Genomic DNA, 288,358 nt, shown 5'->3' on the forward strand with positions numbered 1-288,358 from the left:
GCGTTCGGGATGCTGTTAATGAATACTCTATTTCTTAACAAGGTGGTGGTAATTGACTGTGTTCACTTTGTGGTAACTGTCACTTATTTGTGCACTTTTCTCTATGCATGTCATACTATGTGTGTTATAGAAAAAAAAGTCTCAGAAAAGATAAGTGACTAAACATTAAAACTGATAAGGTCAAAGCTGGAACATTAGCATCATTAAGGAAGGTTCCACTGAATTCTAGATAGTTAGACTGTCTAACATGCTTTAATATATCCTACTTAATAACAGGATTGGTCCTAAAGGTAGAGAGATGAACTCGTAAATACGGTTCAAACAGTCAATGGCTATGGCAAAATGAAGGTTATAGAGTCTAGGGTACTTGCACAGGATGACTTAACATAACACTACAACCTCCTGCCAGAGCAGCAACCTGATGTATAAATACAACTTTAAGAGCAATCTTTCACAAAAGGTTAAGCAAAGATATTCGTGAGGGTAGACCTACTGAAAATAATTTGAAGTGCTATAATTTAATGTTTTGCAGTAAAATGAGGCAGAAATCTATTTTATCCAATCCTTTTACAGAAGGATAATAAATTATTAAGAATTAATTTATATAATACTGAGCATAAGTTACACTTAATAAATCCAAGATTTATAGCAATCTATAAATTCCTAAGTGTCATCTGAAATACCTTCATTTTCTTCTCACAGAAGGAGCTAAAGTTTTGCTTACACAAACTCCAGCTTGTTCATGTGACCTTATTTTTCTTAACTAGATTTCGATCAAGAAATTCTTTTTAAACAATCACATTTTAATAGCCAAATAATACAATAACATTTTTGAATAACCAATTTATAAGCAATCATTATATTTCTGCCGCAGGTTATCAATGAGAGTGAAGTTGAAGATGCTGAAGGTTTCATAAAATCGCTACGATTTCTCAAGTTGGAAATCAAGAACTTTCCACTTCATATATGACTGCCCATTGGACTGGTTGTACACAGTCTCAGAAGCAGCTATGCTCAGAAAAAGAGAAGAAGATGCTGATATCAATTGAGTGATTGAAGGAAACAGAAGAGGTTAGGTGAGCAGCTGTATGTAGTTCACTCTGTCAAAAGTCCACTGGGGGCCCTGGCCGGTTGGCTCAGCAGTAGAGCGTCGGCCTAGCGTGCGGAGGACCCGGGTTCGATTCCCGGCCAGGGCACACAGGAGAAGCGCCCATTTGCTTCTCCACCCCTCCGCCGCGCCGGGTGCTGGGGATGGCTCTGTGGCCTCTGCCTCAGGCGCTAGAGTGGCTCTGGTCGCAACATGGCGACGCCCAGGATGGGCAGAGCATCGCCCCCTGGTGGGCAGAGCATCGCCCCATGGTGGGCGTGCCGGGTGGATCCCGGTCGGGCGCATGCGGGAGTCTGTCTGACTGTCTCTCCCTGTTTCCAGCTTCAGAAAAATGAAAAAGAAAAAAAAAAAAAAAAAAGTCCACTGGGGCCTGACCTGTGGTGGCACAGTGGATAAAGCATCGACCTGGAAATGCTGAGGTCGCCGGTTTGAAACCCTGGGCTTGCCTGGTCAAGGCACATATGGGAGTTGATGCTTCCAGCTCCTCCCACCCCCCTCTGTCTCTCTCTCCTCTCTCTCCCTCTCTGTGTCTCTCTCTCTCCTCTCTAAAAATGAATAAATAAAAATAAAAAGTCCACTGGGAAATGACAGAACACAGAGGGAAGAGCAGTGACCAGGCAGAGTCAGGGGACCTGTCTTCTAGATCAGATGTTCTTAGCAACTAGCTTTGGTGACCTTATCCAGACCAGCCCTCTCGGAGCCCCTCAATAAAATGGTGACCTTGTTCCTGATGGCCTTTGTGGAATTTAATTAACAGTGATGAAATGTTTACAAGAGATGTTAGGGAAGGTCCGGGCAAAGTCAGCGCCAAGATTACAAACTAGCCAAATTTCACCGGCAGAGATGTTTAGTTTGGCTCATGGGCCATTGGTTCCACAGCGTCTCAAATCTGACTTTGTTGATCACATTTAAAATTGGGAAAATACCACCTAAAAGTGCTAGATGTCCAGCTTCCGTTGGAAATGGACATAGCAACAACAGTGGGCCTGCACACCCACGTTGAGTCAGAGGTGGGAAGTGATCATTCCTCTAGAGACAGCACACACATATCCCATTCTACACGGAGTTTCTATTTCTTACTGTTTCCTCGATGCTGAAATTGACTGACTTAATCTCTCCCAATGGAGTGCCGCTGATGTGACTGGTATGTTATGGGGACTGGCCCCAGATGTGTAATGTGAACCGAAAGAGCTATACTCCCGGGAAGCTACAACACGGGAGCCCAAAGCTACTATTGTGAGGTGGAGTGCCTTTGGCTAAGAAACATGAGAGAGCTGTTTACTAGTTGCCCCTCCCCCCATACACACACAATATAAACAATCATTGCCATTCTTAGAAAAGGAGGGACATTTTTAACGTGTCTTGCAGTGACGAGAGACAGCTGAAAAATGAGACCACTGAATCAGTACTGCTTCCTTCAGTTTCACTCTGGGCTGAATTGTGTCCCCTCAAGCCCCACCCTAGAATTCATATGTTGAAATCTAACCCTGGGTATGTCAGAATGTGACTGTATGCGGGGACAGAGACTTTTTTTTTTTTTATGTATTCATTTTAGAGAGGAGAGAGAGAGACAGGGGGAGGAGCTGGAAGCATCAACTCCCATATGTGCCCTGACCAGGCAAGCCCAGGGTTTCGAACCGGGGACCTCAGCATTTCCAGGCCGACGCTTTATCCACTGCGCCACCACAGGTCAGGCTCGGGGACAGAGACTTTAAAGAGGTCACTAAGGTAAAATAAAGTCATAGGGGCGGGCTCTAATCCAACATGAATGGTGTTTTGTAACAGACAGGACCCAGACGCACACAGAAGACCAATCAGTACGCTGAGGAGGGGGGGCTCTCAAAAGAAACCCACTCTGCTGACACCTGGAGCTCCCGCCTCCAGAACTGGCAGCCTCCAGGACGGTGAGGAAACATATTTCTGTTACTTAAGCCACTCAGTCTGTGGCTCTATGTGATGACAGCCCTCGCAAACTAACCCCAGTTTGCTTTTTCCCTTCCATTTATATCCTAGAGCTACATTCTTCCAACAACAAAAGCGCAGATAAATCTATCAAATCCCTCCCGGGACTCCACGCGTCTGCTCCCATCCAGACGGATGGTTCTGCAAACCAGCCACGCAGCTGTCATCTGGGACTTATTTTTCTTCCTCTCCTAGCTTCACTTTTCCTAAACCACATTTCTTCTTCTTCTTCTTTCTTGTTTCCCCCTTCATTTCATTGTGATACATTTCCTAAGCAATGGTGTGCTGGAAGTCAATTTTCTGAATCCCTGCATGTCCGGGGAAAAGAAGCCTTCATTCAGCCCTTTCTCTTGATTATAGTTGGAGCTAAGATAAGATTTTAGGTTAAAAATCATATAGCCAGTCTGCATTTGTTTGCTAGAGCTGCAGGTAACAAAACATCATAAACGCAGGGGCTGAAACAGCAGGTAGCTGTTATCTCACAGTTCTGAAGACCAGAGTCTGAGGTCACAGTGTCGGCAGGTGGCGCGTTCTGAGGCTTGGCCGGGAGAATGTGGCCCACGCCTCTCGCCCAGCTCCTGGGGCTTTGCTGGTAGTCTCTGTGTTTCTTGGCGTGTGGAAACATCACCCCAATATCTCTGCCATCACCTTTGCATCCAGATTTCCTCTTTTTGTAAGGACAACAGTTGTATTAAAACCAAAGTTCACCCTACTTCAGTACGACCTCATCTTAATTAATTCCATCGGCAATAACCCCCTTTCAAATACAATCATATTTTGAGGTACTAGGCGCGAGGACTGTGACACATGAGTTGGGGTGGGGGGCACATTTAATCCATAACACACTCTTTTTAACAATTGATGCTGGAATAAAAGTCAGGTCCAAAAAATGTAGACCCTCGTAAGAATACACAGGAGAAAATCTTCATGACTTTAGGTTAGTCTAAGTATTTTTAAGTATAATAGCAAAAATATGACCCATAAAAAAAATCTAGCAAATTGAACTTCTTCAAAATGAAAATCTTTTGTGTTTCTAGAAATTCCCTTAAGGAAAAGGAAAAGACAGACCACATATGGGAAGAAAATGTTTCTAAATCACATATCTGCTAAATCACTAGTATCCATAATACATAACAGACACCACTAAATACTAAGAAGACCAAAAAAAAATTAAAAATGGACCAATTATTTTATTAGGTATCTTATCAAAGAAAATACAAGAATGACTAATAAACACACGAAAAGATACTCAACCTCACTAGTCATTAGGAAAATGCAGGTAAATCCACAATGAGATAACACGTCACATACCTATACTCAAAAAGATATGAGAGCCTGACCTGTGGTGGCGCAGTGGGATAAAGCATCGACCTGGAAATGCTGAGGTCGCCGGTTCGAAACCCTGGGCTTGCCTGGTCAAGGCACATATGGGAGTTGATGCTTCCAGCTCCTCCCCCCCTTCTCTCTCTCTGTCTCTCCTCTCTCTCTCTCCCTCTCCTCTCTAAAAAAAAAACAAAAAAAAAAACAAAAAAAAAAGTCATTAAAAAAAGATATGAGAGCAAGCTCTGGTGAAGGTGTGAAAAGACCAGAAGGAACGCTTGCACATTGCTAGTAAACGTGTTAAATGGTATAGCAACATTGGAAAACAGTTTGGAGGATGCTTAAAAAATTAAACACAGACATAAAAAGGAACTTGCTCCTGGTGTGTTACCATGTAGCTAAATCTCAAACAAATTAAGCTAGGTGAAAGGAGCCAGATGCAAAGACCACATATTGTATAACTCCATTTACATACAATGTATAAAAAAGTGTATCTATGGAGAGAGAAGCTGATGAGTGGTTGCCCGGAGCAGGGATGGGAGGGAATGAGAATTTACTACAAATAGTTATGAGGGATCTTTTTGGAGTGATGAAAATATTCTAAACCTGGACTGTGGTGACAGGTTTACAACTTTGTGAATTGACTAAAAATCATTGACATTTTCAGTTAAGGTGGGTGAGTTTTATGGCATGCAGATTATACCATAAAGCTGTTAAAAAATCATATAGCTTCCGATTTTTAATGTATCATCCCATATTTTCTAGCACATTCAATAGTGCTATGAGAAGCCTATGCCAGTCTGATTCACGTTCTTTCTGTGACCTGGCTTGTGTTTTTGTCTTTTTATTTTTTAATTTTAAAAAAATTATAAATTGATTTTAGGGAGAGAGGAAGGGAGAGAGAGAGAGACAGGAACATGGATCAGTTCATATATGTGCCCTGACCGGGGATCGAACTGGCAGTCTCTGTGCTTCAAGATAGTGCTTGGAGTCATCCAGCCAGGGCCCTTTGCTGTTTTTAACCTCTGGAAACTTGTTTTCTACATTCACTATTAAAAAATCTATAGGCTATTTTTTATTTTTAAATACACATACATTTTAAATACACATCTTAATGTGTATGTGTATTTAATCACTTTGCAGCCTGCTTTTTTCCCTCCTCAACATTGTTTTTGCGAATTATCCATGTTGATAGACAGTAATTTTAACTACTATACAACAATCTGTTTTTCTATTACAATGTAACAAAGAATAATCTTGTTTGTACAATAGTTCCTTAAGGAAGGTAGCAGTTTCTCTAAGGAGTGTATCTATAAGTGGACTGTGGAGTCACACTCTGTGAGCATCTTCAACTTCACCAGAAACTGACAAAATGCTCTTCAAAGTAATCCTTACAATTTACACCTCCACCAACAGTGTGTGACAGTTCTCATTTCCTCACATTCTCACTGTAGCTTTAGACTTTCACATTAGGAAAGAAAATACATGAGCTGAATGTGTAGAAATGAAAACAATCTCTTTAGCCTCGAGGTTCTGAAATGATGTGTTTAAGTGTTGGTTTTCGCATACAAGTTGTTGGGCCTCTAATGACCCCTTTAAATCTGAAGATGTGCATCTTCCAACTGTGGAATTTTTTCATTTCTTCCTCTCAGTTGTATTAAGCTCTCTCTTCAGGTCCATGCTGTGTGGCTGCCCAACTGTGACATGCGCAAGTTGCACAGTGATAAACACTGGTTGTTGGGCCCTCTGAAATGATGCTTACCTTATTGTTCTGTCTTTGTTCACTTCCTAAGCATTCTCTTCAACTTTTTCCTCCATAGCTTTTTTTTTTTTCTTTTTAGAAAAATCTCTTTCTTTTTATCTGAGTGCTGTTTGTTTGTTTTTTTCAGGGTATCCTCTTTGTTACAGACCCAGAATCTGAAAGAGGCTACTAAGCAGAGAACAACACAATTATCTTCTGTTTCTTGCGTCATCTGCTTCCCCTCAGATCATTTTTTTCTGCTATTTTGTATCTCCTGATTCATTTCTATTATCTTTGTTCAGCCTATTGAAGACTGGAGGTTTGGAATAGTAGATTGAAAAGTATGAGTCGGGTGAGCTTGTCATCTGGCTGCCCTGGCGTGTGCAGACAGGGACTGACCTGTCCCCTTATGCCAGATCACAAAGCTGCCCTGATTTTGCCCACTTCATCCTAACTCTCCAGGTATTGTCCTCTTTATTTAAGGTGTTTGGAAGAAGAACAAAAAAGCCCCCTGTTACACTTCCCATTGATTTCTCTGGATTTAGCATCATCCACTGTTCCTAGTCTGCACATTTTGAGTGTCTCGAAGACGGCGCATAGTCAGAGGCGGATTTAATGGCGGGCACACTGGGCACACGCCCTGGGCCCCGACTTCTGAAGGGCCCCGCAAAACCCCAACTTTACACTCTTTCCTAATGACACCAAGTTTGGCTTCATATGTGCAATTTTAACATTACTAGTACATAATATTTTTTATTTATTTAAAAATATGGTTAACGTGTCTTTTTATTTTCCTGTCTCTCTTTTTTTAAGGGGCCCAATATATTCTTCTAAACCCGGGACCTCAACCGACCTTAATCCGCCTCTGTGCATAGCAGATGGACTCTTTTTGAGCAGTATCCTCTACACCTTGTTTCTAGGTTATATGTCATCTACTCTGCTTTATTAGTTGTTATTGTTTCATCTATTCCCCACCTTCCCCAATGAAGTTAAAATCCTTGCCCATCCTTCCTTTCCTTTATTGTGATGATTATATACATTTTTTTCATTATTATAAATTTTCACAGAGATTCATGAGGGAAAAGTAAAAAATCATGAGTTCAGTTCACCAGTTGGAACCAGAAGTCTCAAAATTAATTGAATAGTAAAGGGAACTTTGTCACCCAAATTAATAAATTAGACTATGTTACTTATATAAAATTAAAGTTACATCGAAACTCACTAAATTATAATCCAGGGGTCAGGAACCTTTTTGGCTGAGAGAGCCATGAACACCACATGTTTTAAAATGTAATTCCGTGAGAGCCATACAACAACCCGTGTAGATTACGCATTATCCAATAAAAAATTGATGTTGTCCCGGAGGACAGCTGTGACTGGCTCCAGCCACCCGCAACCATGAACATGAGCGGTAGGAAATGAATGCATTGTAATACATGAGAATGTTTTATATTTTTAACATTATTATTTTTTTTATTGAAGATTTGTCTGTGAGCCAGATGCAGCCATCAAAAGAGCCACATCTGGCTCGCGAACCACAGGTTCCCTACCCCTGTTATAATCCGTCACGCAGCACGCAAAAATGAATAGAGTCTAAACTTTTTCCGATTTCTTTAGAAAATGAAAAGCGAGTGGTACATTCAGAAGGGAAAACCAGAAAGACGCCAGGAATTTCTCAGAAAATTAGGGCAGGAATGACACACAAACTTGTCCAATAACTTCCTTAGATTTGGTCTCATTGGTTTTCAATCTTATAATGAGGACACACCCAGGAAAAATTTAGTTTACATGATTTTGAAGTTACTTTTTTTATACGGAAAATATTATAGAGGCTCTCAGTTACTAGAGAATTTATTTATTGCTGTTGATTGTCTAATTTCCATTCATTCAGAATATATTTATTGATGGCTTTTTACTGTATGCCTTTACAACTGCTCTAGGCACTAAAAAGAGTAAAACAAACAAACAAAACCCGCTTACAATCTGACCTTGAATTTGTTTATAGTCTTGTGGTGAAATAGGGAGATAAATGGCCATTTGTAGCCCAGGAGGGTGGAGGGAGGGAGCTGTTCAGTTAACCTTGAGACGGGAAAGTAACTCTAGAAGTGATTATGTTTTAGCCTAGACTCAAAGGAGCAGAAGTGTGCGATGTGTGAGCTGGGAAGGGCATTCGTATCAGCATGTGAGAAACAGCAGGTGCTCAGAGAGCGTGGTTCACTTGGAAGACTTGGAAGTGGCTCGATATTTGTGGAGCATGAAGTGTAAAAAGAGAACTCTAAGTTGACGCCAAATAAAGCAAATGCAAAAGCCATGTGACCTGGACCATTATTACCATCACAAAAGTACTTATAAAGAAGGTTGTTATCAAATATGCAAAAGTAGTTTGAAAACAGTACAGAAACATTTATTTCTAAGCCAAACTTTCATATTTCAGCTTATTTAAAATCTCATTAGATTATCAAATGACTTTTAACAAATGACTTTGGGCAGGTTTTCTTCCTCTAGTCTAGAAGTTGACTTTTCTCCTTTCCTTGGGCAATCTGTTAAAACTAAAGCTAACCTTTTCTATACCTTGCAAATAGACATAGATATGTTCCTATAAAACTCTGAAGAGCCATTTATTTTATTATTTCACATCTGATCAATGAAATATAGAGTGTTTTGGGGGGGTTTTTTGTGTGTGTGAGTTTTTTTTGTATTTTTCCAAAGCCAGAAACGGGGATGCAGTCAGACAGACTCCCGCATGCGCCCGACCGGGATCCACCCGGCACACCCACTAGGGGGCGATGCTCTGCCCATCTTGGGACGTCGCTCTGCCGCAATCAGAGCCAGTCTAGTGCCTGAGGCAGAGGCCATGGAGCCATCCTCAGTGCCCGGGCCATCTTTGCTCCAATGGAGCCTTGGCTGCGGGAGGGGAAGAGAGAGACAGAGAGAAAGGAGAGGGGGAGGGGTGGAGAAGCAGATGGGCGCTTCTCCTGTGTGCCCTGGCCGGGAATCGAACCCAGGACTCCTGCATGGCAGGCCGATGCTCTATCACTGAGCCAACCGGCCAGGGCTGAAATATAGAGTGTTTAAACAAAAACTTTATTTATTGTATTTCAAGTTGGAAATTAGGAGTTATTTACTCTGTTCGTATTTTAAAAAACCGAAGTTAACTTCTGTTTTATCATTAACTTAGATAAGGGACATATAGACTCTGAAGAGTAACAAATTCACTAAGAGACACCCAAAAGAACAGAGTTCAAAATAAAATATATTACTGCAGAACTCAAATGGAAGAAGAAATATTAGTATTAAATCAATGTCCTATCCACCAAACTTAAAAAAAATAAAATTGATCATGAAGTTGAAGATGTTTGGCTCCAGTTTCATAGGCCTCACTTGTTCATTTCACATTTCTAGCTTACTTAAATATTCATGGAGAATTTTTTATTCTTGATTTTGTTCCAACATCCCTAAATATAGACTCTGCGATGAGTAAGCACTTAACCCAAGTTTACTCCTAAACAATCCCATGTTCCCTTCTTCACTCTCACATTGAAGTTTTAAAGTATATTTATTAAATTCCTTTCCTAAACAAACAGAAACATTTTAAAACTAGAAAGTGCTCATTCTTCATAAATACTTTTATTAGGGACCCATGTTGTAAATCATATTTAAAAAAATAACAGGTTTGCCTAAGCAAAATTTTTACCGGATCATCCATTTATGTAGCAGGAGTTTGTAAAGCACGTACTATCAGCATAACGCTAGTGGTGGCGCAGCAAACAGAGTAAGACTAGGGTCCCTATATGGCAGGAGCACCTCGATACAGAGTAGACAAACACGTAACAGAAAAAGGCTATCAACGATTATATAACCAAAGAGAGTGCAATATATCCGTTTCCTATATTTTCCTGGCAGAAGATCCCCTGGAGGAGTTTAGGTCTAGGGAGGAATCAAAGAATCTGACTTCACAAGAACCTGGTGTTGATTATTATTTGATAAGATAAGAGATAAGAGCAAAAGCAAAGGAGGCTGAAGATAAGAGATAAGAGCAAAAGCAAAGGAGGCTGGTGTGCCCTAGGACCACTGCATTAGGGAAGAGAGCAACCTGCCCAAGTAAAAGGATGAAGAGCATTTAATCTGATTTAGTGGAGGAAAAAGGTGTGTATGTGTGTGTGTGTGTGTGTGTGTGTCTAAAAGGGTGCTAGGCCCTGGCCAGTTGGCTCAGGGTAGAGCATCGGCCTGGCATGCGGGATTCCCTGGGTTCGATTCCAGCCAGGGCACACAGGAGAGGCGCCCATCTGCTTCTCTACCCCTCTCCCATTCCTTCCTCTCTGTCTCTCTCTTCCCCTCCTGCAGCCAGGGCTCCATTGGAGCGAAGTTTGCCCAGGCGCTGAGGATGGCTCTATGGCAGGGGTCCCCAAACTACGGCCCGCGGGCCGCATGCGGCCCCCTGAGGCCATTTATCCGGCCCCCACCACACTTCCAGAAGGGGCACCTCTTTCATTGGTGGTCAGTGAGAGGAGCATAGTTCCCATTGAAATACTGGTCAGTTTGTTGATTTAAATTTACTTGTTCTTTATTTAAAATATTGTATTTGTTCCCGTTCTGTTTTTGTTTTTTTTTACTTTAAAATAAGATATGTGCAGTGTGCATAAGGATTTGTTCATAGTTTTCTTTATAGTCTGGCCCGCCAATGGTCTGAAGGACAGTGAACTGGCCCCCTGTGTAAAAAGTTTAGGGACCCCTGCTCTATGGCCTCTGCCTCAGGCGCTAGAATGGCTCTGATTGCGGCAGAGCAATGCCCCAGATGGGCAGAGCATCGCCCCCTGGTGGGCGTGCCGGGTGGATCCCGGTCGGGCGCATGCGGGAGTCTGTCTGGCTGCATCTCCGTTTCCAACTTCGGAAAAATACAAAATAATAATAAATAAATAAATAAATAAATTAAAATAAAAGGGTGCTAAATGATGTGTTTGGCTAGGGCCAAAGAACTCATTTTAGAAGTAGCTAGAATTCACAACAATCAACCAAGAAGAAGAAATGAAAGGCATCCAAATTGGAAAGGAAGAAGTAAGATTGTCATTATTTGCAGATGACATGATACTATATAGAGAACCCTAAAGAGTTCACCAAAAAACTGCTAGAAATGAGAAATGATACATGAATTCAATAAAGTAGCAGGATACAAAATAAATATCCAGAAATCAGATGCATTTTTATGCACCAATAATGAACTATCAGAAGGGGAAATCATGAACACAATCCCATTCACAATTGCTTCAAAAATAAAATAAAATAATAAAATAAAAGACTTAGGAATAAATTTAACCAAAGATGTAAAAGACCTATACTCAGAAAATTATAGTGCACTGAAGAAAGAAATTAAAGAAGATATAAATAAGTGGAAGCATATACTGAGTTCATGGATAAGAAGAATTAACATCGTTAAAATGTACATATTACCCAAAGCAATCTATAAATTCAGTGTAATCCCTATCAAGACACCAATGACATAGTTTATAGAACTATATGAAATATTCCAAAAATTTATATGAAACCACAAAAGACCCCAAATAAGAACAGCAATCTTGAGAAAGAAGAACAAAGTTGGAGGAATCATGCTACCTAATACCAAACTATACTATAAGGCCATAGCAATCAAAAGAGCATATAGATCAATACCGGCATAAAAACAGACCTATAGATCAATGAAACAGAATAGAGAGCCTAGAAATAAATCCATGCCTTTACGGTCAATTAATATTTGACAAAGGAGGCAAAAACATACAATGAGGTAAAGATAGTCTATTCAATAAATGGTGTCGGTAAAATTGGACAGATACATGCAAAAAAATGGAACTAGACCAGCTTTTTACACTGTACACAAGAATAAACTCACCCGGCCAGGGCACACAGGAGAAGCGCCCATCTGCTTCTCCACCCCTCCCCCTCTCCTTCCTCTCTGTCTCTCTCTTCCCCTCCCACAGCCGAGGCTCCATTGGAGCAAGGATGGCCCCGGAGCTGGGGATGACTCCTTGGCCTCTGCCCCAGGCGCTAGAGTGGCTCTGGTCGCGACAGAGCGACGCCCCAGAGGGGCAGAGCATCGCCCCCTGGTGGGCATGCCGGGTGGCTCCCGGTCGGGCGCACGCGGGAGTCTGTCTGTCTCTCCCCGTTTCCAGCTTCAGAGAAATACAAAAAAAAAAAAGAAAAAAAAAAAGAATAAACTTAAAATGGATCAAAAACTTATATGTTAGACTCCAAACAATAAAAATCCTAGAAGAAAACATAGGCAGTAAAATTTTGGACATTTCTTATAGGAATATTTTTTCTGATATATCTCCTTGAGCAAGCAAAACAAAGGAAAAATAAACAAATGGACTACATCAAACTAAAAAGGTTTTGCACAGCAAAAGAAACCATCAACAAAATGAAAGACAACCACTGAATGGAAATACATATCCACCAATGATACATTTAATTAGGGGTTAATATCTAAAATTGATAAAGAACTTATAAAACACAACAACAAAAAAGAAATTCAAATAAAAAATGAGCAGAGGATCTAAATAGACACTTCTCCAAAGAGGACATACAGATGGCCAATGGACATATGAAAAAAGGCTCAACATCACTAATCATCAGAGAAATGCAAATTAAAACCACAATGAGATACCATCTCACACCTGTCAGAATGGCTGTCATCCATAAATAAACAATCAAGTGCTGGTGAGGATGTGGAGAAAAGGGAACCCTCTTGCACTGCTGGTGGGAATGCAGACTGGTGCAGCCACTGTGGAAAATAGTGTGGAGTTCCCTCAAAAAATTAAAAATGGAACTTCCTTATGACCCAGTGATTCCACTTCTGGAAATACATTCAAAGAAACTTGAAATGCTTATTTGAAAGAGTGTGTGCACCCCTAAATTCATTGCAGAAGTATTTACAATAGCCAAGAATTGGAAGCAGCCCAAGTGTCCGTCAGTAGAGGAGTGGATAAAAAAGCTGCAGTCCTTTTGCACAGTGGAATACTACTCTGCCATAAAAACGAGGAAATCATACTCTTTGTGACGGCATGGATGGACCTGGAGAGCGTTATGCTAAGTGAAATAAGCCCATCAGAGATAGATAAGTACCATGTGATTTCACTTATACTATGAACAAAATAAACTAACAAATAGAAACAGACTCATAGAGAACAGGCTGACACCTGGGGGGAGGGGCAGGGAGAGGAGAATGGAAAGATTGAGGGGGAAAAAAGAACCCTATGGACACAGACAACAATATGGAGACTACCAGAGGGAAGATGGGGAGGGGCAGTAGGAGGTGGTAGAGGGGGATAAATGGTGATGGAAGGAGACTTGACTTGGGTAGGTGAGCACACAATACAATAGACAGATGACGTATTATAGACTTGTACACCTGAAACCTATATGATTTTATTAAACAATGTTACCCCAATAAATTCTATAGAAAAGTAGCAAGAATGAACTGTAACACAGGTCTTTATTTAGGCCAAGAGAATTCTCACTTTGTAGATAATGCAGAGGTAACGGAGCTGAGGACTAACATGACAAAATAAACTTTTTAGCAATATTTATACAGCAGAGGCCTTTAGGAAAAATGCATGGTGAAAGGCAGAAGACCTAGCCAACTCTTTCTTCATTCACTTAGCAAGTATACCTTGAACACGCAAATTATGTGAAACGCCCTGTGCCAAGCAGAAGAATGTACCACTGTAAGCACCAACCGCCGGTGGGACCAGAACACTGATTCTGGGAGTTGCCCGTGTTTCACCCTCTTTGGTCACTTGAATTTCTTCTTGTAGCCTGCCTTAATTTAGGACCATCCCAACAGCTTTCACTTCTGTGTTTATGCTAATTTGCCTAGCTATTTGGAGTTACTGCATTTGCAATTAAGATGTTCCATGTAACTGTTAGAAAACTACTCTGTAACTGAAATGAAAAACAATTTTCTTCCATCCAAAATATACTTAAAAGACTCTGAGAGAGAGAAAAAAAGATTAAAGCCATATTGGTGGGTAAGCCAGGTCTTGAAATATAGAGAATAGTCAAGGAAACTAGTTTAATATTAATGTGTTTATCCGAACAGAGAGGACTCAATCTGAAAATAAATGAACAGAAGTATGGTCCTCATCTCCTGACTGACAGCGTGGTCTCTGCGGTGGTGCTTGCTACATCCATATATTTCACTGCAGAACTTTTAGTAAAAAGAAGCACAAGTTATCAAAAACTATTATTGTGTTATGGGTTATTGTTTCACACATTCCAACCTGAAGAACTAGCAAATTTTTCATTTTCTTTATTTTTTTTCCTTTTTATTGAATTTATTGGGGGTGATACTGGTTAACAAAATTATACAGGTTTCAGGTGCAAAATTCTACAACATATCATCTGCACACTGTCCTGTGTGTTCACTCCCCCCCACCAAGTCAAGTCTCCATCTATCACCCTTATCTCCTTGTGTCCTTCTCCACCTCCCCACACCCACCCCCCTGTTAGCCACTTCTATTAACTCAACTTAAATTGCTTTCTGAGAACCCCATGCCCGGAAATGATGAAAAAAATTACATCAAATTGTCATTTCTACCTAGTGTCAGAAGATATTAAAGTCATGTGTACAACAGAGGTTGTGAACTGGTACCTATTGGCCTAGATTTAGCTTGTTGATATATTTTATTGGCCCACAAAGTATGCATTATAAATAAATCCACTTTGTAATGACTAAAATGTTATTCCATATCCCTTTTTCTTAGTCCAGAGTCACCACCTTCCCTTACAGTTTAACAGGGGGTCTAGCGAAGGCAGTCAGTTCTTAAGGGCTCAAAAATGAGTGGTGAGAACTGAAACAAGTCAAATACCAAAAAAAAATACATATTTCAATTTTAATCAAAAACAAATTTTAAAAATTATTCTCAAAATGAGATTAGATTATGTTGAAAGTAATTCAAAATTTATCTGAATTAATTTATGATTATATTAAAATAAGAAAAAAAGGAGAAGGGAGGGAGGGGTGAGAAGATGGAACAATTTATATTAAAATTGTTTGCCAAAAATGAGAGGAATAATAAAGATTTTTGTCTCATTATTGATGCTGACCAGTATAGAAGTATGGATTAAACACTGCTTTTGAAAAAAAATGTCAACACTAACTAGAGTTCAAAACACAATAGAGTAGTATATTCCAATAATAAATGCTAAGAAAATTGGCCGTGAACTATTCACCAAACATTGTACAAAGTTCTCAACATGCATTATCTCTTTCTATTCTCCATCACCGCTTCATGAAGTAGGAACTATGACTGTTCCATTTTCACAGCTGAGGAAACTATAGCTTAAAGCAGGGGTCCCCAAACTTTTTACACAGGGGGCCAGTTCACTGTCCCTTAGACCATTGGAGGGCCGGACTATAAAAAAAACTATGAACAAATCCCTATGCACACTGCACATATCTTATTTTAAAGTAAAAAAACAAAACGGGAACAAATACAATATTTAAAATAAAAAAACAAGTAAATTTAAATCAACAAACTGACCAGTATTTCAATGGGAACTATGGGCCTGCTTTTGGCTAATGAGATGGCCAATGTGCTCCTCTCACTGACCACCAATGAAAGAGGTGCCCCTTCCGGAAGTGCGGCGGGGGCCGGATAAATGGCCTTGGGGGCCGCATGCGGCCCGACGGCCGTAGTTTGGGGACCCCTGGCTTAAAGAGTATAGATACGACATACACAAACTGATACAGCAAATCATCTCTAGGACAGGAATTTGAGGCCAGATCTGCTTGATTTCAGAGCATGAGCTCGTGATTTTTCAAATAATATATTATTTCCTTCCAGAACATTAGAGAACATACAGCAGAGACAATATAGTTCACATGCAAAATTACAGGAAACAGTTCAGAATAATAAAAGGAAGACATAGAAAATCATTTCTTTTAATAAGTTTATTTGGGTAAAATTCAATGTTAAAAAAGTCATAGTAGACCCAAAACAGATGCTAACTATATGTTATTTGTTGATAAACACACAAAATGAAATGATACAAAATGATTAAAAGGCAAAGGTTTGGCCCTGGCCGGTTGGCTCAGCGGTAGAGCGTTGGCCTGGCGTGCGGGGGACCCGGGTTTGATTCCCGGCCAGGGCACATAGGAGAAGCGCTCATTTGCTTCTCCACCCCCCCCCCCTTCCTCTCTGTCTCTCTCTTCCCCTCCCGCAGCCAAGGCTCCATTGGAGCAAAGATGGCCCGGGCGCTGGGGATGGCTCCTTGGCCTCTGCCCCAGGCGCTAGAGTGGCTCTGGTCTCGGCAGAGCAACGCCCCGGAGGGGCAGAGCATCGCCCCCTGGTGGGCAGGGCATCGCCCCTGGTGGGCGTGCCGGGTGGATCCCGGTCAGGCGCATGCGGGAGTCTGTCTGACTCTCTCTCCCCATTTCCAGCTTCAGAAAAATACAAAAAAAAAAAAAAAAAAAGGCAAAGGTTTCAGAAAAAAATATTAGTCAAGTGCAAACCAAAATTCCGTTAACCCTATGTTAATATAAAGTAAGGCACTCTTAAAATAGGAGCAACAAAAAGTGAGAACTGTTTTCTAAGTCGATATACTGGTATTATCAAATTATATTACTTATTTAATAAATCACATTATGAAATGTGGGCTCTTAAGAAATAAGGAATTTTCTACCAATGAAGGTAGATTTCATAATAAATCATAACTTCCATGAAGTTTTACTAAGTAACGTTGAACCAGAACGCATAACATCCATCTATCTGCGATCCGCATAGCATTCATCTATCTGCGATCCGCATAGCAAAGTGGCTACACACGCTGGAGAGGACTAGCACATGCAGCAGTGGTAGGAAAATTCAACAGCCCCTCCTCCCCAAAACGTGATGGGCAAAAAATAACAATGGGATAAAATTTTAAAAAGAGAGAGAGACCTAAAGAAAAGAGTATAGAAAAATTGAAAAGAACAAGTATCCTACAATAGCAAATACTATATACCTTTGGGATATTTATATATATATTAGGCCATAAAGATACTCTCACGGTGTAGACCAAGCTTCTAGTTCCAGAAAAGATGATAAAGTAGCTCAGGCTACTTGCTCAACTCTTAGAGATAATGGAACATTAAAACTAACAATATAACCAAGATACAATTTCTAATTCCTTAAGAAGTATAAGGGTGACCCTGGCTGGATAGCTGAGTTGGTTAGAGCATCGTCTAGAACTATAGAGGTTGCTGGTTCAATTCCCGATCAGGGCACATACAGGGACAGATAGATGTTCTTGTTTCTCTCTCTCTTTCTCTCTCCCTTCCTCTCTTGCTAAAACCAATAATAATAATTATAAAAAGTACAAGGGTGGGCAAAAGAAAGTTTACAGTTGTGTGTATGTAAAACAACTTATTCTTATATTATTATTTATTAATTATTGCATTATTTGTATTATGACTTTAAACTTGACTTTTGCCACCCTTGTATATATCATATATAACTAGCTGGTTGGTAGAATTACGAAGAAAGATCAGATAAATTGACAAATGTACTGGAGATTTTAACAGATCCTCTCAGAAACACATTGCTAAAGCATACCTGAAATAAGTGAAGATACAGATAGATGTCTTAAGTAACAGGATTAATAAACTCACATAAATTGCTACATAACCAACCAACCAACCAACCAAACCACAAGAATTCTTTTGCAGCATACATGAAATTTGGACAAAAATTCCACAGATATTCTCAGCAGACTTTTGTCTACATCCCACTGGCCAGACCTGTGGCTAACGGCCCCTCCGAGCTGTAGGAAGCTTATTAACAAGCACCTGGACTTACCAGCCTCTACTGGAGCAGCAGCGAGGGAGAAGGGTGGTGGGGACGAAATGGGGCAGCCAGTCTTCACTGTTAGCCACATCTCGGTTATGTCATTGTTCTACCCTAACCTGAATGAGCAAGAGTAACTGAAACTTCAAGTCCCAAGTATTGACATGGAAAGTGTTTTGTTTTTTTTTTGTTTTTTGTATTTTTCTGAAGCCAGAAACGGGGAAAGACAGTCAGACAGACTCCCGCATGCGCCCGACCGGGATCCACCCGGCACGCCCACCAGGGGGTGACGCTCTGCCCACCAGGGGGCGACGCTCTGCCCCTCTGGGGCGTCGCTCCGCTGCGACCAGAGCCACCCTAGGACACGCAAAGTTTTGAAGGCATTTCCACCATTCAATGCATCGAAGGGAAGTTTTTTATCTGTCCCATCCAAGTTCCTTTGCAGATGTCAGAATGTCTACTCTCTGAACATTTTTAGGACCTTTATATTATATTTATTTATATTCTTATGGCCCGAAATTGAGCGTCGGAGTGTGTCTAGGAGCGGTCTTTTTAAAATTCATTCTATTCAGCCTCAGCAAGCCCTTTTAATGTGAAGACCTGAATTTAATTCCAGAAGTTTTCCTCTATTGTTTCTTTGACAATATTTTGTTGAGACTTCAGTTAGTGGCCTATGTTGACTTTCCTGGGTAGTCTGTCTCTCCTATTTTCTGCTTTATTATTTTGGATTCTCTTTTTTCCCCTTCTATATCAATGGCCTTTCTGCTCACAGTTTGTTTGTGGCCCAGAAGCCCCGGTGTCACTTGGGACCTTGTTAGAAATGTAGAACTTCAGGCGTCAGCTCAAAACTACTGAGTTAGAATTTTTATTAATAAGATCCCCAGGTGATTCTTGTACACATTAAAGTTTGAAAGGTATTGTGGGATATTTTTCCAACTTTATTTCTTAGTTCTATTGAAATATTTTTGTTTTGGCATTTATATTACTAGTTTATAGTAGCCCTTTCTTGTACTGTTCCTTTCTTGAAGATATATATATATATATATATAATATATATATAAAGTTTTTTTTTCTTTTTTATTTTTTTGTATTTTTCTGAAGCTGGAAACTGGGAGAGACAGTCAGAAAGACTCCCGCATGCGCCCGACCGGGATCCACCCGGCACACCCACCAGGGGCGACACTCTGCCCACCAGGGGGCGATGCTCTGCCCCTCCAGGGCGTCGCTCTGCCGCGACCAGAGCCACTCTAGCGCCTGGGGCAGAGGCCAAGGAGCCATCCCCAGCGCCCGGGCCATCTTTGCTCCAATGGAGCCTTGGCTGCGGGAGGGGAAGAGAGAGACAGAGAGGAAGGGGGGGGGTGGAGGAGCAAATGGGCACTTCTCCTATGTGCCCTGGCCGGGAATCGAACCCGGGTCCCCCGCACGTCAGGCCGATGCTCTACCGCTGAGCCAACCGGCCAGGGCCTATATATAAAGTTTTATTTTAAACCCTCTTCCACTTCTTAAATTATCTGTTGACTCTGGGATTTTTTTTCTAGTGTATCTTATTCTAGCTCTTTCATGTTGCTTTATTCTCCTGCCCCAATACATCTGTTGATCCTTGATAGTTCCTTTCTGTTTAAGAAGAAAGAAGTCAAGAATTTGTTTTTCACGTAGTGGGAATGAATTTCTCCTACTCCCTCCTGATGTCCTCTTTTCCTAAACAGGGAGTTGTTAGATGGTACATGGACATGTCAATGGTGATGCTGCATTTCATCATTAGCAGCCAAAGAATCAAACCCAGTACTCGCCTGGGAAAGCTCAGACCTTCAAACTGTTAAATTTTCTTAGGAATCAGGCTTCCTTCCCTTTTGTGAGGCAGCCTCTGGTAAGATAAGAAATTTGGGTGTGAAGTAACATAGCTTTTTTATTTTTCTCAGCCCCACTTTGTACTCTCTACCAACTGAGCTACCCAGCCAGGGCTCCCACCCTCTTTGACTTGTTGATTCCAGCTGGTCTCCCAACTACACAGCCACCCTATTGAAATGTAGTTTGAATTCCATCTTCTCCATCAACATGCTTCTGTCCCACTTTGCCTCCAAGAATTTGTTTGAAATATCTGATGATAACCCCCTTGTCATTGTTGGGCAGATAAAATATATTATGCTCACTTTGTTAAAGATGGCGCTGCCCACGTGGAAGCCCATCGCCCAGGTGATATTAATGTGTGTTGGGGGCGGGCTGTGAGCAGGCAGGATCCTTGTAGCCTGGGACTTGGTTTTAGGACTAAGCCTTTCCCACCCTTTCTGATGTGGGGTGGGTGCACTCTCATGAGGAGTCCCATTATGCCTCAGATAAGTGACTTCTATCAGAGACTTCCTTTTTTGTATATTGGATTAAAGGTTTTGAATATACACTATAAAGTGGGGCAGACCGGGAGCTTGCTCTCTCTCAGTTCCGGAGATTAGCATTAGAGAGGCGAGCAGAGAGAGGCCACATGGAGGAGGCCAGGAGAGGCAGCCAAGATGGAGGAGTGCTGGAGGAGAAGCCAGTTTGTGCAGGGAGAAGGAGATGGGGAACAGAGGAGAATGAGGCTGGAGAACAAGCTAGTAACTTTGATTCTAGGAAACTCGGATAAGTCAGTAGCTTTGTAAGTGCTGAATGAGTGGATTTTGGAGCCCAGTGTGTCTGTTTACTTGCCTGCTGGGTGCAAGCTAGGATTAAAGCTAATGGCCTACCAGTTCTTGGCTCTGTTGTTTCTTTACCGACTGTCTGAATCCAATGCAAACCTGCATGGGCCAGGCAGCTCTGATGGTGGCCGTGGCTACTGGCTTTACAGTCATCTCCTTAATTGTAGTGTTTATGTTACTCTGTCTATTTTCCCAGAGTTATGTCAGTGGAATCACAGAAGGGACGTGAAGCAAATGCATGTTCTTGGTTTAGTTAATCTTTTTTGTGTGTGACAGAGACAGAGAGAGGGACAGATAGGGACAGACAGACAGGAAGGGAGAAGATAAGAAGCATCAATTCTTTGTTGTGGCTCCTTAATTGTTCATTGATTGCTTTCTCATATGTGCCTTGACCGGGGGGCTACAGCAGACCGAGTGACCCCTTGCTCCAGCCAACAACCTTGGGCTCAAGCTGGTGAGCCTTGCTCAAACCAGATGAGCCCGCGCTCAAGGTGGTGACCTCGGGGTCTTGAACCTGGGTCCTCCACATCCCAGTCTGATGCTCTATCCACTGTGCCACTGCCTGGTCAGGCGGTTTGGTTTATCTTGAGCCAGATGTGTCTAGAGCATTTTTGTGGTGAAATACTTAAATCATGAAAGTGTGGTTCTTAATTGTATTTGTACTCCATGTATAAAGAGGACTTATGAAAGGAATACTATAGCATTTATAAGAACTGTAACTGCATTGCAGGATGCTTCTGTAGATGAGATGATGTAAGGTGGGTGGATTTGTATTCAGTGGAGTAATCAGAAAAGACTGAAACTCCTCTTTGGTGTCAGCTTGAGAAAGGTCTTTAAAGCTGAAGAAGTAGACTCTTTAGTAATCAGATTTTTCTTTGATAGCTATTGATATCATGACATTGAGAGTGTGCTGATAAAATCCTCAGATGAGGTCAAGATAGAAAGCTAATAGATAGGATAGAATCAGGATCAAAAAATGGTAGTAGATTGGAATAATGGGCTTAATCTAAGAGAACAAAGTTTAATATAAATAAGTGTAATGTTTGGTCCAAGAAACCAATCACAAAGGAGTACAGTTTAAGAGCAACAAATGTGATGTGATATAGGAGCTAAAAATAGCAAGTGGAATTTTAAGTTATCCAGACAGAATCATAATAGAGGCCTTAATAGGTCTGGTCCTCTCTGAACTGGGCGGTTCTTATTTGTAGTATTGTGTGTGGTTTGGAGAGCCACTACTTAGGAAGAAAATTACACTCTGGCACAGATCAGAAGACAATGGTTTGGCTAGTGAGATGATCATATGATGGATGACTAAAAGAAATGGGAAAAAGTATAGTTGTTTATGTCAGTAGAAAATATAATAGCCTTTTTTTTTCTTTTAGGTGAGAGGAGAGGCTATAGTGAGGCAGACTCCTGCATGCGCCCCAACAGAGATCTACTCGGCAACTCCGTCTGGGGCTGATGCTAGAGTGGCAAGCTATTTTTAGCACCTGAGGCAGATGTGCTTGGACCAATTGAGCGGGGTCACACTTGGACCAATAGAAGCCACTGGCTGCGGGAGGGGAAGAGACAGAAAAGGGGGAGGGGAGAAGAAGCAGATGGTCACTTCTCCTGACCAGGAATTGAACCCAGGACATCCATATTCTGGGCTCACACTCTATCCACTGATCCACTGGCCAGGGCGTATAATAGCTTTTTTTTTTTTTTTTTTTTTTTTTTTTGTATTTTTCTGAAGCTGGAAACAGGGAGAGACAGTCAGACAGACTCCCGCATGCGCCCGACCGGGATCCACCCGGCACGCCCACCAGGGGCGACACTCTGCCCACCAGGGGGCAATGCTCTGCCCCTCCGGGGCGTTGCTCTGCCACGACCAGAGCCACTCTAGCACCTGGGGCAGAGGCCAAGGAGCCATCCCCAGCGCCCGGGCTATCTTTGCTCCAGTGGAGCCTTGGCTGCGGGAGGGGAAGAGAGAGACAGAGAGGAAGGAGGGGGTGGGGGTGGAGAAGCAAATGGGTGCTTCTCCTATGTGCCCTGGCCGGGAATCGAACCCAGGTCCCCCGCACGCCAGGCCAATGCTCTACCACTGAGCCAACCGGCCAGGGCCTATAATAGCTTTTAAAAATGTTTTTTTGAAAGATTATATTGTGGAGGATGAGTCAAACCTACGCAGTATGGCTCTGGGACACAGAGCCAGTGGATAAAAGTTCCACGGAAGCATATTTTGGCTCAGATAGAACATTTAATAACAAAAAGGGCTGAAATAAATTGAATAATAAATTGGACTTCCCCAGCATTGTGGTAGCACAAAAGCAGACACTGTATAACCACTTGCCGAAATAATTCCATAGGGGTACATGGGAGTTAAGCATTGGTGTATGCTTACATTCTTTTCAACTCTGAAATGTCATAAAACATGAGTGAGGAGGAAGGAAATACAGGTTTGATGCTTTATTAAGTTAGAAGTGAAAAAAAGTCAATTTAGCTATTTCTGGACAATTAATCAGTATTCCATAAATTATGGCCTTGTTTTCAGCATGGCCTGGATATGTCCTCCAGCCTTATAGTATATATTTATATCTATTATATGGCTATATATCAAATATACAGACATATATCTTTATAATGGATATACTTTATATCTTTAAATTACCTTCTTCCTTATAACTTAATTATTCATTACTGTATTGATAGAATTTGACTTGTTTCTGCTAATATAAATAATGCATCAGTGAACAAATTTAAAGATAACACTTTAAGCCTGACTTGTGGTGGCGCAGTAGATAAAACGTCAACCTGGAATGCTGAGGTCGCCAGTTCGAAGCCCTGGGCTTGCCTGGTCAAGGCACATATGGGAGTTGATGTTTCCTGCTCCTTCCCCCCTCTCTCTCTCTCTCTCTCTCTCTCTCTCTCTCTCCTCTCCCACACACACTCTAAAATGAATAAACAGCCCTGGCAGGTTGGCTCAGCGGTAGAGCGTCGGCCTAGCGTGCGGAGGACCCGGGTTCGATTCCTGGCCAGGGTACACAGGAGAAGCGCCCATTTGCTTCTCCACCCCTCCGCCGCGCTTTCCTCTCTGTCTCTCTCTTCCCCTCCCGCAGCCAAGGCTCCATTGGAGCAAAGATGGCCTGGGCGCTGGGCATGGCTCTGTGGCCTTTGCCTCAGGCGCTAGAGTGGCTCTGGTCGCAATATGGCGACGCCCAGGATGGGCAGAGCATCGCCCCCTGGTGGGCAGAGCATCGCCCCCTGGTGGGCGTGCCGGGTGGATCCCGGTCGGGCGCATGCGGGAGTCTGTCTGACTGTCTCTCCCTGTTTCCAGCTTCAGAAAAATGAAAAAAAAATAAAATAAATTAAAAAAAAATAAAATGAATAAACATAAAATACTAAAAAAAAAGATAATACTGTAAGTTGAAGATTACATTTTATCTTCCATAGATGTATTTGTATATATATAAAATATCATAGACATACATATATGTATATATACATACTAGAATACAGGTATCAACATGGGTGAATCTTATAAGCATTATATTAATAAAAAATTGAAAAACAAATTATTCTACTTACATAAAGTTCAAAACATAGCAAAACCAAAAATAAATTGTATAGGCATACACATACATATATAATAAATCTGTGGGGGAAAAAGCAAGAGAATAATAAACAGTCACTTAATATTGTGGCTATCTGGTGGACATAGGGCAAATGTCTGAAATGCAGAGGGCAGTATTTAGGAGGGGCTCAAACAGAAAGGGGGTGGCAGAAGAGATTAACAGCTGGCCTGGGACCGCTATCCTTAGAAAGACCTCCCAGTTTAGACCTTGGCTGGTGGCTGGGAGTTTGGATTTCATCTTGGGAGAGTTCCCACCATTACCTGATAAGAGTGGCTCACTGTGCCTAAACTGTTTGTACAAACAATGTAGTTTGTGCCAAACACCTGTTTTACTTCCGGTAGTCTTGACTTTTAGTAGGTGCCAGGCAGAGGGAGCCTATGTGTTCAGCACCAATAAAGACCCTGGGCACTGTGTTTCTAATGAGCTTCCCTGATAGGCAACACTTCATATGTGTTGTCACAACTCATTGCTTGGAGAATTAAACTCATCCTGTGTGAGTCCCAAGGCAGAGGACCCCTGGAAGCTTACACCAGGTTTTCTTGTGCCTTTTCTCTGTGCTGATTTTTAGTGGTGTAATTTCTCTGTAATAAATCATACTGTGAATAGGGCTATTTTCTGACTCTGTGAGTCCTCCTAGCTCATATCGAACCTGGAATTGTTCTCATGACTCCCTTTCAGAGTGGGTTACACAGGTATTTGTTTTTAAATGTTTATATAGTTCATACATTATAAATATTGCATATACTTATCAGTTAATCAAAAGGAAATCAAAAGAACAAATGAATATAGGTTACCCAAATGAAAATGAGATGCCACTGTATAGAAAGCATTTCAGTAAAATGAAGCAGCATGGCAATGCCCAGAGTCAAACCATAGAACACTGCATTTAAGGAACTCAAAGTACGGACGGGGGTTTGAGAGAGGGTGAAATGGAAGTAAACGGAAGAAACCACGGTTATGACCATCACGAGATGGTTTTGCCCATTATCTCCAATGCCATTGTCCCACCATATATGCTCCTAATTTTTGTCTTTGGTGTGCTGCAAGGGTTGGGGCACATTCCCCTCCCCCGACGTCCTCACCTCATATTGAATTTGCTTTTTTTCTATTACCATTATTGAGAAAACTGTAAGTTTCCCTTGGCATCTATCTATCCATCATCCCTCCCTCCATCCATCCATATTCCTGGTTTTTTAGTCTTCTCTGTTGACATATAGGTTTATTCACAGTCCAATACCTCATCGCCTTCAAGCTGTAACTTTACGATAATTTTGTTTTAGATAAGGTAGAATAAGTCCTCCCAATTTTGTTCAAACTTGTTTTAGGTATTATAAACCCTTTTCATCTACATATAAAATTTGGAATTGGCTTGCTGCTTTCTAGGGTGAAAGAAACCCTGTTTTAAAATAGTTTCACTGAAACTTCTGGTCATTTTGAGGTTGTCATCATAACGGTACTGTCCTCACTCCATCAATATGGTTATCATTCTTGTTTGGATTATAATTAAATACATAGAAAAACAAATATCATATAATCTCTCTTATATGTGGAATAAAGAACAAACAAAACACAAACAATAGATATAGAGAACAGGTTGCTGGTTGTTAGAGGTAAGTGATGTGAGTTGGGAGAAATGGGTGAAGGGAGTCAAAGGGTCAAAAGATAAAAAAAAACACACACAAATAAAACAGGGTTGTTTGAATCCAGAGGAAAAAAATTAACCATTAATATAGGCAATGGTGTTATAAATAGTAATACACACAAGGAGTAATTCATTTTAGTATCTTTGGTTCATTATTTAGGGTTCTTGCAAAAGTTGTTTCTTTGGGACTCATTTTCATCATCTGTAAAGGGATGGTATAATGAATTTAATTTTGTTAGAAGTTTGCTTTGTGTTAGAAACTCTGTCTTGAGAGAGAGAGAGGAAAAGAAAGAGGGAAGGAGAGAGAGTAAGAAGCATCCATTCATACTTACTTCACTTTAGTTGTGCACTGATTGCTTCTCATACATGTCTTGACTGGGATCAGAGCTATGGCTCAAGCCGAGGCAGTGACCCCTTGCTCAGGCCAGTGAGCTCTGGGCCCAAGCCAGTGATCTTTGGGATCATGTTGATGACCCTGTGCTCAAGTCAATGAGTTCACGCTCAAGCTAGCGACCTCAAGATTTCAAACCCATGACCTCAGCACTCTTGGTCCACACTCTATCCACTACACCACCAGTCAAGCTGTTATTATTGTTACTATAATTATTATTGTTATTATTATTTTTACAGAGACAGAGAGAGAGAGTCAGAAAGAGGGATAGATAGGGACAGACAGACAGGAACGGAGAGAGATGAGAAGCATCAATCATTAGTTTTTCGTTGCAACACCTTAGTTGTTCATTGATTGCTCTCTCATATATGCCTTGACCGTGGGGCTACAGCAGACCGAGTGACCCCTTGCTCGAGCCAGTGACCTTGGGTCCAAGCTGGTGAGCTCTTTTTTTTCTTTTGTATTTTTCCGAAGTTGGAAACGGGGAGGCAGTCAGACTCCCACATGAGCCCGATGGGGATTCACCTGGCACGCCCACCAGGGGGTGATGCTCTTCCCATCTGGGGCGTCACTCTGTTGCAACCAGAGCTATTCTAGCGCCTGAGGCAGACGCCATAGAGCCATCCTCAGCGCCCGGGCCAACTTTGCTCCAGTGGAGCCTTGGCTGCAGGAGGGGAAGAGAGAGACAGAGAGGAAGGAGAGGGGAAGGGGTGGAGAAGCAGATGGGTGCTTCTCCTGTGTGTCCTGGCTGGGAATTGAACCCGGAACTCCTGCATGCCAGGCCAACGCTCTACCACTGAGCCAACCGGCCAGGGCCAAGCTGGTGAGCTTTGCTCAAACCAGAAGAGCCTGTGCTCAAGCTGGCGACCTCAGGGTCTCGAACCTGGGTCCTCTGCATCCCAGTCTGACGTTCTATCCACTGCGCCACGGCCTGGTCAGGCTGTTATTATTATTTTTTAATACACATAACACGTGCAAATTATCACTATGCTTGCCCTTGCCAGATGGCTCAGTTGGTTAGAGCATCATCCTGAAGCTCAGAGGTTGTTGGTTCCATCCCTAGTCCGGGCACATGCAGGAACAGGTTGATGTTCCTGTCTTTCTCTTGCTCTCTCCCTTCCTCTCTAAAATCAATAAACATTGAAAAAATTGGCACCATACTTACACATAAAATAATTGCTACATTTCTTTTTTTGTTTTGTTTTGTTTTTGTTTGTTTGTATTTTTTCTGAAGTGAGAAGCGGGGATGCAGAGAGACAGACTCCCACATGTGCCCAACCGGGATCCACCCGGCATGCCCACTAGGGGGCAATGCTCTTCCAATCTGGGGTGTTGCTCTGTTGCAACTGGAGCCATTCTAGCACCTGAGGCAGAGGCCATGGAGCCGTCTTCAGTGCTCAGGCCAACTTTGCTCCAATGAGCCTTGGCTGCAGGAGGGGAAGAGAGAGGTAGAAAGGAGAGAGGGAAGGGTGGAGAAGCAGATGGGCTCTTCTCCTGTGTACCCTGGCTGGGAATTGAACCCAGGACTTCCACACACTGGGCTGACACTCTACCACTGAGCCAACTGGTCAGGGTCCTAATTGCTACAATTCTTTAGTTTTCTCTTTTTTTCTTTTGATGAAAGACTACATAATTCTTCAGGAATCTAAGAACAGACTAAATACTTTGTAGAGACAAAGTGAGGTGGGGATTTAGGGTTAAAGAAAAAAAAAGTATCAATACAGGGATGGCAGGGTAAAGAATGCCAGAATTTGGACATTCTGTGGAGGATTGCCTCCTCTCCATTAAGAGGTTCCTAAAAAGGGGAAACTGAGATTCATAGGGGAGTCACCAGGAGTTGTTTGGTTTTTCTCCCCTTGCCCGTGATAAGTTTTTGCTGAGGGGTCCCTGCTAGGTCCCACTTGCTCCCCTCTCTTTGGCCTGAGTTTACTTTTCTAAACCGAATAAAATCTAGCTTGCTTCCTGCCTGTCAGCATCTTGGTTTTTTTTTTCAAGTGCTCTTAGTATCTCAATATTTTTTCTCATGCTTGGTGCCCTAGGACAAAATAAATACCTAACAGTTCTATTATTATTTGATTTGGTCCAAACAACTAAACTAGTACTTATGTCCTAACAATTTAGTATCCATTTCAAAAAAATAATGCATAATAACTCGAAGGAAAATTTTTTTTTCACTTTTAAATGGCATAATTACGAACGAACTGGATGTGTGTGCCTTTGGGACAGCACATAAATCCTCAGTTCTTGAAATCAGATTGAACATACCCACCCTTATTTCCTGTTCCACACTGACTTTCACAACAATAGCACAAACCTAGCTTCACAAAGGCACACCTGACCTAAAGAATACAATACTATCAGTACATACTGCAGTTGTGAATTCGCTGGAGCTATAGATAGGTCCTCTGGCGGGCCAAGTATCCATGAGTTTCCCTGGGTGTTTCCTAGGTCCATCCTGTGACACCACTCTGAGCTTGCTGCTGTGCTCTAGGGCAGTGGTCCCCAACCTTTTTTGGGCCACCGACCGGTTTAATGTCAGAAAATATTTTCACAGACTGGCCTTTAAGGTGGGACAGATAAGTGTATCACGTGACCGAGACAAGCGTCAAGAGTGAGTCTTAGACGGATGTAACAGAGGGAATCTGGTCGTTTTTTTAAAATAAAACATCGTTCAGACTTAAATATAAATAAAACGGAAATAATGTAAGTTATTTATTCTTTCTCTGCGGACCGGTACCAAATGGCCCACGGACCGGTACCGGTCCGCGGCCCGGGGGGTTGGGGACTGCTCTAGGGCACCTTGGGGCATAGTCTAAATCTAATGGAAACACCCATATTCCACCAGCTTAATTTTAGGGCAACAGTTGATACTTTTAATTGCCATCTCCTTAACATGATTTCCTTGTAAAAGCTTCGCTGTTGGCCTTTCTCTCATTGTTGTTGCTCCTTTTCCTTTTAAACTGACTATTGTCATGTCTTATTCACCTCTGCATGGCTGTTAGAATAGTCAAAAGACAAAAGTAAGAAGGCAGGAAAAGTTGGGCATCTTGTAGGAGCCAAAGGAAAATTCTAGAAAAGCCATAGAAACATCACATGTATACCTAAGAAGAATGGATTGCATCACTGATGGACATACACAGTTAATTCAAAAACTGAGCAATGAGTAAGTGCCAATACAGTCAACATGGCCTAATCTTCAGTGAACACTATTTCTTTTAAGGCAGAAATAACATTATTCTTAGCCTCCACCTGCTTGCCTCTAAAACTGTCTTTCACGTTCCAAGCTATTTGAGTAGCAAGGAAAGGTTCCCCAGCTACTATAGAGGGTTCAGGTTACCACTGGAAACCAGAAGTGTCTTGGCAAATCTTCCCTATACCTGCAAGTCTTTCTGGCTCCAGGCAAGAGTAAAAACCAATATTCTCCTCATGCCAAAACTTGGTCTTAACTCCAAGTCAGTTTTAATCACTTTGTCAACAGTGAAGATATGTTTCATGTGATCATACTGAGCAGTGAAAGTGTTTCGTTTTCAGAATGAAATTCTGAATTTACTTTTGTAAAACAGTGAGCTGAGGTGGCTGGGCCATGGTAAGAGGTTATGATCATATCTGAAATGCATGGGAAAATTTTAAAGGGATTTAAGGAAGGGAGTAACTTGATCTGATTTGTATCTAACCCCCCACCCCAAAAGCCTCTGGCTACAGTCCAGAGAATTAGCTATTCACAAGCCACTTATTGGTGGATACATTCTGAGAAATGCGTTACTTTGCTGTGAGAACATCACAGAGGTACTCACACAAACCTGGGCAGTTTAGCTTACTTACTACATACATACCTATGCTCTGTGGGATAGCCTATTGTTACTAGGCTACACCTGTAGATCACGTGACAGCATTAAATAACACAGGACTAAATCAAGCACCAGAGAAATGACTCACTCAGGAGATCTGGTAAACACGAGATGTATGAGGCTGATGTTGGAAGAACACAGCACACTGTACTATAGCAATCTTTTTGTAAGTAGAAAGAATACACCAAAATGATAAAAAGTAAACACATAAGCCAGTAAGTAATTTATTATCGTGTTATGCACTGTACATAACTGTATGTGCCTATAGTTTTGCATGACTGGTAGGGTAGTAGGCTTACACCAGCATTACCACAAGCACGAACAATTTATTGTGCCATGATTTTATGTTGGGCTACGTCACTAGCTGATAGAAATTTTTCAGCTCCATTTCAGTCCTAAAGGACTACTATGTTACATGTGGTCTCTTGATGACCAAACCGTGGTTATGGGTCATGATTGTAAAGTCAAACAAGCAGGGTACCAGCTAGTTAGTAGGCTACTGCAATTCTTGCCAAAAGACCATAACAGCTTGGCCTATAAGGACTGGGGGCAAATGGAGACGGAGAATTTGTAATAGCCTTTAAGATTTGAAGGTACTGTATATAATTACTAACTCTTACTGAGGAAGTAGTTATCCCTTCTAAGTAGTCCCCTGAATAAAGCTGTCAAGGACATGGCCTTGAACCCTGAAAAGTAAAGGCCCGCCGTTCTTAGTGTCTGTCATAGGGCTCTGGGCTCCAGTTTTTATCGAGGCAACTTGATTCCAACCACTCTCCCCAAGAAACATTCGGCTCTCATATTCCTCCCTTTCCTTCGCATGAACTGGGGAGTGACTGCTGAAAAAAGGACAGCGGTGTTTGTCATTTGAATAGATGTTCACTTTCAATCTGGTATTGGTTATTTTACATTGTGCATAGTGAGTGAGAGAGGAGGCATTTTGCTAGCAGCACCTCCGGTTTCATCGAGAAATACTGTGTTCCCCTATGCAAATCCTGTGCGGCGGAGACCCCCCGTCCCCGCGCACAAACGCCCTCACTGTGCCACCCGTCCCCGGGACTTGACGAGCGAGCACTGCCTGCCCCGAGCGGCTCGCGGGTTGCAGGCGTGCTTCCCTGTCCCTGTGCCCCCACCCGGACCCGAAGCGTGTTTCTAACGTTTCCTCCTCACGCTATTAAAATGCTGGGGCACATCGTTCCCAAGTAAACGAATGACTAAAGAACTTGGCTTTCTTCTGCTAACCTTAAGGACACTGTCCGGGAAAGTGCTGAAGATCACTAACCCAGCCACTCGCATGGAAACAACAAAAACATGGACAATGTTATTTGCTAAACTTGCGGCTTTCAGGGGACTTTTGGTTTTCCCTTGAGTAACGCTTTGTAGTGTCCTCCAAGGGCCGGCCGAGGTGCTCCCGGGGCTGCAGCTCTCGTGCCCGCGTGGGCCGGGCGCACAGAGGGGGGCCGAGAGCTGGCCGCCCCAGGACCAGAGCAACCCGGCTCGGGGCGGCGACGCTCTGGCCTGCACTCCTCGATGGTTTCCGCGCAGCCGCCCGAGCCCCGCGGTCCAGTCGCTAGGGGGCGCGCTGGCTGGCGCCGCTGATCCCGGAGCTACGCGGCCGGACTTGTTTCCGCCATATTGGATGCCGCAGCCGCTGTTGCCAGCGCTTCCTCCTCCGTCTTCGCCGTGCGCTGCTGGTTCCTGCGGCCCGAGCGGCGGGGAGGTGAAACCGGAGCCCGTCGGAGGAAGAGGAGGAAGGGGGTGGAGAGTGTAGGGCCCGGGGCTCCAGGGGGGGCAAACCGAGACGGAGCGGGGCGGAGAAGAGCAGGCGCCGCGGCCCAGCCCCTCCCCCGCCCGCTGCGACCCGCCCAGGCAGCGCCTGTGTTCCCCGGCCCGGCGCTCCGCCCGCCCCGGCGGCCATGCCCGCGCCTCGCTGCCCCTGAGGGAGCCCGGCCCCGCCACTGCTTGTCCTTCCGCTCCGGCCTCGGGGTCGCCGCGGCCCGCTCTCCCGCCGGCGCCGCCGTTGCCGCCGCCGCCCCCGTCTCGCTCTCCCCACCCAGTGCAGTGGCCGCCGCCTCTTCCGCCGCCGGGCTCGGGGCCTCCGCACCGACAACATGGAGGCCGTGAAAACCTTCAATAGCGAGGTTGGTATTGCAGTGGAACCTCCGCCGGGCCCACCCGGGACGGGGCCAGCGGCGGGAGGGTGGGCACAGGCCCGCGGGACGTTCGGGATGGGGCGAGCGGCGGCCTAGTCCCCGTGGGGGGAGGGGTGCTTCTCCGCTCCGGCGCCCCTCCCCCGAGTCCGGGGGGGAGGGCAGGGGGAGGGCCGTCCCGGGGCGGAGGGCGGTTCCGGTGTTGCCAGCGCCCTATCGAGTGGCTGCGGGGTTGGAGGAGAGGCTCCCGGCAGGTCTCGGGGTCGATTGCACCTTTCTTGCTGGGACCCGGAGGTTTTGAACTGCACTCTGGACACCACTGGTCCCGGGGTTCTTAATGGGGCGGGCACTGAATGCGGGCGGTGCAGGAATGGCACTAAGAGGGGTGACGATCTCCGGTCACGGTGCACGTAGTGTGCATGATCGAGAGGCTGTTGGCTCGGTAGCCTGCGGAGTACGGGCTTAGGCTAATGGGGTGGTTGGTCCGGAGGCCAGGTATTTCTTTGATTTTTTTTTTTTTTCTATCGCCCCCTCCCCCCACATTTCAGCGTAAAACGAATGGGAAGAGATCTGTCCACGGAGAGAGGGAAGGTGCCCGGGAAGGAATTCCCATGGGCTCATTCACATGTCAGATGTAACACTAGGTTTTTAACAAGGAGTTGTCCAGTTTTTACTATGTAATTGAATTTGCTAGTTTGAAGGGACTCAGATTTTGATAAAGTAAGTGTATTTTAAAAACATTAAAACTCCGACTTAAATAGACCTTAATGCAAAAACATTAAACATTAAAAGTACACACCTACACAACCAGAATTACGCTTAACCTGTAAATATTTATTTCAATGTGATGTTAACTAAGTTCGCATAAATTTTATGAACTTTTGATATGAAAGTGCGCTTAGTGTATTCAATAGTGTAATTAACAAAACCTTACTCATCTTTTTAAGTATGAGATTTGCCGTGATAATTTGGAGAGGACAATATTGTTAAAACCTGCTTTACAGTTTTGTTTCATTTAGATTTCCCCCTTCTCCCCCTCCAAGAATTGGCATTTGGGAAGTTTAGAAGGAGGTTAAAAGTTATATAACATTCTTGTGAATTGGCCTCTCCATATTAGAGTACATAGCAGTGACACAGTTGTATGAAAACAAGCATTTTTTTTGGTAATTTTTTTAAGTCAATAGTTAGAGCAATAGACTTGATTACCTTTTTTATTTTGTTTATTAATTCATAGCTGATAATTTAGAGCAAATTATATTTCGTTCCACCCCTAAAGTACTCTGTAGTGCATAAAATCTGCAATACAAAGTATTTAGTAATGATACTATGTTTTAATTTGTTAACAGTTTCACATCTGTGCAGGAAACCTCCCCTCAACTTTATGTAGCCTTTTTTATTTGCTACATAGGTGTTAGAGCACTAACACAATGTAAAAGTTTTTTAAAATTTTTCTCCCACTTCAGTTATTTGATTTACCCACCCCACCCCTTTTTGATGGGTGTCTCTTGTTTGAAGTTCTTAATGTGTGTCCTCTGCAGAGTGTTAAGCAGGATCTAATGTGGTAGGTAGAAACAAGTGCCCTGGTTGCTCACAGTGGAGCACAGTGGACTAGAATGTTACAGTTGCTTTTTCATTTTGGTATTGATATTAAGTATCAGAGACCTAACATCTACTTGGCATTTCACCTCTCTTCTAACTTGATCTTTATAGAACAAGTAGTAGTAGTCCCATTTTGATGTTTGTAGTTTCACTCTCCATCTGTGGATTACAAATAACTTAAAATCTTTTAACTTCCTTAATTTCCTAATATACTCAAACTTTACCATGTTTGAAAAGTGGGGTTAGCTTAAAAATAGTAGCAGTACAGTTACCAATAAGTTGAGGAAGGGAAATACATTTGAAAAATATTCATAAGAAAATGCTTAAAATTTTTTTGGGGGGGATTAAACAAAATACATAATTTTGATAGTTTTTTTATTTTGAATATATTTCTGTGAATGTCTAATACTAGCTGTGAAAATTTTGTTGCAAGTAAGCATATAGCAGGAAATATTTCAGTAATAACTATTTTTTCTTAAATCATGTTGCAAAGTGCAAAAATAAAAAAGAAATCCAAGTTACAGGATTAGGGGAAAAGATATTTTAGAAGGGTTACTTGTAGTGAATTTGGTTTTTGAAGGCATTTATCCTTGGGCTGAGCCCTTCAGCACTTTCTCTGTTATATTTAAAGGTATCTTTGAAATATTCATTGAATTGTGAAGAAATTCCATTTAGTTTTATAAAGCACCAAAATTTAGCCTTAAGCATAATTATTGTTTGTCAATGAGATATTTTGATACTTAAAATGTGTAAAATATGAAGTGCTTAGCTTTTATGGCTTACTAATTAAATTCTCAGATTTTAAAGACTGCTCTTTCCTCTCTGGTTTGGAAATAAGATCATGTCACAAATTTTAGTTAAGAATATAGGGTTTGTTTTTTTTTTCATTTTTTCTGAAGCTGGAAACAAGGAGGCAGTCAGACAGACTCCCGCATGCGCCCGACTGGGATCCACGGGGCATGCCCACCAGGGGGCGATGTTCCGCCCCTTTGGGGAGTAGCTTTGTTGCATCCGGAGCCATTCTAGTGCCTGAGGCAGAGGCCACAGAGCCATCCCCAGCACCCAGGCCATCTTTGCTCCAATGGAGCCTCGGCTGCTGGAGGGGAAGAGAGAGAGAGAGAGAGAGGAAGGAGAGGGGGAAGGGTGGAGAAGCAAATGGGCGCCTCTCCTGTGTGCCCTGGCCGGGAATCGAACCCAGAACTCCTGCACGCCAGGCCGACACTCTACCGCTGAGCCAACCGGCCAGGGCCAAGAATATAGGTTTTTAATTTGCCAACAGTAGATGAGTTTCAGTCTGAAAATCCCTGATCTTATGCAGGGTATGTATGAGTCGTTATTGTTGTGCCCCTTCCCCCAGTAATTTCTCAAAGGATTTCTGTGGCCTCCCCACCCCTGTGTTCAAAATTACTGTTAGATGATCTTTCACATGGTAAATTCCTCTTAATTACCATGAGTTAAATGCGATTGAGGCTCAGAATTTGATATTTACGTGCTCACTGTGCTAGTTATGTAGGAAAACCTTACTTTCCACTTAGCATCTTTGTGATGAGTGTTTTTCCCATCACCACTAATGTCAGTTCTGAAATGAAAGAAAGTTTTTGTCCAGTTGGGAGTGTAAGACTTCCTAAAAGTCAAGACTTGACTGAGTAGGGAACTCGAGGAGAATTGTTGTCATTATACGATAGTGTAGGTTTTGCTGCTCTTAGGTGGTGGTGGCCTTTACTTATTCTGGGTTAGAGTTCTTACATTGGTGAAACGGGTCTCTTTAGTCTACCCAGACCTGCGGACTACTTTAGGACCACAGTTGATTACTAGATTGCAGCAGTTTCATGTGAGTTGTGTATCCATAACTCTGCCCTTAAGAATGCTGCTGTAGGGAGGTCATTATGTATGGTTTGCTTTTGAAAAGTAGGAAGGGAGAATAACAATGCTTGACCCTTTGTTTAGAAAATTATAACTTAATTGCAGGGGCACGTTTATAACATAGGAACTCCTATATAGAAAAGAGAAGAATCTGTTACTCATTGGTTATGCTCGGATAAGAAAATGAAGGATGGTATATTTTACTTATGTATTAGATATTTTTAATATTTAAGGAGTTTAAGAAACCAGCCCCAATACCATTCATTATTCTTAAAAAATTAATAACTATTCAACATAATCAAATACCAGTCAGTGTCAACAACTATGGTCATTTCCCACCATGATCATTTGTCTTGCTGCTCTGAATAGGCTGCGTGGGAAGATCTAGGACCAGATGTGTACATTTGAGATGTGTCAGGAAAATTAGTGCAATTTCATTTTTGGATATACTTTGGTTCATCAGTTCTGAGAGCCTTCTAGTACCTTTGACTATTTTTAGGGTACTTAAAATCTTAGTGTTTTTGTCCTTAGGATTCTTTGGCTAGTCAGATAACTTACTCTTTAAATTGTTCCAGGATAGACTTTCCAGTTATTATCATACTGTTCTATGCCTTTCACTTCAAAAGTGAAATTCTATCTCCGTTTTACTCCATTTCCAGTTTCCTATCAAGAATGTTCATTTGCTTAACTATAAGACTTTTAAAACTCTTTCCACCAATATCTGTCCATAGGCATGGGTTGGTAGAAAACTGGGCAATAAAAATGTGAATTAAAAAAAATTTTTGTAGATTTTTTCTGTGTTTATGGCTCAGGAAAGGGAATTTATGTGAAGCAGCTATAAAACTGCATTTTCTTTCATTTTCAACTACCAGGGAATCTTTCTTCTTTTCCTTTTCTAGTTTAACTTTCCACTGGGAATTTTGGTTAATTGTATCAATCAGGCCATCCTTTTTGTTTCTACCTTGTGAAAATGCCTTAAAGATGTAGCATACTAGATGTTATAAAGGAAGCCTTCACTGACCCCTCCCTGCCCCAATGGTGTAGGTCTCTACTTCAGCACTAATGGTATCTTGGACTGGATAATTCTTTGCTGTGAGGAGCTGTCCTGTGCATTGTCATGTCATAACTCTGTCTCTAGGCATTACCAAATGTCACTTGGAGGGCAATATTGATCCTGATTGAGAATCACTTAGTTCCTCTGTTAAACAGTCTTAAAGCACTCTATACATTGCCTCTAGCGATTACTACAGTTTTAAGTACTGTAATTAGTATTTGCATTTCCCACCAGACTGTGACTTCCATGGGGACAGTGACTATATACTGTCATTGCTTTATATCCTTGGCAGGTAGCACAGTGTCTTAATACATGGTGTACACTAAATACATATTTCTCGAATAAATGGATGGATGACATGCCAGGTAGATGAGTGGCCCTGCACCAAGGTAGTTAATACTTCTGGACATTTGCTTTTCTTCTCTGTAAAATAAATGACTGATTTGAGATTATGTTTAGAGTTCCTATTGGAAAATTCTTAGACTAAATATAAAATCAATTTTTTGAAGGACTTATGTGTAGGAACTATTTTGACAGTCATTTTATGGCACTTTAGAAATATAGGAGATTAGCTGAAAAATTTTTAATTAAAACTCTGATATGTTGATAATTTTCACTTCTTACTAAGGGAGGTGAGTCAGAAGGGGACTGCTTCATCAAAGGGTCCAGTTAGATTAAATCTATCCTAATTTTATGTTGTAATTACGCTGTTTTCAAACCCTTTTTTGCTTTATTTTTCACTTGAAAACAATATATGCTAAAAGTTGTGGGGTTTTTAAAATCAATATTTTAAAAACATAGTATAAAGATAATTGAAATTGGTAATAATTTTGAGACTATATGATTTGAGAGTGTTACAGTCTTAGGTTAATTCAAGATTAAGTATAAAATTTTTTTGGCAAGATTGAAATTCATGTGATATATGCAGCCTAACCATTTTGTTCTAGGCTCGCATTGAGTTTATTACAGTAGTTTTGATTTAATTTAGGGGATGTCATATTGCCTGGTATTGGGAATAGTCATATTTTATGATCGCTTAGTCCTTTTTTAGAAATATAGTTGACTTAGAAATGGTGATTATATTACTACTTGTACATGGAATTTCAGATCTCTCTTTCCAGCAAAACTGGTGTTGGATGCCTTCTAACTCATAATGGAATGAGAGAATGTAGTCACCCTTGACCTTGAACATTGGCTGAGCTCCTAAGCTCTTAAGTGAGCTCATTTATTCTGGTTTCGTGTTCTCAACATATTTCTCTACTCCTCTCTCTCAGGATTGTGCCTCTCCTCCTGCTTGTACAGACTGCTTTTCCAGCAGCATGGACACGAGAAGCATAGTAAGATGATTGTGACCCACGTAAGGCAGGCCCTTTGGAAAATACTAGGTTTAAATTGGTACTGAAATGATGTCTTTATTATATGGGCAGTACTTGGGAAGCAGAATGAAGCTTCTCCTTAGAGTTTATTAGTAATCTAAGGAGCATATGTAGGAAATAGGTTGAATTTCTTCACAAAAAATAGGTTAAGAAAAAAGTTATTTGCTTAATAGTAAGCATAAATCATATGTACTCTGGCTGTATTTATTTGCATTCTACTCTACATAATTTTACTGTATATTTTGTAAAAGAATATAATATTACCTATTTACTATGAGTAAATTGCAAACCTTAATTTGATGGTTGCAAATAAAATGTGTCTTATATTTTGAGGAAGTTTCAAATTATAAGATGACAAATCATTGACAGATAGGCTGTAGCAATGGAGAAACAAAAATGACTAGGTCAAGTTTTTTTATTTTTTTTAATTATAGAAGAGCAAATTTTGGTAGATGTAGTATTATGAGAAATAAATGCTGATGAGAAATGTTTGTATGGCCTGTGAGGTCTTACGTGAGTTAATGCTATCTTGTTTGATTGTAAACATGATACATTTGCTCTTTTGATTTTATGCATTGATTTTTGTCTTGATAATTCTGCTTTACAAGAGTTTCTGATAACAGTGTATTTAAACTCAGGGAAGGGTATGTAAACATGTTTCGGTATCTACTATAGGTCAAGAAATATATTACAAACTTTGTCATTGCTCTGTTAAGTCAGAGTAGGGAATATAGATAATTAGCCTGTATATTTTAAAGACAGTATGGTTATTAAGTTAATGTATGCCAAATTTGTTTTTTAAATAATTCTGCAACTTAATGTAATTTATAAAGATTGATTTGAAAGAACTGAGATTTTATTTTTCCATTTGTTTGTTCATTCATTTAACCAATACTTAATGAATACTTCCCATGTACCGGACATTGTTCTGTCTGCTGGGATGGTAACAAGACAAACAAAAGCTTACGCTCTTGGAGCTTATGTTCTTATAATGCTTTGCGTGGCATGGCCTTGCTGCAGAGCTATTGATGCTGGGCAGGTATTCTTTTCTTTTATTTTTTTTAAGATTTTATTTATTGACTTGAGAGAGAGAGAAAGGGGGGAAGAAGTGGGAAGCATCAACTGACAGTAGTTGCTTCTCATACATGCCTTGACCAGACAAGCCCGAGGTTTCGAACTGGTGACCTCAGCATTCCAGGTCAACGCTCTGTCTATCCATTGCACCACCACAGGTCCTGCCAGGGCAGGCATTCTGACTCAGGTGGATTCTTTGCTGGGGTTGCTTTGTCTGCAGCACCTCTGTCCAGGCTCGCATCTACCTGGTCTGTTCGCAGTATTTTGCCTTACACAGTCTGCATTGCTTATCATCTATTCCAAATAAAAATTGAGCAAGGAGATTTACTTAAACAAGAGTATGATATTGTGCCCTAGATAGATGGCTCAGTTGGTTAGGTCATCGTCCTGAAGTGCAAGCGTCGCCAGTTCGATCCCTGGTCAGGTAACATACAGGAACGGATCGATATTCCTGTCTGTCTCCCTTCCTCCCTCTGCCCCCATTCCCCTCTCTCTTCCCCCCTTCCTCTCTGGCTAAAATCAATAACTAAACATTAAAACAGAAAGAATACAATAGTGTGTTTTTAACAGTGGCCTAAGGTATTAAAAAATGCATTTGGTATTTTGGAAACGTAGCTCTTTTAAGGGTACTGTCTTTTGTCAGTGAGATATTAGTCTCCACATGCAAATGATTAAATTATATTTTCTTAAGTGGTCACCAAACCTTTATGAATTTAGAAGAATAAGTTAATATTTGTATTTTTAAAACAAACTTTTCCTTAATATAAGTTGAAACATTTGGTGTTTTCTCTCTCATAAATGTTTTTTTTTTCTGAATTCGGTTTGATTCCTCAGGGCTCATATCAGTAGCTTCTCAGGAAAGGATGAAACAGTTTGGATCATGTATTTTACTGTGTACAACTTGGGAAATGATATAAAGATCGTTTTGTATTGGGTCACAATCTAAAAGGTTACCAGTAAATCTGAAACTAATACAGTGTTATATGTCAATTATATCTTAATTTTAAAAAAAGGTTGACCAAGTTCCTAGTTAATGGCATTGATTTAGTGATGTTTTAATACGATAAGTCTTGTGGCAAAAAATAGACACAGGTATTTGAATTTATTGAAATATTTGAAGTTACATTGATAAAAAGGATGACTAAAATTTTTACAAATCAACACATACTGCAAATGTCTAGTTTCTCTAACAGCTGCTTGTTATATGAAAAGATACCTGGCATATATATGTGTATAAATATATTTTTTAATTTTTAAAATTTATTGATTGATTTAGTGAGAGAAAGGGAGAGAGAGTGGGTGAGATAGGAGCATTGATTTGTTCCTGTATGTCCCCTGACCGGGGATTGAACCTGCAACCTCTGCACTTCGAGCTGATGCTCCCACAAAACGAGCTGTCTGACCAGGGCCTGGCTTATGTACTTTTGAAGTACTTTTTATTTATCAAACGTTGTTAAGAGTGAGCAACTCGATTTTATAGAGCTTTATAATGTGCCCCTCTTTTCCCCAACCATCATTCTATTTCAGTGGGTTTTTAGGATAACCTTGTAAGAAAAGTAGGATAAGTGTGATCCCGTTTTACAAATGAGGAAACTGAGGCTTGCCATTGTGGTTTTACCCAGGAAATACAGCTCTGTAAATATTAAAGCTCAGATTAGAAGGACCTCAGTCTCAACCCCTGGTTGAGATGTTTTTCTTAGCCTTCTGTGTAAAGGAGAGCCATCACTTGATTTTTCACAATTTCTTTTTACTGGCATAAGGTCCAAATATAAGTTAACTTTATTTTTTCTCCCAGTTTTTAAACATTATTTGTACAACATTTTTACAGAAAAGTTCCATGAATGCAAATTTTTGTGTACACTTCATCCAGATTCCTTTACCTAATTATAACCGTATGCTCTTTCTTACATTCTTCCTCTCTGTACATAGCCATGCACATGCAAACTTTTGGGGGAACATTTTGAGAGTAAATTGCAATTCATGGTAACTTTTACCTCTAAATGACTATTTTCTAAAGAGATATACATTCACTTATGTAACAGTAGTGCAATTATCAAAATCAGAAATTAACATCGAGACATTACAGTATTTTCAGACCTTATTGGAATTTCACTAATTGCACCAGTAATGTTCTTAACTGAAGGAGTGAATCCTACCCTACCCCTTGGATTCACTGGTCTTGCTTCTTCAGTGTCCTTTCGTCTGGAGCAGTTGTCTTTTATGACCTTTGATAATATTTGGTGAGAGAGGGCCAGTTACATTTACAATTCCTTCAATATGGATGTTTCTGCTTGATACTTCATGATCAGGTTTATGTTATGCATTATTGGCAGTACTCCAGATGTGATTTTTGGCCTCTGGAAGCAGGTGATGTCCATTTATCACATTAATGGGGATGTTAACTTTTTTCTGCAAAGTTTCTCCACTGTAAAGTTCCTGTTTCCCCCTTGGTAATATCTTAAGGGGAGATTATTTTGAAAACAGTGCAGATACTTTGTTACTCATCAAACTTGGCGCCCATCTGTTTTAGCATCCATTTACTTTTTGCCTGAGTCTGTACTGAATCAGTTTCTACAGAAATAGGGCATGGCCCATATGTTTGCTGGACCTTGCTGCAAACTTTGAAATCTCAGAACTTGCTTTATAGCATGCTACTTATAAATAAAAAAGTTGAGCAGGAAGATATATTCCTTATAGGCCTTATAAGGCTTATTTTAACATTAAAAACAAAACAACTTAAACGGCTTCATTAGTGAAATTATTCATTCAGCAAATTTTTTTGAGAACTTAACTACCATGTGCAGACACTATTCTAGATTTTATAAACTTAACAGTATGCAAAACAGATAAAAGCCAGGCCAAAAAAAAATCTTGCCTTCGTGGAATATACATTCAGTTTTTTGTGTAGGTGTGTATTGGAAATGCATGTCTTCTTTTTTTGTTATTTAGTGACATTTTAATTTTTTTTTCTTTTCCACAGAGACAGAGAGTCAGAGAAAGGGATAGACAGGGACAGACAGACAGGAACCGAGAGAGATGAGAAGCATCAATCATCAGTTTTTTGTTGTCGTTGCAACACCTTAGTTGTTCATTGATTGCTTTCTCATATGTGCCTTGACCACGGGCCTTCAGTAGACTGAGTAACCCCTTGCTCAAGCCAGCGACCTTGGGTTCAAGCTGGTGAGCTTTTGCTCAAGCTGGCGACCTCGGGGTCTTGAACCTGGGTCTTCTGCATCCCAGTCCGACACTCTATCCACTGCGCCACCGCCCGGTCAGGCTATTTAGTGACATTTTACCTGCTAAAAGTTGTTTTCATGTTAATTGCAAAGTGAGCGTTCTCTTTTAAAACTCGATAAAAAGACAGCAAAGGGAGTGAACTTAAAAGCTTGGCTTGTTTCCCATCTCCTTTTTCTGAAACTATTTTTATTTGAAAATGATTCTTAGTCATGGAGTTTTCAGTGTGTAGTTATACTAACTCACTAAAGGAGAACAATTAAATTAAGTAAAACCTCATTAATTGGGACAAAGAACTCAGACTTAATTTAGTGATAAGTACATGTGATAAGTACTATAGGATCTTTAAAAATATTATTCAAATACATAACAGCAGTGCAATTAATCTTTAAGGCTTTAACAAATAAATGAAAATGATTCTTTTTTTTTTTTTTTGTATTTTTTTGAAGTTGGAAATGGGGAGGCAGTCAGACAGACTCCCGCATGCGCCCAACCAGGATCCACCTGGCATGCCCAACAGGGGGCGATGCTCTGCCCGTCTGGGGCGTCACTTGCAACCAGAGCCATTCTAGAGCCATTCTAGCGCCTGAGGCAGAGGCCAGGGAGCCATCCTCAGCGCCCAGGCCAACTTTGCTCCAATGGAGCCTTGGCTGCTGGAGGGGAAGAGAGGGACAGAGAGGAAGGAGAGGGGGAGGGGTGGAGAAGCAGATGGGCGCTTCTCCTGTGTGCCCTGGCCGGGAATCGAACCCAGGACTCCTGCACGCCAGGCCGACGCTCTACCACTGAGCCAACCAGCCAGGGCTAAGAATGATTCTTAAGATCCTATCCATTGTTAAGGACTGCTGTGAAAACAGTTGCTAATGTAATTTCTTGAAATAGGAAGAAAGTCTGATAATGTTTATTTATCTAATAAAAGCTCAAGAACTACGTATGTGTAGGTTATCTACTTTTTTTCCTGTCTAAATATTAATACTGCTGGAAAAAAATACCAAAATGAGTTTTACTACGTTACATGTTTGTTGCTGAAATGACTTCTATCTTGGAGTAGTTTTTCTGTGTTTAATAAACCAATAAACACCTTTTAATTTTTTTTGTAAGACTTTATTGAGATATGAGTAAATGCTTTTATAAGAGTTATTAACATCTCTGCTTTTTTTTTAAATTTTTTTTTTTTTAATTTTTTTACAGGGACAGAGAGTGAGTCAGAGAGAGGGATAGATAGGGACAGACAGACAGGAACGGAGAGAGATGAGAAGCATCAATCATCAATTTTTTCGTTGCGACACCTTAGTTGTTCATTGATTGCTTTCTCATATGTGCCATGACCGACGGCCTTCAGCAGACTGAGTAACCCCTCGCTCGAGCCAGTGACCTTGGGTCCATGCTAGTGAGCTTTTTGCTCAAACCAGATGAGCCCGCGCTCAAGCTGGCTATCTTGGGGTCTCGAACCTGGGTCCTTCCGCTTCCCAGTCTGACTCTCTATCCACTGCGCCACCGCCTGGTCAGGCAACATCTCTGCTTTTTATTTATAGCAAGGAAAGTAGTGTTTAAACCAGTAGCAACTAGTGATTGGAAAGAATCCTCGAAAGTATTTGCTGGTTATTTGAACTTTATTATTTATGCACATTTGCCATCTATAAGTCATTGTATTCTGCAGAGTGATTACCAGCATTATATTTTTATAACTTTTTATTATTAAGTGAGAGGCAGAGGGACAGATTCCTGCATTCACTCCGACTGGGATCTACCCGGCAAACCCTCTTTGGGGTGATGCTCTGCCCATCTGGGGCTATTTTAAATTTTAGCACCTGAGGTGAGGCCATGAGCCATCATTTGTGCCCAGGGCCAACCTACTGGAACCATTTGATTCATGGCTGTGGGAGAGGAAGACAGAGAAGGGGGATGGACTGAGAAGCAGATAGTCGCTTCTCCTATGTGCCCTGACTGGGAATGGGAATCAAGCCCAGGACTTCAACCAGCATTAATTAGATAGATACCTACTTCCTTTTCCTCAGGCAGCTCATATTCTAATAGAGGTGGGGATGACTGCATTAGCACAGAGTTCGAAGAAGGTAATGTGAATATTATGATACAAAGAGTAGTGATATCATTGTTGTGTACTGTGTGTATACTCTTCTGTGTATATCATGATGCAGTCTGAGAGGGAAGACATTATAGGTGGCAAATGATAAAGATCACTTAGAAGGGGGGAGGAGCAGGAAGCACCAACTCCCTTATGTATCTTGACCAGGCAAGCCCAGGGTTTTGAACTGGCGACCTCAGTGTTCCAGGTCGATGCTTTATCCAACTGCACCACCACAGGTCAGGCAGATGGATGGCCTTTGTATGCTATGCATAAGACCTCATTTTCAATCTGAAGAGAGTGGATATTCTGGGTGGTTTTAAATTTATGTGTTAGAATGGTGGTTAGTATCTTTGTAGAGTAGGGCAGGGCAATGGAGGGATGACATTGGAGGGAGAAGGAAGGTTAAATTAGTACAGAGGAGATGAGGGGCTCAGTGAGAATAATAGTGGGGAGAATAAGGAGGGATGAATGCAGAAGAATTCAGTGATGGTAGCGGGATAGAAGGGAAAAGAAGGTGGTGCCAGGCCTTTGGCTACATGGCCATGCAGATAAGACGGGCCAATCAGGAGGAGCAGAAGAAACTTGAGAAAGAATTTGGTGGGTTGGGTTGTATGGGAGACAAGTTTTTTCACCTAGAATAAAAGAAAGATCTTACATATGGAAGGAGGGTTGAACTCACTCATATCTCAGCCACCTAAAGACACTTCGGTATTTTGTTGAATACAGTACAGTACTTGACGATTTGCTATCTGTGGGACGTTAAGGGACAGACAGACACCTAGTAGGTAGGTCGGGCACATGACGAGAATAGGAGATTAAGGAGAAAGTACAGTTGTCTTGGGAGGTGATGTAGAGAAAGAAGAGAAGGAATCTGAGGGCAGAATCTTGTAGATACAGTACTCGTTTCTTTCTCGTTTTTTGTTTTTCCCCCAGAAGGCTTTGACCTCTTTTTCCCATCATTGTATTTGCAAATACAAGGACATTTAAAAGCAACTCCTTGGAGTATGCTTGACTTTAAATCCTGCTAATACAACCAGATGTTCTTGTGTACATTTAAAATTTATATAGTGAATTGATTCAAAGTCAATTTTTAGCTTTCGTTTTTTTGGGTTTTCTTTAGCTTTTGTTTAATAGGATTTAATAACATTATATCATTCAGTATTTTATTACTACTCATTCATTCAGTATTTTATTAGCCCCTCATGGTCACATAATGCTTTACCTTAAATCTGTCTATAGTAACCACTTTATTGTGAACATGGAATAGTGAATTTGAAGGCTATATCATTAGAAATAGAACCCATATTTATTTGAGAAGTTCCAGCTAATATGTTTGTGGAAATTTGCTTTGAAGAGTTATTTTTCCTCTTGTTATCATGTGGCCATTTCAGTTACTAGTATTTCTTTTTTTTTTTTTTTTCCTGAAGCTGGAAACAGGGAGAGACAGTCAGACAGACTCCCGCATGCGCCCAACCAGGATCCACCCGGCACGCCCACCAGGGGCGATGCTCTGCCCATCCTGGGCGTCGCCATGTTGCGACCAGAGCCACTCTAGCGCCTGAGGCAGAGGCCACAGAGCCATCCCCAGCGCCTGGGCCATCTTTGCTCCAATGGAGCCTTGGCTGCGGGAGGGGAAGAGAGAGACAGAGAGGAAGGTGCGGCGGAGGGGTGGAGAAGCAAATGGGCGCTTCTCCTGTGTGCCCTGGCTGGGAATCGAACCCGGGTCCTCCGCATGCTAGGCCTACGCTCTACCTCTGAGCCAACCGGCCAGGGCCAGTTACTAGTATTTCTAAAAGTAAGAGCAGGTGAACTTCACATCTTTTCATTTTAATGTTTACAGAAGACAGAGGAACTGAAATTAAATGATTTATTGTTTGGATTCCAGGGAAAAATTTTAAGCTTAAAAGTCATTTTTATATGAGTGTGTGTGCTTGTTTATATGTATGTATTTTGTTTTCTCATGAAGAATCTGTTTCCTTTGATTTTAGAGTAGGATAACTAAAGCCCGTTTCAGTTATGTTACGCAGTCAGTTATGGCTTCGGTTTGTGGCTCTGTGCTTGAGTTCCTTGTTTATTTCCATGCTTAGACTTGCTTTCCAGAAATGACAAATTTTAGACCTGGAAGACTTATGATAGTATATAATTTAACAGACTAATTTTAAGCATGAGGAATAATCGGGTGTTTGATAAAACTTGTTTGGAATCACAGCTTATCCCAGTTTAGTGGCCAAATTAGAAACTGTCTCAAGTCATTCTCGTTTTTATTTTTTCTGTATGGATTTTTAAAATGGGATTTTGGTAGTGTTTATGGGTGTTGGAGGTAGATGAGGAATGGGAATTGGTGATTTTTAGTAGATTATTATCATTTCATGCTAATGCTACGCCAGGATAAGGAAAAACTTACGTCACTGCCACTCCTGTTCATAAGGGAGATTGCCGTCGGACAGACAGCATGGCCTTCCTTGGCAGGGAGGTATTGGAACATCTACTTCACCAGCAGTTTTTTAGCAACTCAGTAAAAACACCCTTTGAGTACAAAGCTCACGTATCTTGATCTCCTTTTTAGGAGCACAGTCACTGCATAAGCCCATATCCTTAGCATGTTTCTAATAGTCACATTGTAATAATGGTGGCTACTTTGTAACTATGTTCTTTAGATATTTCAGTAGATTATTGTTTAGAAGGCTTTTGGTACAAGGATATATTGTAGGATGACAAGGCTGCAAAGTTAGAAAGTAAGATGTGATCGAGTCTAGTTGACAAGAAAGAAGATAGTTGTTTTATCATTTAAAAAATGGGGTTGACAAGGTAAGCTCTAGGATCTCTTAAATGTTAACCCTAATGAACAAGTATTCCAATTTTTCTTAGCTTTAGTATACGCATTTTAAAGATAGGGATGATGATGCCTTTCTGACTGCCTATGAGAATTGATTTTTTTTTAAGTGAGAGACAGGCAGGAAGGGAGAGAGATGAGACGCATCAGCTCCTAGTTGCATCACTTCGGTAGTTCGTTGACTGCTTCCTGTTCGTGCCTTGCTGGGGGTCAGGGCTCTCGTGAGCCATCGGCCCCTTGCTCAAGCCAGGGTTTCCCCACTACATGTGCACTCTACTTGTCTGAATACCTTCCTGGGGAGCATTGTTTATCTGGGCACTAAAATATGGCACATGTTCTTGTTTTCATAAAGCAAAGTCTTAAAGTCCTCATGGATTCCCCTGTATTTAATACCACTTTTATATTTTGTTCTGTTAAATGCCATATGGGAACGTGAGGGCAGAAAAACAAAGATGCTTGCTAATCCACAGATAGTTCAGTAAGTTGTTTTCTTGAATACCAACTTTTTAATGTATACACTTTAAATTTGCATCTCCATAAAATTGCCTGTGTTTACATTTTAGACACCTGGGGATCATTAGTACATTATCAAAGCTGAAATGGTAAATCACAGAATGCTAAAAATCTACCATCTTATAATAATGGTATGTGTATAGCCCACCTCTTCCATTTCAGGAGATTGTTAGGTATTTGAGGTGAAGGTCTTCGTGTTATTTTTGTTTTTGAGGGGCTTAATGTTGAGCATATGTACAATATAATTAGTCAAAGAATGCTAGTTTGATGTGTCACCACTTAACTCTGATCTATTAATCAGTTGAGTTTGACTTTGTATTTTCCAGTTCTTAATTTTTTAGTGAATTTTACCTTGATAATAAAACTATTGATCTGAGTAAGAATATTGTGAGTGCTTATAATTAATTGTCAAAGTAAATTAGAAAATAGTATGTAAGGGTAAGGATAATAATTATTATAAATGATATTGGGGCTTATTTCAGAGTGAGACATTCTGCTTTGATATAGTTTTTTATTTCTGTGAATGTTGGCATAAGATTATAGGTACGGAGTTGTAAAGTTTACTAAAAGTTGAGGGAAGTAAGAGAAATGTGTATCACTACCTGTGGCCTTTGGCATTCCACTTCTTTTTGTATTTTTCTGAAGCTGGAAACAGGGAGGCAGTCAGACAGACTCCCGCATGCGCCCGACCGGGATCCACCCGGCACGCCCACCAGGGGGCGATGCTCTGCCCATCCGGGGCGTCACTCTGTTGCGACCAGAGCCACTCTAGCTCCTGAGGCAGAGGCCATGGAGCCATCCCCAGAGCCTAGGCCATCTTTACTCCAATGGAGCCTTGGCTGTGGGAGGGGAAGAGAGAGACAGAGAGAAAGGAGAGGGGGAGGGGTGGAGAAGCAGATGGGCGCTTCTCCTGTGTGCCCTGGCCGAGAATCGAACCCAGGACTTCTGCACGCCAGGCTGACACTCTACCACTGAGCCAACCGGCCAGGGCTGACATTCTACTTCTTGGACAAAAATTTATTCTCCTGGCTTATATTTGGTTACCTGATTACTTTTTTTTTTTTTTTTTTTTTTTTTTTACAGGGACAGAGAGAGTCAGAGAGAGGGATAGATAGGGACAGACAGGAACGAAGAGAGATGAGAAGCATCAATCATCAGTTTTTCGTTGAGACACTTTAGGTGTTCATTGATTGCTTTCTCATATGTACCTTGACCGCGTGCCTTCAGCAGACTGAGTAATCGCTTGCTCGAGCCAGCAACCTTAGGTCCACGCTGGTGAGCTTTTTTTTGCTCAAGCCAGATGAGCCGGCGCTCAAACTGGAGACCTTGGGGTCTCGAACCTGGGTCCTCCACATCCCAGTCCGACACTCTATCCACTGTGCCACTGCCTGGTCAGGTCTGATTACCTTTTGGAACCCAGTAAACTACTTTATCCAAGTTAAATCAGCATATATTTGAATACATAATATGTGCAAGGAAATGTTTTAGTCATTGTGGGGGATATAAAAAAACAGATAATGATCCTGGGTAACTATTTACTGAGAGTTTACAACATGTAAATTCATCGTTTTTCAGAGCGGATGGATAGATGGGTAGAGAAAATAGACTAAGCAGAAAATAAATTATGAGCAAAATGATTTTACATTGTGACTAGATTGCTTATGAAGGTGGGAAGCAGGTTGTCTGAATTACAGGAGGAGGATGATCTGTATCTTAACTACGTACAAATGTATACATACATAATTATACACACATATATACCATTGGTGGCAGCATGTGATTTCAGGTGTAAACATTACATTTTTTTCCCCATTCTTCTGCCTACATGTAGGGAAAATAACCCTTGAGTTTTATACCACTGTGTCTTTTGCATCTCTAGGTATTTGCTAATCTTCTTAAAAAAACAAAAACAAAAAACACAGAGATTACACTTTTTGACTCAGCCTTTGGCAAGCAAAATTATCCAGAGAGATTTAATTATGTTTTCTCCTTGTAATTAATTTTAGTATTACTTTCTACTTATGAATTAGAGCAGAAACTCTCAAGATTTTTTTTTTAACCACAACCCACAATAAGAATAGTTTTTGTCATGAGCCGGTAGTCACATATGTAGAAATAGCAAAAAGAAAAGTTTCACCCAAGATTAGCGTACTTTATTATTTTCTATTTTGTTCTGTTTTATTTTAATTGGGTTACAATTACCTTGAGAAAATTTTTATCTAGTTGGTTAGTTAAATTATGGTTTGAAGAAAAGTAGAAGACCGTTCTAGGTGGAAAGAATAGCATGAAATAGAAAAAGAAATGGGTGGTAGACTTTTGTTCTTTTTAATTTTAAGGAAATTGTGTCTAATAAATTATTGCAGTTGTAACATTTTTCTGAACATTTTTCCTGGTATTTTTGCATTTAATTGTTACGTATATAAAGTTGTAATTATTGCAGATATTTTGTATTTGTCATATAACATGTTAGACATTTTCTTATTTGTACATTAATAATGTGTGTATCAGGATAACTTTTCTATCTCTTAGTATACATTAAAAAAATTTGTCTTCCTGGACTTTTCTTTTTTAAACTGTTATATGAAATGTTATATAAAATAACTGTGATTATGGCCAGTTACTTAAAATATGTAGTCATTAGTGAAAGTTTTATACTTCCTCTGTTTAGCAATATGCTATATTTTTCTTTCAGGTATTGTAATTTTTTTGTTCTAAAATTTTCTTTTTTTTCCTGTAGTTTCTCTTTCCCTGCTGAAAACTTCTTTGCATTTATTTCAAGAGTTTTTCTCCTTGACCTTACTGAGGTGATTGTAACTTGAACGTCTGACTGGTAATTCCAGCATCAGTGTCTTTCTTGGGTTGGTTTCTGTCGTCTTTTCCTTTGAGCAGTGGACTGTGTGTTGTGTGTCTGTGTTTGTGTGAAGTAAGTTTGGCTTGTATACCGAACATTTTTAGTATTGTAGGACTTCATTAAGTCCTCTGAAGAATGTTGATGTTTGTTTAGGAGGCATTCAACTTGGTAAGATTCAGGATGCAAGTTCTGTCTCACCTTTTTGTGGTGGGTCCAATGTCACTTCCATTTCAGAGCATTTATTGTGCTATTTAGGTGTGCCTGGCACGTGTGCCATGCAGGAATTAGTCTTCAGACACTGGGCTTCCCCAGGTTTTGGCTGTCAGAGCCTAGGCTGGGCTTCTTTATGTCTGTTTCGTGAAGGCAGTGGTCCCGAGCGGTGTCCAGGACTTCAGTTAGTTCGTACACAGAATTAGGTAATCATCTTCCTCAGCTCTATGGGTTTTCTCATACTGGGTCCAGGGCCCACGGCCTCCTTTTCCCTGTTCCTCTGGCCAACAAGTCTGGTTTCTTCCCAGGGCTAGCCTTCAGAGTGAAGTGGCAAGAGAGAAGAGAGAGAAAATGCAGACTCCTCACTGTATTTTTGGATAATAGGTGTGGCCACAGTGGCTCCCCCAATGCTTAGAAGAGCCAGAGGAGAGAAGGGAGAGTGGGGACTGAAGGAGAGTCCCCTCCCCCACAGCATGGAGGACTGCTTTTGGCTAGAGACAAAGCGGATTTCCCTTCGTGGTTTTGCGTCTAGTGTGGGCCAAACTGTTTGATTCTGCCAGCCCTGTGATCAAAGCTCAGAGAGAATAGAGGACCCCAAAAAGCTGTGAAGTTCACCTCTACCCACATACAGCGCCCTCCCCCGCTGTCACTGGTCATTATTCAAGCTTGACCGTAGTCTCCAGTAGGCTTGCTGTTTTTTAGACTCCTCAGGTAGTTGCTTTTTTGTGGACTGGCATTTGTAATCAGTGGGAGAGAGATGCTGTTAGTTGGCTGACTTCATCTTGGCTCACTGTAACTCCTATGTACTTGTTTTAGAGTATTTTTTAACCTTCTTTATTCCATGGGTTTAGAGAAGATGTAAATTGTGCATCGAATTAAATGACAATACAAATAAGTCTTTGTGGCCTAAATTTTAGGGTTTTTTAATGTTTATTTTTGGTGGGGATAGTTTATTTTGTTTGTTTTATTATTTAACATAGTTTTAAACTATTAGATTCTAAAATAAATAGCTTTTTAAAAATGGTATTAAAAACTGTGACATTAACTGTAGCCACCTGCCATGCTTGAGAAATAGGATATTCTGCTTAATAATAGAAACAGTTAAGTATGTGAAAATGCTTATAGCCCACAGGAAAGGATAATTGGTCATAAAGCACATAAACATATATATTTGTCATAATCTTGTTAGCACTTATATGTTTCAACTTCTGGCCTTATTTCCTTTTTTTTTTTTACTAGAGGATTTCTTTTTCCTCCCTCAGAGCTTGGTATATACATTTGAGCTTTGTAGACATATAGATGTTTTCTTACTTCAGCTTTCTAATTTTAAGAAAATAAACATCAATTCTGAGAAAGATTTACAATTTTGCATACTCATCACCACATAACATTGTTTATTATCTTCACTGTGTATTTAACTACACACTCTGCAAACTATTTGTTTATTAAAGTATCCTGTGTCTCCAGAAGCACCCATGCCACCCGTTCCATGAGGTCAGACCTTGGCTGCCTGTTTGGTTGGATCCGTGGAACCCAGCACTAATGAGTGTATTTGGGATGAGTGATGACATGTTAGATTACAGAGGATGGCATTTTCTGTTATTTGTGCTTTATTTTATTTTCCAAAATTTTTTTACTAAAATACTTTTATAATTAGGAAAAAAGTAATAAGGTTTTTTCAAGAAACAATTATTTTTATGTTCATTCACTGATTTTTAGGTATTATAAAGTTTCAGATTTTATGTGCTCTGGTGTTTGCAATTATTTATGGTCTGTTTTTTGTTTGTTTGATTTTGTTTTTCAAAGATGCATTTGGAACTTTGTTCGGAAGCTTTCATACTAACACAGTCCATTACTTAGTATAAATTGGGAGCTGTGCCTGTGTTAAAGCCTGATCGGGGCGGGGCTGGGGGTCCTTGCAGGGCATCTGTAACATAGCCTTTTGGCCATCGCTCTTTAAAAAATTCTGATTGCTGAAGAATACTGCTACTGCTACCTCAGTAGAAATTAACCCACACTTAATTTTTAGTTTTATTTCAGACATTTTTTTACAAAGGACTTTACTTTTAAAATCTTAGGGAAGAATCATTGTTGATCAGATTGTTTTAGAGTGTACTTTTCTAAACAGTTCATTCTAATGTTATTTTCTGATTACACATTATATCAAGGGCATCTCATTTTGTATGTTACTTTGTTACGTACAATGCTTATATTTTGTTACTTTGTTATATACATGCTTATATTGTCTAATATTTTTTATTGCATCTCATACCAAAAGTAATATGGAAAATGGTACTATGAGGGAAAGGAGAATTTAATTATTAAGGAACGAGAAATTTTGGATATAGAGAATACCTGGGTTTTGAATTGTTAAAGTAAAATTTGTAATAAGATGAATAGTTCTCAGGTATTATATTTGATGAACAATATGCCCTTTTCCAAAAGTTAAAATTACTTGCCTGACTGGTGATGACAAAGTGGATAGAGCATAGACCTGGGATGCTAAGGTTCCAGGTTCGAAACCCTGAGGTCGCCAGCTTGAGCTCGGGCTCATCTGGCTTAAGTGTGGGCTTACCAGCTTGGGATCATCAACATGATCCCAAGGTAGCTGTCTTGAGCCCAAAGTCACCGGCTTGAGCAAAGGGTTAACTGGCTTGGCTTAAGCCCCCCAGTTCAAGGCATGCATGAGAAACAGTCAGTAAACAACTAAAGTGACACAACTATGAGTTGATGCTTCTCATCTCTCTCCCTTCTTGTCTGTCTCTCAAAGAAAAATGAAAGTTAAATTTATTAGGGTAACACTGGTTAATAACATTACTTTTAGCACAGCATACTTTTATATTGCATACTGTGTTGTGTGTTCACCATCTATGTATTGCCATCTATTTAACCCCTTTTCCCTCCCCCCCTCACTCCCTTCATCTCTGGTAAGCACCATTGTTGTCTGAGTTTTTGTTTACTAGTCATTTGTTACTTTTTGTTTGATATTCCATATAAGAGTGAAATCATACAGTTTTTGTCCTTTTCTGTATGATTTATTTCACTTAGCATAGTACTCTCAAGATCAGTCTATTTTATTGCAAATGGCAGCATTTTTTCTTTTTTATGACCAAATAGTATTCCATTGAATAGATACACTATCCAACAGTCAGTGGATGGACATGTAGGTCATTTCCATGTTTTGGCTATTGTGACTAATGTAATGAACATAGGGCTGTCTGTATATATTTATGAATAAGTGTTTTTTATATATTTTCAGTTAAATATATGTTCTTTAAAATTACTCTATCTGTGAAACAAGTCTGATTTATTATTCCATTATGTAAAATACTGAATTTTTATTTTTTACTTATTTACAAAAAAGAGAAATGTTTTATTTAAAATTTAATTTCTACTTTGAATTATAAAAGTTTTCATTAAAAATACTTGTGATAGTTTAAAAATATATATAACCAGGTTAGAAAGTGAAAAATCAGTCGAGTCACAGCTCTGTTCTACCATGTTTTCTGTTGCTGTGTAATACATTGCCACAAGCTTAGCTTATGGCTTAAAATATCATGTACTGTATTTATTTCAGCATTTCTGTGGGTCCGGATCCAGGCACTGGTTAGCTGGTGGGTCAGGAACCAGGCACCGGTTAGAGCTGGTGGTCCTCTGCTTGTGGTTCACCAGGCAGCACGGTGTAACTTGGGTAGTACTCTCACTTGAAACCTGGGTTCCTCTTTCTACCTAACTCATTCAGGCTGTTTGCTGAATATAGTTCTTGCTGTTGCAGGTCTTTGTTTAGTTTGCTGGCTGTGGCTGGGGGTTGCTCTCAGTTCTTAGCCTCTCAGGTCATAGTAGCCATGTGCCCATCTGGAATGTGTCCACATGTCAGTGAGAGCGCTAGTTTTTTGGTGTCTCTTATAAAGGCATTCATTCTATGGGTTCAAGGCTCCAGCTCTCCTGACGTCATTTAACCTTAATTACCTCCATAAAGACCCTATTTCCAAATATAGCCACATTAGTGGTCAGAACTTCCAAACATAAGAATTTTGTGGGAGAGAGAGATACTGTGGAGGGCCCTGTTGGCAAGTGGAGTTAGAACAAAATTGTATTAAATATAATTATTATGCACAATGCATGAGGTAGAGGGTGTTATTTTGAGTGGGACTCCTAAAACCATGTCAACACAATAAATTAAAAATTAAAAATTTAAAAATATGTATCTTTCAAGGTAACATATGCATGTAAAAATTTTTTTAATACTTTATTGAGAAAGGTCTTCCTTCCCACCCTATGCTAGATCCCCTAAAGAAAACACTGTTTTAGTCCATAACAATAGTTCTTCTTATGATTATCTTGTTACTAAGCAGTATTTTTATACTATTATTTCTTGAATGGTCAATTTTAGACATTATTTATTAAATTGACTTTTTGTAATAAGATATAAAGCATTGGTTCACTTGTGCTGATCATGTCTTCTGTAATACTTTGATTTTGAGTGCTGGGCATCTGGAATTCTGCAGGACCAATTCTTTTCCTCTTTGGTTACGTCTTCTGTGTGTACTGTGGTTTGCGTATTCCTTGTTTCATCAGTTAGCAGTCCTTACCACATTTCCATTTCCGAGGAATTTGTGACATCTTGTCTTCTGATTCTACTCCCCTCCCCAGTCTGCTTTTTATTGTAAGTTATACCATGTGAAATGTTTATTTCTTTATTGTCCTCCTATTTAGGAAGAAGAAAAGACAATGTCTGTGGTCAGCATGCTCTCTTGAATTGAAAGTGTCAAGATTCTATTGGTTCCAGGAACTTTTGTGATTTCTAGTTTTCTGATTTCTTTGGAGACTTGAGGGATCCTACCTAGTATCTCAAGTCCCTAAAAGACCATTGTTGAAAAAAAATGGGTTGGCTTGATTACTGTTTTAATTATTTTAGATTCACATTTAAGGCTAATTCTATTGGTCATAGACTCAACAACTTTGAAGGCTAAGCTTAGTTTGTAAATGAGCAAGATTTTACTCAAATTTAATGGTTGTTTGGAGTATGTCAGATAGTAAGTTCTTTGTTGAGCTTTTCCGAGGTGATAATGTTATTTCTTTAATAGTGCTCAAGATGGGAAAGGCACTGATCTTTTAACTGAAGAGTTGGTTGCAGTAACAAGCAGTAGAGTACAACGTTTTGTTAAGCTTGAGGTAATGAGCCTCACTCAGTGTGTAAAGGAGGGAGGGCATGAACAAGCTTTCCAGGGAGGGATTGCACTGTTTATGCCCCCAAAATAGTGCACATTTGTAAAATTGAGAAGCACTGCCTAAATTCTTGGGTTGGCCTACTTTTCTAAAGTATTTTTGGAATATAGCCTGACCGTTTATATACAGATTGTCTGTGGCTGCTTTCTTGCTATGGTGGGAGAGCTGTAGTCTGACGAAGATCATGCGGCTTTCAAATCCTAAAATGTTCACTGCTGACCATGGCCTAGTCAGCAATTAGCAACTTTATAGATCTTTATTGGAAGTAAAAGTTTTTTTGGGCCCTGGCCATTTGGCTCACTGGTAGAGAGTTGGCCTGGTGTATGGGTGTCCTGGGTTTGATTTCCGATCAGGGCATGCAGAAGAAATGACCATCTGCCTCTCCACTCGTCCCCCTTCTGCCTCTCTGTCTCTCTCTCTTTCTCCCCACACACCCACAGCCATGGCTCAACTGGTTTGAGCATGCTGACCCCAAGCGCTGAGGATGGCTCCCTTGAGCCTCCACCTCAGGCACTAAGTATAGTTTGATTGGGAGAATGGCACCAGATGGCCAGACCATTGGACCCAGACGGGTGATACCGAGTGGATCTCGGTCAGGACGCATGTGGGAGTCTGTCTCGCCCTCTCCCCTCCTCTCTTGGAAAAAGAAGGGGAAACAAAGAAAGGTTTATGTCGTTGTTGGAGTAGCCACCAGCATCAGAGGTATCTCAGTTTAGGTAAAAGATTCCTGAAACCTTGATTTGATTTGAACAAGTTGTTTTCAGATCTAAAAATATGCATTTGATGTGGTACCTATAAGTGATACAGAAATTTTAAAGGTTATTAGTTCAAAGAACACTTTTCAATGTACCTGAGGGGAGTTGAAACAAAAAATGAATTAATTACATTGAAAACCCAAGCTATTGTTTACTATTTTTCCTTTAAGTTGGTAAGTCTTGAGTAGCCAAAGGAAGGGGCAGGTCGAGACTGGGACTTGATTTCAGTCACTGGAGTCAGGTGGATAGAGTTTGTCTAAGTAGAGTTCATACCATATTCGGTAGCTTTAGAGTATAGCACGTGAGGGGGGAAAGGTTGGATTTGGGAAGCAGATTTGGGAAGAGATAGACACAGCAGGCATCAGTGCCCTAGAGCAGTGGTCTCCAACCTTTTTTGGGCCACGGACTGGTTTAATGTCAGAAAATATTTTCACAGACCGGCCTTTAGGGTGGGACTGTAAATGCACAAAATAAAATTATGCAACCGGCGTAAAAACTGTGATATTTTTAAATATAATTATCGAACTTACAAGACAAGTGTCAAGAGTGAGTCTTAGATGGATGTAACAAAGGGAATCTGGTCATTTTTTAAAAATAAAACATCGTTCAGATTTAAATATAAATAAAACAGAAATAATGTAAGTTATTTATTCTTTCTCTGCGGACTGGTACCAAATGGCCCACGGACCGGTACCAGTCCGCGGCCCGGGGGTTGGGGACCACTGCCCTAGAGAGTTAAAAGTGATCTTAACTGAGGAAATAATTTGATGGAACAAACTAGCAGGATCAGCAGCCACTTTAAACTTTGGAAAAATGCAGCGGGGAGTTAGCCCAAGAAATAGATGTTGAGATTACAACCTTTATATGAGGAAACTGGGTATGCAGGGAGCCCAAGCCTCGAGAGCAAGCAGCCTTGGTCTTCTGACTCCAGCATAGAAAAGAGAAGCATCGGCCCTGGCCGGTTTGCTCAGCGGTAGAGCGTCGGCCTAGCGTGCGGAGGACCCGGGTTCGATTCCCGGCCAGGGCACATAGGAGAAGCACCCATTTGCTTCTCCACCCCTCCGCCGCGCCTTCCTCTCTGTCTCTCTCTTCCCCTCCCGCAGCCAAGGCTCCACTGGAGCAAAGATGGCCCGGGCGCTGGGGATGGCTCTGTGGCCTCTGCCCCAGGCACTAGAGTGGCTCTGGTCGCAACATGGCGACACCCAGGAGGGTCGCAACATGGCGACGCCCAGGATGGGCAGAGCATCGCCCCCTGGTGGGCAGAGCATCGCCCCTTGGTGGGCGTGCCGGGTGGATCCCGGTCGGGCGCATGCGGGAGTCTGTCTGACTGTCTCTCCCTGTTTCCAGCTTCAGAAAAATGCAAAAAAAACAAAAAAAAACAAAAACAAAAGAGAAGCATCAGGCAGAGAAAGGTCCCAGAATCGACTTGTATTCTTCAACATTTTTTAGTGTGAAACCCTGGTATGTTTTCCATCCCAGGTCTGATTTTTAGAATACAGAGAGAATTAACTTCCCAATTTTTGGTGGCAGGTTGATATATTTGATTAGAATGAGTTTTGGAATGAAGCGTGGCACTTGCTAATGGCCGTGTCACAGCAGTGTTAATAAGTTTTTAGTTGGACAGAAAACGTTTATTAATGAACACTGGCTGTCAGGCATTGTGTCATGTTCAGCAAATCTAAAGATTAAATATAGTGTCTTCATATACAGGGGGTCCTTGGGTTACCACACAGTTCCGTTCCTACGACGGTGATTTAACTCGAATTTTAGTATAAGTCAAAACACACCCTAGCCTAAGCCAATTACCTATTCTAACACATAATCTAGAATATAAAAACACAACTAAGCCACAGAAAAAAAGACCATAAATATACTGTACTGTACACTGAACTGTAGTAACAAAAAAATGACAAAAAATTGAGTGAAAAAAATTTCTTACCTTTATTCCTGTGGTTGGCTTGCACACTGGAAGGGCCATGCAAGATAGGGGTGAGTGACCTATCGGGAGGAGGAAGCTGCAGAGGCAGGAGAACCTGCAGAAGGTGCTGCAGATGTTGGGTCAGGTGCATCAGGGTTGCCTAAGGAACATGCAGGAGACGCTGGAGATGGTTCTACCTGTACTACAGGTGTTTCATCTTGAGAAGCAGCTGATGTGGAGGGTACAGGATCTGTTGTTGCAGGCCTCTGTACCTTCTTAAAGAATTCTTCTAGGCCCTGGCCGGTTGGATCAGCAGTAGAGCATCGGCCTGGCATGCGGGGGACCCGGGTTCGATTCCCGGCCAGGGCACATAGGAGAAGCGCCCATTTGCTTCTCCACCCCCCCCCCCCCCCCTTCCTCTCTGTCTCTCTCTTCCCCTCCTGCAGCTGAGGCTCCATTGGAGCAAAGATGGCCCGGGCGCTGGGGATGGCTCCTTGGCCTCTGCCCCAGGCGCTAGAGTGGCTCTGGTTGTGGCAGAGCGACGCCCCGGAGGGGCAGAACATCGCCCCCTGGTGGGCAGAGCGTTGCCCCTGGTGGGTGGTCCCGGGTGGATCCCAGTCGGGCGCATGCGGGAGTCTGTCTGACTGTCTCTCCCCGTTTCCAGCTTCAGAAAAATACAAAAAAAAGAAGAAGAAAGAATTCTTCTAGGCTAGTCTGGAAGGTTGATGACTTCCCTTTCAAAATCTGCCTATAGTATAGCAAGGCTCACATAGTCGCCCACGTAGTCCACTAGTATGACTTGAGTGGCATAAGCTGAAACCCTCATGTCTCAATTTTTTAAAGTTTTTATGGGAGTGACTGTTGTAAACTCAAAACGTATGTCGAGAGTGTCGTAACCCGAGGACCCTCTGTACACTGAATTATAGACACCTTTAAAATTATTCGAATGGTCTAGAAGCACTTTTTATTACTGTAGTCTTTTTCTAAAATAATGTTATAGTGACATAAAAATTCTCAACAAATAGCCTTTTTTCCCTTTTTATTAACTTTATTGGGGGAAATGTAGTTAACAGAATTATACAGGTTTTAGGTGCACAATTCTGTAACACATCATCTGTACATTGTATTGTGTGTTCACCACCCAGGGCTCCATCTGCCATCATTTATCTCTCTATCTCCTTCTCCCCCTCCCCCTCCCCCTCCCCCTCCCCCTTCCCCCTCCCCCCTCTGCAGATAGTCTCTGATAGAGGTCCCTGATGATTGAGTTTGATGCTGAGGGTTGAGCAGTGGTGGAATACATAAACATTTAAATTGGGGGATGGGAATATAGGAAAACGATGATGATAAGCTGTCTGATTTCATGTGCTGGGTTCACACTAGTTCATTAAATGTATAAATTTATACTCTACCTACTTCAAAAAGAACTTCGAAGCATCTTAGCCAACTGAATCACAGTTGAAAATAGATTTATTTTTGTATATAACAAAACTGGTTAACTGTAGCAGAGAAGCAGATGTTAATAGAGACTGGAGACCTATGTTCATACTAGTAACATCAGTTAGATCCCTAGAAGCCAGTGCCCGAGAAGGGGGAACATGTTAAATCACCCTTTTTAATAAAAAATAAGCACATGGAAATTAGCTGAGTTGTTCTGTTTTTGAATTCAAGCAAAATGTATTATATTTTGTCAATTCTTACATAAGAAACTTTTTCAGTAGAGATATTTATTTAAGAAGTTGGTAAAAGAAAATGTTCTAGAGGGGAAATTTTTATTAATCTTTATGTTAAGAACTTAATATTATATGTTAGTATAGGCATTTGGTGAGGAATTAGATGAAATGATGTATGCCTGTTTCCTGATGATTTGCTTTAATAAACAAATGAGATTTTAGAGACTCTAGAGAAATAGTTGGAAGGCATATGTATTAAGAGATCCTTTGAAAAGTACTAAATTACTCAGTATTTTTTTGAGGAGCACTTTGCGTTTCTGCAGTAAATGCATATTAGAAAGGTGTTCTCAGATGAGAGCTGACTTTTCTGACTGTTGAAAATGTTTGACAAGTTTAAATTACATTTCCCTTTACCTCATCTTCCCCCAGAACCCCCCATTTTTGCCCGTCCTTCTCCCCCTAAAACAAAAGCAAGCACAGCTTTGGTCTGCTAAAGTAGGTACTAATGCTTGATTGAAACTTCAGGGCTTACCACAGAAAATGAAAAATACTGTGTTGTCAACCATAGGGAGAACTTGATACATCTCCCCCCCCCCCCCCCCCGAGATAGAGAGAGTCAGAGAGAGGGATAGAAGGACAGACAGGAATGGAGAGATGAGAAGCATCAATCAATAGTTTTTCGTTGCGCATTGCGACACCTTAGTTGTTCATTGATTGCTTTCTCCTGTGCCTTGACCGTGGGGCTACAGCAGACCAAGTAAACTCCTTGCTTGAGCCAGCAACCTTGGGTCCAAGCTGGTGAGCTTTTGCTCAAACCAGATGAGCCCGCGCTCAAGCTGGCGACCTCGGGGTCTGGAATCTGGGTCCTCCGTATCCTAGTCCTTGCTCTATCCACTGCGCCACCGCCTGGTCAGGCTGATAATCTTCATTGCCCTAGTAATGTAAATTACTTACAGAAAGGACCATCAAGTAGCTGAGTGAAGAAATGTTTGATGGATCCTTTAATATTATTTATTTAAATGGAGGCTACCTACCAAGGAGAAGGATTTTAATTTTAATAATGGCTAACCCTGTTGAGCTACTTTATGTGCTCTAAATTGTTTATGTGCAATGGTTCTGTGAAATGAGTATTGTTTTTATTTTGTAAATGAGAAAACTAAGCTTCAGAGGTTGAACAACTTATAATAGGATGACTTAGTTGGAATTCAGATCCAGGTCTTCTTTAAAGCTTATGCAGTTCTGTGTCTTGTAAGTAGTTGTTCATTTTGATTTATTCTTTTTTTTTTTTTTTTTTGTATTTTTCTGAAGCTGGAAACGGAGTGAGACTGTCAGACAGACTCCCGCATGCGCCCGACCGGGATACACCCGGCACGCCCACCAGGGGCGATGCTCTGCCCACCAGGGGGCGATGCTCTGCCCCTCCGGGGCGTCGCTCTGCCGCGACCAGAGCCACTCTAGCGCTGGGGCAGAGGCCAAGGAGCCATCCCCAGCGCCCGGGCCATCCTGGCTCCAATGGAGCCTTGGCTGCGGGAGGGGAAGAGAGAGACAGAGAGGAAGGAGGGGGCGGGGGTGGAGAAGCAAATGGGCGCTTCTCCTATGTGCCCTGGCCAGGAATCGAACCCGGGTCCCCTGCACGCCAGGCCGACGCTCTACCGCTGAGCCAACCGGCCAGGGCCTGATTTATCCTTAATAAATATCTACTGCAGGAGACGTTAGATGTAGTAGATATCATTCTCTACTGTACACAGAGGACACAGTTGGGAGCAAAGGAAAGAATCTACAGAGTCAAGGTTTCATTGTTAGAGCTTATTCTCTAGTAGGAGAGGGCAGTAGTGGATCTTAGATGGGCTGGGGCCTGCTGAGAGATTCTTTGCTTTACATGACTTGTTATAAGCACTAGAGATTATGCTGATGTTATTTATTTTGCACTTGGTGAGTTGACTGGCATAGGGGTAGGAATTGAGGCTAAAATTATATTCAAGTTCCCTGTGAGTTTGACAAAGGTAGTTTCTTAAAGGATCTGAGATCCTAACCCTGGTTGGGCGTTATCATCAATGGGGGGAGGGGTCACCTTTATGGGAACTTAAAGGGAAGGATGTTTGTACTTCTGCCAGGATTGATTTCAGCTTAGACAGCTCTTGGTGTACAGTTAACCTCTTATTACCTAACGGCATTAAGGAACTTACATCCTTTGTCTTTTATTACATAATATCCAGGTATTAAAAGTCAAACAATTCAATGCCAACTTACTGCAGTGAATGCTTCGAAGGTGAATATAGTAGAGTGAGAGCATGAAAGGAGGTTTGATTTGGTTTTGGAGGGAAGGGAAGGCTTTCCTCACTGGGCAATGCTTTAGCTAAGGTGGATGAGGATGGGTTAGCTAGTGGGGAGCCCTGGTGGGAGTATTCTAAATAGAACAAACCCATTCTGAAGGCTCTGGTATAGGGAACTGGAAAAGATCCTTGTGTGTGGAGCAGAGGGCTGGGCTGAAGCGGGAACCATGGTGTGAGATGAAACTGGAAAGGTTGGCAGGAGTTAGGTCAGACAGGACCTTGTATATGTAGGTTTTTGTGTTTCTCCAAAGAAGGAAGTCATTGACCTTCTTAAGGTGTCGAGAGAGCGGTTGGTAAGTAGTACTCACCTAATCAGGTTAGTTTCTGTAGGCAGGCGTGTCACTTCCATTGAGGTGCTCTTTCTAGGAGAGAAGAAGGTAATCTGGACTGCAGTTGTCATGGGTGGAGGAGTAGAAGAGACAGATATGGGGAAAACTTGGTACAAATTAATAGAATTCGTGGATGGCTAGGTTATGAGGGGTGCTGGAGCAAAAGCTATCTAGAGAACCCCCAGATTTCTAGTTGATTAACCAACACACTCGTTTACATCGTTTAGCATCTGTATAAGGTGTTTGCAGTGCTGTCATGCCAAAGCTTAGTTTCCAGAGTTGTACATAGTACAAGCAGTGTAACATTTAAAATCTTAGCATCACTGAGTACAATGCAAATTTTAATCACTTTATTTAAGCTTAGTTGTCTTGTTTCCTGATTCTCTACTTTGTCTTTGTTTTTCCTTTAAACAATGAGAAATTTCAAAACAAAAATAAAATTTTTGGCCATGGGGAGATAATTGCTACACATTATTATCCCTTGATTTCTAAACAGCTTTATTGAGATATAATTCACATAATATATAATGAACCAATTTACAGTGTCTCCATCAGTGGTTTTTAGTTTGGTTGTACAACCATCATTGCATTCCATTTTAGAATATTTTCATTACCCCAGAAAGAAATGCAGTACTCATTAGTAGTAGTCCATTTTCTCCCCAACTCCCCCTTTGCATTGTAAGATATTCACCAATCCACTTTTTTCTTTTCTGGACATATTATATAAATAGAATTCTATAACATCTGGTTTAAAAAAAATTTTTAATGACATAGTCTTTTTAAGGGTTCTCTATTTTGTAGCATGTATCAGTATACTTCTATTTCATGCCTAGTATTTCATTGAATGGTTACAATGCATTTTTGTTCAGTTTTCATCAGTAGATGGGCATTGGGTGGTTTTCACTTCTTATATGAGTTTTTTATGACTAATGTTGCAGTTACTGTTTGTGTACGAGTTTTTATGTGAACATGTTTTCAACTCTCTTGGTTGTTATATATAATGGGGAATGGAATTGCTGGGCCCTATTATATATCACTATGTTTTATTCTTTTAAGAAATTGCCAAACTGTTTTTCAAAGCTGCTACCCCATTTTACATTCTGACTAACAGGGTTACAGCGGTTCTGTTTCTCCACATTCTTACAAACACTTATTTTCTTTCTTGTTGACTATAAGCGAGTGTGACATGATACCTCAGTGTGGTTTTAATTTGTATTTCCTTGATGGTTACTAATGTTGACCTTGAGTTTTAAAAGAAAGGCAGCACTTTGATTTCATTGACAATATAAAATTGGAAATGTTTGGTAATTTCATGCAATTGCATAGAGACAATTAGTTTTGCTGAATTTAAAATTTATTGGTTTTATTTTCATCAGTTGTATTCCCTGAATGACTACAAACCACCAATTTCTAAAGCGAAAATGACCCAAATTACTAAGGCAGCAATCAAAGCTATTAAGGTGAGTACTAAATTTTATTCTTGTTCTTGTTCTTAAAAAGAAAATACTACACTAATATTTTGTAGTTGGAATAGTTTTTATAGATTAGATATGTTTTTCCTCTTTATAGAGTTAATGCATATTCATGGAGAAAAAACACAAAAATGAAAATCGATCACTACAGACTCTCCCACCCAGTGATAAAAACTTAACATTGATACATATTTTTCCATAAACTTTAAAGCAATCATATTTTTTCCTTTTCTTAGGCAGGTAAGATTTTAGATACAGCCACATGTGGAGAATGTGTATAACGTTACTTAGCACACTGACTTTACAGAATCTTGAAATCTTGAATTTAGTAAAATGTTCTATTAGTAAGAGTTTTCTAAATAAAAAATTTGATTGATTTTTTAAGTGATTATATTATAGATTTGAAAGTGGGCCATTATGGAAAATAACTGTGCCTCATTGTACATGGGACATTTGAACTGTGGAAGAGACCATAGAATTTAGCCATCACTGTGATACCGTGGTTTTGAACCATTATTAACTATGGATACTTCTGAAAATCTCAGGAAAAGGTTGGACCAGCTCTAGAGAAGTTACATATGCACCAAATTTCTTGGCTTTAAGGATCTTTTAAAACTTAATGTAAGACAGCTGTCCAAGAGGTTCCTTCCTGTCCCCAAAGCTAAGACTTCCTGCTTCAGGAGGGCTGTTAAAACTGAGTACTTCCTTTTAATTACATAGGTAGAAACCGTGGATAGTTGGTGATGTTTTCCTACCCTGAATAAAAACATCAGCCATAACCCGAAGCACCAATTATTTTCATAAATTGTCTTTGAATACAGCTAGACGTTGAATAACTATTAGACTTAACAAATTCCTATTTCCAGAGAATTGCCAGTAGAGAAAATTTATATAATTGGGTGATTTTGCAACGTTCTAATAGCCATATCTTAGTTTTTAGACCAAGATCTGTAGTTAACTTCTTAAGGCACTAGATGTAGTTAATATCTTACAGCGTTACAGTAATTATCCCTGTATTTATATGCAGAAAATCAAAGAAGGGATAAAGACAGTCAAAAGTGAATACATTTAAGCCAGAGAATTTTTCAAAGAAGTGATCTTTCAGGGTATTAAATGGGCTTGATATAGAATGTTTACTCTTTTGTGCTTTCTTTATCTGTGATATTCTATCTACATTGCGATCTGATGTTATGATCATGATCCTGAGAGTGTGCAAGCATCTATTCATTTTTGTTCTGTGAAAATTAGTTATTGGTGATTTTATTTAATTTTTATTTAGCAGAATACTTTTTAATTAGAAGACTCTGTAAGGCATTTACATTATTTCCATTAACATTTTTTCCACTTTTTCAGATATTGGAAGGTCTAAGAGAAATCAAGTAATTTGCAATAGTTGGAATAAATACAGCTAGGTTTCTCTCAATCAAAAAATCTAAATAGTATGATGTACTGTACTATTTTGTTATATTGTTACCATTTAAAATTTTTTTAATTTTGAAAAAATTCAAAACAGATGTAAATATTATTTCTACACATGTACATTTTCTGGCTGAATCATTTGAGTTTCATATTTCATTTATAATAGTACTTAATCATTAAATACTTAAATTTGAATCTCCTCAGAACAAAGACATTTCCTAAGTAATTACAACACAAGAAATTTCACTTTGATATACTTTTCTGTAATACACAATCTACACTAGTTATTATCAATACTGACTTTAGTGGCCGACCCGTGCAGCTCTGCTTTTTCAGGGTTCATCCAACATCACATGTATTTGTCCTGTCAACATGGCCTTTTTGCCTTTTGTTTTATTTTTTGCTTTTCTTGTGAATGTTCTTGAAGAATTTAGACTTACTGTTTTTGCAGTACTGTATTTAGAACTGCATTTAGAATGTATGTACATTGAGATCTGAAGATTGGAACTGCTTTTAAATCAGATTTAAATAATACTGTGTTTCATATTGAGGTGTGGTGTTTTGTTTTTTTTATTTATTTTTTATTTTTTTTTATTTTTCTGAAACTGGAAACGGGGAGAGACAGTCAGACAGACTCCCGCATGTGCCCGACCGGGATCCACCCGGCACGCCCACCAGGGGGCGACGCTCTGCACACCAGGGGGCGATGCTCTGCCCCTCTGGGGCGTCGCTCTGTTGCGACCAGAGCCACTCTAGTGCCTGGGGCAGAGGCCAAGGAACCATCCCCAGTGCCCGGACCATCTTTGCTCCAATGGAGCCTCGGCTGCGGGAGGGGAAGAGAGACACAGAGAGGAAGGAGAGGGGGAGGGGTGGAGAAGCAGATGGGTGCCTCTCCTGTGTGCCCTGGCCGGGAATCGAACCCGGGACTTCTGCACGCCAGGCCAACGCTCTTAACACTGAGCCAACCGGCCAGGGCTGTTTTTTTTTAAATTAGCGTTAGAGGATGATTTTTTTCATGGGTCTCGTTAACATTGAACACTGTCAACCAAACCTCATGGATAAGTATTGCGAAAGAAGGCCTCTGTTAATAAACTTTGAGTTAAAGTTTAGTGTCAGCAGTTTTACTCTGAATTACATATAGTACATAAAGTACTTAGAGGTAAGAAACACTCACTGTTAAGATGTTTTCCAGAAGAATTGTTATTTAACAAATATTTCTTAGTGAGTAACTATTTAATATTTTGTATATTGATTTTAAATGTTTCATTATCTGTAAAGGGCCTAATAACTTCTCCAGGTTTATCCATAGTGTTGGTTATAAAACATAATTAGAAGTTTTCTGAGAATTGATAGTAATCCATTACTAATTTTTAATCTGTGCGCTCACTTCCCTTCTGTTGGTTCATTTTTGGTGATCCACGAGAACGTTACACATTACTGTATCTCATCATCTGTACTGGCATTTCCCTTTTCCAGAAGAGCAGAAGAGATAAGAATGTTGAAAACAGCTCCCTTGCATATATTTTGAAAAAAATTATTTGATTTCAGAGAGAGAGACAGAAACATTAACCTGTTTCTACATGTGCCCTGACCGGGGATCGAACCAGAACCTTTGTGTGTTAGGATGATGCTCTGACCAACTGAGCTATCCGATCAGGGCTCCCTTGCATTTTGTTGACAGTTATTTGATTTTTCTAGTGCTACCCTAATTTAATGATGCTATAGGAAATCTTTTCCTTCCATGAAAATAAGGATGTATATCTGCCAGTGTGCTTATCACAAATATTTTGCTGTCTTCAAAACTTTGTGAAGATATCCTTTCATAGAGACTGTGACAGTTCTTGTGTATCTGTGTTCATGTAACACACTTTGGACATACCATATACCTACTGCAAGAATCCCTTTACTAGTTAGATATTATAGCTAGTTGTGAAGGGTAAGAGACATGAATGGTTGTCTCAAAATTCATGATTAATATTCATTGTTTTGATACACCTTTGATACTATCTATATTAACTCTTATGTTAGCAGGAAAATCCTAATTTAAGCAAACATCTTTTAAAACTATGCTTTATTTTTTTCTTATAGTTCTATAAGCATGTGGTACAGAGTGTTGAGAAATTCATTCAGAAAGTAAGTACATACTTTTCCATATTTACTCTAAATGTATTATAACTATAGGTTAATGCGTCGTGTTCTTTTCTCTCTCTTTTTTTCTTCTTTTCCAAGTGAGAGGTGGGGAGGTAGACAGACTCCCACATGTCTTACTGTATTCACTAGGATTTCCAGCATGATGTTGAAGAGCACTTGTGAGAGGGGGCATTCATACCTTGTCATTCACACTTGATCTTAGTGAGTCGCGCATTCCTGCTTTATTGTGTAGTGGGAAAACTTGTAGTTTGTCACTGTTAGGTCTGGTGGTGTTGGGTGTTTTACAGAGCCTGTACCTTTGGACCGTGAACTTCACACGTGCTTTTCAGTTTCTGGTCCTTTTTAAATCCCTTCAGTGAAACAGGATGGCTGGGTGGGCTGGAGTTGAATATTTATTTTCCCCAGGTAAGTCCGGCTCTGGTTAAACACCTGCAGGTTCGTCTCTGGTATAGTTTGTCCAGAGAGCAAACCTTGCTAAGAACAGAGTGGGGTAGCTGGCTGTCTCAAAGTGATTCCCCTGCCAGAAGCGTGAGCACTCACTGTGAACTCCTGCGCTGTCTCAGCTGTGGTGGTCCCGTGACAGCATCTTTCCTCACATGCTACTGTCACAGTGTTTTCCAGTACAGTGACCTGTCCGTCTGTACCATTCTAGCTTTGTTTTCTTACATAGCAACTTTTAGTAGCTGAAATTGGCATCACCAATTCTATTTAGTAATGGAATCACTATAGAAAGTTTGCACATATATTTCAGAGTATGTGGTCCAGTTCACCTAGAGGGTCTTTTGTCAGGAAGACAGCTCATGATGGGCTCAGGAAACCTGCATAATATCAGAATGAAAAATCACACAAATAACGTTTAAAGGTGCATTCTCTCAGTCTCTTATTGCCTTCCTCCCCCCCAGAAGGGTTTTTTCTCTGTAAAACAAGAAATTAGAAATTCCTAATACGAAGTTTGAAGATTATGTAGCTGAAAATTTAATGTGATTTAGCTTTTAAAAAAACTATTCATAAGGTAAAAAATACTTCAAGACATTGGAAAGTCTTAAGAATTCTTGTGTTTTTTTTAGAACTGATAGATCTTGAAGAGGAAATTGAGAAAACTTTTCAGATTTTTCTTTACTGAGATGGATTTTTTTGTCTGTCTAGTTAGATATTTTGTTGAAAATATAGTAGTCAAAGGAAAATAGCCTTGACCAGATTTATGAACTGAAGGACAGATATGCTAAATTTTTTAAAAAACTTGAGGGAAAACTACTTGAAACTTTCAGAAATGATAACCTTTCAGCAGAGCAGGTACTTCTGAACCTTTACGTAGGTTGAACCTAAAACTTTAATATCACAACACCAGCATTGTTGCTCTTTTATAAAATACTTAACAGCCAGAATCTTGCAATAGATAGCTTGTGAATTGATGTCAAAAGTCTCGTTTTCTTGACTTTTCAATAAAGACCTTAAGGAGAAGGTTCTTAAAAAGGAATTGAAGCCTGACCAGGAGGTGGTGCAGTGGATAGAGCATCAGACTGGGATGCGAAAGGACCCAGGTTCGAGACCCTGAGGTCGCCAGCTTGAGTGTGGGCTCATCTGGTTTAAGCAAAAACTCACCAGCTTGGACCCAAGGTCGCTGGCTCCAGCAAGGGGTTACTCGGTCTGCTGAAGGCCCTCAGTCAAGGCACATATGAGAAAGCAATCAATGAACAACTAAGGTGTCACAATGAAAAACCGATGATTGATGCTTCTCATCTCTCTCCGTTCCTGTCTGTCTGTCCCTATCTATCCCTCTCTCTGACTTTCTGTTTCTGTAAAAAAAAAAAAAGATTTGAAGAAGCACACGAAATATTGTCACCTTGGTTTTTGTTTATTTGCATAGTGAAGTCACTTGTTTTACCAGTTAAAAATACAGTTGGAGCCCTGGCCGGTTGGCTCAGCGGTAGAGTGTCGGCCTAGCGTGCGGAGGACCCAGGTTCGATTCCCGGCCAGGGCACACAGGAGAAGCGCCCATTTGCTTCTCCACCCCTCCGCCGCGCTTTCCTCTCTGTCTCTCTCTTCCCCTCCCGCAGCCAAGGCTCCATTGGAGCAAAGATGGCCCGGGCGCTGGGGATGGCTCTGTGGCCTCTGCCCCAGGCGCTAGAGTGGCTCTGGTCGCAACATGGCGACGCCCAGGATGGGCAGAGCGTCGCCCCTGGTGGGCGTGCCGGGTGGATCCCGGTTGGGCGCATGCGGGAGTCTGTCTGACTGTCTCTCCCTGTTTCCAGCTTCAGAAAAATGAAAAAAAATAAAAAATAAAAAAAATAAAATAAAATAAAAATACAGTTGGAGCCTGACCAGGCAGTGGCACAGTGGATAGAGCGTCGGACTGGGATGCAGAGGACCCAGGTTCCAGACCCTGAGGTCGCCAGCTTGAGCGCAGGCTCATCTGGTTTGAGCAAAGCTCACCAGCTTGGACCCAAGGTCACTGGCTTGAGCGAGAGGTTACTCGGTCTGCTGAAGGCCCGCGGTCAAGGCACATATGAGAAAGCAATCAATGAACAACTAAGGTGTCGCAATGAAAAACTGATGATTGATGCTCCTCATCTCTCTGTCCCTGTCTGTCTCTCTCTGACTCTCTCTCTGTCTTTGTAAAAAAAAAAAAAAAAATCCAGTTAGAAATGTGTGTTTGTGTTTTGTAGGCGGATTAAACATCTTTTTTCTCACTGATGCTCAAGTTTCCTAGAAAAGTATTTTGAGAAGACAGTTTTGATGTCGTGCCCTACGTGTTTTCTAGGAAATTCCTTTGGGTGAAATACTTAACCCAATTAGACCCCAAAGTTGAACCTGCTTTTTCGCAGCCATAATTCCATTTTAACCAACGGTGTGTTGGTTAAGCAGGTTTTTATTATGCTCTGGTCATGAATCAGGGAACTTGTAACTGTGCTCACCTGGCTAGACAGGCTTGAAAAGCTTGGAGCAAGAAAGTAGAAGACTTTTATGTTCTTCAGTTTGGATAAGAAGGTTGAGAAACATTTTTTTAGTGGAATAGCTAAAAAAAATGTTTTTGTAGGATAGAGTCCTGGAATCATAATGGAGTGTTTTATCTTTCTAACAGGTGTGGTATTTGAGAAAAGTTTTGAAACTTTGGGCTTAGTGTCTTTAGAATGTTATACTTTGTCATTTGGTATTTGTCCCTACATTAGTGCAGAAAGCCTTTTGTTAAACGTTTCAAATAAAATATAATGCACCTTGACAATGCTTCTGGAGCTCTTTTTTCCTGGATTTGCTGCTTCCTTCTGTGTGGCTTTACAAAATTATTAAGCAGAATGTTAATTATAACCGTACTGTATCTGTCCTTTTGTTTTTGTTGTTCAAGACAGTTCTGCAGTCCTGTTTTGGAACTTATATGATTGGCAGTTGAACTGAGTATATAGAGTGGCCCAAGATTCTTTAAAATGCCATTCCAGAGAAAGATGGTGTGACTTTGTCAATGTATGAATATTCACTACCTCAACACGAAGAGTGTTTTAGTATTTGTATAGGATTTATAATGATTTCTGTCAGTAGTTTTACCTTCTTATTTCCTTCTCCTCCCACTCTTCTTTTTTTCATCAGTGTAAACCAGAATACAAGGTACCTGGACTTTATGTTATTGACTCCATTGTACGACAATCTCGACATCAGTTTGGTCAAGAAAAGGATGTGTTTGCACCCAGATTTAGTAATAACATCATTAGCACTTTCCAGAATTTATATCGTTGCCCTGGGGATGATAAGGTATGCTCTTTTTCTTTCTTTCTTTTTAAAAATATATAATATTATCCTTTTGGTCTCAGTGAGACTCTTTAAATTACCTTAATTTATGATTTGATATTATTTTTTACTCTATTTCAAATTTAAATATTTAGTTATTACACAATCCATTTCCTTTTTGTTCTTAGAATCTTAAATAGAGTGGGAAAATGTCAATTTTGCTCTTTTTTAATTTATTGAACCAATTGGTATTAAAGAAACTTGCTGTCATACTCTTTTGGAATTATACTAAAAGTTTATTTATTCAAACACACAACCAGTTCAGAATTTTGATTACTTGACCTCATTTACCTGGTTTGTGTCTAAAAAATAGACATGAGAAGTGATTACTGGAAAATAACTGTATATCAAGTTTCTTTTATAATGCAGAGTTTTATTCATGCTAGAAATCACACTGCTAGGTCTGCTAGATCTGAATGAATGCATATTTTTTACCACATAAAAAAAGACTGTAGACCCTAAGGAAGGATAGTGAGGGGTGGTTTATCTTCCTATGTACTCAAAAATATTACAAGTTATTATTTATTTTAGGTGTCGATTTGGAAATTTAGTGTACTCTTCTGACAGTTGATTACAATATTGCTTATGTAGGAAAAGATCAGAATAAATGGAGATTAGTGGTTGCTTTAAAGAAGAACCACAAAATTAAAAAACTCACCACAAATCTTTTAGTTCGTGTCAAGTCCAAGATTAGGTACTTTATATTTTTAATAATTACAGTCCTTAATCAGAAAAAAATCTTGTTGTAATGTATATACATGAGATATTACAGTATTTTTTGTAAACTATTCTTGGATATGGTTCTTGAGACCGATTTTTTTTAATGTATTTATTTTGGTACTTTGATAATCTTATGAAGGCAAAAAGAATGCTTCTAATTTTATGTGACTTCTCATAAGTGATTCTTAAAATAGATATTTTAGAGTCCCACCTTAACTCATTTAAAATTTTGTGTACTCATTTTCTGTGGTTAAACACTTTTAGAAATGTCATTAGTTTTGACTTGGATTTCCATCAGTTACTCTGAACAAATCAGTGTTGAATTTGTAGACTTCATAATAGTAGTGTTTCTCAGTTATAATAGAGTTTAAGAGAGTTTTTTTAACCATGACAAGAAAGATTACAGTGATACTGTAATCTCAGCCATGAACTTGAGGCATTATTGGTTTGCATGTATGTAGCTACATGAAATGACACTTGTCAGAGACAGGCTGCTTTTGAATTATAGTGAGTGTCTTGAGGCTGGAAGATTTTTTTCTATAAAGCAGAAAACTGTAAGGTACTTTTTAAAGTGCTCATGTCATAAAAAAGGAAAGTCTAATCAGAAGGTATGAGGCGTTCTTTGTGTAATTTTCTATGCTTCATTTGAAATACAGAAATTTGCATATTAATATAGTTTGGACATAGTTTGAAATTTATCAGTATTGTATCATAAGGGATTTAAAAATGAACCAGATCTTTATTCTTTTTTCTCTTTTTATTGTGTGAGAGAGAGAAGAAGGGGAGAGAGATGAGAAGCATCAACTTGTAGTTGTAGAATTTTAGTTCATTGGTTGCTTTCCAATGTGTGTCTTAACTCCGGGGCTCCATCTGAGCCAATGACCCCTTGCTCAAGCAAGCGACCCTGGGCTCAAGCCAGTGACCTTTGAGCTTAAGCCAGCGACCATGGTGTCATATATATGACCCCATGCTCATGCCAGTGACCCGCACTCAAGCTGGTGACCTTGGGGTTTTGAACCTGAGGCCTCGGCATCCCAGGTCAGCTCTTTATCCACCGCACCACCACCTGGTCAGGCCCATGTCTTTATTTTTAAAACTGCTTCTTTTAATAGTTATAAGGGCAGAAGGGAGGAGGGGTAAAGAGGCTAAGGGGGTCAAATATATGGTGACGGAAAATGATTTGACTTTGGGTGATGGGCACATCAACAGTTCAGATGTTATAGACATGTTCATCTGAAACCTATGTACTCTTATTGATCAATGTCACCCCGTTAAATTTAAGTTCTAAATTAAAAAATTCCTTTTTTTATTATCACAAAATATATACCTTTAACAGAAGTGTCTTTTTAATACTTAGTCTCAGTCTATCACTTAAATTATTATCCTAATGGAGTAACATTACAATAGTAACTAATACTTATTGCTATTTCCAGAAATTTTATATGCTGAACAGTTGTGAAAAATACGAATTTGGTTAAATTCTTATTGAGGAAAAAACCCTCTCCTGTCATTAGTTTTAAAATATATATATTTATTTAAATCAAAATAATCTATTGTCAGTTATTCTACACCCTGTTTTTCTCCTCACATTGTCTGGACCTATTTTTCAATAAAGACCTGTTAAAACCTCCCAAAAAATAAAATAAAAAAATTAAAAAGTCAAATATGATAAGGACTTGTCTTGATTTTACTTGTTTAAAAGATAAACTTAAAATCAACTGTAAATATAACTTGACTACTGAATTGAACCCTAACCTGCCTAAGGAGCTTAGCACAGTTGTCCAGCAGCCGACACCTGCCCTCATCGGACTTCACGTGGGAGCCGAAGCCCCTTCCCCACTCCTGCTTTCTGCCAAATGTAGCTTTCATTTCCTTTGTCTGTCTGTCAGCATGGACCTGTGTGTGAGTGAAAGGCCTGTAGGCATTATTTTAATTTATCCCTCCCACCCACTACCCAGATAGTCCAATAAATTGTGCTAAGGTTTGAAAGCAAAAAATGAAAGCGTTATTTTTCTTTTCCCCTCTAGAGTAAAATAGTGAGAGTGTTGAACTTATGGCAGAAGAACAACGTGTTTAAGAGTGAGATCATCCAGCCTCTTTTGGACATGGCAGCAGGGATCCCCCCTCCGGTGGCCACACCTGTTCTGGCCGGCACCACCGCCGCCATGAGCAACACCCCAGGTACGAGGGATGACAGGCTCGTTTCCTGAGTATTCTGCTCAGACTTTTCATTTGTGAAATAATAATTCAAAGTAACTTGAAGGAAAAATAAAATCAGAAATTATATTTGTGTGTAATTCATTACTAAAAATTAGGAAACTATATTTTTAGTCCCTAGAAACATAAATATAAAAAGTTTGGGAAATTGGTGTGTCAGGTCTTTCCTGATTGAACTGCCTGTAATCTTTTAAACTTACATGCATATCAGGTTGACTCATAGTGTACTAGAGAAATTTAATATTATAAGGAACCCTGAAAAATTACTTAATGGAGCTAAGAATGTTTTAGTAATAATCTCAAAATTATTCTTGAGTTATTTGACATTTTTAATTTTTTATTTTCATCCAGGAAATGACACTGTTAACATTTTGGTGTATGTTTAGTTTTGGAGGGGAGTGTCTGTGTAGTTTTACGTTACACATACTGTTTTATAATATTTCATTGATGATTGTATTTTGAATATTTCCTTATACAATTGAATTTTCTTCTGTAGTAAGATATTTAATGACTGCCAAGTATTGTAGGCTCCTTTAAAGTAGTTAATTGAAGACAAGTATGAACGATCCCCTTGGAACTTGAACATACCAAATTCTGTAATGGTTTTTCAAAATGGAGACAGTAAAGTATAAACATTATATATAAATTTGTATATATTTTATTAAAGTGGCAGAGCAAATTTCTCTAGCTTTTAAAGCCTTATTTATTTGCTTACATATTTATTGAGTTACATGTGATGTCTTTCTTTTTTTTTAAAGGAACTCCTGTGACACCTGTTACACCAGCCAATGTGGTCCAAGGTTTACCTGACCCATGGGTATCCCAGATAGCAAATACAGACACACTTACAGCTGTTGCTCAGATCTTACAGAGTCCTCAAGGCCAGCAGGTAAGCAGCTAGTCTGTGATATTGACAGCGATTTAGAGCTCATTATTTTACTAATGGATTTTTTCATAGTGTAACACCTCATTTAGAATATATGTTGTTTTGTTTTGTGAAAATAATATCCCACTATATATAGTACTGTGTAACTTGCTTTATTCATTCATTAATCCATCATACCTACTTTTATGTCATTAAAGATTGCTTTATTTAAAAATCAATGTGTCAAGCATTATTGGGAGCTGTTGTTAGTCCAGTAATGAGACAGGGAGGTCTTCTCTCTTGGAGAAGATGTCTTCCTCTCTTAGAGGATGAAGGGAGTGAGAGAGGGAGAAAGGGAGAAACATTTTATGTTTCCGCTAAGTTGTGTATTCACATGGTGCTTCCTGTATGTGCTCTGATGTGGATTGAAACTGCCACTGTGGCATCTCAGGACGCTCAACCACTGAGCAACTGGCCAGGGCCAAAGCGGCTAACTCGTTAGAGTGACTGGCTAGGTCTGGGGACAGGATCAGTCTTGAAGAGGGTAGCCAAGAGAAGGTGTTTTTTTTGATGAAGAGGCATTTGAATTGAGAGTTCTAATGGCTGGTTATGAGGATAAGCCCATGTTTAGCATCTGTTTTTTTTAACCTGTCGTTTAAAAAGCAAATTAATTGTGATTTTGTGATCCGTGTGATAAAACTTTCTGAATTTTCTTTCCCCACACACTCGTGTGGTGTGAGGTCTCGTTTAGCTGTCCCCTCAGTGAAGTCTTCGAACCGTGACTTGGAACCGCAGACCCTACCTTGTGTTCCCTCACGCTCCTTTTCTCTGTCACCTGGCTGAGTTTTTCCCTTAGCATTACTACCTTCTGTGAGCTTGCATAATTTACCTATTGTGCTTATTCTCTGTCTCTTTCCACTGGAATGTTTGGTACACAGGGCAAGGATTTTTGTCTGTTCTGTTCAGCCATGTGTCTCGGTTTCTAGGTTATAGCATGTGTTCAGTACTTGTTTGTCAAATGAATTAATAATGTATGTTGGGCATACAAAAGATATTTCAGAGTGGAGTTGTTGAGAAGATAAGATGGTCCATGAATGTCAGTTATTAGTGACAAAGTTGAAATGGTAGAGTTAAGAGCGGGGCCTGGGTTTCACTAGACATAAATGGTAGGTTGAGAAATAAAGGATTGAGATGCTAAGTAGCAGGGAATTGCCAGAGATGTTCACGTTGCAGTCACGTGATCTATGAGTGGGGGAGAGGAGCAGGTCTGGAGATAGGAGTGTCTTTGTTTTGGTAACGATGATGGAAGGAAAGTAAATAATGAATATGTGAAAAAATAGTAGGGTAAAATCAATTCAATTATAAGTCATAGATTTGACCCAGGTTTTTCCTTTTTTGGGTCAATTGGGAAACTGAATTGATAATATACAAAATTATTGAAATATTTGGTGATGCTGATATTTTGAAAATCATAAAGTGTTTTCATTTTTAAAAATATCTGGTGAAGTCTCTTAGTCACATTCCCTGGTGTGTGGGCAGGTCTAGAGGGTTCAGGGTGCCTTCACTTCCCTGTCTGGTGCCTGGTGGGTGTGGCTAGCATGCTCTGCTCAGTCTAGTGGCTGGAGCATGCTGACCTCTAGAACATGCTGAGCTTAGGGCAGCCTGACTTCCTATAGGGCAATCTGCCTCCATAGACTGAGTCTTGCAAGAAACCCAGGCACAGGTACAAGCCTGTTTTGATCTAGCTTTGGAAGTCCCAGAATATCACTCTGTCACATTTGGTTCATCAAACAAGTTGCTAAAGCCAGCCCCAATTCCGGGGGAGGGAAGGAACAGGCTCTGCCTATGGAATGCTTGCACGGAGGGAAGAAAGGGATAGTACACATCTACCATCATGATGGGACTGGAATCGAATGACCTAGACTGATGCCAAAGGATTACTTGTGAAAGGAAGTCTTTGAATAATATAATTTTTAGCAGCTGTGATCTTTAATTTTTTAATTCTAGGTCTAAATATCTCCAAATATTTTTGGTAGCTATACTAAATTGTTCCAGCCAAGGGTATCTAAGACCTGTGTGATGTGGATTATCCTGGGTGTTATATTTTATCCCAGTGATAGTTTTGAACATTTGTCAAATAAAATTTGTGAGGTATTTCAGGTAGACATACACAGTGCATTGCAAATCAAGAGTTTAAGAAAATCATGCTGTCTTGAGCCAGCAAGTTATATAAGTCACCATTGGGGCCTTAGTATCCAAAAAAAGAGGAGATAGATATCATTACAGATTCTCCAGACATCAAAAAGATAATAAGATTATGAACAATTGTATGCTAGTGAATTTGACAACTTAGATGAAACAAAGTCTTAAAAGCACAATTTACCAAAATTAACACAAGATCAAAAACAAAATCTGAATAGCCTTGTTTCTATTAAAAAGAAAAATACACACACACACACACACACACACACACACCCCAGCCTTGGCCGGTTAGCTCATTTGGTTAGAGCAAGGGTCCCGAAACTTTTTACACAGGGGTTCAGTTTACTATCCCTCAGACTGTTGGAGGGCCGGACTATAAAAAAAACTATGAACAAATCCCTATGCACACTGCACATATCTTATTTTAAAGTAAAAAAACAAAACGGGAACAAATACAATATTTAAAATAAAGAACAAGTAAATTTAAATCAACAAACTGACCAGTATTTCAATGGGAACTATGTTCCTCTCACTGACCACCAATGAAAGAGGTGCCCCTTCTGGGGTGGCGGGGGCCGGATAAATGGCCTCAGGGGGCCGCATAGGGTGGGCCGTAGTTTGGGGACCCCTGGTAGAGAGTTGCCTGGAAATGACAAGGTTGAGGGTTTGATCCCCAGTCAGGGCACACATGGGAAGCAACTAATGAATGCACAAGTGGAACAGCAAACGGATGCTTCCCTTCCCCTTCTCTCTCCCCTTTTCTCTGTCTCTCTAAAAAGAAAAAAAATTAACAACAACAAAAAAATGAAGCCTTGTCTAGATAGCTCGGTTGGTTGGAGTGTTGTCCAGAGGTGCCGAGGTTGCCAGTTCAATCCCGGGTCACGGCACATACAGGAACAGTTCAATGATCCTGTCTCCTCTCTCTCCCTTCTCTCTCTGAAAACAGACAGACAAACAAAAACTATGAAAATAAATACTTTGGGAAGGAGAAAGGATTTTTCAGAAGAAATAGCACTTAGAAAGTCAAGAAAACATAGTAATTGATAGAATATGAAGTCCAGATTAGAGGAAAACGTACGGTCTTGTAGTGGTCTGAACATGTGACTGAAAACTGCTCTTGGGGAAAATGGGGGTGTCAGAAGAGGCAGTTAAAATGTGTCAAGGGAACGTGGGGTCTCTCCTTCCCTCTTTCATCCTTCTCCTCCCCCTCCCTCCCTTCCTCTCTTCTCTCCCTTCTTTCCCATCCTTCATTCCCTTCCCTTCCTTTTCCTTCCTTCCTTCCATCTTGTCTATTCTGTAGCTTTCTCAGTTCAGTAACTCAAATATGTTTTTTATTCTTTGTTATTACATTAGTAATCTTCAGTAAAAGTTTATTTGATAGATAAGTGACTCCTTTGTTTCTTAATATTGCTATTTTATAGATGGGCATAAAATTTTACTTACAGTTATCTTGAGTGATGATTGTACTGTCTCCCACTATAAGCTGAACTTTATACTTCGAGTACAAATGTCTTGTTTAGCAGTAGCTTTTCTATTTTTATTTTATTCTAAACTGATAATTTGCAGGTTTAACTTGGGTTTACACCTCAATTAGAAAAATATTATTTACTTCTAGGATGTATGCAGGGTTTACATAATTATGACATTTTAAGATCTTTCTACTACTTCTGTATTTTAAGAGAGTGAGAGAATGGGCAGAATGGGTTACCTTCAACTCGCATTGCACTGTTCACCTTTAATTTCCTTAGTTTTGGACTCTGCTCTGAGGGATAGATTTCTTTATTTCTCTACTTTAAGGAAACGTTATCAGATGACAGACATGAAAGATAGCAAAAGCAGTTGTGATCAGTGCTTGTTCTTTTACAGAGATTAAGTAACAACTTGAAGAAGGGATGAAAAGCTTAGTGAAAAAATCAGTTTGCCTGTGATAAGTTCGTTATCTGGTCATCTGTAAAATTTTCTGACTTACCAGAAGGAAGACAGACTTATTAAGGAATATGCTATATATGGCACACGAAATTAATTTTTAGAAAAATTATTTTGAGTTTTTTTTCTTGATCTCCAAAGGAGATCAAATTTTATTAAGTTTAAGTTTTGTGTTTTTTTAGATGAGAGGAGAGGAGACAGTGAGACAGACTCCCACATATGCCCCAACCAGGATCTACCAGGCAACCCTATCTTGGGCAGATGCTCGAGTACGGAGCTATTTTTAGCACCTGAGGCTTATGTGCTCCAGTGAAGCTATCTTCAGCAACTGGGGCCATGCTCAAAGCAATGTAGCCAGTGGCTGCGGTAGGGGAGTAGGGAGAGAAGGGGAAGAAGGAGGGGTGGAGAAGCAGATGGTCACTTCTCCTTTTTGCCCTGACTACTCCGGGCTGATGCTTTATCCACTGAGCCACCAGCCAGGGCTGACCAAAAGTTTTAGATGGGCATTCTTGTAGATGAAACCCTGCACCTGTATGTATTAATTTCCCTTTTTTTCCCTTCCAGTTTCAGCAGTTAATACAGACTTTACAGATACAGCAGCAGAAGCCCCAGCCTTCCATTCTGCAGGCCCTGGATGCGGGGCTTGTTGTTCAGTTGCAGGCTCTGACCGCACAACTCACCGCTGCAGCCGCAGCAGCCAACACTCTCAACCCCTTAGAACAGGGGGTGTCTTTTAACAAGGTAGAAATGACCGTATTAAATGTTCTGTGTCAACTAAGGGATTGTATTTACTATCATGTGAGTTCGAATTGTGTTTCATTGTAGAACTATTTCAGTATTCACTATACTATGGAAGATATTACCAGTTTTACAAAAGGTTCAAACTGCTGAAATTAAGTAATTTCATAATTCTGCTTGAAATACTGAGAATATTTTTCTTTGCATAAAGTTAAAGATTTACAGGTTAAGAAAACTGAATTTTGAGGCAAATGATTATTTTCGGAATTTTTAAATTTATTTTTTGGGTGTTAAAAAATATACTAATTATTGTGTTCTGTAACTTGAACCTGTTAAAATTAAAACTATTCAGTGTGTAGGTTCAAAGAACAATTTTCCTTAGAAGTTGTCATTGTTCTAAAATATTTTGATAAATTGAGGCCTCACTACAGTGTTTTTAATGTTGAAATCCTTTCATGTGTACTTTGTGTGATATCCTCAATATTCTTGTTAATTATGGGAATATTAAAGTACTTTGGAAGTGTAACCCATATCGTTTTTATTTTTGCTACTATTATTTTCAGTAGAAAACACTGATCTATTGGGTTATTAGATTTTTTTAGCCAGCAGCTTCCAACTATAGTTTAGTCTGGCTCTAAATTGCTGGACCACGTAAAAATCATTTTAATTGATCATTGAGAAAACAGGGAGTATTTTAAGAAAAACTGTACTAGGAATAGACCACTGAATATAGTCCTAGATGTTTATTATCAAGTTTTATAACTGTTGGCAAGCCACTTTATTTTAATTCTGGTGTTCTCTGCTATAGAATGTTGGTATTTATCCTGTGTGTTATGATTTGTTCTGTTATATAAGGCATTGTATGTCAGAGTACCTTAAAAGTAAAGATCTTCTCAAACTGTTTGATTATAGTATAACAGCATGATATGAAACATTTTCATATTAAGTGATACAGATAAATTAGTGGGACATTATTGACCTTAAATAAAATAGGATTTGTAACCATTTTGTGATAAGCACTTTTTAATCTGTCTCTTCTTTCCCCCCTTTCTCTTCCTTCCCACCCCACCTCCTACTCTCCCCTAGAAGTTGATGGATAGGTTTGATTTTGGGGAAGATTCTGAGCATAGTGAAGAACCCAAAAAAGAAATTCCAACTTCTCAACTGTAAGAATCATGTTTTGCTTTATAACCATATTTTTTCCTGTCATTTTTATAAACATTAGATGGGATGTTGCATTCTTAACTACTAGGTATACTTTGAGTAAGTCAGGCTATTTTTTCAGGCTCTTTTGCTGTAACATTGCAGAACGATGTTACAGGCTTGCTGTCTAGTTGCCTCACTATGTTATTTTAACTCACATCTTTGCAGCTAGTTGGGCTATATCAGAAGTCTTCATAGAAACATTGATAAATGTTGATAAATTTAGTTATATTTTCCATATCTGTGTTAGGCTTTAAGTTATTTAACTCACTTGTAAGAGTATTTGAAGTAATCGGGAGAAGCTTGCTTCTAGTGCCAGTGGCCACTTCGGGGAAGTAGACCAGACTCTGCGAGTGTGGCAGACCAACTGGACGTAGAGATTAGGGTTGTAGAGATTTTGTTTTTTAAAGAAGTGGATTGTATGTTTTTATTTAGATCAGTTCACCCCGCCAGCAAGTCCGTAGATTCCTAGGTTCTGTGAGTGGTTGTGAAAGCCGCACTGGGGTAGCCAGTCTGAGCGGTAGTGTGGACGGTGGTGTAGACTGTGGGAGAATGGGGCTGGAAGGGGGGAGCCTCTGGGACTCGTTCTACAGCGGTCATTAGTTCTATATACATATAAGGGTAATGTGTGGAAAGACTTATTTATATAATATAAAATACAAATATATTCTGGTGATGAAGAAATTCTTGAAAAAAATTAAAAACATTTTAGATGATAAAGTTAGGAGAAGCATTTGTAATTATGTAGATCAGTTTTCTGAACAATAAAAGAATCATCTTTTAACAGTCTTGGCAGGAGGGTATTTATCCACTATGGTAATTTCTTCCATTATGAGAAGTTAATAATTGTCGTGATTTTATATTATTTTGTTACTGATTCCTGTTTTGATATGCCTTCTACACTCACTTGTTTTGCTTTCTGAAGCAAGGAAACATATTGCTCCATTATCTTTTGAGACATAGCGCTTCAGTTTTTGAAGATAGGTATCGTTCTTCCCTTAGGTGTATTTGCTCCAGTTGACATACTCTTTTTTCAGCTGTTTCAAGACTTCGCCCTCTTTTTTGTTCATTTTACCTGTGGCACCTAGAATTCCAGGTGTATTCCAGGTGTGAATTTCCCAGAATATAGTTAAATTATTTCCTCTTGTCTAAACATTATTTCTGTTAGCATACCTAATGTGAATGCTTTTCTAAAGAAAGCAGATTATGGTAGGTTACAATGGTAGATTTCATATGTACTAATAGAACATTTTCCCCACTATTTATTTCATGGTTAGAAAAGTTAATGTACTTTGTTCAAATCCTTTTAAACTGTTTTTAGAAGTATTTTATTGACTTTTCTTAAAATGTTCTATTGAAAGTAGTAATTTATATGTATTTAAGAGTATTACAAGATAATAATATCAGATCTTCATCAGAGTATCTCTAACATGCCATCTATTGAAATACTATTGAAGAGTTTATTTCTGTTTTAATGTATTAATGTTCTGAAGAATATCCATTTTCTTTCTTAATATTCCAAAAGTGAACATTGTAGTCAAGTATGTTTCATTTATTTGGCATCTGAAGGGTGCTGAATACTCAGTTATTTTTATATTGTCTTTACTGGGTTTTAACATGTATTTGCACTTGTCTTTCCTATTAGTTCTCATGTGTCGGAATCTGTGAACAACTCCATTTTTCATCAGATAGCAGAGCAACTACAGCAGCAGAACCTGGAACATCTCAGGCAGCAGCTTCTGGAACAGCAACAGCCTCAAAAGGTTCATAACTCCACCTTGTGGTCTCTAGAGTTATTGCTGTCTCTTCTATAATTGGTGTTAAGTGTGGTGGTTTTTCTTCAACTCTTACTAGGAAGATAAGTCTTTTTAGGATCTGGAGTTTGTCTGTAATCAAAATGTATTCAAGCAACTTATGAATTGATGGGAAACATTGTAGAAATTAATTTTAGCACACGGAGTGGAGAACGGGAGACAGGTGGTGTTTCAGTGCTGCAGCTTAGCTCCTCTCCACTCAGCTCCCTAGCATGAAGGGGAATGATGATTTTGCTACTGTTTTTTGGTGTTTTTTTTTTTAATTTTAAGTGAGAGGAGAGGAGGCAGAGACAGACTCTTGCATGTGCCCCGACCAGGATCCACCCAGCAAGCCCACTAGGAGGTGATGTTCTCCCCATCTGGGGCCCTAGCTCTGTTTGCAACCAGAGACATTTTTTTAGCGCCTGAGACAGAGGCCATAGAGCCATACTCGGCGCCCGGGGCCAACTCACTCTAACCGAACCATGGCTGCAGGAAGGGAGGGGAAGAGAGAGAAGGAGCGAGGGGAAGGCAAAGGTGGAGAAGCAGATGAGTGCCTCTCCTGTGTGCCCTGACCGGAGTCAAACCCAGGACTTCCACACACCAGGCCGACGCTCTGTGGCTGAACCAATTGGCCTGGACCGAGATGGGCCTTTTGACTCCCAGTTTTATACTGTAGGGAATTGAAATTCAGTGAAATGAAATGTGTAATATTTCTAATATTCAAAACTTTGTGGTGAAAATGAATAATATATCACAAACATTTTAAAATAAGCATTATTAGACAAGTGATAGACACAGAGGTAGACAGAAAAGCAGCACCTGAAGTTACCTCTTCTCTAATGGAGCACGTCCATCCGTGTGAACACAGGCAGCATTCTGGTGTCTGTGACAGGCATACTAAGTGAAGGACAATGGAAATGTCGAAGAAGGAAGAATTACTTTAGAGCAGAAGGGTGGTAAACCTTAGATACTGCTGGGGTCTGAACTTGTCCTTTTAATGCGAATATTCAATATAAAATATTAATGATATTCCCTGGGATGGAGCTTGTTCCTGAAGTAAGGAGGATGGGATTCCATACCTGTCTTAAAGAAGTGATTCTGATGGAGGTGTTTGGAGTGGGTGCAGTATTTATGTTCAATACATACCTGCTTGCGAATTCGGGAACTTGAACATAGAGCCCAGTGAAGAGCATATGGGTGTTTAAAGGAAAACACAAGTTGTAGTTCAAGGAAAAGAAACATTGTCAGTGATATAATAAAAAATCTCAATCTGTTACAGAGGCAAGAGGGAGTGCTGATGGAAGGGTTTATCCAAACAGATTTGTTCTTCTGATTTTGTAACACTTTTGACTTGCCTCAGTTCCAGTTTTATTTCACAAAGTTTAGAAGCAGTAAAGTCAAGGTGTATAGTACTCTTGACCAACTTGTAGTTAACACCAGGTTATTGAAGTAAAATGAATGGTAATACACATTTGAGAGTGCTTCTGTCTGAAGAATATCAATACCCTCACCTCTTACCTCTCAGCTTAGTTAATTGCTCTATACACTATTTCCAACTCTTAGAAGATGCAGTAACAATACCCCTTTGAAAGGAGTAGACAGTCTTAAAAGTTTTGTTCAAAAAATGAGCAATGAAGAAAAGGGAATAATGATGAAAAACAACTCTTCTAATGCATAAGGTGGATAGTATTTAAAAGAAATTTAGAATTGGAAAGTATATCAACAGAATAACAAATTGAATAAATTGTATAATTGACTACCAGTCCACTTGCCTTACTATATTTAAGATAGGGTGAAATAGCAGAAAATTACACATTTTTATTTACTAGGAAGCTCAAAGTAACCTGCCTAAAAGTTTGTTTGTTTGTTTTTTACAGGGACAGAGAGAGAGTCAGAGAGAGGGATAGACAGGGACAGACAGACAGGAAAGGAGAGATGAGAAGCATCAATCATTAGTTTTTCCTTGCGCATTGCGACACCTTAGTTGTTCATTGATTGCTTTCTCATATGTACCTTGACCACGGGCCTTCAGACTGAGTAACCCCTTGCTTGAGCCAGTGACCTTGGGTCCAAGCTGGTGAGCTCAAACCAAATTAGCCCGCACTCAAGCTGGCGACCTCGGGGTCTCAAACCTGGGTCCTCTGCATTCCAGTCCAACGCTCTATCCACTACATCACTGCCTCGCAGGCCTAAAAGTTTTTATAGTGTCTTAAAGGAGAGAAGAGGATTACTAGTGTCACTCTAAACATGGTAGCCCTCACCACACCTGGAGGTTGTCATTATATGTCATTCATGATATTTCTTTAGTTCATGGTACTGTATATTCTCCACAACAAAAGATTTATTTAAAGACCTACTTGATCTTATCATTCTATTACGATATCATAGTATTATCCCCTTTTTTATGATGGTTCATGCTTTTAGGTAAACTTGATTGTTTACCAAAGTGTAAGTTTAGATTGATTATAAAAGATTAAACATGGGATTTCTTTAAGTGTTGGGTCCTGTCTTAAAACTCATCATGTTTGTGTGTTTAAAATTTCTTTTGTAACAATTATTGTTTCCCAATGTTTGTGTGTTTGTATACATTTTCAACAGGCCACCCCGCAGGATAGTCAGGAAGGGACCTTCGGATCAGAGCACTCCGCATCACCGTCTCAGGGGAGCAGTCAGCAGCATTTCCTTGAACCGGAAGCAAATTTAGATGATTCCATCGACATTCAACAACAGGTAAAAAGTCAGTGCTTTCCTGGGTCATACACTTATAAATTAGAGAAAAATATTTGAAAAGATGGTAATTTTTATTAAAAATAGAGAATATTTTATTATTTACTTCATGTAAAATAACGGTGGCCCGAGTGTTTTCCCCACAGCTAAGTTCTGCACTCGAACAGTTTTGCTATTAGGCCTTAATCATACTAATGCGGTGAATATTTTGTAAGAAAGACTTGTTAACACTACTGAATCTCAACCAGGCATTTTGTTTGTTTGCTGTTCTTTTGATTTTTAAGGACATGGATATAGATGAAGGGCAAGAAGGAGCGGAAGAGGAGGTCTTTGAGCAGGAAGCAAAGAAAGTAGCTGTCCACTCGAGATCAAGAACACGTTCACGCTCTCGTTCAAGGTTCTACAATAATATTTACAAAGAGTTGTGTTTAAACATATAAAATGTTGGCTTTATTTCTTTGAATCAAAGTTAAAGGAAATGTTTTTCATTGAATGACATCTTATATTTTCTCAGAAAGAAATAATTTAGAATTTGAAAAACAAGCAGTTGTATTCTGTTTTTAATTAGATATGTCTCTGGCCATTTGAGTAATGTACATGAATCACAGTCATAGCATACGACCTTGGCTATGGACTATACTAATTATAGTTAATGTTTTGATGACATCCAGGTTTTAGGATATTAATACTTCTGAACAACAGTTCAATCAGGCTATAGAGGAATAGTGTTAGATATTCTAGTTTCTTGCATTCCATTTCACCTCATAATGTCAAAAATGATCGTAAAGATAAAACTACAAAAGTTACTTTTATAAACAGTAAGCATAACATCAATCTATTATAGCACATCTTATAAATGGTTTTCTTGTGGATTTTTCAATCTGGCTAAGGCACATTACTGTACATGCTCATTCAGATTTGGATTGAAGGTGCCTTATCTTAACCTGATAAATTTTTATGCAGCCATGTATTCATTGTTTTTGCTATAAACTATCTTAAAACCGAAAGTCATTAGTCTTCAACATTTTTTATACCCTATATCCTGCACATGGGTACCCTTAAAATCTGAGCAGTAGATGCTAGGTGAGGGGCCAATATCTATGATCACTTTTTCAATCATTTATGTTTGTTTCAAGAAGTCATTTGTATTTATCTCTTGTAAATGGGGGCCTGACAGTTTGGCTTTCTTTGAATCTACCTCATGTCCCTGATTACCTGGCCAGCGCAGGTACAGGGTCAGTGCTGGAAACTGCTTCGAGCAGCTTCTCGTGTGCAGCGCCTCCTCAGTGGCACTCTGGGGAGATGTCAGTGGCCTGGGGTGGATGGGAAAGGGGAAACTCAGTGCCGCCTTACATCAGACAGGCAGGCAGCTGAGAGTTTAGCAGTAAAGCTTATAAGCAGAGTTACTTAGTGGCCTAATGCTCTATTGGAAATAGTCTTTGTTTCCTAATTTTAAAAACGGAACATCTTAATCACCTAAATCAGTGGTCCCCAACCCCTGGGCTGTGCACTGGTAACAGTCTGTGGGCCATTTGGTACCAGTCTGCAGAGAAAGAATAAATAACTTATATTATTTCCGTTTTATTTATATTCAAGTCTGAACGATGTTTTATTTTTAAAAAATGACCAGATTCCCTCTGTTACATCTGTCTAAGACTCACTCTTGACGTTTGTCTCGGTCACGTGATACATTTATCCGTCCCACTCTAAAGGCCGGTTGGTGAAAATATTCTCTGACATTAAACCGGTCCGTGGCCCAAAAAAGGTTGGGGACCACTGACCTAAATGACCTTTTTTACTTTCTTGGGCTTTTCATCCCTGTTCTTAGCTCTGATAAATAAGAGGAAAGTGAGGCCATTACTGGGATCTCTTTCTTCTTCATAGTTATGAGTATTAACTTAGACTTAGTAGGAATTATTAAAAACAAGTTTATGACTTGTGTGGACCTAGCAGTACATAAATTTTAGAGAATGCATGCTTTTTTGACACTTGATCATACTTAAATCTTTGTAATAGATATATAAATAGAAGACCTTTTTTTTCTCATGATAAATTTGATAGGAGACTGTCATTAGTAGCAAACTGAGATTTTTTTTTTTTTAGATCACCAAGAAAAAGAAGGTCTCGGTCCCGCTCTGGCTCCCGGAAGCGCAAGCACCGGAAGCGTTCGCGCTCACGCTCGCGGGAGCGGAAGAGGAAGTCGTCGCGCTCCTACTCCAGCGAGCGGCGGGCGCGCGAGCGCGAGAAGGAGCGGCAGAAGAAGGGGCTGCCCCCGGCCCGCTCCAAGACGCTCAGTGGTGGGTGACGGCCTGCTGGCAGCAGGTGCTGCGGAAGTAGTTGCCTGCCTCGAGTCTCTACGTCTTTTAAGACAGAATTTGAAAAGCAGTTTGGTGCATGACTAATTTGAGTCTTGGTTTTTGTAATGTGATGAGCAAAGAAAAGGAAGAACAGTTTCAACTGGAAGTAACATTATTGAGAGTTAATTTTTTAAAAAAATGGAAATTATAAAGTATAAGGCTTAACTAGTGGAATATAATGTGGACCAGACATGTATGTTACAAGGACACTGGGACTTCTGTGCAGTGTCCTGAGCACGTAACAACCAGGTCTGTAGGGGTAGTTATTACAGGAAGTGTGCAGATTTTAATTAAATCAGATCAAAGGACACATTTCTGTTGTATAACTTCACCCCTTTATGTTAATTTATTATGTATGACTAGAACAGATTTGATGGTGGGAGCTTATCTTAGGAGAGGACTGGGGGAGGGTTCACTTAGGAATGTGAGGTACAAGAAAGTAAGGTGTGATTAGCGCCAAATTCTGCCTAAAGCAGAATATTTTGTTTAAAAATGTATTGTATAATAAAATACGTATTTCCGATGGCTTTAGGCGACCCCTGTGTTTTGGTCGTTTGACCCCGCCAGGGTCGCGACCCACAGGTTGAGAACCGCTGCCCTAAAGGATTCTTAGTGGGTTATGATTCTAAGATGAGCCAACAGACTCACTGCAGGTGGGCAAATGACATAAAATAGAGCCACTTGCCTTTCTTTGCTAAGAGCTGAACCCTGATCATGTTATCTGATTTCCAAAGGTCTCCAAGTAAATTCTTTCTGTGATTGAATTAGGTAAATAATTCGTGTAATTTAGGGTACTGATAAAGCATCTTGGAAATTCAGGCTTTAGATTAAAGGCAAAAGTCAGAACTCTCTTCATTCAGAAGCAGTACTAATTTTATGTGGTCCCAACACATTTTCACATGTGCAGTAGTGTTTTTCTGCCATTGGTCCTTAGAACACAAGAGTTTTTATGAATAATCCAAGGGATATGAAGCATCAACACACAATCGCATTCTAGGAATCCAGGGTCCCCTCCTCATGGGCTGGGGGAGACTTGTCAGTGCTTTCTGGGAAGAAATAGAGTTGTAATAATTTGTAGCAAGACAACATTGAAAGGGTAGGGGGAATGTGGAACAGATTTAAGGGCGATGAAACCAGCTGTGATACGTAGGATGGATTAGGAAGAGGTGGGAACTACTTAGAGTAGTCGAGAAAATTGCTAAGGTTTGTGGTAGGTTAATTGTCCCCCAATGATGTCCACATGCGAATCACTGGAGCTTGTAAATATGTAACATTACATGTTAGAAGAGACTTTGCAGATCTGATTAATTAAGGGTCTTGATGTGAGAGATTAAACTTGGATTATTCAGGAGGGCTCAGTGTAATCCAGGAGGTCCTTCTAAGTGGGAAACAGGGTCAGAGAGAAGATGTGCTGTGAGGGTGGAAGGAGAGAGTCAGGTGGGTAAGGCTCCACTGTTGGCTCGGAAGGTGGAGCTCAGGAGCCATGGGATGCAGAGAGCTTGCAGAAGCGAGCAAGAGGAGGAAGCATTCTCCCCTCAAGCCTCCAGAAGGGATGCCGCATTCACCCATTTTGGAACTTCAGCACTTTAAGAGAATCCGGTTTTGTGTTTTAAACTGCTAGGTTTGTGGTAATGGCTACAATAGCAAAAGAAAACTTTTTCTTTTGAGACTTTGTGTGACTATTAAGTTATGTGTGCCTAGAGCGAGACTACAAGAAAAAATGGCAGGACCAGTCACCAGGGATCTGTCAGCTGAACGGTTGCTGGAGCTCATGCTGGTGTGGAAGCTGTTTGGTCTGACCAGCCAAAGTAGCGACCTGGTGGAAAACGTATTCAGTAGAGGTCTTACAGTAGTCATGCCCTAGTGTTGGTCTCAGTTACCTCAACAGTAAACCTGCTGTGGGCCTGCCCTGTTATATATAGATCAAAGGTAATAAAAAAGCTTATTCTTCCAAAATGTCATTGATAGAAATCGAAATACAGTTGACCCTTGAATTATGTAGGTGTTAGGAATGTTCCTCCCACTGCACAGTTGAAGGTCTGCACATAACTTGACTGCCCCTAAACTTACCTACAGCCATCTCTCCCTCGAACATGCCAGAATTCCCTTATATAAAATGGCTTAGAACTGTTCGTGTGGTCAGCCTCCCGACTTCCTCGAGCCACCAGTGGTGGATTGAAAATAACTGCCGTTTGTGGTTGGTTGAATTCTACGAGGGCCAAATCTATTGAAAAAAGTTCACATATAAGTGGATCTGCACAGTTCAAACCCATGTTATTCAAGGGTCAACTGGATGTTGAAATGGCTGCAAATGTATTAGCTATAAATATTTTTAATATCGCCCTGGCCGGTTGACTCAGTGGTAGAGCGTCAGCCTGGCGTGCCGGAAGTCCCGGGTTCGATTCCCGGCCAGGGCACACAGGAGAAGCGCCCATCTGCTTCTCCACCCCTCTCCTTCCTCTCTGTCTCTCTCTTCCCCTCCCGCAGCTGAGGCTCCATTGGAGCAAAAAGATGGCCTGGGCGCTGGGGATGGCTCCTTGGCCACTGCCTCAGGCGCTAGAGTGGCTCTGGTCGCGACGCCCCCTGGTGGGCCTGCCGGGTGGATCCCTGTCGGGTGCATGCGGAAGTCTGTCTGACTGCCTCCCCGTTTCCAACTTCAGAAAAAAAAAAATAAATAAATAAATATTTTTAGCATCTTCAGGAAAAGGGGATGTTCTTTTTTTTTTTTTTTTTGTATTTTTTTTCTGAAGCTGGAAACGGGGAAAGACAGACAGACTCCCGCATGCACCCGACCGGGATCCATCCGGCACGCCCACCAGGGGCGACGCTCTGCCGTGACCAGAGCCACTCTAGCACCTGGGGCAGTGGCCAAGGAACCATCCCCAGCGCCCGGGCCATCTTTGCTCCAATGGAGCCTTGGCTGCGGGAGGCGAAGAGAGAGACAGAGGGGGGGGGGGTGGAGAAGCAAATGGACGCTTCTCCTATGTACCCTGGCCGGGAATCGAACCTGGGTTCCCCGCATGCCAGGCCGACGCTCTACCGCTGAGCCAACCAGCCAGGGCAAAGGGGATGTTCTTGAAGGCAGGAACAGTACAGCTAAAAGTAGATAAGATGTCTTGGGTACCATTTGTTTATTAATGGGAAGTGATTTCTAAGTCTTTCTTGGCAACAGTTAAGGGGGAGGGTTTAAATTTTTCCTTATTCATTTGAGAGAGATGAAGGGAGAGAAGGGGGAGGGAAAGAGAGAAGCATTAACCTGTTTTTTTCCACTCAGTTGTCCCATTTATTTGTGTGCTCATTAATTGATTTTCCTATGTGCCTGACAGGGATTGAACCCGCAGCCTCTGGTGCGTGCTGGGACCGTGCTTTATCCACCTATCCACCCAGCCAGGGCTGTTAAAGAGTTCTAGTTCAGACTTGCTCTCTTTGAATCTTCATGCAAATTACTATAACTTAAGGATAAGATGCTGTTTTTATCTTTAACTGTTGACTAGGGAAAAATATCCACTTAATCTTTGTAGCACAAAAAAAAATTCTTAAAAAGTCCTCAGGATTGCAATGGAAAGTAGTTTTTAAACTTTGTTGCACATGAGAATTATCTGTGGTGTTTTAAAACTCCTAACTTCTACTCTGTCATACTCTATACCATTCATCATCTTTTACGGTGGACCCAGGTACGCACAGGTGGTTCATATGTGCAGTCAAGCTTGAGAGCAGATGGCATGACAGCAGATGATTTGGCATGAATGCAACCGGATATCTAGGGTTTTACTTGATCTTTAAGTATTAACAGCTAAAAATGTCCAACACATATTTTAAATAGGCTTAAATTTTATGATGTTGTTAGTAGAGCTTTTTCCTTAGCTCTTTGAAAAAAGTAACTGTGTGTGTGATTCAGGTCAATTCTCTTATGTCTTGGCAGTATGCAGTACGACTCTCTGGGTCGGCCAGGTAGACAAGAAGGCAACCCAGCAGGATTTAACGAACCTGTTCGAAGAGTTTGGACAGATTGAATCCATTAATGTAAGTATCAGTTGTTCAACAATGGTTTAAGGTTAAAGATGAAGAAGGTTTCCACTCATACAAAGTCTCACTTTGGTTCCTACTGTATTTTCCCATGTATAAGATGCTCCCATGTATAAGATACACCTTAATATTGGGGCCCGAAATTTGAAAAAGTATGTGTTACATAAAGTTAGTGAACTCAAGTTTTATTCATCATAAAGTTCATACAACTCCTAGCCCTGGCCAGCTGACTCAGTGGTCCAGAACATCAGCCCAGCATGTGGAAGTCCCGGGTTTGATTCCCGGCCAGGGCACACAGGAGAAGCGCCCATCTGCTTTTCCACCCTACCCCCTCTCCTTTCTCTCTGTCTCTCTCTTCCTCTCCTGCAGCCAAGGCTCCATTCAGCAAAGTTGGCCCCAGGCACTGAGGATGGCTCTATGGCTTCCGCCTCAGGCGCTGGAATGGCTCTAGGTGCACAGAGCAACGCCCCAGATGGGCAGAGCATCGCCCCCTGGTGGGCATGCTGAGTGGATCCTGGTCGGGCGCATGCGGGAGTCTGTCTCTCTGCCTCCCTGCTTCTTCAGAAAAATACAAAAAAATAAAAAATTCATACAGCTCCTTATCACTGTCAAAAAAGCAGAAAATGCAAGTAAAAAATCTACAACCACTGTATAAGACACACCCAGTTCTTAGACCCCGAATTTTTCAAAAAGTGCATCTTAAACATGGGGAAATATGGTAATTAGCCCTTTATATCTGCGTTCCCACATCTTTACAAGGATTCTTTATTTCTATGTATATTCTGCTACTGTTTTTTGCCTTCCTTAACTAGTTTTTAAAATGGAATTCTAACAGAAATTTTTAGGGGTTTTATAGCAGTGTAGCACTTGATTCCTGAAAACATTGAATGTTTGAGTTAGCAGGAACTAGTGTGGAAAGAGGAAACTGAGTCCCCCAGAACGTAGGGAGTGTGAGACACAGCTGGACTTGGGTCCCAGTCTTTTGCCAGCCTCTTCTCTCCTCCTATCCCCTCTCTGTCTCTCCCTCTCAAAGCCGCCCTTAGACAAGAACACCTGTGTGGCCAGGGAATATCCAGTCGCTTGAGCTTAACTTACCCACTCCGCTTTGACTGCTTTCGTGGCTTTGCCCGGCTGGTCTCCTTCTTTGGTATTTTCTTCTTCCTGAAGGGCTGTTGTTTTCCCTGGGGCCAAAACTAAGTAGTGAAATGTTTTATATTTACTTGTTTGAGGGTTCTTATGGTTCATTAGCCCTATGGTTTTATTTACTATTAGTATACTATGTCTATTGGACCTTCTGTCATATTCACTGGGGATTGGCTGCTTTTCCTTTCTAATGGTTAGATCCTTATATGCCCACACTCGACTTTTCTGTATTAACAATAGCATTCTTTGTTTGAATTGAATTTGATCATTTAGTATTTTACTTTCAGCTGTGTGTGATCTGATTAGATCCTCACAAGAAGTCGGTTAAGTAATTCCGATATCTGTACTTTACCAGAGAAGAAACTAAGAGGTTTGCCGAGTTCCACAGATAGTAAATTGGTGATGGGTTAATAAATAAGGGATTGTTGGAGTGTTTCAACTTAGCTATTTCAGATTTCTCCTTCTACACCATGAGAGTACTGTAGGCTTTTTAAATTTCGCCTGTCAAAATCGTTCAGAATCTACAAGTATATAACCTCTAAATTTTTTTTCTGATTTTCTCCTACCCTCAAACTAGTGGTTCTCAGCCCTAGCTGTATGCCAGAAATGTGACACTTGAAAAAATAGGGATACCCGTGACCAGTATCTTTGAAAACATAGGGATACCCGTGACCAGTATCTTTGAAAACATAGGGATACCCGTGACCAGTATCTTTGAAAACATAGGGATACCCGTGACCAGTATCTTTGAAAACATAGGGATACCCGTGACCAGTATCTTTGAAAACATAGGGATACCCGTGACCAGTATCTTTGAAAACATAGGGATACCCGTGACCAGTATCTTTGAAAACATAGGGATACCCGTGACCAGTATCTTTGAAAACATAGGGATACCCGTGACCAGTATCTTTGGAGTCTTATCAAAGTGCTACAAAGCCAGGCGCCACTACTCTCACAGATCCTGAATCCAAGTAGCATTTTGGATTTTCTCCTTTTTTGTGACATTTGTAGTCTTTTTTTTGTACCACAGTTATTTGGGCATTAGTTTGCCTTGTCTCCTTCCTCTTCTGTATTACCTTTTAAAAGCGTAGTACTGAGATCACCCCGTGATGAAGCCTGAGCCAGTTAGTGTTCTGGAGGATGCTAGACCGCGTGGAGCGGGGACAGGCTGTGGAGCAGAGGCCCTTGCACCCACCCATCTGCTCACTGGCCCAGCGTGAAGAAGAGCTCCGGCCACCCCCCAGCTGACCGCAGGATGAACTGGCTGGCCCAGAGAGGAAGAACTGCACATGAAGTAGAATGGGCCGAGACTCCAATGAGAGAATGAAGACTCTTAGAAAGAAGAGATAAGAAACATCATTCTATAGAAAAACCCAACCTGTCCACGTGATGCCAGGGGAGCAGCTGCACCCTCTGCCTTTGCGTGTCTTCCCATAATGAGCCCAGAAGACAGTCGACTTCTTCTAAGAAGCCTTCCTTGACTACCGTCACTGTGGGGGACCCTTCCTCCTCTGAACCCACTCGATTCACTGTCTTTACATCTCATTTGGTACATGAAGTACCCACTGGGACTTGCCCAGTGGCTGGCTGTGTGCCCCTTGTCTTCCGCAGAGCCTGCAGGAGGTCAGGGCCCTCTCTTCTTTGACTTATATTTGCCACAGTGTCAGGAAGAGGGATTTGCACATCACGGAGACAAAATAAAGATTTATGGATCTCTCTTATTGTGCATATAAGTAAAATATGTTATATGAAAAAAGCGTAGTACTTAACAAATAATAGGCACTAAATTATTTTGTGAACTGAAGTATATTGAATGGCCATTTATAAAATCTAGGATTTGAAAAATTGATCTAAGATTTAGAAATGTTTTATTTGGTTTTAGGTTAGTTTGAGAACTGAGAAAAACTTTTTAGATTTAGCTTTTAGTATGCCATTGAGAGTTTGAGTAAAATATTTTCAGTGGCTTTGTAAGGAGTTGGATCTACTTCATAAGAGTTGAAGAAGTGTAGAAGGGATTGAGTAGACTTCTCTTTTAAAAGGTTTGGTATTAAAGTGACAGTAACTTGAAGTGTTAGCTAGACAGACCCAGGGAGAGTTTCGTATTTTTTGACAAACCTACCTTATGAGATACTAATAATACAGTGTTAGTATACCTTTTGAGTTCTTTAAAACATACTGAAATGCTCTATTTTTCTGAATTAATACTTTAAGGATAATTTTATGATCTGGTAGTCTATTCAGTAGATAAATGCTTTGTAAATAAAACTCTGATCCTTACTGGTGCTTTTTTCCTATTCCTTTTAAGACCTATAGCAAGAAGTACTTGAACAAAGTTTGTATAAAGTTGAAAAGCTGTAGTTTTATAATTCCTGTAGATTATAGATTTTGTATTAAGGATAAGGTACTGCCTGACCTGTGGTGGCGCGGTGGATCAAGTATTGACTTGGAATGCTGAGGTCACTGGTTCAAAACCGGAATGCTGAGGTCACTGGTTCAAAATCCCGGGCTTGCCCGGTCAAGGCACATACAACAAGCAATGAATGAACAACTAAAGTGAAGCAACTATGACTTGATACTTCTTGTTCTCTCCCCTCCTCTCTCTGTAAAATCGATAAATAAAATTTTTTAAAAGGGGGGGGGGGTAAGGTACTTACCTAAAACAAAAATTCCTCACACTACGCAATATAAGATTTGGAAAAATGGAAATAATACTGTGAATAAATTGTATGCCTTCAAATATGTTGGCCATGATATTTTCCTTTTATCTGGTGGTATTGTATCCATATTTTTATATTTTTTAATTTGTTTTTTATTCTGTATTAGAAAAAACTGTAATTGATGTGATTATTTAAGATTTCACATATGTCATGACTTAGAGTGAGACCCAACTTGATTTTGAATTTGTTTGTTTTTTTAACTAAGTAATCAGTGTACTTGAACTGATAAACAGGTAGCTGGAAAAAGGAAAACAATTCAGTATTCATCAGGAGTCAATGTTATGTTTCATCAAAAAATGCCAGAATGTGTTGCCCTTCTTGTAGCCCTTCTAAAGAAAACATTTTTTTTAATAGATGATTCCTCCCAGGGGCTGTGCTTATGTCTGCATGGTTCATCGGCAAGATGCATTTCGGGCTCTTCAGAAACTTAGTTCCGGATCATATAAAATTGGGTCCAAGGTCATCAAGGTGAGATTGGGGGGGACGGACACATACTTTTGTTTTATTGTATTATTAGAATGTTTCTGTGTTTGATTCATCTTTTTTTTTTAACATTATTGGCAAACCGTGATGGGAATTGATTATTTCAGTATAGTTGGGTTACAGAGTTAGATGTAGGTAAAGCAATAACCAAAATTCTCGTCCAGTGGTTCTTTGTCAGCAGGTCACTGTTTTATGCGCAGCCCATTTCCACCTGGCAGCTTTGCCGTCTTCCAGTGCTGCCCAGTCATAGCCCTAATTACAGTGCTGATGGTTCCTGCCCAGGCCCCGGGGAAGGGCCTGTCTATATTTTTATTTTGCTCTTAGTCTTTAAACTTAGTATTTATTGTGTAGTTTTTCATTTCTTACGTCATTTCTTCTATTAGGAAATAATTTATCCCATCAGTTTCTGCAACTGAATTGAGAACTCTAGCATAACTGCTTTCAAAGGAGTTACCATGCCCATGCGCTGTCATCTTATGGCGGAGAGTTTCTCTGTGTACACTCAAGTCTCTTTTCCAGAGTGCCAAGATTTGTTTAAATTGCAGTAACTAGTCTAATTACCAGTAATGTAGCTTGACATTTTTTGGTGAAAAGTAGATTTGGATAGTGTTTTGAGAAATGTGTTTTTTTCCAAGTTAGGGTAAGAAATGGAAATAAAACTCATAAACACCACCATTGCTACCTAATGCAGGTTTTATTTAACAAACAGAAACAGAACATGGAAATATTTTCATGGCTACTATTCTTTCAGCCGTGATGCTGTGTCCATCCAGCTGATTTTTTGACTGAGAGGAGGAGAGATAGACAGATTCCCACATGCGCCCCCACCAGGATCCACCTGCAACCCCCATCTGGGGCTGAAACTTCAATCATCAGAGCTACCCTCAGGGCCTGGGGCTGATTGATGCTTGAACCAATTGATCCACTGGATGCGAGAGGGGAAAAGAGAGAAAGAAGGGGGAAAGGGAGGGGAAGAGAAGCAGATGGTCGCTTCTCATGTGTGCCCTGGCCAGGGATTGAACCCAGGACATTCACATGCCAGGGCCGATGCTCTATCCACTGAGCAAACCGGCCAGGGCCCCAGCTGATTTTTAAAACTTAAATTTATTTGTATTTACATTGTCTAGATGTAGTTTTTGAATGTTTTAGCTTGCTTTTACAGTATTTATAAGCTTTACTTTTTCCTCCCCTTATTCCTATAGATTGCTTGGGCTTTAAACAAAGGTGTAAAAACAGAATACAAACAGTTCTGGGATGTGGACCTTGGAGTTACATATATACCATGGGAAAAAGTTAAAGTGGATGACTTGGAAGGTTTTGCAGAAGGAGGCATGATTGATCAGGAAACGGTCAATACTGGTAAGAACCCTAAGAGTAGTTTTGTTGTTAAAAAGGTTGTAATTAATGAGAGGTTTTTATGATAGGGTGAGTTGTACTTATTCTATTTCCTAGATTCTTCCGCATAAAAAGAGAAAAATTATGAAACACAACTGTGTTCATTGTATTTTCTTGATGGGTTCTGTTTCATAAATGTAAGAGTGTAGATAGTATATTTTTTATGTATGTCTTTAACAAAGTTGTGCTCTTTGAGAGAGTTGTATATTATATATATGAAGGCTCTTAAAAATTATTTAGAAGTTAAATTTTTTTTAATTTATTCATTTTTTAGGGAGGAGAGGGAGAGACAGAGAGAGAGAGAGAGAGAGAGAGAGAGAAGGGGGGGAGGAGCTGGAAGCATCAATTCCCATATGTGCCTTGACCAGGCAAGCCCAGGGCTTCAAACTGGCGACCTCAGCATTTCCAGGTCGATGCTGTATCCACTGCGCCACCACAGGTCAGGCTAGAAGTTAAATTTAATGGGCTGACATTTATCAATAAGAGTACATAGCTTTCAGGTAAACATTTCTGTAGCATTTGAACTGTTGATGATGTTGTGTGCCCATCACCCCAAATCAGATCATTTTCTCTCACTGTATATTTGTCCCTCTTTCCTGGTAACCACTTCAGTTTTATCTTTGTCTATAAGTCTCAGTTTTATATCTCACCTGTGTGTGAAATCATATAGTTCTTAGCTTTTTCTGATTTAATATTTCACTTAGTATAATGTTTTCAGGTCCATCCATGTTGTAAATGTTACTGTCATCATTTCTTATGGCTGAGGAGTATTCCATTGTATATATGTACCACATTTTCTTTATTCAATCCTCTATCAAGGGACACTTGGGTTGTTTTCATGTTTTGGTCACTGTGAATAATGCTGCGATGAACATGGGGGTGCATGTGTCTATGTACCAAAGTTTTCAAGTTTTTCAGGTGGCTACCCAGTAGAGAGATTGCTGGCTGATACGGTAGTTCTGTTCTTAACTCTTTGAGGAATCACAATACTTTCTGCCATAATGGCTGTGCCAGTTTACATTCCCACTAGCAGTGAATGAGAGTTCCTTTTTATTTATTTTACAGAGACAGAGAGTCAGAGAGAGGGATAGATAGGGACAGACAGACAGGAACGGAGAGAGATGAGAAGCATCAATCATTAGTTTTTCGTTGCGACACCTTAGTTCATTGATTGCTTTCTCATATGTGCCTTGACTGGGGGGCTACAGCAGACTGAGTGACCCCTTGCTCAAGCCAGCAATCTTGGGTGCAAGCTGGTGAGCTTTGCTCAAACCAGATGAGCCTGCGCTCAAGCTGGCGACCTCAGGGTCTGGAACCTGGGTCCTCCACATCCCAGTCTGACGCTCTATCCGCTGTGCCAGTGCCCAGTCAGGCCAACGGTTCCTTTTTCTTTGCAAGCTTTTTTAAACTAAATATTTCAATTTCTTGAGTTTAAATGAGAACTGGAGACTTCAGAAGCTGCTTTGAAAAGTGTCCTAGATTTTGATTAGTATCCATGTTGAGAATGGCAGGAATAGAATCTTAGTTTAGAGAGCTGTGGTTCACATTCAAGCGTTCTGAGAATGCTTATAACCAAATGATCTTTTGGCATGCTCTTTTAAAAAACTTGTCTTTTTTATTTTTAAAATTCCAGTTAAAAATGATAAGCAATTATAACCAGTAAGAGATGTTAAAAGAATTGAAATACAATATATGTTACTTCTTCATATGGCCCACAAAGTCTAAACTACTTTTGTATAGGAACAGTTTGCCAACCCATGTTCTAGTGGGAAGAAATAAATCATGAGCAAAAGAGATGAACAGGACAGTATTTCTGTGATGCTAAGTTTTAAGAAGAAAAATGAAGGAAGGTGGCCTGGCAGTCTGAATGTGGAGCTGGTGCACTTTTAAGTGGCTGAAGAAGGTCTCAGAGGGAGGGTGATATTTGAAGGGGTGAGATGTCCAGCTTTCTGGGAGGAAAGCATTCCATATAGAGGGACAGTGCAATGTCTATTTAAAAATGATGAGACCAGCACGGCTTGAGCAAGTAAGTGAGGAGTGCGTAGTGGAAGATGAAGTCAGAGATGCAGAGGGGAGTCTTGTGCATCTATTTGTCACTGTAATGACTTTGACCCTTCCTCTGAGGAAGATGAGGACCACTGGCGGGGCCATTAGTGCTCCTTGTTTTCTTTTCGCAGAGCTGTATTTTCAGAAAGATTTTTCTGTATTTACACTTGTTGGTCTTCCCTGTGACAAAGTATAGGATAAGGTTGGGTTTTTCTTATGTCAGGCAGCCTTTGAGAGCCATATCTGTTACATCCCTTCTAAGTGTTTTCTCTAGACCAGATATTTCAGTGTCTTCTGTTGTTTCCCCTGTCGTGCTTCTTTGGACTCCTTAGTACTTTAATCTGATTTGTCTGGACAAACCTAGGTTGATGTCTGTAGTTGTGGGCGCATCTTGACGATAGGTGTGCCAAGGTAGATGAGACTTAGACAAGCATGAAATCAGTGTATACATAGAAATAAGATGGAAAGCTGAACCAATCTACAGGAAATGAATTTCACATATTTGTTTAGAGTGGGAAACTGTGAAAAGCTCAGAGCCTGTCAAGGAGCCGGCCCCGACGACCACAGAGAGCCCGCCTCCAGTTGAGAAGGAGACAGCGGTGACCACCCAGGCAGAGGTCTTTGCTCCGCCTGTCGCTATGTTACAGGTTAGTGCTGGCAGTTCTTGTCGAATGTGTTGTTTTATGTTTCTGTTTTTACTCACGTGTTTACTTTATAAAACTGGGAGAAATTTTTTTTTAATGGAATAAATACAAATTTAATCAAACATTTTTAGAAAGTTTTATTTTAGAAACAGTCGAACTTATATTTAAATATTTACTTATTGAACAGATAATTACTGATTGCCTGCGCTGTTACATTTACTGTTTTAGGCACCACCTGAGATTCGTGAAAAAAAAAAAAAAACCAAACACAAATCCCTGGCCTTATGGAGCTTTTGCTCTAAAGAGGGAGACAGAAAACACAAAATAAATGAGTCTATGAGATGCTGTGGAAGGGAAAAGGTAGTGTAAGGGTGATCGGCCTGGCTAGGTGCTACAGTAGAGAACATGCTCAGGGGAGACTTAATTGAGAATGAGACACTTGAGCAACAACTTAGGGTTCCTAAGGGAATTAACCGTATGGCTATCCGAGGAAGGGGCCTAGGCCAGGAGCCTGCTTGGTGGGATCTGAGAGTGGCACATGGGCTGGAGTCAAGTAACTGAGAGGCAGCCTCCTGGAGAGGAGACCTTTAGAAGGACTTTGGTTTTTGATCTGAGAGATGGAGCCTTTCAAGGATTTTGAAGTAAGAAGTGGCTTGATCTGGCTTAAGGTTTTAAAGGACTGACCTGGCTACTATTGTGATGATAGACTAATGGGCATTGATAAAAGCGAGGAGACCAGTGAAAAGGCATCTGGATTGATGTGAGAGGATGATGGATCAGATTAGACTGACAGCAGTGGAGAGGGTGAGAAGTGGCCAGATATTAGCCGTATTTTGATGGTAAGACCAGTGGGACCTTTTGGCACAGTTGTATTTGAGTGGTGAGAAAGAGCAGAGGCAAGGATTTTGGTCTGAGAAATTGCAAAGATAGAGTTACTATTATCTGAGAATGTAAAGACTGTGGGAGGAGTTGTTTTGGGAAGGACAATTGGGAGTTCAGTTTTGTGAGTATCAAGTGTCTTTCAAGACAGCAGAACTACTAAGATGTTGAATAGACCATTGACATAATGGCAAGTTTAGAAGAGAGGTAGAGCCATAGTGCAGGTAGATATTTGGAAATTATTGTAACTAGGATGGGTAAAGCTATTTATGCTAGGAGTAGAAAATATATTAATGAGAAATTGGAGTCATTTTAAAGCTGTTATTGATATGCTTCCTAGTCGTAGTTAGGTTGCTTAACAGCACTAGGTATTATAATCTTAATGGGAGATGCAATTTAAGATTAAGCCTGATACTCAGTGTTCAAGTAGGTACCCATTCACATCACATGAAGATGGGTTTTACAATCTCCATGCATACTGTCTGTTGAATAATAGTGCCTTACTTTTACCTCAGATAGGCTTACTTAGGAGGATACAAAAAGGAAAAAAAAGTTGCTAATATAATGGTGTTTGTTACCTTCCTAAACAAGAACTAGAAATAATTTGCCTTAAAGTATTCTAAGATGTAATCATTGCAGAAGGATAAAATGATCTATGGACTTCTTTTCTATCCATGAAGATTCCAGTAGCACCAGCTGTGCCTACAGTTAGTTTGGTGCCACCAGCATTTCCTGTGTCCATGCCGGTCCCTCCTCCTGGGTTCAGTCCACTCCCTCCACCTCCTTTTCTACGAGCAAGTTTTAACCCTTCACAGCCACCTCCTGGTAAGGAATGTTCCTATTAATGGAACTCTGTTTAGACTCTTATTTAAACTATTCTTTTCCAGGTTAAAATGCTACAGGGCAGTGATTTTTAAACTTTAGCATATGTTGGAATCACTTTTTTTTTTATTATTATTCTTTTTTATTTTCTGAAGCTGGAAACGGGGAGAGACAGTCAGACAGACTCCCGCATGCGCCCGACCAGGATCCACCTGGCACGCCCACCAGGGGCAACGCTCTGCCCACCAGGGGGCAATGCTCTGCCCCTCCAGGGCGTCCCTCCGCCGTGACCAGAGCCACTCCAGCACCTGGGGCAGAGGCCAAGGAGCCATCCCCAGCGCCTGGGCCATCCTTGCTCCAATGGAGCATTGGCTGCGGGAGGGGAAGAGAGAGACAGAGAGGAAGAGGGGGGTGAGAAGCAAATGGGCGCCTCTCCTATGTGCCCTGGCCGGGAATTGAACCCGGGTCCCCCGCACGCCAGGCCGACGCTCCACCGCTGAGCCAACCGGCCAGGGCCTGTTGGAATCACTTTGAAGCTGTGTTAAAGGACAGCTTCCTGCGCCTTTTGCTTACTGGACTGAGGGAAGACAAGACATTGCATTTCTAACAAGTTCCCAGATGATAGGAGGACCACACTTTAAGAAGCACTGATAGAGACAAGAAATGAAATGCTTTAAAATTATTGAAATGCTCTTAAAATAATTTAAAATTTATGTTTGAGTTTTTATGTATTTTTTATAGTTATTCATTGGAAAGTATACATTAAATTATATAGATTGTTCCTCCTAAAAATCATTGGATTTCCATTATAACATTAGAAATAATATCTTAAAATGTTAATTGAATCTGTAATACATTTTTGACCTAATTGTTGATAAACAAAAGTTTCTTGAACTATATTCTATAAAAAAACTGTAGCTTACTAAAAGAACACATCGATTAAATATACTTATATAGCATTATTTACCAATTATAAGAAACAAGGTACTATATTTTGATTTTTATAACTTAAGTTCTCCATTGAATAGAGCTCCCAAAAAATACCAAGGCCAAAGAATAACTTTATTATCTGATAATAGTAGTAATATATTTGTAACATAAAATTTTAAAATTAAAGTTTAGTACATAATTTGAAATTGATGCAGATTTTAATAAGAATTTTTTTTCTGTATATTTTAAATACTTGAAAATTATTCTTGTAAGTTATTTTCTGTATTTGTGATTTGAAAGTCAAAAAATTTTTGTGAGGATATTTTTAAATGATTATGTCAGAAATCATACCGTATAAAGTCATTGTGTAGCATTCATCTGTTGAAAATCATGTATCTTAACACATATCTTTAATTACTCCTGCCTGCGCCCCGACTGGGATCTACCTGGTAGCCCCCTCTGGGTGCCTGGGGCCAAAGCTCAAAACAATGAGCCACTGGCTGTGAGAGGGGAAGAGAAAGAGAAAGAAGGGGAAAAGGAGGGGAGGAGAAACAGATGGTTTCTCATATGTGCTCTGACCAGGGATCAAACCCACGATGGCTGCATGCTTTAACCACTGAGCAACCAGCCAGTGCCTAGCCACTGTTTTCTAATTGAATTGATAGTAGCCCTGTATTTTAAAAGTACAAAAGTAGCATGTATATAGTTTGATCATTTGATATTTAAAATCATCAGCCAGTATTAAACTGAAGGTTGATTTCACTGCCTAACATATAATATAGTAACATCCAAGGCTAATGAAAATATCTATGATCTAATGAGTAACCAGCATATATATCAGAGAAATACAATAGCACCTTTTACAGGTGACATGATCACATATAATGTTATCAGCAGCTTGAATGCAGTGTATAACTCCCACGGTGTTAGTCACCATGCTGACGTGTAAACGGGTTGCCTAGCTAGTATTAATCATTAGTTGTATAGAATCGCAGAGAGCACCACAGGACCTCAGCACTGGAGTAATAAACACGGTGCTCATGATGAGGGTCTTTGCGTTAGTTAGCTTAGTCTGTGCTGGGGATCAAGTAAGGTAGTGTACATAAAAGTAATTTTTAAAGTGGAAAATACATTCACCAGTATGAAGTTGTAGTCATGGAATACCTTTTTAAGAATGTAGAATTTCATTTATAGCTATTGAAATGTTTTATTTAAAAGAAGTAACTTTTTTCTTACGCTATTTTACTTTGAGTCTATGTTTTCCATGTAGGTTTCATGCCACCTCCAGTTCCACCACCTGTTGGACCACCGCCTGCTATTCCACCAGTAGTTCCAACACGTGAGTTTTCTGTTTCAGATTTTTTTTTTCTTTTTTTTTTCTTTTGACAGAGACAGATAGGGATAGACAGACAGGAAGGGAAAGAAATGAGAAGCATCAGTTCTTCGTTGTGGCACCTTAGTTGTTCATTGATTGGTTTCTCATACGTGCCTTGACCGGGGGGCTACAGCAGACTGAGTGTGTGACCCCTTGTTCAAGCCAGCGACCTTGGGCTCAAGCTGGTGAGCCTTGCTCAAACCAGATGAGCCCGCGCTCAAGCTGGCGACCTCGGGTTCTCGAACCTGGGTCCTCCGCATCCCAGTCTGATGCTCTACCCGCTGTGCCACTGACTGGTCAGGTGGTTTCAGAATTTTCTTAATATGTGGTAGTATAAATGTGTCATTTCTCATTCTTGAGAATTGTTCTTTTTTATTATTGAAGTTTTCAGACATGCATTTTTTTGTTAAATGATTTCTTAAAAATTAACAGAATTATATGACAGTCCATATTCCAATTTGCTCATTTGTCTCAAAATGTCTCTTTATAATTGGTTTATTTTAGTCAAAATTCAAAGAAGGGTCCCCACATCATACTTGTGTATGTATGTATTAAATACCTTCATCTAGAGTAATACTGCCCAGACCCCCTTTTTGTTTTTAACTCTTCATCTCTTTGACTTGTTGAAGAAGCAGTTTACTTCTATAGTTGTGATTGCAATGAATGGATTTTGTTTTTTTGCTTGTTTGTGGTATTGAATTTTTTCCTCTATCTCCTTGAATATCCTGTAAATAGGACATATTTATCGCCAAAGGCGTGCTTCATTTCACTTTAACTTTTTTGGTGAGAATCGCTAAAGGCATGGTCCTCTGCACCTGTTGTCACCTCGCATCAGGGGCCAGGCCGTGCCCTCTTTTCCTACTTCAAGACATGTTCCGTGTGCCGGAGCGTTCCGGTGTGTTGAGAGTTCGTGTGCCGGAGCGTTCCGGTGTGTTGAGAGTTCGTGTGCCGGAGCGTTCCGGTGTGTTGAGAGTTCGTGTGCCGGAGCGTTCCGGTGTGTTGAGAGTTCGTGTGCCGGAGCGTTCCGGTGTGTTGAGAGCTCCGTGTGCCGGAGCGTTCCGGTGTGTTGAGAGTTCGTGTGCCGGAGCGTTCCGGTGTGTTGAGAGCTCCGTGTGCCGGAGCGTTCCGGTGTGTTGAGAGCTCCGTGTGCCGGAGCGTTCCGGTGTGTTGAGAGTTCGTGTGCCGGAGCGTTCCGGTGTGTTGAGAGCTCCGTGTGCCGGAGTGTTCCCTGTGCTGAGCGTTCCGTGTGCCGAGCGTTCCGTGTGCCGAGCGTTCAGGCAGTGGGACCTGATGATTGCAGTCTCCCTTCAGGCTTGCCTCTGGTGGTTTCATCCACTGATCATTACTACTTACATCTTCTTTTCATTACTTTCAAAGTGGTCAGTTTTTGAATTTTATAATTCCTCGCATATTTCTTAGCTAGCATTTTTCTATAGTGGTAATTTCTCAGATCAACTAACAGTAGTCACCTTGAAATGCAGTTGTACAGGAAGACGCTAACTTCTTTCCCAAAATACCATGTTTGAAGTTCTGTAGTATTTCCAGAGATGCCAAGTGGCTGAAGCTGGGAGAAGACTTGTATTTCTACTCCTCTTCTTCTTCCTTTCCCTCTGCTTTCTTGTTTTCTTTAGTGTTATGCATTATGGATTTTTGCTTCCAAGCAGGTGCATTCATCCTTCTCTGGCATTTCAGTGTGTTTCGTCTTTGAAAGCGAGAGACCCTTCATGTGCCTCTGTGTCTTCTTGAGATGACTGCATCAGTTTTTGGGACCAATATTGGCCCAGAGGACTTCATGATAAAAATAGTATATATGATAGAGGGTTTCCCTTTTGATACTATCCAGTTTCCTTATACTTTTAAACTCTTGACTCTCCTACAGTGTTTAGACAGTGTTAGGAGTCAGTCATCATTTTTGTTATTGTTGGTTAATTAAGAATTATTCTTTCTGAAAATTAAAGTGTTCAGAACTCTGAATTCACCATTCATGGAGATTCATCCTAGAGCCTACCTACCAATTCTTTCTTCTTATTTATTTTGGAAAATCTGGGATCAATTTAATGGAGAAAAAGAAATACTACTGTGTTCCAGATACTCTCCTGTTTGCGCACATGGTCTCATTTAATTCTCATCATTTTCTTATATTCAGTTCTCATCACTGACTCCAGGTGGTTTCATCCCTGTCTTACAGCTTTCTGTGGGCTGACAGTGTGTCTAGATAATCTAGAGTTAAACATGATCTTAGAGAACACAGTTCCTAAGTCTCCACATGAACGACTTGAACAGTGTGTGGTATAAGTTGTACTAATAATTTTCACTGTTTACTTGTGACTTTATATTCCTCTCATTTTGTTTTTTAAAATTATATATACTTAGGGGGCTTTTCTACTCATCCTTTTAAATGGAATGCTTGTCCTGTTTTTATTTTGTAGTCTTCTCTATCTCCTCTGATGAGTTTCTAGCCTCATTTGACAAAAAGTAGTGAATACGAGAACCCTAGTCCATTGTAATTTCAAGGGGATTGGGCAGATTTTCATTCTCATACATGTTTGTCAGTTAACTAATCATTTCTGTATATTCAGATACACATGTATTATTATCCTTGGAAAATTATGCTTTTTTTATTTTTGGTGTTACTGGAATTTTCTATTTTCTTCAGTTACTAACCCATATTTTACTAAACTCTTTTGTGCAACTATTTCTAAAATTTTTTTTCTATTTTTAAAATATTTTCTAAATAGAATTTGTCCTCTTTGTAATGACTTACTGTAAGCATCAGTTATTATGTAGTGTGCCAGGTGATACAGGGATGGCGTGAAATGAAGCCCTGTGCTGTCAGTAGTGCCTGCCTTGTCAGGGAGATAGAAGGACCAGGGGAGCATTCACAGACAGGCCTCAGTGTCTTCCCTTCAGTGCTGTTTGGCTATCATGTTTATGAGATGCCATAGGAATTTAATTCTTGTTTATTTCAATTAGCCTCTGGTAAGATTGGTTTTGTTATATGTCATTTGAGTCTCAGAACCTAACGAAAACGTTAAGTGAAGACTTACCGTTAGCCATGTTAATGGAGCAGTCTTACCAGTTAGGAAGAGAGGATTGGAAATGATTTAAAACATTGGCAAGGCCATTGGTAGTCATGGTCAGTATTTTAGCTTAGCACATGAATGGTTAGGTAATTCCGTCTGAACTATACCCTCTCCCTCTTTACACAGCTTTGGTGCAGCCGCCTTTATCCATGACGCCGGACGCTGTAAAGGAGGTGGGGTTTGGGGGCCTTGTTTTACCGGGAGGTTCTGTCGCCAGCGGTCTGGCTGCTTCCGCTCTGCCCCCTGGGAACGTGTTCAATCCGCCCCCGAAGCAAGCAGAGCCTGAAGAGAAAGTACCTCATCTTATGGATCACCCGATTTCTTCTGGTGAAAACGCCAGACCAGGTGAACTAAACTACCCCCGGAGTCACGACCACTGCCGTGGTCTCTGTAGTGGTATGTGATCTGAGGTGCCATGCACTCATAACCAGTGCAATGCACCAGTGTTGAAGTACTGCAGTTTTTAAGGAGAGACCACTGTCCTCTAAAATTCCTATTAAAAACAAATTGGGCATTCTTCAGGCGAGTATAGATTTTTACACTTTTCCATTGAGACAGCTCTCCCTCTTTTTTTATTTTTTATTTTTGGAACTTTTCATATGTTGTTATCAAAATAATAATGTACAGAATATGAATATACAAGTATTAGGTGTGAATAACTTCTGTCAGGTATTATCTGCCATGTCTAGAGGTAAATACGGTGTTTGGAAACAGCAAATCCTTTTTTTATTGCACCATTGTTAGCATATTAAGGTCTGTGGTTTAGAAAGACTGTTGTTAAAGGTGGAGAATCATATAAAATCTGGCATCTTTGTTAACTGAAGATCATGTAAAGATTTTAGGTAGCATCTGCACTTATGTTTTTAATATTTAAGTGTCACTGTGCCTGGTATTAATTTTAGCTATAATTTTTGCTTAGTATACTATACTTTGACTCTTGGGGGAAATGAGTAGCTGATTAACTCCAAGCTAACTGCTGGAAATTATAATGTTAGTTTCCTTTTCATACCAAAATAATTATGTGTGTGTGTGTCCCCTCCCCCCCCCCCCCCTTTCTGTTTTAGTGATTCCGAATGATATTCCAAGTAGCTCTACGATTTTAGGAGTACACCCACCAAATGTGACAAGCAGTTCTGGAATTCTTGGAGTTCAAAGACCAAGTGCATCAAGTAATTCTGAACTTCTTGGACTCAGGCCCTCTAACGTTTCCAGTAGTTCTGGGATGATTGGAGCCCAGCCACCAAATCTTCTGAATAACTCTGGAATTTTGGGACTACAGCCACCAAGTGTTCCAAGTAGTTCTGGACTTATGGGAGTGCTACCCCCCAATATTCCTAACAGTTCTGGACTTATAGGAGCACAGCCACCGAACGTTCCAAATGCACCTGGACTTCTGGGGACACAGCCGCCAGTTGGCCCTCCAAACTTACCCCCTCTAAATCTCCCTAGTCAAAGGATGCCTGTGATGCCAATGTTAGACCTCCGCCCGGGACTAATACCACAAGTACCTGGACCGAGATTTCCTTTACTACAGCCTGGAATTCCTCCCCAGCGAGGAGTCCCTCCCCCATCGATACTTGAGTCAGCTCTTCATCCACCACCCCGTGGTCCTTTCCCTCCAGGAGATATTTTTGGTCAACCAGAAAGACCTTTTCTGGTTCCTGCAAGGCAAAGTATAGACAATATGACTAATCCAGAAAAAAGGATACCACTTGGGAGTGATAACATTCAACAGGAAGGAGATAGAGATTACCGGTTTCCTCCTATAGACACCAGGGAAAGCATGAGTAGACCTCCTCCGATGGATGTTAGGGATGTGGTTGGACGGCCTGTAGATCCAAGGGAAGGCCCTGGAAGGCCCCCACTGGATCCTAGGGATCATTTTGGAAGACCTCCTGTAGATATTAGAGAGAACCTGGTGAGGCCAGGTTTGGATCATCTGGGTCGAAGGGACCACTTTGGCTTTAATCCAGAAAAGCCATGGGGTCATAGAGATTTTGATGAGAGAGAGCATCGGGTTCTACCTGTCTTTGCTGGGCCAAAAGGCTTACATGAAGAAAGGGGTCGATTTCGGTCTGGAAACTATCGATTTGATCCTAGAAGTGGTCCTTGGAACAGAGGATTTGGACAGGAAGTTCACAGAGATTTTGATGACCGCAGAAGACACTGGGAGAGGCAGAGGGACAGGGATGACAGAGATTTTGATTTCTGCAGAGAAATTAATGGAAATCGGCTTGGACGAGATAGAATTCAAAACACCTGGCTTCCCCCTCCTCATCCTCGGGTTTTTGATTTCTTTGAAGGGGCCACTTCTCAGCGAAAAGGTGACAGTGTGCCTCAGGTGAACGGTGAAAATACCGACAGACACGCTCCAGCACCGCCTTTACCAGTCCAGAGCGATCCTGAACTTTATGAAAAACTGGCCGCTTCAGGTGAAATGAACAAGGAGAAGAATGACACAGTTGCTGATATAGAAAGTGAACCAGTGGTAGAAAGCACAGAAACTGAGGGGACATAATCATCACTCAGTAGGTAAAAAGATACCTTTTGTAAAGTTGTCATCTCTCTGTAATAGATTAATGGCTGACTGGACCATAGTTGTTCACTTTTGTCTGCCAGAATTAAGTTAATCTGATGTTCATGTTCACTTTTCTCTTAAAATAATTGTACAACTGACTTGTATAGACATTGTTCTTAATATGAACATGGTAGGTAAACATTTTTTATTTTTCTGATAAAATATAAATGTTGCCCCCTGATTCTTTTAACTTCAAGGAATTGAGTAACAGCTTGTCAGAGACTTCCTATGGAAGAAAGGATTTTTTAGATACTACCATTAGGTTGGATATGGTAATAGATATATTTCAGAATAGCAAGTCGTGGTATATCTTACCCATGTCTTTAGGCTGCTGCAGAATTTTACAGTAATAGACAAAGCTGTGATATTTTATGCAAAGACTGGCTCTAGCTATTTGAGGAGCACAATACAGAGATTTTAAAAAGTGATTTTGTAAAATCTACACTATGGTCTCTGTTTCTCCAAAGTAAGTGTTTGTGATTTGTTCCTCATACTGCAGTGAGTAAAAAGAAAAAAGAAAACAACAACATAAATATTAAAGTACGTTTCAATGTTGGGTGAATTTTGTTTTTAGATGCCAATAAAACTTACTTGTTTGATAACAGTGTTCTAGGAATTGTATTTTTTTAACCTACAAATTCTAAAACCCTGATCATTAGCAGCATGTGATAAGTTACAAGCTTTCTATTACTCTTAACAACAATGAAGAACTGTGCGGTGGAAAAAGCATGTACTTTAATATAAAAACCATGCGGTCTCATTAGTTTATAGGTAATATCTGTGTATTTATTGTCTAAGTCATGTAGGTTTTTTTGTTTCTCTATATGTCTAAATTCCTGTACATACAGAGAAAAATAGAAATTAATAATTTAGATAGTAAAATATTTTTTTAAACTGGATTGAAAATTAGGGAAATTTGGCCAATTACATTGCTCATAGTTATAGCCCCTAGCCTTTATGCATAGAAAATAAGAAATACTTTAAAGAAATGCATTGGCTGTTTTGCAGTTTTTAAAAAATATAGTTAAGCATGAAGTTAGATTTAGCATGGACACCAAATTTCATGTAAAATAGTGCTAACGCTAAAGTACTTACTTGCTGGTCACTTTTCTAAAGTATGTTACTGGCACAAAATGTGTAGTGGTGTTGATGGTTTTTAAAACCATTAACATGTGTACCAGGAACAAAGTGTCCATCATGGGTTTTGTAGGCACTGGGTGACACTTCAGATTCATCTCCAAGGTAAACTGAGTAGCAGAAAAATTTGGTCTTGATTTTCTATTTATTTTTGTTTTAACTTTCATTTATTTGCTGTTTATGTCTCCTTTGGGTTTTACATATATATACACATATGTATAAAACCATTGGTGTTTTTTTATTTCTAATGATGACTTTCATTTGGTCCTGTGAATTGTCATTTATAGTTTCCTGTGCATTTCCAACAATTCTTTTGCTCCGTTTATCTAGAATTCTTCAGTTAGGTTTGTCAGCCCCCTCTCCCCATGATAAAATTATACCAGCGATTTAAAATCGACTCTTTTTGCTTACCTTAGCTGATGATCTAGAGAGTAGAGCTTTTAAGGTTCCTGGACAAAAATAAAGTCTCTTTTTCTGACAGATTCTGAATAGAAATAGTACATTATTTATTTTGTCATTCAGAAAAGTGGATGAGGGGGGTTTGGTGTTTATTTTTAAGTAATTCGGTTCAGTTTAATAATTTGAGTTGGTTTCTGATCTTTTCCTTAGGTTTAGGGTAACAGGAAAAATTGTGACAATGGCACAAAATTTTAATGTTTGGGAAAGATCTGCCTTGTCTTCAAAGAAATTATATTGACTGAGATGTCTCTCAAACTCCTTTAGTTGCACTTGCCATTATTAAAATTTAGTGACATTCACTTGGATTAAGAAATATGAATGAATGTGAGACTTTTCAGTGACTTTAACCCCAGGCTTTTAAATCACTGTTGGGCCTTCATGCGCAAACTGGAAAACAAACTATACTCGGAATTGGACTGTTTTGAATATTGCACTGGGGCAGGCTTCCAGGTCGAGTGTCAGTGCAGAATCGAGAAGCAAGCCCGACAGAAAAAGCATTTGTCTTGTTCTCACGCTGTCCTAGCTTTGTTGTATAATATGTTAGTAAAAGGGTATTAGTTGTTCTCATACTGAATTTTCAAAATTGATATTTATGTTCATCGTTTTTTAAAATGAGGTACAGGAAAGTTGTCTTACTTTGATATGTTTGATGTAGGACCTATTACATTTTTGATGCTTTTGATCACAGAGCTGTCACTAGAATACCAGCAACTAGGAATATGCAAAGAGTAACCTAATCATTTCACTTTAATAAGATGATTAAGGTACTGCAGGCAATATCTCCATTAGACACCAAATCACAGTGTTTTGATTTGTGATTTGTTAGAATATGACTTTCTTCAGTATCAGTAGATGGCATTATTGATAGATGTTAATTATTAATATTTAAATGGTTTTTTATGTCTTTAAACATTTCATTAAACATTGGCTTCTGCTATTAGCATAACGACATATACTGACTGTACTTTGATCATTTATATTGCAGATAGAAAAGTAGTCTTTATCTGCAGCATATTATAGGTGGAATGCTCCTCTTGCTAAGTTTGTATCAATACATAGGGTGGACAAATACTTAGAAAGCATAGGAAGATGGAATAGTATCAAGTTATTTGCTTAAAACTTTGGAAATTATATAATTGATAAAAATTTGTTACTTATTCAATTTATTACATTCTTACTAGACTTGTTTCCATTGTCCTGCTAATTTAGTTGCTTTTTTATGTAAAAAATAATAGTTTATGGAGCTACACATTTAGGGTTGTTTGGGTGTGGAAGAGTTGTGTTACATTTAAAAAGAAGGAGTTATGTGTTTAATTTGAAAAAGTTTTTTTAAAAAACCACATAGTTCATCAGATACAAGGTACTATTGATTGTAAGATGCACCATTTAAAAAAAACACTTTTCCAATACGTCATTCTAGGGATTATAAAACCCATCCCTAGTTCAGAAATGTCAAAATATAAAAAGTATTTTGAAATCAAAGAAATACAGTATTGATTATTAAACTTTTTACATGTATTTTAGATGGGCAAATGTAAGGAAAAAGAAAATTTTAATACTTGATTAAAATTTTACTATACCTTATGTGCCTTCATCATTATTACTTTATTGGGTGCTATATTAATAAAATGTTTAAGAGCTTTTAACACTTTCAGAGAACGAAAACAAACATATTTCCTTTTAAATAGCTTACATAATATAGATGAGATCGGTATCTTTATATTTTTAAGATAGGCAAAGTAAAAAAGTACACTGCTGTGAGTAATCATAAATACTCAGTGTGCCAGATAATCATAAATGTTTTCTATAACTGACGCTGTGGTTTATATGAAACATCTTTTAACTATAACTTAAATTGATTTCTACTTTGCACTTCTGAGAAAAAATCAGGTTACTATAGTTTACAGTGGGAAATTTAAAAGCAAAATACATTGATTCAGCAATGGAACTAGAATTTAAAACTAGTGGCCCAGATAGTTTTCTTTGGGGAGCATACTTGAAACAGGGGCGCGTATGCCGGGAGCCATCGGAAATACACTGTTTCTGTGGTTTTCAGGCAGGAAGAAAGCAGGTGTATAATAGTCGCCTGGGAGCACTTTGAAAAATTTGAGGGTGTCACCACAAACTAACTAGTAACAGCATCTCCGGGGGCAATACATAGTTACACACACACACACACACACTCACACACACACCCCTCCCTTCTGGGTGTGTGTGCGTGTTGTCACACCCCCACATACCACCACCCTAGATATGTTAAAATATGTAAATATCTAAAGCACCATATACTTGAGATTATTAAAATATTTTAAAAATAAAATACTTGAGTGATACACAATTATTTTTAGTGTTGCAGTAGATACTTTAATTGTGGCAACTGGTTTTGGAGGGTGAATAAAAATTAGAGAAGTCCAGTGTCACAGCTGTTTTAAACTCAAGCATTAATCTAGAAATGAAGCGTAGAAAGAAAAGGATGGAAGGGAGCATATGAGATGGTTTTGAAGTATTTTTGACTCAAGTAAAACTTTGTTTAGGATACCTTAAAGAAAAATCTACTTGATGTAATGTAATTAAATGCTTTGATTATGTAAAGGACCTGTTTGGGACAAAATTGCAAGCATTAACTTTATGAAAGTCTAGAAGTCATGTTACTAGTGGGACTACTGAGATGTGGGTTGTACATTAAAACTAATGAAAAATGAGTATTTTATTTTGGCATGAGCTTTGGCATTTTCTTCCCCTCTGCTTAATTCTCTCCTCTTTCAGGGGACTCTTTGCATCCTGTTTGTAGGCTTGCATTTACTCTGCCTTGTTCTAATGAAGATGGACAACAGATGATATAAGTACTTTGTAAACTATATATAGTATATATCTGGGGCGGAAGTGTGCTATCGCAGAAGTATCAGAGAAGGCGGCTGAGAGCATGTGTATGTACTGAGTTCAGTAGGGGGTCGAGAGGGAACTTGGAACTTGTGGCTGTTGGCCCTGAGAATTAGAGGAGTTGAACAGGCATGCTACACTTGCATAGCAGTGGCAGATACATAGATAGCACTTGGTTGGCCCTGTGTTGTAGGCCCATCAAATCTCTTTTCTGCCCCCGTTTCCCCCCATTCCTCCCCATGGGCAGCTGTCACTGTTTTGTCCTGTGGGTTTTTTTCTGCCCTTCTCAGAATCTTCTCATTGTAGCACTTCATCCAGCCTCCTTTTTGACCCGTCATTCCAGGCAAGGGCTGTCAATTGGATTTGTCTGTGTTGAAAGCCATTTGCTGCCCCTTGGCTTGGTGATTTTTAAGGTTATTTATTTCTAGTATTTAAATACATTGAATCTATGAAATAAGTTTCCTCTGATAAAAACCAGTTGAAGAGGCAGGAGGAACAAAAGGGAAAGACTGACAATATTGAAACACTTTCTACAAGAGCACAGATTTGACCACCTTTGGGTTTTCAAAACTGGCTTTGACATTTGCTAGATGTGTGTCTTCGAACAAAATTATTGCACATCTAAGCATCACTTCTTAATAGCTAATTTGTAGGGTTACATTTTTTATTACTATCGGTGATGTTAGTTAATATTTAGTGGACGTGGACTATGTGACAATAACTAGAATAATTTTATTACCTGTACAGCTAGTGCTCGACCTACGACCACGATTGGTTCCGACAGACCAGTTGTAACACGATTTGGTCATAAGTTGAGTAGGCTATATGTACAGTACTGTGAAATGATGTTATAAAAATCTTTAAATCATATTTTATCATAATTTTCTTTGTTCATTTTATGCCATTTGTATTATCTCTATACCATTTTGTTTCTATTTTTACTTTCATCAGGTTTAAGTAAAACACTACATTACCAGTAAAACTGGTTTAATATTTGCAAAGACAGTTTCCTCTTGCTGGACATCTTGGGAAGGGGTTTGATGAAAAAATCCAAGACACAAAACACAAATTGCTGTACCGAGTCTGGGATAACAGTTGAAATGGTGCACGCGGAGATGGTAATGCTGCCGGAAGCTGGTCCGCACTGTCTTACGCCCAGCTGGGCAACGCTTGCGCTGCCAGACGTGGAGCAGTCGTGGCTAGCGATTGTGGTTGTAAAGTCGAATGGTCGTAAGTTGCATAGGTTGTATGTTGATCAATATTTGCATAGTATAATCCTCATGACAGACAGTCCTGTGAGGTAGTTGTTATTTTAATACCTGCTTTACTAAAGGGAAACATTTAAGTGACTTCCCAGGGTTTTATAACTTATAGATATTTGAGCAAAGATTGAAACCCAGGTCTATTAAATTAAAATATTAGTCTGTACCACCTAATAAAGTGCCGGACTCACATTGCAGAGGCTCACCAACTAAATACTCTTCTCTTTAGAGAAGGCAGATTTGTACAGGAAAACATAAACTTGAACAGCATATCTTTAATAGGGCAAGGCTGCGGTTCAACACTGAGGTTGCGTGTTTGTGGTGACAAGTATGGGGCTGTCTTCTTTTGCTGTTCAGGAATCTGCAGCTCCGGGTTCTGTGTTCAGCGTTTGTTTCTTTCCCTGAGGTTATGCACTGTGGCCTAATACTGTTAAAGTTCTTCATACCTCGCTGCTTTGGAGGCAGGTTTGTGTTGCGTTGATGTTAAATAAGATTATTTTTGAAAACACTTTTTTCCACAAATGAAATAAAATTTCAAAACTTTTTATCCTTTAAAATGATTTTATACAAGCTAAGCAGAGCTGGTGATTACTTGCAGACTTGCATTTTAGATGGTGGCTCTGGCAGCTCCTTTCTAAACTTTGGGATTTATACACAGTATGTCGATCCAGAACTTAGTACTTAGTTTTCTTGTGTATACAACACATATTAAGAATATTCTGGACTGATCAGTGGCGGCATAGTGGATAGAGTGTCAACCCAGAATGCCGAGGTCCCCAGTTCAAAACCATGAGGTTGCCAGCTTGAGGGCAGGACCATCAACATGATTCCTAAGGTCGCTGACTTGAGCAAGGGGTCACTGGCTCGACTTTAGCCTCTCGGTCAGGCATGTATGAGAAGCAGTCAATGAACAACTGAAGTGAAGCAACTACGAAGTTGATGCTTCTCATCACTTTCATCCATATCTCTCTCTCTCTCTCTCTCTCTCTCTCCCCCCTTTCATGTCTCTCTCTCTTTAAAAAAATAAAAAATAATTCATGGCTTAAATAAGCCATGTAAAATTACACATAGTAAACATTCAGCGTTAGTCTTCATTCACCACCCGAAGTCGGAGTTTAGAGACCAGCCTTTGTCTTTGGTGGCAGTAGATAACTGGCAGTTCTTTTACTTTACGAGCATATAGAACCCAATTCAAGGTTTTCTTTCTTTTCAAGTCTTTAGTTCCACTTACTGAACTTATATTTATGTGAGGTTTAACCCCAGCATGCCACGCTGGCCTTGGTCACCTTTTCCTGAGTCTTCAGATGACTGTGGACCTTTATGTCCGAATTATTGCCTGACCCACACACATCAGGGGAATATGCTTATCACATTGTTACGTTTCTGTTTCTACTGATTTTGCCAAAGGTAATTACTATTTTGCTTATGTTGTGATTATTACATGAAATAAAATGTTCTTGCATTTGAACAATCATTTTTTCATAACATGACTCTTGTGTTTATTACTGAACCTCAGGTCAGTTTACACATTAGTAAGAATATGAGTAAAATCAGAAGACTTGTACTTTGAAAGTACAACAGGATAACTCTTGTTTCTGTGGTCAGGAATAGTACTTTGAGCCTTTTAGTTAGGAGAGGGTCACACTTGCCACCTCAGAAGGGTCTGAAAAACATCACCCCTTTTATAACTGAGGTCAGACCGAGAAAAATATAAGGGTTTAGAGATTTTTAAGTAGTAAAACTATTAGGACTTCATTTAGAACTGTGCTTTTATTTTAAAAATAAAGTTTATTTAATAATATTTTAGTTACAGTCCTCTGTTTTTATCATAGTACTTTCTGAATTGTTAGTCAAATAATCTATGACCATAGGTTAAAATGCGTTCTCATTATAGAGTGAGAGGTTTTGGGTGTGGAGAGACATAATATTTTTAACTTCTGTGTCTTAGTCTATATATTTTACCTTTAAAATATATAGATTAAATATATATATTTGTTCTCTTCTTTACAAATAAAAGAAGTCCATGTATATATAGCTTTTGCTTTGTATAGGTGTTTGAATCCACGTTTTGCTGACTTCAAAGCTGTGCTATACAAGAAGATGCTCTTTTGGAAAGATAGATTTACACCAGGGGTCCCCAAACTTTTTACACAGGGGTCCAGTTCACTGTCCCTCAGACCGTTAGAGGGCCGGACTAGAAAAAAATCTATGAACAAATCCCTGTGCACACTGCACATATCTTATTTTAAAGTAAAAAAACAAAACGAGAACAAATACAATATTTAAAATAAAAAACAAGTAAATTTAAATCAAGAAACTGACCAGTATTTCAATGGGAACTATGGGCCTGCTTTTGGCTAATGAGATGGTCAATGTGCTCCTTTCATTGACCACCAATGAAAGAGGTGCCCCTTCCGGAAGTGCAGCGGGGGCCGGATAAATGGCCTCGGGGCTGCATGTGGCCCGCGGCTGTAGTTTGGGGACCCCTGATTTACGCTATGGTTGGTATAATTAGTTTCCTGAGGCTGCATACCAGAAATTGGATTGATTAAAACAATAGAAACTTACTCTCGCAGTTCCAGACGCTAGGAGTCCAAAATCAAGGTGTTGACAGAGCCATGCTTCTCCAAAGACCAGTTAGTTCTTCCTTACCTCTCTCAAACTTCCAGCAGTTCTCAGCAGTCCCTGGTGTTCTTGGCTTCTGGGTGCATCACTTCAGTCGGCCTCTGTTACCACATGGCCGTCTTCGGTCGTGGTGTTCATGTCCTCTGTTGGTGTCTAAATTTTCCTCTTATAAGGAATAAAGACACCAGTTTTATGTGATTAGCGTTTCAGCCCACTTCAGTATGAGCTCCTCTTACCTAGTTACATCTGTAATGACCCTGTTTCCAAATAATTCTGAAGTACTGGGAGTTAGGACTTCAGCAGACTTCTGGATGACAACTTCATAACAGCCGGGGACCTAAAGTTCTATAACTGTTTAAGATCTAAGTAAATAGACCTTTTACATTTGAAAACACACAGTGGGAAAGGTTAGAGTGATGAAACACATCTATAGAATTCCATTTTTAAATTACTTTGGATATTACAACAATCAAATTTGAATCTCTAATACAAGTATTGCAGACTGTTAAATACAATGCATTGCCTAACTTTTTAGATGAGTTAGTAATGCCCAGAGTTTTATGTTTCTTTAGTAATAACTTGAGTTAAGGGAATTTTTAAAGAAAACCAATAACATTAGTATTGTATAGCAAAGACTCTATTTACTGTGAATTATCTTTGCATTGAAAAATTAATCCTTTTTAAAAAGGTTTTTTTAGACCTCATTTAGACCTGAAAATGTGTGACAAGTGTCTTTCAGTTTCATTTCTATTTGTCTTTCAAAAACAGTATTAGCATTTTCTGTTTTGTCTACTCGTTAAAATTTTCTCTTAAGTGATATGACTATTATTTTGCCTTTTCAGTGGTTTATTAGAGATAGGTCTTTTTTATTTTCCGAATAAATTATGGGTTCACTCTTTATCTCATAGTACAACCTTAATACATTTTTTTTCTTTTGATCAAGTAAAAAAACAGCTTTGTATTTGATTGAAATTCAAGTTGCATGGCTCTATAGATCTTTCCTAAAAATGTGTCTTAACAAGGGCCCTGTAACTTCTATAGAAATTAGCACAGAGAATTCTAATTTTTCCTTGAAAAGCACTAGAGCACTTAGAGCACTGCCTGGTCTGTAGTACTACACAGCTGTGACTATTGTTACGGTTGTCAGTTGTAGGTAATAGAAATTTGTAGGTCATGCAAGCCAGTGTTGTATATTCAGTGCAAATAATTAAGGGATTACTTGTGTAGATCGACTATTGCAACCCAAACTGGGGGAGGGAGAGAATGGATTGGGTGGTTCTTAGAGCCCTGTAGGTCTTCTGAAGCTTTTCCGCCTCCAGGGCCTCAACTCTCTGAGCTTCATTTGTGTTTCTGGTCCTCAGTACCGGCCTTTAAACACGGCTGTTGGATTCATTAGGCTAGTGGCAAGCATCCTATTGATCCAGGTGGGTCGCCTGTCATGGAAATGTCTGTCTTGTAATTTCAGGAAGGACAATTAGGAAGCTGCTTTTGTTAGTTAATTGTCTGTGTCCATTTAGTAACAATTTGGTTGTTAAAAACATTATACCTGTAGTAGGATCTCAAGTTTTAAGAGTAGGTTTTACCCCCCATGGGACTTGAAAAAGGCTGGTAAGATTTACACTTGATCCACGAATATATTCTTTTAAATTTTTTTTTTTTTTTACTTATTTACTTTTTTAGATTATTTATTTATTTATTCATTTTTATTAGAGAGAGAGGGGAGAGAGAGAGAGGGAGAGATAGAGAACAGGGGGAGGAGCAGGAAGCATCAACTCCCATATGTGCCTTGACCACGCAAGCCCAGGGTTTTGAACCGGCGACCTCAGCATTCCAGGTCGACACTTTATCCACTGCGCCACCACAGGTCAGGCAATATATTCTTGCTTAAAAAAAGTTATTAATCACCAAAATAAACTCCTTTCTTAAATGTGTCTGACTCAGGCTACTGTGTGGGAAACTACATGTAGAAAAATGATTAAAATTTTTTGTTAGGTCTTTCTATATGATACTGAATTTGCAAAGCATATTCAGAGCCATTTTATTCCAAAGAAACTGTCAGATAAAATTTGAGCTCTCAAGAAATTACCTGTTTGGAAGAGAGAACTGAACTGACTTGACTACTGCTGATTCTGAAATCTCAAGTGACACATTTTAGCCAGTTTAGGAAGACATAGTAAGGATCTCGATTCCATTGGAAATCACTAAATAGCCCCATGACCGTAGTTATCTGTACTTTCAAATGTAAAACAGTAATTTCTTATCAGAACTTAAAAAAAAATTAAAGCTAGATTTTTAGTGGATAATATAAAATTTAATTGTCACTTTGGTATAGAAAGCTTAAAACGGAAGAGGGCAATCTCTTAAACTGTTATAACTCTGATCTTTCTTTGCCACATTGGTTATTTTAGATTTGTTAGCCTAAAGCTATAGATGTGAGACTTACACGGAGAAGTCTAAGTGCCTAGTGTACCTGCCCTCTAATGCACAATTTGTTTTAATTCAGTCTGTGAGTTTGTAGTTTTCTTCATAACATGACTTTTATATTTCGGGTAAGTAATCCAGTAGTCCACCATTTGATCAGTGGCAGACTAAGGTTGATTTCTACACTAATAGTTTTCAGAGGGTCAAAAAAGGACGCCCTCACCCTAAAAGCAATTTCACTTAACTGATAGTAAAAGTAGGTTATTTGGGAATGTTCATGGATCAAAAACAATTTCTGGAGTAGTCACCTGAGAAACTGGAACAAGGCCCTTTGCCTTCATCTCATGAGCCTCCGGTTCTGTGATGATTATTCCAGTTACCTGAAAGTTGTAGGCAAGGGTATGGCCTTCATTCCTGTCTAATATAGAGGTTGAAACAATTATTTATCATTTTAGAGAGAGGAGAGAGAGAAGCAGGGAGGAGCAGGAAGCACCAACTCTCCTATGTTTCTTGACCAGGCAAGCCTGGGTTCAAACCTGCGACCTTAGCGTTCCAGGTTGACACTTTATCCACTGTGCCACCACAGGTCAGACCTTAATTCTTTTCTAAACCACTAATCAGATGAGAATGATTTTAAGAGAATCGAGGCCTTAAAAACAGTCGTCATGTATCGGGTCAGAGAACTGAATGAGGCTGACACTTTGTGGTTAGTCCTTTCAGGTGTGATTTTTCTGAAATTCTCTAAAGGAATATTTTCCCTCTTCACTGTTCTCATCAGCTTAGCTCTCCGTTCCTTTTGTAGTTCTAAGTGGTTGGTGGTCTGGTGGGAAGAGCAAGTGCTTATAAATCACTCCTTTCTGGGTTTCTTGTCAAATACTCCGGCACCTAAGCAGAGCCCCCGTTCTGTCTGGGAGCGGATGAGCCAGGTTGACTTTTCACGTAAATACTGTGTATGTGTGCATATGCATGCACATGTATGTTCACACCCATGAGAATGTGTGTATATCTGATACCTTCTCAAAGAACCTTCAGCAAATCTTGTAGATTTTCTTTTTTCAATTACTTTTTTATTAAAAGTTTATTTTCCGCCTGACCAGGCAGTGGTGCAGTGGACCTGACCAGAGCATCGGACTGGGACATGGAGAACCCAGGTTCAAAACCCCGGGGTTGCCGGCTTGAGCACAGGCTCATGTGGTTTGAGCAAGGCTCACCAGCATGAGCCCAAGGTCACTGACTTGAGCAAGGGGTCACTCAGTCTGCTGTAGAACCCCCCTCCCCCAGTCAAAGCACATATGAGAAAATCAATGAACAACAAAGGTGCTGCAACAAAGAATTGATGCTTCTAATCTCTGTCCTTGACTGCCCCTCTCTCTGTCCTTCTGTCTCTGTCACAAAAAATATATATTTTTTCCCATTGATATGAGAGAAAGAGAAGGTGGAACAGGGATGAGTGGAGAACCGGGGAGAGAAATTGATAGAAAAGCATCAACACGTTCTGTTTCGTTTTTCCGTTGAAGTGAGCATTCATTGGTTGCTTCTCCTACGTGTCCTAACCGGGGATGGAACCCTTGACCCCAGTGCGCAAGGACTATATGCTCTGTACACTCAGCCACCTGGCCAGGGCCTTAGAGATTTTCTTTTTCTTTTTTTTTTTTTTTTGTATTTTTCTGAAGCTGGAAACGGGGAGAGACAGTCAGACAGACTCCCGCATGCGCCCGACTGGGATCCACCCAGCACGCCCACCAGGGGCAACGCTCTGCCCCTCCAGGGCGTCGCTCTGCCGTGACCAGAGCCACTCTAGCGCCTGGGGCAGAGGCCAAGGAACCATCCCCAGCGCCCGGGCCATCTTTGCTCCAATGGAGCCTTGGCTGCAGGAGGGGAAGAGAGAGACAGAGAGGAAGGAGACGGGGAGGGGGTGGAGAAGCAAATGGGTGCTTCTCCTATGTGCCCTGGCCGGGAATGGAACCCGGGTCCCCCGCACGCCAGGCCGACGCTCTACTGCTGAGCCAACCAGCCAGGGCGAGATTTTCTTTAGACCTTTTTCTGATGGCACTTGAATATTCTTTCAGGAATTAGTTTAAAACCAGTACTTTGTTTTTTCCTCTATTTGAGTCTCATATCTGCTTACCAAGCTTGCACTGTGGGGATTAAAGCCTGATGTTTTCTCATCAGGGCCAACTGAGTCTTCATTAGATAAACGATCCCTAGTCTAAATGCTCTAATAATCAGAAAATAATACAGAATGTATACTCGGTACTAAATGCGTTCTAAGAGAGTAGGCAAGAGAACTACCTGTAATTTTTAAAGCCTTAATGTTTCTGACAGCTGGTTAAAAAAAAGTGCTAGCTTGAAATCAGTTTGAGTTGTCACTTCGTCTTCTGATTTATTACAACTGGCATGTCCTCTTTATAATTACTCCCCAATGCTCTGAGCAGCCTCAGAGTGCATGGTTCGCTTTGTGGGTTTGCTTCCACTTCTGACCAGCTGGGACCAAGCTGCCAAGCGTTAATTGAGGCTGAACAGGAGGACTTCAGACAACAAGACAGACAGATGTGAGACGTGGTTGAGCATGGTGCAGTGGACAGGCGTGTGCCCCTTTGACTGTCTAGTAGTGTTCAGACAAGAAGAAATCTTCTCATTCCTTTTGTGGTTTCTTTTAAAGCTATTTATGGGCATACTCTCGCAAGCCCCATGCGGCTCGTTGGCCCCTTGAGCGTGGCCAGCTTAGGAGTACCCTAATTAAGTTAATAACAGTTTACTTACCTATGTAGTTTAAGTTTAAAAAATTTGGCTCTCAAAAGAAATTGCAATCGTTGTACTGTTGATATTTGGCTCTGTTGACTAATGAGTTTGCCGACCACTGCGCTACATATTCTAATTTGTGGACCATGATTCAAAACATTTTTTAATCAAACTGATCATTTCAAAGTGAAGTACTTTATTTCATTGAGCCAGTGTACATCAGATTGATTCCTAGTAACAAAGATACTATGTTGGACTCATCATGTATTAAGAGTACATATTTGAAATGCCAAATTTGGGACGATGCTATGAAATAAAAGAAAACCCCAGACTTTAACCTGGTTTTAGAACATAGCCCGGGAAAGAAAATCTCTGGGGAGCTTCTGTTCAGATGTACACTCTTGGACCGGCCCTCTTTAATGTGACAACTTCTCCTAGTGAATGAGGATCAGCAGCGTCCTCAGTGCCTTTGTGATCATAATTATTCCTCCCGCCTCTGCACTCTTTAGTATAGTATAATATGGAATTTACCTCTGTGACAGAACTGAGACCCTGGTACCCTGGCTTCTGACTGTCTCATGTCTTCCTGATCTTACAGCTTTGGGCTGTAATTAAACATTTTTGAAGCCCCAGGAGAGGGACTTACATATTATAGGGCCTGTTTTCCCTATAACTTGCACAAAAGAAAGACCCCCGAGCCTGGGGGAAGTCGGCACCGCATCCGTCAGTGATGGAATTCGTTACTTTCCTGTGCCCCAGCACGCCGGTGTTTATCTAGAGCACAGCTTAAAAATGAGGAAAGTGTACCAACATTTTTCCTCCCTCCTCCAAGAGACACACACGCTTTGCCCCACATCTGTGACAGATCCGTTAATCCGTCCCAGACTCTTTCCTGCTCTGCCCAGCTTGCCCGCAGTGCTCAGGCAGCCGCTGCTAGTCCCAGGTGTTGGCATGAGGTCTGCGAGCTCTTCCCGGTTCTGAAGCATGTTATCCCGGAAGACCGCATGCGTCTCTGCAGTTTGTTCCAGTGCCCGGCTCCCGGTTTGCACGAACGGTTTTAGTTCATGAGGACACGCGGCTGCAGCGTCCCTCCCTTTGCTGACCGCTGCGCTGGCCGTCTGTCTGCGCCTCCACTTGCCATGAGGTGCAGTCACATGTCACGTCATTTCATCAACCAAGTGCCTGTTCCTGCTTTCCTGGAGTTTACAAAATAGCAAGAGAGAAGATTATTTACTAGCTGATAATCTTATGGATGGTGTCATTATTTTTTACCTATTTTCAGCTCTTTAGAAAGGGGAAAGGAATCCTAATGAAGGTGTTAAATGGAAGTTACTTCTTTTGCCATTTGTTTTAGGATGACTTGAACCTTATCAATAAAATTTTCGGTCATTATTAGGAACAGGCTAAGGCATGATGACCTTTGAACCCAGTTAATTTTTGTTTCAGATGATTAAAATAAAAGTTTACTTTTTAAAACTGTTAAGGAGACACTTGTATTGAATTAATGAAACAATTGAAAATAACCTTGAAAATGAGAACAAAATTAGAACTAGTATATTTGTATTATTTCCCAAAGAAAATAAAACAAGAGGCCAATACAAAGATTGTTTAAGAAAAGAATAAGCATCGTTTAGCATTCAAATATTTCAAGATTTCTTTCTGAAATGAAAAAGTGAAGCTTTATATAAAGCTTTCATGTTTTTGAAATCGAAGTCTATATGAATAAGAATTTAAGATTATGGGTTATCATGAAAACCAATGCATGGCCTTACTGACTTTTTTACACTCTGTACCCTCAAAGATTTCATCAGTTTTGTTTCTATGAAGAAAAATAAGCCTGACCAGACGGTGGCGCAGTAGATAGAGCATCAGACTGAGACACAGAGGACCCAAAGTCACCAGCTTGAGCACAGGCTTATGTCGTTTGAGCAAGACTCACCAGCTTGAGCCCAAGTTCACTGGTTTGAGCAAGGGGTCACTTGGTCTGCTGTAGCTCCCGGTCAAGGCACATCAATGAACAACTAAGGAGCTGCAATGAAGAAAGAATTGATGCTTCTCATCTTTCTCCCTTCCAGTCTGTCTGTCTCTATCTGTCTCTCTCTCTGTCTCCGTCAAAAAAAAAAAATTAGTCTCAGAAGTGTCTCCATTTTAGAACTTGACTGAACTTGGAACTTGGAAGTGTCTGGAAAAATCTGATTTGTATAATGTTGGCTTTGAAGAAATTTGACTTAGTTACTTAGATGCAGAGGTTTTTTTCTGTCATCTTAAGATGTGAGCATTGAAATACTTAGATTTGCTAACTATAATTGAATTATTTATCTCTAGATTATTTTTATGCTTAGATTCTGTCTCAGTTCTTACACCTTTTAGCATGTTTTCAGATCATACAATTCTTATTTCCTTGGGGAGGAATAGAGACATAACGTAACAACTTTAGAGATGATCCTGACTGCTGTATAAACACTTTTTCCTTCAGGAGATTTTTTTACTCACTTAGATGTAGGCCTAGAGCCATGATGGTGAACCTTTTTATTTTTATTTATTTTTATTTTTTCTGTATTTTTCTGAAGCCGGAAACGGGGAGAGACAGTCAGACAGACTCCCGCATGCGCCTGACCGGGATCCACCTGGCACGCCCACCAGGGGGCGACACTCTGCCCACCAGGGGGCGATGCTCTGCCCCTCCGGGGCGTCGCTCTGTTGCAACCAGAGCCACTCTAGCGCCTGGGGCAGAGGCCAAGGAGCCATCCCCAGCGCCCAGGCCATCTTTGCTCCAGTGGAGCCTTGGCTGCGGGAGGGGAAGAGAGAAACAGAGAGGAAGGAGAGGGGGAGGGGTGGAGAAGCAGATGGGCGTTTCTCCTGTGTGCCCTGGCTGGAATCGAACCTGGGACTTCTGCCCGCCAGGCCGACACTCTACCACTGAGCCAACCGGCCAGGGCCTATTTTTTATTTTTTTATTTTTTTATTTTTCCTAAGCCAGAAATGGGGAGGCAGTCAGACAGACTCCCACATGCACCCGACTGGGATCCACCCGGCACGCCCACCAGGGGGGCGATGCTCTGCCCATCTGGGGTGTCGCTCTGTTGTGACCAGAGCCACTCTAGCACCTGAGGCAGAGGCCATGGAGCCATCCTCAGCACCCCGGCCAACGTTGCTCCAATGGAGCCTTGGCTGCGGGATGGGAAGAGAGACAGAGAGGGGGGAGGAGGGGGAAAGCAGATGGGTGCTTCTCCTGTGTGCCCTGGCTGGGAATCGAACCTGGGACTTCCACATGCTAGGCTGACGCTCTACCACTGAGCCAACCGGCCAGGGCCTGGTGAACCTTTTTATAAAAACTGCCCACTTTTGCAGTGCTGGTCAACCCGGTCCCTCCCGCCCACTAGTGGGCGTTCCAGCTTTCATGGTGGGCCAATTGCAGCGTGGTTTGGTTGCTCTTCTACCGCCCACCATGAAAGCTGGAATGCCCACTAGTGGGCGGGAGGGACCGGGTTGACCAGCACTGCAAAAGTGGGCAGTTTTTATAAAAAGGTTCGCCGTGCCAGACCTTTATAGAGATTGTTTTATAGTCAGGTTTTGGGTAAAGTACGTGGGTTTCTTTTGATGTGTCCATTACCAGAGATGTCAGAGGCCTCAAGTGTACAGGTCGAGTTGCTGTTAGAGATACATTTGAATGTTGGTCTTTAGAGTATGGAATTTGAGCTTAATATTTTCGTCCTTTCATCATTACATATAGCAGATCTGAAAGTGAATCCAACTTGAACTTTCTTTGAAGAGACTTGGTAATGTACGCAAGGCACTCACCATTCCATATTCAGAACACTTTCAGGTGGTTGTAACCTTGGGAGTTCTGTTTAACAAGTGAGGCTGACCATAGTGATATTATAATGAACAGTGAGGTTTCTCTGTAGTGGGAAAAAAAGTCCTTCTTTCGTACGTATGCTTATTCTAAAGTTAGCACAGATGGGAATCTTTGCTTATTATGTCTGGAATTATTGCTTTAGCATATTTTAGTTATTTGTGTTGAAGTGCATTTGACCTCTCGAGGAGGAAGAGAGTACAAAATCGAGTTCTGTTAGCTGCACGTGAAGCTGCTTCAGTAAGTGTAGGGATCCAGGAAAAAGGTGAGAAATTTTTCTAGGGCAAAGTTGCATGTTGTTGTAATAGGTGTACTTGTGGAAGATTTTTAAGTAAGAGACATGTCTTTGCAGACCAGTTTCCTTGGTAGTAATATCAACAAACACTGCGTGTGTCTGTGCACACCCGGTCTCTCTCACTTGTGTGGAGGCCACTGCCTAATTAGCTGTGCTGTCAGAAAGAACAGCTTGCACATTGTCAGGAAACTACAAAATCGTTAAAAACATAAACGCTCTGTGGCCTCTGCCTCAAGCGCTAGAATGGCTCTGGTTGCAACAGAGTAACACCCCAGATGGGCAGAACATCGCCCCCCCCTGGTGGGCATGCCGGGTGGATCCCAGTCGGGTGCATGTGGGAATCTGTCTGACTGCCTCCCCGTTTCCAACTTCAGAAAAATACAAACAAAAAAAACCCCCCCATAAACGTGACTTTCAGGTTGTAAAGATCGTATTTAGAAGAGAGAAGTATACGAGATAACTAGTTAGTCTTCTGACCCGTCACTCGGCAGTGTGCCGTACTGGGGCTCTCGGGGCACAGATAGGAATGTCAATTTTCCCTCTACGCTGAGCACAGTATTAACGTGGACTAATACTCAGCAGCAGATGAAAGTTACGCGTTTTTCAAAGATGGTGCCTAATTACAAGATTATTTCACTTGTATGTCTTAAAAATCAAATGTTGATTGTAATGGGTAGAATTGGGGACAAATTAAAATATAGAAACCTTCCTGTCGGAGACTTTACAAATGTATGTGTAAATTGTACGTTCCAGGGAAAACGAAGACCCCGAAATTTTTGATCTGGTAAATAAGAACGTAGTTCTTTTAAGGGTGAGAATACTTTTCAGGATGATTCAGTTCCTTCAGATGTTAATGTAAAGGATTAAATTTTTTATTTAACTTATTGATTTGAGCAAGAGAGGAAAAGATGTGGGAACATCAAGCTGTTCCTGTGTGCGCCCTGATCAGGGATCAAACCGCCAACCTCTGGGCTTCGGGACAGTGCTCTAACCCGTTCCACTAACTGGCCACTGCACTAATGTTAATGTTTTGATAGAGGTCCTTCACTAAATTCTTTAAGCCCAGGTTCCTCAGTGAACTGCTTTCGGAGAGCCGATCAGGAAAAGAATCAGGGCTAAAACCTAGGAGAAGAGACACTGTTTGATACCCACACTGTTCTGCTTTCTGTCGTTATGATATGTCTCTCCCATTCTCCACACAATCATTTCGTTTCAAAACTTGCCCACACACCACAAAACAGACTTTTTCTCCCCTTTTTCCGAGGCCCCTTCTCCTTGCGGTCCACCAGCCTCTCTAAGCTCACCTCAAGTCATCTGGTCCCTTCTAGACCAGCTGTTTCCACCAGGGAGGTTTCGTCCCCCTCCCCCCCAGAGGCTATTTGGCAATGTCCAGATGGTTTTGGTTGTGACATCTCGGAGTGCTGCTGGTGTCCAGTGAGTGTTAGGGGCAGGGATGCTGCTAAACACCATGCAGTGCCTAGGGTAGCCCTCAGGATGAGCCGTTCTCTCTCACAATGGCTTTGGAAGAAGTGTTCCTCCTGCCTCTTTCCTGTGTTTTTAACCTTCCTCTCTTTGCTGACCCCATGTTTTCTTATTAAGGAGCTTAGGTCTTTTACACATAAAAAAATAAAACTTGGCCCTGGCCAGTTGGCTCAGCGGTAGAGTGTCAGCGTGTGGAAGTCCCAGGTTCGATTACCAGTCAGGGCACACAGGAGAAGCGCCCATCTGCTTCTCCACCCCTCCCCCTCTCTTTCCTCTCTGTCTCTCTCTTCCCCTCCCACAGCCAAGGCTCCATTGGAGCAAAGTTGACCTGGGCGCTGGGGATGGCTCCATGGCCTCTGCCTCAGGCACTAGAATGACTCTGGTTGCAACAGAGCGATGCCCCAGATGGGCAGAGCATCATCCCCTAGTGGGCATGCTGGGTGGAGCCCAGTCAGGCGCATGCAGGAGTCTGTCTCTCTGCCTCCCCACTTCTCACTTCAGAAAAATATCAAAAGAAGTCTTTTAAAAACATTTTTTAAAAACTTCCCCTTGACCTTTTGCCCTTTTCTAGTCATTGGTCCCTTTATTCTTTTATAGCAAGATCTTTGGACAGAATGTTTGCATTTGTCTCAATTTCTTCTTTTTTTCCTCAGGGTATTGTAGTGTGCTTTTGCTGTCATCAATCCACTGACATTGCTCTTGTAAAATTTCCAGTGACATGCTGTACTCTGTGTGATCTGTATCCCTTTCCCTGGGCCCCTGTCTGATGTGCACCTGAGCATCTGTGTTCCAGCAAGTTCCTATCGCCTGCGGCTCCTCCAGAGTCCTTGACTGCTTGTCTTGCTGATTCTTCTGCCGGAGATGGGATCCTCCTCTCCGCTCTGACGACCTCCTTTGTTTTCAAGAGCCACATTGTAGCATTTTCTCTCGCAAGCAACCCTGTCCCTGCCCTGCGTTTTCAAGGACTTTGTGGTCATAATATAGTTACTTGCTGACACATTTTGCTCTTTGCAGGCCGAGACCAGACTTTATTTATGCTCCTAGTGAAGCGCCTCATTTGTAATTTATACACATTAAAATTTGTTGAAAGAATAAATGAACAATGAAAAGAAATTAACACTTTAAAAACCACTGAGATATGAAAAAATTTCTCCTTAGCTGCACAAAGCCTTAGACCAGCCCCTTCCTCATCACACTTGGAAGCTTGTTAGAAACGCGAGTGCTCAGTTTCTAAGACAGCTGGATCAGGGTCTGCACTGGGAAAAGATGCCCCAGTGACGTGAGGAGTGATGACCTCTGAGAAGCAAGGCTCCGGTTTCTCTTCCCCGGCAGCGTGGGTTTTCATATGTCCAGATGGCGCGTAGACACACATGGTGTTTTTAATGTTTGTACAGATCAGAATAGGTACTTTTATAGATAGACTTACTGGCAAGAAGGAAAAAGTAAAATGGAAGTTTCAAGGCAAGGGTCAACTGAATACTGCGCACATAGTCTTTAAAATTACATTTCTTGTCATACAGTACTTAGCAGAGGCCCTAGGTGACTTGTTCGTGGCAGAAAGGCTGATGATTTTTTAGTTAGATGTGTTGCTGGGTATACTGAAGGGCCTTATATGATATCACCTCTGATTATGTTTGTAACAAGAGCCTTGAGTGCGTTTTTCATATGAATATTCTTTTTGTCTTTAGATTGAATTACACTAAATCTTGGGACAGGGGCTATGGTTTTAGATCGAGGGGATAAATTCACAGACTTCCTTTGGGCTTTTCAGATTTTCAGGGAGATGTCCCAAAGTTTATCTTGGCTTCACTTAACCAGGTGATTCTTCCACCCGTAAGGAGTGAATATAATTTAAACAAGTATCAACTCTCAAGGCTTTATTAAAGTTACAGTAAGCAACCGGACCCACCTGTGCTTTTAAGGTAAACGTATATGAGTGAATGCTTTTTTTTGACACAACTTTTTGGAATAAATGTAGGGTTTTAACTGTAGTATTAAAGTTTCTATAACAATTTCCAAAAATAGGGGAAATGAGATTTTTGATTAATAGGTCTTATTTTTAAAAAAGCTCAAAGTTAAATGTTTTGATCAAACATTGACATTCTGGGTTTCTTGCCGATTATTTGAAACAGTTTATAAAACTTTATTTTAAATGCTTCACTTTAAACTTGATTTTAGAACTCCAGTAGAAATGCTTGAGGGATGAGAATTGAAGAAAGCTTGTGACCAACGTGGATTTATCGCTGCAAGAGAGAAACAGATCCCTAGTAAGTTAAGCAGATGCTTATTGAAGGAGATTTGATGTATAAATTCTAACAGTTTGGAAGGTAACAGTTGATGGGTAGTACAGGGTGGACAGAACACAGTCCCTGAGCCTCCCAGGGGTTACCTTTCCAGGGGGTGGCAGCCAGGTCCTGTTTCAGTGTAATCTGTGAGTTGCTCTAACAGAAGGCTGTACAGGATGCAGCTGGAACATGGAGGAAGGGAACTCGTTGCCAGATCTCAGTTAGATGTCACATTTTTATTTATTTATTTATTTACTTACTTATTTTTACAGAGACAGAGAGAGAATCAGAGAGAGGGATAGATAGGGACAGACAGACAGGAACAGAGAGAGATGAGAAGCATCAATCATTAGTTTTTTGTTGCATGTTGCAACACCTTAGTTGTTCATTGATTGCTTTCTCATATGTGCCTTGACCGTGGGCCTTCAGCAGACTGAGTAACCCCTTGCTCGAGCCAGCGACCTTGGGTCCAAGCTGGTAAGCTTTGCTCAAGCCAGATGAGCCCTCACTCAAGCTGGCAACCTTGGGGTCTCGAACCTGGGTCCTCCGCACCCCAGTCCGACACTCTGTCCACTGCTCCACCTCCTGGTCAGGCTAGATGTTACATTTTTAAATTTCAGCAAATTTTAACTCTCATACTCTCAATATCCTTATCTAGAAAATGCAGATAGAAATACATCTGTCTGGTAGGCTTGTTTTGAGGATTAAATGAAAACATGCATACTATAGTGCTTATTAGTACAATGCCTAAAGCAGACTATCACTTAATGCAGTGATTTTCAACCTTTTTTGAGCCGCAGCACATTTACAAAATCCTGGGGTACACCACCTACCAAAATGACACAAAGTGACACTCTAACACAGTACATATTATACATATAGTTAATAATATAGTTTCTAAATGTATTTATATTCAGTGTGAAACCTGGGGCTGTTTCGATGAACACAAAGGGATATCCTGGCAAGAATGGTAGAAAGACACACAGAAGCTCTTCCTCAACAGTTCTCAGTCTCTCTCTGTTTTTAGTTTTTATCGCAGTCAAGCTTGAGAAGCTCAGCTCACATAGATATGTGGTTGAAAACAGGAGCAATGTCAAAATAGCTTTGTTGTCCAGAATGGGGAACTCCTTGGCAACAGATAACCAAAAACTGTCCAAAGGAAGATCAGCAAACTTTAGCTTTAAAGTTAGATAACATTGTGATGCATTGTATATCACCCTCTGCGGGGGCCTCTTTTAAAAAGAAAAAGGTCAAATGTCTATATACACCATCAGGATAGACATAACCGGCTGAGGCTTCATCTAGTGGTGGCAACATTTACCTCCAGTCCTGACCAGGATTAGAAATCGGGACCATGGGAAGGAGTAGCAGCTTCAACTACTCGCTGTGGCCACACAATGACAAGTGTGCAGCAGCCCGAGTGGGGACCTTCCTGGGTGTGGATGAGAGGCGGCCTACTATTGATTCATCGCTAGTGGTTGGGATAAATCCTAGAGGGTGATTGGTCAGTGAGCATTCCCTGTGCCTCCACTCTTCCTGTCACTGATAGCTGGAGGGATTGTGAGGAGAATGTTTATGTTCGGATGGTGGCGGCTGGCTGGATAAATAGCCTCCTCGGGCCGTAGTTTGGGGACCCATGTTTAATTTCCCCACGGCACACCTGACCATGTGCCGCGGCACACTGGTTGAAAAACACTGGCTTACTGAATGTTAGGGTGCTACTCCAAGTGGCAGTTACTTTGTATCTGCAGAGAATCTCTCTTCTGGCTTTGTGCTTTCTGCCTCCCTCCTGCTCCCTTCGGTTTTGCTTTTGGCATTCATATCCCCGGTCCACGGTTTGAAGAAAGCGTCTGTAAAACGTTAGAGGGTCAAATTTAGATTTTTTCCGAGTTTATTTTCCTTTATTGTCTTCCCTCCTTCCCCGACACGAGTCACTCACTTTCTAAAGTTTCCAGAACATAAGTGGTGTGGCCATTTTACAGTATGTTGCCTCATCATTCAAGATTTGTCTAATAAAGAAGCCTTTTGTCATATGTGACTATTTAAATTTATTAAAAGTTAAAAATATAGTTCCTTAATCATGACATCCACACTTAAAATGCTCAATAACTACATTTGGCTTGTACCTGCCAAATTGGTCAACATATTGATACAGAACGCTCCACAAGCTGTGTCTCGTAGCCCTGTTCTAGGACAGTGGTTGCCGATAACAAGGGACCCAGAAAGTGTGTTGTTTACCTTAGCAATTTTATGATTCAAAATCCCCTCTCCCTCACTTAAACTGTTTTGTTTTTTTTTAATGCTTGTCACCTTTGGTTACTTTCCATTAAAGAGGTATAATACAATGCTTGAATGATTTTGATACTTTTCTAAGTATAAACTCTGGATTGGTCATTTAATTCTCATTTTAAGACTTGATAAAGTATCTTGAATTTCCTTTTCAAGTAAACTTTAGTACAGTTTAAAACATTTTTAGACAGCCATCTTTAAAATGTTATCTCTGATTAATGATAACATTCAATTGGATTAAATATATTCAACAGAGTTCTTTAAATCTCTTCTTTCTTCGTCAGTCTTATATAGCTTATATTTGCCAATTTTTTTTTTTTTTTCTGAACCACCCAGCATGTAGTTTCCAAATGTAAGCAGTATTCATTTAGGGTGTTTCATACTGCAGCTCTCAATGATACCTACATTGTTACTTATGGCACGTAAACATGGACAGATAATTTTAAATAAAACAGAAAAAATAACGAAAAACCCAGAAAGATTCTCTACTGACTATTGCTGACAAATTTACAGTGAGTGAAAGTGTTAGGGTATATAAACATTCCAGATCAGTTTGCCAAAGAACCTGCCTCATATTAATTTATCACAGAAGTGTCCTCCTCATTTGTGCCTGTCAAAGACGTTTTCTTCTTTTTTCTTTCTCTCTCTTTTCTTTTTTCCCCTCCCTCCCTCCCTCTCTCCCTCCCTTCCTCCCTTCCTCTTCTATCTATCTATCTATCTATCTATCTATCTATCTATCTATCTATCTATCTATATCTTTCCATTTATTTAAAGTGAGAGTAGGGGAGATACAGAGACAGAATTGCACATTCACCTTGGCTGGGATCCACCTGGCAACCCCCATCTGGGGCCATGTCACAACCGAGCTATTTTTTTTCTTTTATTCTTTTTTTATTTTTACAACCGAGCTATTTTTAACACCTGAGGTAGAGGCTGCATGGAACCATCCTCAATGCCTGGGGCCAATGCGCTCAAACCAATCGAGCCATGGCTGCGGTAGGGGGTGGGGGCAGGGGAGGAGGGAGAAGCAGATTGTTGACTCTCCTCTGTGCCCTGACCGGGAATCGAACCTGGGACTTACATGGTGGATCAATGCTCTACCTGCTGAGCCAACTGGCCAGGGCCCAGAGACCTTTTTTTTAAAAAAAAAATTTATACCCCTAAAAATGATATTTCTTATTTTCTGATTTGTTGTAATAAAAACAAATTAGATTTACAGATGTATAAGTAAATAGTAAGTTTAGATAATATGAAATATTGTTATGTTGCCCTTTCAATTCTGGTATGCTTTATTATATAAAGTTATATTCTCTACATTATATAGAAATATCTGTTATAGTTAGTAATTGTAATTATAGTAATTATTTTGAAAGATTGGATGTCAGATCAGAGTTGAGGAGTTAAGTGAATAACCCCTTAATGTTTTTAAAAACAACTTGAATTTAGACTTTGAAAGCATCCTAGAGATCCTTGGCTACATTTTTTTTTTTTTTTTTTACAGAGACCGAGAGAGAGTCAGAGAGACGGATAGACAGGGACAGATAGACTGGAACGGAGAGATGAGAAGCATCAATCATTAGTTTTTTGTTGTGCGTTGCGACTTCTTAGTTGTTCATTGATTGCTTTCTCATATGTGCCTTGACTGCGGGCCTTCAGCAGACTGAGGAACCCCTTGCTGGAGCCAGCGACCCTGGGTCCAAGCTGGTGAGCTTTTTGCTCAAACCAGATGAGCCCTCGCTCAAGCTGGTGACCTTGGAGTCTCGAACCTGGGTCTTCCGCATCCCAGTCCAACACTCTATCCACTGCGCCACCACCTGGTCAGGCCCTTGGCTACATTTTTATACAAGGCAAAAACTTAGATTATGACTTTAGTCATGGTGACAGACCTAGGTAGCAGTTTAAAAAATAAATAAAAATTTAAATACACACACACACACATGCACACACACACACACATCTTACTCCACAAAAGTTTATATATAAATCACTTAGTATTCATAGTTTGTACATATCCATAGAAATACAGTGAACAAATTTGAATTCAAATAGACTTCAGAGGGCAGGTCAAGTGACTGACTTTATCTCTCAGTAATCTTAGGGGGATATTTTTGCTTTTGTTTTTGCTTTGTTTTTGTAAAACAGGGCTAATTATAGTATTCAGCTCAAGTGTTCACCTAGAGGTCTTAAGAAGTAATGCATGATACAAATACATGCTGCAGTCTGGTTGAACCTGGAAAATACGAGGCTAAGTGAAAAAGAAGCCAGACACAACACATCCAGAACAGGCACGTGCGCAGAGATAGTGCGCGACGCCGCGGGAGGCTGAGGAGAAGAGGCAGAGGGCGTGGCCGATAGTGGGTGCAGTTTCTGTTCCAGGTCATACAGATATTCTGCAGTTAGGTAGTGGGGATGGTTGTACAACTTTGTGAATATGCTTAAAACCACTAAGTTGTACACTTGAAAAGGGTGAATGTTACAGTATGCAAATTATAGCTCAATGAGAAAACAAACCAGTCATGCATATAAAGCAATTACCGGGTACCTACGATATAATAAACTCTCCATTAAAATTAATTGCTACTTTTATTAGGAATGATTTGTGAATTTTAGGAGACGCAGAAAATCTAGGAAGTGTAATATTTAGTATTTTATTTCCAAAATGCTTACAAGTGATTTAACTACAAAATAGCGTATTTTAGTTATTTTTGTCAGCAGTAACATTGTCTATCATGTGAAAAAAAATTTGCTAACACTAGTTTCCAAATTCAGATGTTAGCTGTAGCAGCTTTTCCCCCAGAAAAGATTCCAGTGTTTAAGTCAATATCACAATATCATTTCAACAGTTTCTTAACATAAGCGTAAGTGCCATTAAAATGGTAAACTTCATGTTCATATATTTTACCAGTATTTAAAAGACAATAAATACCAGGTCTGGTAAGAATTGTTCATCCTTTGTCTTTACTTGCCATGTTTATAGTCCTATCTTTTTATTTACTTATTTATTTGTGAGAGGAAGGGAGGCAGAGACAGACTCCCACATGCGCCCGATCAGGACCCACTCGGCAAGCCCACTAGGGGGCGTTGCTCTGCCCATCTGGAGCCCTTGCTCCATTGCAACCAGAGCCATTTTTTTGTGCCTGAGGCAGAGGCCGTGGAGCCATCCTCAGTGCTCGGGGCCAACTCACTCTATTCTAGCCAGCCTACAGGAAGGGGAGAGAAAGAAGTGAAAGGAGGGGAGAAGCAGATGGGCGCTTCTCCTGTGTGCCCTGACCAGGAATTGAACCTGGGACTTCCATACACCAGGCCAATGCTCTACCACTGAGCCAACTGGCCACGGCCATAGTCCTATCTGTTACTAATTCAGAAAGAGATAATCATAGGAATCTTTCATGATGGCAATTTATTTACATGTATTTTTGGTTTGGAGCTTTTAAAGTCAAAATTATTAACAACTAACATTTTCTGTTTATATGTACCAGGCACTGAATAGGGCATTCCTTATTTCATCTCAAAATGTTAGTGCTGTAAAATAGATGATGAGTGCTTTGGGCTTGGCGGGGTGCCGGGGAGGGGTGACACCTCACGGCTTCTCATTTCAGCTGTAGTCTCTGTGTCACTTACCAGGTAGAAAATTCTCTAACGTTCAGAATCTGTGATAAAGTGTGCAAGAGCTTCATGTAATGCTGGTGGCGGGAAAAACAGTCAACAGTTTTTGTCTCCAGGATTTACATGAGAAATCGTTGAGGATAAAGGCAGTTTACAAGGTGTAGCCCAGTGCCTGGGAATATAATGCTCTTTATGTGGAATGGTTACTCAGATGTTTGTTTAATAAATTACAGGTATTTATTGGGATACAATTTGATGAGAATTGTATAAATTGTATTAACTGTTACCAAGTTTGAATATGACTGGCATACTGTTTGAGTGGGAGTCTCAGTTGGGTTAGAGATATCAAGAAATTCTTGAAATGTTATTGATTTCAAGGAACTTGGAAGGTTATTGAGGGAAGGGAGGGTGTGGAATACTGAAGAACTACACGGTTTACACAATTGAATGTAGTCCAGTGCTGTCGTATTTGGTGAAGATGGGAAATGCTGCAGGTAATGGGAAAGAGAACCCCACCGCGACTGCAGTTAACGGTGGAGCTGGTATTTAAAGTAGGCCTTGAAGGACTGCGTAAGGAGGAGAAAGGGTGGAAGGTATTCCAGGCAGAAATCCTGTCCCAGCTAGAGCAGTGGTCCCAACCTTTTTTGGGCCACGGACCGGTTTAATGTCAGAAAATATTTTCACGGACTGGCCTTTAGGGTGGGATGGATAAATGCACAAAATAAAATTATGCGACCGGTGTAAAAACTGTGGTATTTTTAAATATAATTGTCGAACTTACGAGACAAGCGTCAAGAGTGAGTCTTAGACCGATGTAACAGAGGGAATCTGGTCATTTTTAAAAAATAAAACATCATTCAGACTTAAATATAAATAAAACGGAAATAATGTAAGTTATTTATTCTTTCTCTGTGGACCGGTACCGGTCCGTGGCCCGGGGGTTGGGGACCACTGAGCTAGAGCAAGGGATAAGCTTGTGAGCCAACCCTTCTAAAGTTGATGAGACATAAGACCCGTTTGGCTGGAGCTGGCAAGGTCAAATCAAGGTCAAGGTTTACTTATTTATTAATTTGTGAGAGAAAGGCGTTGCTCTGCCCATCTGGGTGAGCCCAGCTTCCACAGACTCTAGCATCAGGAGCTGCTGTGCAGAAGCCTGTATTTCATCAGTTAGGCAGGTGGGAGCTGCTTAGTACAGGTTCTTACACTGAAGACTGACTTGATGCCTTGCTGTTGAAGGAGTGGTAATTGGGTGGCTTTTTGTGGGCTGGAGAGACTAACGGGTTTGCTGCCTGGCATCCTGGTGTGGGTCGCATACACTTTCATGTGACAAGGCTGGTCCTTTTCCTTTTTTTTTTTTTTCCTTTGTATTTTTCTGAAGCTGGAAACGGGGAGAGATAGTCAGACAGACTCCCTCATGCGCCCGACCGGGATCTACCCGGCACGCTTACCAGGGGGCGATGCTCTGCTCCTCCGGGGCGTTGCTCTGCCGCGACCAGAGCCACTCTAGCGCCTGGTGCAGAGGCCAAGGAGCTATCCCCAGCACCCGGGCCATCTTGGCTCCAATGGAGCCTTGGCTGCGGGAGGGGAAGAGAGAGACAGAGAGGAAGGGGGGGGGTGGAGAAGCAAATGGGCGCTTCTCCTGTGTGCCCTGGCCGGGAATCGAACCCGGGTTCCCCGCACGCCAGGCCGACGCTCTATTGCTGAGCCAACCGGCCAGGGCCCCTTTTCCTTTTTTTATTTTTACTTTTTGTCATGTCTCTTCATTGGTCCATTCTCATAATACACACTGGACAATTCACTGTTACTCATTGAGTCAGTGATTTTAGAGATCATCTCTTTTTTTAAAACTCACTTAAGTGGTGTTTGTAAACAGCAGAGTTTAAATGAGAGGACTAATTTTTAGGACATGCTGGGGTTTTCATAAGTTTTTTTTTTAATATTTTTTAATTTATTTTATTTTATTTATTCATTTATAGAAAGGAGAGAGAGAGGAGAGAGAAAGAGAGAGAGAGAGAGAAGGGGGGAGGAGCTGGAAGCATCAACTCCCATATGTGCCTTGACCAGGCAAGCCCAGGGTTTCGAACCGGCGACCTCAGCATTTCCAGGTCGATGCTTTATCCACTGTGCCACCACAGGTCAGGCCATGCTGGGGTTTTTATTTTGTTTTATGGGGGTTTTTTGTATTTTCTGAAGTTGGAAATGGGGAGGCAGGCAGTCAGACTCCCGCATGCGCCCGAGCGGGATCCACCTGGCACGCCCACCAGGGGTTGATGCTCTGCCCATCTGGGGCGTCACTCTGTTGCAACCAGAGCCATTCCAGTGCCTGAGGCAAAGGCCACAGAGCCATCCTCAGTGCCTGGGCCAACTTTGCTCCAGTGGAGCCTTGGCTGCAAGAGGGGAAGAGAGAGATAGAGAGGAAAGAGAGGGGGAGGGGTGGAGAAGCAGATGGGCACTTCTCCTGTGTGCCCTGACCGGGAATCGAACCCAGGACTCCTGCACGCCAGGTCGATGCTCTACCACTGAGCCAGCTGGCCAGGGCCAGGACATGCTGTTTTTAGAGTACTGTCAGGGCTTTAGTATTTACGTAGAATTTCTTGACATAACGTTCATCATTTCCAAAGCCATTACTTTTCTCAGTGCATTAGACTTCGCTTGTAGGGAATTAACTCTGGACCGAGTGTAGCTGGATCTTGTAGGCGGAGAGGAGAGTGTGCAGCAGACAGGCAGGTGTGCCGTGAACTCTCACCCACGTTTTCTCTGTCTTTCCGACGTAGAGCTGCGTGTCCATCAGCCCGTGATTCCAGGGCACATTTTATTGATACAACTGGTTGGACGGGAGGAGAGTTCCGTGGTGGGAGTGCTTTAACAACCGTTCGTATGGAAGCCTACCGTATCCTGTCCGTTCCCCAAAAGCAGGGCCCTCCAAGTGGCTACAGAGGCTGTTGTATGGGGTAGAGGAAGGAGTTATACAGACATCTGAGATAGCTTTTTACTGAGAACTTTGAGTTTTAAGGGTTAATTATTTAAACTGTTTTCTTGTCATTGTTAGTATAGCAATTCTATTTTCCCTACGAGCTGCCGACCCCTCAGGAGCGAGGACGGTGCCTCACTCACTCTTTTATTCCTGACTGTGCCTTACATGTAGTACATAAATACTGGCTAACAGATTAATACACAGAAATAGTGAATAGGAAATATTTTACAAAATACATAAATCCTAGGTATCCAAGTCAAACAGGGATATTTTCATTTTTCCTAATCCCGTACTTATTTAAGCAATAAGTATTTCTTGTAAAACAACTCCACATTGAATCTGTGTATATATTCTGTGCAAACACCAACCGACTCACCGACCTGCAGCTATTTTTATTACGTGTGATTGAAAAGGAAGAGTATGAGCAAGGTGAGAGCAGCTGGACTTCCCCACAGTTGGAATGGAATTTTGTTTCGAGCATTCATCAGTGAAAAGTATCATTTGGAATTCTTTCCTACTTCATTTTCTGCAATGGAAAGTTATAGAAATTAAGTTTCAAGGAAATTATTTCAGCCTACAGGAATTTAAAATATTTTTGTTGGTGTTTAAAAATTCATACTTTCCTTTAAACTCGTGTACAATGTTTCAGGCACAGCTGCCTGTGCACAACTGATGTGATGAAGCAAACGGGCTTTGAGGGCTGGTGTCATTTGACATTATTTTTACATGGAGGTAAAATCTGCCCACTGGAAGTATTGATCAACTTAGCCTAGCGGCAACTATTTTCATTTCTGATCACTTCTGAAATTTAAAAGAAAAAAATCCAAAGCCTTTAGTACTACTTTGGAAACAAGAGAGCCAAATATAAGAAAGTGGGCCACTAGAATATTTGACAGCTGAGAGTTTCAAAGCGTTTGGGAATTTTAAATGTATAATTTTTGTTCTGTGATTAGTGCCTTTGGTAACTTTTTAGGTGGATTACAGGGATTTCCAAGCAGGTTATTTTTTTATATAACAGCTTTAACGCCATGACTCGTACTCTGCTCTTGAACGTTCAAGTACTGTTTAATTCTTTACGTTTTGTATATTATATATCTGATATGTTTTAATTGGAATATTTAATATTAGTAGAGTAGGAATTTTTTTTAATTAAAATCTTTCAAAGATTCCAAAAGAAGAAATATTCTCAGTCAGGTCTCTGAAAATTCACCTACAGAGAAAATTGCATTTCAAGACTCTACATTTACACCAGTAGAGGGCACTGTGCACCTATGAAAGGAAACCCAGTACCGTCTGATAATGAGCTGGTTAGCCCAGTACTAGTATTCATCATTGGTATTTCTAGGAACTTAACCACATTCCTCCCATCTCCAAGGTCACTTGCTTGTCATCATCTAAGAGATGGTCACTTGTTTTTAGTCATATTCGGAGCACATCTGATGATGTTCGGTGGAGTTGTGACCCCCTTTCCCATACCCCTTCAGGTACATGAGTTAAAGCACCAGAAGTCATGATTTCACACACACACAAATCAGAGACTCGAAGAGTTTTGAGGAAGTTTAACATTTATTAGACTCTGCATCTATTAACATGTAATTTGCTAATCCAGAATAGTCTCAAAGGAATTGTTTTCAGAACAGTCATCAGCTGAGTAATAGTACCGAAATTTTCTTACTAAAACTGCTTATGTCCTTACACCATTACAATATTCATACAACACAGCGTTTCATTCTGAGAGCATATCGACAACATATTTCAGAGGAGAAGATTGTTTCCGGAGAGTGTCTGTACAGATGTGTCTACTGATGTTTACAGCAGAGTATTTGGAAACGAAACAATTGCTCGTTGGTTATAGAACTGTAATGGCTCCCTTACCAGCTAGTCAAAGCAAACCTGGAAGCGCAAGCTGGCTTTGTGCACTGATCCAATCCACTTTGAAAGTGGACGTAAACGGTGGTGGGAGCGCTGCGTAAGGAGCAGCCAGGTGGGGCCCAGGGCACACTTCCTTAGACCAGAGGGGTGGCCTCCACGGGAGACTGAGAACGGCACGCGCGATGCCGTCACAGGCGCCTTCGGTGCTGCTGGCGCTCTGGTCCTCAGGGCTCAGTGGACACAGCAGCGTTGACCTGGGTCCTGTACGCCGAAGGCGGCCAGGGTTGAACCCGGGCTCTGCCCCTGCCTAGTTCTGAGGTTGCCTTGTAATTCCGCTCTGCACCTCAGGCTCCTCATCCATGACAGGTTAATAAGCACCAGCAGTATGCAGGAATTAAGTCCAGAGACTTCAAGTGCTTAGAATAGTGCCTAGAACGTGGTAACTGGAAATACTCAAGCTGCTACTATAACACACCCTCATTTTTTCTTAGTAAAACCTATGCTGGGATATGGGAGCTGAATTCGTGGAGACTTTATTCCATTCCGACTTCTCCCTGAAGATGAAAATAGAGTTTATTCTGTGTTTTCTCTAATTGACCCTCAATTAATGATCTCTATATCAAGGAACTAGATGTGGATATAATTTTAATGATTTAAGCTTTTCCCAATTTTTTTTAAAGTTTTCATATTCGGTGAGTTTCTTTCTTTTGATCTAGTATTTTGCTCTGGAATTTTTCCTATGGGGCATATAATCAGTTTATTTGCTGCTTTTAATGGCTCATATTGACACAATATTTTTGTGTGTGTAAGAGAGGAGGGGAGATAGCGAGGCAGACTCTAGCATGCACCCTGACCTGGATCCACCTGACAACCCTATCTGGGGCCAATGCTTGAGTACTGAGCTGTTCTTAGCACCTGAGGCTGATGCACTCCAACAGAGCTATCCTCAGCACCTGGATCCGATGCTCATAGCCAGTTGAGCCACTGGCTATGGTAGGGGAAGAGTGAGATAAGGGAGAGAGAGTGGAGGAGAAGCAGATGGTTGCTTCTTCTGTGTGCCCTGATTGGGAATCGAACCTGGGACATCCATATGCCCCGCTGATCCTCTATCCACTGAGCCACTGGCCAGGGCCAACACAAATTTTTTTTAATTTGAATGTCCTACTTTCAGTGAGAATCACAATTTTTAGCAAAATTACTTTATAACATTTAAATCCATTATAGTGTTTCATATTGAAAATTTGTCATTTATAAGGCATTTGTATTCAATCCAATTAAAATATTTAAAACAGTTATCTGGCCATTGATATAAAAAGTCTCTTTTAGCTTTCCAATCCAATGTAATAAAAATTTATTACCCACATACCAGTTCTGAGTGAGGGAAACCAGTATCTGGCACATAAATATTAAGACACATTTTTGAAGGTCTGGATTTGGTCTTGAAAGGTGAGACCAGTAAGTACTTTCAATTTTTATTTTCAATATATGCTTTTAAACTCCAGGCCCGTCAGTAGTTATCCACATAGTCATGGCCTCTTGGTAGGTGGGATAACCCAATTATGGGACATTTTGGTTCCAGTTTGCCAGAGTCTGTTACAGGTCTTTGCTGGGGCCAGGGTGGAGCTGGTTATTATTCAGATGTGTTGTCTAATAAAACACCTGGCGTTTCTTAGGGGAGGGGTGGGAGGGGTTCCTAGGCAGAGATAGAGACCACAAACTAGAAGGTCTCCTCCATTGACTTAGGAGCCACGTATTTCTTAGGCAAAGGCTGTTAAACGTTGACTGAGATAGTCCCTAGAGGAATTGACGTTATTAGCACCTAGATGCCTGCACTCCCACTCTAACGAGTTGCGCGTGCAGGTGCCCCCCTTCCGCATCCTGGTGTAGACCATCACATAGTACGGGCGGCTCTTGCTTGTATGCAGCTGTGCCGGTCACCGAGCTGTCCTGTAGTGAGCCAGCAGAGAAGGAAGCAGCCTGCTTTCTGTACGCTTCTCCCGGTCGCATTAGCGTCTCGTGTCATGAATTCAGAATGTTGAATTTCTTTATCCAGATGGCCTAATGGCTAGGAGGCAGGGAACTTTTACTGGAATATATTGCCATCTATTTCATAAGCCTTAAGTTGTATAGGCTTGGTTGTTTTGTTTTCTTTTTTTTCTTTAGATAAAAAATAGTCATTTCAGTGTTTTTCATGCATTTTACAAAGTTAAGAAATAAGACTTGGAGATGAAATATAAGTTTCCTAACTATATTTTAGTTTTCCAGAATGACATTGTGTCAAGGTAATGTTTCTTCAGTAATCTTTTACGAAGGCTCAGGAAATGGCCAGGGTCACGTTCCAGTAATTTCCTTTTCATTATACCCGTTTCTTCAGCCCAGACCTGGTCTCTGTGTAAAACGTTAGCTCAGGAATCTTGAGTTGGGGCGTTAGCTAGTGTATGGGTGAAGACCGTAACTCCAGAGCCAGACTTCTCCGTCTGTGACATCGGGCGGGCGACCCAGCTGCTCCACCTCATCGTCTGTTGACGAGGTTTCCTAACAGCAGTTGGCAGTGCCGCGCGACATTTAGAATAGACTGGCACGTGGTACGCACTTCACTCATGGTAGCTAGCGTTATTTTCATTATTATCTCCATTCTGGAGAAAAAGACTTTAAGACTGTAGGCATTAGGAGTGCCATGCCCTACTTTCTTTTTTTTTTTTTTTAATTAATTTTTGTGAGAGAGGAAGGGTGAAGGGTGGGGGAACACTGTATGTGCCCTGACCAGGGATCGAACCGGCAACTTCTGCAGCTTGGTACAATGCTCTAACCTACTGTGCTATCCAGCCAGGGCTTAATATTCATTCTTAAAAGAAAGTATCTTGGAAAATATACGGAAATGAAGGTGGATATTTTTAGGTAGAAAGTCTCCCTCTCTTTTCATTAATACAGAATGACTGTATGATCATGTGCTGGTTATGGGATAAAGTCAACAAAAGCTGTAGGCCTGCCATCTTATTTATTCAAAGAGCATTATTGTGCAGAAACACATAAGAAAGGAGAGAGAGGACAGGGCCCCCTTCCGGAAGTAACCCAGCAGCTAGGGCTGGACGGACATAACAGGAAGAGTATTCTCTGAGAGTGCAGGTGCGTGCTCCGTGCTCTCTCCCCTGCTCCACCGGGTCCACCTGGAACGGCAGAGGTGGCCAGTCCCTGCGGGAGAGGCCGGGCGGGCACCCTGTGCGGAGGGAAGCCAACGGGGCCTTCTTTGCAGAGCTGGCTCTAGGAGGCAGTGACTAGGGGCTGAATAAGCTGAAGCAGCCCCGGGCCAGCCCCAGGCCACGCAGTCTGACCCCGCATGCAGTAAACATGGCAGGTGACGAGTCTGCCAGACTCTGTGGGGCCCCTAGTTCCTGCAGAAGCGTGGATGGTCTTGCGTGGGGAAGGGTTGGCCAGCAGGCTCTGGCTGAGTGTAGAAGTCCACATTCTGTTGGAAATTCATTCGGCAGCAAATTGGCTTTGGGATTTAGCAATTCTGTGGGTCACAGATCAAAGAAAATGAGAGCCAGAAGGCACTTGGGGGATTATCTCCTCCATGAATGAGAATTCGGTGTGTCACGCTGGGGAGAGGAGCAAGGAATTTGAAAAGCAAGGTTAACACGCTTTGTTTCCTAATGCGAATTAAACTTCAGATCCTCGGGGTTGAGGGGTTGAGGGCAGAGTGTGGAACCTGATCCTGTGCCCAGGATCGGAAGGGGTTTCCGATGGTCGCAGTCGTGAGGAGACTACAGCCCGTCTCTGGTCTCTGCCGTGGCTTCCTGTCTGGGAAGCCAGAGTCCGGGTTCCAGCTGCTTGGAATGTGCATCGTGTGACATCACAGTACAAATTCCTTGGAAGTTTGTGGAAACTAAAAAAAGTAACTTCTGTAAATGAATGATGCTGTTGGTTGCACTCCTAGAAACCACAGTCTTAGTCTCTGGGAACTGAAGATAAAACAATTTTCTCAGGCCCCCTTTAAGGGAAGAGAAGAGAGGCAGTCGAAATAGAGCTGCCAAGTTTCCCAACTAAACATACAGGACAGACACCCAGTTGAAATTGAATTTCAGATAAACAATAAGTGATTTCTTAAATAGAAGTGCATCTGAAATTCAAACCTAACGGGGCATCCTGTATTTTATTTTGCATCCCTAATTAATTAGAAGCCTAGCTGGTGGTTTGGTGTCCTAGAATGTGTAGGGGTTACACCAGAGACCTTGGTCTTGGACTTTTGTAGATAACCTAGCAATGATGTTTCACTCTCGCCTTCCTCCTCCTCCTCCTCCTCTTCCTCCTCCTCCTCCTCCTCCTCCTCCTCCTCCTCCTCCTCCTCCTCCTCCTCCTCCTCCCCCCCGAGTTCGGGAGTGTTGGAACAAGCACTCAGAGCATCACTGAGTGCTGTGGTTGTCAGTGCCATCATAGAATACTAGTACTGGTATTCTGTATTCAGTACTTGGTATACTAGACCCTTTACATAAATTGTGTATTTTGTGAGAATAGGCTCTGTTCTTTTACTTCACAGACGAAACAAGCAGTTTAGCCCAGTTATACAGACAGCATGGGCAAAATGTGGGTTCTCACCCAGAGGCGTCTGATGATAGATCCTGTATTTTTAACATCCACTGTGTGGTTTGGATCAAGGTTTGTAGCCAGCTCGATGACGGGAGTTACTGAGAACTTACCTTCTTCACTATGATGTGACATCCACTTCAGAACCATGTGTTCTGGGTTCAAATTCTGTGCTCTGTCACCTTTCAGATTTATAGTTTGTTCACTTTGCCTAAAATAACACTTTCTTTTGCTGATTAAAATAGTTCCCCTTGATCCCTTCAGGACTAGGTAGGTTCCCTCTCACGTTTGTAGAGTTCAGCATGAGAAATAGGAATCCTTGTCAGGCTTGACAAGTGACCACCCAGGGAAAGGCACACAGTTTAGAGAATCCTGTTGGTCTGTGCTTGGCATGGATCTGTTCACTAGACGCGGCCTGGACAATGAGTCCTATCAGGTTAAAGAAAGGAAATCTAGTGTTGAAAAACATGTTACCAAACAGATTACGTGTAAGGTGGTTTTATGGTCCCTCTGTCGCACAGAGCCGTCATCTTCATCGCACTTCATTCTTCCATGGCTGACTGTGGGACAGAGAATCTGTTTATTTACGATCATCAATTTAAGTTTGACAAACAGAAGAACTGTCACATTGTACTCATTTATATGATCAGTACCTATCCAGTGAGCTTTTAGTCTAGAAAATGCTTAGTTGTCCTAGTGATTCAAGACTACATTTTGGCTCAGTTGCATTAGTGGGGAGGTTTTAGTTATAGGGACGTGGAAGTCCTGGGCACCCTGGCACCCCTCACGTGGGGCCCGCTTCACCGGGCAGTCTTGTGTCTGCGACTCCATTCAAAGCCCCTGAGAACGGTGTGTGCTCCAGGTCCCACAAGGCCCTGACTTTGTTGTTGGTCTCAGTTTTGTAAAGCTGTGTTTGACAGCTGCATGTGACATTTGGGAAACTTTTCAAAATTGTATTTGGGTTTTAGTAGCTGATTTAAATATGTAAGAAAATCGTATTTTAAAAAAAAAATTTAAGTTGATGTGATATGTACCTTAGTATTTTTCAAATAAGGGATAAACTGAGTAAACAATGACCAAAGGGTCCGATTTTGTTAGGTATCATTTGATAGCTTTGGGGGCTAGGTGGCCTGGGAAATGCTGAATGTCATTCAGTACAATACTCCAGTATAAATGCAAACAATTACCGTGATTAACTGTAAACTTGAATTCTAGCTAAGAAATTAAAGTTAAGATATGTGCAGTATTTGATATCATTTTTTCAGAACCCACTGATATGTGGGTTCTTCAGTAGAATTATGTGAAGTAATAATAAATCCTGACAGAAATGATCAGGAGAGAGATTTTGCAAATTACTGGTAGAGAGCAAGTGTGGGAATTGCACTGCCCACGTAGGGCAGTCATTTCTTTTTTTTTTTTTTAATATTAATATTTTTTTATTAAATTTAATGCAGTGACATTGATAAATCAGGGTACATATGTTGAGAGAAAATATCTCTAGATTATTTTGACATTTGATTGTGCTGTATACCCCTCCCGCAAAGTTAAATTGTCTTCTGTCACCTTCTGTCTGGTTTTCTTTGTGCCCCTCCCCTCCCCTAACCCCTCTCTCCTTCTTCACCCCCTCCCCCCTCCCCCAACCCCCCCCCCCCCCGCCCCTGTTGCCATCACATTCTTGTTCATGTCTCTGAGTCTCATTTTTATGTCCCTTCTATGTATGGATTCATCTCAGTTTTTTTTCTGATTTACTTATTTCACTCCGTATAATGTTATCAAGGTCCATCCATGTTATTGTAAATGATCCGATGTCATTTCTTATGGCTGAGTAGTATTCCATAGTATATATGTACCAAAGTTTTTTAATCCACTCGTCCTCTGACGGACACTTGGGCTGTTTCCAGATCTTCGCTGTTGTGAACAATGCTGCCACAAACATGCGGGTGCATTTCTCCTTTTCGAGCCGTTCTATGGTGTCCTTGGGGTATATTCCTAAAAGTGGGATAGCTGGGTCAAAAGGCGGTTCGATTTTCAGTTTTTTGAGGAATCTCCATACTGTTTTCCACAGTGGCTGCACCAGTCTGCATTCCCACCAGCAGTGCAGGAGGGTACCCTTTTCTCCACATCCTCGCCAGCACTTATTCTGTGTTGTTTTGTTGATAAGCGCCATTCTGACTGGTGTAAGGTGATATCTCATTGTGGTTTTAATTTGCATTTCTCTAATGATTAGTGATGTTGAGCATTTTTTCATATGCCTATTGGCCATCTGTGTGTCCTCTTTGGAGAAGTGTCTATTCATCTCTTTTGTAGGGCAGTCATTTCTCATTGTGTTGATCATGGTCAGAGGTATTTGCTCTCCATTACTCGCTAGACAATGCTGTTTACTGATTGTTGCAGATGCCTTTATCATTTTGGGAAACTTCTGGAGCCAGCTTCTCTCAGTTGGGTATTGATATCCATGAGTCAGTTTTTAGATATTACTGGTATGCAACTTTTGATCTTTGGTGCTCAGCTAAATCCCCGACCATGCCTAGTTCCCAGGAAATAGGATTTCAATACAATTGTTGTATTGAAATTAATGGCCCAGTTGGGGTGTTCATATTTATTGTATCTCACAGAGAAAAAGATCTTTTCTTCATTTCGCTTTATGTGTTCCCCTATTGTTATGGAATGTGAGGAGAGAATTTGAGGTCCTGAAATATTTCAGTGAACAATCAAACTAGATAATGTTTTTAGAAATATCAATCAGTAGTAAGTAAAGAGGTTTTATTCCTCAAAAAGCATATAAAGCGGCCCTGGCCGGTTGGCTCAGCGGTAGAGCGTCGGCCTGGCGTGCGAGGGACCCGGGTTCGATTCCCGGCCAGGGCACATAGGGGAGGCGCCCATTTGCTTCTCCACCCCCACCCCCGCCCCCTCCTTCCTCTCTGTCTCTCTCTTCCCCTCCCGCAGCCGGGGCTCCATTGGAGCAAGGATGGCCCGGGCGCTGGGGATGGCTCCTTGGCCTCTGCCCCAGGCGCTAGAGTGGCTCTGGTCGTGGCAGAGCGACCCCCTGGAGGGGCAGAGCATCGCCCCCTGGTGGGCGGAGCATCGCCCACGGGGCGTGCCGGGTTGATCCCGGTCGGGCGCATGCGGGAGTCTGTCTGGCTGTCTCTCCCCGTTTCCGGCTTCAGGGGAATACAAAAAAAAAAAAAAAAAAGCATATAAAGCATACTTACCTCTTTGTGCACTTTTTTTATCAATCCTATAAAAAAGAAAATGATGTAAGAAACTCTGGTAAAATAAACAGAAATGAAGACATATTTTTTTCATTTTTATTCATAAAGCTATGTGTATGTATATTTGTATCAGCGCCTTTGACATCATTTGCCTATTTGTCCCTACCTGATGTTTTGAGAAATCTGTAGGTAATTTTATGCAGTTATAATGACAAATGTTCTCCCCAGCAGCCAGAACTTCCCTGTTACTAAAAATTTGCTCTTGAAAGCAAGAGTCTTAGGCTACCGTTGACGTGTACTCACACCTTCCCTTCGGGCATTATTACTGGGTTCCAGAAGAGTTGGCATCTCTCTTCTGGGACACGCGGGGTCCACCCTCTGCCCCGTGGCTCACCAAAACTTTGTTCATCCAGCTAAATAGTAAATAAAAATCATCTTGGCAACGTAGTGCACTAAGTTCCACTTGTCCCACTATATTTTTCCAGTAGGAGAAATTCCATTTTTATAATTTAATCAATTAGGGAAAAATAAATAAAAATTTGAAGTATAATGGGTTCTGCTACAATCCATTCCCCTAAGTAAGAGTTTTACCTACAGAGCAAAATAATGGAGAAAATAGCCCACTGAGTCCAAATAAAAAACATGTTGAAAAATGTGTTTCTACCCAAGGTTTTACTTAGTGACTCACAATGTTGAGTCCAGTCCGATGTCATCATTTCTTATGGCTGAATAGTATACTATGGTGTATATGTGCCACATCTTCTTTATCCAGACATATATATATATATAAATATATACATATATATATATATTTTTTTTTTACAGTGATTAAAGCCTTTAAGCAAACTCTTGGCCACTTATCTTTCTGCTAATTTAACTTTAGTGAGGGTCCTATTTTGGGAATTTTTGGCTAAAAAATTCTATTACCAAGAAAAGTGTAAAGTTATGGGGGAAATATCTTATTTAATTTTCTAAAAAATAATTTCATACTCTCAGCAATACAGATTGTATTATGGCTAAGCATCCCTGTACCTGTAACCTGCCCATCTTCCGCCCCTGAAGCGTTTGTGCTGGTGAGGGTCTGACTTGAACTACCACATCTCTCTCTTTCCCGGGACTGCTCCAGACTTGTGTAACGCCCTTGATCGAGAGTTGAAGTGCATTCTGGTTAAGTGGAGATCCTTGACCACCTTACTTAAGATTAATGTCTGTCCCAGTTTCCCTGGAGCCTCTGTCTCTGCCTGTTGCCTCGGGACAGTTATAATCTTCCTCTTTTCACTCTTGAATGTGCTCTCCTATGGGCAGTAAATTATGTGGCCATCAAACTTTTAACTGGTGAAATCAGATGACTATGATACAGGAGTCACAAGTCATACAGCGACACGTGAGATTTGAGTGAGTTGGAAAGGTGGCAGGGAGTTGTCAGAATTTGACACCGTCGCCTCCCAACTTTGAAGCGGAAGGCAGAAATAGCAACTTTCTGGTGTGTTTGAGGATTGATGCCCCAGAATGGCTTTTAACCTTGAGTTAGATATTTATCACATCAAACGTTTGTTGAGTGCCTACGGTGTTGCCCAGTGCCGTGGGCAAAAATGGGGAAACAGTGGTGCACCAGAGAGACCTGTTTCAGGGAGCTGACAGGAATTACCCCTTCATCTCTCTGTCCAACCTATGTAAACAGGTCATTGTAAAACCTCCCTTTTGCTCTGGAAACCGAAGATGTAAGCGATCGTCTGCAAACTAAGTAATGTTCTCTCCGACCTTGTACCTTAACGTACTTCCTTATGGGACTGTGAATGCAGTGTGGTGTCGTGTGTGAGGAGCAGCTGTGAAGACTGGGATTCCTGGATGAATTATGCGTCGGCAGTGACTGAGACCCGCTTGTTAGCACTGTAGCAATTCCTTCAGGGACTGTCCTTGGTAAACACTTGAGAGCAGAACAAACTGATGATTTACTTCCAAACCATTCAAACTACCGGGTACTTATCAGGAATCCTGCCTTATTTAAAGGTGCCCAGGACCTTTTATTGTTTCTAAACACAGCTTAGTAAAAACCAGGATGTGAGTTATCAGAGGCTGTCAGAGTAGCCAAAGCAGTTGTGACCAAGGCCCGTTTTGGAGGGGCACTTGGGCCAGGGCAATGGTCAAGGTGGAGGTGGTCAGGCAGGCAGGTCCCAGGTCTCGTTATTAGGGGCCGTCAGCCATCTGGGAGTCGGTGGGGCACTCTGTAGGTATTTACAGGCAGGTTGAAGGACAGGGTCTGTGGGCCTGGCTTGAATGAGGTATAGGTTCTTACAAAGCGCACGCCTTTATCAGAGCATGAGTCAGGTTCATATCTCAGACCTGCTCACAGGGTCGTGGCCATCTGGTTTTTCAGTCCACAGTAGTAACAGCGGTGAGGCTGACCAGGTACCTGCTAGAGCGAGGAATCCCACCGCCTAGCCCAGCAGCCGGGCCAGCGTCTAGCCGTGCCGACAGCAGTACACACTAACAGCTGGTGGCTTTACCTTGTGAGATAAGACAGAAAACTTAATAAAGAGCAAGAATAATGAGGCACAGCCTTGCATTTCCCTGTGTCCAGATGTGCCACCGCAGATGGAGCTGGATTTATGCTCCACGTGTCATCGTAGTTCTGAAAAATTACCTTATGTGGACTGTCCCATTCCTCAACATTGCAGATAACAGATTTAATGTTTATAGTAGACCATACATAAGTCATTGGTTTTTTCCCAAGTCAGTACTTATGTGTAAACACAACCGGAAATTCATGCTTAACTGGGAAACCTGATTTTTTTTCTGATGGATTTTCAGGAAACCAACTTCTCTTTTACAATTTTAGGCATACGAGGAACGTGGCGTGGCCTTGAGTTAGGACACTGAGCACCGTTCTCTTTCCTCTCACGCCACGGGGCCATCTGAGTGTGCACTGCTTAATGTCTTCCTCTGAAAACACTTTTCAAGTTCTTCCCGTGTAATTAAGAAAGTTTATTTTTGTTAAATATATTATACTTGAAACCAAGTGCAAAGCTTATTTCCTATAAAACAGGCACGATGATGTCACGTTTAAAACCACGGGCCTTTGAGGTTGATCTGATTCAATTCCCGTGCCTGACGTGGATTAGCGTGGAAATGACAGGGGAGACACCCTCTGTCTGCGCCTCGGTCTGCGCCCCTTGTGTGGGGCAGCGTGCTCGTGACAGCGCCCTGCCCACGTCACGTTTCCCCAGGGCTGCGTGGGGACAGCGGGAGACCACACACGTCACGTGTAGCACACTGCCCGGTCTGGCTTGAGGGCTCACATCTCTCGACATTTTCTTTAGATGTTCTTTCGAAGCCTCCTGTACATGATAGACTTAAAAATCTCTTTAAGTAACATTTTAGGGGCCCCTCTCCTCTGCCTCCGAGGCGCCTGCCCATAGGACGTGCCCGCAGGAATGGCCTATGGGTGCCAGGCCACAAGCTGGCCCTGACCGAGGGGGGTAGGAGGAGGACCACCTAGTTACCCGTGGTGTGAGGGTCTGGCCATGGGGAAGAGCTGTGGCATGTTTGGGAAGCGATCAGTGGATGACAGGGACAGTGAACACTGGATGTTACCTGGTCAATGAGGAGAGCTTGGTTTTTACTTTGGAAGTTGATACACACCGTTGCAAACTTGAATTTTCCTAAAACATCACTTCTGACCTCCCGTAACCCTGACTGGAAGCAATCCCGTTTTTTTCCCCTTTAAGTGTCACGTGGACCACCACTATTTGGCTGTGTATTTCAGTCTTCACATTATGTCAGCCTTATAGTGGGGGTGTATATGTTATATATATCCCTATCCGAGGAGCAGACAGAAAGCGGCTTGTGTGCATTGGATTTGATGGTTTTTTAAGACTCGAAATGGCAACTGGGTGGGGGTTGCATTTTGACTTGTTTCCTCATTCGAACGTGCACGGCCACCAAGCCGGCTCCCTGCAGGGCCGCCCAGCCAGCCACACGCCCTCGGCAGGGGGACCCTTAGCGGCAAGCAGCTCCTGGACGACATGCTTTTGGAAAGCTCTGAACATTCCCTATATTCCCCAAGGAAGTTTAGTTAAAATGACCACTCTTCATTATTCTTAGCTGAAAATACTCATCACATCTCATCGTAAGCGCTCAGTTAGGTTGAATATTTATATACGTTGGCTGTGTTTACGAGTGCAAGGCAGCAGTGGGTATACATACACTACCTTTACGGGAAAATCGCTCGGCTGGAAAGGGAGCACGGGAAGGTGGGGTGTGTTTGGGGTGGGAAACCCCCGCCTTGTGGAATGCAGACACAGCGCAGTGGAGCAGAAGCAAGGTGCATGGCTGGAGGTGATGAGAGCGAGAGACTGTGGGGCAGGTGATGGCAGGTGGCCCCAGCAGAGGGTAACCGGTTAGATGACACTGTGGTTGATGCTGCTAGAAGACGCTTAGTCACTTTTTGTCACCCTCATGACAGGCAAGGGCGGAGTGGTGTGAGGGCTGACCGAAGTGCATGTGCAGGTCAGGAGGTCACTGGGAGTCCTTACTGGTAGACTGTGAGCCCATGATACAATAAAGCCTGGGTGGTAAGGGGTTGAAGACAGCGTGGGGCACAGGTGATGGGTGGGGCTAACGCTGGCAGGCAGGTTTGCACATGGCAGCATTACCTTTACATTCTCCTGGGGGGAAAGGGCCACTCGGGAGAGTAGTGATGACATTTCTGTAAGAACTCTTATTATTGGCTCCTCTCTAAATAACGGTATTTTTTAGCCACATTCCCTCTAGTTTGAGACAAGGAGGTAGTGTATAATTTTTTTCTTCTTTTCCAACTGAAAGAAGGGAAGATAGACTCCCACATGCACCCCACTGGGATCCATGTGGCAGCCCCATGTGGGGCTGATGCTCTGCCTGTTTAGGGTCAATGCCTGCAACTGAGCTATTTTTAGTGCCTGAGACAGAGGCTCCACAGAGCCATCCTCAGTGTCTGGGGCCAGAGTGCTTGAACCAATTGAGCCATGGCTACAGGAGAGGAAGCAACATAGAGAAAGAGAAGAGATGGGGGAGGTGTGGAGAAGCAGATGGTCACCTCTTCTGTCTGCTCTGACTGGGAATTGAACCCTGGACATCCACACTCTGGGCCGATGCTCTACCACTGAGCCAACTGGCCAGAGCCAGTAGTATATAATTTTAATTAATAGTTTCCTAACAGTCCAAGATAGGGAAGTGGCAAGGTACGGAAGTGACAGAGGTCACACCTGGGTTCTGGACTGTTACAGTGGCCGGAATAGAGTGATAAGAGCACTGGAAGGTGGGGGTTCCGTTCCTGGCTTCGACACCTGCTCCTGTTGTCCTCAGCCCTGAGCCTGTTTCTCACACAGCAGGCTGCTGCGCCACCTGTCCTGCAGAAACGTGATAACAACAGGTGACCTTTTTTCTGGAGTCAGTGCTGGCCTGTGCTCTGTAAACGCTCCATCAGGGGCATCACCTGGGACAAGCCCATCATCACCAAGGCTTTGAAACGTAGCCAGCCTGTCAGCAGTAAACCCCTGCTTGGTGTCATCAGTGTGACCGAGACAGAGCAGCTCGGGCAGCAGAATGAAGACTCCTTCCATCCCAGCACCCTGCAGTAGTCCCAGAGGATTCGAGTGTTAAGGATTTAGAAACCACTCCGCAAATAAGTATTGCGTATCCACCACGTATTTCAGGCATTTCAGCAGGTACTGCTTCTACTGTAATGGTAAAAACACGCATCCCAACCTAGAGCGCGAAAAAAGTGAACTATGTGGTGCGGGTGCAGATGGCTTTAGACGACTCTAATAACGCCAGAATTGGTAAAAAAAAGATTCTAGTTTCTAACTACTGCCTATATATATTTCTAAATGAATATGAAGCTATAAACATCCCCCAAATTTTTGTGATATATATATATCATATATATATATATATATATATATATATATATATGATATATATATACATCTCCAGCTTCACCCAGTAGCAGTTTAACCTCTTGAGAGCTGTAAACCTCTGACTGCTGACTGTCCCGGAGACCAGATGACCCGTTACTGACATGGCCTCCGCCCTGCCTTCCCCCCTGCCCCTGCGCTGTCCGTGGGGGCCTGTGTGGGGGCCGGCCTGGGTCTGCACGTGAGAAGGCTACTCCGCTCCTCGTGTTTTCTTTCCAAGAGGCTGAGGCGCAGGCTGTGCCCCATCTCCTCTGTGTTCACTGCTTGTGCCTGCACTGGTTTTAGTAATAGTGTTTTGTGCGTTCCCATATCTCCTTAACGCTCTGCTTTGCCCTCTCTTTTCCATCCAAGGAAAGTAAAGAGCGTCCTGCCCAGCCTTCTAGGCGTTCCTTGGGTGCTTGAATGTGACACTGCGCTGGCGTTATAGCTGATAGGAGGACGGAGAAGGCATCAGTTCCGTTTCCATAAAGCTTATCCTCTCACAGAGCTGACGATTTACAGACCAAAAGCTGCAGGATGAGGCGGATAGGAAGTGCCGGCGTAGGAGACCTTTGTCTACCGTCTTTTCGTTTTCCAATGGAAAAAAAAAGGATTCGTATAGGTTTTCAGATTTCCTGCATTATTATTGGAAATACTACAAAAAAAAAAAAGAGAAACGTTTTAACTCTAAAGAATGAGCGCGTATTGGTCATCAGTGTGGCTTTAGGCTGTGTTTTGTTTATTTGTTCACCCGACAGATGATTGAGTAGCCAGGCACTGTGTTGGGTGCTAGAGAAATGACTCGCTGTCATCCGTTTAGAAGCCGCAAGTGTAATAGTGACAGAAGGCAGGGAAGGGTGGAGACCAGATCTGTGCCCAGAGTTGCGTGTGACTCCCGGGTCTGGTGGATAAGAGGCGTTCGTCTGAGAGGCTTCCGAAGGAAGGTTAGTCTCGTGGTGTCTGAAGACGGAAGGGGCTGTGATTGTCCAGGGGGGAGAGGGCCAGTTTAAGGAAAGCAAGTGAACGTCCCTGGGACAGTGAGCCTTTGTGAAGTCGGATTCCAAGTTGCTAGGGGCGAAACACGAGGGAAAGTGTGTGATTTTGAGAAAGGCAATGATGTAAATATAATCCGGTGGTAGTTTTAAATGTCTTTGTCCATTAGATTTGGAAAGATGATGAAAGAGTCTCAGTCAGGCTTTTTTAGAAAGTCGAACGACAGCGGTAGAGCGTCGGCCTGGCGTGCGGAGGACCCGGGTTCGATTCCCGGCCAGGGCACACAGGGGAAGCGCCCATTTGCTTCTCCACCCCTCCGCCACGCTTTCCTCTCTGTCTCTCTCTTCCCCTCCCGCAGCCAAGGCTCCATTGGAGCAAAGATGGCCCGGGCGCTGGGGTTGGCTCCTTGGCCTCTGCCCCAGGCGCTAGAGTGGCTCTGGTCGCAACATGGCGACGCCCAGGATGGGCAGAGCATCGCCCCCTGGTGGGCAGAGCGTCGCCCCATGGTGGGCGTGCCGGGTGGATCCCAGTCGGGCGCATGCGGGAGTCTGTCTGACTGTCTCTCCCTGTTTCCAGCTTCAGAAAAATGGAAAGAAGAAGAAAAAAAAAAAAAGTCGAATGAACCATTTAGTAAGACCTCTTCTTTATTAACCCTAGATATGAAATTTACAAAAGGCAGAGGCTATGGTGATGCTTCATGTAACCGAATCCCAGAAAATCCTGGCTCTCGTTCTAAAGTCTTGAAATAAAATGTTCTCTGAAACATTAATTGGAAGACAGCTTGCTATCACCAAATTGTTGGTCTGGGGTAGAAACTCAAAACTGCTAACAGATGCACCCTACAGATTTTTAAATTATGGCATTATTTCAGCCAGCTGCCACACCATGGGTCTCTGTGACTCTTCAGACTGTGAACTGTGGATGTGGATGCACTTACAACTGTTCGGCGGAGCAAAAGGGCTCCTTTCTGTGCTTTAGCCTGCAAGCATCTGATTTCCAAACAGACTGGCCTTGGCCGGAATTAAGCTATTTAAATCAATTCAGGAGTTTATCTCAAAACTATTTAGATTAAGTTTAGTTTTTTTTGTTTTGTTTTGTTTTTTTTTTTCATTTTTCTGAAGCTGGAAACAGGGAGAGACAGTCAGACAGACTCCCGCATGCGCCCGACCGGGATCCACCCGGCACGCCCAACAGGGGGCGACGCTCTGCCCACCAGGGGGCGATGCTCTGCCCATCCTGGGCGTCGCCATGTTGCGACCAGAGCCACTCTAGCGCCTGAGGCAGAGGCCACAGAGCCATCCCCAGCGCCCGGGCCATCTTTGCTCCAATGGAGCCTTGGCTGCGGGAGGGGAAGAAAGAGACAGAGAGGAAAGCGCGGCAGAGGGGTGGAGAAGCAAATGGGCGCTTCTCCTGTGTGCCCTGGCCGGGAATCGAACCCGGGTCCTCCGCACGCTAGGCCGACGCTCTACCACTGAGCCAAACCGGCCAGGGCAAGTTTAGTTTTTTTTAAAGGCTTTTTTCTTTCTTTCATTAATTTTAGCAAGAGAGGAAGGGAAGGAGAAAGAGACAGGGACATCGGTCTGCTCCTTTATGTGCCCTGACTGGGGATCAAACCCGCAATGGTGCCTGTTTGTCCACGTGCTGATGGGAATCCCTGGCAGAGACACAGTGTAGTAAGCAGGTCACTGTCCTTGCGGACGTGCGCAATGCTGGCCTTGACTGCACATGTCTAACCTACTGTCTGCACTGTAACCTTGTTTTCGGAAGACAGAGTTCGAAGGGCTCAGACATACATTCAGTGGACAGGGCTTCAGAAAGGGCAGCAGACATGAGAGGGATAAGAAACTGCTGTGTGATCGTGCTAATGTGACATGTAGGTCCTTGTGCAAAACAGTGGTCTGCGAGGGGCCTAACCCAGAAGAGCTGGGTGCACCGTCCAGAGGGGTATGGAGGGGGGGCAACGTGTAAGAAAGGCTACAGGTTCTTTTGAGATGGGACTTACATAAATACTGAAGACAACGAAAGGGTCTTTTTATGAAACAGAACGAGGAAGGGAGTGGCCCCCCGGGCATTCTGTCCTCGATAAAGTAGAAACTGCCTCAGAGGCAGGGAGAGCCTAAGGAAGGTGAGAAGACTGGGAGAGGACCTCGTCGTCCTCAGGGGTGCCCTGGCCTTGAGCTAACAGACTGACCTCAGAAACCAGGAACTGCAGCGAGCAGGACAGGGTTCCCGTGCTTGGAGTGAGGCAGATGTTTTGCTTTTCAAGCAAAGAAAAAGGTAGTTTCCTCCGAGGCCAGGCTGGTGAACTTGACATTAGTCCCAGCGCGGTGCTGAAAAGAATTCATTAGAAGATTTGCCGGCTGTTACCACGGGACCCTGTGCCCCCGGCGGGACTGGCCGTGGCTCGCAGAGGGCGGCTCCTGCCAGAGGACGAATGCAACGTGTGCGGGGTTGTTTGATGAGTGGAGCACGAGTCAGGGTTTCAGCGAGGTATTTGAGAAAGTAGCTAGAATTTTCTCTATGAGAAGGATGGAGAAAGAGGGCCTGGGTGGCCGTGCAGCCTGGAAGGTACTGGTTCACAGACTGGTGTCAGCTCAGAGAAGTGGGACTGCAGGGGGACTTGGGGCCCCGTGTCCTGGCGGAGCCTGCGGGCACACTCCTGAGTGTGCAGCAGAGGTCGGAGGCCGCCACCTAGGTCCGAGGGAGGAGAGCCAGCCCAGTTGCATGAGAAAGGAGTGATGAGACCAGAGGAGGGCCCGGGACGAGGACAGCTGGGAAGCAGGCCTAATGGGACTGCTGCACGGGGTGGGGGCCCAGGTGGGTTTCGAAGGGGCCGGTCGTTGGCACGGCAGCTTTCTGTTGTTCTCGGTGCGTCTGTGCAGACGGTCAGAGGCCTGGCTAAAGGGGCTGAACTGGGAGAGAGGTTTCTGACCTCAGACTTGTCGTCTTCAATTCATGTCTTACTGGTCTGACTGAGGAAATGGATATCATGCATGCTAATTAAACCTCCAGGTGTCCCAAAGAAGGAAGAGGACAAAATGATGGCTGCATTGTGTACTGGGTCCGGAAAACACAGTGGCTGGGGTGTGGTATGCGGAGAGGCTCTGCAGTGGTAACCGTGAGGCAGGGACACGGTGTCAGCCCAGACTGACGTGGCTGTCAGACACCCAGGACCGCCGACCCCTGCAGCCGAGCAGTGTGCTTCAAGCTGAGAGGGTGGCAGTCCTCCACACGGCTGTCCTGCTCCCACAAATCAGGACCCAGTGAGGTTTTCAGCTCAGTTCCGGTTTGGGTACATGGAGGCACAGATTTGGAATGTGTTCGTACAAGAATGAGCTCGGCCCTGGCCAGCTGGCTCAGCGGTAGAGCGTCGGCCTGGCATGCAGGGGACCCAGGTTCGATTCCCGGCCAGGGCACATAGGAGAAGCGCCCATTTGCTTCTCCACCCCCACCCCCGCCCCCTCCTTCCTCTCTGTCTCTCTCTTCCCCTCCCGCAGCCAAGGCTCCATTGGAGCAAAGATGGCCCGGGCACTGGGGATGGCTCCTTGGCCTCTGCCCCAGGCACTAGAGTGGCTCTGGTCGCGGCAGAGCGACGCCCCAGAGGGGCAGAGCATCGCCCCCTGGTGGGCAGCGTTGCCCCTGGTGGGCGTGCCGGGTGGATCCCGGTCGGGCGCATGCGGGAGTCTGTCTGACTGTCTCTCCCCGTTTCCAGCTTCAGAAAAATACCAAAAAAAAAAAAAAAAAAAAAGAATGAGCTCGATTTAGGGGACACTATATGTCAGATGAGGATTCATATGCTTTAATATGCTCATCCTAGAGAACACCTGAGGGGCTTCAGGCTTAATGGCCACTGGCTTAAAATAAGTGAAGTACAGCCCCTGGCCAAGCACCTGGGTTGCTTAGAACATTGTCCCAATAGACAAAGGTTGCCTGTTCAATCCCCGCTCCGGGCAGAAGATAGTCTCTCTCTATCTGTTTCTGTCTCTCTCTAAAATCAATCAATCAATAAAATAAAATAAGGGAAGTGCAATTGCAGGATTGGATTTACATTTTGTAGCACAGAAGGCATGGATTCAGGCTCCCTAGCCCTTAGTTCAGTCCAAAATAAAATGGATGCTTGGGGTGGGGCCGGTCTCAGGAGGGGGGCCCAGCCTCAGGAGGGGGGGGCCGGTCTCAGGAGGGGGGCCCGGCCTCGGGAGGGGGGTCGGGGGCAGGGGTGGGCCCGGCCTCAGGAGGGGGGGGGTCGGGGGCAGGGGTGGGCCCGGCCTCGGGAGGGGGGTCGGGGGCAGGGGTGGGCCCGGCCTCGGGAGGGCCTGCCTGGACACAGGCCATGCTCAGAGAAGTGAGGCGGCTCGGAGCGGGCGGCACAGGCGTTGGTCTGAGGACATGCTGCTCCCTTGGACTTGAGAGTCCGTGGCGCTCATTTCTCTCCTGTACTTTCCTGTGATGACGGTGGCCCAGCATCACGTGCGCAGTCCGAATGGTGGCTACTTGCAATCGTCTCCTTGTTAGGAATGTGACTGAGAACTGAGAAGTGTGAGTTCTTGTATGGAAAGGGCATCGGGTCCACCTGCCTCTTCCCCTGAGACCGCTGTCATCCGTCAGGGAGGCGCCGGGTTGGAGTGAACGGTCGGCGATGAGACAGAGGCCACGTTTGCCTCTCTGTGCTTCTGGTGCAAAGAGCAGAGCCAGTCTTAGACCTTAAAGTGAGCAGTGGTTTTCTTTATTCATTCTTTAAAAGAAAGTTGTTGTTCTTTTTCAAGTAAGCATTGTGGTAAAGATAAACATTTCAGTATACTTTAAATTTTTTAAAAAATTATTTGCTTATTGTAAATATAAAAAGAAGTCCCTCCTTAGAGCTTGGGGAGCAAGCCAAAGGCCGTGTCCTTAACGGTGACTGATCCACAATGGCAAGGCTCCTGGTTCTGGTCAGCGCTGCGGCGACCACAGCCCGAGGTCACAGCTCTGTCCACAGCTCTGTCCTGATCCCTTGGAGCAGCGGAAGGGACTCCAGACCCACGGGAACTCCATTTCCAGTGTTTCCCAGGTGGAGACAGCACCGCACGCGTTGCTTTGATGGACGTGGACGTGTCCCCTGTGCTCACACCTGCCTCCTGGCTGCGGCTGGCTGGGCAGCTGGGCAGTGGGGGGGTCGGTTTCCTGGTTGTAGGTTAACTGTTGATTTCCCCAAAATACACAGTCGATGGCCAGGCATTCTTAAATGGAAGTGCCATCTTCATTTCTCTCTCTCTCTCTCTCTCTCTCTCTCTCTCTCTCTCTCTCTTTCACACACACACACACACACACACACACACACACACACACACACACACTTTTCCACACTGCTCATACTCTCACATGTTCTCCCCGTCATCATTTAGAGAGAGCTCGGAAGAGCAGTGATCTATATAACAGTACCTGTCCAAGCTTCTGTGACTCTCTTTTCCCTACTTTGCTTTTTTTTTTTTTTTTTAATTTCCATTGATTTGAAGGAGAGAGAGAAGCATCAACTTGTTCCACTTAGTTGTTCCATTTAGCTGTGCACTCGTTGGTGGCTTCGCATTGGTGCTCTGACCGGGAATCAAACCCGCGACCTCAGCGCGCCGGGACGACATTCCATCCACTGAGCCTCCTGGCCAGGGCCCCTGCTCTGTGCCCTTGTCTTCATCATTCTCTCTAAGACAGAGGCAGTACTTCATTCACCCCTCTGTGTCCAGCTCCTAGCACAGTCCCAGGCACACGGGAAGCTCGCAGTGGTGACCTACTGGAGAAAGAGACCGTGTAAAGGGCGCACTCCTACGGCCAGGGGTAAAGTAGTGGAGGATCAACGCCCGGCAAACCCCTTCCGTCCTAGCGTGTCCACCTCGCTGTGGACACGAGCACAGCCCTTCTCCTAGCTCAGGGTCCCGGAGGCCCCTGCCCCTCGCCTCTGTAGCAGGGCGCTAGATAAAACACAGCACGCCCAGGCACATGGACTTTCAGACACCTTGCTGTGGACATGAGCACAGCCCTCCTCCTAGCTCAGGGTCCCGGAGGCCCCTGCCCCTCGCCTCTGTAGCAGGGCGCTAGATAAAACACAGCACGCCCAGGCACATGGACTTTCAGACACCTTGCTGTGGACATGAGCACAGCCCTCCTCCTAGCTCAGGGTCCCGGAGGCCCCTGCCACTCGCCTCTGTAGCAGGGCGCTAGATAAAACACAGCACGCCCAGGCACATGGACTTTCAGACACACACCAGACAGTCTGCAGTGTAGATGTGCCCCGTGCACAGGCAGCATCTGGGCCTACTCCAGCTAAAAATTGTCTCTTGTTTATTTTCATTCGCTAAGTTTGGCAACCTTGCCCCCTAACTCCCTGGAAGACGCTTATCTGCCGTGGGTTAGGATGTTTCTGTGTCCTCTACGGATTTCTAAGAAGTCAGCTCTGACGTCAGCCGCGCCCCCGGCGGGAGCAGCACTGATTAGACTCGCGGTTCACGCACAGTCTTTCTTCAGCTGCCATATTTATGATCAGTGATGTTCACGGGTGACCCTCCCCGACTCAACGCCTCTTTCTCTTCCGCTCAGGAAGACCTTGAATATAAATAATAGTGACTATTATAGGGATGAATTTGAATTCTTTCTGAATTATTTTTTAAAACAAAAAATTTGCAGATTTGAACTATATTATTGTCGCCAAACCTAAGAAATGACTTGAGACACCTCTCTCAACCGACTGCACATTGACTTTGAGCTTGAGGACGAGGTGGGGGGGGTCTAGAATTTAGTGCTGAAAAATGACATTGTGGGTTTTACTTCACTTCAAAGGTGTGTTGCTTTCTCTGCAAAAGAAAAAAATATATATCTTGGACCCGAGAGGTCCTTTCTCAAGCTCACCTCACCTGTAGAAAAATACCCCAACATTGGGTATCATCGATGGTGTGCTGACAGTTTCCTTCTTACCTGTAACAAAATCGGAAACCAACAAAGCCCGCTGACAGGACCACATAAACCATTACCATGATAAGCTTCTTGATACAAAACACTTGTGTAAGCGAGAAATGATTATAACTTTTCTCAGTTGATAGTCACTCACAGATGTTCTTTTTTTTTTTTTTCTGAAGTTGGAAACGGGGAGGCAGTTAGACTCCCGCATGTGCCCTACCAGGATCCACCCAGCAAGCCCACCAGGGGGCGATGCTCTGCCCATCTGGGGTGTCGCTCTGTTGCAACCAGAGCCATTCTAGCGCCTGAGGCAGAGGCCATGGAGCCATCCTCAGCGCCCGGGCCAACTTTGCTCCAATGGAGCCTTGGCTGCGGGAGGGGAAGAGAGAGACAGAGAGGAAGGAGAGGGGGAGGGGTGGAGAAGCAGATGGGTGCTTCTCCTGTGTGCCCTGGCCGGGAATCAAACCCGGGACTCCTGCATGCTAGGCCAACGCTCTACCACTGAGCCAACCGGCCAGGGCTACTCACAGATGTTCTTAACTGTAAAAACGGCCCAGGCGGTTTCAGAACCATCAGAGATGAGTCAGAGGCCCGAGGCACAGTTGGAATAAACCAAAAAATAAAGCATATGCCATAGTATTCGCTGAGATCGTTTTTATAACTTTGAAATATATATATAATTGAGGATTGATATAAAATTTAAAAAGACAAACCCTAACATACTAACTAGTATATTTAAACTGTACCTTGAATTTCATTTTTTTTTTTTATATTAAGAAATAAATGAACAGGCCCTGGCCGGTTAGCTCCGTCGGTTAAGAGCCGTCGTCCAGAAACGACAAGGTTGCAGGTTCGATCGCTGGTCAGGGCACACACAGGAAGCACTTGACCTGCATCAGAACCGTCAGCAGCCGCCCCGAGCTGGGGACCTTGTTGAGGGGTGAAGTGCAGGAAACGCCAGCCAACCCGGGGTGGACTGTGGGTGACATGTAGGTGCCACCTCCCAGTAGAAGCAGAGGTGGTGACCCGGCCTTTGGACCCGGGGTCTTCGTCTGTGAGAGGAGGTTAGTGATGCCGCCTGAAGTCCGGGCGGAGGCCTGGGGCCCCGCACCCCCCTGGCACCTGGCACCTGGCTCAGGTGAAGCAAACCCTCCTCGCTACCGTGACAGGTTCACAATCCCATTTCTGTCCCCCCGCCGGGATCTAAAAGGGAAAAGGATAAATAGTTAAGGTCAAGGTTCTCCAAAGAGGCTGGGGTGTTTCCTTTGAAACTGGGAGAGGACACAGGCTCCTGGATGTGTTCAGTGGCGGGTGGTTGGTGGGAAAGTGAGGAGCAGTTTCTGCTCAATATAAAAAGACGGCTGAATCTCAGAGGTTTCTAAGTTGGCTGTGTCTCAGCAGGGACCTCATCTTCTCGTGAAATCCCTTTATATACACCGCTCACAGGCAGGGCTGCGCTCATGCCGTCCTGGGACCTGGTGGAATTCTGTTTTCTCAGTTGTCCTGTGTCCCAGCCCAACCACGTAGGCCGCGGCACACAGCCCTGCACTTGCTCCTGGTCTGCGCGGAGGCCTCTGTCGCCGGCGGTGCCCCGGGCCACGGCAGCTCCCTGTCGTCTTCAGTTTACGTCTCAGCCGCACATACAAACGATGAAAGTCCTCACCGCTTAGGGTTCTGTGGCCTGTTGGTCGGTGAATACACGATCAGTGGAAAGGAGGGAGAGCTTACAGGGAAGAAGAGGTTATTCAGAGTCCACCGCGTTCCTGATAGTTTTCCAGCCCCTCACGCTGGGTGGAAGGGGCTGTTTCCGCTGGAATTACTCACACAGTGGGCCAAGCCGGCCTTCAGGACGCAGCATCATTTCAGGCGGGGATTCGGTCCTGGGGAAACATTCGATTTCCAAAAATGTGATGCTTGCTGTTTGCCAAGAACCTGGCCCCTAAAAGGTCGCCAGACTTCTTGATGACCGTTAGACGCCAGTCGGGGAGGTGGCCCCTGAGTTCACAAGAAGAGGAGTTTTATTGTAGGGAATTTTGTGTGGGTCCAGGGGAAGGCCACATTTGTGGCGGCCCCTAATTGGACCTGATTTGTTCAGGGTGTGTAAAATCATTTTAGAACATGCCTTTCCAAAAGAAGTCGTATGTGTTAGATCCGTGGCTTTCAAAGCGTACCTTCGAGACTGTGGGCGGGGACGGGCAGGGTTTGGCAAGCCGGCTGCACCCCGGCTGCTCGACATCCAGGTGTCCTGTGCGCCGGACTCTCGCAGCTGCGACATAGGAGACGAGTTGCAGACCGATGCTGGTGTGGCCGGTGTTCCTGGGTCTCCCAGCCGCCTCACAGCATGCAGAGATCTGCACTGCTGCTCGGCACAGAGGTAAATAGCTTTGACCGCAGGGCACGTGGTGGCAGTGTGTCGCTTACGGGTGAGGTGGCCCGGACTGCTGTCCTCCGTGTCTGCCCTGGGCCTTTCTCTAGTCATCAGTGCGTACCTGGTCTTAGGGTTTTGTACTGGAAAGAGATCTGTGATTTGGGGTTGGCTCACACCTGAGCTGTGTCCCTCACAAATGCCCAGGGTCTCCTTTCTGTGAAAGGGCACGAGACTTGGGACAGCGGGAGGGAACGCCGGCATCACGGCCCCGGAGCTCCGAGGCGTGTCCCGCGTGTCCCGCGCCCCTGAGCACGTGCGGCAGTCCCGGGGCGGGCAGGGATGCGGCGCCGTCCGCTCTCACACGTGGCATATCGGGAGATTTCTTACCCCAGGTCCTGCCAAGGCTGCTGAGGCACGGGAGTATAGGAAGCAGCCATTCAAAAACAGTCACGTCCGTTCTGTTCTGTGCTTTCACACCCGCCCAAGACAGACGTTCCCCAGACGTCGCTGTTTGTAGACAGAGCGGCTCTATGAGTGACTCATTTACTTGGGTCATGGTTGGTGTTCTCTGGGACCTCACAAAAGTAAGGCGCCGTGCCTTCCTGAAAACTACTATTACGTAAAAAGAAAGAGGAAAAAAAACCCCGTGATTCTAGTACAGTGTTTGTCCCAGACATCGGAGTCCTTACGGTGCTGAGGGGACCTCAGGGACAGCACAGACTGGGGACTGTCAGGGCGATGTCCTCCGTGAGTCCTCTCTTCTCTGCGGCGTTAGTGTGGACACGACCCTGGCTGTGTGTTTCCTGACACTGCACTGTGCCCTCCCTGGCTGCGAAGCCCTCATTCCTGTCCCCGGCACCTTATGAGCACGTGACAGACTGTGGGAAATGAAGACAAATGCTCGCAACTCAGATAACGTGTCAGTGTCAGAACAGGCTGAAAGCATTTGTACCGGTTACGTCCCACCACGTTCACAGGAGGAGTAATAGGCTTTGTCTCTTTTCTTCTTTTGATGTCACTTACTTGCCTTTCTGGCCTTTCTTTGAAGCAAGCAGCCAGCCCCTAGTTTTTAATCCTTTCTCCAGGTTAGGAGATAAAGTCAGGGTCCGATAGAGGCCTGCCTCCCTGAGTCCCCACGGGGCCAGGCTGGGCCCAGGAGCGTGTTCCAGCCACCTGGCTCCCCCGACCCTGGGCCTCACTCGGGCCAGGGCTCACTGTCCCACAGGGCGGCTCTTCCTGTCCGGAGTGCTCCAGTGGTCCCTCTCCCGGGCCTGTATCTTCTGGCCTCCGAGAAAAGTGAGTGGCTTGTCCTTCTCTCTACTGAGTCGTGTCAGTTCTCTGCTGCCGACTCAGTTTGCAGCTGTTTTTTAAAAAAGCATCAGCTCATCCACTGAGTGGCCTCGCTGTCTCTGCAGTTCGGTTGTGAAGACTGCCGCGGACCCCGGCAGGGTTGTTTGCTCGAGTGAGATGTGTGTGTCATTACCTGGAGCCCCCGCCTCGTGAGGTAACAGCTACATAGGCAGCACCTACCTCCGTGTCGCCTTCGTTGTGCCCGTTTTCTCAGAGTAACTATAAGTACATTCCAAAATTCAAGGCAGTTGCAACAAGCACATCATTTAGGCAACTTGAGCTGCAGAAAACTGGTTCTAGAACTTTCACAGTTACCTCCAGGTGGCGCTTCCGCCTCCAGGCGCTGCTACGTCTCAGCTTTGTTTGGTGGTTCTAATGTCTTGTTCTTCGTGCCACTTTCTCATTGGAAAGTGGAGTGTGGGGCCTCCTGCTTTTCATTCCTTATGAAATGAAAACCAGTGTGACGGAGGACAGGGAGGCACTCTGGTGCCGGATTATAAATGGTCCCTGACTGTGCGAGGACGCATTTCTGCACAAACACTCTTCAGCTATTTAAGGAGCTTGGAATCAGTCACGTGTTTGGAGTGTCAGCTCAGTGACAGATCTCTCTGGAACAGTGAGATTTCTCTTGGGACCTGTACAGGTGGGCCTCCATAGTCAAATGACCCTTTTGCACGGTGTCCACAGTGAGAAGAGCAGGGGATGCGTGTTCCAGCCCTGCCATCTGCCATGGGATTCTGGGCAGGGCATGTCTCCAAACCTCAGTGCTCTGTGGAGGCAGTTCTGTCTCTCTTGCAGGGTATTCGCTGTAAGGTCATTATGGTAACAAAACTACGCAGAAGAGATGAATCATAATAAATAATGAATTCATCCACATCCGTGTCACTAGCCAGAGACAGCTTGTCAGAAGCCGGAGCGCTGGCCCGGGGACCGGAAGACCTGGCTTTCCTTCTGCTCAATGCCAGGTGACTCGCACACCCATCTAACATGGGGCAGGTCGCTGAAGCCACTCACATCTCGGCTGGCTCATGGGTGGGCTGGGTCCCCTGATGTAAGGACCAGAGAGTTCATAAAATGAGCTTTTAAAACTGAAACACTCTCCAGATCTAAGCTGTGCAACCATGATGTCCACATTCTGTGTATTATTTCCACAAATACTTGATGGTCACTATTGACCTTCTTCAGTGATGGGTCATTTTACCTCCACTTGGGGCTGTTTCTTCAGGATATGCACGAACGTGTCACAGAACATCACCAGCATAAAGACACTTGCCCGAGTTCCATCGTAAATTTTACTTACTGTTTCTTTATTTCAAGCTTATTTGTCAAGACAAATATTTATTTCTCTTACCTGGCAGCAAAGAAACACAGAAATTGTGCGTGTTGGTACATGCACGTGCATCAGAAGATCATTCTTGAGTGCCCGCCACCCCACAATTTGAGCAAATTTGTGTCTTTTCCCTTCTGTTCCCCATTGTGGTCCCTGCCTTTTAGCACACAGATGCCGATTGGCTCTGGACAACAAGCCTATCCTGTTACCACCTGGCCAATGTTATCTGGATTTCAGAAAGTGGCTCTGTAACTTGAGTGTTACAGTGATGGAGTCGAAGGACTGAGCGGCTTTGTTGTTTGCCTTTTTGAGTAACTTTAAAGCCAGTGTTTGAGGATAAACTCATTAGCAAAACACTTAGACTCGTTTAAACTAATGGATAGTGTCTTGGTGCCAGTTTTGTTTTGTGTGGGCTGATCACACATTTCACAAAGTTGTGTCTCCCCCTTCTGCCAAAGCCATGGTGGGAGCTGAAAATATTATTCAGACATTATTTTTGTCATATGTGACAGACAGCCAGGATGCCTGCCTTCAAATATATAGAATATATATATATATATATATATATAAACAGTATGATATATGATATAACATAAATAATAAATAGTTATCCTGGGATTATGTAACTTCTGTCAGCCACAGAGGCTTATAAAGATAAATTCAAAATTGGTAAATACAGTTTTTCAATTTTTAAAGCTATTATATTATTAATGAGAACTAATTGCCCAGAATTTCCAAATGTTTAACCTAATATTTGGTTGTATATGTGGCAACTGTGAAAGTCACATTAAACTTTCCAGCCCGGATCTATTGTCATTTGAACAAGCTGTGAGGACGTAGCTTAGCATGATGGGAAAAGCATCAGTTTCAGGGTCAGGCTTCCTGCGTCCAGACCCCACCTGTGCTTACCAGATTATGTCTTGGTGAAGTTCCTTGACATAATTACTTACACTAGTCCAGCTAGTTGAATTTGTTAGCTATGTAGTATGTCTTACTGCTCTTACATACTGCTTACATGCTATCAGACTTACTAATGTGTTTTGCAGGTTTTATATCCATAATTTTAAAAAAGCAAGTACCAAAAAAAAAAAAAAGGACACACTTAGATCTTAAAACAGTAAAAGATGTAGAAATATGTGTTTTCTGAATTGTATGTCCATATAACTTCATCACACCATCATTTAAGATTCTAATTAACTTCAGATACTGATAGATATATTTTAAAAAGTTATTGTTTGATTTAAAGAGAGAGGAGGGGGGAGAGAGAGATTGAGAGAGAGAGAAAGAGAGACACTGATGTGTTCTACTTATTTATGCCTTTATTCTTATATGTGCCTGACCAGGGATCGAACCTGCAACTTTGGCATTCGGGACGGTGCTCTAACTGAGAGCTACCTGGCCAGGGCCCAATGCCAATAGATATTTTGAGACTTCTGTGGGAGTTCAGCTGGTCCTATACACCAAGTGGAACTAGGACCACAGGCAGTGCAAGGGTGGGTTCTGTGTGCTGAACCGTGCCCCTAGCTGACGTGGTTACCAGGTCGTGCTCTGTAAGGAGCTGTGAAGGCAAGACTGCGTGACCTAGCCATGTGGTTGACGGGCGTCCCTTTCAGACTTCATCCAATGAAGTCCTCTGAGCCTCTGTGTTAAGGAGCCAAGGCCCAGCGAGGTTGGGTGACATTGTTGGTTATTGGCTGCATCACCTCTGGAACCTGGGCGTCCTGACATCCAGGACAGAGGCCTCTCCTGAACAGTCCCAGCATCAGGAGAGAGACGAACCTTGCCAACTCTGGTTCTCCCTGCTCCACTGGAAGAAGACATGGCATTTTAGAGCCCAGAAATTCATCAAACGTTGAAACATTTGCTGTTGTATTGATGCCATCTCTTCTTTAGGAAGTACTTTGGGGAAAAAAATAATAATAAAACTAGGAAAAGTTATTCCATTGATCGGTGATGACCAGTTATTGTTCCTTTTGTCAACAGGCAAGATGAATGAAGTTCTGGCAGCTTCCTGTGTCCCAGGCCTTGTAGACATAAGGGAGACGCGCTCCAAAGTTCTAATGTGCAGCACGTCGGATCTTGTATAAGGAAGCGTTAAAAGGAACCCGCCGTTCCCTGTTGAGAAGGCTCTGTGCTCTCAGGCATTGCTTCTGCTCGAATCCAGAGGCTGCAGGCATGCCTCCCTGTATTACCTGTTGGAGCAGGTTTAATTTTATACATCTGAAACACAAACTCTATGAGTTTCTAGTTCATAATTGTTCTTTTTGGGATCCACTCAGATGAACAGTGTTGCATCTGTTAAGAGATATGCACTTCCACTGCACCAGCACTGATTGCGACATAAATGGCAACGGACTCCATCCGTATCTTTGCCCAGTTCCAGTGAAGGGAAGGACAGTTTGCAAGGAGACCCCCTCAGGGGAAATAAGTCATACGGTGTTGGAACTATAGGTTACTGGAACCATAGCTTTAGTAAACCAAGGCTTGCTTTCCTTGAACACAACATGCGTAGACTGTAGTTCTTGACTGATGGCTCTCATCCATTATTGTCAGTCATCTCCTGAGACTGACATTAAACTTTCAAACATTGAAAGTCTTAAGCTTTCATTGGAAGAAAAAAATGGAGCTTTGAGAATATCCAAGGTTCAAAATAATCTGGGTGTTTCGGATCCTGGCATCCCAAACAGCAGGTGCCCAGGAGGTGGAGGAGAAACCCAGGGCAGAAGACAAGGACAGTGAACGGTCATATGACATTGTATCGTAAACATACTTTATAAGTACACTTATTAGTTTCTTATTCAGGCAGAGATTATATAAAATTTTGCTCTAAGTATCCAGCCCAGGATTTGTGTTTTGGAAATGACCGGTGTTGACAATACCTGCAACAGGCAAAAAATGAAAAAAACTCAAAATACGAGCACTCTTTATACCTAAAAGAATATTTTTATTATTCTTTTATTTGTTTTGGCTCTGTCACAAGTTAAAAGTTCTTGGAATGCTGTAGTCTGTGGTCTCTTGAAATTTCATCAATGAGAACCTAACACTTCGCAGTATGCTGTCACTTTGGACATTCATAATAAAAATGGGAACTAATTTTGATTGTTGGTCATTTACTGTGCTTTGTAGCTTATTGTGGTTCACCTTTGCCTAGCAAGCAAGAAACTCATGTCACCATGTACTGAACACAGAGATGCGTGCATAGTTGAGGCCTCTCAGTCTCTTGCATCGAATCACTGTCGATTTCTGTATTTGAACAAACACTCTTTCTTTGTTATTTGTTGGAAGGCTAAGATATTTTTGAATGCCATGGCCTTTTTCCTTACGCATTTTACCAACATGGAATAAAGAGAATTCCTGAAGTTTGTACCTTAGCTATCTTCAGTTTCTAGTGCTACTATATTCTCTGTTAAACTATCATATAACTACAATTTATTTTGATTAGCATGCTTTCTAGTAAATAGAAAATTGCAGAAGGTTATGGATAAAACAGCCACAGCTATCGGCTTTTTTTTCCCCCTTCAATTTATTGATTTTAGAGAGGCAGGGACGGGGGTGGGGGGTGGGGGGTGGGGGGAGAGAGACAGAAACGCATCCGAGGCTGCACGTGCCCGGCAGGCCTCTGCACGTTGGGGTGGTGCTCCCGCCAGGGAAGCTGTCCTTGCAGGGCTGGGCTTTTCGATGGCATTTGTTCCGTCTGACTGCCCAATGTGGCGAAGTGTGTTTTTACATACTCCACAATATTGTAGGTAAAAAAAAAAACAACCCAGCCTGCAAAGGAATCCACACACCTGTGTAGAGAACTTCGACCCTGCTTGGCACTTTCTGCCCCACTTGATACAGAAATAAGAAAAGATCTTTTTCCTTCTGTTCTTTTGTAAGGAAACAGGCAGCTGGCTTACCTACAGGCTTAGCACTCACCGGGCTCTGTGCTCCCATCCCATCTGCCCCCACCCCCGAAGGAACAGCACCGGTCTGAGGATTAGCGTGGACATTCTGGTGCATATATGAGCAAATGATTTTGAAAGTCGAAATTAGGAAAAAGTAAAGTACACAGGAGTTCCTGGGGTTTTCTGTTCCGTGGAGGGGGTGGGAGGAGGCGGAGCAGAATGGTGGACAGAGCAGAACTGAGTTATCGGGCCTCTTAGCACTCAGCCCGAGGGGTGTGGCCAGGGCCCATCTGCTAGAAGAGGAACCTTTTACAAAACCCCACAGCACCATAATAAGGCAGAGAGGGCTGCCTTTGTTCCCTGGGTGAATCCCTTTTTCCGAAGGCCCTCACTGCCCTCTGCCCCAGCAGCTGGACCAGCTGTCTTTGAGATCATTCATGAATATGTAACAGTCCGCACTCCGTCGCAGCGGCGGAGGAAAGCTTGCGAAAGTCATCGGTCTCCGGGGACTTAGAGCACGTTGCGCTGGCTTTCAAAACAGTATTAGGTGACTTTGACAAACTGAAGCGGTTGGGTATTTACACAATTAGAAAGAGTCCTTGATGTGGGTGGTTTGGTTTTGTAAGTAACCGCTGGCCTCTCAATTTGAATTCGAAAACCGAGATCTCATTTAAATGAGATGGGCGGTCCTCAGCAGTTTCTTTGCGGTTAAATTCTTCAGGGGGGTTGGGGAGGACCCAAACATCTGTTTCAGGATGGTCTCCGCATAGGAATCACACAAAAATGACTAGTTTTACCTGAGGCAATTCGTGTTTTAAATGATTTGGGGGTACAAGCAGTTAAAGTGGTCAAGTTTGATGCTTCAGAAGAAAGCCTTTTTCACTCTTATTAGTAATTTCTCTAAACCCACCGTTTCTGAACTCCTTTGTTGAAATTGGAGGCTGTTCCACACTACTGTGGCAGGCACCAAATCACATTGTTTTTACGGCTGGGAGCTGGGTGTTCCCCCTTGGGACTGCTCACCAGGAGAGGGGCCTGGCAGGTGGTGGGAGGGCTCACCCTGGGGGTGGGGGACGCCATGTGTACTTCTCCTGTTTCATCTAAGGCACACATATCTTTCAAAACATTTTTAAAGTAGTATAGAAAAAGGACTCTACCTGTGGGTAAAGGAAATCAAATGAATCTCATTTTCACACATGTTTGTGTTACTGAAAAACGTAAATTTTTAAATCTCAAAATATAGAGACAGGTCAAATAGCTATTATTTTTTATTTTTGAGACAGAGAGAGACAGACAGATAGGGACAGACAGGAAGGAAGAGAGATGAGAAGAATCAATTCTTTGTTGCAGCACCTTAGTTGTTCTTTGATTGCTTTTTCACATGTACCTTGACTGAGGGGCCCCAGCAGAGCGAGTGACCCCTTGCTCAAGCCAGCAACCTGAGGCTCAAGCTGGTGAGCCTTGCTCAAACCACATGAGCCCGTGCTCAAGCCGGCGACCTTGGGGTTTCGAACCTGGGTCCTCCAGGTCCCAGTCCGATGTTCTATCCACTGTGCCACTGCCTGGTCAGGCTCAAATGGCTATTATAGACAGTTTAAGGATTATAAACTAGAAAAATGTATATACACATTTTATATCTATTTTTTTTACATACAGCTCAAGTACCATACTCAAGTATATTTTCTAAAAAAAAAAAAATATGTCATATAATACAAATTTTAAAATGCACCAGAGAATCATAGTCCTCGAAATAAACATAGTTTTCCAATAGCCAAGATGGCAGCCTGCACACTGGGAAGGAACTGCACACACCTTTTATAATTTCCCCGGGCCATCATGGGTCAAGAGGAGGCACTTATTGGGGAGCAGCGATTGCTGTTCAGAAGATTTCGTTTTAATTTTATGAAAACTGAGCCAAATCTTATCTTACATCATCTTCAAGGCCCCTTTATGAAGAGCTGTGCTGTTTGAAAGTTCCGCACGCAGTGTCGAGCAGGCTCAGTAGAGAGACACAGCGGGCAGACTACACCGGGCGCCTCCCTCCTCTGGGTCTTGTTCCCACTCCCGGGCGCCTCCTTCCTCTGGGTCTTGTTCCCACTCCCGTTACCGATGGGAAGGGGAGGGGAGTGAAGCTAGTGAGAGAAGGGAGGAGTTTGTGCCGGAAGTGTCCGTGTTCTCAAGAGTTTCATTTTGCCTGTGCGGACGTAGGCACATTGGCGGTCATGGCAGAGTGACCAGAATCCACCTGGGGGACAGAGAAGCAAGACTTCAGAGGGAGGCCTGGCTGGAGACACCGCAGAGGAGAGGCTGGCCCCGGGTTCCACCGTTAGGACTGGGGAGCCGCCTCCTCCCCAAAAGTTACCACCTGCGTGGGGGCCAGGCCCTCCCCTGCCTGCGGTGGGTCTGGCCCCAGCCGAAGCCCCGTCGCCTTCACAACGGTCTGACTCCAGCCCACAAGTCTGGCTTTTGATAAAAAATGTTGTATCTCTGTGTCCAAATACCAGTATTCTTTCCTTTTTAATTGCTTTTAGAGAAGGAGGGGTGGGGAATGAGAAGTATCAATTCATAGTTGCTTCACTTTAGTTGTTCATTGATTCCTTGTCGTATGTGCCTTGACCAGGCGAGACCAGAGTTTCGAATTGTCACCTCAGAGTTTCAGGTCATCACTCTATCCCCAGGGCCACCACAGGCCAGTTTCCAATATTCTTTCACCCAACACATACTTGTTTACTGTGTTGAGGTCAGAGGTAGCACAGTGAATTAAAATTATGCTTGTGCACATCACCAGGATCTGCGTATTAGAAAGGAACCTAGGTGTGCGTTGCACAGGAAGCAGACGATGAACACGAAAGAGGCTCACGTCAGCGGTTATACACCACCGTTTCCCTAAAAATGACTAGTGTTTTATTAGCTCAACTTGCCGCTACAGAACAAAGAAAACCGTTCTGACATAGCTTATCTTTTCTGTTTTCCATCCACTGACAAGCATATTGTCTATCTGGTTTGAGAAGCTAGGGGTTTTTATATTGGTGAGCCATTCCTATTCAGTAGTGTTGTCTTTCCAGGTAGGGGTTTAACCGGATTTCAGTGGCTTATCCACGCAATTCCCTGGGTTCAATCTCACCAAAACCTTCTCCAGTTGGACATTCTCGTAGCAGATCTTTTTCTCAACCTCTAAACTTTAGCCAGAGAACACATGCTACCACACACGCTGCCACTCAGTTCAACATGAGATGGGACCAAGTTTTGACCGTAGGCGGAAAGAAGGGAAACTCAAAGTTGCTTGTCAGGCATGGTGGCTTCAGCTGTACAACCTTTGGAAAATTGTAAATAGAACATGAGAAGCTATTTGTACTATTAAGCCACTAGAACTCAAAGTTTCTTGAGAGATTTCTTCTATTAAAAAAAAAAGATAGCTGATGGAACAAGAATAGACTACAATTTGAGAGTAGGCAGAATCCTTGGGAACTTATTTTTGGCCCACAGTTTTCTGTAGCAAGTTCTTTAACCTTGGGGTGCCCGGGTTTCTTCGTCTCTAGGGTGGAGCTACCACGCCGGCCGTTTGCCCATCTGTGTAGCGAACATCCTATGTACATTTCACGAGCAGTGACAGTGTGTGGAATGCCCTCAGCACTGGAAATGGTGGCCACGGTTCTTTATCTTCTAGGGCAAAATAAAGCAGGGAAACACCTCAGATGACTGTGATGTCAGCTTCCTGAAGGTGAAAACAAGTCCGGTGACAGCCAGGCTCACCGGCGACATGGGATGCTTTTTTATTTTTTCCTCCCACAGTTGAATTGTTCCTCTCTTGCTCGCTGGTTGGAAGGTATGATACAACCCTATCCTTGGAGATAAGGCCTTTGTGTTCATCTGTTTTCCCAGGATGGGGCGAGTCTGCCTGGGGCTTTGTGAACAGGGCCTGTGAGGCACATGAGTCTGAGAGAAACTGGGAAGGGGACACGTTTGAAAAGGCCAGCTTGTCTTCATGAGCGTGGTGGGCACATTTGCTGAGCCCCTGGTCACAGCCCCAGGCACACCCCAAGGACAGCCTTGAAGGGACAGAATGAGGGGGTGGGAGGGGGCTGTCCTGGGCTCGGAGGACCTTTGTGCATTGGACTCGGACACCTGGTTAGATTTTTAATCTAGTGAGTCTCTCTTCTGCAACTCCAGTCTTTTAAAATTTACCTATTGTTTTGCAATCATCTCAAATCCTTAACTTCGTTTAGGAAAGAAGGAACCACAAACACAATGCTGGTTGGGATGAGGGCGGATTCTGCAGGCGGACTTGGGGGAGAACAGCGGGTCCACCTTGTTTCGTCCCTGTAGCCCTGGGAGAGTGGCCCCTTGTGGAGGGGAGGGGAGAGGAGAGGAAGTTGCTGGTGTGATAGCCCCTTGACAGAATCACGAGGCTAGGGTGTCAGAGCTGAAAGGATCACCCGAGCCCCAAGGGTTCTTCATGCCAGGATGATAGGCCACATGCTCGCATATTGAAATGCGTCTTTGCTGAGGGTGGTGGCTTTTCATCAGCTTTGCAGAGAGCTTGGTAACCCTCCAGCACTTCAAGGCCAATCCTATTAGGAACCCGCAACAAAGGAACTGAACGGAGCCACGTGGGCGGAGGGGGGCTGCGTGGGTGGAGGGGAGCCACGTGGGCCGCGTGGGCGGAGAGGAGCGGCGGGATGGAGCGCAGGCGGCCACACTTCTCTCCACCCCTCACGCCCCCAGCTCCGGAGTCGTTGTCAGACATGGGGAGGGGCCATTCGAGTCACAGGTTTAACGAATTCACCCTCTATCCCAGCCCAGGTCAGACAGGCTGACCTGATTCAGAAGTATGTCTCCCAAAGGCTATAAAAAGAGGGCAGAACTGTTAACAGCTGTCGAAAATTATTATTTTAACGTGCAGTGGAGAAGGCGTGAGGCCCAGGGTCCCAGCAGGAATCTGGGCAGGCCACTAACTGTGGAAAGTGGGTGCCTTGGTCTGTTGGCGCTGCCCTAACAGGGCATCGCGGACTGGTGGCCTATGGAACAGAGATGTGATCCTCAAGGTGCTGGCGGCTGCGGAGCCCGAGGTCAAAGCGCTGGCAGATTCTGTGTCTGGTAAGCGCCATCTTCTTGCCATGTCCACCCAGGGCGAGAGACAAGGCAGTTCGCCGGGGTCTTTTTTTTTTTTTTTAGTAATTTATTGGGGGTGACATTGGTTAATGAAATGATATAGGTTTCAGGTGTACAGTTCTATAACACATCATCTGTACATGGTATTGTGTGTTCACCAGCCCAAGTCAAGTCTCCTACCGCCACCGTCCTGGTCTTTTTTATTGATATAAGGACACAATCTCATTCCTGGGGCTCTGTCCTCGCAACCCTTCACTTCCCAAGGGCCTCCAAATACCGTCGCAGCCGGGTCAGGGTCAGGGTTTTTCCTTCTGAATTCTGGTGATGGGGGGAGGGTACAGCCATTGTCTGTATCTGTAGGCAGAGGTTTAAAGGCAGAAAGATGGTTCTTGCATTTTCTTTTTCTTTATTTAATTTTAACTTTGGTTCTTTGGCCAAACAGGTTTCGCAGGATGAAGGAATCTGACAACTATCTGTGGGACTCTCTTAAAAGCTGACACAGCAATTAGAGGGGAAATGGTGCCACGCAGGGTCACAGGGTCACCTGTGGTCGGAGCTGTAGTGTAAGAGGTTTCTGGGCTTCCTGAGAGCATCTTAGGGGAAAGGCTTTGGAGGGACCCCTCACCCCCAAGAGGGTGCAGCCTAGTGGTTAGCAGTTCAGGCTGTGGAATTAGCGTCATCTGGAGGTAATGTCCCAGCGCCACCTGGTGGAGCTGCCACCTCTTCTCTTCCCCTAGGCCTTAGTTACCCGTCTGTAAAATGGGGACGAGCTGTGCCTGCTCACTGGGGTTGTTTTCAGGATGAAGTGAGAAAACGATTGTGTCTGACAGATGTCAGCTGTTCATTGTGCTGACTATCTTCTGCATTGTGACAACATGTCATCCCTTTATGTCACGCAGAGTTACTGTTCACCCTACTAGGAAGGAGTCAGGCCTGATCATCCAAGTTCAAAGTCCATGATGGAAGGAAAAGGTCTTCCTCATCAGCCGCTGGGTCCCATGACTGATCTCAAACTTTTCTTTCCGTCTTTGTTTTCTAATTACCCAAGTAAGAAAAATATACTGCTCACAAAACCTAGGGGATATTTCAAAATGAATATGAAGTGATAAAAAAAAAAAGAAGCACTCAATTTTTTTTAAATAAATAAGAACATCAGAAAAGCAAACAAGTCAAAGAAAGTTGTTCTATTATAAAATGCAAATACGATGCCAAACCAACTTTTATTTCCTCGGTGAAAATGCCCTACACAAAAGGCTGAAAGTACTGGAGTGTCTGCATGGTCCCTGATCCCGTTTTTGTGAGCAGTGTACATCCTTGTTGTAAATGATTCCAACAGGCATAGGTGTTTATAGACTGGTTCATATCTTTCTAAAACAGTTCCTGATAATCCTTCTGTGTAAGCTGCTCTGGCCTTCCCTTGTATGTGGTAACGCCTAGGAAGGGTTTTCGACGTGCCTTTGTTTTTCTCGCAGGCCTGGCTGGCCTGGCCTAGTGTCATGGTCTTCCTGTGACAGGGGTTTGGGGAAATAGTATTTTGACAAGAGTGTGTCCTCCTCCAGGTGGTTTCTTAGCCGCTGCAGCAATGATGGGAGCAAGAGGCTGACCTTGGGAGGACAGGACACCCCTGTCCCATGAGGGGACATGGAAGGGTGGAGAGGGGAGACAGGGACTGCCCCAGGGGACAGGATTTCCTTGTGGAGGCAGAGAGTTTGGTGCCACTGTGCTGGGGACCAGTGGGAGCCCATTGTGGGTGCGCTGCTGCGGTCCCTGGCTGACCCCTCCTCCCCAGGAGGGCAGGGCTGCCAGGGCCCCCGGCCGGGCCCCCTCAGGAGGGCAGGGCTGCCATGAGCAAAGCCTGCCGCTTTGTGCAAGTGACAGGGGCCCCTTTGCGGAGGGTCCACAGCGGTGAGAGGAGCACAGCCAGGGTTCAGCCCCTGCTCCCCCCCTCACAGATACTCTTATGCAGCGTGCAACTTGCACAGCCGGGACCCCGCAGTTCCACTGCAGCCGGAAGAGCAGGGATAAGAGGGAGCAGCTGGATCTTGCCGCGTCTGCCCAGATTTTGAGGGGCAGGTGAGCCGGAGGAGACGGTGCGGGGAGGTGGAGAGCTTCCGAACATGCCTTTTCAGAACGTGGAGAACATCTTCAAGCTTTCCCAAGGCTCGGCGGATGTTCTCCCACCTCTCCACCCCTCCCTCCCTTCCTCCTGGCTGTTCTCCGAAATTCTTCCCCCAGACGGGGGAATTCTGCTCACCTCTGAGCCCCTTCCCTCCCCGTCTGTCCCCAGTGGTGTGACCTTGGCTTCAAAGGGCCACAAAGGGAGCTCTCCATGGGTGCATTGGACGAAGGTCATCTAGAGCCCGGCACAGGGGGACACCGAATCTCAGGTCCCCCGGGCCCAGCCTGTTAGGGGCCTCAGGTGTGTGAGGACTAAGTGGAGACAAGGAACAGTTTGGGGTCCCTCTTGGAGCACCTGTCACCATCATGTTGGTTTCCCAGCTGCCTCTGCCCTTGCCGGCCCCTCCTCTTCCATCTGTGCCTGGCCCCCTACTCTCTCGTAAGGGCACTTGTCAGTAGATTTGGGGCCCTCCCAGATAATCCAGGGTGATTCTGTTTAGAAGTCCCCAGTTTACATACATCTGCAAAGACTCCTTTTCCAAATAAGGTTTCAGAGTTTAGGACATGGACTTACCTTTTGGGTTCACCATTCAACCCGCATATACACCGTGATTCCAAGCCTGAATTATGTCCGAATGTTTTGGGGGTTTTGTCTTCCCTTAGGGTCTGCCCGTGGCTGCTCGCCGGCCCTGTGTAGAATACTAAATATTCTAGAGTGTCACTTGAACAGTGAATCTAGGACACAGTTGACTGTGAGACAGATTCCCCGCGAGGGTCCCAGCTCAGGCCCAAGTTAACTTACAAAAGACCAGAGGATCCTTGGGGTCCGTGGTTCCCTCTTACGTCCGTCACATTTCCTAATTCCAACACCCACCGTCTCCTACCTGAGTTATTACAGGACCTTCTGATTATTACAGCCCCTGCTTCCTGGCTGGCCTCTGTGTTCTTCTTTCTACGCCACAAAGCAGTCATTCCCAAATGTGAGTCTGACTGTGCAAACACACACACATACCACATATTTCACCAAAGACACCCACATGCACCTGTTCCCATCACTCAAGAATAAAACCCAGGTCCCTCACGTGAGGTGCGCAGGCCTCTCTGCCTCCCCCTCCCCCCACTCCGCCTCTAGAGCAGCAGCCACAGGCTGTTTTCGGGTCCCACGGAGGCGCCATGCCCGCAGGGCCCCTGCAAGGATTTAGAGACGTATATATAGTATTTTTATTTTGAAGGCTTCTGGCTCATATCCTATCAAACATAATTTACTATGTGCACGTGCCTGCCACATTTGATAGTTTTTTGGTGCAAAAATATTTTAAAGGTTTTAGTATTTCAGCTCTTGAAATGCTTTGCCTGCGAGTGACTCCTTTAAATTAAGAGGGCCTGTGATTTCTCGGTAATCTTCCATGTGCCTGAGAAGTCTCATGAAGTCAGAGCATCTAAACCTGCATGTTTTTTTGTTTGTGTTTTTTTTTGTGTGTGTGTATCTTTCTGAAGTGAGAAGCGGGAGGCAGTCAGACAGACTCCTGCATGCGCCCGACCGGGATCCACCTGGCATGCCCACCAGGGGGCAATGCTCTGCCCATCTGGGGCGTCGCTCTGTTGCATCCAGAGCCATTCTAGCACCTGAGGCAGAGGCCACAGAGCCATCCTCAGTGCTCGGGCCAACTTTGCTCCAATGGAGCCTTGGTTGTGGGAGGGGAAGAGAGAGACAGAGAGGAAGGAGAGGGGGAGGGGTGGAGAAGCAGATGGGCGCCTTTCCTGTGTGCCCTGGCTGGGAATCAAACCCAGGACCTCCACACGCTGGGCTGACACTGTACCACTGAGCCAAATGGCCAGGGCCTAAACTTGCACATTAAAAAAAAATACAGTGCAGTATTTATGACTAAGTCCTAACGATAAAATTGACAATGCATTTTATTTTGTTTGGATTACATTGATCAGTTCATAATTTCAGCTTTGCAGTTTTCCTTTCATATTCTGAAGCGAGTGTATTTTTTTTTTCCAGGACTCAACACTTTTCTCTAACATCCCCTTCCCAACCCCTGCCTTTGACTGGCCAACTTGTACTCATTCTTCAGATCTCAACTCAGATGTAACTGCCCCCTGGGAGCCCTCCTGACCCCTCCTTCTTGGTCAGCTTCTCCTGTCACATGCTGTCATAGCACAGCTTCTCCTGTCATGCTGTCATAGCACTGAGCCACCCCCTGCAGAGTACATCATGGAGTGATTTCAGGACCGGCTCTATGGCTGGCTCTTCACATTGCCCTGCGGGCCCCACACGCTGTCAGAGCTGTGGTCAGGGGCCACGTGGGCAGGGCTGTGGCTAGTGGTCCCTGCTGCGTCCCTCCGAGCACCTACTGAGAGCAGGAGGGGGCTGTCCCAGAGCGAGGAGGTATCTTTGGAAGGCGGAGGAGAGGGATGGAGCTGGATTCGTGGGAGAGCTGGTGTGGAAGCTGAGCTCTCACTAGGGATCGGTGAATGGAGTCCAAAGTAAGGAAACCCCAGAGCCAAAGCAGGGAGATGGGAGCGTGCATAGCAGGGAGCAGGGATGGCTCCAGGTAAGAAAGTGTAGTCCCTACACAGATAGGGGCCAGGACCAGGGAACTCGGCAGTCTGCCTCTTCTTGGAACATCTCTATGCACCAGGCACCACACCAAGCACATGAGATACCTTTTCTCACTAAACCCTCATGACAGACCTGCAAGTCCCGCTCTCCCTCACCTGTGTGGTGGGATGCAGACATGTAGGGTAAACTGCCCAATGCCACAGCTCATTTAAGTGGTGGGGCTGGAGCTGAGCCCCACATCTGTCTACCTCCCTCTCCACCGCCCTGCCCGGACCGCCCAGACAGAGATGGAGAGGAGGACAGGTGAACGCAGGCAGGTGTTAGGTTCTCTGCTCAGAGCCAGAGGAGGCCAGGAGCCGGGGGAAGGGGAGCCAGGCTCTGTGCTCCGGCACATTCCCAGCCGGGACCAAGGCCACTTCCTCTCCCTCCGGCATGGTGGCGGTCCGGTAAAGGCAATGGTGAGGGAGTTGTTGGTAAAAATGGTCAAACCCAATGGAATCAGTGGAAGCCCTTTATCATTCTGGGGCTTACTACTTTAGGGTTGCGGATAACTCGTCTTGCGTTCTGGGGCTGCCTTGGCCAGAGAGATTGCACCCCAGGCTCCAGATGCTGAAGCAGGTGGGAGCCAAAGGCCAAAGGTCGCCGTTAGGAGGTCTGGTCTCGGTCCTCTGGCAGGAAGGCTACGGGTGGGAATACTTCACCAAATCCAAGGGAGCTGAAGAGTTGAGAGTAGGACAGGGAGGTGGGGTGGAATGACGTGTCAGGACGTAAGCCTCGTGCCACATGGGCCACTTATTTAACCTTCAGGCAGTAATTATCGAGGCACCGGGATACAGTCAGGGACAAACCCCTTCCCACGTGGATGTATGTTCTGAGGCGTGAGCGACATGCACGGTCTGTATGTCCTAAGAAAGAAGGCCACAGACATGGCTAACAACTGTAGTGGCAGCAAGTGCCCTGACCAAAACGAGAGTCTGAAGGAGGGAGTTGGGGGCGGGGGGGGGGGTGAGAGTGAATCCCGTGTCATCAAGGCAAGACTCTCTGAACAGGTGACATTCCAGCGGAGACTGAAATCTGACTGGTTTGTTGGTGTGAGGGGCAGCCCCTGAGGGGTGTGCAAGTGGGAGAATGTTACCGTTCTGATCACATCCCTCCTGCACCGTGAGGGGGGGAGACGGACCACGGCCAAGTGTGGAGGCAGGGGGACCGGGTCGCAGGCGCTCAGCGAAGATGAGACAAGTAGAAGAGAGAGAAGAGGGGGCAGTTTTGGACAGAGCTGTAGGAGGACTTCCTGGTGGGCCAGCGTGAGGCTGTGGGGGGCGGAGGAGTCAAAGGCGGCTCATGGATTGCCGAGTGGATGGATGTGGCAGTTTTTCTAGATGGAGAAAGTGGTCGTCCACTCAAAGTGCCCCCCATGGTGGAAGTCTGGGGTCTTGACAAGCCAGGGGATGAGGAGAGGGGGCACTGTGGGTCTGCTGGTCGGGCAGTGTAGGTGGGAAGCAGAGATGGGAATTCTTGGAAGGGTTAACCAATGAAGGACGTTAGATAAAGCCATTATTAGCACAGTGCAGGGAACATCGTGGTGAGTCAGTACCGGGGAGCTGGTATTGCATTAGGAACCGGCCAGGACGGAATAGACAGACCACAGAAGGGCAGGAGGGAGGCAGGCTGGGCAAGGCTGGGGAGACCCTGCAGGCTGTGTGTCCCCTTAGGCTCACAGAAGGGCAGGAGGGAGGCAGGCTGGGCAAGGCTGGGGAGACCCTGCAGGCTGTGTGTCCCCTTAGGCTCACCAAGGGAGAAGTAAGGAGGGAGTGGGTTTCCATCCTGAAAACATAGAGGCGTCAGTGGGCCCTGGGAGGTTTATGTGTCCTCCAGGCTCAGGGCAGGGGCTGGAAGCTTCTAGATGTCTGACTCTGGGCTGCAGCAGCTTCAGCAGCATTTGCCCATGGTGCCCAGCCCCGCTCCTGATGCCCACGAGTACGGGAGCTTGGGCATCAGGAAGCCCACAGCAGTTCCCTCCTGCCCATGGAGAAGGGGGTCTGCTTCAGTCCCCAGTGGCCTCCGCTGCCGCCCGTTCCTCGTCCCCTGGCCTCGCCGCTGCCGTCTGGACCGGTCCGGTCAGTCCGCTCAGACGCTACATCCAGGAACACAAGCATCGGGTTGCAAATAAGCAAGTGAGAACTGCAGGCCAGTATTTTTTTTCTGTGATCTCCGTTCTCTCTGTACCAAAATATACACTTGATTTTTCTTATAAACTTGCTTTTTAAACCTTTTAAATTGACAGGGGACCTTGACCTGAAATCGTAACTCTCAAATTTGATTTCCACTGACTTGAAACAGGCATGTGACCTGAGTAAGCTGGGCAGTCAGACCTCATTGGGAAGAACACTGATACTAGCAATGGGCAGCGCCTGTTTTCTTATCGGAAGACAAAGATCATTGCATGTGCCTATTGCACAGGACATAAGCTGTAATTATTGAAAGTTAACGTCTTTAAAAAACAGAACATGACATTTCCTGGCAGGTGCTTTAGAACTGCGGAGCACACGCACACACTGTTGTCTCTTCTCGCGAGACCACAGACGTTTCCACAAGCCTCGGTGGCGATCCTAGTGCGCGCGGCCCGTGGTGGCTGCGCGGTCGCAGACAGGCCCGCGTTGCAAGCTGTAAGTCACGTGTTTCTGATTTTAGAAGCTTTCCGCTTATCACCTCCCCTTTTAAGTTCTCTGTCCAGGGCATATCAAGATTTGAAAAGCTGTTACAGTGAGGCCGTGGGGAAATGTGTTGTGTGGCTTCTGTTTTTACCCTTGGGCCCTTCCCAGGCCTCCCTGGGTCCCCAGGGGAAGGTGGGAAAGGACAGACTGTCCCTGTCACAGCTCACCCTTCTCAGGAAGGGAAGCCCAGCCTGGCCCTGGGTTCCCTGCTTCCCCGACGTGCCTGGCAGCCTCCCACCTTTACAGGCTGGACGGGAGGGTCAGTGGCCTGCTCTGCAGGGAAGGACCTCAGGGGAGTGGATCCCCCACATGGGGCAACTTCTAGAACCTCCCAGAAGGTTCTGCACTCCCATTCTCCAAGGAGAGACTTGCTTGTCTGAGGCACTTTGAATGGTTGAGAAGGGCAGGCCTGAAAGCGGCTTCACAGAGCTGTGCCTGGGGGGAGGGGCGTCTTCCTCACGCTCTTGCCCGCCTACCCTCAATGGCCGAGAGGAAGGGCCTAGCGTGTAGCACTGGTTGGTCCCGAGCATTGAAATATGTTTGATCACCAAATTCCGACTTGATCATAAAATCGTGTGCAAACCTCGCACTCTGTTCCAATGGATAGGTTTGTTTTAATGCACAAGCCACGGTTTGTATATCAAACTACTTAACTCTGTGACTACAGCCCCTCCCAGTCTTGACATAAAACCGAGGCTCCAAGGAGGATGCTCAGTCTGTCCTAGGTTCGTCTAAGGCAGTGGTCGGCAGACTCATCAGTCAGCAGAGCCAAGTATCAACAGTACAACGATTGAAATTTCTTTTGAGAGCCAAATTTTTTAAACTTAAACTAGATAGTTAGGTACATTCCTTACCGAGGTAGCTCCCACACGTGGTATTTTGTGGAAGAGCCACACTCAAGGGGCCAAAGAGCCGCACGTGTCTCGAGAGCTGCAGTTTGCCGACCAGGGTCTAAGGCTCTGTGGGCCTAATGTCCCCAAGCCGCGCCTGTGGAGCCGTGGCCCCAAGCCCCCTGTGGTGGTGGGCCGTCCCGCGGGAGTGCCAGGCTGCATGCAGAGGTGTTTCCGCGCCCTCCCACCAGGCCTTCCAGACCCCGCCCGCCCGCATCTTGCCAACCCTCCGTCCAGTCGCCATCTGAGTTCTCCCACACGCGGTGCCTCTGGGTTGGGTGTTTGCCCGGCACCCATTGTTTACCCTCTTAGAAGCTGAGATCATTATCTTCCTGCTTTTTTTCCTTCTCATTTTCCCAAAGCTGTTCAAATCTCACACTTTCCTGCCGGTCTCCCAGCTTTGTTAGCTGTTGAAATACGTGGGCATAGGTGGGCATGTAAAACAAATACGTAAACAAACAAGAACAAATAGACCCGGAGCTGACGTAGAAGTCCCCAACCATACCCTATCGGTGGCTGCTTTGCACAATAGGCGTCACCTCCCCTGAGGCCAGGCTGGGCCAGAGGGAAGTGGAACCACCATCAGATTCCAAATCGAAAGTGTTCCTTCCACGCCTCCAGCACCCGGGCAGGATGCGGCCACCATGTGTCAGCGCGTCTGGTTGAACTGTAAAAATCAGGCAGGTGACCCTGAGTGGCTCTCTGCTGATCGGCTGTGTTTGTTCAGGTCGCATATGTACACCGCCTTCGAGAAGTTCACGGTCGTTGTTGTTTTAATTTAGCCGACAGTATCTCAAACGAAGGTGAGAAACTTAGAAAAAAAAAAGTTTTTCCTTAGCTAATGTGGAAAGCAATAATGAGGGACGCAGGAAGCATCCTGGTGGCTTTTTAAAAGATAGTGTCTCTCCCTTCATCTGAGGTCTTATAAATATAGATGCTAGCATCAGGTAGCGCTCATGAGCACTTCCCGTGGGTGGAGTCCTGCTGTCTCCCCGGCTTAATTTTCTAAATTCTCGCTTCAGCCCCATTTAGCAGGTGGCTTGGAGGACTGAAAAACCTCCCCAAGGTCACGCAACTGTGAAGTGGCAGAGTCAGTGTCCAAACCCTGCCCCTCTGGCTCCTGACTCCGAAGTCTCCCTCCTGACCACTGTGTGACACACCCACCCTCCCACACTCCCTCTCTCTGGAGAAAGCTTGCCTTTCTTCCAGATAAGGAACAGTATCTAAAACTACCGATGCCAACCAGAGCTCGGAGCCACGTTTATCTTTCTGGGTGTTAGTGTGTTTCCTGCTTTTGTTGTTTTGTACGTAGGGAAGGCACCCAGTGAGGCACTGCCCTGCTTTTCCTTCTAGGTGTCATCTCGTCTTTCAGGAGTTAGAATTATTGCTCATAAGAAGATATATTTACATCCGTAATTTAGACATCATGTCTTCTGGACTCATTCTTTTTTTCTGTTTTTAGCTTCCTAAGCTGGAGCTGCTGCAACAACCAATTCGTACCAAGTGTTCAACATGTTTATAAAGGTTTCCTCAAGAGGGCGCTCCTTGCAAGTCTTAGATTCAGTCAGTTCTCTCCGGTCTGAAACTTAGTTTTGAAACATCTTTTCAGAGACTGGATTGCAGTCCTGTATGAGTGGAGAGGAGGGCCCTGAAGGAGGCCTGAGGAAACAAAATAGAAGTTCAGGAATTTTAATTCTTGGGATGGAGACCATGAAGATTCAGGGATTTAGGGTCTGCAAAAATTACTATAAAGGGAACTTGAAAAATTTATCTAAGTCTTATGATATGTAGAATCATAGTACTGTAGGCCTCTTAAGAAGACAGGGAGAAGTGTCCTTCCCTATTGATAAGGATTTTGGGGGACAGGATTTTCAGCTGCCTTCAATAACTGATGACATACTTTTATGTATCGATCCAGAGTCCTGAGGCAGGGGATGTTAGGACTTTTGTTTTTGTTCTTCAGAAAGTCACATTCGCTCTTCTGAAGTAAAAGGCAGAATGGAAATGAGAACAGAATTCTTAAAAAATGTTTAATTATTCCAGAAAATGGTAAGAGCAGAGCAGAGGAATTAAAAAGCAAAACAAAAACAAAAAGCCAGCTGGGACAAATAGAAAACAAATCAGAGCAACAGACCACACCGATAATTAACATTAAATATAAATGTACTAAATACTTCCATTTAAAGGCAGAGATTGTTGGACTAGAGAAAAAGAAGGACCCAAGTGATAGTCTGCCTTTAAATATAGATATAGATAGGCTGAAGGTAAAAAAAGATGGAGTAAATATGTCACACATATTTACAAACAGTATATGTACTTTAGAAAGCTGGAATGGCCTGACCTGTGGTGGAGTAGTGGATAGAGTGTCGACCTGAAATGCTGAGGTCGCCGGTTTGAAACGGCAGGCTTGCCTGATCAAGGCATGTACGAGAAACAGTCAATGAAGTGAAGCAACTACGATCTTGCTCTCTAAAATCAATAAATAAAATCTTAAAAAAAAAAACAAAACAAGAAAGCTGGAGTGGCCCTGTTAACCCGAGATAAAATAGACTGCAGGATGATAAATATAATATTACCAGAGATAAAGGGGCAGTTCTCCAGGGGTGCATTTAAACAATCTTAACTCTGTATATGCTTAGTAATAGACCTTAGAAGGCACGAAGCAAATATTGACAAGAATTTAAGGGAGCAGTAGGAAAATCTCTAATCATAGTTGGAGAGTTTAACGTCCCTCTGTCAATAATTGATAACATTAGACCAAAAGGCATTTCCGTTCATCTAGATTGGCCGTCCACCGGGGACTGAGCTGGTGTCAGCCAATGGGTGCTCTGCTCACGACAGGTTTCTATTTAATTTTCTTGGCTAATGAAGAAGCAGCTGTCTCAGCTTGTTACCTGCAGGACGTCTTGAGATTGATTATAATTGCTTGAGCGTGAACCTGAGGTTATTACCTTGGCGAGGGAGCTACAGAGGGTTTCCTCCTCCCTCGCCCACGTGACATCGACCCTGTAGTCTAGACAGGATGAGTGTCTAGTGAACAGAGTAAATTGCTTCTGCCCAAATAAGGTGAGGCCCCCCTCTCCGAGGAGCACTTTGTGACTACCAGAAAACCAGGCTGGCAGGGAAGTGGGCTCCTTCAAGGGCCCTTGTGCTCAAAGTCTGATTAGGCTGATGAGCCCTTGGCTTGAGATTGGAGTTTCACCTACACAGCTAAGTGACACTTAAAATCAAAGATCCTTCATTATTTTACAGCCGCCCACTCAAGACCCGTCGGTGTTGTGCTAAGAGCTGCCCAATAAGATCATTGCCACACAATGGGCAGCCTTGCTCTCTGGGTTCCTCTTACGCTGTCCCTGTCGCTTACTAATTCTCAGCTTAAGCATCTCCTGAGCCAGGAATTTCCCAATTTCCAATGGTTTTTTTCCAGCCTGCAGAAATCCTGGATTTGAAAAGTGTGGCTATTCTGTCAGGATAGTCCAGAGCAGTTATTTTGGTTAAAGCATCTTCTACTTTCTTTACCAGTTAAAATACACGTGGTTGTGGAGCCTGGACCTTCTGGATCAGTCTGAAGGCAATTCTTATTTCTAAGTTCAAGAACAAGAAAGAAGGACTTTTCACGAAGAAAATTAGTTCAATTTAAGCCTTCTTCTCTTAAGTTCTAAATTAAAAGGAGCTAGAAAATAAATCTACCATTATCCAACTGTACGTAATAGGTGGCATGGGGTGTACAAACTTAAGTTGAACCAAGAAGCCAAATTAAAGATACACACGTGTTTAGTGGTTGGAAAGAAATATCCTAGATAAAATTACCATATATATATATATATATATATATATATATATATATGGTATATATACACACACACACACACATATATCCATATATATATATATATATATATGGAAAAGAAGTTCTAAAATATATTGAATAAACAGGGAGCTGGTTTCCAATGAGTTTCTATCTGTAAACCAGTGACATACATCACGCACAATCCCACCCAGAGCTGGAGAAAGTCAGGAAAACATTCGGGACTAATCCATGGAAAAGAGATAAGACTGCCGCTTAGAGCAGTCTGTGAATCACTCTGCCCTGAGACACTGGGGCTCCAAGTCAATGCTTTTATTTTTAGAATCAAGATTGTGATAGTTAGAGTGTTTGTTTCTTTTGTCCGGTACATTTTGCATCTAGTGTTCTTTCCATCTGGTTTCCTGTGATAGGTTAGTAACTCTACCTGACACCGAAGAAAGCCTTTGTGTGTCTCTTAAATCCTTGCTGACCTTGGTGGCAGGTCCCCAAATGTTAAATGGCATTTTTCCATTTTGTGAGAACATGAAGGAAGGACTTTTCACTCCGGGTCCCTGGAAGATCCTACCATTTCCCCCTAACTTTCATTACTGCTTAATCAGCGCAGGCGGTGGGGTGGGGGTGGATATTATAGTATAAGTTCAGAAGTAATGCAGTACATCTTCTAAATTAGTTACTTCTCTTCTAATGATTTAATTCTATTTTTCAAAGGGGAGAAAGACATTTGGAGCCCATTTGTTTGTATACAGGGGTGGGCAAAAGTATGTTTAGAGTTGTAATACAAATAAACCATAACAAACAACAATAAACTCTGTTTTGAGCACGCACAACGGTAATTCTACTTTTGCCCACCCCTCTATCATAGCTGGAAGAAAGGAGGAGAAGGTGGAAAGCTTTTCCCCCTACTTTTTCCTTGAAACTGTTAAACACGTCAGCAATCGTGGCATTTTAGTGGGAAAAGGAGCATAGGGCTTGGGTCACAGAGGTCACTAGTTACTAGTCGTGTGACCGTGGCACACGAGGGCCTCCTGAGACTGCGTCCTCTCCCGCCCGCCCCTGGAGTTGCGGGACAAGGACACACTGGTGCGGGTGAGGAGGTGACGTGGGCCGGGCCGCAGCAGGCGCGTTGCGGTCAGTCTGACGGCCCTCGCTCAGAGGCCTCCGCCGCGCCGGGAGCGCTGCCTGCTCTCCTCCCTGGTTTCATTCCCGCTCTACAGAGCATCTTCCTACTTTCCGATTTTCTTTATTCCCTTGACTGGTCAGCGATTATGTTTTTCATTATTTACCATGAACCCAAGCTTTAAACACGGATTTCTTTGGTCTTTAGCGCCCTCCTTACACCCTTCGCCGCACCTGAGTTAAGGGGCGTGGCCTGCAGCGTCACGTGGCGGCTTCCCCTCCGAACGTTCTGCAGCTTCATATCTGAGACCCAGAACCGAGGGTGTGAGTTCCCCTCCGGGAACTGGATCGCAGGGAGACATTGGAGACGATTCTTTCTCTGACCCCCTTTCCTAGGGGTGCTGGGCACCTCTACCTTTACTCCCCTCAGAGCAGCTGAGACTGACTTTTGTTTTCTTTTTCTTTTTTTTGGCTCCAAATGAAAGTCATATATTAAATTTACCGATTTCAGAGAGAGGGGGAGAGACAGAAACATCAATCCGTTTCTGTATGTGCCCGACCGGTTCAGGATCGAACCTGGCAACCTTTCCGTGTCAGAACGGCGCTCTAACCAACCGAACTCTCCAGCCAGGGCCGAAAGTCCCTTTGGAAAGAATTTTTAGGAACTGACTTGTTGTAAGACATGAAGCTGGCCGGCAGTATTACCTCCATCGCTCGTACACCCCTGTGTGTGAGGGTGGGTGGCCTGAGGCTTCTTTGAGGATATGTCTCATTGATGTAATTCTGAAACAATTTTAAACCCACAGATTAAGAACATGTGTTTCTTCATGTCACATGTTAAGAGAGACTTCAGCTTATTCTGAAATCTATACAGAGGAATGTTTTAAAGCAAAACTCAACTTCCCGGCTCTATTAACTACGGACTGTAGGGCATCTGTGTACAGCGACCCAGCCAGGCCAGCGGCCCATCCAGCTAGAATCCCTCCCTCAACAAAGGCCTCCGGTTTCTGTTGTTGTGCCGGGAAGGTGGGTGGAGGGGGGTGTGGCGTGTGATAAGGTGGGGAGATGTGGTTTCCCGCTCTCCTCGCAGCCTCAGAATGTCAGGAATGCCCCTCAACACTGGATCTGTGCACATGACCTTTGCCAACTCCTTCTCGAACTCCTTTGTATTTTATCTGCTATCTCTTGAGACACAAGTTTCATATTTTTATTATCTACTGTAGTACAGTACTTCCTCTTTTTGTCCTAAAATTACCTCTTTCAAGCCTCAAGGAGTGCCCTCGGCCTTCGGGGTTTGGAGGCCATGATTCCGTTGGCATTTTCTCCATTCGGTTCCACTTGATCCCGGGGCTTTGATGGTATCTGCCCAGCCTTTGTCTGTTGGGACCGAGAAAGTGAATTTGGGTCCAGAAAATGGAAATTTTTCAAAGGAGCCTTCCCTCAGTGAGCCAAATAGTTTTTGAGCCAGGGTGCAGTGGTGTTCATTGTGGAAATGCAGGAATGCGTCGTGGAGACCATTGAGAAAGGGTTAAGCGTCACGGACAGCATTAGCAGAAGTAAAAAACAGAGCCGATCCAAAACATATAACGTACACTCCAAAATAAGCCAGGCTCGGCCCTCTTAATGGATCGCTGCAGACATGCCAAATTCTGCAGCCAGTCAATTGTATACATATGGTAAAACTTATCATACCATTCAGCGTTCGCTGCAATATGATTTTAATTATGTACAGATTGGGTACTGGAAGAAAGCGCTGGAATTAAATAGAAGAAAGTTAAACACAAGCCCTTTTACAAATGGCCCTGGCTGAGGTTAGGATATATGCAGATGACTGCAGAGCCTGCAGCCCTCCAGAGGAGTGTGTGGTTTGGGGAATCTCTGGGGGTGGGACGTGACTCATCTTCAGCTGGGGACCCAGTTGTTTATCTGGAAGGGGGGTTTACAGGAGTGGTGATTATGTCCCTTTGAAGTTAAAACTTATGCTGATGCTCACACCTTGCTCCTTCCATGCTCCCTATCCTCCCTGGCCCCCACCATGGTCATCCCTGCAGACGACCTTGCTGTCCGGGAAAACACTGGGTTCAGTTCAAAAGGCTGCGCAGTGGATATAGCAGACTGGTAGCTTTTGTTTTGTTTTATTCTGTGTTTTGACAGAGAGAGAGGGAGGGAGGGAAACAGAATAAAAAACACCAACTTGGTAGTTGCTTCTCTTTAGTTGTGCATCGGTTGCCTCTCATACGCGCCTTGATCAGGGATCAGACCTCAGACTTAAGCCGAGCCAGTGACCCCTTGCTCAAGCCGGGAATCTTGGGTTTTCAAGCCTGTGACCTTTGGGCTCAAGCTGGTGACCCTTAGGGCAGGGGTCTCAAACTCGCGGCCTGCGGGCCGCATGCAGCCCGCCGAACAATTTTGTGCGGCCCGCAGACTAATCCACGAAGTTCAAAATATTTTGGATAAAATTAAGTAAGCCTAGGGGCCTACTTGTATTTTTCATTTCTCTAGCATCCTAGCTAGATATTAGCTTAGTTAACAGCAGTTGTGATGCGAACTTCAGTTTCTGGTCGTTTTGTGACACTGAGTAAACTGCATGTACGATTGTGCTTGTTGTACTGATTTTTTTTTGTTTTCAACTGCAGTGAGAAAAGTGTTGCGTAACAGTTGCCTTTTGTAGACCTAGTGAGGCCTGCCGAATGGCTGTGATCTTGCTCTGCGGCCCACATGCTGAGTTGAGTTTGAGACCCCTGCCTTAGGGATTATGTGAATGATTCCTGCGCTCAAAGCCAGCATCCCCGTGATCAAACCGATGAGCCCATGCTGTAGCCAATGAGTCTCTGCTCAAGCTGGTGACCTTGGGGTTTTGAACTGGCAACCCGAGGGTTCCAGGTCAGGGCTCTGTCCACTGTGCCACCACTGGTCAGGCAGGCTGGTAGTTTGGAAATGTTCTTTTTCCTTAACCAGACTTTATTAGGCTGTGCCCCTCATTTCTCTGAAATTACTTTTACGTAATAAACTCAAGAACAGTGCTGTTCCTTTCCTTCCGGAAAAGAACCAGGGAGCGGACTTGGCTTCCCGCAGGCTGTATCTGTGCAGGCTCAGGGGTGTGCTTTCCTTACACGGTAGTTTTGATTTTCTTCCGGACTTACCACAATGGCTTTCCTTACTGAGTAGCTTTTGGGTAAACCACTCTGAATTCCAGCCTTCTCTTTTGTGCAATGAAGAGATACACCCCAGAGCAGACAGGACATAAACCTGGTTGAATGGCAGGCCCTGCAAACAGGCTTGTCTGCAGCCTATCCTGTGACCACATCAGATCATTTCAAGGATCGGGCAGGCCATAATCTGTGCTTTGGCCAGGAGGTGGTAGTGCCCGGGACTGAGCTGAAGGAGCAGGCGACTGGCTGGATCAGGCATGAAGGGTTCTCCCCCAGTGCCCGTGAGAGGGTGGCAGGGCGACTGGGAACCCCCAGGGTCGTGGGGGGTGGGGATAAGCTGCAGGGTCCCAGTTGGTGGGGAAGAAACCACACTCCCCACCGCCACTGCTGCCATTGGCTGGCCAAGCAGCAGCCATTTCCATCTGCTCTTCAGCGCCTGGGCTGATCTGCATGGTGGCTACAGTGGGGCCAGGGGGTAAATGTCTGTACGTGCCACCCTGTCCTTTGTGAGAATTTATGAATATTCATTGACAGACACTAATCGGCAGAGGGGCACAATTGGGGCTTTGGCTCTGGAAAGTTACCAGTTGTTTTTTTTTTTCATTTTTCCGAAGCTGGAAATGGGGAGGCAGTCAGACAGACTCCCACATGCGCCCGACCGGGATCCACCCGGCATGCCCACCAGGGGGCGATGCTCTGTCCTTCTGGGGCGTCGCTCTGTTGCATCCAGAGCCATTCTAGCGCCTGAGGCAGAGGCCACAGAGCCATCCTCAGTGCCCGGGCCATCTTTGCTCCAATGGAGCCTCGGCTGTGGGAGGGGAAGAGAGAGACAGAGAGGAAGGAGAGGGGAAGGGGTGGAGAAGCAGATGGGCGCTTCTCCTGTGTGCCCTGGCCGGGAATCGAACCCGGGACTCCTGCACGCCAGGCTGACGCTCTACCGCTGAGCCAACCAGCCAGGGCGGAAAGTTACCAGTTTTAACCCAGAGGGAGTTATGGGCTAGTTAAGTTACTTCACTCTGGGGACCTGGGTTTCCCTCGTTGACCTTTTCCAGCCCGCATTTAGTTTCCAATCCAGTTGTGTGCCTTGTCTCCTTAAAATACAGAAGCTGCCCTCAATATAGCAGAAAGCACAGACCTTTTGACACACGATTGCAATGCAGGGTAAGAATCTGATTCAGCAAAGGTATACACCAAGAATAGGCAGCTCTAGAAAGGGGCCAATAATTATGCCTAGGAGTATGAAGGAAGGCCTTCCGGAAGCGGGGATATTGGGCAAAGTTTCAAAGGATGAATAGGGATGCACTGGGCAGAGGCACAAGGAGGGCATTCCAAACGCTGGAGAAAAAGATATACAGGTATCAAGAACTTGGCACACTTTTGGATAGCAAAATATTCAATAGGGTTGCAATATGGAAAAAATGGGTGATTTGGGAATTCACTGTGTATGAGGCTGCTGCACCAGATTGAGGCCAAATTGCTGTCACCAGGGTCAATTATAATTATTTATTGACAGGTCCCTCTCTCCTGCCAAAGGGTTTACACATAGATCTGGGAATGGGTTTTACTGACTTTCTTCACTCTTCCTGAATCTACTGTGTTTTCAAGAGGACCAAGTGGATTTTCATTGAACAGAGGCATGAATGGATGCTGGTTGGAGGTAGAACTCATTTTAGCCCAGACTGGTGAGCTGATTGCACAGTGAAGTGGTCATATGCCACCACCATTTGCTTGGACTTTATCTCTGGGAATATTGCCATTAAGGGTTTGGAAATGGTAGGAGTGGTCTAAACTTATCTATGTTTGAGGAAGTAATTCTGGCTATAATATAATAGATTGACTGGTTTGGGAGAGACTGGAAGTTGGAAGGAGAGTTAGATAACTACTCTAATGGTCCAGAGGAGATATTAGAAGGCCTGAGAGGATAGAGACTTGAGAGATATTTATAAGGTAGAATAAGAATCCTGCCCCAATTTTTGGTGACCAGTGGAATGGTAGGTAGGTGTATCAAAGATCATTGTTAACTCAAATAGAACTAAGTCTAACTTTCAAGTAGGTTTCGAGTAAAAAGCAAAGAGCCTGACATGTGGTGGTATAGTAGACTTGGGATGCTGAGGTCACCAGTTCAAACCCAGGGCAAGGCACATACAAGAAGCAATCAGTTGAACAACTAAAGTGAAGCATCTAAGAGTTGATGCTTCTCTTCCTCTCTCTTTAAAATCAGGGAATAAAACCTTTAAAGAGGAAAAGAAATTCTAAGACTGGGGCACTAAACATAGTTAATTCATTGATCCTGGTTTAGAATCTTAGTGTACGTAAGAGTTAACTAACCAGTACGTATATTACATATTCTATATAAGGGGCTGGTTTATACAGAATATACTATGCCTATTGCTTTTATAATATACAGACGATGCAAACATACGAGTGAAGAGTATATTCTGACGTTATAAGTAATCGGCGGCCAGCCTCACAGGTTGTACACGGCGCAGCTCTAGGGGACAGCACTAATAACAGCAATGTGTCACCCACAAAACTGCTGTATGTCTCTCTTCTCCAGCTCAGTGTAGTAACAGACTCTTGCTTTTTTTTTTTTTTTTTTTGCATTTTTCTGAAGCTGGAAACAGGGAGAGACAGACAGACTCCCGCATGGGCCCGACTGGGATCCACCCGGCACGCCCAAAAGGGGCGATGCTCTGCCCACCAGGGGGCGATGCTCTGCCCATCCTGGGCGTTGCCATGTTGCGACCAGAGCCACTCTAGCACCTGAGGCAGAGGCCACAGAGCCATCCCCAGCGCCCTGGCCATCTTTGCTCCAATGGAGCCTTGGCTGCGGAAGGGGAAGAGAGAGACAGAGAGGAAGGCGCGGCAGAGGGGTGGAGAAGCAAATGGGCGCTTCTCCTGTGTGCCCTGGCCGGGAATTGAACCCGGGTCCTCCGCACGCTAGGCTGACACTCTACCGCTGAGCCAACCGGCCAGGGCCAGACTCTTGCTTTTAACAACAAATGAAGGTGGGTAGGATCAGAACTTGATAGACTTGCATGGTTTAGTCACGTGACAGGAGTCCTTGTTTGGACAGGTCATTAGTGTGAGATGTGCATTGGATGGGGGATGTCTTTTCACGTTGAAAACTGGAGTTTTTCTCCTTTTAGAGGATCTGAGAGACGCTGCTGCTATACCCCCTCTCACAGCATCAGGAGGATCCAGCGTTTGGACAGGGGTTGTGTTTTAAGTCTTCCGAGGGTTCAGGGTCCCTTGCCATGGCGCTCGGTGTTTCCGAGTCCTGTGCAAAGCGAGTAGTGCAGAGTGACGTGAAAGCAGCCATTAAGAGGGTTGGACTTGTAGAGGCAGGTAAAGAAAATGTAGTCCCTTCTATTTTTTCACGGCGACTGTATGCTGCTTTAAAACATGTCAATTTTGCTCACGTGCTTCAGGACAGATAGCTTCAGAAGGTGACGGACAGAATGCAGGTCTGGCTCGCTCTCAGCTGCGGCCCCATGCGCTGGACTTCGAACTCCACCACAGCCTTTCTCTGGGGGCCGAGACTCGGCTCCGGGAGTGTGGGGTTGGCGGGGTGCTGGGGACAGGGAGCGACTCTGCAGAATGTGACAGCGAAGAGCGTTTTCTTGCATGTCAGACTGCCCCGGGCTGATGGAAGGAAGGGAAAGGAGCCCTGTTGGTTTCCAGGCAGTGCAGACAACCGTGTTGTAGACAATCTGCAGAAACCCGGACCCTCGGGACCCAGTTGCTAAGCTGTGGTCTGGCCTGGGGCCCGAGCAGAGAGCAGGTCCCGCGCATGCGCGCGGAGGCCTGTGCTTCCCCACACTCACCCCGCTAGGCTAGTGCAGACACGGAGGGCCGCCGCCTCCGCCGGGCATTTATTTTAAAGAATGTCAGAAAGGAAATGTATCGCTTACCATCTTCCTCCCTCTTTGGGTGTGTTTGTTGTGATTGGAAATCATTCCAGCCCACGTGGCTGCGGCTCTCCCTTCCCTCTTTGTGCTCCTCTGTTAGACAGCCCTCTGTGCAAATAAACAGAACAGGGCGCAGCTACAGAAAAAGGAGCGAAGTCGGCTCAGGAGAGCGGGAATCCAGTCACCACCGCTCGGGCCCTCCGCAGCCTGGTTGCCCGCCTCGCCGCCCGCCTGAGGAGCGTGGCTAGGCAGTACAGTAGGGGCCTTTGCCAGCGCCCGTGGGAGCCCAGCGCCAGCACGTGGTGCTGCTGGTTTAGGAGAATTCACCTGGGGTTTCTCTGGACTCTTCCCATTCGGGGAGAAAATTTTGAGTCGCTCTGAACTCAATTAAAAGCTAAAAGCAAGAAATAAAGCTGAAGAATGTGTTCATTTTGGACAATCGTACAGTTTAAAATTTAGTTCCAAAGCTAATTAAACCTCCATCTGTTGGCACTATAGACGCATTTGCCAACAAAAACCATGCGCTTAGAAGGAGGCAGAGAGGGGCGGCGACCTCCGGGTGATGGACACAGCATGGCACCCCACAGCCCCACCAAGCGCAGCCTTTCCGATGGCCGGCAGAGGGAACGGGGCTTTATGTATTGTTGTCCATTTCTAAATCATTTTTATTTTTCAACTACAGTTGACATACATTACCACCTCATGTTCAGGTGTACATCCCAATGATGAGACGTAATCTACTAAGTGGTCATCCTAATAAACCTTGAACCCGTCAGACCCCATACATAGTAATTACAGTATTATTAACCAGATTCCCTATGCTGTACTTTATACCCCTTAACCTTTTAGGGTTCCAGAAGGTTACCATCCTCCCAAACATGGGCTTTAATTGTTATTCTTTTTGTCCTTCTACACCTGGAAATAACAATTGGATGTTGTATTGTTATTTGTCCATTTCAAAGAAATGATTTTTTTTTTCATAAAAATCCCTTTAGTTTAAAGGGAAACAAAACTCCACAGATATAGAAAGCCACACGAATAAGTGTTTGGCTTAATGAATAAGGGGAACGCCATTCCAGAAAGAGGGAGGACTTTGTTCTCACCCCCCATGTCCCCCATTCCAATCCCAGACCGCTCTTCTCTCCCATAAGTAGCCACTCTTCTGTACTTCTATGGTGCTCTCTTGTGTTTAATTTTTAATAGTTGTATGGGGTTCTTGTATTTTTTGTTTGTTTGTTTTTGTAAGACAGAAAGATAGGAAGGGAGAGAGATGAGAAGTATCAACTCAAACTTGTGTCACTTTAGTTGTTCATTGATTGCTTCTCAAATGTACCTTGACTGGGGGGCTCAAGCTGAGCCACTGACCTCTTGTTCAAGCCAGTGACCTTGGGCTTCAAAGCCAGCGACCTTTGGGCTCAAGCCAGTGGCCATGGGATCATGTTGATGATCCCACGCTCAAGCCAGCTGCCCCGCACTCAAGCTGGTGAATCTTGCTCAAACCAGATGAGCCTGGGCTCAAGCTGGTGACCTCGGGGTTTTGAACCTGGGAGGTTTCGAACCTGGAACCTCAGCATCTCAGGTCAATGCTCTATCCATTGCACCAACACTAATTTTTAATAGTTCTATCACCCAATTGTGTGTCTCTAGATTTGAAACTTTAATGTTGTGCCTTTAAAAATGTTCAGTATATCTTTTTGTTTGTTAAAATTTATATTAATTAGAGAGAGAGAGAGGGAAACATCAATTTGTTGTTCTACCCACCCCTGCATTTACTGGTTGATTCTTGTATGTTCCCCAACCAGGGATCGAAACCGTGACCTTGGTGTATTAGGATGATGCTCAACTGAGCTACCCAGCAAAAGCCTATCTATATATAGTATCTACTGTAGATACTTCCTCCACTGTTTTATAATTTATCTATTGAACAACTTTTTAGTAGAACTTAACGTATTTAATTTAAATTCTACCAGCAACATACTCACTTTAGTTACTTTTTCTTGTTAGCTATAATTTTGAGACTCTACTCCCCCTGAAAACAAAGTGGTAACACCTAATGTAAAACCTAAAAATAGGTTTAACTTAAAAGGCTAAGACATTAAGAAACACTTCCTTTTGAATCTAAATTGGAAATAGGAAAGAGCAAGTTGTTTTGCTGATATTCCGGGATAGCTTTTTACTCTGTGATGCCATTGACTTTGCCTTGTATGTGCTCATAATGTATTGAATCATTACATTGCATGTGATCATCTGTAGTCGGGACGAAGAAAACGGCTTAGGACCCTTTAAGTAAAAGCAAAGCCACACAAGCAAGCCTGGGAGTCTGATGTTCTCGTCTGGTTCCACCTCTGCGTGAGGATGAACAAGTCATCAGCTTCCCCCTGCCTCTTCATCTGTACGACGAATAGGACCTTTTCATAAATGAAATAAATTGATTTGACTCCTCACTCAGAAACCTGAGAAAACATCTCTGCACAGCAGTCTAGTGCATTGCCACAAATCTAACCTGTAAACGTGGTGTCTGAAACACATCTGAAGGAAGTTTTATGAGAAGAGCAGAAAACTTAAACACGATTCCATCCTGGTAAGGAGCTCGCAGTCACCTGCCATCACGGAGGTGCTGCTCTCAGGACGGCGGCCACTTACAGGCCCAGGTCTGGCTTCCTGTCTCCTGTCTCCTGTCTCCCAGACTCCATGGGCTCTCCTGCACCCTCAACAGCGGAATGCTGGCATTCTTGCAGACCTGGCCGGGGCTGGTAGACCTCCCAGCACACCCCATAGCTCTAGCAGCTAGGGCTAGATTTGGCTTCCATCTTCTGGAGGTTTAATCCCCTCTTCTCGAGCCTGGCTTCATCGTGCCAACAGGGCTGGTGTCCTTGTGCCTCGGGAGACTGCGGGGAAGGGGCCTCCTTACCTTACCCCTGTTTCCTTCTCTAGTCCCTGAAATTTCATGCCAGTCCTTCCCAAGCTCTTCTTAGCTATGGGCATTAGATGGAGGCATCTCATCCTTAAGGGGCCTCTGGTTGGTGAGAAACCAAAGTTGTTTCGCTCTGGAGCTAGGTGCTAATTGATTGGCGGACACTTAGTCCTCTTTGCATCAGCCTCTAATAGAGCACTTGTCACTTTGTCCTATAACTTGAGAGCTTCCACACTCTTTTTCACCATGAACTACAAGAGAAAATACATTTTACATTGCAAACCAGCCCACACAGAGGCATGCATGACCGACACTAGCGTGTCGACACGTCCTTGTGAGTTCCCTGCCGTTCCTGCATGCACACCAATGTTCCCATTCCGTGCTTCTGCTCTGCTTTACTGGCTCCTTCATTTATTTATTTTTATTTATTTAAATTTGCATTTATTGGCCTTGGCCGGTTGGCTCAGCGGAAGAGCGTCAGCCTGGCGTGCGGGGGACCCGGGTTCGATTCCCGGCCAGGGCACATAGGAGAAGCACCCATTTGCTTCTCCACCCCCCCCCTCCTTCCTCTCTGTCTCTCTCTTCCCCTCCCGCAGCCAAGGCTCCATTGGAGCAAAGATGGCCCGGGCGCTGGGGATGGCTCCTTGGCCTCTGCCCCAGGCGCTAGGGTGGCTCTGATCGCGGCAGAGTGATGCCCTGGAGGGACAGAGCATCGCCCCCTGGTGGGCAGAGCATCGCCCCTGGTGGGCGTGCCGGGTGGATCCTGGTCAGGCGCATGCGGGAGTCTGTCTGACTGTCTCTCCCTGTTTCCAGCTTCAGAAAAAAAGAAAAAAGAAAAAAATAAATTTGCATTTATTGATTTCAGCAAGAGAAGAAGGGGAGAGAGAGAGACAGGAACACTGAGCTGTTCTTACATGTGCCCTAACTGAGGATCGAACCAGCAACCTCTGCGCCTTGGGACGATGCTCTGCCAATCGAGCTATCCAGCCAGGGCTCATTTATTTATTTTTAATACTGATCAAGACTCACTGAATTAATTCCATGACCTTCTAAGGAGTCACAAGCTGCTGTTTGAACAATGCAGTGCTAATTAAAGTGCCTAACTTTCCCTCCCCCCAACTACTCACTTGACTAGGCCTAGTGGGCAGGGAGCCACAGAGCGTGCCCATTTCTCCTCTGGTGCCTGCACGTTGCAGTTGCTCGGATAAATACTCGTCGACCTGAAGGACTCAGCCAAGTCTCCATGCCCATGCCCGCCGTGTGCGCAGTTGTGAGAGCAGGATGAGAACATGTGTTTAAGGCAGAGAACACAGGGCCGAGCACCAGCAGATGCTCTGTGAACACACGTCTTTTCGGGCTTCCTAGATCTGACGCTCCCTCTAATTGACCATCTGCCTGCACTGCAGTTTTTAAAAATGTAATGAGAAGCTGGAACTCCCCTAAGGCCTCGGCCCGGGCCAGTGCTGTAGGACTTTCCACAATGCCACAGAGCCAAGGGGAAATTGTCCGGCAGGGAAAGAGGCTGCAACACAGGAAGGCCATGGAGAGAGTCTTTTTTTTATTTATTTTAGAGAGGGGAGAGAGAGGAAGAGAGAGAAGGGGGGAGGAGCAGGAAGCACCAGCTCCCATATGTGCCTTGATTAGGCAAGCCCACGGTTTCAAACCCACGACCTCAGTGTTCCAGGTAGAGGCTTCATCCACTGCGCCACCGCAGGTCAGGAGGGAGAGTCCTTTTTCTCAGACCCCCGTGGGACTCATTTCTTCACGAAGAATAGAGACTTGAGCTAATTGTTAAGCATTTCTTGGCCAAAAGGAAGATTACTTCCACATTTAAAAAGATTATAGGATAAGTTTAAAGTCAGCATGAAATGTAGAGTGTTTGGGGAATCACAAATCTTCCTAAGAGCTATGGTTTCCGAAAGAGCACTGGTTGGCGGACTTGTGATTCCACCGGTCACTGGCTGCTGGACTGTGAGGGGGTGCGCTCTCTGGACTTCACTCCTTTCTCTACGGAAAGAAGAATCCCACCCACCTCCAAAATCCTGCGGTCACCACCGGGACATCAGAGCCGCTCCTTCTGTACTCACTGGAGCTTATATCCAAAGAGAGATCACCTTCCAACAGAAACATATCTCAGCTGCAGCGTCTGAATCAAATCCAGCACCTAAAGCATCTTCTCTCTGTGACCGTTTCTTGCAGCCGTCACGTAGAAACTCTATAAAGGATGCTTGCGTCGAGCAGAGAGCCAAAGGGGACAGCCAGGCTGCCTGTGTAAATTGAGCCTCAGACATGAAGCTTTTACGTGAACCATCACAGTGGTGTGTAATTCATCTTGTCCATGAAATGTGCGCTTCTCATGTAACAGGATGTGGACTGATCATTTACACGTGCTTCGTGTAACGAGCTCACGTGTGTTTCCTTCTAGGACAGAGCGGCGTGAGGAAGACGATGGAGCTCTAAGCCTCGCCGCGTCAGGAGCCTTTCCTCTGCAGCCGTCTGGATTCAGCGTAAGGTCGGTAGCGCTGCCATTGGGCACCTTCGCGACTTCCCGAGTTCTTAGTGAGCAGGCTGTCCCAACATTAGGAGGGTCGTCAGGGACGTCTCACCCTGGCACAGCTTTGGCATTAAATTCCCGCTAGTTTCGGATGTCTGGGAGAAGCCAGATGCTTGGTGTGGAGGGGTTAGTGCAGTTTTCTGCCACCGGCTCCATAAAATGGAAGCTTTTCATTCACTCCAGGGGCACTTGCCTCCTGCAGAGATTCCGATGGAAAAGCAAATCAGATAATATGTGGTTCAGCTTCCAAGGCTAAGCTCTGACCAAAAATTACTGAAACGGACCCCCTGACCTTTGTTGTTTTCAAAATGAACTATATTCAGCTGCCATACAAGGCAGGGGCTGCACATTGTGGCACACGTATAGGGAAATCAGTGTGGTTAACGGTTTTTCTCAGACTTGTCCTCCGTTGCTCATCTCTGGCCCACTGCATTAACCTCCTGATCCATCGTCTTGTCCTCTATAGTTCCACCACCTTCCACGTAAAGGAAGAGGTGTGTCCCACCATTTCACCCTCCTGGAAACACCCCTGGGTGGCTCCTCATCTCCCTCAAGAATGACTCCCACCTCCCAACTTAACTTTCTTTTTTCTTTTCTTCCTTTTTTTTTGAGAGGAGGGGAGACAGAGAGACAGACTCCTGCATGTGCCCCCACCGGAATACACCCAACAAGCCCCCTACAGGGCAATGCTCTGCCCATTTTTGGCCATTGCTTGGCAACCAAGCTGTTTTTAGCACCTGAGGACAGAGGCTCCACGGTGCCCAGGGCCATCTTGCTCAAACCAATCGAGCCATGGCTGTGGAAGGAGAAGCATATGGTTGCTTCTCCTGTGTGCCCTGACTGGGAATCGAACCCAGGACATCCATACACTGGACCAATGCTCTACCACTGAACGAACTGGCCTGGGCCCCAGCCCAACTTTCAAGGGCTCTGTGGCCCTTCCCATGCCCCTCCTCAGCCTCACCTCTTGAAGCTCCTTCCTCACCTTCAACCTCATCCCCTGCTGGGTCCCTCTGCATCTTTGTTCTGTTGCATCTTTGTCTGGCATGATTTCCAACTCCTCTCCCCCTCTCTGCCCTTTCACTCATGTTTCAGGTCCTCTGGGCAGCCTTTCTGGGACCCAGCACACTGGGCTGCAGGCCGCCCCCATGTGTCCGAGGTTCCTGCGCACATCTCTGTCCCTACTTGCACCACATCACGTCCGTATCCCGTTTTTATTTCCCTCTCCCTCCTGCTGGCCTGGACCTCGTCTAGGTCAGGGACTTCCTCATTCTCGAGGCAGTCCTGCACGGTGGTCAGGAGCACAGACCCTGGAGCCTTACTGCCTGGGTTCAAATCCCGGTTCTGGCACTTACAGAGTGTGTTCCCTTGGACCCCATCTCCTCTTGTCTTTCCTCCTCTGTACAGTGGAGGCAGTGAGAGCACCGAGAGTGCAGGGTTCGTGCGCGCTGCGTTAATGTGTACTAACAGCACTGACGGGCCAGGCACGCTCGAGAGCTAAGTGTCGCCTGCTTTTAGTACTCAACTCACTCAAGATTAAGTTCAAGAAAACTGCATGTTTCCCCTGAAGATCAGAGAGATGCAAACTGCAACAGTGATTTGTAGGTAATGGATATTTTCTGGAGATGTTAGAACATTTACTGAAAGAAGTTGAATGCAAATATAGTATTTCATGAAATCTCCTGGGTTTCTGCAGTTATCCTTGATTAAATAGAATCGCCAGGCCAGGGGCACATCGCCGCTGTTCTAATCCCAGAGGCTTCTAAACTTGTGGACCTGCGGAGACTTCAGAAGCTCTGGCTACATTATAGGTTTCTATAAGGCCTGTCCTGGTCTGTCAGCTGTTTTAACAAAACTACTATAGACTGAGCAGCTTAGAAATAATGAAGATGTTTCTCACGGTGCTAGTGGCCAAGAGGCCAAGGTTATCACTCTGTCACTGGCAGGTAGATGTCTGTTGAAGCCACTTCCTCATAGATGGCACCTTCTCACTGTGTCCTCTGGTGACAAAGGAGGCCAGGGAGCTGTCTGGGGGTTTTGGGTTTTTTTTTGTATTTTTCTGAAGCGAGAAGCAGGAAGGCAGAGAGACTCCGGCATGCGCCTGATCGGGATCCACCTGGCATGCCCACTAGAGGGTGATGCTCAATCCCCCTGGGGCATCGCTCTGCTGCAATTGGAGCCAGTCTAGAGCCAGAGGCAGAGGCCATGGAGCCATCCCCAGTGCCCGGGCCAACTTTGCTCCAGTGGAGCCTTGGCCGTGGGAGGGGAAGAGAGAGACAGAAAAGAAGGAGAGGGGGAGGGGTGGAGAAGCAGATGGGCGCTTCTCCTATGTGCCCTGGCCGGGAATCAAACCTGGGACTTCCACATGCTGGGCTGATGCTCTACCACTGAGCCAACCGGCCAGGGCCTGGGTCTTTTTGATAAGTGCACTAATCCCATTCATGAAGACTCCACCTGCATGACTCACTCACTTCCCAAAGGCCTCACTGCCTAATACCATCACTGTGGGGGTTAGGATTTCAGCATGTGAATTTGGGGGAGACGTGACTATTCAGACAGTAGCACCTCCCATTCCTGCACCTCTGCTGTATCTGTGCTCTGCGAAGATGTGTGGAGGGTACTCACAGCGTTCCCCAGAGTGTGAGAGTGTCCTGGGAGAGGTGCCTTTGAGCCTGTAGGTGCTCCGTCTCAGGTGGTGGCCGAGCTGTGTTCCTCAGCCAACTCACCAGTATCCTCAACAGAATTCTCACATCCCACGGACGCAGCTGTGATGATGCAAAGGTGTGGTCGCACGTGGGGAAGAGCAAGGAGCAAGGAGCTCACAGAGCTGTTGCCCAGCCCTGTGATATGTCTGCTGTGTGCACTGGCCTAGCAGCCTGTAGGTCACCTCTGTCCACGGTCCCCACCGGAGCACAGGCCTTCCTGGAGCTACGGCCTGAACACCAGCTGCAGCGCTTGGAGGTCCCACAAGTGCCCAGTGCCGGGCCTCATGCCCTGCGACCTTTCCACGTGCTCACCACGCAGCAGGCAGGCACAGTCGGCCCCTTTTTCTGGGCTAAGTGGGGCTTTGGACCTAAAGGAGCTGCCCGCCTAGAAATCTGGGCCACTTCGTGTGCAGGGTAGGACCTGTGTCCTGGAGAGGAGTTGGGGTGCATATTGCACACCTGGAACTTGGACGGACGCGCTCAGGATGAAGGCTCGTTATACCCTTCCTTAATCCCGCTCCTTCCTGCGGCTCCGCACGGCCTCCCTGGGTGCAGTCCACGCTGCTCGCTGGTCCTGCACACGTCTCCCTTCCGCCTGGCCTCTGCCCCACCACTCGGGGAAGGGCTGTCTCACTGCCACTTACTCATTTATGTTTGTATGGAATCTGTTTAACCTTCTGATAATTCTGCTGTTTCTAAACACTTCCACAAAAGGGCATGGAGTTCTGTAGTTTATTGCAAACATATCTTTAAAAAAATAGTCTTATTGATAAAGCTACAATACACATTTTTATTTTGTTGGCGATATGCTATAAAGCACAAGGAAGAACATCTGATCTAAATAAATACGCTGTACGCACACTGCGTCTCACAGCAGATACTGGTTTGCTCAGCTTCAGAGGGCAGCGTGGCAAGTTGTGAGTTTGATGCTGTCCAGCTTGTCACCCTTGGAGAGTCTGGGGGTGTGTCATGCTGACAGACCGACCGCCCTGCCCCCACCCTTCTTTTCTCCGCTGTGGCAGAACGCTCACGTCCTTAAGACACACGGCCTCTAGAGAAAGCCTCCCACCGTGTATCAGTCACGGTGTTCTGTGTGACAGACTCTGTTACCTCAATTATGTTGTTGACTTCAGGGCCTGCTTTATTTGCTTGTTTCTTAATCTGTCTTTTTGCTTTGTTTACCCTTCTCAACTCTCTTCCATCGATCTGCAGGGAGCCACTGTGACCAGCCATCGGCTCGTCATTCCACCCGTCACAGGCTGGGGGGTGACTACTGCGTGTTCCTCTCCCGTAGGTCCAGGACTGTGGCCGGAAACGCGGTTCCACCAGGGGCGTCGTCTTGCATACTCTGTTCATTAAATCCAGCACTTTGTAAAAGTCATCATCACTCTTTCTTAAAAGAAGTTTTATTGATTGATTTTAGAGACAGAAAACATGCTTTGTATTCATTGATTGGTTTCCTGTGTGTACCCCAACTGAGGATCGAACCCACACCCTTGGTGTGTTGGGACGATGGTCTAACCAGCTGAGCTGCCCGGCCAGGGCAGGGTCACCATCGCTCTCATGTTCTTCCGGAGGGGACATCCAGGTCCGTGAATGGCCTCCTTTAAAAAGGCCTTGTCTCTCCTCAGGTGTCCTCCGTTTCCTTCTTCCGAAGCTGTCACTTTGTCCCTCTGCCCGGTCCTGCCCGCCCCTTCCACAGGAAGCTCCTGCCCCCGCGCACCGGACACAGCCTTGCCTCACTCGCCTGGCTCCTGGGCAGACGCTCCGGGGTGCTCTTGGCTGGACCCCTGCACCCCCACCCCAGCAGGCAGTTGTGGGGTTCCCCCAGAATCTTTCTTCTGTTCTTTCAGTGATACATTTTCTCTTTCCAGAGAAGCCACTGCACAGGTGACGTCTAGATTTGAGTCTCTGGCCCCGACTCCTCTGCTGCATAATTGCTGTCCAGGGGTTTCAGCCCGGGATCTCTTCAAGTTCGGCATGACCAGCAGTGAGGGCGTTTCACCCACGTCCCCATCTCATCTCTCTCAGCGTCTGACCTCGTAAACCAGAGCCCAGCTGGAGACTTCCATGTCCTCCATCCCCATGAAAGTTTTCTGTGCAGGACCTCTCGTCTCGGTGCCTGTCACCACTGGCCATCTGGTCACTCTCAATGCTGCTGCAGTGGCTCACGGCCGGACTGAGTATCGTTTTCCATGTCACCCTCCACTCAGAAACCTCAAGGGGCTCCTTCTGTCCAGTGATGGCTCCAGTTCTTCTGCCCGGACTCTAAGGCTCCTTCTAACCTGACCCCAGCCTACCCCGATCGAACTGTCTTCCCCACACACTCAACAGGTGCTTATGGAGCAGCTGTTCTCTTCGAAGCATGGCCTGGGGTCCAGGGGAATCACAGGGTGAGGAAGGTCGGCCCCTTCTTCGGGACCTTCACAGGGAGGCGGGTGGTGGACAGGAAGTATAGCTGGAACACAGAGAGTCTCGTTGTGATGTAAACGCCGTTGTCCAAGGCGGGCACGTGCGGTGGCGACCCAGGGACGAGAACCGTTGGTGCAGACACATCCTACACTGTATCTTGAAACATTACCCTTTCTTGAGCCATTTTGTTCAGCAATAGCTCCAGACAGTGCTTCTGGAAATCGTTTGAGATTATTCAGAGTAATTTTTTGAGGAGAAAAAATACAACTGCTTTGCCCCCAAACCGGTGGATTTTTGAGGTAGGTTGAGAAGGGGGTGCGCCATTTTATTAACTTGGGGGCTAATAACACTTTAAAACATTTTGTGATTGGTAAATATTCCACTGAATTTTTATACGAACACGAAAGTTAAATACCTGGTTACCATGGAAACGGTCTCGTTGGAGCGTTATTTCTCTTTGTCAGTTGCACGGAGAAGGGGCTGCCGGTGAGGTGAGGTTCGTAGGCTGTTCTGCACTTTCTGAGAAGTGCTCTGGTTTCCTGGGGATGCCCTCCGCCACCTTGTGTGTGACTCTGCATGGACACACTTGGGGCGAACACCTCTGTGAACCGAGGCCCCAGGAGGGTCTGACATCAAGAGCATTCTGTCTCTGTGGAAATTCACAGCCTGCACCCACGGTCTGGCGTCTGTGAGACTCTGTTGTGCTTGGACAAAAGGAGAAATGCTCTGTGAACTTGAGACTTTCCTGTTGGATGCCAACCATTTTCCTAGGCCTGCTGACAGGCCTCGCTCAAACTCTTGATATTTTTATCTCCAAGTTGCAAGGACCAGTCTCCTGATTTGCCCTGTAAAATTCCAGAAGGCAAACATTTGAGTGTGTATTTTCATGGGTGTCAAACTCACCCTGTGGGCAAACACAGCTTTGTTACCTCTTTGAACTCTGAGTGAGATCTCAGGAGTGTGCCCTGGGGGTAGATGGATACATGCCTCCCCCCTCCTTCCCTGGACATCTGGACCAAGCACCAGCCTTACCCCGCCTAAGAGGCAGCGCCACCTTACCCACACGCGTGCACGCACACACCCATGCACGTGCACGCACAGGCACACACACACATGCACACACGCAAGCACACACATACACTTGCCTGCAACCCCTGCCCCCAAGCATACACGTATCTCCCTAAGGGTTTGCAGAAGGCTTCCCTCAAAGTCGCACCGATGTCCAGTGGAGAGTCCCTGCGTGGGTAGCGGCTGTCCCCAGGCACCTTGAGTAATTTCTGAGAACTCCTCTCCTTTCTCTTTGCATGGTGTCTTCCCTTGCTTCCCTTAGCCACCACGCCTTTCCCTGAGGCCCTGCTGCTTGTGGCTTTGATCTTCCTTCTGTCACCGTCTTTTCTCCCTGGCAGCTCCAGCCTGAGCTCTGTGCGGAGAAGGTTCTAGCCACCCAGCCACCCTCTCTCTGCTCCTCCTCTTGTAACCAATGGCGTCGGCCAGTCCCGAGGACCATCTGGGCAGGAGAGAGCCAAGTGCCTGGAGAGGGAGCCAGTCCCGAGCCCGCCAGTGCTTTATTCTAATCAGTTGTGCTTACTGGTACTAGGAGTTCATCATTAGCTGAGCCAGATGCTGATTATGTGACAGCAGGGTCCACTGATCTAAAGGAGGACATCGGCAGCCTAACTGGCAGTGGCCCTTGACCTACTCTGAGAATACGGGAACCATCTGACACTGCGGTCATGCCAGATGTTGGCTTTTGATATTAAGCAACTCACTGTGTACAAAATCCATTGGGTGAGTGTGAACCCATTTGCACAAAAGTTTTAAGTCATTATTGCTGAAAGTCCAGGGCCTTGCCAGTAAGATCAGACTGTTAAAGAAGGCTATGCAAAAATACAAAAAGAGCGGGTTGCATAACCAGGGATGAGTATGAGAAGAGGTTTAGGACAGCAGGCGCCTGAAGTGAGCGGTGGCTTGCAGGGACACAGACAGTGAAAGGACTTCTGAAGTGAGCGGTGGCTTGCAGGGACACAGAGACAGTGAAAGGACTTCTGAAGTGAGCAGTGGCTTGCAGGGACACAGAGACAGTGAAAGGACTTCTGAAGTGAGCGGTGGCTTGCAGGGACACAGAGACAGTGAAAGGACTTCTGAAGTGAGCGGTGGCTTGCAAGGACACAGAGACAGTGAAAGTACTTCTCGGGTTGTCTTTAGACGGGGTGCCATGTTGCCTCGTCTCGGTGATGCCAAATGTCTGACGGCTGGTGGGCGAGACCAATGCGGATGCCCAAACAAATCCCAGCCTCTCTCTACTGCTGATTCCGGTTTCGCCCTTCTTCTCGCCTTAAACTGGCAAATAAGATGTGGAATTTGGGAAAAATTTCTAGCCTGCCAATCAGTACAGGGATTTGAGAGCTGTGTCTCTCTGTCTATACAGAATTAAAACTATCTTGTACTCTGTCACCCATGGAAACTGGAGCTGTCCTGGAAGGTTCCGGGACAGGCTTGAGCATCTCATTACCTCGCCAACCGGGTCCCTATGTCCCACCTCCCAGCCCCAGTTGCCACTTAGAACTGTTTAATGGGCAGTAGGGAACCCCCTGGGGTCAGTGATGAAGGGAAAGCCTCATGTTACACCCCTACCCCCTGCAGTGCCGACTTTGGTGCTAACATTTTAATAGCTGAAATCTAAACATAACCTGCCTTCACTTCCTCTGCGTTTGTCCCTTTTTAACCCTCTCCTATTTAACCCTCTTCTATTTAAAACTCTCCTATTTAACTCACTCCTATCTAACTCCCCCCTCCCCTACTGAAGTCACCTTCTGAGAAGTCTCCAATGACGACCTCATGGAATTCCAAGCAGCCTTGCTCAGGGTCGTTGTCCTTGACCCCCAATACTGTTGCCCCCCCATCTGCCTCCGCAGTCTCTCTTCCCTGGGCCTCCATGGGAAGGCTGTTCCCATTTCCTCTCACCTCTCTCGCAGCTGCAACTCCTGTCCCTGTTGGGAGGGCATTCCACAGGGGCCTCGGTCCTCGTGGTCCCTGAGGCCGGCTGACCCTCTGAGCGAGCGGGGACAGCTCTCGCCCTCTGTATGTCTGACGGGAACGGGGACCTCCCTCCCCTCTCCCAGACAAAAGAGCAGACATCGTGCATCTCCCTCTGGTCCTTTCCTGCCCTCCATCCGGGGCTCCCGGAACTCCTGCTTCTCCTCTGGGCTGGCTCTGAACACTCACCGCCCTCTCCCTGGCCCCTCGGGCATTTCCCACCAAAGCTCGTTAGGTCATACGCATTAGAAGAGTATGTTTGCATTGTTGCCTCCAGGTTTACAAGTTTTCTTCTTAAAAAAATTGAGATGTAATTCACTCTTCCAGTTTTTGATTGCTTATGTATTCTGTACTGTGTTAGCCTGCTGGTGTTGCCGCAGACAGGGCGGCTTAGAGAGCAGAAGTTTATTTTCTCGCAGTCCTGGAGGCAAGAAGTCCACGGTCAAGGTGCCGCCATGCTGGGTCCCTGGTGGACACTCTCTTCCGGCTCATCAGGGACACCTTCTCACTGTGCTGCCTGTGGGAAGAGGTGTGTGTGGAGGTGGGCTTCTGTAAGACAGAGACAGGTGTCTGTCTCTTCTTTCTTAAGGACACCAGGTCTGTCGACACAAGGCCCTTCCCTTATCACCCCATTGACCTTTATTATCTTCTTAAGGCCTCATTATCAAAGGCAGTCACATTCAGTGTTAGACCTTCATACAGAAATGGGAGGAGGCACGATTCCTCGCATAGCAGATACATTTTCTATTCAACTAGTATGTTCGCTTAAAATAATACGTACATACACTCAGAAAGATGAGAATTCTGAAAGTGAGTGCAAATGAGAATTCCGACGTTCTCCTCTCCCCTCCCAGAGGGTTTTCCTCTCCCCTCCCAGAGGGTCGCCTGGATCACGCCCGGGCAGCGTGGGTGGGCACACCATCACTGAGACTGTGGGCCCAGACCGTGACCGCAGGCTCTCACGGCCCCATCGTGGCTGGGCTTCGGCGAGCACCGTCTCTAGATACGTCTTCGTACAACACTGGTTTCTTCTCCCTTCTGCGGAAAGCTCTGGTGTTCTGGGCTGCCTGGGAAAGGATGGGCCCGCCCCCAGCCTTGACTTCAGGGCAGCCCATGTCCCAGTGTGACCTCTGCTTCACTTGGGACCCCCTTCCTCTTCCTCTGCGGGTCCTGGGCCTCCACTCCACACCGCCTTCCATGTTCCCGCCAACACGCCCATCTCTCCCTCCTCGAGGGCCTGTCCCATCCTTGGTGCATGGCCACCTGCGGCCTAGCAGTGTTACTGACCCTTAGATCGTGTCATGGTGTCCCCTCAACTGAATTATCTCCCAGAGCTTGCAGTCCAGGTGTCCCCTTCGTGTGACGTCCATCCCTGAGCCTGTCCTCTGTCACCACACTGCTTCTCGGTCCGCCTTCCAGGACGGCGCCGTTGGCTGGGCCTCCTGAGCCCGCCTGGGCCATACGACTTGCTGCCCACACGAGTCCCTGTGGTCGGAATGGGTTCGGGGCAGTGTGGGCAGCCTACACTGCTTAGTCCCTGAACCTAGAGCAGCTCAGCTTCTTGCAAATGGTATTTTCCAGAAGTTGGCAATATACTCTCCCAAAGGTTTACTAGAAGACAAGTTGGCTCCTTATTGAAAACTGCTTTCAACTGCCAACTCAGGTTACCTTCAATTAACGTTGATGAATGCAACATTTGTCAGCAAAGCGTCCATCTCTTTGGTGCCCAGTGGGGCTCAGGAGATGCCCATGAATCATTCGGATGGCACTTTCCTGGACTGTGCACTTGGCATTAACCTACCCCTGTTCAGTGCCCTCTTCACAGATGGCAGAGCCAGGATGCCAGGGTGATTCGGGCTGATGGGCGCTCAGGAACAGAAAGACTTTGAGCCACCAAAAATGGCACCAGTCTCAGAGCTGTTTCTAAGCCTGGACTTTCCCTGTCAACTCACCAGCAAATGCTGACCTGGGATTCTGGAAACAGAGGACTGAAATGAAGACATCAACTCACTTCCTGAGCTTTAACTTTATGGCCCCGCAGCTGGAATGCGGCCATCCCGTTCTCGGGTGCAGCCATGGCAACCAAGCCTTCACGGGGATGAACAGTCTCCAGGACCTCTTCACGGAAGCACTCTTCTTTGTGAAATCAATGGGCGCAGCCTGGAATTTCATTCCTTAGTCCACTTATGGGGGACTGTCCAAGAAATCAAGATGTTTAATATTTTAAATGCATATTTTTTTTATTATTTACATGATAAAGTTGGCAGACTCGGTGACTGTCATAATTGTGTTCAGAGTCCACAAGTCATTTACAGCATAGAGTTCAAGTATCCTGTGGCTCAATGGCCTGGACTGAGATGATGTTGCCAACCTCCTCGGGCTGTACAGTGGCCAAGGACACGGCCTGATACCGCGGGCGACACGCACGTAATGTGCCGATGGTGCAGGTTCCTGGTAATGTTTTCCAGATTAAAGTGTGATGGCAGCTGCTCTGGGAAGGTTCGTTATTATAATAGATTTTTCTGTTTGTTTCTTTCTTCTTGTTTATAATAATGAGGGGCTGAGCTGGAGAGAGTGACAGACTGGGTAAAGGCCAGTGCTGTCTTCAGAAATCTCTGCTAGTTGGATGTTTCTTTGAGGGTTTTTGATTCTTTTATTTTCATACGAGACCCACAGAGAAAGGAAAAAAAGGGAGGGAAGGAGAGAAAGGGAGGGAGGGAGGGAGGGAGGGAGGGAGGAAGGAAGGAAGGAAGGAAGGAAGGAAGGAAGGAAGGAAGGAAGAGAGAGGGAAGGGAAGGGAGGGAAGAAGGAAGGAAGGGAAGGGAGGGAAGAAGGAGAGGAAAGGGAGGGAAGGAAAGGAGGAAGAGAGAAAGGAAGGAAGAAGGCAAGAAGGAAGGGAGGGGAAGGGAGAGAGGGAGGGAGGGAGGGAAGGGAGGAGAGAGGGAAGGGAGAGAAGGAAAGGAGGGAGGAAGGAAAGGAGGAGAGAGAGCTGTAACCTTGCCTGCCGTTATCCCATTCAGTTCGCAGCACCGCCGCTCTGAGCAGAGTTTAGGTCAGGACACAGCACCTCCTCCAGCCTCCGCCTTCCACTGTGGCTGTTGGCAAGGGCCATCGGGACCATTACAGATGGCACCAGGGCAGGGATACGAGTGCTGGCCTCTGTGTTTCTCCTGGACTTCTGCTGAGGCCTGTGTGGGGAGTATCCACGCTGGTTGCCAAGTGAAGCATTTTCATAGCCTGAGTCACACAGACAGAGCTTTACTTTGTGGACACAAAACAGGCAAATAAAGAACCAAAATGCCAGTCCTGACAGGCAAAGAAATGATCACTGCTAAGCGCCATCTGTGCACGCAGGATAGTTCTTCACGCCATTGTTCTGGGTTCCATTTGTGGGAAGGTAATGCAAACTTCTGATGAGCTGGCACCCGTTACCCCCTCCGGACTGTTTTCTTTAAACCCTGCTTTGAAGCATACTGGTACAAACCAGTAGGAAGTTTGGAAATTCTGTGTTCATCCTTGGAGTTTAATTAAAATACACTGAGCCTTGCAGAAATTTGTGGTGTAGAGTAATGGAAAACTTAGGGACGCAGGAACATAAACTGAACCCAGGAGGACGGGTCAGGTTTCCCCTCGAGCGCTGGATTTCTCGCCGTCCGTTTCCTCCCAGACCTGTAGTGGGTCATTCTTAAACATTCGAGTTATTATTTTTCTAATAAAGGTTTAATCAATTTGTAGTTACAAGTCTTTGATGTCTACTTATACAGAGACATTATCTGAATGTTCATACTATTTCATATTCCTTTGTGTTTAATTCACTTATAAACACATTACCATGCACCTGCTATGCTCAAAGCAAATGTGGGTGCTAGGGGTACAATTGTGAGCAAAACTAGACCCTCCCGACTCCTTCTGCCATAGAGTTTCTTAATTCTTTGGGGCGCCCTCTTGGTCTTTCCATCCTGTTAAAAGCATGGCATTTAGCTTGTCTTGAGAAGTGAACTTGACTTTCACAAAGCGTCCAGTAGTCAAGAAAAATACATGATTTTGAATACAGCCCCTGCCACCACCATGAAGTTACATGTACCGGGAATTGAAGATGTGGTTCAAATAGTGATGACACAGTAGTGTTCTCCCAAGCAGGATGCACGTGCTGCCTCCCCGTGGCCAGGTCACCGCCGTGACGCCGCCGTGGGCCAGTCCTTCCCAGCCGTGTTGCCAGGAGGCAGGCCGGGGGCTGAGGGAAGCGTTCATTTCCCATCACACAGGTCCCGCATCCCGGTCACCTGTTTCTGTTTGTAGACATTCAGATTCTTGAACCTCCCACCAGATCGATGGAGCTAGTCTCTCAGGAGTTAAGGTCAAAACTATGCATTTCTCACCGGCACTGCCCCCAGCCACTTTTGTGCAAAATGAAAATGAAGAATGTTATTTTCGGAGCGTGTTTGTTAAAATCAATGCAAAAGCCGTCAATGAATGGGTCAACCCCAGCAAACAATTTAGTGTTTGGGGACGGGTGGCTGATATCAGGTAGGTTAAGTTTTATTTGGGATTGCGTGGCCCTGCCCCTCCCGAAGCAATAAACTAATGATAATGTGTTGTTATGTTCAGCTGGCAGTGCCAAGGACCTTAATCAAGTCATCTGACTTCTCACCTTCCTCATCTGCAAAGCGAGGGGTTGAGCTGAATGAGCTCTCATCACCTTTTTATTTACCTCAGAGATACTAGGCAGGTCCCTGCAATAATGGCCACACTTTTATCCTCTCCTGTCCAGTCACCCTTCCACCTGCTGCGCAGACATTGGTCATGAGCAGACAAAGGCAGAGAGGAAGAAGAAATAGGATTAGAACAATAAAATGGGTCCTAAGTAAACTATGCTTTCAGACTGTAGTTCTAATTATTTATTTTTTCTTGTCTTCCTCCTACTATTGAATAATGCCCTTCTTTCTTCTGGTGCATAGTGATTACATTCATCATCTTTAAGGCATTCATTTGTTTATTCATTCATTCATTGAACTCTTAGGAGTGTCCAGGATACTCTAGGACAGGGCTGGGGACATGGGGATGTACCAGCACCTTGACTTCATGTAGTTTTTTCCTCTCCTAACATCAGTACATTTTACCCCAAATAGTCCATTGACACCTTTTCGACTTGAGGCTAATCCTCTTGAAAGGGTGATGGGGAAAATATATTTAAAACATAAAGACCAAAAAAAAAAAAAAAAAGATTAATTATTTTGTGTGTGCCACATCTAGCTGGCTTAAATTTCCAACCTAAGTTTTTGAAAGACAAATCCTACACAGTGATACTTCACTCTTGTCTACACGAGTGAAAAAAATACCCCCGCCATCAGTGTACCTGTGTTTCAGCCTTTCCCGCTGTCCATAATGATATTCCTTGGGATCAAGGTAAGCAGCTGGAATGTTCTTTAGTTTTTGAATTTCCAGAGACAGGGATGCTTACGCTAACACCCGCTATATCCCGGATAGTAAGTGTACACTGATTCAGTTCCTGTATTTGTAAATAACTTTCAGAGATGGCAGTAAACTTTCGGAGGATGGTAGGCGAAGAACCTTCCTTTCAAAAGAATATTTCAAACTATTTTTCCGCTAATCGTTTTAGAATGTTTTAAATGACAAAAGTCATGAAATGGTTATCGTATATCAAAACCTCACCTTGCTTTGTCATCTGTAGAACTTAAAAGTCCTATCAATGGAGCTAAGAAGTTACCTGGGTTTTTGAGCCCTGGCTGGTTGGCTCAGCGGTAGAGCGTCGGCCCAGCATGTGGAAGTCCTGGGTTTGATTCCCGGCCCAAATGGGCAGAGCATCGCCCCTACTGGGCTTTCTGGTTGGATCCCAGTTGGGTGCATGCAGAAGTCTGTCTCTCTGCATCCCAGCTTCTCACTTCAGAAAAATACACACACACACACACATACACACACACACAGAAGTTACCTGGATTTTTGAGTTTCCACTTGTATCTTGGATTTAGGAGAAAAAAAGTATCTGAATTTATCTTTATGATCAATTTTATACTCAGGAGAGAACTCTGTCATATGATTGCTTTGCTCAACTATTGTTCATTTCACATGTATTTTTAATTAAGGTTCACATACAAGTCACCACGAACATTATGCAGACTGACGTTTCTCCCCCCAGAGGAGACATCAGCAGAGTCTGCCTTTTTTTGTGTGCAGAGGCGCTGGGTGGGTGGTGGGTGGCCCCCTCCCCTGTCCTCATGTGTGGGACGGGCAGACAAGCGGTGCTGTGCCTCATCCTGATCTTTTCAGGAAGCCCTGTCTGGACATCTGCAAGCATTCCGCATCAGGGAGACCCTCACCCGTCCTGATCACGAAGTTAGAACAACCTGAAACATTGCTTTCACTTCATTGTTCGTGTGCAGTGACAGCCAGAGAATTGATAGGTGAGCCGAACCACGCGTGTGACTCTGGGAGGAGGGCACGTCTCCTGTCCAGCGGGCACCAGAAGCGTTTTTCCCAGGAGGTCGGCAGATGTGTGAACTAGCAATTACTTCATGAGACAGACTGTTGTGTCTGTGAGGAAGAAACTGCATTGCAGGAACAGAACGGAGCTTTCAGCCTCCCCGGGCGTGGAAACGCTGTGCAGCCCGCAGAAGAACCAGCTCGCAGCCTCCCCATTACTCATGCTTCCTGCTCTGGGCTCAGGCTGGCCAGCGGGATTCCTGTGAGACGCAGACCCCGACGCCTCCCTGGGGCATTCTCACTACGCGTGACTGTGGGGGTGCACTGGGGCCTAGGGCAGAGCTGCGCTTGATCCTGACAGCTGCTTCACACGTCCACAGGGAAACTCAGGAACTGCAACATGCCACACTGAGCAGAGCATTTTTAGAAACAGATTTCACTTACTAATTTTACGGAGAGAGGAGGGGAGGGGAGAGAGAAGTATCAACTCCCAGTTTGCTTCACTCTTGTTGTTCATTGTTTGCTTGTTGCTTGTCGTACGTGCCTTGACAGAGCAAGCCCGGGGTTTTGAACTGGTGACCTCAGTGTTCAAGGTCAACACTCCATCCATAGTGCCACTGCAGTGCAATTTTTAAAAGCTGGTACAGGCCAGTTTATTTTTCTATTGAAAAATCACCTCCTTTTAAAAACCCTTGAGAATTCTCAAAATTCCCTATCTATCGTAAATGACATGTGACATGAATTAAAATGTTGGAAGATCTGCTATTTAAACAATGTTGCCCTGGCCGGTTGGCTCAGCGGTAGAGCGTCGGCCTAGTGTGCGGAGGACCCGGGTTCGATTCCCGGCCAGGGCACACAGGAGAAGCGCCCATTTGCTTTTCCACCCCTCCACCGTGCTTTCCTCTCTGTCTCTCTCTTCCCCTCCCGCAGCCAAGGCTCCATTGGAGCAAAAATGGCCCGGGCGCTGGGGATGGCTCTGTGGCCTCTGCCTCAGGTGCTAGAGTGGCTGTGGTCGCAACATGGCGACACCCAGGATGGGCAGAGCATCGCCCCCTGGTGGGCAGAGCGTCGCCCCTGGTGGGCGTGCCGGGTGGATCCCGGTCGGGCGCATGCAGGAGTCTGTCTGACTGTCTCTCCCTGTTTCCAGCTTCAGAAAAATGGAAAAAAATAAATAAATAAACTAATGATGTTGCCTGACCTGTGGTGGTGCAGTGGATAAAGCATCGACCTGGAATGCTGAGGTTGCTGGTTCAAAACCCTGGGCTTGCCCGGTCAAGGCACATATGGGAGTTGAAGCTTCCTGCTCCTCCCCCCTTCTCTCTCTCTCTCTCTTTCCTCTAAAATGAATAAATAAAAATAATAAAAAAATTAAACTAATGATGTTGACATACAAAATGAATGTATACCCATCCCAGCGCAATGTGCTACACAGCACACACGGAACTCCTCACCACCGCCTGGGAGGAGGACGGTCCCCTCACTGGACACGAGGAAACCGAGGCCCGAGGGAGACAAAGTCATCTGCCCAAAGTCAACAAACAGCGCGGAGTAACAGGCAAGGTCCCTGTCAGCTGCACTTGTCTCCAAAGCACCTGATCTAATGAGCTCACGCGATACCACCTCCCTATAAACGACGCAGACTTCCCCAATGACTGGTTGCGCGGGTGAGAACGGCGTTTGCATGGCGGAGCGTGTGTTCATTTTGACCAGCACTTCACGGTACCACACCCAACCGCATCTCTTTAGCAAGGACGTGAGCGGAGAAGCTAAATGCAGGCTGTTTGCTCGTCTTCTTGTTGTCCGAAATATGCTCTACTCCTCATGTCTAGTTTCCTTGTCACCATCTTCCCACGGCCCCTGGATTCAGCAGCCACATCTGTCCCTTTCACCTTATTTAAGGTCCGTCTGTTTTTGGAGTAATCGGGCACAGAGCGGCGTGAAACCCAAAGAACGTATGGTGGTGGAGGCTGTATTGCAGAATCAAGCTTTGAAAGGCAACCTCTTTTCCTGTGTCCCTTTGGATGTGGCTTAAGGTAATAACTTACAAAGTATCCCCGTATTCTTTCTCCCAGTGACTCAGACACACCTTCAGATGGGGCATCAAGATGGGGCTGTATCTGTCCAAAAGCCACCAGGCTGGTGGCAAAGGGGTGACTCTGAGCCCCCCGGCTGTGTTGGTTCACTTCCTCTTGGATAATGGATAGGATAGGATAGGATAGGATAGGACACACCCCTCCCCCACCCCCACTCCCAGCTGCCCACAAGGTCTGAGGTGCAATAGCCTCATACTCATCAGTCTAGACTGGGACTTCCTCTAGGGCAGCTGGAGGAAACACGATCTTCACGTTTCCAGGGCTTGTGCTGTGCCCGGCAAATACTGCTTGATGGACGAGGAGTAAATGAACGTGTGATGTCCGAGCACGTGGAAGGGGCGATGGCGTCTAGCTCTTCATAATACGCTATTTTTGTGGACATGTCACAGTAGAAGAATGTTTCTGCTCATAGGTCGGGGGCCCGGGGGCCAGACTTTCAAACAGAGGCTCCGTGAAAGACTTGGATACTCAGGAGGCTTCCGAGAAAGATTTCTCCGGACCAATAAATTGAAGCTGTGGCTTGAATAGGACTCTTCCTTGTGCTTCCCCCTATTACCAAATTCTCAGTATTTTAAGCAGCCCTGAATCAGCAGTCCTTCCTCTAAAACTGCAACCCCGAACAAGAGCCACGCTGGGGTGTTGCCCAATTAGGTGAACCACAGGACCTAAATGTCAATATATTGGGGGCAGCTTGTCACACTCAAATGGCTCAGGCTTCATTACACACACACAGTCACCCAGACCCGAGGTAAGCATCTTTCTGGGCTGGGGCCGATGGAGACAGACCTGGGGAACAGTGGACTGTGCCTGTGGTTCGTTGCTGTGAGGGGTTCTGCTCTCTGACTCTTGGGCCTTGTCCCTAAGGACAGAGATGAAACAAATAGAGAAGAGTTTGGGGGTCCCAAGCAGTGTCCCTTGGGTTTAACCCCCAGAGACTTGGGGCCTGAGAGATCCCCATTCAGTGGGGCAGCAGAGTGAAAAGAAAAGAGAAGGCCATGCAGGGCTGGCCTGAGAGCCACAGGGCTGCTCTCAGGGCCTGTGGACCCAGGAGCCCCAGCGCCGTGGAAGGGGGACTTCCAAAGCCGGTCTGCTCCCGGAGCAAGGCCCAGGCCGAGGCTGGAAGTGGCCGAGGCTGGAAATGGCCGAGCAGACTGGGAGAGCGTCTGGGTGGAGGTAAGGACACTGCCCAATGGACGCCTGGTGAGGCCGCCTGTGCTAGAGAGACCGAGGTTGGTGCTCAAGTCAACGCCAGACGGGCTCAGGGAGGACTGAGTGAGTCTGCCCATCAGATGTCCCTCCCGCCAGGCTGGCTCTGCCCCGCTTCAGAAGGGCGCCTTGCCTGTCCCACACGCAGCCACCTCCTGGAACTTAGTTCATGTCCAGAGAGAAGAAGGAAGGAAAAGGACCAGGGGAATGGGGGAGAATCCTGAATTAGCAAAGTAAGCATCCGAAAGAGCCTCGAGTTTTAAACTGGAGGGAACTGAATTTCCTTGGTGGTGAGCTGTAGTATTCCTCTGCTGCTGTGGGTTGAGTTGGGTCTTCTCAAGATAGACACGGAAGTCCTAACTCCTGTGCCTGTGAATATGACCTTGGTTGGAATAGGGTCTTTGCAGAAATGCAACTGAGTCCAGATAAGGTCATTAGGCAGGGCCCTAATCCAGTGTGACCAATGTCCTTGTAAGAATAGACACACAGAGACCTATAGGGTGACCCTAGGGCGGAGATCGGAGGGACGCATCTATAAGCCCAGGGACGCCACGGATTGCAGGCAGCCCTGGAGGCTGAGAACGGCATGGAACATTCTCTCGCAGAGCCTGGCGGAGAACGTGCCCCTGCTGACACTTTGAATTTGGACTTGCAGACTCCAGGACGAGGCGACAGTACATTTCTGTTGTTTAAAGCCATCTGCTGTGCGGTCATTGGTTCCGGCAGCCCTGGAAAACGGATACAGCTGCTGCCTAGGAACGGGGGCTGCTGAACTAAGCTGCGCTCCATTGTGAGGAGGAAAGACGGAGTTCTGTGCCTGTCCTCACGTGTCACAGCACACCCAAGTTTGTTTGAAACCTGTGTTTTTCTTTTGCTCCGGGCGACCCTCTGTCCTCTGTGTGTGGCTCTCCCCAAGGGTGTGTGTACCTCAGGGTCACTGTCCTACGCACATCAGTTCAGCAAGTGACAGGAGGCATCTGCTTTTTCTGGTTCTGCTTCCATTAATCTGACGTAAGCAGGCCAGAGTCAGAATTTACACCGATGGAGGAAATAGATAACAGTTACAACCATGTGTACTTTGCAGTAAAAAAAAAAAAAAAAAAAAAAAAAAAAAAAAAAAAAAAAATCAGGCCAAGGACTCATCAGGAGGGGAATTACTGACATTAGTGCCGTTACAATATTTTCTCATATAACTACAGCAGAAGGCCGATCTGTGGGGGTGATTGAAGGGCTCCCGGGAGCCCTCCTCAATTAAACTGCCCTCATTGCTTACAAGAGTGTCTGGGATGCCAGCATATGTATCATCCTTCCTTTGGTTCTCGAAGGGGTCCTCAGTTTTCCAATTAAAGCACAAATACCCCAGAGAAAATTCACAGCTCAAGCTCTCAGCAACAACCAGCGGTTGTTTATGGTGTGAGTTCTACCCCGGACCTGGAGGAGATACCGACAGTGTAAGGGAGGAAGGCCACAGCCAGTTTCCCGTTGTGGCCTAGAGCGAGGTCGTCCTCATCAACAGCCAATATATATATATATATATATGTATTTTTTTTTTTTTTTTGTATTTTTCTGAAGCTGGAAACTGGGAGAGACAGTCAGACTCCCGCATGCGCCCGACCGGGATCCACTTGGCACGCCCACCAGGGGCACGCTCTGCCCACCAGGGGGCGATGCTCTGCCCCTCCGGGGCATCGCTCTGCCGCGATCAGAGCCACTCTAGCACCTGGGGCAGAGGCCAAGGAGCCATCCCCAGCGCCCAGGCCATCTTTGCTCCAATGGAGCCTTGGCTGCGGGAGGGGAAAAGAGAGACAGAGAGGAAGGGGGGGGGGTGGAGAAGCAAATGGGCGCTTCTCCTGTGTGCCCTGGCTGGGAATCGAACCCGGGTCCCCCGCACGCCAGGCCGACGCTCTACCACTGAGCCAACCGGCCAGGGCCTCAACAGCCAATATTTAATGAACATCTGTCTAGGAAGAATCACAATTAACTTTTTGTGGAAATCTTGAACTTGTTCTTTGTTTTTCCCTCCCTCCCTCCTTCCCTCCTTCCTTTCTTTTCTTTCTTTCTTTCTTTCTTTCTTTCTTTCTTTCTTTCTTTCTTTCTTTCTTTCTTTCTTTCTTTCTTTCAGTGAGAGGAGGGGAGATAGTGAGGCAGACTCCTGAATGCACCCTGACCAGGATCCACCCAGCAACCCCATCTGGGACCAATGCTGTAATCAACTGAACTATTTTTAGTGCCTGAAGCTGACGCTCGGACCAACTGAGCTATCCTCAGTGCCTGGGATGATGCTCAAACCAATTAAGCCACTGGGTGTGGGAAGGGAAGAGGAAGAGAAGGGGGAGAGAAAGTGGGGAGAAGCAGATGGTCACTTCTCTTGCGTGCCCTGACCAGGGATTGAACATGGGATGTCCATATGCTGGGTCGACACTCTATCCACTGAGCTAACTGCCCAGGGCCAAGGCTTCATTAATAAAACAAAGAGTCCTGTCTCCCTCTGCTCTGGGTCAGCTGGTTACTAGCTCCTGACCATGGGCAGGTTGCTTATTCTTTTTTTTTTTTAATCTTAAATAATTTTAGTTAATTGGCTTATCCTTTCTAAGCCTCAGGTTGCTCCTCACCTGTGAAGTGAGATAATAATGCTACCTTCCTCATTGGTTGGTTACAAGGTACAAATGCAATAAATTGTCTAGCGCTGAGCCCAGTGCTTGGTACAGAGTAAACATTCTGTAAATGTCAGTGTATCATCAGCCCATGAATTTGCTCTTCCTAGGTTAGTATTTAGTTGAGTTTCTTCATGTAGTGCTGGTTTCCTGCTAAAATCATCCTGGTTGTTCCGAGTGATCCGGGGCTCTGTCGTTCAAGTGAATACAAATATCAATCTGTCTCAGAGCAGTAAAGAGCCTCCTGCACTGGGCATGGCCACACTGCCACCAATTCTGTGTTCTGCGCATTTGCAAATGTGCTGAAAGAAAATAACGTATCAGGATAAAAGAAACCCTTCAGTTGTGTTTAAGCTTATAGAATGCTTAGATTGTGCTTATGGTGCTTTATCGATGTTAACTCATTTGATCCCTATGCCGTACCATTCAGTAAATTGTATTGTCCCATTTTACACATGGGGAAACTGAGGCACTAAGGGTTAAGCCATATGACTACTGTAAGTGGGAGCCAGGATGGAGCCAGCCATTCTGACTCCATAGGAGGGGCTGTTAACTATTATGCTAATGTGTGTGTGTGTGTGTGTTTCTCTCTCTCGCTCTCACAGACACACACACACACACACACACACACACACACAGGCTTCCCCTTCTAGTATGTTTCCATCCATTTCCCTCGAAAATGTGTGATGGCTAGAGCTTTCTAGACATTTCCTTGTGTAGCCACGTCTAGGGTGACGGAGAGTGAGGGTCAGAAAGGAAAGGGATTGGAGTTTTCCTGAAGAAGAGCCTCTGCTAACAGCGCACCGTGTTCTGTGAGGCAGAGCCGAGGAGGAAAGAGTTGCCATCCACTAAGAGTTCTGACACCGTTCCTTATCTCCACCCTCCGATGGAGAAGCCATGGAGCTGACACAGCGGGGGGGGGGGGGGGGGATCAACTGCTAGAGTTACCAACCTCCAGCTCTCAGATGAAAGAGGACAAAGAAATGCTTAGAGTCCCGCTATGTTAAACATGGCGACAATGTAGCCTAAGGTGAGAGAGGGGAAAGAGATTCCCGCCCCTGAGGGGAAGACGCTCAGTTAGTACCTCACCTGGATTCAGATTCATGGACTCGACTTTGCAGAATGTGCGTGCAGGGGAACAGGTGACCTGCTTTCAAGAGAGCAGGAGGGCCTGTATATTCCGGGCTGGGCCAGTTACACTGACACCCCCCCCCCCCCGCCCTGGAGCCCACTCACCAGTTGGGGAAGGGGTGACCATGAGAGGACAAGTGGGCAGCATGGGACAGAAACACAGGCCAGGCCCACCCAGATAGACCTGGGAAGATGTTTGCAGATTCCTGTCATTTTTGCCAGGTCCCAAGGGGAGAGAGGATCACCAGGAGTTTGCTGCCATCATGCAGAACTGACCCGAGAGGTTTGGAAATGCTTGAGGTTGGAGGTAAAGGTCAGGAGTGAAGGCCAGGAGCAGTCAAAGGTGGCTCTGAGCAGCTTGGGAAAGGGATGCTACTTTCAGAGGGAGTAGGGAGAGGAGGGGACAGTCTGGGATGCATCCGAATGGCCAGGTGAATGTGGAGAGAGACCAAGGTCACCCCTCTAGGGGCGTGAAAGCAGGGGAATGGAAATCATCCTCTCTTAGATTTATTTTTTGTCTTCTCCCCACTGTTTGCTTACTGATGAAATTGTGTTGGGTTGCAAATAAAATGGATTCAAAATGTGACTTTCTGTATATTTTGGGTAGCAGGTGGAGGACTACGGGATGGTAGGCCATGAGTCTGTGGACCCTTTGGGTGAGTCTCAGACTCACTGCTTGTTCATTTACTTGTTTTTAGCAGGAGCTGATTGATGGTTGGGCTGAAAGCTGGTCTCCAGCCACAACCTGTCAATCACCCCTTTGTCCACCTGGCCCTTGGGGCGGTTCTGGGGAGACACAAAAACACGGAGTACTTTCTCAGGACGGCTTGTTTCTCATTACCTCACCGCAGGGAAAGCAAGGTGGAGTTCTCAGCCCCCTGCTTCCTTCTCCAGTAGGTAAACTTGGAAGGCCCTTGGGTTTCGGTGTGAGCAGGTAGCAACAGGCGCGCCTCCTGGTCCTAATGATTATCAGGGGCGGTGCACGGCTGCGTTCAACTGCAGGGCCGGCTAGGGCTCCAGGCGACTTAATAATTCCCTCTTGTTATAGAGAATTGTACTTTAACAAAAGGAATCTGTTCCAAAGCACGTGATCCATGGGGTCCACTGATGTGAAAGGAGCTGGGATTGCTTTATAAGGGCTGTGACAGCATGCGGGCGCGGAGTGGGTGCGGGCCCAGGATGGGTGCGCGCGCGGAGTGGGTGCGGGCCCAGAGTGGGTGCGCGCGGACGCTGAAGACAGCGGCCAGAGGAAGAAAGGTCGGCACCTCCCTGCACCGGCTTCTGTTTTGTCTCCTGTTCCGCGGCTGCTGCTTTCAAACCAGCCGTTTTTATTAGGGAATTCCACAAGGGAAAGTGTGTTTGCTGGGACTCTCACTCCGAAGACAGAGGAAAATCAAATATTCAGACATAGTTCCCGGACGCTTCGGGGGGGGGGGGGGGGTGGTGGTGGGAAGGGGGCGGGCGGAGGGAAGCCGGTAATTCCAGAGGTTTACCATAGCTGACAACTCTCTTTTCTCCTTTCTTTCCCTTTAAAAAGTAGTAAAATATATATCATTTTAAAACTCAATACAACAGCAGGGGAAAGGAGTGGGCAGGCAGGTTTCATTAACCCTGTGCTGCAGGGAACCCCCGGACATGTTGACGGCGGGTTTATACGAACCTAGAAGAGACCATTTATGTCAAAATGATTTGAAAAAATTTTTATGGAAACTTGTTCTTTTACCTGTATTGATACAAAGTTAACATTTTATAGAAAGGTTTTATATATAGTTCTTTAGAAAGCTTATTTAATTAAAAAACCTAAAGTTCAGATGTTAAAGCTTGTGGCTTATTTAAAGCTTTATGATTAGAAAGTTTGCATAAAAACCAAACAGTAACTGCAAGTTCAAGGTTGACTTGGCAGTACAGACTTATTAATTCATGTATCTGTTAATTCAAATAAGTATTTGTGTGTTAGGCACAAAATTTAAAAAGCAGATTTTTTTTTTCCTACATGATACTGTGTCTACATTGTATCAATCACTGAAGTTTGTAAATTCTTTTTTATAAAAATGTCATAAGTTCTGGCTGGTTGGCTCAATGGTAGACTGTTGACCTGGAATGTGGAAGTTCTGGGTTTGAATCCCCGTGAGTGCACACAGGAGAAGTGACCATCTGCTTCTCTACCTCTCCCCCTTCCCTTCTCTCTCTCTCTCTTCCTCTCCCACAGCCATGGCTCAATTGATTTGAGTGCAACAACCCCGGGCCTTGAGGATGGCTCCTTGGAGCCTCTGCCTTAGGCACTAAAAATAGCTCAGTTGCGAGCATGGCACCAGAAGAGGCAAAGCATTGGCCCCAGTTGGGGGTTGCTAGGTGGCTCTTGGTTAGGGAGGCATGTGAGAGTCTATCTCCTTTCCTCTCACTTAAATTTTTAAAAAATTAAAAAATGTAATAGTACTGTATACAGCAACTAAAAGAATCTGGTCTTTATATATTGACATTCAAATGTATTTATTTTACAAATGTACATATAAGTATATGAGGTAATGACACATTTGATGAGTATTTACTATAATTGTTATAGGATACCCTAAGATTTTGTTTTTCTTTCTTTTGCGATATTTTGGACCAAGAAGAAATTGCCAAGTATATAAATCTGAGCCCAAGGTCAGGTTTTAGCTCATTTAATACCTCAGCTTTGAAACAAAAACCCCAAGGTTATATATATCACTGAATTCTAACTTTTTGAGGAGGTCCATAGTGGTTAATGTGTATCTGTCTATTGAACTATGCCCAGGACACCTAAATGAATTTCATAGCTCGTTCTACTAACGAGGAGAAAGCTGCCGTTTCTGACATCCTGGCAGAAGTCCACTCTCCACACAATTTAGTTTCAGAAATCACTTCCCTTCTAAAGTCCTGTCCCTACACCAGATGGCTGCACGCCAACAGCCCTCAGTGTTGAGCGTGGCCCAGGTTGTCTTTGTCAGTAGGCAGAAGTGTATCTGTTTGTTGTTTTCTCCCTTCCCACCCTCTTAGAACCGTGACACCCAAGCCCTGAACCTCAATGTTTTCAATAAAAATAAGCAGCAGCACTTACACAACAGAAACTTCAGAAGACCGTGCTGTTCAGGGCAGAGTGGAAATGACTGAACATAATGAATAGGGTTGGGAGGAAGTAATAGGAATTCAGGGAGGGTCCAACCAGAGAAGCCGTGGCAAAGTCCAAGAGCAAGTTTAATGGGACGAGGGAATTGAACAAGAGGAACTTAGGGCCGTAAAGGGAAACTTGAGAGAAAAGGCATGCTCATACTTTGTAAGTTTTTCATCTCATGGAAAGTGAGTGGGTTCAGCAAACATATTTCCTATGCTGAGGGCTCCAGCGAACACAAGTGCCGGCCCTGTGATCACCGGCGGGCAGGAACCGACTGGACGTCATTAAGGGGCAGAGCACGGTAATTGGTATTTTATTTTAATTCATAAAATAGTCACGTTTGTATTTTCAGATATATTAACCAGATTCACTTCAGAACTTGGGAAAGATGAAATGAACTTAAAATGACATGAGTTTTATCAACGTAGAACAATCGATGTCACAGGCAGCTTTTTCAGGCTGTCTGTTTTGAGGGTGAAGTCCAAGGGTAAAGGCCTTTCCCTGTGTCTTGGAGGGTGTCTGCCTGTGGGCTCCACAGGAGCCAGCAGCCCAGGCTGCTCCACTCAGAACGCACTCTGAGACTGAAGAGTGGCGCTCCTCGCAGGCCACACTGAGGACCTCTGTCTCCTCTTCGGAGACAGGCTGTCCTGGGCAGGACCTGCAACTCAGAGATGGAGCGCTGGCTGGATTGGCCTGACCCAGCCAGTCTCTGTGGGACTAAGCCAGCGTTTTCGGTCTGGAATCCGGAGCCGTCTTCTAAACAAGTATCATCGGGTAGTGATCCTGCCAGGCAACCTTCCCTTTATCAGTCTTCTTTCAAAGATATATAAGGTAGATGCCATAACTGATCAATAGGAATGAAAATCAGCTGTTTGGGCCCTGGCTGGTTGGCTCAGTGGTAGAGCGTCGGCCCGGCTTGTGGAAGTCCTGGGTTTGATTCCCAGTCAGGGCACACAGGAGAAGCGCCCATCTGCTTCTCCACCCTCCCCCTCTCCTTCCTCTCTGTCTCTCTCTTCCCCTCCCACAGCCAAGGCTCCACTGGAGCAAAGTTGGCCCAGGTGCTGAGGATGGCTCCATGGCATCTGCCTCAGGTGCTAGAATGGGCCCAGTTGCAATGGAGCAACAGCCCGCATGGGCAGAGCATTGCCTCTTGGTGGGCATGCCAGGGGGATCCCGGTTGGGTGCATGCAGAAGTCTTTCTCTCTGCCTCCCCGCTTTTCACTTCAGAAAAAAGAAAGAAAATCGGTTGTATGAATTCAAGAGAAAGAAAGGTCCATCAGGCCCTGGCTGGTTCGCTCAGTGGTAGAGCATTGGCCTGGTGTGTGGAAGTCCCAGGTTTGATTCCCAGCCAGGACACACAGGAGAAGCGCCCATCTATTTCTCCACCCTTCCCCCTCTCCTTCGTCTATCTCTCTCTTCCTTTCCACCGCCAAGGCTCCCTTGGAACAAAGTTGGCCCGGGCACTGAGGATGGCTCCATAGCCTCAGCCTCAGGCACTGGAATGGCTCTGGTTGCAATGGAGCAAGGACCCAGATGGGCAGAGCATCGCCCCCTGGTGAGCATGCCGGGTGGATTCCGGTCAGGTGTATGCTGGAGTCTGTCTCTGCCTCCTGCTTCTCACTTCAGAAAAATAGGAAAAAAAAAAAAAAGAAAGAAAGAAAGAAAGAAAAAGAAAGGTCCATCACCCACATGCACAGGTGTGCACCCCCCCAACTCTACCTGTCAACTACACTCCCATACACACAATGCAGGCGGTTTGAGGGTGGATCCAATGGAAGGTGCATCTATTGTAGGTTGTTGGGTTAAATGCAGCTCCTTGGGATTGTAATCAGGTCTAGAGCCTTCTCTCTCGGGACTTTGAAAAGTGCAGTGAAGTGAACGGTGCAAGCTCCCTGGTGGCCGGCTGAAGAGCCCGTTTGTACTTGGCTGAAGGATCTTGAGGAAGGAGAGGTGTGGCCTTCATTGAAAAGGCTGTCCGCCAGAGGTCTTGGCTGCTCTAAAAGTAGCCTGACCCCGGGGACTTGAGCCTGCACGGTCTTTGTCTGTTTACCATGTAGATCCGGGGCCAGGAAAGCCCGCGTGAGCGCACGTGAGCCTGTGCACCTTGTGGGCAGGAAGCCCTGCGGAGGCACTCGTGGGAGCCACCATTGCTGGGATCCCCGTTCGCACCCACAGAAAGGCTGTAAAGCTGCCCTTGAGCTCCACGGAGACAGGCGTTAGGTGCCGTCATCCTAGCCGGGCATTGCCATTGTGTGTGTCGTTTCTGTAGTCAGTGGGGCCCAGTGGAGGCTGTTTCCCGGGCAGGAGGACTCTCTTCTCACGGTGCTGAGAAAGAGAAGAAAGAGCAAACAGCCGCAACTTAAAAGAGTTTTCCAAACGCGAGAAAGGGATTTTAAGGAAGCTCTTTCCCAGGTGGATCTCAGGGGGAGGATGACTTGTTGGTGGAAGCCATTGACCAGTGCTGTGCTACCAGAAATCCCAGTGAAGTGCACAATCCTGGACGGATTTTGGAAACAACATTCAACTGCACAAACACTGCCAGGCACCTTCCACGTGCCAGAGAATGTCCTCAGCTTCCGAGGCTAAAAAGATGAATTGGGCACAATCCTTTCCCTCAAAGAGTTTAGATTTGGCTTATTTTCATATGAAGATTCTGCAGGAGAATATCATAAAACAGTCGTTTTTAGCTATTATTATTTTTAACTCTTTAGAAAATAACCAACTCCTATAGCTGAACAGCCTTGAAGGCTATGCCCCAAGCGGAGATTTCAGTTTATCTTGGGAGTAGATCTGCTATACCTGGGTTTCCGGTTATTCTAACAGAGAGGTCACACTTGCTCTATAATGAGGGCACTCTGGCATAATGTCCTGATTGTCCCCCTCTCCCTGGCTCTCTGTCTCTGTCCCTTTGCTGACCCAACTCGACCTTTTGAGGGTTCTGTCCCTTCTCAGTCTACAGTCTTGACTTTGGGCCTTTCGGCCATTCCCACGGCTGCACGCCGGTCAAGTCTCAGTCTGCTTCTCCGGGTCCAGCCTCTGCTCTGAACACTAGCTTCTTATATTCTGCCTGAACTGTTCCCAAATGTACCTTCCTGTCTGTCCTCCACCCCCCTGGCCAGACTGGTGCTTAAAACCCTGCAGAGGGCTCTCATTGTCCTAAGGATAAAACCCACAATTCTGAACAGGCCTCCGAGAGCATGCGTGACTGGCTCTCCTTTGCCTCTCTGGACTCACCTCCCATCACTTCATCCTTACTCCTTTTCTTTCGGAAGGAGCACTGTTCCTTCCCACCTCAGAGCCTCAGATTCACCATTTTACACTGGAACGATCCAACTCAGTCATCCTTCAGAGCCGGCTCACATGCTGCTTTCTCTAGGGGCTCTCTCTAGCCCCTTAGCGCTCTGTTAACTGTCATTATTTATTATACCTTCTGCATCTTCAGCAGAGACATACAAAACAGTAATAGCCGTGCACTGCTTTACAGTGGGGATAGGCCCTGAGAAATGGGTCATGAAGCGGTTTCATGGTTGTGCAGACATCTCCGAGTGCACTTGCACAAACCCAGGTGGCCTAGCCCACTGCACACATGGCTGTGTGGCGTAGCCTGTCGCTCCCAGGCTACATGCCGAAGCAGCGAGTTGCTGCACCGAATACTGTAGGTAAGTATTGTATACCTAAGCACAGAAAAGGTACAGTAAAGACATGGTATTGAGAGAGAAAAAACGATGCACCTGGCAAGGGTCCTTGCCACAAATGGAACTTGCAGGACTGGAAGTTGCGTAAACCAGTAGCATGGTCGATTATTGTCATTATCAAGTACGAGGTGCTGTACCTAATTGTATGTGCCATGCTTTTCACCGCGGGCAGTGCAGCAGGACTGTTGACAACAACATCACCACAAGCATGTGAGTAATGCATTGTGCTCCGTCATGACTGCAGCTATGCTGTCACAAGGGCAAGAGGAAGTGTTGAGCTCCATTATAATCTTATAGGACCATGGTCATTGATCAAAACATTATGCAGCGAATGACTGTATTTTTTTTAATTTTTAAAATTATTTATTTATTTTTTTCTTTAGTGAGAAACAGATTTCTACATGCACCCTGACCGGGATCCACCTGGCAAACCCACTAGGAGGCAATGCTCTACTCGTCTGGGGTGTTGCTCCATTGCTCAGCAACTGAGCTCTTCTTAGTGCCTGAGGTGGAGGTCTTGGAGCCATTCGTAGCACCTGGGGCCAACTCACTCCAATCGAGCCATGGCTGGCTGCAGGAGGGACACACACACACACACACAGAGAAGGGGAAGGGTTGAAGAAGCAGATGGGTCCTTCTCCTGTGTTCCCTGACTGGGAATCAAACCTGGGACATCCACATGCTGGGCTGACACCTTACCACTGAACCAACAGGCCAGGGCCAAATGACTGTATTTGTAAAATCATTTGTTTACTATCTATCTCCCTCAGATTGTAACAATTACACAGGTGATACAACTCCTACCTAATACAGTGCCAGTTGCTGAATAGACATTCCACAAGTGGATTAATAAATGAGTGCGTTTATGTATTGGGGGCTGAATTCCTCTAACAAAACATGGGTGTTCATCTTTACTGTCGACAGAGCTGCATTTCTGCAGATTGTTTTATTTAATGGAGTGGGACTGAGACTGAGGGTGAGGAGAGCCTGCTTCTCTTGCTTTGCTCTGATGGCGCTGCAGCCTAGACTCTGGGCAGGACGCGCTGGTCCCCTGTTTGGGCTTGGGCTAAGGAGAGAGACACCCTGTAGACAGCTATGCATTTCGGGAAGCATTATTTGGTTTTATCATTTTTCTTTTCCCTTATGTAATTTCCTTCTGTTTCCCTAAGCCTTCTGTTGAATTTTGTTGACCCCCTCAGCTAGGTCATAGAATGCTGGCAAGAACTAGATGGAGGAGTCCATGACTCCACCTAGGCAGAGTTGTCCAGGGAAAATGCTAAGAGACAACTTACAGGAGAAGGAGTGGCTCTCGGGAACAAAATGGCCAGCCGAGGGGACAAGTGCCAGCCAAGAGAGGTTCGTAGAAACAGTGCTACTCATTTGGAATGTGTGGGTATGTTTTGGGAGGGGAACCCGACAATGCCTGGACTTGCCGAGGTGACATGGAGCACCCATTGCTGGTCAGCTCCAAAGTCACCCTTTTTGCCCTCTCTATAAAATTGGAGCTGGGCCCTTTAATTTCCTTTGCCAGCTAGCTGCTGTTCAGCTTTGTCAGTAGAGGGCGTGGGGGAAGTAGTTCAGGAAGACAAGGTTCTGCCTGCCGGGTGTCAGGCTCTGACTTGGCTGGTTTTCCAGCACCAGGACCCTGCCGAGCAGGGTGGCCAGCAGCACCCCGTGGCCACCAGCTTCTCTGGACAACCTACTCTTCAGGTGGTGTTCTAGTGAAGTGCTCCCATGAACTAGCTCCCAGGGAGCCGCTTTCCCCACACTGTAGTGTACAGCATTCGTCAGCAAGTGTCAGAGGGTGGATTTCCAGCGAGTTCCTCTGGCATCTTCCACAGTGAATTTTCTACCATTTGAAGAGCCATGGCCATGCCCTCCTCGACAGGGTCTGGGCCTCAGCGTGGGGCAGGGAGGCTCATCCTTGCATGCTCCGGCTCAGTCCTAGGCATAGTGGCTACCCTCCAGGGGTCTCCAGACTTTTTACACAGGGGGCCAGTTCACTGTCCCTCAGACCATTGGAGGGCTCCCACATACAGTGGTCCTCTCACTGACCACCAATGAAAGAGGTGCCCCTTCCAGAAGTGCAGTGGGGGCTGGATAAATGGCCTCAGGGGGCCGCATTGCGGCCCGCGGGCCGTAGTTTGGGGACGCCTGCAAGTTACATCTGCTATTCCTATTTTCTTTTACGTTCTTTTTACTTCTTACTAGATGATCCCTTGTTGTTCCAAATTCCATAGTACTTAATAATTCTTTAAATGAAACTTCCAAATTTAATTACTGTGTGGTTTCTTTCTCCTGATTGGACCCTGGCTAATACACGTGGGATGGGGGCTCAGACTTTGATTATTTGACTATCATGGGGACGTATCCCTAGAAGACCGGGGAGTCAGAGACATTTGGGCTATAAGTATTTGTAATGCCAGTGGCCAAGGCCAGGCAGGTTCATGTTGGGCTCAGGAAGATGGTAGAGAAACTGAGGAGTCAGAAAGTGTTGGGCCATTCCCGTTTGTGGGGCAGCCGTGTTAGGCGTGCCCATGGGGTTAGCAGCTGCAAGCACTTCACCTGATTGGTGTGTAAGTGTGCGGCTATGTCACGTGTGTATGGCCTATTTAAGGCTATGGGTGCTTGCACTTGGGAGAGATTGGGGGATTGTGGATGGCAGATTGCCCGCCACTGTGAGGGGCCATTGCGGTTTGTGTGCCTGAGAAGCGGTTTCCCTGTCTGTGTGCTTGTCTGCCATTGTGAAGCTTTATTAAATGGAATGGCTTGACGCTTTCCGGCTCCGCAGTTTCTTTACTGTCTACCCAAATCCAATGTGGACCTGCCTGGCCTTGGCCGCCGGCACTACACCATTTAATAGTCTTGCAATGGTGGATGAGCAAACAGGCAGGGGAAACCGCTTCACAGGACAGCAGGTGAACGAACAGCAAAACGGCCCTTGCAGTGGTGGCAGGCAATCTGCCATCCACTCTGAGCCTGACCTAGGCTATGAACACGTGGCTCTGCCACGTGCTCACACACCAAGCATGCGAAGTACAAGTGAGCGAGCCTAACACGGCTGTTTTCCCAACAGTATTTTTCCAGGTTTGTGCAATGAACATATTACCTGTATAATAAAAAATAAACATTTTAAAAGTGTGAAAAAAGTGCAATAGAAGAAGCAGGGGGACACATACAAAAAAGACCCCGGGGTGGTAGGTCTGCTGCAGAAATCAGTAATATACTGAGGGGAAGGTTACTTCAAGGAGGTGGTGCTTGAACTGAGTATTGAAGGGTGAGTGGAGTGGGAGGCATTTCCACGCAGAGCCCTGTGTGCACCTGTGGAGATGGGACCAGGGAGAGGCCAGGAAGGGGTCAGTTATCAGCTCAGTGCACACAGAACAGGTGGCCGTGGGAGGGGGGAGAGCCGGGCCCTGTGCTCACAGCAAACCCACAGGCCTTTGGTGTGTGGGAAAGTTGATTCCACTTGTCTTTTGGGCTGCTGACCGCGGGAAGAATCCTCCTCGCGCATCTCCGGTCATCTCCAGCTAGCTCAGAGCTGAACTGACCAAGTGCGCTGTCTGCCCTGCTCTGAAATTAACCTCTGGGTTTGTGCCCCAGACCACACTTCCCGCCTGGCTGCTCCCGGCCGGGAACGGTCGAGACGTGGATACTAGGGCAGGCAGGTTCCCAGAAGCACTGGGACCCCTGCGACGGAGAACTCGGGATGCAGGACTCACAGGTGACCTTATAAGCAAAAGGTGAGGCTGAGCGCTGCCCCTGCTCCTTCGCTGGGGTCAGACGTGCATCAAGCCTGGCTCTGGCCCTGCTTTCTCCGCTCCCCTCCCACTCGGTTCACTGCCAGTTCTCCTAAGAAAACCCTCCGCATCCAGTCCTGTCTTGGCGCCTGCTTCCTGGAGGAGCCACACTCGCGCCACATCGGCCTTCCTTCTCGCCTCGCCTCTCCAGGGAACGCCTTTGTGAAAGCAAGGGCAGCGATCCCGGGAACACAGTCCTCGTTCCTGCTCTCCGGAGCCGCCTCCTCTCCTCCTTCCCCCCATTCCCACCCCCGGGCCTGCGGGGTCACTCAGGTGGCTCTAATAAACCGCACCTTTTCCACCTGAGTAGTCCGAGTTCTCGAGAACTCGCAGACCCCACTTAGCGGTCACCTGGATCCCCCCCGCGGCCCCTCGCGCCTGCCCACCCGGCTGAGACCCCGCCTCTTCTGCCCTGGCCGGTCCCGAGGAGCCGGGTCTCCGCCGGGCGCTCTTTGGGGCAGGAGCTGGACCTGCCGCCCGCATCGCGTCCACGGTGGCAGCCGGGCTCAGCTCAGGGTAGGCGCTTGCTCGGTGCTGGCTGGGCTCCTGGCTGTGCCTGCTTGGGATGTCCCGGAGAAAGCGCAGGCGGCGAGGGTGGCGGCGCCGGGGGTCTAGCTGGGCGGCGCGGCGGGGCCGGGCGCGGGCCGGGCTTGCGCTGGGAGGCGGGGGGCTCGGGGAGGCGGGATGGGGGTGGGCGGTGGGCAGGGCGGGGATGGGGGTGGGCGGGAGGAGGGCGGGCCGAGCGGCCGGGGGGTAAGGTGGGGCCACTCTCGCCGGGACCGCCGCTGCGCGCAGGGCGAGGGGCAGTGTGGCCGCGGTCGCGGGAGACTCCCCTCCGGCGCCCGAGCAGGACCGAGTGACCGCAGCAACTTCGCTAACTCCGCCCGGGCGCCTCCCGCGTTCCATCGGGTCCCCGCGCCGGGGGCGCGGCGGAGGGGCGGGAGCGGCCGTGTGGCCCGCGGGCGGCCGGTGCCCCGGGCCCCGCGCAGGAGCCAAGGTAAGAGGCGGAGGGCGGGCCCCAGACCTGCTCCAAGCGGGCGCTGCGCCCGCGGCCGCCGCCTCCTCTGCAGCCGGGCCCGGCGCCGGCCCCGGCCCTCCGCTTTGTTCCCGGAGCTCTCCCCGCGTCCCCGGGAGGCGCGCCGAGGGTCGCGGCTGCAGGGTGCAGAACCGCCACCAGCCTTGCGGGGGGTGGCAGCGCCTGGCCGCGCGGAGGAGTCGCTCACACGCGGAGTCCTCCTGGTCCCCACGCCAGCGAGCTCACCCCAGCTCTGCCCGGTCCTCCCGCGTGAGTGGGTCCGCACCCCAGACCAGGCCGTCGGGGGTCCCGGGGGCGCAGCGCGAGGGGAAGGTGCTGGGGGAGCTGGTCCTGCCCCGGCGGCGGCGGCAGCTCAACTTTCACAGCCGCGGGGTCCCTGCCAAGGCCGGGCCCTGCCGGGCGGTGGGACCGCGCGTCGCCGCTGGGAAGGGGGGGGGGGTGACAAGTCCCGCTACGGCCGCCCGCCACCGTCCTCGAGGGGCCCTGATGCAAGGGGGGGGGCGAGGTGCCAAGTTTCTGGGAAAGCTGACACGTTGTGTCCCAAATGGATCATATTTACCAAAAACAGTTTAGGAAGAAAAGAGCCCATTCTTCCCACCATTGACTGCCGACAGCCGCCGTCAAGGTATGGGAGTAAGATTGCGCAGGGAGGGCATCTGTAAGAAACGGTGAAATCGAATACGGAGGAGCTCCTGTGCCTCTTCTTACTTTTAAAAATAGCAAAATAGGACGCCTTTACTGAATGGGGGGGCGTGGCTTGTTCCTGAGGATGATTGCATTCCTGGGGAGTTTTCCCTGCACTTCCTCTGCGGTGGCCCTGGTGACCCTTCTATTCTTTTAGGCATTGCGTCGTGACAGGAGCCTTATTCACCACGTGGTGAAGAGCTTGGGGTTCTCATGCTTATTCACCCATTCTCCTCCTGTTCCCCAAATGTTGCTGGCATAAGTATTTTAACCGATTGCACCTGGCTATCTCCAGCGCCATCTCTCATAGATTTTAGGCAGAGTGTGTCTTACACAGCGCGTCTTCCAAGTTCCTTGCAGGTGCAGACCATATGCTGTAAGTATTTCAGGCCTAGGCTCTGAATAGAGTGTCCATTACTGGGCTTATAATTTGAGCGTAACCAACGCAACTTGTGTATGTATCTACGCACTTAGATATTTCCTGGTACTCCTTAAGGTGTTTACTTTCTAAGAATTCAGTGTCAAGATCGGAGTAGGTCCAAAAACCAAACTTCTTTTCCATTGGCTCTTACCTGCTCAGCTTCTGGGATAAGACGTTTTGCTTTAGGCTATAAGAGATTTTTGTGACTGGTAAATGTGAAAACACAGCAAGGCACAACTGAAGAAGAGTTTATTATTTACAGAGGAAGCCCCTAATGATCTCAGAATCAGGCTTTAGCCCTGCTCCTTAATGGGCCTCCCTTTCCAGTCTCACTTCCTGACTGCTCCCCAGGCCTCCCGGCTCTCCTCTCCCCCTCCCCCTCCCCTCCCTCCCCTCCCCCTCCCCTCCCTCCCCCCTTACCCATATGCACAGGCACACACCCTGCCAGACCCATCAAACTACTTCCAAGTTGTCACTTCCAGACCACTGTCTGGAATGCATGAACATTCTGCTTCTGCTGTTCCTGCTCCACTTGTCCATCTGTTGGTTGCCCACACACCCTTCATGTGTCAGGCAAATACCTTCTCTAGGCGGCTTTCTTTCCCCATTGTCTCTAGGCTGTTAAGCTCTTTCTCTAGTGGTCAGTGCCTTTTCTAGAACAGTTTTTCTACAGGTCTGGCTATGCCACCTCGTGCAGTTGTACAAGCTGTTCACTGCACGGGGTCACTGTCCAGGGGGAAAGTGGAGGCCACAATCCAGTTTGCACCTTGCTTGCCACACCCCTGTTGTACTCCTCTCCCCTAGAAGGGGGCACCTTTTGTAATTCGCCCAAAGGCAGAGTGTGGGCTGGAGGTGGTCCAGCTTAGCCTCTCCCCACAACTGTGCTCTGCACCATCACAGACTGACAGCAGAAACTCTTAAGTTTCCTTGGAGGAAGAAGAAAAGAAAGGACTGTTTCTACAGAACTCTAGAAAGAATTGAGAGTTTGGAGGGAGGGCTCTCATATGTCAGCATGTAGGAATGTGCTTCGGTTTGCTCTATCTTATGTCTGGCGGATCAGGGGGTTCCTAGACATGTCTTCTTGATTACAGGGAAGAATCTGGGCGTGTGAATCCACAGGTGGGCATCAGAGATGTGTGCCAACAGGTGGTGGGCCTCCTCAGCTGATTACCGGTCGAGGCACTAAGGTTGACGCCAAGATATCATGATTTGCTGAGGGAGTTAAGAGTGCAAGAATCTTGAAAGTAAGGCCATAAAGCGCTTTGCACGTTAACGTGCCAATAAATTGAAGTGCCATGTCATATACCGGAATTTAAGGCATCCTAAAGGGACATTTCACAGAATTGAACAAGAAAGTTAAAAAAGGAAGTCTTTGAGCCTGATTTATTTTGGTTTCTCAATGAGAGCAACACTTAGGATCACAAGTTATGCAGGAAAAACGCAGTTTTCATGTTGAGGCAATTTGCAAGCCCAGTTGGCCTCAAGATTTGTATAAGTTCCAAATGTGTATGCAGTTAAACACATCCCAACAACTTGCAGGGCAATTTGGAGTTATCTTTTTAAGCTACAATCAATATATGGATCATCTCACAAAAATTTATAAAATTGTGACATAAAATAACATACTTGTAAATGTGAAAGAACTTGCCAGTTATATGAAACCCTGGAATCTCTAGGATTTATAACATACACTAACTTTAAAGATCATGCCAATTGTCCCATTTTAAGGAAAAGGAAAGCTGGTAGCAGAGACTTGTCAAGGGTCACAGAGGTCATGCAGGGGGATAGCCAGGGCGAGCTCTCAGATTTCCTGGCTCTTAATTTATTGCTCTGTTTGTTCAAGTGCCTATAAGAACAGTGTTCTGTGTCTTCCATCATTGGCTTCAGTTGGGAAATCTTGAAGGTATAGACTAATTCTAATATCTCAGGGAAAGGGAAGATTGTAACATCAAACCCAATGCCCTGTGCAAAGCAGACACGTGGTGGATATTTGCTGAATGCAGGAATAGATGAATGAGCCAGTTGATAGCTTACTTATTTAAAGTGATTATTTGATAAAGTACAAACCAAAGTCCTTTGGAGTCTATTATGGTGGAATTTGGCCCATGTATTCTTTAAATATAATAAAAAATATTGGATAAAGTTTATGGAAGAGATGGGTAGAAACTGTGTTCTATAGAGAAGCCAGAACTCCTCATAGAAGAGCATCCTAGGAAAACTCAGGATCTGGAATCAACAGGTCTGCCTCCACACAAGCCTTGATTTTGCACGTCTTAAACATCACCAGCCTTAGTTTCTTCGTGTCACCTCATACATCTTAGAGGCCTTAGAAGGATCAGATGAGCTCACATGTGTGAAAGGGCTCTGCAAACTTTGGGACACTGAGTGGTAACAAGATGAGAGAGAGACTCTGTGGCAGGAAGTGCCTCCAGGCACTGGGCGAGGCTCTGCATCCCATGATCCTGTGCCCTGTATTCCTTTGAAGAGAGCAGCAAGGAAGACACTGAGGCCTGCGCAACTGGCTCAACGTTGACCAGCGAGTTCGTGAGCCCGCGGATGTATTCAGCACCTTCTGTCTCTGAGCTGTAGTGAGAGAACTCACTTGAAGGAAGGAAGAAAGTCAAGAGACAGAAAAGCAAATGAGTTTTGTTTTAGGCAGAGGAGTGATGTGATTTGCATCTTAGAGCGTTCTCTCTTTAGATTGTGGTGAGTGGAACTGGGAAAGCGAGAAAGGCAGAAAGACCATTGTAGTAGTGCAGATGACCAAAAGTGGTGCCCGTAGAAAAGTGGGAACAGACGAGGGGAAGGGGTCCCGAGCTGTAAAGGAGGGGAACGGACATGGCGAGTGAGAGACTGAGGAGGGCAGGGAGGGTTTATCCAGTTGAGGATGCTCCCTGATCCCAGCAACACAGGAGAAGGTTGGAGACCCGGGGGGGCACCCAGTTTCACAGAGCTGTGCAGTCCTATAGCTGAGACTGGACCCCGGTCTGACCCCACGCTCCGTCCTCTCTCACATCCTGTCTCAATTGTTAGCACGTCTATAATTGCAAAGGAATCACGGGTTTTAATAAAAATCTAGACTTTGAAAGCCTTGACTTTCATGAGTGAGTTTATAGTTTTAAGAAAGCACAAGATGTGCCCAGTCCGAAGCCCCACCGCAGACTAAGGCCCGTAGGTACCGCTGGTGCCCCGAGAGGGGTCCCAGCAGGAAGGAGTGTGTGATGTATTTCTTATCTGGGATTCTGCCTGGCCCGGGATCCAGCTCACCTCTCTCCAGGCATTCTGTCCGCTGGAACTCGTTCTGCCTTGTTTCTGTGACTGAGGGTTGTAGACTGAGTAACAGGATCTGGATTGCGGCTTTTATTGTATTTTCACGGTGTTGGGTTGCAAGGTTTCTCCGATACTCATGGTTCAGTTTCTGAATGCATCTCTTAGACATGGTTCTTCCAGAGTTCCCATTAGTCAGTGATCCTTTGCATTGGGAAGAGCATGTGACCAGAATATTGAAGATGCTCTTATCATTGGAGTTTGGGAAATGGCATAGGAAACACGCTTGTAAATCTTCCCTTAGATGGGTCCAAGGTAAGGATTCCCACTGACTTTAAATTGCAGTGAGGAGTTTTAGTGCAATGTTTTATGTTGTCATTTTAAAATTCAACAAGTTTTTTTTTTTTTTTTGTCTAGTAAAGAGCATTCTATGCCTCAAGATTTTCATCCTTTAAAAGGAGGGTGACAGCCGAGCTTCCCTCAGAAAAGATTGTTTTGAGGCTTGAGAAATGAATGAATGAATGAATGAATGAATGAATGAACATGCTGTGCTTAGAAGCATGCGTGCCACAGTGAATGCGGCCAGAAGAGGGAGCTCTTTCCTCCCGGTGTGAGGCGTGTGGGATGTGTCTGCCTCAACTTACACGAGTGAGGGCGCTCAGCGGGACGGAGCTGCGGGTCGGGGAGCAAATACTGGCCATACTACTGCGCTTTCCCTTGCTTTGCACGCCGTTCCCCTTGTCCTCACCCATGGAGACTCAGCAAAGCCCAGCGGCTGAGTGTGAGGCGCCCTTTCTTGTGCTTCATGCATGGTCTGTGTCCGTCACACTCAGCAGGTGACAGTCAGACACTGGTGATTCCCCCGTGCCACGGGCAGTGCTGTGCAGGCTCAGTGGGGTACTTTCGCGGGCACTCCTGCAGGGTGCTGATGGAACGCGTGCAGTGATCACTGAAATGGTTTTTAAAGACAATATCCTGATGAAGTTTGGTGACCCTTTGCCAAATAGTTGACTCTCTGAGTGGACTTTCTCAGTAATAAAACGCTAAAAGTGAAACATAATGTTCTCAGTCTTTACTAAGTGTGATGTAGTAGCAGTGTCCTTATGTTGGCTAGTCACAGGTCTGACCCCTGACCTGGAACACGCTTGGTACTCACTTAGCAACTCACCCACACAATTGGGGGCGTAGAGTCCTTGGGGAGAAAGGAGAACTGTTCTCTCGCGATTTCCCGTGTCATCAGCCTCTTACCGATCGACTTTTTTCCTCAGGCCTCCCGCTAGGGCGGCGGTCGCTAGAATAACAGTCATATTTGCTTTTGCCACTCTGGATAACCAGGAAGGTGGCTTAAAATGGATTTTATTGCACTTTCAGAAGAGGGTTATTCATACATGTGAACAGAAACTGAGGAAGAATGCATCTGGGATGCATTAAAATGAACTAAGTGATCAGTTGTGTTGGTGGCATTTGAAATGGCTGGGGTTAGTACCTCCTGTATAAAGACACAAAGCCGAATTAGAAACCGTCCATTGGTTGCTTTCCATATGTGCCCTAACAGGGGTGGAACCAGCAACCCTGGTGTTTCGGGATAACACTCTAGCCAACCGAGCTAACCGGCCAGGGCCCTATTTCTTAATCTGTAACTTTGGTGAGCAGAGGCATCACATTGAACTAAATGGCCTTTAGGGTTTCTTTCAGCTGTAAGACTCATTGAATCTTTGCAGCAATAAGAAACAAATTTTATAAGAATTTAGAAGTACTGTATTTGTAACGTACTATTGTGCTCAATGGGATCTGAGTATGACTGTGTGACAGGTAACCATCCTCCAATGCCAGTCGGGAGAGCAGGGGTGGTAAATGTGTTGGGTCTTCATAAATCCAGATTGAGTAATAAGACATTGCTACAAGGTTATTATCTGTGATCTTGGGGGCTATGGGTAATATGAATTTCAAGGCCTCAGGACCCAGGTGTAAGGGGGTTCAGTGTTGAACTAGAAGAATGGCCAAGAAAAAAACGGAAATGAGATCAGAGGCTTAATGGAGGCGTGAAGGTACAGTTACGAGGAGCAGGCAGGTATAGAATATATATAAACAAAGTAGCCATGTAGACTGTATGGAAACAAAGGAGCCAGTAAATAAACATAGACCAAAGAACACATTAGGTCCACGGTAAAGCTGTTAGGAGAATGTTGGTAAAATGATGGCATTGCTGAGCCTTAACGTGACATTGTGAAGATGCGTCAGAAGAGAATTTAGAAATAATGGTCAAGCCTTTTGACCTTTTCTTACAGGTGGAGAAGCTCAAGCCAGTGATGGGAGTGTTCAAACTTGAGTTGGCATAAACGCCCGTTTGGGAGCCTGTTACAACGCAGTGTCCTGGAACTCACTCTGAGAGGGTGTTCTCGGGTCTGGGGGCATTTGGTCAAGCACACCAGAGGTGGCTGGTGGTTCTGAGAGGGTGTTCTCGGGTCTGGGGGCATTTGGTCAAGCACACCAGAGGTGGCTGGTGGCTCTGAGAGGGTGTTCTCGGGTCTGGGGGCATTTGGTCAAGCACACCAGAGGTGGCTGGTGGCTCTTCGATCACATCTTGAAAAGCTCTGCCCTTTAGGTGAGATTTGTCCACACAGGATTGTGAGGACCTAACCACACACAAAATTTGCCAGAGATGGGCAAGAGATTTGGAGGTAATCCTCATATAAATGTGGTACGATTTGCCTTAATTGAGCCTCATCCATGATTTGTGGTTTGACAGGACTATTTTTAAGGAGAAATAGCTGCTCTCTAAAGAAAAGATTTGTTAAATATAGTAATTATAAACACATTAATAGTGAAAGCTAGTAGAGGAAATTTCAATCAACTTAGAAATGTCTATTTTGTAACAACTACTAATAAAGAAGTTTTCCTGATCTCTTTAGTTAAGACCATTTCCTAAAAAAATACTAACAAGCAGTGTTTTGTTTAGTTCTGTTAAAGCTTTCTTTCTTTCTTTTTTCCAAGTGAGAGGAAGGGAGATAGAGAGACTGACCCCTGCATGCACCCTGCCTGGGATCCACCCAGCAACCCCAGTCTGGGGCCAATGCTCGCAACTGAGCTATTTTTAGCATCTGAGGGGAGGCTCCATGGAGCCATCCTCAGTGCTCAGGGCTGATGTGCTTGAACCGGTCGAGCCATGGCTGCGAGGGGAGGGGTGGAGAAGCAGATGGTCGCATTTCCTGTCTGCCCTGACCGGGAATTGAACCTGTGACATCCACACGCGGGGCCAATGCTCCACCACTGAGCCAACCGCCTGGGGCCATAGCTTTCCATGTAATTGAAATTTTAAAATTACCAGTCTTTAAAGATTTAGGGATGCCACTAAATCTGACTGTACTAATTTCCACCTTAACCATTCATCTAAATGTGTGAAGAAATCGAATCTAGAAGAATGACTGACAGTTGCTGAAGTCTTGGTGTCTGTTGAGAAGAGAATGACATTGCAGTGTGACGTTTCTGAAAAGCTATCAGTCACAGAGCTAAATTTTGATGGTTTGATAAATCTCCTTAGTTAGAAGATTCACTAAAACGAATGGTGTAAACAAAGTTGGCAGCCAGCACTTGGAATTTTCAGCAAATCAATCAGAATCAGAGGGTAGTTCTGGAAATGGATGGGCACAGACCCATTTTACTGCCAGCGTTATGTTGCACCTTTGTAACCTTCCTATTGTCTAAAAGGAACCCTGGAAGCATCTGTAGAGTGCATTAAGAATTCTTGAATAATTTCGAAGTGTAAAAGTACAGTTAGGTTTCTGTGTACAGGAGAAGATACAACAAACTTTGGAAGATGCGTAGTAATTGAGATAGAGACATTCACACACACACACATATATATATATATATATATATATATATATACACACATTCCAAATGTTGTGGCCCTAATCATGAGCTTTAATTACTTTAACAGGCATCATATATTAAGCTTTAATTACTTTAACAGTCATCATGCATCAGTCATTATTTCAGAACAAAATAACCTTTAGAAATCCTCTCATTTGACCCTTTTTTTTTTTCAGAAGAGAAGCTTGATGTTTCAAGGAAGGGAGATGACCAGTTTAAATCTCCATCGTAAGAGTTAACAGCAAAAAAAAAAAAAAAAAAAAAGTTAACAGCAAGCACAGCTAGGCCTAGATGCCAGAATCTTTGGTTGTTGACTTTTTTCTCTGTGCTTAAGAGTTAGAAGGACTTGTTATGAGGATCGCATCAAAAAGCCAGGAAATGTTTTAGATTTTCTATGGGAATGGAAACTAAACCTATGAATTTTTGGAATTAGCAAAGGCAAAGCAACTTCTTAGCTTGTGTACTTTAGAGCCTGCCCGGAGGAATGTGGGACTTTACATGCAGAAAGCAGTCGACTTCAGCAGCTCATTATGTTGGCTAAGCGGATGGTGTCGTCGGCCCAGAGATAAATGGGCTGTTCCGGGTTGAAGGCGAGTGGGGGGTTAGTTAGAGGAGACCACATATGCTCTTTGAGCTGAAAAGACTCTTAGACACATTCTAGCTTACCCTTTTCTTTTGTGTAAGTTTGGTCTTGCCTTTAACACTATAAATATGGTGTTTTTGTCCATAATTTTTTTTTTTTTCATTTTTCTGAAGCCGGAAACAGGGAGAGACAGTCAGACAGACTCCTGCATGCGCCCGACCAGGATCCACCCGGCACGCCCACCAGGGGCGACGCTCTGCCCACCAGGGGGCGATGATCTGCCCATCCTGGGCATCGCCATGTTGCGACCAGAGCCACTCTAGCACCTGGGGCAGAGGCCACAGAGCCATCCCCAGCGCCCGGGCCATCTTTGCTCTAATGGAGCCTTAGCTGCGGGAGGAGAAGAGAGAGACAGAAAGGGAAAGCGCGGCGGAGGGGTGGAGAAGCAAATGGGCGCTTCTCCTGTGTGCCCTGGCCGGGAATCGAACCCGGGTCCTCCGCACGCTAGGCCGACGCTCTACCGCTGAGCCAACCGGCCAGGGCATCCATAATTCTTTTGAAGAGAAGTAACTGACTTCTTCAGTCTATCAACTTATAGTAATTGTAAATAAAAGAAAATAATTGTAAAGCAGATGTCCGTGAAACTCAAAATTCACTTTGTTCTGATTACCTTCGAGGTTAGTTAGTAACGTGGCCAATCAGGTTGGTATTCAGGCTACGCCGGGTGTTCTGTGGTGGGGGCCACACTCCCCAGCGCGCCCTTGGTTACCAGGGCGGGTACCTGCAGCCTCGTAGTGACAGTGCGGAGGCCGAGAAGGACGCTTGCTATCCAGTCAAAAAAAAAATTACCCTTAAGACCTTGCAGTCTGAAGTCTGGTTTTCCAGTTTTGTGTCTTTTTTGCTACACGATTATGCAGGCTTTTGCAGATGTATGCAAACAGGTAGGAGCTGATGTGGGTGAGGGTGGGGGGACATTGCTGAGAGCTGAGGGAGGCTTCACCTGTCAAACCATCGTTATTGCCATGTTGCCATTATTTGGCATTATATAATGGCGTTATATAATGCCAAAATATTGCCATTATTTTCCGATGGCTTTAGGCGACCCCTGTGTTTTGGTCGTTCGACCCCCGCCGGGGTCGCGACCCACAGGTTGAGAACCGCTGCTCTATACTGACACATCTTGAGGGAATACATAAGCCAAAGCTATGGCAAAGTTCATGTCCTCTGACAGCCCATCACACTGTTCACAGTATTCAGTTCAGGAAATTAGCTAAAAGCTCCTTCCTCCTACACTCCCCTCCCCATCTCCCAAGCCTCTCCACTTTAGTATATATTTACTCTTCCAAGTTGAAAGTTCATCTACCGAGTGCTTCATAGGGACTAGTTTGAAAGACTGCACTTGACAAAGGAAACGGCTGAGTAGCAGCGTTGGATGGGTTGAATCTGACAGTTACTGTCTCAGAGCTTTAGATGTACAAGGCTTATGTTGTAATGTCTCATTTGGCATTCTTTTATTTATTTTTCTCATTTGACATTCTTAAAATGTATTCAGCTAGCATGAGATTGAGATGTGTTAACAGCCAGTCTGTCTGGAGCCCCATATATGGGGCTCCATATATATATAATATATATATATTTCTTTTTGCAGGAGGTCAGCAAATTCATCTGTGTAGATGCATGACGCGGACCTCAGACCTCACAGAGTATGAGATGTGGTGGAATTCATCACCTTGCGCTGGAGGGAGAAGCAGCTGTGTTCCCACTTAGTTTTTAAGTGTCCGACATAGGTTTTCCTGGAGGGAGCCGTCTCGTTTAGTCACCCTCCTGTGTTTTCTCTCTTTCTGTTCCTGGCGCGCGTTGCGGATACTATTGGCCGCTGACAGTCCAGAGTACCATGGTCCTGGGTATCTGGAAATAAGCTTCAAAGTACAGCTCATCTGTTTGGAGGTCTAATCTCTGAAACAGTCTTAAATTCTGCCCTTCAGCATTATTCTTTGAACACTTTGAAACGTTTATCTGACCCTTTTGGATGCGGGGTGTTCTTCCTGAGAGAAGAGGAAGGTACGGACCGTCCTGTGGCTGCCTTTGGATACCTGCTCGTGAGGTCCGACCGGGTCAGTGGGTAAATCTCTAGTGAGGCACCGTGTTCCGGGGGTGGTTGCTTCCTGTGCAGGGCAGTAGTGATGTGGGCGGGGTCAGAAGCAGAAGAGAACAGTGGAAAGAATAATGGGGATTGTTCAAGAACTAAGATTCTCAAAATTTAGGGCCCAGGTTCTGACTGGAACCTGGGCTCACCCAGGAATTTTCCTTTCTAAGATGTTTCTGGGGGTGCTGCCACTGTTGATGGGGGCCACACTTGGAGAACCGCTGTCCTGGAGGGTCCGTGCTGGTCTGGGCCGAGTGGGGGTCTGGACCCATGGGCACTATTCTGCTTTCTGATCTGTGACATGCTACTGGTGTTCAGAGCTTTGAAATGAGAAGCAGCTTTTGTTCCAAACTACGTGTTGTGTGAAACTCCAAATTTAGAAGAGATAATAAACTGGAACTATGCTGGCTAATGCAGGGGTGGGGGGCAAACAGGTTCATGTGTCCTTCTGTCTTTCCTGCTCCCCTGGGGTAGAGATGGGGGGCTCCCCGGGGCCCCTCTGCAGGACCTAACACAATAGTAAACCCCACGGAAGAGATGACTTCTAAGCTTTCTCTTTGATTCTGTATACTATTGACACTGTTGAAAGAATCTGACCAAAGGACTTAACTTTTGAAATGAAAGAAACAGCGTTTAGGAGACACAAGTAGGTAGGAAGTCAATGAGTTTGAGACTGTCATGGCAACATAAAGGAACTACAGCACATGCCTCCTTAGATAATTCAAGTAGCCACTTAACTTGGAAGGCACAGTGGTCATTAGGAAGTTCTAGAACGGACATTCGTTAGGGAACTATTGGACAGGCGACCATTTAGTCTGGGTTTCATCTTCCAGATTAGAAGCTCCGTCCCTTGGGCCTGACCACAGTGCTGTTGCACCCCAAGAGTGTCTCAACTTATAAATCAAATAAACTGCATTGAGATTGTGGGGCTTCTCAGATTTTTTAGTGTATGAAGATAATGGGGTGTGAACTAAATTATTTCGCACAACGAAGACAATTACTTGGGTCACTCTCAGCGCCGAACTGAGACACGCGGTCTCAGTTTCACTTCCTGGTGACCTATTTCGCTCCTCAGAGGTGTGTCTGACACTGGTTTGCCTTGTGACTAACAAACAGTTTAAACATGTGCTAAGCATAATTTTAGTTCCTTTGGGGTCGCACTTTTATACCTTATCTGGCTCCGAGAAATCCATTTAATTACAACTATTTTGGTATTTGGCCAAGTCACTAAAACCAGTGAACTCTCCCTGGGGAAGACAGTAAATTTTTGATGGGCATACCAGAGAAAAAGTGGAATTCTTCTGCAAAGGGACGCCTTTTTTTTCCAGGATTATTCTTATAAATGCACAGAGAAGTTGGCAGCCTCTCCCGCTGAGGCTGGGAGGGGCCCTGCCGGGTACCGAGGGCTGCGCAGCTACCGTGCGCTTGGAAAATGTTAACAAGAGGCTCAGCCTCGCCGAGTGTGTGTTTTGGCTTTCTGAGATAGCTTCCATGCAGGAAGAGCCTTCTTCTAAAACCAAATGTAGAGTCTGGCCCTCCGCCAAGAGAAGTATTGTAAATATATCAAAGCTGATACTGTACTGAGTTTCTTTATAGAAAGAAAGAAAGAAAAAAAAAAGGAGTGGTTAATAAATAACATACAGTGTTTGAGCACAGCCCGCAGATTCAGAGAGATCGCCTTTCCTTCTGGCCAGTTTATCACAAACATTTTATGTTCAAGTCCTTATTCTCTTTCCTCTCCCCCTCCCACCCCCCCCCATATATATTGTTCAATTCTATTTTATTCTGTAGCACAACTCTTCACCTTGGGGCCACATTGCTCATTCTGCTCTTGACTGTGAGCTCACTGAGAAAACCGAAGTCCACAGAGGAGGAAGAGAAAGATAATCTCACATACAGGGCAGGCAAAAGGAGGGTTACAGTTGTGAGTATGCAAAACAGTTACTTTATTTTTTAAGATTTTATTTATTTATTTTAAAGAAGGGGAAAGGGGGGGGGGAGAGAGAGAGAGAGAGAGGAGGAGGAAGAAGCATCAACTCCCATATGTGCCTTGACCAGGAAAGGCTGGAGTTTCGAACTGGCGACCTCAGCGTTCCAGGTCGACGCTTTATCCACTGCGCCACCACAGGTCAGGCCAGTTTATTCTTGTATCATTATTTTTTAATTATTGCATTATTTTCCATACAAACAACTGTAAACCTACTTTTGCCCCACCCTGTGTTTTGCTGTTTTCTTTTCCCTTTTCGCACTTTTTGATAGAAAATAATCTTGCCGAAAACATTATTTTTACCTTGGTGCTGGGTGGGTTGAGAATGTTGAAAACAAAAGCAGGCCCGCCAACCAAACCCCTTTAAATCGTGATTCTAGAAAATACATAATGATATTTTTCAGAATGAGCCGCAGGACCTCTGTGCTACTGGAGGTGGCTGTGGTTAGGTAATCCAGAAAGCAGGTAATAAAGACCTCTCTGCTTATTTTGCGTTCGATAGTCTCTAAACTGCCCACTGGCATAGGGTGCTGTAGAGTTTCTGCTTTAGAGAACCCCGTGTTTGGGAGGTGGCGTGCTGGGGGAGGTTGCCACTCCCGGAAGACAGGACAGGAGGAGGGGCTGCTGACATTTGCTGCCCCCATGTCAGTGCTGAGCCAGGGGCTCCGGCACCGCTCTGTTAGTGCTGCCATCGACGACTGGGAATGGGTTTTGGAAACCCATATGGTAGATTGAGGCAGAGAGCTGGGAGTGGATCCCAGTTTGTCTGACTTCACATCATTCCTCCCGGTTCTTTCTTGAGAGGGGGGTGGGGCGTGGAGCCCATGTGCGTTTTACGAGCCATATGGAATTCTGGAGAGTGGCTCAGCCCTGACAGCTGGTTAAATTATCTGGGACTCCACATCCCGCCATGAGCCTGGATGATGGATTGTTGACATCCCCCATCAGAGGAGCCTGGCGTCCCAGTCTGGAGCGGCTCGCAGTCGCTCCAAAGTGCTATGTATGACTGCACTTGGATCTGATCATTATTGGGAGGCAAGAACACATTCGATACTATTAAGCAGGCTTTTTCCCCCCCTTCTGGAAACAACTTAGGTAGAGCAGATCGTTACCCTGTTTGCTTTGAACATATTACATTTTTTTATTTTGAATTTTTTTACAGGGACAGAGAGAGAGTCAGATAGAAGGAAGGATAGATAGGGACAGACAGGAACGGAGAGAGATGAGAAGCATCAATCATTAGTTTCTCGTTGCAACACCTTAGTTGTTCATTGATTGCTTTCTCATATGTGCCATGACTGCGGGCCTTCAGCAGACTGAGTAACCCCCCGCTCGAGCCAGTGACCTTGGGTCCATGCTAGTGAGCTTTTTGCTTAAGCCAGATGAGCCTGCGCTCAAGCTGGCAACCCCAGGGTCTCGAACCTGGGTCCTTCCACATCCCAGTCCGACGCTCTATCCACTGTGCCACCGCCTGGTCAGGCTGTTTGCTTTGACACAAAGAACGTAGGGACCTTTTCCATGTACCCGAGTTAAAAAAAAAAGTATTTTGACTCATCTCATGCTGTTCATATACATATTCCCTGTGTATTGACTTTTTTGCCCTTGAAAATATATTTCTTCGTCCCTTATCTTGCTTCCTAGGTATATGTTTTACATCTTTAGCTGGTATTTGTGCTCTTTGAGGTCCTTGACCTTATCTCTTATTTCTTTATTACCTTTCCTCAGTTAGTCAGGACAAAGTTTAACTCCTGGGCATCAATTTAGTTTTTGTGAGGTCACTGTTTTCAATGTTTCTCTTTTTCCAGTGACTAGTTTAAAGATGAAGTATTATACCAAATAGTTTTTGTGTCTTTTGTGTGTGTGTGACAGAGATAGAGACAGAGAGAGGGACAGATAGGGACAGACAGACAGGAAGGGAGAGAGATGAGAAGCATCAATCATTTTTCATTATGACACCTTAGTTGTTCATTGATTCCTTTCTCATATGTGCTTTGACTATGGGGCTACAGCAGAGTGAGTGACCCCTTGTTCAAGCCAACGACCTTGGGCTCAAGCTGGTGAGCGTTGCTCAAGCTGGCAACCTTGGGGTTTTGAACCTGGGTCCTTCACATCCCAGTCCGACGCTCTATCTACTGCGCCACTGCCTGGTCAGGCAGTTTTTGTGTCTTGTCTCTTCAAGTTTTGTTTAGTGAGATTTAGTTTATCCTAGTGATTTTTTTTTTCTATTATCATGTAACTGGGCTCTCTGAGCTGTAATGCCAAACTTTTATGAATATCTGGTTCATTAAACTCCATCATGGTGCAGATGTGATTGTAAAAAGACTGCTATTTGTATAAATTGGGGGGTGCTTTTGACCGTAGTAGATGGTTCTCCTGTTCTGTTTAGTTTTGGTCATTTTGGATTATATGCGTACATTTTATTGTAGTTTCTTGTAAGTGTATGTGAAATGATTCATTGATGTATCCAGTTTCTTCCACCAAATACTTTTTCCTCTTCAAGCCAAGAAAGAAAGGCATTTTTTTTTTACAGGGCTGGAGCCACAGAGGGAATTCCAGCGAACATCTGTTTACCTTTCTGCCCTTCTCCACGCATTCTTCTCCTATCAGGAAAGAGTCTGCTCCACGCTGCAGCAACCGTCACGCTCCTGCTGCGTTTGGAGTGCGAGGGAGCTGTGGTCGGAAGGCTGGAGAGGTAGACTGAAACAGAATCAGGAAGGTCTTGACAGTGTGGTGACGATGTCTGGGCTCAACTGGGTCTATAACCTGGGAGGTGATGATGGTGGGTTGGACCAGCAGGGCGGGGTGTGCTGGGGCTGGGGCGAGCTGCTCCCGGCCATTGCAGGTGTCCTGGGGATCTGTGGGGAGTCTGCACCTGGTGGGTGTGAGAGCATGGAGAACTCCCCAGGCTGGGCACCTGGCTGGGCACGGGGCCAAGTGTAGGCGAGAGTCAAGCCTGGCACCGGATGTGTAAGCCTGGGGACCTGTGATGAAGACGGTGCTCCTAAGGTTTGGAGCAAGCCAAGGGCAGTTTGGCCTTGAGCTTGCTGACTTCCAGAAATGTCTCACGAGCAATTAGAAGTCTGCTGCTCAACTGAGAGGTCTTGACTGGACATGTGGACATGGCATCAGCCACTAGAGGTGATGACTAAACCCCGTGAAAGAATGATGTTGTCAAAGAAGAGGATGTGGAGAGAGGAGGGGCACAACTTAGTTGTCTGCTTCTATTTTGGAAGCAAAATAAGAAAGGCCAGGAGACAGAGAAAACAGCTCAGAAAAGGCTTCCTGAGCAGGGAATTCATCTGAGTGCCAGGAAATTGGGAGGTAAGGGACAGGTCTTAAAACTTCTATCATATTGCAGATTGATAGAAGCCTTAGACGTGACAATGCTCCCTGCTGGCAGGGGTGCGGGTGGGAAGGCCGCTGTGGAAAGACTTGCAGAGTCTATTAAAATGTAAAAGGCACGTAGCCTTTGACCCAGAGACCTGTCCCTGGGGCCTCGACCCCACAGAAGTAAAAGTAACTCTGTGTGGTGTGTTTGCACAAGAATATTTATTGCAGCATTGTTTGTACAGAACTGGGAATGAAGTACCGGCTTTCAGCAAGGGGGAGGCTGGGTGCAGCGTGGCCCATCCGTGCCCTGGGTTTCTGTGCCGCTGGACTGGGAAGTGCCCACGGGAAAGAGGAGGCAAAGGACCGTGTGCGCTAGGATCTTGTTTTTGTAGAATATAACATGATAGAAGTCTGTTAATGATAACAGGGGGAGGAAAGAGACATTGGCACTACGGGAGGAGGCAGGTTGGAGGTAACCAGAAAACAGGACTCTGTACAAAACGTCTAAGAAAAAGCCCCGAGGAAAGTGACCTGCGCACTTATGTAAGCGTAAACGCCGGGAAGGGTGGTCCCTAGACTGTTCCAGGTCAGTATGTGAGAGAGTGGCGATGTAGTTGAGTTTTTCTTCCTTATACCTTTTCTGTGTTGGTTGTATATGAACTAAGAAGAGTCCATGAGACTGAAAACCGCTTAGGTGGCAATTAGAAACGGAAGCCCCACGCCTTGCTGTTAGGAGTGGAACGGAGTAGAGAAATGAGGGCCTGCTTTTTTATTTTTATTTTATTTGTTTGTATTTTTCTGAAGTGAGAAGCAGGGTGGCAGAGAGACAGACTCCCGCATGCTCCCGACTGGGATCCACCAGGCATGCCCACCAGGGGGCGATGCTGTGTCCATCTGGGGCGTCGCTCTGTTGCAACTGGAGCCATTCTAACACCTGAGGCAGAGGCCATGGAGCCGTCCTCAGTGCCCGGGCCAACTTTGCTCCAATGGAGCCTTGGCTGCAGGAGGGGAAGAGAAAGAGACAGAGAGGAGACAGGGGAAGGGTGGAGAAGCAGATGGGCGCTTCTCCTGTGTGCCCTGGCTGGGAATCGAACCTAGGACTTCCATATGCCGGGCTGACGCTCTACCGCTGAGCCAACCGGCCAGGGCAAGGACCTGCTTTTTTAAAAGAGACTTTGACGGAAGATCTTTGAGGGCCAAACAGAAAAGGAAATGGCGGCCGTGGAGAGTAACAAGGGGAAGAAAGGCTCATTCAGTGCATGGAAGCTGGGTGGGTGTGGAATCCCAGGAGGGCATGGACGCATGGAGATGCCGAAGGAAGATGCTCCTGGGAGGGGGCACGTGATGACACCAGGTGTCCTGGGATACAGGCGATGGCTGGGCAGTAAGAACATCTGAGGCTGCGGGCAGGAAGGCCAGGTGGACAGAGAGAAAGATTTTGATGTCTAGAGGAAGGAAGCTGAGGGACAGTGATTGAAAGATGATCTGGGAGGCAGGGTTGTTGGCTTTGCGGACTTGGGTTTGCGCAGGAAGTCTGGAGCGGCCTCCACAGGGGCTGCTGGAGGATGAGCCCTCTGTAACAAGAGAGGGCTCTGCGGGAAGGACTCTGGTAAGGGTAGGGAACTAGAATTCCTGCCCCCCCCCCCCCTTTAGTAACAGCTAAAGGCACCTGCAGGGGACCGGCCTGTCCAGGAGCAGAGAGGGAAAGATAGACTTTGGAATTGACTTCTGGTGGGGACTAATAAGGCTTATACTTGAAAATTAGGGAGGCAAGGGGCTTTAGGTTGGTAATGATGTCATCGTGGACATGGCTGGGGACAAATAGTGCGCAGCTGAGGGACACAGGTGGGTGAGAGGGTCGCTGAGGAAAGGGTTGAAGGGCTGGGAACCAGTGAGGAAGACAGTGGGGTTGAAGTGGACTTTGGAGATCTTGGAACGGTAGCTTCTGTGTTTGGTACACAGCCGTAACCTTACTTCCTGTTATGTTCGAGGACATGACTTCCTCTGTCCCTGCTCAAATGAAGTCAAACTTAGCCTGACTTTTTAAACCATCTCTTTAGGATTTCTCATGAAGTTTCTGTGTGGGCCTAATTGGTTTTGCCATTGCCCCTCCAAAAACCCACTCTGAATGGGCGTGACACAAGACCCGTGTGTCCACATTGGGAGCCACCACCCACGTGTGGCCAGCGCAGCTCAGGTGTGCTGATGGTGCAAACGGCCCGCCAGGTCTAAAAACATGAAATAGCAAATGGAACTACCTCTTCAGTAAATTTTTATGTCATTTATATGTTAAGTAAGATAATAATTTTGATATACTAGATTAAAATATTTTGTTAAATTAATTTCTATTGCTTCTTTTTACTTTTCTCAGTATTAATATTACTTCTGTCTTGAGCTTTGTTGGGCCGGTTTTCCTCTGCTGAACGCCTTCTCCATTTCCACTCACGTATCCACATCTCATCCATTTTTAAGGGGCAACTCTTCTGTCGGTGACACTCACTGTCTTGACTCTCGTTTATTCCTAGCGTTGGTGAGGCGTGTCATGGGTTTTCTGTCCTGTATCTTCATTTGAAATCTGCTTGCAAGCACTTCTTATCTCCCTTACAAGAAGATAAGATCCACATTGCCTCCTCCAAATCGCAATCCCCTTTGTAACCCCACCTGATAAAATGGCTCCTTCTTGGCAATGTCTGCGGTGCTGGGCTCTGTCCTTTGGAGGAGCGCCGATGCTTATTTACTTATTTATTTTAATTCAGTGAGAAGAGGGGAGGCAGAGAGACAGACTCCCACATGCGCCCCGACTGGGATCCACCCGGCAAGCCCACTAGAGGGCAATGCTCTGTCCATCTGGGGCGTTGCTCCATTGCTTAACAACTGAGCACTTCTTAGTGCCTGAAGCAGAGGCCGTGGAGCCATCCTCAGCACCGGGGGCCAACTTGCTCCAATCAAGCTATGGCTGCAGGAGAGGAAGAGAGAGAGGGGGGGGAGGGGTGGAGAAGCAGATGGGCACTTCTCTTGTGTGCCCTGACTGGGAATCGAACCTGAGACACCCACACACCGTGCCAGCACTCTACCACCAAGCCAGCTTGTCAGGGCTGCGCCGGTGCTTGTTGAATGAATTAAAAGACAATATACTGCATTTTCAAAATTAACAAACTGTACTTTAAAATCTAAATTCATCAACGAATACTACCTGTGTGTTTTCTACGTCTTAGGCATCCCCTGAGTTCTGAGAGGTAAGAGCTTGCTGAAGTCAGAGTGTGGTTGTTCCGTCAGGACAGGCCCCGCTAGAGCAGGTTAGCATTATGGTGGCGTCAGTACAGCGTTACCGGGACTCGGCCGCGTGGTGTCCTGGCTTTGTGGCTGTGGATGCTTCTAAAGTGAATTCACTTTCATGCCCATCTTAGGTTTCCTCACTTCTGGCTTCTGTTTTGAAGAAGTGGTTTTCAAAGTAGGGCAGTGCGAGGGAAGGAGGAACCCAGTGTTCCTCTGGCTGTTTTTTTCCCGGCCAGAGGATTTATTTTGGAATCTGCAATCCTCTCCTCTTTGTTCACGGTGTCGTATTGGGACTGGATCGCCTTACAGCCGCTTCAGGAAATGGACTTTGGGGCATAATCTGAGCCGAGGGTGCGCTCGGCCTTCGGTGCTGCCTGTACCGAACATCGGCTCTGTTCGAGCCGAGGAAAATCCGAGTTGAAGGAAAATCCAAGATAGCAGATTCAGCCAAGATGCAGACGACGGTTGAGGGGTCCAGGTCGGGGCCTCTGGGATGAGAAGCAACAGCGTTCTTCAAAGAGTTTGCGGTTGGACGGTGGAGAGCTTGCCTCTCTGCCTATGAACGGACCTCTGTCCTTTGCAGCGGCTTCCCGCCCGAGTCTGCGTGATCTGTGAGCGGGACCTCGTGTCGCCTGGCCTTGTACCATGCCCGGGCGCCCTCTGCTTTGGCAGCCTTGAGGTGTTGGGTGGCATCCTGGCCTGACCCCAGCCGTGACTGAATGGTCTCAAGTGGCCAAGCAGAGACGGGAGAGGTGTTTGAGGTTGGACAGAGGCAGATGTCCCCCGTCACCCTTTGGAAAAGGCCTTCCCTTGTGGGCAGAGTTCTGTTTCCACCCGGGTTTAGTGAGCTGCCTTGGAGGGGGCACCACTTCTGTATGGTAATGTCTTTGCAGTCCTGTTCATCCCACTTTAAGTTCTAATGCAAGCCTCAGCCTGAGGCTCCTGCTCTGTCAACCACGTAGGGAGCCGCAGGTCGTTGTCCGGACATCCCTTTCTCCGGAGAGAGCCTCCCAGCCCCTGCACCGTCCGCTGTGGCATCATCCTGTCGACCTCATAGGGGCCTGCGAGGCCAGGGGCTCTCTCCACCGGGACTTCCCCCGCGCCTCATTGAACTCTGCGTTTCCCCAGAGGGGGTTCCCTCCCGGTCTGCAGAGCGGGCCGCAGGGCCCCCGACCGGTCGAGGGGCTCGGCAGCAGCAGAGCTGGGTTTTGACCCAGTCTGATTCCGGAGCACCTGTTCTTTGGACTGCACTGTGCTGTTACCTACAGTGTCATGATTCTGGAGAAGGGACTCCTTGCCCCTGTGCTCGGGTAAGAGAGAAATAATTAGAAAACAAAAGTGAATTTTATATCTGCTTTCTGAGAATTGAGAGCTTTTCTAACGGGAAGATTTAAGTTACCCATAGCTGAGTGAGCGGTTATACGAGCTAAGTAAGCAATTGTCAGAGAAATGAAACAACATGACATAATTTTTTTTAACTCTCATAAAAATTTTCAGACCCCAAAATTTCCTGGAAGAAATGATGCATTTTTTTCTGAGAGTGTCATGAAAGCTGAGGCGAGGCATTGTCTTTTGGTGGCTGATGGACAAGTTATCTTTTATGACTTTAATATTTTTGCTTTATAGGAAAAGAAGATTCTATTCCCGAATTGCTGTTCTATTTAGGTCTTCAGGGGTAGGACCTTGTGAATTTGCTATTATAGTAGCCCGAAACCTATATATAGAGACACTCAAATTAAATGTGGTGTAAATCCATGTCTTAAAAAGAAAGAAAGAAATTACTACATTTGAAAGCCAAGCTATAAAAAGAAAGTGAAATCATAGGAGGACCAAGACGGGGTTTCATTTTACTAAGCAAATGGCTCTTTCTTTCCCTTTTGTGTCCTGCAGTGGCAGCGTGGGGAATGCAGATGTTTCAGAATTAGGATCATAGACATTTCTTGGAGGCTGAACATTGGAGATGTTCCCTGTAAATGCTCATCCTATAGGAGGCAGACCTGGAAGGGTGCAGGGCTCTGAAATTCAGCTTGTACTTTGTTAAATGTCATTTTAGTGTTTGAGCATCCTGTAGAAACTTTTTTCTCTCTCTGTGTGTGTGTGTGTGTGTGTGTGTGTGTGTGTGTGTTTGAGAACCTGGTGTTTTTTAAAAAGTTGGTTAATCTTGCCCTGGCTGGATAGCTCAATTGGTTAGAGCTTCGTTCCAAAGCACAGAGGTTGCTGGTTCGATCCCCAGTCAAGGCACATACAGGAACAGCTTGATGTTCTTGTCTCTCTCTCCCTCTCTCTTTTCTCTCTCTTCCTTCCTCTTTCACTGAAATCAATAAATAAGAAGTTAAAAAAAAAAAAAAGGTTGGTTAACCTTGGCCCGGTAGTTCAATTGATTGGAGCATTGTCCTGATACTCCAAGGTTGCCAGTTCGATCCCCAGTCAGAGCTCATACAAGAATCAGCCAATGAATGTATAAATAAGTAGAACAACAAATCAATGTTTCTCTTCCTTGCTCCCTTCCTTTCTTTCTAAAATCAATCAAATAAAAAATGTAAAGAAAATAAAATGGAGGTTATTTCTTATTTAATGTGTGCTCTTACATGTAATATTTTTTCGTTCAAGTTAAAATTTTCTTGAAAATATGTATCTTTGGCCACCCAAGCTAGACTAGTCCCTGCCAACTATGCTCATCACACTTAAAAATTGATTTGCATACACAACAAATGCAAACAAGCACCTTCTCCCTTCCTCCCAAAGCAAAGGAGGAAGAAGAGGAAAATATTTGGCGCCTTTGGAAACGTGCTGAGACCTTCGCTGTGGAGTGGCGGTCAGTCGCCTCTCTGGCAGCTCTGGGCTGAGCTCACCCGGCGTTCGCTGGTCTGTACCGTCCCAGCAGCCCTGCCTCGGGAACAGAGCAGGCTTCGTTTCCGGTTCTGCTCGTACCCGGAGGTGCTCCAGAGCCCTGCTGGCACCTACGAGGATAGGTTGGCTTTCTGTGTGGACACATGAAACAGCTCGTACCCAGGTCTTTTGCTCGGCCTTCTGGGAATGCTGCATGATCTGGGCTAAGGTACTAGATGAAGAAGAACTAATGAGAGGAGCATTTAGGACCCAGGCAAGCTGTCACATCACCAAATGCTAAGCAGTATCCCCCCCCCTAGGGACCCGTTCCCAACCTCAGATGATGAAGGTCTTTATTTCTCAGCAAATACAAACGATCTTGGCAGTATTTCTGACTTGGTTTTCTCGGGTTCTTCCCAAGGTTTCCACGAATCCTTTTGCCATGAGAATGGAGTGTTTCTCACTTTTTTTTTTTTTAATCCCATTCACCATGGGGGTGGAATGTTTTAAGGCTAAGCTGTTCCTTTTCTTTGCAGATTTCACTGTGGTTAACCATCCCGTTCTGAAGGAAATAGACCCCTCTGGAACGCGGAGGGAGGACTGGAAACGTTTGGTTTTCAGCAGAGAGCCTGGCGGCCGGGGGTGGACGCATCCGCGCAGGCGTGTGGGGGGTGTGTGTGTGTGCTGACTCAGCTGTGACTCAGATGGCAGCCTGTGTGGCCCCGTGGCCCTGGTGCCAGCCTGGGGTGTGTGGAGGCGGGGCCTGGGCTCTCCCCTGAGAACTTGGAAGTTAAAATTTACTACTGCGACTCTGGCTTGGTTCAAGTGTGGGCTCACTGTTGGTGGGGGACTTGGCGAGAGGCTCTGAGCCGCTCACATATACCTTCTGGCCTTGGCAACGTCTGTGATTTAGGGGGGACTGGGGTCCAGCTGGTTTTACCACCAGGAATCTGTACCAGGGAGCAACAGGCTGGGAAGAAGAAACACTTGGTGGTTCTAACATCAAGTTATTACAGCGTTCATCTTGTCTCTACTCATCAGGAACTCCACTTTTCTCATATTCTAAGTCCCCATAGAGCTTGTATCTGTGTCTGGGCTTTATTTCTGGACTTCTAAAAGTAGCAAACGATTAAAATGGCAATTTTAAAGAATATTTTGACATCTGACAGGGTAAATACTCTTGTTCCTTTTATTCCTCTTAAAAATTTATTTTGGCTATTGTCCACAAAGTAATTCTTCTAGGTGCACTTTAAAATCAGCTTGTCATTGCCTGGCCTGTGGTGGCACAGTGGATAGAGCATTGACTTGAAATGCTGAGGTCACTAGTTTGAAACCCTGGGCTTGCCCAGTTAAGACATATATGACAAGCAATCAATGAACAACTAAAGTGAAGCAACTATGAATTGATACTTCCATCCCCACCGCCCCTTCTCTCTGTAAAATGAATAAATAAAATCTTAAAAAAAATAAAATCAGCCTGTAACATTGCTTTAAAAATCTCTTTGAGACTGCAGCAAATGCATAGTAGTTTAAGGAGAATTGACCCCCTGTTGGTTTGAATCTTACTACCAAGGAATATTAAATATTTCAGAATTTTTAAAGGTCTTTATGCCCTTATTGTTTTTAAATATAGATATTGCACATTATTGTTGTTCATTGATTGCTTCTCATATGAACCTTGGCTGGGGGCTCCAGCTGAGCCAGTGACCCCTTGCTCAAGCCAGCGACCATGGGATCATGTTAATGATCCCACGCTCGAACCAGTGACCCTGTGCTCAAGCCAGATGAGCCTACACTCAAGCCGTTGACCTCGGGGTTTCAAACCTGGATCCTCAGCATCCCAGGTTGATGCTCTATTCACTGTGCCACTGCTTGATCAGGCTTTCCTAGTTATTTAGTATATTTTACTGGTGATGAGAAAGGATTTTTCCCCTCAATTTTTAATTGGTTATTAGTAATATGTAGAGGCCTACTTATTTTGTCCATGCATCGTATGGCCTCCTTACTGAACTTGCTTACTAATTGTAACATTTTCAGGGGACTATCTTTGGTTTTCTAAGTTGATATCACAGCATTTATTAAAGTAGGAGCCATATTTGCCCCATGATCATTTCTCAATTATTGTATTAGGGTTCACGACCTGAATTGGTAAGCATTTCATATTTTATCGATACTTGGAAACTGTAGGTCATGCAAAGATTTTGTTTTATGAAGGGTTCATCGGTTCACTTATAGAAGCAAGTGGCCTTGAAATGAGATTTACATTATTATAACTTTCCAAACTGGCGAGGTTTGAGAAGGGAGGGAGACGGATGAAAGATCCAGGTGGAAGCGACACAGGCCCTGATCGAGAGCGAGAAGTGGATATTTTGGAAAGGGCCGAAATGATAGAGTGATGTTTGTAAGGAGCCTTTGGGAGACGGGCTGTGATACACAGAGAAAGGGATTATCCAGAGAGAAGCATCCCTCCCACCCCCACCTCTCCCGGTGCAGAGACTCCTTTGTTACCAAGCTCTGTTTGTAGAGGGGGAACCCACTTATTCCTCAGCTTCTCCACAGCCACGTTGCCATGTATCTTAGTGCATTGTTTGTTTGTTTTACTTCCTAGAAAACAGGAAGCATCTTAGGTTGTTAAAAACTGACCTTCCTTCTGTCGGTAAGAACTTGGTTTTAAAAGTTTTCTGCTGACGTTTTGTTACTAGGACCCCCGCAAGAGATGAAGGTTGAGGAGGAGCGCTGGCTAAGGACTTGGCCATGGCCAGATGTAAGAAAGAATCAGCTGATGATCTCTGCTTTTATCCTCCTTCAGCTCTCCAGTGTCCTGGTATTTCCCCCCACCGCCAAGGGGCTGTCCGCTTAGCCGCACCCGAGCTATTGGGACTGGTTGCTGATCCGTGACTTCACTGGATTCCTCTTGTGATTGTGGAAGAATGTTTTAGTTCATTTCCCCTTACTTCTGTGAAATAATGAGTACAGTTCATGGAGAGAGCTGTTTTTCTATAGAGTTTGGATTCTGCTGTTCACTATAAATGTTTCTGGTTAAGTGTGGCCCTGGGTTTATGTTATGGCTCAACCAGGGAGAGTTCTTGGTTCCAGATAATGAGGTTAAAGCTCTTATTTAAGTGAGTTTACTGTGTTTAGAGCAAGATCTCTACTGTCTTTTGTTAGAAGGCCTGTGCAATAATAGCTCAGAAAGTTTGGGGCATGGTAGTAATGTCTAACAGACTGCTGTAAGATTTAATAATTTGGGAAAGGATTCATGATTTTGGTAAAATGAGATCCCATTTGGGTCCTTGCCCTCCTCCATTACTGTTGTTATTTCTCTTTGTTGTACGTGGCTAAGAGTTTTTATGAAACTCCACACAATTGGTGTTCACAGGACACTTTCTAACATTTAACCCTTTGACAGCATGCTGAAAATCCCGATGTGAAGTGCACATTCAAAAATACTTCTGGGCCCTGGCTGGTTGGCTCAGTGGTAGAGCGTTGGCCTGGTGTGCAGGAATCCCACGTTCGATTCCCGGACAGGGCACACAGGAGAAGCGCCCATCTGCTTCTCCACCCCTCCCCCTCTCCTTCCTCTCTGTCTCTCTCTTCCCCTCCCGCAGCCAAGGCTCCATTGGAGCAAAGTTGGCCCGAGCGCTGAGGATGGCTCCATGGCCTCTGCCTCAGGCACTAGAATGGCTCTGGTTGCAACAGAGCAACGCCCCAGAGGGGCAGAGCATCGCCCCCTGGTGGGCATGTCGGGTGGATCCCGGTCGGGCGCATGCGGGAGTCTGTCTGACTGCCTCCCCATTTCCAACTTCAGAAAAATACACACACACACACACACACACACACACACACACACACACACACACACACAAATACTTCTCATTGTTAATTAAACTAGCTGATTAGAGGTGTTACTTAATTGTCCTGTCAGTTTCTTTGTTTTTAAAAGACTACATAGGTACTTCTCTGTGTGTTAGATTTATATTAGAATTAGCTCTAATCCAAGTGTCTTTGTAAATGATTCAGCCACTGTTGATGATGTTTTAAATATTTTTTTCCTATTCTGTAGTTTATCTCCAGTTTTTAAAATTATGTCTCAAATTACAACTGGCTGAGTAGCTCAGTTGGTTAGAATATCGTTCTGATACATCAAGGTTGTATATTTGATCCCCGGTCAGGGCACGTACAAGAATCAACCAATGAATGCATAAGGTAGTGGAACAACAAACTGATGTTTCTGTCTTTCTCTCTGCCTTCCTCTCTCTCTAAAATCAATCCCTAAATAAAAAATAAAATAAAAAATGAAGAGAGATCGCCTCTAGATAGGATTGTGACTATCTGACCTTTTAAAACTTAAGTAAAATGCAGAGCCTATATTAAAAGAAGAGAAACGAAATATATTAGGGGAGGTTTCTGGGTCACAGACTAAAGGGTTAAAATACAACACTATTAACTTGAATGATCTCATTCACTTTTCTTGCATATTTAACTTGAAGGATTAAAAGTTATTTTAATGCATATTTATAGAGAGAGACCAGGGACTATTGTGAAAACCGGAGGAGACAAGAGCTTCTCAAACAATCCAGCGCACGTTGTAGAATGTAGATAATACTGTATGGCCCGCCGGAGAGAGACTGTGTGATTCAGTAGAGAGGCTGCACGAACGTGGGAAGGGGAATGATGTTTGAACAGTCTAAGCCATTCTGCCAAAAGGTTTTCCTCCGTGTCTCTGTGCGTTTTCTCCCCGTGGCACCGATGCCGGAAGCCTGTGCGAACCCGGCTGTGAGCAGCAGGGACTCACTTTGGGAAGGTGGTGTACCCCCTTTCCCTACCCCCCACTGGCCATGTGCCGCATGGAGCGGACCACGCGGTGGGCTCCCGTCTGAAAAGTACAGACGCGGATGGTGATCTGCGTCGTGAATCATCCGTACAAGCAAAATTAGAGGGAGACCCGCGGCCGCTGCCAGAGTCGTTCGGTGGGGGGCGGGACCCTTTGAGGACGGTCGGGATGTGCCGTCTTCCTCGCTGCACTCTGCGCCTCTTTCAGACGCAGGGGATTTTAAAATTAAACATTGGTCTTGTACACAGACTAGAGGAATTTTTGGCAAACACAAGAATTATTTCCCCTCGTATTTTATATCTTCATGTTGAAAACAGCTACGTATTAGGTTATTGTCGTTGGACATTCCAGGACCACAGCTCATTTAGATTTCCTGTGTTGGCCGCGGGGGTGCTCTTGCACTTGGGACTGTTAGGTTGTATCTTACACTCACATCTGGTCAAACTGGTTTTGATTTTCCTTGTTCCCCGGTCTGCTGGTTTGCTTGCTGGTTCGCTGCCTGGACGTGGGGCATTGGCTAATGCAGGTGGGTCCCCATTTGGAGTGCATGTGTGTTCATTGCCACAGTGACGCCTCTGTAGCCCAAGCCCTACCGGACCGCAGCCCAGAGAGACCATGTTTTGTGTTGTTACCACCGGGCTGTATCTGTGGTCTTGCAGGCACTGCTGCTAAGTTTGATGGCATCTTGGTTCCCTAAGGACATATGGCTTCTCTTTCTAAGGCAGAAGTTAAAAAAATAAAATAAAATATAGCCCTATGCTTTTTATTTTTTTAAATCGATTTTAGGAAGGGAGGGAGAGAGAGAGAAATACTGATTTGTTGTTTCACTTATTTATGCATTCATTGGTTGATTCTTGTCTGTGCCTTGACCAGGGATCGAACCTTCAACCTTGACATATCAGAATGACGCTCTAATGAACTGAGCTGCCCGGCCAGGGCTGGCCTTGTGCTTTTGAGCAACATTATCTGTGGTTGATACTTTAAATACCTATTTTATATTATGTTATTCCCTAATCTTATCATTGATGCAGCCCTTTGGTTCTGAAACCTAGAGTAGAAGCATAGCAAGTGTTTCAGGTTTGAAGATAATCAAGAAGCTTAAAAATAGAAAGACTTAGCTTTTTATTTAAAAAAGGAACTGTGCCAGGCACGAATTACACTCAGAAAAAGAGCGTTTTCCCAGGAGATAGTTGCCATGCGCGCCTCTCCCAGAGCCGCTCTGTCTGCTTCCTTGCACACTCGTCTCTTCTCTCCTCCTTGCACACTCGTCTCTTCTCTTCTCCTTGCACACTCGTCTCTTCTCTCCTCCTTGCAGCGTCTTCGGCCGTCGGCTTCTGCCCCAGCCCCTCTCAGCTTTCTTCTTCCCGCTTCCCTTGGGAGCCTCCTTCCTCTCCCTGCTGTCAAATGATGACGTTCTCTCTGGGGTGACATCCCAGGTCCTCTGCCGTGGATAATGGTCTTTCTGCTCCTGCCCTCGTACCATTTCTACATGTCTATTACTGCACGGTTAACACACTTCTGGTTGGGACCTCTCTTCTGGGCCCCCTGCTTTTTGTTTTCTTTTGTTTTTAAAGATTTTATTTATTGATTTTAGAGAGAGAGAGGAGGAGGAGGGTAAGGAGCGGGAAGCATCAACTCGTAGTAGTTGCTTCTCATATGGGCCTTGACCAGACAAGCCTGTTTTTTTTTTTTTTTTTCTTTTTCTTTATTTTTATAAGATATACAGACAGGAAGGGAGAGAAATGAGAAGCATCAGCTCGTAGTTGTGTCACTTAAGTTGTTCATTGATTGCTTCTCATACATGATTTGACCAGGGGGCTCAAGCTAAGTCAGTGACCCCTGGCTTAAGCCAGCAATCTTGGGCTTCAAGCCAGTGACCTTTGGGCTCAAGCCAGTGACCATGCGGTCATGTCTATGATCCCACGCTCAAGTTGGTGACCCTGCGCTCAAGCCAGTGAGCACAGGCTCACACTGGTGATCTTGGGGTTTGAACCCGGGACCTCAGCATCCCAGGTCATTGCTCGATCTACCGCACCACCACCAGTCAGGCTGGCTCCGCAGTGGTATTTTTTAAATGATGAAGACTTTAACATTTCTCAGTATCTCTCGTATTCGAGAGGAACCGAGGCCTGCTCTTATCGCCCACAGCTAAGATCTCCTTGCCCCTGTGCTGTGAGTCGGCACGGAGAGTTTCCGCCGTGTTCCTCAGGGTTTCTCTCCAGCCCTTCCTTCCCCTGCCCGCGGCCGGGCTGCGTCTTCGTCCGTATCGGTGGTTGCCTGGGCCTCGGCTCTCCACCCATTTTTACAAGACCTAGCCGACCCTGACGAGTTCTTTGTTTCTCTGCTTCCACTTTTAGGAACCAAAGACGCAGGCTTCCTCCAGTCATAGGACAGAAGAGAGCTTGACTCGGAGAATTTTCTCCTTTGCTGAGTTCCTGAGAAAAGAGCATTAGAAAACAAAAAACAAAACTTTTTATTGAACTAGGAAGGGCACAGATCAGAACACAGGGCTTGGCGAATTTTCCCAAAGTGACCCCCCCAAACCCCCCACAAAAGGCCCAGAGCAAGTTTAAGGACAGTCTCTGACTCTTCTGAGCTCTGCTCGGCCTTCTCGCCCTCAGCATTTTTCAGGTTACCCCCCTGCAGGAAGAGGCATCTTGCTTCTCATGGCTCCGGCCCACCATCTGCCAGGCAGTCCTGGGGGACTGGGTTTTGCCGCCCCGGCCTCTCTTGCCTCTGCAATGGGCAGCCTGGGGTTAAAGAGGCTGGCTCCCTGCTACCTGTTCCGCCTGCATTTAAGGGGAGATCCAGAAGGTCCTGTTCTCATCTCCCTTTGAGGAGCATTCCTGTGTGGCTGTGGCTTAGAGCTGGGATGCAGGGTGCAGAAGCGCTGGGTGAAACGCTGACTGCTGTGTGTTTCCTGTACCTCCCCCCCCCAGCAGAGTATTGAAGATCTTGACTAAAATTGTGCCGATATAAAGACACTAGTGTGAAAAACCACCACAACATTTATGATTAAAATTAAAAAAATGAAACTGACTCTAAAAACAGAGACTGAGACAGGTATGAATGGTGGGAGGGAGGATCTATGGTCTCGAGAGCAGAGGTCAGCAGGCAGTGGACGTAAATCAGGGCAGAAGGATCTGGGTCACAGTATGAAGAACTTCCTGTTGGAGGGGGCGCTGATGTGTCTGAACAGACGAGTGAGTTTTTAGAGATCTCCCTGATGGGGGGAGGAGTGTGTTTACGGTAGTCACAGAGATATGGACGGACCTTCCTTTAACACAGATTCTAAACTGCTTTATTAGAGAGTTTCCTAAATGTGACGAAAGACACCAGTAGTTTTTACTGCTATTTGTTTAATGAAAAGTAATGCATTCTGGTACAAAGTAGAGATTTCTGTAGAAGGGATATGCTAAAAATATTTTCAGACCAAAGACACAAGTTCACATTCCCAACCTCACCACTTAGTAGTTGCAAGACCACGAATAAAGGACTGTGGGGAGGACATAGGACATAGGACATACGTGAAGAACGTTTTCAATTGCAAGGCGCCGTATACCAAAGCGAGCTGTGACACTTCTAGTAGAATTTCCACCTGCGTGTTGACCTCACGTCTTCTCCACCTTGTCTTTGGTGGCTCTCGGGCCACCTCATCTCTAAGTATTATGCGGGGTGCTGGAGACAGTTATCTTATTGGTCTTTTTGCTGTTTGTCCTAGTTTTCGGTGTCGTGCCCTCCGTGGGTAATGCTGGGAGGGTGGGGGGAGGGAGCTGGCGGGTGAGGGGTGTGGCATTATTTGAGAGTAAGGAAGCTTTTTGATAAACTAGAAGTTTAGAAGGGGGGGCTGGAGGTAAGAAACAAAACTGGGAAACACAAGCAGGCTGGGAGAGAGTCCTCCTGAGTGTGAGGGACAGGGGCAGGGCCGCAGCTGGGCTGAGGCCCGTGTCACCCCTGCACAGAACAACACCCAGCCCCGTGAGGACACGTGAGGGAGGCCACCAGCCTCTTGCAGTCCTGGGACTGGAAGTCACGTGCTCATTTCTGGGTGATGAATAACATTTCAAAGTCTAAAATGGAAATTTACACATTAAAATACAAGCATTATAGCTTCATCGTTGTTCAGTTTTAGAGGGGTGTGTCAGTTGTCTACTGCAGTGTGACAAATGACCCCAACACTCAGGCTTAAAACAACAAATATATTTGTTTGTGTGGGTCAGGAATTTGGGCCCAGGTTAGCTCAGCACCTCTGGTTCAGGCTGCAGCGTGAGGTTACTCTCAGCCCCTTGGGCAAGGCTGCTGTCATCGCCGGGTTCAGCTGGGGGTCTCGTTCCAGGCCCAGCCCCATGGCTGCCAACAACGAGAATCTATTTGAAATGATGTAGGAAGCCTGTGTTTAAAAATTCTGATGTAAAGTAGGTCCTGGTTTTTAATTTTATTTAAATCTGGGGTTTGATATTGGGATTTGCTCAAAACTGGATATACATTAAAAAAAAAAACTTTATTGAGGTATATGGGTATACTTTAAAAGGAACAGATTTTAATTCCAATCTTCCTGAAGCCAAAGAGAAAGAGAAACCTATGTTCCAAGCCACTTACTCTCATGTGAGCACAGCCTCCCACTGTACCTTTGCATCTTAGCCTAATAAATTTTGTCTTTGCCCGATTGCTAAGCATTTCATATTTGTCATGTTAAGTATTTGAAACAAAAATAATGGACTTTGATGGACAGAATTCAGAGCACAGATTATCAAATTGTGCTTCTCTGCCAAGCTTCTCCCCAAGCAGGTGTTTCTCCCCCTCTTCCTCGTGGGCTCACTGCACATGTCACAGTTGCACATACTGTCACATTATACATTTACGCATTTTATTTACAAAGATATATTTAAAAATCACATGTAATGTACATAATCTGTTATAAGTAATATATAATTTTTATTATACCATATGTAATCCTCTAGTATATCTAATATATAATCTATGTAATTGTCATATCATCAATCTATTATAATTTATTGTGTATAGTATAATTTATTGTGTAATATATTTATTGTGTATAATATAATTTATTGTGTATAATATAATTCAGTATGTATAATATATAATCTTCTATTTTATATATACTATATATTATATATAATAAAATCTTGTTATAAGTATGTATAGTATATGTATATACTTCTAATCCGCAATATGAGCTTATTTATTTGACAGAGAAAGAGTCAGAGAGAGGGACAGATAGGGACAGACAGACAGGAAGGGAGAGAGATGAGAAGCATTACGTAATTCTTTATTGCAGCTCCTTAGTTGTTCATTGATTGCTCTCTCATATCTTGACCCAGGGGGCTACAGCAGACCTAGTGACCCCTTGCTCAAGCCAGCAACCTTGGGCTTCAAGCCAGCGACCATGGGGTCATGTCTATGATCCTGAGCTCAAACCAATCACCCCTCGCTCAAGCTGGTGAGCCTTCGCTCAAGCTGGATGAGCCCACACTCAAGCCAGCAACCTCAGGGTTTTGAACCTGGGTCCTCTGCATCCCAGTCTGACTCTTTATCTACTGTGCCACTGCCTGGTCAGGCAATCAGCAATATGGGCTTATTAAGAGCAGATGTCATGGCCCTGGCCGGTTGGCTCAGCGGTAGAGCATCGGCCTAGCGTGCGGAGGACCCGGGTTCGATTCCCGGCCAGGGCACACAGGAGAAGCGCCCATTTGCTTCTCCACCCCTCCGCCGCGCTTTCCTCTCTGTCTCTCTCTTCCCCTCCCGCAGCCGAGGCTCCATTGGAGCAAAGATGGCCTGGGCACTGGAGATGGCTCTGTGGCCTCTGCCTCAGGCGCTAGAGTGGCTCTGGTCGCAACATGGCGACGCCCAGGATGGGCAGAGCATCGCCCCCTGGTGGGCAGAGCGTCGCCCCATGGTGGGCGTGCCAGGTGGATCCCGGTCGGGCGCATGCGGGAGTCTGTCTGGCTGTCTCTCCCCGTTTCCAGCTTCAGAAAAATGAAAAAAGAAAAAAAAAAAAAAGAGCAGATGTCACCTTGACCAGATAGCTCAAGTTGGTTAGTGCATCATCCTGAGGTGCAGAGGTTGCCAGTTCGATTCCTAGTCAGAGCACATACAGGAACAGATTGATGTTCCTGTCTCATTCTCTGTCTCCCTTCCTCTCTCTCATAAAAAGAAAATAAAAAGAGCAGATGTCATCAATCACTTTCATATTTTGAAGTACCAAGCACAGTAAGTTAAAAGGTTCATGGTCTGCACTCAGCAAATATTGGGAGACTTGATTGCGGTTAGTTTGATGAGCATTAGTACATTTTGCAGCCATAGGTAATTGGGAAAGATTACAAGCGCAGGCTCTCTGTCAGGCTCTCCTAGGATTAGTAACTCTTAGGAGGAGTGACTTTGTGATAGATCCAAGTCACCACCACCCTGAACTCATTTTGTGGCCCTTCCCAGGGCTTTAAGAGAAGCTTTGAAGCTTTAGCTTCAGTAGTTCATCGTAACTTGTTTCTGTTCCAAAAGGAGGGGCAGAATAATGAGGAGACCTCCTGTGGCTGGCTGCTTACTTCCGCTGAACTGGATTCTCAGGGCAGAAAGATCTGGAAAAATGGGTTACAGCCTGACAGGTAGCTAGGAAGCCCCGAGGGATGGAAAATGGTTTGTGCCCTTTAAACTGACTCCTGTCCATATTGAATTTAACCATTTTTTAAAACTTAATTTGGCAATAATTTGTACTCTAATTGAGACTTACAAAATGGCCTTTGACCCAAACCAATTAACTTTGAACCTCTCGCCTAGACTGTCGCATTAAAAAATTTTAGAGGCTTTTTTTTTTTTTTGAGAAGTTGTATAAAATTTCCATGATAATTATGACCTTGAGGTGTTCTTGTGTCAAAGAAGATGCATAATCTTATCTTCTTTGTCTGGTAAATACTTTCTCTCCCCCCCTCACCCCGCACCCCCCTTGATTAGTCTTGGTATCTGTTTCCTTACTTAGAGAAATACTTCATCAATCAGAGATTAGAATAATCTCATTACCTGTGAGGCTTCCTCTGTGTCACTCAGGCCTTTAATGGAGCTGTTCGGGAGCCTTTGTCATTGAAAGCATCGTTTAGTGACCAGATGGACTCATTGGAAGGGACTTGCGGAATGTCAGGCGAGAAGCTAGTCAATGAGGCATAACGCACACGGAGGAAGCCGTGACGGGCTCCAGGTTTGCTTGTGGCTTTGTTTTACCTTCAATCATAGCATAATTTTTTATTTTCTTAGTAGGAGAAATGATACTTTCAGAAGTAAAAATATATAAATATGTGTGTTACTGCATAGCATGAAAATGGAGGAAAGAAACTAAGACTGTGTCACCTTTTTTTTTTTTTTTTTTTGGCAGGAGAATTTATTATAATGAGGGAGCTCGGTCCTTGCAAAGCCTGTGGCATCGGGCCTCAGCCATTCAGACTTTTCCACTTGGCAGTTCCCTTATTTTCCATGTCCAGAATGCCTGTTGTTCAACTGCCACGGTGGTGCTGGGACATATTTGCCAAGTTCGTTGTCACTTCTTGGACAAAGCCAGTATTTGAATCCTAAATTAAAGGTGAAAAACAAGGTCTCTAAACCAATTAAGCCCACTATCCTTCCAGTGGGGCTTTTATACTATTTTCTGGGCAGTTCAGTAATAGAAAAAAGATTGAAAAAAAATTTAGGGTCTCCCCCTTCCCAAAGATTTGGGAAAAACTCTAAAACTTGTTCATGTTCGTGGTGCAGTGCAGGCTCCTGGGCTTATTTTAGACTCTGGAAAGATGAAATGAAAATGCATTCAAAATCTGTTCTTGTAAGTGTGGAAGGCATTTCTATAGGTTTGAATTTAGCCAAATTATTTTTGGCTTCATTTGTGCTCCAAAGAAAAAGGGGTGTGGTGGGAAAATGATGTTGGAAGAGTAACACAAAGAGGGATTTTGCGTTGTTCTGACTTTCTGAGTGTGATTGGTAAAAGAAGGAAGAATTAAAAAAAAAAAATGCCGGTCCTGGCTGGTTGGCTCAGTGGGAGAGTGTTGGCCCAGCATGTGGGTGTCCTGGATTTGATTCCTAGACAGGGCACACAGGAGAAATGATGATATGCTTCTCTACCCCTCCCCCTCATTCTCTCTCTCTATCTCTGTCTTCCCCTCCTGCAGCCATGACTCAGTTGGAGCAAGTAGACCCTGGGCACTGAGGATGGCTCCCTGGCCTCACCTCAGGTGCTAAAGATAGCTTGGGTGCCAAGCAATGGAGCAATGGCCTCAAATGGGCAGAGTATCACCTGGTAGGGGGCTTGCTGGGTGGATCCCGGTTCCAGTGCATTTAGGAGTCTGTCTCTCTGCCTCTTCACTCTCACTTAAGGAAAAAAAAAGAATAATGCCAAAATAAAAAATAGTTGGCATGTTCATGTCATAGCAGTGGCTTTCTCGTCCCTGTTTTCAAATGAGTGCCTAAAATTTATAAACTTCATCTCCAGTGGATACTTGGTATATATTTAGTCTAAATTCTTAAAATGCTTCAGCTAAAATATGAACAGTTAGGTTTACTTTAAAATTAACTTCTCCATCATACCCTTTCCTTCTTCATCCAAGGTATTCACGTCGCCAGGGCGATGTGAGTCCCAATTAGGTCAGCTTGGAAATTTTTATTTTTAGCACGAAAGGAAAATTAATGGTCTGCTGGCACCAACTTGCTTTCAAATAAATTAACAAAAAAGTCTCCGTTGAAACTGTTTTGTGTTGGAATTTGTTTCCTCACCCTGGCAGATTGGCCAGAAGCCAGTGTTATAGCTTGATTCTCCTTTTCCTGAGAGTTGGGTTTTTTTTTTTTTTTAATCTACAATGCTTGTTCATTTGGGGAGAGGACAGCCTTTTCCTGCCGCCTCGCAGTGCCTGGAGGGACTGGCCCTGCTCTAGGCAGCGTGGGCTCCGCTCTGGCACTGCCCTGTGCGAGGTGGCTGCCTGCCCCCGCCCACCCTTCCAGGGCTTGGCACGCTGTGGACTAGACACCCCAACTCATCCCTGGGCAGCTGCCTCCTTAGCAGGTTTACGTTGCAAGCAGGATCCCCTTGGCTGACCTATAATATTTTAGCAGGGACCTTAAGGATGTCACTGTCTTTGGAGCTCACTAATCCCTTAGTTATGTGAGTTAGGGAATCGTAAGACTAACAGTGATATTTTGTGATCACCTACTAAGGGCCTGTTGCTGTATCCATTTTCTTCACTTGCAGAATTTTATTTCTGCCTTCTGCCATTATGAGGAGAAGCATTATTATCTCCATTGCAAGTGGGGGAGGGAGACTCCAGGATAAGAGACATACTCGAGCCACATGGATGGGGAAGAGGCAGGAAGTGGGTTTACAACCGGGTCCTGCTGACCACCCTTCCCTCTGCCCGCTGCGGCCTTCCACAGAGCTGGAGGGCCTTGTAGACCGGAGAACACTCGTCCAAGGGTTCTCAGCACTAGCTACACAGCACAGTCATCCCGGGAGTTCAAAATGGAGATGCCCTTGTCCTCATCCCAGGCCAGCTAGTTGGAGCCTTTGGGGAGGGCCCGGGCCTGCTAGGGGTGAGGAGCCCCCAGTGGTTGTGCTGCGCGGCCTGCAGGGCCTCCCGCTGGATGAGGAGCCCCCAGTGGTTGTGCTGCGTGGCCCGGGGGCCTCCCGCTGGTCTAGTCCAACTCCCTCAGTTGTGAGAAGGACCTGGAGCCCGGCTTTTCTTCCAGCTCAGTCAGCTGGTTAGTTCCAAGCAGACTTGACCTGGGATCTTCCGACAGCCCTTTGTCTCCCATTATCGTTCTCATCCCACATCCTGACAATAGAGTTAGATACAGGAAACACCCTAAGAGGCGCTCCTCAGCCTAGAGAGCGCATACCACTGTGGACTTGAGGGCCACGGCTTGGTCAGGAAGGGTTATAAAAAATCAGGTGGTTGTAACATGGTCCAGTGCATATCAGCTGAAATACCAACATGTAGTAATCAACATGAAGCATACTTTAAATGATATCCCAATCAGTTTGGGCTGCTGTCGCAGAATGCCGTAGATTGGGTAGCTTAAGAGTAAACACTTGTTTTTCACAGTTGTGAAAGCTGGAAGTCCAAGATCAAGGGGTCTGCAGATTGGGTGTCTGGTGAGAGCTCAGACCCTGGGGTTCATGGCTGGCTGCCTCCTTGCTGGGTCTTCACTGAGTGGAGAGGGAGGGAGAGTAAGCTCTCTGGTCTCTTCTCATAAGGGCACTAATCCCATTACAGGGGCCTCATCCTCATGACCTCATCTATACCTAATCACTCTCCAGAGACCCCGTTTCCTAATACCATGACATGGGGGGAGCTAGGATTTCAACATGTGAATCTGGAAGGGACACAAACATTGGGTCCTTAACAATCCCTATATATTTGCACAATTATAATGCTATCAGTAATGTTTTAGGTTTTGTACAACTCTTCTTGCTTGCTGGATTATTTGCATTTATATTATTGTCAACAAAGTCAGGGAAAGTTGTGAGAAGGTGGGCCTGTGACTTTGTCTTTTCTCCAAAGGGCTTAGAGGTTACATGTTCTACACAATTACACAAGGTATTCCCTGAGCAAGGTGTTCTCATTCATGGTGTGATTCTCTTGCCACACTGAACCATGCAGCCATGTTTAATTTCTGAAGTTCATCACCCAGCCATAGTGCAGAGCCCTTTTCAAAGGGTGTGAGGAGTGTGGTGATGCTGCATTCATACCACTGGGATATTTCTCCCTCACCTACCTGAATGCTGCCTGGGTCTTTTCAGCTTGCTGGCTCTTGTCTTCTGTTGGCTTGAGGAGACTTTCTTCATGCTTGGGTTTTTCCCCTCCCCTTGTTATCATGGTTAGCTGCTTCTAAAACTCATCTGGGATGGATGATAGATCTCTGGGTATATTATCTCTCTCTCTCTCTCTCTTAACTTTTTGTTTTCTTCTGTGTTTTTCAATATTATCTTCCTTCTAGCTTACAGCCTTGATATTTAGCATTGTTCATTTTACTTCTCCAATCCAATAAAGTGTCTTTTTGACAATTGTTTTAAATTTATTTTTTCCTTTTTCTCTTGTTGGGAGTGTTTTTCTCTGTGGGCTGCTTTTATGTAGCAGCCTGGTCTTGTTTTATGGACACAATATTATTTCAAATCTGTCTGAAGATACTTATTAGAATTTTTTTAAAAGGTTTCTTCTATCCCACAAATGATGTTTCCTCTGGGGCCAGCTTTTCTGTGTGTGGATCATGGCCTCTTCTTTCATATTCTGGGTTTCCCTCAAATAACTTGTGATCCTGCTTTGGTGGGTTTGCTTTAATGAAATCAGAGCTCTGTGATAAACTGAGAGGGTTGGCTTTGATCTTCTCTGCGGTCGGCTTTCAAAATAGGCCTTTTGTAAGTAGCGGGCAGACCCCCTTCCCTCCGAAGCTGTCCGAGGAGGGTGGTGCCCCTGAGGGCACGGCACCCCTTCCGGGAGTCGCCTTTTCTGGCATGGAGGTTCCAAGCTTCCCTATCTCTTCTCCAGCGCACACACCGGGATTTCCCGCAGGCACAGTGCCCGCTTTCTTGGTGTAGCCAGCGGGTCCAACCCACTGCTGTGGTTCCCAGCCTTAAAAATTCTGTTTTTGTGGGGAAAAAAAAGAGGGGCAGACTGTCCCTGGGCGAGGGCCGGGAGGGCTCAGCCCTTCTGAACGGATCTCCTCATTCCGGCTCCCTTGTGACCGCCCCGCCCCCCTCGGCTCCTTTGTGACCGCCCGGCCCCCCTCCTGCCCTGGTTGCTGACTCCCCCACCCCGCCCTGTGGAAAGGTAGCTCTCACCTCCAGGAGCCTGGTTGTCTTTTCCTGTTCCCAGCGTTGCTGCTGGTTTGTTTCTTTCAAATGCTTTCCCCTGTCACGCTGGCGCTAGCCTTGAAGGGGGTAAAGTGGCCGCTTTGCTGGGTCCGCAGTCTGGGGCTGGCAGGGGGACCGACGTGGAGGGTGTGAGGACGAGGACCCTTCTCACTAGTGTCCTTAAGGCTTTCTGCTCTGCTGGGGGCTTCCCCTCCACACCCTGTGCCTCTCTGTGGGCTGAGGGGAGGGGGTATGGACTGTTACTGCCCACAGGACGTCCCCTCTGCTGTGTGGCAGCCAGTCCCTCCCACTAGACTTGTTACTGTGGCTTATTCTCGGTGGAACTCCGTGTGACACGAGCGATGGCTGCAGCAGCTGTAGGGTCTGGGACGCGCCTCTGCAGGTGTTTGTTAGACTTGTGAGGACCTGACGTTTGGGGTCAGGAAGGACGTGGGAAGGAGTCAAGGTGGATTCTGAGTTGCAGATTCGGTCTGGATCAGGGTCCACTGCGTCTTTTTCTTCTCCATCCAGCTTGTCCCACGAGCTGCGTGGCCCTCTCAGCAAGTCCTCGTCCCAGATTCATCCAGAAGCCAGTGGTCACTGGTTGTCCAGCACCCAGCGTCTTTATGCCTCAAGCCTGAGCTTAGTGAGGGAAATAAATGCACCTGCCACACTGTCTTGTGCTGTTCTCACCTTCCTTCTGTGCTGTCACAGGCCCCGAGGAAGCCCCTTGAGGTGGGAAGCACGTGGCTTAGAGATTGGGCCGTGGGAGAGTGCTCTTTCCCTTCCGAGGAACGAGAGGAAGCTGTGTGTGAGGACACAGTTCTCCCATGAGGCTTTCTCTCTAGGTTCAGAGAGGAAAACTAGTGACAAACCCAGCGAATATCACAAGTAAATCCAGACTCAGGTGTGGCCTCTGACCATGGGGGTCACTGAGTCTGGCTGTGGGGGTCACTGAGTCTGGCCGTTGGGGTCACTGAGTCTGGCCGTGGGGGTCACTGAGTCTGGCCGTTGGGGTCACTGAGTCTGGCCGTGGGGGTCACTGAGTCTGGCCGTTGGGGTCACTGAGTCTGGCCGTGGGGGTCACTGAGTCTGACCGTTGGGGTCACTGAGTCTGGCCGTGGGGGTCACTGAGTCTGACCGTGGGGGTCACTGAGTCTGGCCGTTGGGGTGGCTAAGCCGGGGTGCCTTTAAGATGCTGACTTTATGATTGGCTGCTGCGCTTTGTGGTGAGACAGGTTGTTTGCAGGGGGCCGCACACAGAGAAGAAGACATCAGATGGATACTCTAGGCTGCAGGGAAAAGCGTGGCTGTGGCAGAACGAGAACGGGCTGAGGGGAGGGAGCATGCGGGGGCGGCTGTGTCCTGGGGATGGAGAAGTCACACAGCCCCATGTGGTGGGGTTGGTGGTATGAGCTGAGCTGCCCAGGGCCCCTTGGAAGGCCCTGCTGTCTTTGGGAAGGTGGCATAGGAGGGACTGTGGGAGAGTTAGGGCTGACATGTTATAGAATGTTTTTACAGCACAGTAAATGGCGCAACAAACACATAAACTCAGGGCATGCTCAAACAGAAGGAGGTCCCGAAACCCTCAGTCCACTCGAAAGGGAACCCGGCTCCTCGTCTGGGCACAGAAGCAAGGGCCACCCTATCCCTCTGCCCTGACGCACCTGTGAGGTTGTAGGAAGCCTTTCATCGCTGGGACTGCAGAGCTGCTCCAAGGGGCCGGAGGGCGGTGAGTCCGTTTCCTGCCTCCCGGGGTGGGTGCTGGATCTCGGTGGCTGGGAGGGAGTGTGTGCTCCCCAAAGTCGGCGTCTACACCCAGTTCACTTCGTGCCTGGGTGTTGTTGAGTCTTTTAAAACAGTTGGACAGTGGAACATGGTTTTGTTTTGTCCTGGTGTTTTCCTAATTTCTGCCTACTTTAGTGGCTGAGCTTGCCCATCAGCGATGGGTCATTAGCGCTGCCAGGTTATTAGATTTAGCCGTGGCTGGAAAGTTGGTCTGACTTCACCTGCAGCTAAGTCTTGACGTGTCTGTTGCACTAGCAGCTAACCTTGCGCTGAGTGTACCCTTGAACTGCCTGTTCTAACTCTGGTTTTACAATCAGTTCGCTTAGAATATCCCTAATTCGAAATAATAGTAGTTGCTTAAAAAAGAGCATTCATTTTCTTTTAAGGATTTTATTTATTGATTTTACAGAGAGAGGAGAGGTGGGGAGAACGAGAAGTATCAACTCCTAGTTGCTTCACTTTAGTTGTTCATTGGTTGATCGTCATTAATGTGCCTTGATCCGGCAAGCCCAGGGTTTCGAACCGGAGACCTCCGCGTGCCAGGTCAATGATCTACCCACTGCGCCTCCACAGTCCAGGCTCCTGTCTTATTACCAATAACCATTTCCCATACAAACCACTGTGAACCGCCTACCCAGTATGTCATGGGAAGAGAAGTCCAATGGTGAATGTTTTATTTGGGTCAAAGCTGAGTCGTGCTAGTTTGAGCAACCACACCTGCCCAGCTCACTGCTTACCCTCTGTAACAGAAGCAGGTGGGCTCCAGGGTGAGAATAAGACCAAGTCTGGACAGAAGACCCCAACGAAGGGGCAGCTAGCTACACAGTGGGAAGGGAGAGTGTTCAGATGGCCCCTGTCCCAGGAGGTAGAGCCCCCCTAGACCTCTCTGTTCCATGGGCACCAGTGACGGAGAACGTGCTGTGTGCTTGTTTGTTATTTTTAATCCTTTTACCAGTTCTGGTTGGGTTTGTATTCTCCACATTGGCTTCACTTAGAGAAGGAAGGAATCTGAGCAAGTTGCTCAAGGGCAGACAGGCAAGATTCATGACGAGGGAGCCAGAATTCAGACCTGAGGCCTACTGGGTCCAAAGCACATGTTCTCTCTGCTAAAGCACTGTGTTTCCTGTCGGTCTACTGGCAACGTATTTTTGGCTGAAAATGCCCTGTTTTCAGATACAGTTCTTTTCTGTCGAGTGATTTCTGAAATCTCACCTCTTTCAAAGACCATAGCAAACATTTAAAATGAGGTGGCGGTTCCCCCCACACTGTTCTATTTAAAGGTGTAGCTCACACAGCTCATCCAGCAGTTACCACCATAGAAGTAGTTTACTTTTAAAACTGTTACCTTGGTCTGTGTGGAGACGAAGGAGTGTGGTGGGGATGAGAGAATAATGTGCTTAAGTATCTGGTGCTCTTGTACGTAGTGGATTAAAATGCAGAATATAATTAAAACCCCTGTGGTGATTTCCTTTTACTTGTGTTATTTTACTTATGCCATTAAATTAATAGTGCCAGTGATTGCTTTATATTTCAGGCAGCAAAATAATATTTCATATTAAGATGCTATTTGAATGATATGCAAGTTACTTAAGCTGTTGCTTAATCATAGATATTAGTATTCTAATTATCTTCTGATTGTGCTTCACAAATACTGAATTTTTGAGGGATTAAGAAATTGATAGTATGATATGCAATATAGGAAAATCTTTTATTTATTTTTATTTGTTTTTATTGGTTTGGGGGGAGAGAGAAACATTGATTTGCTGTTCCACTTATTATGTATTCATTGGTTGATTTTTGGATGAGCTCTGACTGGGGATTGAACCAGCAACCTTAGTGTATTGGGATGACCCTCTAACCTACTGAGCTAACCAGCCAGGGCAACGTAGGATAATCTTTATTCTCCATGGTCTGATTAGCTATATTTTGTGATAGAAGTAAATTTTAGAAAAATATTTGGTTAATTCTAAAATTGCTGGGACCATGTTTCTTTTGTTGACTGTATATTTATTATAACATCTAACAGAATTATGTTATTAGTAGTTGTTGAATTAATGTATATAAATGAATAAAAGTTACTTCTAAAAATAAAACCCAGGATGTATCATAATATTACTGTGAATTTATCCCAATCATCTCTACTGCTTATGGTATAATGGAATAAAAATGGGTTATTGTCATGACATTAGGCATGCAAAGTACTGAAACCTTAAGGAAACATTATTTAAACTTAAAAACTTCAGATGACGATACAACATAGGAATCAAGATATTACCTGGAGGGAGAGGAAGTCAGTGCGGTGCGGTGGTGCTCCTTGGAGACACTGGGTCTCTTGATGGGGGTGTGGGAGTTCTTTCAGCTATTCTTGCAACTTTTATGTGGGCTTGAAACGATTTCAAAATACTTACTACAAAAACGTATTACTATATATTTTGTCAGTAGTGAAGGACTCACAGATTTGAAAGCATTGACAGATTCAAGTTATTCTCATCTTTCTCTATGACTTAGAAACAAGGGGGAATTCATGTCTCATTGAAAGTTACAGTATGAAACAGTTCAAAATGATCATCAGAGCAGAGATATGTCGAGTCCCCTGGTAGAGACAGAAAGGCCTGTAAGATCCGCGCATGTAACCTGACACTGCTGATACATCTAATGAACCTTGAACGGTTATGTTTCATGGGCCACGAATTGTTGGGGAAGTTGGATATATCAGGTCTTAAAGCCTGTTGGCATTAAACTTCCATTTTATCCATCTGACCCCTCTTCTCTTGTGTCCAGTACAGCGAACATCCTCCTGGCTATAATCTGTCATCCCGTCTTTATCTACTGTGCACGTCATGCTGAGGCCGGTATCCTCGGCTGGAGAGTTAGTTTTTCATCATTGGTCAGAAGGCTGTTGGTCTCTGAGAGCTTGGTGATGTGCATCCTCCCCTGGGAGGTCCCACTCTCTGGGTACTGATGTAATTTGTCCTCGGGTCCTTACCTTCTAAGCTACACCAGGTTCCTGGTCAATGGGGAATTCACTAAGATGATGAAAGCCAGTCTGCCTTCCTTGGTGATATTCTGATTTTTACTGCATGTTTATTCCTTTAGACTTAAACAACCAAGACTTAACATTCAAGTAAAAAAAAATTGGAAGCTGAGTAATGAGTATAGATAGTATTCAGACTCACCAGTTCCTCTTTCTTCTTCAGCTACAGTGCTACCTGTGAATAGTAAGAAGCTAGTGAACTTAGAAACTGGCCTTGGATGGGTGAATCATAGGTAGAACTAGAAACAACATGAGTTTTATACAGGAAAACTTTTTTCTCTGAAGATGACTTCATGGCCATAAAAACAATATGAAGAAAAACCCACTCTGAAGAAGCAGAAAAAACAATTATTAGGAGAATTTGTACTCTTAAGAACTTAAGATAAAAACATTGGAGAGAAATTATTAAATAAGTATATTATAACTAAGGTTAGAAATAAAAATAGTACACTAAGAAATGAGAATAGAAAGATTTGACAAGGAGCTAAATAAAACTTGTAGAAATACAATGTACTTATTGCAACTGAAAGCATGGTAGACAGTGTTTTTCAAAAGAATATTTTCTTTTTAAACATTTTATTGATTTTAGAGAGAGGACAGAGAGAGAGAGAAAGGTAAGGGAGGAGCAGGAAGCATCAACTCGTAGTTGCTTCTTCTTACTACTTGTATGTGCCTTGACTTGGAAAGCCCAGGGTTTTGAACTGGTGATCTTAGTGTTCCAGGTCGAGACTTTATCAACACTGCACCACCACAGGTCAAGCAGGCCTGGGGTTTGAACCAGTGACCTCAGCTTTTCAGATTGACACTCTAGCCACTGCAGCACCATAGGTCAGGTGCAGTGGACGGTTAAGGTCAGATTAGGCAAAGCTGAATAAAGAATTGGTAAATGTAAAGATAGATCTGAGATAATTACCCCAAATGTAGCAGAGAGCAATAAAAAGACTAAAAATGTGAGGATTCCAGTGCCGTTTAGGATAGAACAAGAAGGTCCAATATGTATAATAGGAGTCCAGAAGAATAGAATAGAATTGTAAAGCGCCAATATTCAAAAAGATCATCATACTCTGCTTTCTCTTCAGATCGCATAAATCTTTCGCCTTTTACAAAAGGATCATAGCAGATAAACCAATAAAGCACAGATCCCCACTATTGGGAGAACCACACTGAATCATGGGCAGGAAGTACAAAAGCAAATGTACATACAATTATATGAAACTGTAGAACTCCAGAGTTGAAACATCTTTTAAAAATCAGATGAAAGGGATAGATTATCTGCAAAGACATAGAAGTTCTACTGACAATAGATTTCTTATTTGAAAAAAGAGAGAGCAGATGGTAATGGAATAATGCTTTTAACTTTTATGAGAATATCTATACTCATTTAAATTGTCACTCAAGAATGAGGGCAGGACATTTTCAAACTTGAAGAGTAAGAGAAGGATTACCACCCACAAATCTAAAGGCACGGATTGAAAACAAAAGGAAGAAATGGAATGCAAGTAGCTGTGATGAGATGACTTTGGGAAACATATATATTGTATATTTTATAAGTATCACATGTAAAAAAATACTAATTTTGGAATGGTTAAAACAATGTAGATCTAAAATAGTAGACAACAAAAAATGTGGACCATAGGAAGGAAGATACTGGAGCTAAAGTGTTTTAAGATCCGTGCATTGAAATTGGGCATCTGAAACCTGGAGAATTATGTTAACCAGTATTACCCCGATACATTCAACAAAGAAAATCCATGTATTGTTTAAGGGAGGATAAAGGTTCTGACTACCTGAGGAATTTTATCAAATAAGTATGTACACATTTTGAAAATACTGCCTTTCTAGGTTCTTTTTCTATAGAATATTAAGTATAACAGCTATACTCAATAAATATGCTGTATATGGCCTTAAGACATTATTTATAAATCAATGTTAAAATCAAGTATGATTTAAAAATATATAATACCCAATAAAATTTTGTTGTGTTAAAGTACTGTATGAACCCAGCCATTAACATGAAAAGTCGCCGTAATTCAGCTTACGTTTGGATGTGGGTTTTTATGTATGAGCTGTGTAGTTCAGCAGTTAGAATACTGTAAAGCAGGGCGGGATCCTGACTGGTTATTAACATCCACCTGGGTATGATCGGAGCTGCTGCCTCCCTGCCAACTCTGGTCTAGAAGGTTTCTGGGTTCTTTTTTTTTTGGTATTTTTCTGAAGTGAGAAGTGGGGAGGCAGAGACAGACTCCTGCATGTGCCGGACTGGGATCCACCTAGCATGCCCACCAGGGGGCGATGCTCTGCCCATCTGGGCCGTTGCTCCGTTGGAACTGGAGCCATTCTATCTGTTTATCTCTAATAGTCTACAAATTAAAATACATTGATCCTATGTGTTGTGCTTTTGAAAAGCTATGACTGTCACTTGGTGCTAAATAATGTTTCGAGACTATCTCAGAAACAGAAGTTAGATGAGAAGCAAAAAGGAAAACGGGAAATGTTTTGGTGGTGGCCTACCATAAGTATTTATAGGTATTCTATGGAAGAAGAATGTTTTGAACATGTCATATTGGAATTGCGACAGAAAATATCTGTTGTGGTATTAGGCAATAAAGCACGTAAGATTGCGTATATTTGTTGCGAAATGCCTTTTTCGGAATGCTTCAGAAGACCGCAGAGTCTTCCTGTTAGCCATGATGACGTTTGTGGAAAACAAGGCAGGGGTGGACATCTTAAAGTCTGTAATTTAATTCAAGACATTGGTTTAAGTGCTGTGGTCTCTGTACATACTGAGGAAATAATTGTGAATGTTATTTCTCATAGTTTTGTGTGTGAGGTGGACGAGAACATTCTGTGACTTCAGGAAGCGCTGGAACAGGGCTGTTGGCTGCGGAACTCCCGTGCGGGGCCATTTCCTTCACTTGGGGAGTTGCTATTTGGGTGTGTTTCGCATTAGAAGAGATTTGTCTGGAACACCGGCCATTCCAGCGCATATTTTATTAGAACAAGAAAGAAGTGTGCCTTTCTGGGCTGTGTCTAGTTTCTAAACTTTGGCGTATTCCTTTTGTGGCTCATGCAAAAGTCAGACTCCCATACTTGAACAGTAACTTAACGATTCCAAGTTCTCTCATGCATCAGAAATATTATCGTATTTCTGTGCAAAAGTTTTCCAAAGAAAACAAGGGCGTGCTGATTACCCATGAAGTCCTGAAGGATCTTTTTTCGGAAGCAAGGTTATATAAGATTGAATTAATATATATATATTAATTCAATATATATATTTGAATACTCTGTTATAGGGACTGTATCTCCAGTGATAGAAACAAAATCAGTAAAATACTAACATCTTAACTCAAGTTTGGGGGTTCATCTCCTGTTATCTGAAACAGTTTTTGATTTTATACATGAGATTTTCTTGTCCATTCTCCCTAAATCCCATGTTTAATTTGAAAAGATCTTTTGAAAATGGAGACAGAATATTTTGGGGTGTCAATGGATGAACATATTAAAGAGAAGTGTTTGCTCAAGAATTTAGCATCTGTGGCAAAGAATCAATTCTAAATTAACTGTTTTCTTCCATGTCTCTTTTGTTCCAACTGCCTTTTTATTATTTTTCTGTATGCTCTGTGCTCCTGACTGGTTAATGGACCTCCTTGTTGTTCCTTTCTTGGGTCTTGGGAATCAATCTTTGGTCACACTTCCCTGTTTCCCAAACCTGAGTCCTGCTCTTTCCTGCAACTTTTCATGACTCTTCAGTGATTTTGTTCTACTCTGACGACAAGGTAATGGTCCATTTATCTCTCGGCCAGCTTGCTTTTTTGTTTCATAAAGTTCTTGTTGAACAGTTTCAGGGATATAGAATTACTGCAGAGGTAGCCCATAGTTCCCGTGTAACCCACAGCAAGTTGACCACTTAGCCTATTGTGAACATCTTATATCATTACTCTTGTTACAACTAATCAAGCCGCATTGATGTATTGTTATTAACTGTAGTGCTTATTCTGTTTGGACTTCCTTTTTTTCTTTATGTCCTTTTTCTGCCCAGCTTTCCATTCAGGACACCAGAGTACATTTAGTCATCATGTCTCCTTAGCCTCCTTTTAGCTGTGACCGTTTTTTCACACTTTCTTTGCTTTTGATGACCTTGACAGTTGAGAGGAGTACTGGGCAGGCATTTGGTAGAATGCCCCTCGATTTTGATTAGACTGGGCTAATTTGTTTAGGGAGGAAGACCACAGGGGTCAAGTGCCATTGCTGTCACACGATATCATGGGACATACCATCAGTGTGAGTTATCACTGTTGATAGTAACCTCGGTCACCTGGCTGAGGTAGTGTTGGTCTGGTTTCTTCACTGCAAACTGACTCTTTCTGCCTTTCTTTTCTGTACTGTGCCCTTTGGAAGAGAGTCACTACGCACAGCCCTCACGGAGTGGGAGTTCTGCTCCACCTCCTAGAGTCAAAGGATACTTCATTATTTATAAATCTGCTCGGGAGATTTGTCTGTTCTCCCATATTACTTATTTATTCAATCATTTATCTCAGTATAGATCCACGGGTGTTCATTTTATACTTTTGGTTATAAAATCAATACTACTTTATTTGTTGCTCAAATTATTTCAGCTCTGGTCACTGAGAGCTCTTTTCATGGGCTCTCGTATTCCTTTGACATACGTCCCAGCATAGTGGGTTCCTTGGTATTTAAAGACCAAGATCTGAGGGCAAGGTGTTCTTAACTGGGATGTTGTTACTTCTGTATACATATGTTTTCATGTATATTTTCTGTTCTTCTAAGTAGATTAGTGGCTCAACCTCTGAGGATGGAACTTGGGCATGAGTATGTTGTTAAAGTTCCTATATTGATTTTAATGTGCATCCGGAGAAGAAGTTATTGCCTGTAAAACTCTTGAGAATAAAGGCTGCTAATAGGTGAAGTAGATATTGGACAACTTTTTGTCAATGTTGATAATGAATTCATTTATTTAACAAACATTTACTGTGTCCTTATCACCTGTGGAAAGCTACACAAAGCACTGGCATAAAAGGCTTAGCTCCTTGACATGAATAAAAATGATTGGTAACATTCGTTACTGTTACTGAGAACGTACTATACACAAGCACTGAGTCAACTCCCTTCTATCCAGTATTTCAGTAAATCCTCAAACGACCCTTTGTCTTAGGTCTATTTTACCAATGAGCAAAATGGAGCTCTGAAAGATTTAAGTAATTTACCGATGATCACACAGAAAAGTCATGGAGCTGGGATTCCGAACCTGAGATCTGGTGGATCTCCAAGGGTCATGATCGCAATCATCCACTGTCTTCCTCAGGAATCTCAAGTTTGAATGGGAGAAACAAAGACATAAGTATACTGGAATGGGATACATTTTATTTTAGAAGCTCCTACAGAATGCTAATCAGGAAAAAACTGTGCAATACTGAGTGATGCAGAGGAAAGGTATCTAGCATAACCCAAGAGAGTAGGTGATCGTGGAAGACATTCTGGAGTAGAAGGCATCTGACCCGTGTTTTGAATGATTAGTAGTAGCTGGCTATTCAACATGGAGAGGGAGAAGATACTTCAGGCATCAACACTAGTTAATTAACAGTTTGTACAGTGCTATTAACTGAACTACAGACTGCATTTGACCTTCCTCAGTGTTTCCACTAACGTATGTTTTCTGTTCCAAGTAGTTGTCATGTTGCCAACTCCAACCTGTGACCATTTCTTGGCTTTTCCTTGTCTTTCATGACCTTGAAATTTTTGGTGAGCAATGATCAGGAATTTTTTAGAAGTCTCCTCTGTTTGTGTATGTCTGATATTTTCTTAGAATAAGGTCTTGATTTTGGGCAGAATAGCATAAAGGTGACTTGCCCTTCTCTTTGCATCCTGTTGGGGTACATGGTATCAGCATGATTTATTACTGTGATGTTAACCTTATTCACTTGGTCACAGTGGTGTCAGCTCACCAAGTCCAGCCCACGTTGGTGGTGGTGGTGTGCAATTTAGCTCCACCTTCTGGTGGGAGGACTCTCAAATAGTTTGTGGTCATACTTGAAAACCAGCACAGTGTTTAGCAAAGTTTGGGGGATAATGTACTTGGAGGCATTGCAAATATCCTGCTTCTCTGTAGTTTCACCTACCGCTCACTGCTTTTAGTATTTATCCAGGCTGAGGCAATTCTGACTGTGTTGTCCTAATGGTCATTTTCTATGTATCTCATCTTTCTACATTTAATAATTGCAGTTCTTTTGTCTGGAAGATATGTTCCTTCTCTATTTGTTTATTTGGGTCTACATTTATATTGGTACAGACTCATCATAGCTATTTATTTTATTCTTTGGGTTATAACCTGATATTATCATGATGTTGCTCAAATTGATCCCTATTTGGCAATCGACACCCCCTTCGGTTAGCTCCGTGTCCCCTTGTCATGGATATCACTGCAGGCTGAGCCAGGTTCCTCTTCACTGTTTCCCCATTCCAGCTCCAGAGCCAGCGATTTCTCTAACGAGCCGCAGTTCTTTTTAGTTGAGAATGGTGTGTAGAAACCAGGATCTGGGTGCTGGGAGTGCGCATTGCTGGAGAGTATTGCTGCTTCTCCAGGCGCTGTCAATGAACA

The 288,358-nt window shown here is 44.5% G+C and overlaps 1 protein-coding gene and 1 non-coding gene across 8 annotated transcripts; one reads left to right on the forward strand and one right to left on the reverse strand.

Moving 5' to 3' along the window:
- Nucleotides 1-19,338: 19,338 nt before the first annotated feature.
- TRNAV-GAC (transfer RNA valine (anticodon GAC)) lies at nt 19,339-19,414 on the reverse strand. The gene has a single exon. It is a non-coding gene; the product is annotated as a tRNA-Val (tRNA).
- Nucleotides 19,415-30,342: 10,928 nt separating this feature from the next.
- SCAF8 (SR-related CTD associated factor 8) lies at nt 30,343-209,129 on the forward strand. Of its 7 annotated transcripts, XR_010727647.1 has the most exons (23): nt 31,888-32,252; nt 38,052-38,114; nt 64,565-64,648; nt 68,168-68,212; nt 71,813-71,974; nt 74,758-74,911; nt 75,706-75,836; nt 80,505-80,681; nt 81,765-81,844; nt 83,527-83,644; nt 86,276-86,407; nt 86,689-86,801; nt 88,508-88,701; nt 92,684-92,784; nt 97,005-97,118; nt 98,336-98,492; nt 101,085-101,221; nt 102,778-102,922; nt 105,120-105,188; nt 108,434-108,652; nt 109,372-110,839; nt 204,381-204,467; nt 209,089-209,129. XR_010727647.1 is itself a non-coding variant. In XM_066247838.1 (22 exons), exons 1-22 carry the CDS (start codon nt 31,751-31,753, stop codon nt 110,823-110,825), a joined length of 4,014 nt encoding a protein of 1,337 aa, XP_066103935.1. In that variant the 5' UTR covers nt 30,343-31,750; the 3' UTR covers nt 110,826-111,487. The 7 variants fall into 7 exon arrangements, 6 of the variants coding, with proteins under 6 accessions (XP_066103935.1, XP_066103934.1, XP_066103929.1 ...); XM_066247838.1 differs by lacking the exons at nt 204,381-204,467; nt 209,089-209,129 and adding an exon at nt 30,343-31,831 and having other exon boundaries at nt 32,169-32,252; nt 109,372-111,487; XM_066247832.1 differs by lacking the exons at nt 204,381-204,467; nt 209,089-209,129 and adding an exon at nt 171,748-172,858.
- Nucleotides 209,130-288,358: the final 79,229 nt, after the last annotated feature.

This window comes from Saccopteryx bilineata, chromosome 12 (genome assembly GCF_036850765.1).
Source record: "Saccopteryx bilineata isolate mSacBil1 chromosome 12, mSacBil1_pri_phased_curated, whole genome shotgun sequence".
In the NCBI taxonomy this organism is placed as follows: domain Eukaryota; kingdom Metazoa; phylum Chordata; class Mammalia; order Chiroptera; family Emballonuridae; genus Saccopteryx; species Saccopteryx bilineata.

What these genes read in the sequence shown, in the direction of transcription:
- SCAF8 (XM_066247837.1), top strand. Translation starts at nt 31,751, where the DNA reads ATGCCGCAGCCGCTGTTGCCAGCGCTTCCTCCTCCGTCTTCGCCGTGC. An exon ending in TTGAGAAATTCATTCAGAAA is followed by an intron (nt 68,213 to 71,812) that starts GTAAGTACATAC and finishes TTTTTTCATCAG; the next exon opens with TGTAAACCAGAATACAAGGT. An exon ending in GAAATTCCAACTTCTCAACT is followed by an intron (nt 81,845 to 83,526) that starts GTAAGAATCATG and finishes CTTTCCTATTAG; the next exon opens with TTCTCATGTGTCGGAATCTG.